The sequence below is a fragment of the Xiphias gladius genome, chromosome 6 (genome assembly GCF_016859285.1).
Source record: "Xiphias gladius isolate SHS-SW01 ecotype Sanya breed wild chromosome 6, ASM1685928v1, whole genome shotgun sequence".
In the NCBI taxonomy this organism is placed as follows: domain Eukaryota; kingdom Metazoa; phylum Chordata; class Actinopteri; order Istiophoriformes; family Xiphiidae; genus Xiphias; species Xiphias gladius.
This window is the reverse complement of record NC_053405.1, coordinates 481,260-690,259: the sequence shown is the minus strand read 5'-3', so window position 1 is coordinate 690,259 and position 209,000 is coordinate 481,260. Positions and strand designations below refer to the sequence as shown.

At 45.4% G+C, this 209,000-nt stretch overlaps 8 protein-coding genes and 1 long non-coding RNA gene across 15 annotated transcripts in view; 3 read left to right on the top strand and 6 right to left on the bottom strand.

Annotated features, from left to right (window-relative positions):
- si:ch73-60h1.1 (calcium/calmodulin-dependent protein kinase type IV) overlaps positions 1-2,382 on the bottom strand; it is a 28,388-nt gene extending 26,006 nt beyond the window's left edge. Inside the window, exon 1 of the mRNA XM_040128441.1 lies at positions 2,327-2,382. Coding sequence (XP_039984375.1) covers positions 2,327-2,382 — 56 coding nt within the window. The remainder of the gene's footprint in view (positions 1-2,326) is intronic.
- A 1,982-nt stretch (positions 2,383-4,364) lies between these two features.
- Positions 4,365-10,730, top strand: fam174c (family with sequence similarity 174 member C). Its single transcript, XM_040129543.1, has 3 exons — positions 4,365-4,870; positions 6,585-6,707; positions 8,974-10,730. Exons 1-3 carry the CDS (start codon positions 4,575-4,577, stop codon positions 8,975-8,977), a joined length of 423 nt encoding a protein of 140 aa, XP_039985477.1. The 5' UTR covers positions 4,365-4,574; the 3' UTR covers positions 8,978-10,730.
- A 4,253-nt stretch (positions 10,731-14,983) lies between these two features.
- On the bottom strand, positions 14,984-22,366 carry LOC120790664 (T-cell acute lymphocytic leukemia protein 1 homolog). The gene is made up of 5 exons (XM_040128440.1): positions 22,300-22,366; positions 21,613-21,789; positions 19,245-19,314; positions 16,756-16,820; positions 14,984-15,844 (listed from the first exon to the last, which is right to left on the bottom strand). Exons 1-5 carry the CDS (start codon positions 22,364-22,366, stop codon positions 15,474-15,476), a joined length of 750 nt encoding a protein of 249 aa, XP_039984374.1. The 3' UTR covers positions 14,984-15,473.
- Positions 22,367-33,404: 11,038 nt separating this feature from the next.
- LOC120791370 (ephrin-A2-like) lies at positions 33,405-113,310 on the bottom strand. Its single transcript, XM_040129802.1, has 4 exons — positions 112,265-113,310; positions 37,563-37,855; positions 35,262-35,327; positions 33,405-33,648 (listed from the first exon to the last, which is right to left on the bottom strand). The coding sequence occupies exons 1-4, from the start codon at positions 112,426-112,428 to the stop codon at positions 33,509-33,511; spliced, it is 663 nt and encodes a 220-aa protein (XP_039985736.1). The 5' UTR covers positions 112,429-113,310; the 3' UTR covers positions 33,405-33,508.
- A 10,117-nt stretch (positions 113,311-123,427) lies between these two features.
- LOC120791198 lies at positions 123,428-123,967 on the bottom strand. The gene is made up of 3 exons (XR_005707611.1): positions 123,890-123,967; positions 123,664-123,722; positions 123,428-123,577 (listed from the first exon to the last, which is right to left on the bottom strand). It is a non-coding gene; the product is annotated as an uncharacterized LOC120791198 (long non-coding RNA).
- A 5,969-nt stretch (positions 123,968-129,936) lies between these two features.
- Positions 129,937-159,730, bottom strand: ptbp1b (polypyrimidine tract binding protein 1b). Of its 7 annotated transcripts, none has more exons than XM_040128185.1 (15): positions 159,611-159,727; positions 152,798-152,831; positions 145,264-145,324; positions 143,784-143,956; positions 143,537-143,683; positions 143,314-143,442; positions 142,623-142,733; positions 142,309-142,486; positions 140,966-141,043; positions 139,881-140,023; positions 137,809-137,842; positions 135,970-136,062; positions 134,883-135,099; positions 134,655-134,732; positions 129,937-133,386 (listed from the first exon to the last, which is right to left on the bottom strand). In XM_040128185.1, the coding sequence occupies exons 1-15, from the start codon at positions 159,616-159,618 to the stop codon at positions 133,254-133,256; spliced, it is 1,617 nt and encodes a 538-aa protein (XP_039984119.1). In that variant the 5' UTR covers positions 159,619-159,727; the 3' UTR covers positions 129,937-133,253. The 7 variants fall into 7 exon arrangements, with proteins under 7 accessions (XP_039984119.1, XP_039984123.1, XP_039984125.1 ...); XM_040128189.1 differs by having other exon boundaries at positions 139,881-140,005; XM_040128191.1 differs by lacking the exon at positions 152,798-152,831 and adding an exon at positions 146,349-146,443 and having other exon boundaries at positions 159,611-159,725.
- Positions 159,731-164,630: 4,900 nt separating this feature from the next.
- On the top strand, positions 164,631-179,488 carry stil (STIL centriolar assembly protein). Its single transcript, XM_040128439.1, has 17 exons — positions 164,631-165,058; positions 165,850-165,957; positions 166,626-166,741; positions 166,935-167,122; positions 169,548-169,795; positions 169,874-169,957; positions 170,822-170,908; positions 171,044-171,209; positions 171,316-171,419; positions 171,712-171,820; positions 173,502-174,074; positions 174,117-174,314; positions 175,491-175,590; positions 175,738-175,960; positions 176,289-176,379; positions 176,501-176,796; positions 177,906-179,488. Exons 1-17 carry the CDS (start codon positions 164,979-164,981, stop codon positions 178,477-178,479), a joined length of 3,345 nt encoding a protein of 1,114 aa, XP_039984373.1. The 5' UTR covers positions 164,631-164,978; the 3' UTR covers positions 178,480-179,488.
- Positions 179,489-179,597: 109 nt separating this feature from the next.
- Positions 179,598-192,657, top strand: serpinc1 (serpin peptidase inhibitor, clade C (antithrombin), member 1). The gene is made up of 9 exons (XM_040129429.1): positions 179,598-180,130; positions 180,214-180,312; positions 182,243-182,600; positions 183,467-183,682; positions 183,767-183,904; positions 186,041-186,259; positions 188,539-188,713; positions 189,048-189,112; positions 192,091-192,657. The coding sequence occupies exons 3-9, from the start codon at positions 182,244-182,246 to the stop codon at positions 192,265-192,267; spliced, it is 1,347 nt and encodes a 448-aa protein (XP_039985363.1). The 5' UTR covers positions 179,598-180,130; positions 180,214-180,312; position 182,243; the 3' UTR covers positions 192,268-192,657.
- An 8,012-nt stretch (positions 192,658-200,669) lies between these two features.
- zbtb37 (zinc finger and BTB domain containing 37) lies at positions 200,670-206,001 on the bottom strand. Its single transcript, XM_040129041.1, has 4 exons — positions 205,611-206,001; positions 203,776-204,709; positions 203,593-203,692; positions 200,670-201,203 (listed from the first exon to the last, which is right to left on the bottom strand). Exons 2-4 carry the CDS (start codon positions 204,699-204,701, stop codon positions 200,670-200,672), a joined length of 1,560 nt encoding a protein of 519 aa, XP_039984975.1. The 5' UTR covers positions 204,702-204,709; positions 205,611-206,001.
- Positions 206,002-209,000: the final 2,999 nt, after the last annotated feature.

Here is a 209,000-nt window from a genome sequence, read left to right as displayed (position 1 = left end):
GGATTTATGAATGAGGTTTGGTGTGATGTCAATTCATTTTAGTTATTTAAAACTCTTTAAAATTATAAAATAACAGTTCACCTTTGTTCTGGTATTTGCCCTCATCGCAGATGTTATACCAAACTCCGTCCATAAATATATCTAGTTAATGATTATTCTTATATCAGTAGGTATTAATACTCTGCAAATAGTGATTCAATAGTGTTTTTTTAAGCTGGAGGAGCCACTCTTCAGCTCAGCCTTTAACTTTTCTGAGAATAAATGTAATGAACTGATCATTTTGGACAGAAGGGAAATTAAACAAGGCAGATAGTTTTACATGGCATTTTGTTAACATGTTACCTATACATTTAGTTCATTACTGATTCAGTGCATATTTGAGTGGAGTTTGGCGTGATGACTGCGCATGTGAGGTGGCCGTTCAACCCGACGGGGCTGTAATCTGATTACTTGCAGCTTTAAAGAAAAGGTCAGTTTCTCCATTACATACATATCCTTCGTAACGTAGGCGGTTCAGGCTGTAGCCGTCTTCCTGTCAGAGTTGGCCTGGGGATAGTACATCACACCGAAACAGAATCTTAATGTCAAGTCGACTCTCTGTGAACCTTATGGGCCGTGTGTCCTGCCAAACGGAGTGGATTACGCTGCAGTCCCAAAGAATATGGTAATGATCGGCACTGAGTCGAGCCGAGTCCTCTGGAAAAAAAAGCGTTTTACGCTCTCGCAGCAGAATCGTCTCCACCTGGTTGGAGACAGTGGGTTGTTTGGCGCCGGATGGTTCCTACAGTCTCCCGTGCTTCCTGTGACAGTGGAACAAGAACCACTGTAGAGTCTAGAAATAATTTCTGTTAGGCTCCGTGACCTTTATGTGGTGTCGATTACGTGATAGAATCGATGTCTCATTTTTGAATCTCTATAAAAATCCTCATGTTCCAGTTGGACGTTATCTTTTGGGGTTTGAAAGTCTTAAAGTTCCCCATTGGTCATAATGGTACAGTAAGCGGAGCGCCCCCTTGTGGCCCAATTTTTAAATCTGCTGTCTAAGTATTATGGATACAATCAAATAGACACAACATCTCAGATGCTTTTCGAACTGAACGTTTTCACCGCGTCGCTCAGGATTTCCAGAGCTAAACTGATCCGTGGGTCGTCCTCATCTGTTCGGTGAGCACGTGACCCGTTATCTGGTTTCATAGCTGGACTCCGGGTGTTGCCTGTAGGAGCAGTCTCAATATCTTTCCATCGTGAAATATGTTTGGGATTACACCAGCAAACAAGTGCCGTTAATTGGGCAGCCCTGTGATAGTCCCTCAGGCATGATATTGCTGGACCCCCCGTATTTCTTGGCAGTTGGAGTGCGCTATAGCGCCCCCTTGGTGTGTTTCCCTGCCACGGTACTTTCAGATGAGGCTATCCCACTCCACAAGCTGCTCCTCTGAACATCAGCAGGGAAGGTTTGAAACATATACATACAACTGTCTTCCTTTCACCAATTCAATTCCAGAAAGAAAAGAATGGAATGGAAGCAGGTTCCATCTCTGATTTCATTCATTTTTGATTTCAGGGGGGGGGGGGGTGGGTCTCTGGTCTGTCCAGATCTCCAGATCATTGGCAGATACACCCCGAGATATTTCATCGGTCCTGCCTGCCAATCAAGTCAGGCTACGGGGTCACAGTTATAGGGGGGCACCAGTTATTCTCCTGCTTCTTTATTTTATTTTATTTATATTTTATTTCTAAAATAAAAAAATAAATAATACTAGGAGTAAATGAGAAAAAGAGATAAAGAGAAAGAGAATAAACCAAAAAGATCAACAACTTCAAACAAAACATGCTGCTTCTCTTGTTGCTTTTTTTCTTGTTTTTTTCCATCGGCTGAGTGGATAGTGAGTGGTGGATAGAACAAGAACCAGTGGAAAGAGAACCACTTTCCCCCCAGGTTTAAACTGTTGTTTCAACTGTTTGTTCATTTTAATTTCATTTTTCTGTATCATGTGGGTGATTGTTTGTAATTTGTTGAAACCCACATTTTCCTAAAACCTTGGACAAATACGACCAGCTCACTGAATCGAAAGCCTTTTTGGCATCCGACCCCAAAATTACCGCACTGATGTTGTGTTTTCTGATATGTCTCATGATATGTAAGGTCCTCCGTACATTGTCCCTAGTGAAACCGCTTTGGTCATGTGAAAGAAGATCTGGCAGTAAAGACTCTATTCTCCTCGGTATAATAGATGCATAGAGCTGAACGTCCATGTTGAGGACAGGAACTGGTCTGTAGTGGGCCCGTTCAGTTTTGTCCTTGCCCTCTTCTAGGATCACTGACACTGCGTCTTCTCTGAAGGGGGGCGGGACTTCAGCCTGTTCTAGTGTCAATGACATGCTGAGAGCAAGACCGGTGTAAGTCGTTCTTTAAATATTTGATACCATCGTGAGTTAAATCCGTCTGTGCAACCAGCTTTGTTTGGTTTGGCCTGTTAGATTTAAAGTTTCTCTATGTGCCATTCAGAAAACCCTCGTTATTAATGAAGCCGGTGGCCGTTGAGTGAACTGCAGTCAGCGTCCTGCCGCTCCGTAGGTCCGTCGAGGCCTGTTTATTCATGTAGCGTCATTCAGACACGAGGCAATTCAAAGTGCTTTACAGAGGCAGAGAAATAATTTAAAAGAAAGATATTTAGAAAACGTTGAAATTTCATTTAAAAGACAATAAAAACAGAAACAAGAGCAAAAACAAGCAAATAGTTAAAGATTAAAAACAGGTTGCGTATGGAATTTACCGGAAAGCCGCAGCAAACCGAAACGTTTGACACCCCGGTTTAAACAAGATGACCGTTTCGACAGACCTCAGGTGTTCAGGAAGCTTGTTCCACAGGTGGGGAGCGGAGAAGCTAAAAGCTGCTTCGCCTTGTTTGGTTTTGACTTTGAAAGCACAGGGATCCAGAGCAGTGGTTTAGGGACCGGTGTGATGTGATCCACTTTCTTGGTGTTGGTGGGGACTCAGCAGCAGCGTTCTGGATGAGATGCAGCCGTTACAACAGTCCAGTAATGTTTCAGTCCCGTTTTTCTGTATCTTGTTCAGACAGAAATCCTTTCATTCTTGCTCGGTTTTTAAGGTGGTAGCTGGTGGGTGGAGGAAGTCCCTCCATACATCTACAAACCCCACATCTTGCATCAGGTAATTTATTCTTCCAGCAGTTGACGGGATCTGATCTGTAGTTTAGAACCTTCAGGACATTCAGCTCTCCTCCACAAATGAGCACAGCTGGGGCTTCGGAAGCCGTAATGTCGAAAGTATTTAGGAAAAACTAAACGCAGCCAGGTGGGGCATAAACATTAGATGATGTCAGTGGGGTCCTCTTCCTTTGCCCTCTTATCAAAATAAACCCTCCCTCCTTTTCTTTAGTTTCTGAGGCATGTTCATAGATTATCCTACTAGAAGTTATGTAGCCACTGCTCTTCTGTGGCCAGAGTTATGTGCTGAGGAAACGCAGACTTGAAGCCCATCCCGTTCGATTAATCATGTTCTGCTTGGCAGAGGTTGGTTTCCTGGAAATACACTACGTCTGATTTCCCTTTCCTAACTAGGATTGTGGATTCCCATCGACATGAAGGGAAGTTACTTTGATTTGGACAATTGTGTTCCCTCGCAGCATAAACTATAATAGCTCGTATCCACACTCGGAACAAAAACCCAGAAGTTTCCCAACATCTCGCGTATCACTCGTGAAGACTGTAAAATGTAGGTAAATAAACCAAAAGAACATTTAATTGCAAAGGAATAAAAGAAAAGTCTTCCAAACAGAAACATAATGGTGGCTCCCACAGTGCTTACATATATACCACTGCTGACACTAGAGGAAGCATTAAACTGCTAGATTTCTGAATGAAGTTTGGCGTGACGTCAATCAAACACTTGTTATTTTTAAATGAATCTAATAATTTATCAGCTACACAAATACACTCCTGTAATTTTTACCTCCTTCATCCAAACTGTGCAAAAAAGTAATGTTACCAAACGACTGCAAACCAAACTCCATTCAAAAATTCAGTGGTTTAGAGCTTCCCCGCCTCTCAGCAGTTGCACATAGTTTGTAAACTGCGATTCGTGTTTTTCTCTGAAGCTAAAGGATCCGCTCTTCAGTTCAGCTTGAATCTGAAATCAGAAGATTTATGATAATTTCAGCTTTTTGGACCGACATATTGCAGAAACATAGGACGAGGCAGACACTCGGTGATTCACCGCCTTTACTTTACTGGAAATCTGCCGCGAGTCATTTAAGCCCTTCTCTCAGCCTTGCAGGTGTCTGGCTTCGCTGTCTGGTTGGCAGGTACCTGCGGCCCCTACGAGTCAAACTGAGGGAAGGCGTGCCCCACGCCTCCCTGACGTCGGCAGTGGGTGGACGGGAACTTCCTAGTCCGGATTTACTTTATGTCAACAAAACCGGAGGCAGAGTCCAGCCGCGGTGACGTGTATCTTGAAAACCCCGGTTCCTCCTCCGGTACCGGTTGAAAAGTCCGACTCTCCCGCCTTTGTTCCTTCGTCGCTTTCTTGTCGACCGTTTCTGGATGTAAAAATGACTTTCCGTCGAGTTCTCTCCGCGGTTCTTGTACCGACCTGTTGGGTGTTCGCGTCCGTGGCGGAGGATGTGACCACAGCCGCCGCCGCCGCCGCCGCCACCGGCGGCACCGCGACGCCCGGACCCGCCGTCACCAACTCCAGCGGGCTGAACTCCACACACGGCGGCGGTAAGAGCAGCGGGGGGCTGATCGACGGCCTGAATGTGAACAGCTCGATGATCCAGCGGGCCCTGTACGTCCTCATCGGCATCACCATGATCGGAGTCCTCTACTTCCTCATCCGAGCTGTGCGGTGAGAGCTGCGGCGATAACTTTAGTGAGAACGCCACTGCTGCCTACGGACGAGCGTTACGCAGTTACACATTTTGTCCGAAATGGGAAAATGTCAGTTATATTCCCAGATCAGACTCAAGCAGAACCGAAGAGCGGCTCCTCCAGCTTTACAAAAACAGGCGACTCGCATTTTACAAAGTGTGTGCAACTGCTGAGAGGAGGGGGGGCTATAAATCACTGAATTTATGAATGGAGTTTGGTTTGCTGTCTGTTCGCATACACTCGTTTGGCAGGATGTAAACTGATATAAAGGTAACATTACTTTTTTGCACAGCTTGGATGAGGGAGGTAAAATTTACGGAAGTGTATTTGTTTAGCCGATAAATTATTAGATTTAATTAAAAAATAACGACTGTTTAATTGACGTCACGCCAAACTTCATTCAGAAATCTAGCAGTTTAATGCTTCCTCTAGTGTCAGCACCTGTAGTTATGCTATAAAAAGTGAATATGAACCTTTGGCCAATTTTTAGTGGACACTCTTCAATTCGGCATGAATCTCATACATCGAACAGTATCTCTTTTGGAATGACTCACCTACCTCCCTTAGTTTCTCAGTCACCAATTGAGAAACTGACTATTTTATTTTCCCGCCGTATCTATATTTCCCGCAAAAATGTACAAATGTTATAGGTACTGTCAGATCAGATGTATGCCGAACTGAAGAGCGGCTCCTCCAGCTGTAGAATAACACACGCCTCACTCTTGGCAGTGTGTAGAACTGTTGAAAAGAGATCAAGTGTTATATTACCAGATTTATTAACGCCGTTTGGTGTGGCTTCCGTTCACCTGCCGCTGAATGGCAGCATATGGGGTTGCAGTGAAGATAATGTTAGAGGCTAGTTTTTGTCATAGTTTGGAAGAGGGGCACAGAAGGACACTAGAAGAGCAGATAAATAATTAGACTGATTAAAAAGTAACTGACAACATGCCAAACCCCATTCATTATTCCACTAATTTAATAATTGGCACCGTTCAGCCACAACATTAAAACCAATAACTGCCTTTAATGTTGGGGTGATCGGTGTACATGCTGTGTCCTTTTGTGAAGTCTAGGGGTTGCTCTTCAGTTCGGCATGCATCTCACCAACCAAACAGAACGTCTTTGAAATTTAATGTTACTATGATGTTTACAGTCCTGCATGTGGACAGATGCTGTGCCAAATCCCATATAAAAATCCAGCCATTTAATACCTTCCCTCCTTTTAGAAGTGGTACATTACATTGTAAAATGTGAGTCGTGTTTTTCTTCAGCTGTTGGGTTCCCTCTTCAGTGCGGACTGAATCTCATGCTGCTAATCATCCTCTACCAATTTAACATATATGGCTGCAACTACCCTACATAACGTTTTTTTGTTTTGCAATCAATTCATCTCAAAACTGTTTAAAAGTTACACTAATATCTTGATAGTTTTCGTTAGCTCTCTCCAACCAAACTCTCTTCATAAATCTCGCAGTTTAACACTCAGTCTCTTATCAGCAGTTTTGCGTAATCTGTTAGATATGATTCACGTGTCTTTCTGAAGCTGTTGGAGTCGTTTGTGGTTCAGCATGAATGTGATCAACTGGACAGAATATCTTGAGATTTAAAAAAAGCCAAACAAATCTGGAAATAATAGTTTGTGGTGAAATCTGTATAAACAATAATTCTGTGTATCTCGATAATGTTTTCAGGCTGAAGAAGCCCGCCCACAGGAAGAAGTACGGTCTTCTGTCGAACTACGACGAGTCTGTGGAGATGGATGCGGTGGACAGTGACGAGGATGACACGCTGTATGAAGCTCGCAGCCTCCGCAGGTCAGAGGTCAACACACAGCAACAACAGCAGCAGCAGCAGCAGCACTAACCCTGAATCAGAGCCAGAACCATACTGCTGGATTCTTGAGGCTCACACCAGCAGAGATGTTTGAAAGTGAAAAAAATCTGATAAGGAGATACCAGGCAACATTCAGTTCTTTTACATAAACAAACATTTTTGGTAACACATTATTTGACTGGATAGTGACCAAGGAATGTAGCGTGTGGGTCATTTTACGGTGTAAAAAATAAACTGCTGGACACAGTAACTATTTAATTCAGCCCAGAGATACGTTATCACGGGCTTTTAGTTCTTATTTTCCTGTTTGATAATTGATGATGTTTCAGTATGAAGCCTCTGTGGTTTCTCTTATTTCGCAGCCTGTATATCTGCTTTATTCGGACCATGAATAACTCCCGATGCCTTTTTTCTCTGGTGGTCTGGTCGACTTACTGATTTCCAGCAGGATGCCCTCCAGTTTTACTGTAACACATATTATGGCTATAATTCCTTTCATGGTGTTTAAAAGTGCAGCTGCGACGGAGGTTTGAGCTGGTGAAGTTACCCAGCTGGTAAATTTCAAGCTCTGTTGGTTCCTCTAGTGAAACCCTGGGGGGGGGGTTTCCATACTAGTTCTCTGGTTTTTGATACGATAACTTGTCATCGTGTGTAGCTGGGTTGGAAAGACGGCTTTCAAATCCGGTCGTCCAGAACCTACATTTAACCAGCGTTGATAGATTACTGATTATTTTCTCGCTTGATCAGTCCGTTTTTTTCATTCATAAAATATCAATAAATGGTAAAAAATGAAGATCACAAATTCCCAGAGTCCAAAGTGACATCTTCAGATGTCTTGTTTTGTCTGACCAAGAGTCCAAAACTCAAAAACATTCAGTTTACTGTGATAGAAAACAGAGAAAAGCAGATAATCAGACACACTTGAGAAAGTGACAGAGAGTTTTCTGCGTTTCTGTTTGAAAAAACGACTTTAATGTTCAACTGCTGAGAAGCGGTGAAGCATTAAACCACTGGATTTTTGAATGGAATTTGGTTTAATGTCTGTCCAGATGGTTGAACAACCAAAACTTTATCTGATCTGTTTTCAGAAATCAGACTGTTACTACTAACAACAACAACAACAACAATAAGGATAATAACCTTTTTTTGTAGAACACTTTTTAAAACTCAGTTTACCAAGTGCTGTGCACAGGACAGCAACAGAGACAAACTTTGATTTTTGTGAATAGGATGAATGTGAATTTGGTTGTGTTTTGCACTTTGCTGAATCTCAAGTCCTAAATGTCAAAGTGTCCTTGAACGCACCGAGAGGCAGGATCTGCCCTCTATGAGGCAGGTGACGTTGAAATACCTTTAACACAAAAGGCTCCTTGGACACCGACTGATGGTTGGTCTCTGCAGGTTGATGTTTCTAGAGAAAGAAGATGATCAGCAGGGATTTTAATTAAACACAGTGTCTGCGGTTAATGTGTAACCACAGAGACTCTGGTGTGTACGGTGGCCCCGAGGGTCCAAACACAAAGACATTTCAGATTACGGAAACGGTGGGACAACACTTCTTGTCCGGGATTGGACAGAGTTTATTCGGTGGACAAGCGTGCGTTACAGTTAACTACACTGAAGTCTAGGCTTACCGAAGAAGCTACGCCTGACATGTCCCTTTCCCGCGCGAGCTTCTTCTCCGCGGGGTGTCGAATTACATCATATGAATGTCCTCTGATAAAATATTTCAGTCACCTCTCCCATCCTCTCAAACTCAGTTTAGCCTTCGTGCAAGGACGAAGCTGAGAGTTTTACTCAATAGAAACAGGAAATGACCCCGAACTGTAGCCAGGGACTCGGGTTCTATCCAATCACAACCAAGAAGTGCTGTCCCACCTTTTCTGACCTCTGAAATGTCGTTTGACTCTCATTTGGCTTCCACTTCTATCAGTTCTTTTCTTCTACTGAAGTTAGCATGCTAACCGGCTAGCCCCGGCCCGTCACTTCGTGATAGAGAGTCAGGGCAACGTCCGGTCGGTCCTGAGTCCGGCATGGGAGGATGAAGCTGTAGCTCTGCTCAGAGGCCGGAGTCCAACGTCTCATCCTGTAGAAGCAACGATGGCTGCGACCATCACCCCCACCCGCTCCCAGAAAGAAACTTTCATAGAGCCCCTCTAACTGACCCACTGTGATAAAACTTGGTGACATGCTGTAACTATTGATCTGCTGATTGATCTGATCGGTGTTATCTGTTTCTCTGCTCAGATGAGTCCAGCTGGAGTCCCCCTGTCTCTCGATGGATCAGACGGGCGGAGACCTGCTAGTGTTTTCTGGAAGATATCGATAAGGAGCCTGTCAGGTGATATTGATTATGGATTGGGAGGATGAGGACTGACCAGTGACTGGCGGGACGAAGAAAAAAGGACCAAATACTATAATTATAATTGCAGATAAATGCCAAAGCTACAAGCTGCTCCAGAAGCTGAGCAGGATAATAAATATTTTTTTAAGGTGGTGTTGGATCCGATCGGTGCAGTAAGTCGTCCTGGTTTCATGGAGAAGCAGGACGCTGTCTGCCGGTCGTCACGAGGCCAAATTTTCCTCCTCTGTGTTTAATTATTATTATTTCGAAGCGTCTTTTTCTATGAATTTCATTTGTCTTGCTTTTTCATTCTGAGCTCTGACTATGTGCTTCAGCTACTGTAAACTGACTCCAGACCGGCTGATAAACCGGCTCAGTGCTGATCCGATCACACAGCAGCAGCAGTGATCGATCTGAACGTCTGCGACCGACCCGGACCCGGACCCTGACCCTCCACGCTGCACAGATCTGATCCGGACGCCTTTAGAGGAACTCGGGCACGTCGGTGTCGACGTCAACATCAGCTTGGTTTCTGGCGTCTTGCGAGGGGGCGGCTTCAAGCGTTCAGAATATCCTGTTAGAGGAAAATCGTGATCGATCTCCAGAAACCGTGGCTCTAAGGGCCGAGCTAACGTTGCACTCTCCACCTCAATGCAGAGAATCAGGGAAACGAGGACTCGCACAAAGTCTCACACATTCTAAACTGTGGGGGGGGGGGGTATAAACACGAGGGAGTCTGAAGTCGTCCTGGAGAAATCAGAACAAATACTGATGAAATAGTCTGTCTCGCCGCTTCTTCCAGGCTTTTGAGACAAGGTCAAACACACGAATGTTAAACAACTATTTCGGTGTTTTCTCATCTAAAAACGCAGAATATTTCGGGGGTTTGTCGAGAAAACCACTACTGAAGTAGACACTTCCCTGAACATCTGCAGCAGATGTGGAGAGTGCGAAGTTAGTACCTCAAGTCGATGGGAAAGACGAGATCTGGAAATGAGCCCAATTTTTCCTCGAAGTTGCTCTTTAATACGATTACGACTCAGCAAACCGGGGGGGGTGAATATTTCACCCTCAGAATACTGTGTACAATCCACGGAGAGCGGGATGACCCCGCCCCCCCAGCAGGTAAATCCTGCCCCGGTCGTGCTCAGGTGTTTGTGGTGTCTATTTTCTGTCTTGTTCTATGGAGCCGTCATTTCCTCATCATTTCGAAGGAACTTTTCTGGAAAGAACTCTCTCATTTGGTGCTAATTATAAGAAAAAACACCGAGTAAAAATTAATTCATGATTCATTTATTATTTGAAACTTTCCTCCTCACACATGTCGAGTTGTTTTCTTGCCTGTAGGCAACTTTAATATTTTTGCATATTCAGCTGCTGTGCACTGACTGAGCCTCTTTGGTTAAATCCATTTCAGTCAAATGTATGAATTTAACACTAATTAGCTCCAAGTTTCATGGTTCTTTCCGGAAAACGTCTCAGAAATCCTTTGACAATGTGTTCCCATAAAATAAAAGGCTGCCCACGTTTTCTCTGCCCAGTGCTGACGTCCAGTATTTCTGACTGCCAGAAAAGTGCCAAACCTGCCAGTTTCATCCACTTTGGTTCCAGAGTTTTAGAGATCATGTCTTAAAAATCATTAAACTGTGTTCTATTTGAATTATTGGGCTGAATTCATTTCATCGTACGTGATCTTTCTGAAATTCTGTTCTTGTCAGAATAACTTGAGGTTTATAAAGTAGTTTCGTGTAACTCGGGCTTTTAATCACAAAAAAAAGCTGAGATTGAAACAGACAGAAAAACTAAAACCAGGAGCTTAAAGAGGCTTTTGCCCTGAAGGACTGAGACGTTCAGAGACCAGCCAACCATGTGATCTCTCCTGCAGCTCCACCATCAGGACAGAGTTAGCGGCAGTAGCTACCAGCCGTGCATTAAAGGGAAAATGGTTATAATAAGTAAGTACCCAGACCAGACCATCATACTGTGAAACGCCAACCTAAGGTCCATCCACAGGCACATGCTACATCCAAATCAAACAGACAAGTGAATTCTTCCCGTTTAAAAAATCATCTTCTCACCATCTCACCTCATCTTATATATCTAATATTTAAGTATTGACGGAAGCTTTCAGGGGAATTTTCCCTCCAGTGCCAGAAAATAACTGGAGTTGCTGCTGTTGTATCAGTTTGAGACCAATTTTCTTTTTTCATCTCATCTATCAGTGACTACTTTTGTGAGCCCTCCGCTGGTGACACGTTACTTTAACAGCCCCCCACCCTAATAATCAGTGTATAAACGTGTAATAACTGGTCTATAACAGACTGTAGTTCAGTTCAAACCCAGATATCAGAGCATGTTTCTGAGTTTATTAACGTTCAGTGTTTGTTCCACATATTTTCCATTATTCCATCCTGTGTTTTATTGTGTTGTCGTTCATCGTCTGTTCATCCTGCAGCCTCCACTGACGAGTGTCCACAGGAGGAGTTGGAGCCGGTAACAGAGACGTTGATAAACACTGAGATCTGGTCACAGCCGCATCAGTAACGATGACCATGAATAATAAGAAGATTAAAGTTCACTGTCCCCTCGGGAATCATTTCCCTGGGTTCAGCATCACTGCATCGCAGATCGTTCATCTCCAGACAACCTGAGCAGCATCCGAACAACCATTCTTTTGTTATACTTCATTTTTTTCAACAATAAAACTAGCGAGACCAACAAAACCATTACAACTGGAATATTCTGGTTAAGTACTACACATTGCACCAGCGGTGCGGCACATAAATCTGGGCCCCGAACACCTGCCGCCTCAGCTGCATCCAGCGTACACCTGTACACCTACGGTTCGGTAGGCAGACATGTAATGTTGCAGAACATTAGAGTGAAGCTCTGCACAGGAACTGTTTGTTTAAAGCGCCCCGTACTGAAGACTCCAATCACCACCACAGACGTAGGAGTTCACTTGGTGCTTCAGGTACTGGACCTGTACTGCATCCTCAGTTTTTTCATCATCGACTTTTAAAAACTGCAGATAAAAACAGACCTTAAATTCCAGGCTTTGCGAGGACCCTCCTCACGTCGGGGTCTCTGGTCTAAAGCCCTGCTGTAGAGCGAGGCCTCGTTATGCTCCACTCCCATCAGAAAGCTGTAGTCCTGCCTCAGCAGTGAGACCACTTGCGTTCTGACTCCCTGTCTTATCGTGAGGTCTCAGGTCGGTCCATACCGATGTAACGCCACGAGGTGACCAGCAGATGTCTCCGTTTTACCGCTTCAGACGCACGAGGCTCAGGAGGGCAAAGGTTAACGAAGAAATAAAAGACAGAGGAGACAACAGAAGAAGACACACGGAAGACCTGTCTTCAATGTAGGAATAATAAGAATCGGTATTCATAGAACACTTTCCAAAACCCAGGTTACAAAGTGATTCACACAAGGTGGCAAATTAAAATCAACAAATTATAAAACCATTGGATTTACTGATGAAACAGATCAAACAAATTCCAGTCACGTGAGAACGAAGAAATTAAAACTAAATAAAAACTGAACTTGAAAGATAATTCAAACATAATTTTTAAAAACCAGGATAAAATCTTCTGAGCAAACCTCGGGACGGACAGACGGATGAAATAGAGAGATATTGACTTGTTGATCAAACACCGTGACCTCGCTGACGCTGTGATCCAACAAATCTTCATCGTTTCACCTGATAATTCTACACCAGATGGAAATGGAACCAGTTTGACCCATGTATTTCTGGCGTTGGGCCGTTTTTTAACGTGCACTTAACTCACTGCTTTTACAAACCACTGACGCAACGAGACCGATGCCCTGCAGCGGTCCACCGACCGTGATCCGGTCTCAGGGACTCTGGATCCTCTGGACCCAAAACTTCTCTCAAGACTGAGGAGAAACGTGTACAGATAAAACCAACGAGCCTCAAGTTGGGACCGACACAATCCTTATTTTCTCTAACTCAGACAGTCGGAACCCGCTTATAGCCTGAAGGTGGTTTGTCAAGTCCAATAATATAATAATTAGAACAAACACAGTAAATAAAAAGACAAAAAACCAGGACCAAGACGGTAAAGTCCAGCCGGTTTCGAGCGGAGCAAAGTGCAATGGATGAGCAGCGCTGTCACATGTGGAGAGATGTTCCATTGACGACATTGGCGGGAAAGGAAGGACAGTAAAAACCAACGCTAAGAAAAGCTGCTACAGTCCAAACAGAAGACGGACAGGACAGATTGTTCTCTGTCACATGACCCCCGGGGGACTCCGCACCATAAAACCTCTTCATCCTCTTCTTCCTCCTGTGTGAGAGTCAGCAGGGTGCGTTCCCACAGTACGGTCTGTCAGGATCGCAGATTTCACGCACGATGCCGACAGGAGGGTTACGAGGTCGGAGGGGGGCGCGGCCTGTCACTGTAACAAGCCAATGATGAGTGGGCGTGGAGCCCATCGGACGGCCCCGGGAGAGACAACAACAGTAACGGGTCCCGGAGGAGCGAGGGGGCGTGATTCAATTAGAGGGAGCGCTTTTCAGGCTGTTGGCAGATCGAAGCAGATCAGATAAGCCGGCTCAGACAATCCAGAGCTGCTGAGTGTGTGAAAGACACAGAGGTGGGAACTGAGGAGGAAGAAGCATCACACACACAGACACACACTCACACTCAGACACTCAAAATTTCTAAGACGACTTTGTCGTTAGTGCATCAACAGTGTGTGTATAGACAAAGGTCTCGCAGACGCCACGTGGACCAGACGAGGTGAACGCTACAAAAACACAATATTCGCAGCTACTCTGAGTCTGCCCCCAACAGGCACCGGAGACCAGACTAGAGACCTGTGTTGGCCCAGATGTTCAGGGCACAGCTGTCATCACACTACAGAGGCCGGTGGAGCGGTCGACATATTGTAGATTCGTGCCGTGCAGTCTGACGGCAGCAGGCGTCTGTAAGGTTTCCTTCGCGGCTCGGTAACAAACGTCGTGTGGCCCGTTAGTGCGTCTTTCCAACAAGTCCGAAGACTCAGAAATGTGCCTGCAGGAAACCTGACCCACTGAGGGGGACAGAGACCCGTCCAGGCACCGTGATCAGATAAAGCAGCTGTGAGTGTGAAGACAGAGGTGGGAACGGAGGAGGAAGCAGCATCTCACACACACACACACACTCGGCTCCCTCTAATTGAATCACGCCCCCTCGCTCCTCCGGGACCCGTTAGTCTTCCTGTCTCTCCCGGGGCCGTCCGACGGGCTCCACGCCCACTCATCATTGGCTTGTTACAGTGACAGGCCACGCCCCCCTCCGACCTGGTGACCCTCCTGTCGGCATCGTGCGTGAAATCTGCGATTTCACAGTCCCGAATAAATGAACTACATAAACTAAACCAGATACCAAAAAATCACAGGGGGCTGCCATCGTCACTTCACCAAAACCACCAGAGAAAGAAGCAGCGAGGAAGCGAGAGGACGCCGCCACGTCCACAGCTGCGAACTGGAGAGATGGCGTTCGATTTACATGTCGATGGAATAAACGCCTCCGCTACCTGTCAGCGCCAGGGAGGCTGCTGGGAGTCCAGGAAGGTTATTATGAAGCACATGCAGGCGTAGTGTCAGCAGTAGAAAACACCAGGTGCTTAACGTGCATCGGTCACATCTGGCTGAAACCCGGTCTCTGCCGATACTGATCCAGCAGACCACATCTTTTCCAGCAGACCACATCGATGGCTTGGACGCATCATTAAAGTGAACTAATGTGGGCGCAGTGGAAAAACAAATGAAGCTGTGTTTGTCTCAGCGTTTTCAGCAGGACGTCAGTTTTTCATTTCAATAAAATAAACCAGTTGATAGACAGGAGCAAAGCCACATGTTAAAAATAAACCAGGCCGGCATCAGTCAGCGCAGGATGACTTTTTTATTTTTATTCACCTGTGTTCTCACAGATACATTAGTGCAGCTCAGATATAAATACTCGGCGTACAACAAAGACATTTCTACAAAACATCACAGTAAACGACTGAAACAATGAAAGCACCAAAAGTTCCTTTAACATCAAAGAAACTAAATCTGGCTACAGTTTTCTGCTCAGACCCGCAGAACTTCATGTCAAACACGGCGCACAATCACACACGTCTAATCATTCATTACCGACGACTCCATTGATAAATGTGAATATCACAAACTCTCAGATCTCCGCTCGGTCTCAGTCCAGAACGGCGATACCTGTTTTTTAAAGGACCACACCGGGTCCGACGACCTCTGTTTCTTTTACATCAGCAAATGTTCTTGTGTTGACCCGAACTTCATGAAAAAAAAATCAGCAAAAGAGGATTTACGGCACGTGCTCCTCTGGAGCCAACACGGTGGATCAGCCGGACTCTTCCTCCTGGTCTCTGCTGGATCTGATCAGCTGTAGCGGGTTGCCAGGCGAAGGTACTGCAGGTGACCCAGACCGCCGCAGTCCTGCTCCTCCGTCAGGCCGTCTGCGTCTCCCTCCACCGAGCTCTCGCAGCTGGAGTTTGGTGACAGCGCCGCCCGCTCCAGGCTCTCCAAGCGGCCCCGGGGGACCCCCCTGAGGTCCTGGTCCTCCAGCAGTCGGTCCAGGAAGTGGATGTACCTGAGGGCGAGGCGCAGGATCTCGTTCTTGCTGAGCTTCCTGTCGGGGGGGTGGGTGGGGATGAGCCGCCGCAGCTCGGCGAACGCTCCGTTAACGTTCTGCTGCCGCCAACGTTCCCGACTGTTGGTGAAGATCCGCCGGACGACCTGGGGACCAGAACCTGAGGAGAGGAAAGGGGGCTCAGCTGAGGTCAAGAGAAAAACGTGAAGACTTTCTGGTTGTCTTTGTCGACACCTCCGTCTGTGGGAAGTTTTGACGGACATTTTTCACCATTTTATAGACAAAAGGATCAATACATGAATTGAAAAAATGATCAGCAGTGGAATCGATAGTGGAAACAACGTCGGTAGCAGCTCTACTTGTTTGCACTGATAAAATCTCCACTGAACTCGTGAGATAAAGTTTGAGAAGAAACATGACTCGCAGATTTCCCAGCATGCAGTGTTCGATTCCGGTTCTTCCTTTAAATAAAAACAATGTCATTTGTTGCTTGAACTTGAAGTTTATGAAACTTGTTTCTTTTGTTTTCTCCAGCACAGTGAATTTGGATTTTACATCACAACTCATCCACTGACTTTGAGCTAATTATTTCACCCAAGTTCAGTTGACTCACGTGTTTAAAGCAGCAGGGAAACTTACTTTTTAAGCTTTAACCGTGCGGAAAGAAAACTGACGCGTCAGAACCGGTTTAATTGGGGGTTTTCATCTACGGAGTCTGGTCTGTGCCACCAGAAGGATTCCAGACTTTTACTGTGAATGACCGAAGTAACTGGACAACAGTCCTGCCGCTGCTCTGCAGCTTGGACTTGGTTCAGTTCTTTTAACTGACACATCATGAAACAGAAACTATGAGATGGAAGATGCTCGACATCAACAGACTCGGTCAACGGGAACGAAAAGTAAAACTTCACATTTGTTTTTTAAATTCCACTGTAAAAGTCAATATTACTTCATAGTTTCAAGACAGAATAAGAAAACCTATTAGATAAAAATAAAACTATAGTGTTGTCGCCCTTCACACTCTACATCCTGCTCTGTGAACTCGTAGTTAAAAATGTAAACTTGTCCTACCGTCGCTGAGGTTCATCACATGTGGAGTCGTTCTTGGTGTCTTCATGATGCACTGATCTGGTTTACTGCAGACAGACGGACAGAGACAGACAGACAGACAGAGACAGACAGAGACAGACAGACAGAGACAGACAGACAGACAGACAGAGACAGACGGGTTAGTCAGCGTATGTTCTTACAGGAACAGACAAGTCCACCTAGTGTCTTTGTGCAGCAGGTGGATCTGAAATCCTCCCTGACCGGATTGTTTTGGGTCGGTATTTCTGAGCTTTTCTTGGGGGAGATGACCAACAGAACCAGGCTTTGGTTCTGTTGGACGGTGAAGCATCCAGATCCACAATGGAAGGACTGTGTCATCCTCGACATGTTTGCAGTTGTGTGTAAACTAATGCAGGAGACCAACTCAGACACGTCAAGAGGTCCCTGAGACCGGCTGACAGTCCGACATTTTACTGAGGGAGAAGCCGCCTTCTCCCGCCAGCAGACAAGTCAGCGCCCTCCACAACACCTGGGCCTTCGCTCCGCTCCCGAGGAGGACGTCCAGCTCTCCGTCCCAGCAGGTCTAATAAGGACTAAGGACTAATAACCCGCCGAGTGGTTCACAGTGTTGTTCTCACCTGGCGAAGGTGGGGCGGCGATGCGCGGTCTCATGCAGGCAGAAGCGGGGGACTCTGCTGGATCAAGCGGGTTTGGCTCAGCGGCTCCTGGGCGGCAGACAGGCGGGGGTCCGCGGAGCCTGTGTCCGCCTCGGCTGCGTCCCGCCGCCTCTTTTATCCCGACCGGCCTCCCCCTCTGTGTGTCGTGACGCGTCGTTTCCATGGAGACCCCATTAATAACGACGGTCCCATTAGACTCAGACGGACCGGGGGTCCCAGGAAGCAGCGCCCCAGGGACCTGCGGGTTCCAGGGACCGCCTCTCCCTCCCCCCGCTGCAGGAGTCGTGCTTTCCGGCGTCTCTTCCTCCGTCACGCGTCCGGGGCGCAACAACTAATATTCACTCACAACTGTTGTAGTGGAAACAGTTTGGAGCCACAAGTCCGGACCGGTTCTGAGGCAGCAGCTGCTGCAGTGACCCGAGGATCCTGAAAGGCTTTGCTCAGACACAATCAGGAGACTTAGAGCTTTCAGACACTGTAGAAAGTCCAGTACAGACCAAAACACACCTGAATGAGGCCTACCAAGGCCAAAGCGTCCCACAGGTGGGACGATGGATTTTAACAGGTTAAAAATTCTGGACTCTCTTTTTCTGTCCTTCAGGGTTTTCAGGTTTAGTGGGACAGCTGCTCTGTTGAAGTGGGACAGAGAGCTACGTGTAGACCAGCAGGACGTCCTGAGCCACCTCATCAGTCCTTTGTACCAGTGAACACGACTTTATCTGGAAACACTGTCCCAGTTCAGATCCACCGTCAGCGAGCGAGGGACGGCGCTCGAAGCAGGATTTCCCAGAAAACCAAAGATGACACTGTGCTTTCTAATTTTGAAACGTGTGGGGAGACAACGTGACTTCATGAAACACAACATTTGTAATAACTGGCCAACTTTTATCTACTTATAGGGTCTGTCTAAATCCGGGTCAGACCGTCCTGCCCAAACAGATTCACCATGACATCCTGTCGATGGAGATTGTAGAAATCACCGTAGGACACTATGGAAAATATTAAAGGAAATAAAACGTGGAGAGGACACCGTCAGACGATGGGATGACCTGCGGCTCGGGACGGACAGAGACAGGAACCTGATCATGTGACTGATAACGGGGACCAGCGGACAGATGATGTGATGATGATGCTGCTGCCTGCAGCTGATGGATTTAAAATAAAAGTCCTGTCAAAAGACTGTGACGTGATTCGATATTCGAATGAACACGTGCGTCTGCTCAGGGACCTCAAACGCCCTTCGATGTTGTCTCAAAGTGGTTGACTCTCGGCCACGCCCACAACGTTGACGCCACACGGGTAAAATGGCGGCTGGGCAACGGGTGCTGGCTGTGGCAGGATTTTAGCATTAAAAGACATTTGGGTCCCACGAAGAAAAGGCAGAAGGAGCCAGAGCTTGAATGTGAATAAACGGCGGCCGAGGGCTTGAGGTCACGTTCCCTCATCTTTATGGGAAAATCCAGCTTTTTTCCCTATTACAGCCACTTTTCTTCCCCTTGAGCAACAAACTGCCCGTAAGCTTATCTGTGAATTGTGTGTGTGGGCAGGTGGGCAGGTGTCGCCCGCCTCTGGTGTTGGTCGTCGGCTCGGTGAGTCCTGTCGATGTTTGACTCACGTCTGATTGGTCCGCTGTGTTTCCGGCTCCTCTGGCTTCACTGTCTCCATTTCGTGTGTTTTCCCGTGCAGGAGGCCGAGCCCGGCGCAGGGGGGGACAGTAACTAAGTACATTTACTCAAGTAGAGTCGCCTACTACAGTAAAAAGAGCGGAATACACTCACATGCTCGAGTAACGCTCGTACTTGTAACAGTATTTGTGGAGCGTGATTTCCGTACCTTTTATGAAGCAGACGATCTGCGAACTCCTTCCACCACCGCTGGTCTGCTTGCAGCTTGTGAGGAAGACCTGCAGACCTGCAGACACTACTCAGGGCTGAAAAAGTTCCCAACTCCACTGTATGTTCTGGTTTTAAAATCAAAACTAAAACGTTTGGCTGCTTTTATTTTTTCAGGTCATTTTTCCTAAAAGGACGCAGATCTGATCATAATGAAGTATCAGGTCTCTGCCAAAGAAGTGGAAGGTGATTATTGAGGAATTTAGGCTTGTTATAGAAAGCACGAGAACACATTTCATCATTGGTGATTATTTGCTAGAAGACATAAATTATAGAAATGAGGAAAACAGCAGAGCCTGTTGTTGAAGGGCCTCCGACGACGCCCTTTCTTCAGCGCTGTTCCTACCTACCCGTTCTTTCCTGGGGGAGTCCGCCTCCGAGGACCTGCTTCAGTCCAGGGAGCCAGTTAAACTGCGTCTGGTCGTCTCTGGATCAGCTGGTAAATCTGCGGTTGCTGATCAGCTGCGATACGAGATGAAACACTGAAACCTGCAGGTAAAGTTCCCTCCAACGAGGTGAAGTGTAAACAATACGATCCCAGAACTGCAACGGGATAAGAAGCTGCGGAAACACGAGAAGTCGTTTCCGAATGCTAAATTAAGCCTGTAAAAGAGTGTGTGAATTATTCAGCGTCTTTAGTGCAGAGCGAATAGTCTTTGCTTTTTTTGTCTGATGATGAACAAACTGTTTTGTAACACGTGATGCAGATGAACAAGCAAAGTAACATTAGACTGTTTCTGCTGCCGAAGCAGGAGGAGGAGAAAAGCCAAGTGTTGCATTTGTACTCCTGGGGACATTTATCAGTGTGAGTCTAATCTTTCTAATCAAAGACAACAGAGGGTTTGGTTTTTATCTCCACGTATCATCCTGCTGTTCTGGGCTGCAGTGATGGAATCAGAGAATCTTCATTACAATGCAGCTCTTATCCTCTTTATGAGTTTATTCAGTGATAAACTCTCCCACTGTTTGTTTTAAAGCCAGAGTGGACACCTGGAAAGTCCGCCACGGCACCACGTTTCTACCGATCTATAAAAATATCATCTGTCGCCTTCTTGAACTCTTTTGTCCCCGTCAGGATCCTGTTTGGTTTTGATCCCCTGACGTTCACCCGCTCCAGAGCAGCACGTGTTACCATGGTGATACAACCCGGTTAAAGGCGAGTCAGCTTCGTGACGCCGGTAAACCTGAACGGTTGAATCAAACGAGCTCTTTGAACACGTGTGAGTATATGGGCGTGTCGAGCAGTTTGAAATGAACACACGCGTGTGAGTCTATAGACGAATCAGGGAGCGAGAAAATAACCACAGTCAACACTGTACTGGACTCGTCTGCTGCCAATAGAAAAACAACCAATCACATACTGATCATCCTGTTCTCTGAATGTCACAATAAATGTCCAAAGGACTTTTTCCAAGCGTTGCAAGTCCGTCAAACTTTATTTGTTCTGCCCTTTTCCAAAACAACATTTTAAGTGCTTCTCAAAGAGATAAACGAGAGACAGAAAAGACAGTATGTTAATCAGAAAATATGACGTTATTATTTTAGGAAAATGCCCGTCACAGTAAGTTCAACTGAAGATGGGGTTTTTGTTTGTTCTACAGCTTTTACATTTTTAAGGTACAGTCTTAAATCCGTCACAGAGTCGAGACACTGAGGGAAAAACTGGAGCGATTTGACTTAAATTAATAATAAGGTTCAAAGAATAAAAAGCGACGATCCACAGCATTCAGCTGTTTACGGATTAATTTAATGACCGACTCCATATAAATCTGCTGGTTTAACTAGTTACCAAATTCTTGTAAAATAGTGGCCTGCCCGACACGACTTCTACTATAAACCCTGAAGCCAGTGCAAATTGTCGCCCATTTCTGGATTACAGATGCATTGGACCAGTAGGTGGTGCTACTCCCTTTCCATTCCCCAGAATTCACCAGCGTGGATGTTGGAGCAGCTCCACCTTGCATCCAAGCATTTTCCTCTGTAACTAATTCAGACACTCGTGCAGCGTTGGTGGAGGCGTGCGGTTTTACCGTCTGACGTGTTTTCATGGTTAATGTACGTTTCATTTCCTACAGGAAAGTTTCAGTGTGTTTTTGTTTTTAATCGGCCTAAGGAGACCAGTGGATCTGTATCTAAGACTTTTATGACCGGATGCTGCTGAGGAACTTGATCGTGTTGAGGGGTTCTGGCTCGACGGAGTTCCTGAGGTTGGAGAGCTGATCACCTGCCCTGGAGAAGGCTCTCTCCCAGGGCACAGCGGTCAAGACAATGCCCAGTTTCCTCTGAGCAAGCTTGCTTAATTCACCCACGTTCTTCGTTCCCGTGTGCCTCCACCAGGCCAAAGGGTTTGACATCTCTGATGTAGGCAGCTCCGTTCCCTGCGACCCGCTCCGTTCTTGGCGTGAATGAACCGAGCTCGTCCTTCAGCCTGGAAGAGGTTGTTTTTGGCCGTCTGACTACCCAGACCGCGTCCCTACGTCCCATATCTAGATCCAGTGTAGAAATTAACCACTAGCACCAGTTTTTAAGACACAGATAATATAGTGATAATATCGTATTCACATAGTTGTGTAGAGTTTACCGGGGCTTTTAGACGCCCGAAAGCCGGCAAAACAGATTTAGTTAAATCCGCATGGATTGATGTATCATTCATGTATCATTACTTAGTCTCTCTATGTATATGCTGAACTGTGGATTATGTTTTCCTGTTATTTAGAACCACTCTGAATTTATATGAGAACACAGTTGGTTTTTTAAAATTTTTTACATGTTCAGCTGACCTGTAAAATGACGAGTCTTTGATTAGTTTTGCACCGTTCACACAGGATGGGACAAGCCTATATTAATAAAGCTGACTGAGACCTGCAGACAAAAAGTCCAGGAAAACAAATGAAAGGGAAAAAACATAGGAGTCATCCAGTCACACAGTCCCACTCATCCCTCTCTTCACATCACACTTCCTAAAAACAGCCGGTCTGTCTTTCAGATGCGTTTACATGTGGGATCTAACCACGCCAGCAGCTCGGCCTCGTCCTCGGCAGCGTTTCCAGAGACGGTCGGCATCTCTAACACAAGAGAAGCCGACCGTCTGTGGAGAGAGAAACTACGGGCGGGTCCCTCAAAACGTTAAAGTCCTGACAGATTGAGGAGTGAATCATCACTCGGCATCGCAACGCTTGGTAGACCAGGTGTGTGAACCCCGGTAACATCTGGCGCCATGTTGGTCACTTGATGCCAAGAATAATGAACATCTGGATGCTCAAGAAACACCTGGATGCATGTGCCGGCAGGCTTCTGACTACAAAGGGACGTCTTTGAATGACAGCATCTCTGAGCTGATGCAGCTACAGACCCTACATCTCCCCGTTCCTGACGCACGTTTTAGTGCTCGTAGCACAGAAGGCAATGATATTGTTCCGAATTAGGAGCATCGAGTCCCTCGCGGTATTCATCACACCGTAATATCGTCCATCCAACTCTCGGGTACTGCGCTTTTCAAACGACACCCCATCTGGAGCTGGAAGAGGTAGGATACCGGTTAACAAAGAGCGGGTTCATCTGAACAAGCGAAAACCAGCCCGTCACCGATGATGTTAGACAACTGTCCTCAGTCGTCTCTGTTTTCTGTACAGGTTCAGACGCATTTCGTCCTGGAACGGACCGGTTCCATTCCGGGACGCCGTTGTGACGCCGAGGGAGGTATAACGATCCGAAAAGGCTCGATGGAGAAAGACGTGCCCTCTGGTATGAGGACAGGTTGCGGTGATCGGAGCAGACAGCAGGTGTCAGTGTGACCCTGAGGTTTGTCTGCCCTCACAGCTGAAAGGTCTCTGCCTCTGACAGGAACAGTTTCTGTTCCTGAGGTTTGTTGGACTGTCGTCTCCCCGGTTTCTCTGCCTCTGCAGACGCGTCGCGCTGCCGCCCAGTCTGGGAACATTTGAGAGATCCAGAGAAGATACGTTCGTGACAGAGAGGGACACGTGTTCAGTCGCTCCTAAATCCGTTTTAATGTTTTCTGGGGTTTGAAGTATTCGATAAAATGTGTGGAGTTCAAAAGAAAAATGTTCCGACAGTCGGAGTCAAAACTGAGGAGGATTTTTTCAGACATCAAAACAGAAACTCATGGAGCTGCCCAGTAAAAACAGTCCAACCAGTCTGTGACGGGGACTTTGATGGGGGGGTTGAATTAATCTGACAGAGGAGGGGGCTTTGATCAGTCATGTGATGTCTGGGGGAGGCGGAGTTTCTGTCAGACGGGTTTAAACTGGTTTTATTTTATTAGGAGGATTAAATTGGTTTCTGACTGTAAAGACACAGTAATGTCTTTTTAGGTTTGATGACGATGAAGGTGATGGTGGTGGTGATGAAGGTGATGGTGGTGGTGATGATGATGAAGGTGATGATGGTGGTGGTGCTGAAGGTGATGATGATGATGGTGGTGGTGATGATAATGATGAAGGTGATGATGGTGGTGGTGCTGAAGGTGATGATGTTGATGGTGGTGATGATGATAGTGATGAAGGTGATGGTGGTGGTGATGATAGACATGATGGTGACGAGGATGATGATGATGACGACGCCGTGGGGTCGCTGTGGTTCAGATTCTCTGATGATGATAGCGATGGTGATGATGATAGTGATGAAGGTGATGATGATAGCGATGGTGATGATGATAGTGATGAAGGTGATGATGGTGCTGATGATGAAGGTGATGGTGGTGGTGATGATAGTGATGAAGGTGATGATGGTGGTGATGATGATAGTGATGAAGGTGATGATGGTGGTGGTGATGATAATGATGAAGGTGATGGTGGTGGTGATGAAGGTGATGGTGGTGGTATTGATGATGATGGTGATGATGATGAAGGTGATGATGGTGGTGGTGATGATAGTGATGATGATGATGGTGCTGATGAAGGTGATGGTGATGATGGGGTTGATGATGATGAAGGTGATGATGATGATGATGTTGGTGGTGATGAAGGTGATGATGATGATGAAGGTGATGATGATGATGATGTTGGTGGTGATGAAGGTGATGATGATAGTGATGATGAAGGTGATGGTGATGATGATGAAGGTGATGATGGTGGTGGTGATGGTGGTGGTGATGATAATGATGAAGGTGATGATGGTGGTGGTGATGTTGATGGTGGTGATGATAGTGATGAAGGTGATGATGATAGTGATGAAGGTGATGATGGTGGTGATGATGATAGTGATGAAGGTGATGATGGTGGTGATGATGATAGTGATGAAGGTGATGGTGGTGGTGATGATAGACATGGTGGTGACGAGGATGATGAGGATGACGACGCCATGGGGTCACCGTGGTCCAGATTCTCTCTCGGGTCAGACCCAAGCGCGAAGCTCCCCTACCCCCCCTTTTCTTGAGCTCCTCTCCGCTCTCTCTACTCACTCTGTTCTCTACTGTACTCTGCTGATCGTCGTCGGATGAGGATTTCATTTCAGAGGCCAGTACTGATCTCCAGATCTGATGAATGATGACTGGCGACACAGAGGGAGAACAACAGAACACAGGGTTTTGCTGGTTTTGCGCTGCTGGGAGAGAGACCAGGAGGTGCGTGTACCTGTCTCCTTCTCCTCCTCCTCGTTACTATGACAACCACCTCCTCGTCAACAACAACAGAATATTTTCATCTTAATGGTCTTAGAGCTCATGTTCTGACAGTCCGCAGACACACACACACACACAGGCACCATCAGCAGCTGACTGACGCCTGCACCGTGTTTTCATCCCGATTCACGTCTAAATTTATTTTCACCTCGTTCACATGAGACTGAGCAGCAGGACAAACTGCAGACAACCCAAACTGTGGAGGTCAAAGGTCAGAGCTGCAGTGGCCGTGGAGAGGGAGCTGCAGCTTTTAAGTTATTATCACACAAAAACCAAATGAGGTACACGCTCAAATACATGCGTACACATGTAGAATAGTTGTTATCTCCGTAAATCCTCAGCCTTAAAATCAGGAAAGACTGGAAGGTTGAGTCGACTCTGAAGAAAAGTGTCAGCTTTTTCTGCAGCTCCTCTGCAGCCTAGTGGCCATAAATGGATCAATACAACTGTGATTTAGACAGAATGAATCCTGTCAAAATTCCTACTTCCACCCAGAAACCTCACTCAAACTTTAAACCAGTCACGAGACTTTCTGAACGCAGATCTTTACTGGGACCAAAAAAATAAACACGGTTAATACATCATTGACTCCACCTGCTTTCAGTGGTGCCACCTTCAGCTTATTCACTTTATAAACACTGGTATTTGTATTTTCCGCAACTTGTTTGGTCCGGATGTAACGAAGCCTCGTGCTTTTGCCCGCACAAGTACAGCTCTTCGAGGCTTTTGTGAAAGCTGTCAGCCGTACCTGGGTGCAGACCAAACAACCGGGGCCGAGAAATCCGCTCGAAAAGGAGGGCCTCGGTCCGTGTCCAAGTGGACTCAGCAAGACCACCACCACCCCAGGATTTCATGATAGTAGATCTGTGCCTCTGCAGCAGAATTTTTTTTCGTAGCCTTCCCCAGATCTGTGTCTCTGAGCTCTGCCGGCAGCTCCTTCCACCTCATGTCTCGGTTTTTGCTCTGATGTGCGTTGTCAGCTGTGAGACCTTTGATAAACAGGTGTGTGTCTTTCCACATCAGGTCCAATCAACTGCATTTACCACAGGTGGACTCCAGTCAAGGTGCAGAAACATCTCCAAGATGATCAAGAGAAATAGGAGGCACCGCAGGCAACTTTCAAGTGTCATAGCAAAGTGTCTGAATACTTATGTCCATGTGAAATTTCAGTTTTTCCTTTTTAATAAATTTGCAAAAAAAAAGTTTTTTCTGTCATCATGAAACAGTTTTAGCAAAAGGCTTCAACAAACCTTCACGTTACTATGCCGTGTGAATACCGTGTAAATACTGTGTGTAAATACCGTGTAAATACTGTGTATAAATACTGTGTGTGAATACCGTGTAAATACTGTGTATACACACCACGCGGCCTCCACGTTAAAACCGGTAGCTGGTTTTTAGCGGAGAGCGATACCCATCATAACACACCACACCCAACCACCCCGGTCTGATGGTCTGATGGTGGGTAAACAGCGTCGTCAAACAAAAGCGACCCGTTCAGTTTCAGCTTCAGCTGAGTTGGGACGTGACAGTTGAGTGTTTTGCGTTTGCCAGGCTCAGGTCAGGCAGTCAGGCAGTCAGGCAGCAGGTGCAGCAGGGATATCTGATGGGTACCTACCTGTGTACAGGCTGATGACCGGACGGAACCGAAACCTTTCTTGCTTTGCCAGAAATTCTCAAAAAAGGCGCGTCTTGGTCGTGTCAGGGCGTTTTGGTTTGATTGATTAGAAAGACGGTTCTGGCTGAACCTGGTTAAAAAGTGCTGAAAGAAAAAGCGTTCGTTGCCGAGGATTCAGGATTCAGGATTATTATTATCTGTGAGTAAAAGTGCAGAAGTACTCTGTTACAAGCAAAGTACTCTGTTACAAGCAAAAGTTACACATTTCAAAGTAAAATTACAAAATTATGAGCGTCAAAGTACTGCGTGCTTACAGTGCCGAAAGTAGATGTGTATTATGTTGTTGTATTATAATTACTGGTAGACGTCATGCGTCACTCTGACGTAGCAGCTGGTAAAGGTGGAGCTAATTTTAACTACTTTATTACTTCAGTGCTGGATGGTTTCCCTATGTAATAGTAACACGTCGATATGATTGACTGGTCATATCTGAAAAGAGTAGAAGTATAAAGTAGCAGGAGAAAGGACGAGTACCTCGAAGCTCTACTCAAGTACAGTTCTTGAGTAAATGTACTCAGTTACTTTCCAGCGCTGCCTGGCGGTTCTCTCCCCGGTCCGGGCGTGGAGCCAAAAACAGCTGTGTGGCAGCTCTCCAGTGGGAGGAAAAGCCGGACCTGGAGACTGTGGCGAGAGCCGGAGAGGCGAGTCTCCCTTTGACTCACGGCGGGAGATCCAGGAAGATGACTTCCTGCTGTTCAGCTGACGGAGGTGAGTTCAGCTCAAACTGTAATCTGGTTACTCTCAGTCTCACCTCTGAGTCTTCGTATAAACATATAGCCCGCACAGTCTGCGATCAGGATCGGGAGAAACCTAAGGTCAGTAATTCTCTTCGTGGTCTAATCTTTAACTTAAAGGATCAATCCGCTGATTGTCCAGACGAAGTTCAGTCTACTGGTCCTGGTCTGGCCTCCCCCGCCTGTGGAGGGAGCCCCCGTCTTTAATGTTATTCTGCTAAGTAACCGAATACTAGTGAAACATTTGTGATCTGAATTCCACCATTATTTGAAATTTTTTCAGTCGCTAATTCAAGTTGTGCAATTTCTTTCTTCTCTAACTTTATTTCTAGTAAATATAAATTTAAATGTAAATTTTCAGAGTTCACAAAATCAGACACAAGAAATTTGAATTAGAAAATTATATTCGGAGTCAATAAGCTCGATTCAGATTTAAAAATTTCTAGTCAGAAAACCTGGTTCCTCAACTTGACCTGGTCAGATTCAGACCCTGATAATCCAAGATATGAAATCCGACCTCGAACCTACCATAAACCTGCGAAGGTGCACGTTGATACGCCGAGTTGATTCCGTGGATAAACGACCCTCAGCTGTCACGCTGCTCGGTACAGACGGTCGGGAGCGCTTGTCCGGTTTCAGCTTTAACTCCTTTCTTCATGAAGTCCCAGAACTGGATTGGAATCTGGATCTCCTCCGGCTGAATTCACAACCTTCGCATTTTTTCACACAACTCAGTTTCCACTATTCACCAAAAACAGTTCAAGCTTGTATTTAGACTCAGTTTAGACGTTTGAAAAAAATTTAAATGTGGGGTTCAAATGCAAATGGTGCTTTAGTGTTTTGATTAATTGAGGTAGGTGGTTTTCTCTTTTAGAGCAGATCGGGAATAACAATGGCAGAGGAAGACGTCTGCGTTTGGTGTGAACCCAACACTGGATCCAGAAAGTATCCAGACCCCTTCGGTCTACGCCCAATAGCCCACGAGGACAAAGTGAAAACATGTTTTCAGAATTTTCTGCAAATTTCGTAAAAATCCAAAAGCTGAAATGTTTCATTTACACCACAATAAACTGTGCAAAAAGATCTGAATTCGGTCTGAAGTCACTGTATGTACTTAAAATGTAGAAGAGGAAGAGGAAGTTAGAAAAAGAGCACGTTTTTGTCGTATATCTGTACATTGTGAGGCCGCAGGCAGCTCCCTACATTGCCTCAGGCCTCCGACTGAAAACAAAATGCAGCGGTAGAAGTGTAATGTAGCAGGAAACTGAAATACTCCAGCAAAGCACAAGTACCTGAAAATAATATTTAAGTACTTAACTCCTTGTGACCACTTCCCACAGAAGGTGACTCTGTCAGTACAAAATTATTTCAAGAAACCGCAACAACAAAATCACGTGGACTCAAAAGTGTTTTCCCCACATGTGGATGACCTCGAACAAACTGGGACAAACTGGGACAAACTGGACAAAGTGGAAAAATACTTTTTAGTGGATTTTTTTTATTGGTGGTGAAATTTATCAAACACAGATTCATACACTTCTTAACATTTTCTCTCTGAAATCTTCTTCGAAGTAAATTCAGTAAATGTTTTCTTAGGTTTTATTTTTCCTGCTCATGCAGCACAGGAAAAAATGTCCTGAATAGGCCCGGTGACCTCTGACCCCTCGTTAGCTATTCAGCCAATCAGATAAATGCATTCTTTACAACAGGACTTTATAAGCATCCAATAAGAAAATATACAAAAACAGATTTTTTTGTCTTTCAAAGAATAGAATATGCAGACATTTTCATGTAGAAAAACATTTTCTTCTCAGTATGATTGAGCTCAGAGATATTGTAAACCAGAGATAGCAGGGAGGTCTCACTCCCACTCACAAAACCACCATAAGAACTTTTTTTCTGTAGTTTTTCCTTCCTCCAGCTTCTTTAACATTTCTTACACCACGAAAAACTGATTCCATCCACAGGAAAATCAACGAAGAAAAGGATGACGAGCTGGAAAACCCACCGAATATTATTCATCAACTGAACCAGAACACACGGGACTACAAGGACCAGAATGCATTGTGATGCAAGCAGGAACAAATAGGAGAAAAACGACAACAACAGCAACAACAACAACAAACATCAGACTGATTCCTTCATATCTCATATGAATTTGCTCCTGCTTTTTTTTTTTAAAACAAAAAACTGGCACAAATGTAAAATAAAAACCGACGAGGAAACGTCGATGTCGGTTTGTTTCCATCCTTCTCCGCAGGAGTCCAAGTGCTACATCATCCGTCTGTCCGTCCTCCATCACAGTGCGTTCGTGTTATACTGCATTTCCCAGCATGCCCCTGCTCTTCCACACACAAGGACACGCTGCCCCTCCATCGGCAGAGATGGAGGGATGGTATGAAGAGATGAAGAGAAAAAAAAGACGTGTGGGACTTGATGAAGGTCTTCACCTCGACCACACGGTGTCGCTGTTTCACTCACTAAAAATTCAGCACCAGTGGGGAAAAAGGCCATTTTTCGTTTTTATTTTGCGCATAACATTCGTTTTTATTTTTACGACAAAACAACATGATTAAAAAAAAAAACCCCTTCAGATAACCCCGCCCCCGGGACTGAAAGCGGGCGGGGCTAAAGTGACCCCTACAGCTGCTGCGTGACTTTACCAGTCGTCCTCCTCCAGACAAGCGCCCAATAGAAAAGTTCAGCATGAGTCTTTGGCAGATTTACATAAATGAAAGCGCTGGAGGTGGGCGAGAGACATAGGGAAAGAGACAGAGAGAGAGGGGCTCTAATCTAATCTGGCCTTTATTTTAATATTCGTATCTGATGATGATGATGATGATTTCAGTCGCAGAAATAATCCACAGCGTCCAGAAGTATCATTGACCTGACAGCTCTGATCTGATTGGTTATAACCACATCGTAACCAACTAATGACAACTAATGTCTCCACAAGCTACAGGAAAAAACAGTTGTAGTAACTAACCATGGATCTTACTGGCAGACGCACTCAACTACAGCCAATTAACGATTCTATGGACAAATCTAGATCGTGGTCTTTTTGAGTTTGAAGGAACAAAAAACTGAACTAACAGTTTCCTCGGGAGAGAAAGGTCCTTCTGTGTAATTTTTATTTTAAAAAAATAGAGGGGGGACCTCCAGGATTCGGGGCTGTGAAACAATCTTCGAAGCCACGTCAGCTCATCTCGTTGCTTTGCACCAGCAGGTATTAAGTAACATATAACCAGATTGAGAACATGCGAGCTGAATCGGTCAATTTGTGTACAGGGAACTATCCTCGCTGACGTTAAAAAAGCCTCCAATGAGCTTATTATGGAGCTAAAGGTATAAGTAGCTATAAGACCCATGTCTTGTTTGCAGGAGTTAACATCTACAGTTTATGGGAGGGTTGTGTTTTATCGCTTCATACGCTGAATGTCTCTGTTGTTGGACTGAAGAAACTGTTTGAGAATTAAACGATTAAACGATTAATCGAATAGACTGATAATGAAAACAATCAGGACGTTGCGGCCCTGCTTATGTCAGAATTACAGAGGTGCGACAGCCGTTTGAGAATCGGTCCGGCCGGTCGGATAAGGAGCAATCCGTCGGAGGGAGACTTCAGGTGATGGCGTGAGCGCTGAACCGGGTTTACAGCTACCTAATCTGGGTGTTACAGGTTGAACCAGGACTTAGCAGCTGATTCAGAACCTTTATTTTCTGCATAGTTCAGGAGAAACCAGGGCCGACTGGTCTGACAGTCAAACCAATGACCCGAGTACTTTCATTTTGACAGCTGTGGCAGGTTTTTGTGACTGTAACCATCAGTGAAAAGGTCTTAGAGATGAGGTGGATGTTTCCTGGAGAACAGAGAGCTGGTGAACGCTGCTCGGACCGAAGCCGCACCCTTCAGTCCGCCTGGCTGAAACTGCTTTAGCTCAAACAGAGAAGCTGTTGACGCTGAGCCCGTTTCTGCTGGTGTTCGTACAGACTGGATGATGCTGCTCTGTCTTGCTGAATAAGTCCAGAGCTGTGATGAAATACTGAAAATCAGCCCGACGTGTTTCTGTTTCATTTATCCGCAGACAAACGGACTGAAGCTGGACTCCATCGACTGCCATGTTTCAGACTCTGCTCGGGGAAGTCCTCACCGCCGCGTCTTGTTTCCTCAACGCCATATTTGTCTTTCACGTCACACCGTCACTGTCACGTGATGTTTCTACCTGATCATCTCCTGGATCGACTGGTCTGCTCTGGTTCTTTCTCTGGTATTTCATGATTTAAATCATCATTTTCTACCATATTAAGTCAGAGAGCTGGTACTAAAAGACCACACCAGTGACAGTGCGAGTTTTAGCTGCTTAACTCCATTTTCTGTGCCCTCACCAAACCCCTGAAGTCCTGAAAATGATTATTTTGAAAGGAACAAGATAATAACTTGTTTGTAAAGTGTCTTGTTCAAGATATTAGCGCACTAGATGTTTGATATTATATTGTGCGCACAGTTTATATATCTCCAAACCTTTCAAAGAATTTATTGTGTTTGCAGTTTGCTGAGCGTTTTTGAAAACTTGCTGCACTGCTTTTGATGTGTTTTATTTTCCAAACAGCCAGCCATTGATTTCCCTTCATTAATGTACGATGTGAAAATAAGCGAACGTACTGTCGGATGATAATCCATCGACGTAAACATCAGCTGATGAATTTTCAGTGCAGATTTTTTCCAACAATCGGAATTTCCTCGTACAGTCACTGTAACTTTGAAAAGACTTAAAGCAGAAGTTGAACGTGACGGATTAAACAAAGAACGCTGACATGACTGGAAACCAAAAGCTGTTACTTGTGATGTTAAATTAATGTGACTTGTATGGAGCCTCTGACATCCTGGAAGTTTGATTGTTTTTTTTTAAGTTTAGATTTACACACACGATTTTGTGCGAAACAGTAGAAAATCTTTGATCTTTGATGTCTTCTGCACAAGGTCTTGTTTATTATCTTGTTCTATATTTGTACAAAGTCATAAAAGGTTGATTTTTGTGCACAATGCATCTAATATCCTGCTCAAAACATCCATATTTTGTGCAAAAAAATAGTCCACCTCTTTCTGCGAGATTAAAAAGTATCACTGTTTGGGACTTTGGGACTCTGCAGGTTTCTTAAAGGGCTAAAACATGTGAAACCACCGGTACGGCTCTCTAAGTTTGGAAGTTTACCGTATTTCCTCAAATCAAAAAGCCGGAGTCAATTAAAGCCGGTTCCCCGATAATGGCTCCTGGTGTCTGGCGAATAATGTTCATATCAGATTTCCACCACTTTAATTCAATTAACTCAACAATAAAATCATCATATTTTCAACACTGTGTTGCTCTGGATCGCCCATCTAAAGTATTATTGACCTATTTCAGTCACCGTGGGTGTGTGTGTGTCTGTGTGTGTTAAGGTCTCACCCAGCTGTAGTTTGTAGTAATGTACAATGTTTCACAATAAAAGCCCTGTTAAGAAATTAAGGGTTTCTGTCCATGGAAACACAAGAGAGCTTTTAATCTGAAATGCTTACAGGAAGTGCTGAGTTTGTATTAATAGTGCAATGCAGTAACTTTAACGGGCCAAACAGGTCCTACTAAAATCCGACCAATGATAGAGGGAACTAGAAATAAAGGCCTGGTACCTTCTGTAGTGGAGGTAAACAAAAGGTCACTATCTGAGGAAACACGGTAAGGTGCTAAATTAAAAGGAGGGTTTTTGTAGAAAAGTGAAGTTTTGGCATCGGCGCTGAAATTCAGCGTGTTTTGGCACTGGAATTTAAAAAGCTGTAACGACGTCCGGCACTAAAGAGGCAGGAGTCGGACGTGTCCACGGTAAATATCCAGTTGACCTGTATCTGCAGCAAACGGGGACTTTAACATGGGAGTCGATGGAGTCTCGACTTGCAGATCTGTAACAGTTTTATTGATGTTTGAACAGAAACATCATCACAGAGCAGAGATGATCCCAGAAACTCCGGGCGGAACCAGCAACGACAGCAGCTCCAGTGACCTCTGCCTCCTCAGATTGGCCGAGCTGCTGGTTGGAGTTCATGTGAAGGTCAGAGGTCAGGGAGAGGGAGCTGGATTAGTTTCTCCCCGGAGCGACGGGAGGGGGGTGAAGAGGAGGTGCTATGAGGAGGCGAGGAAGAGGATGAGGAGCAGGGCCAGCAACATGGCGACCAGCAGGGAGAGGCGGGGCAGAGCGAGGCCGCAGCCGCCGGTGGTGTCGTCCGTCAGGAAGGGTTCCGGAGACTCGTACACCGAGTCATCTGAGAGGGGACACATCAGAAAACAAAGTGTAAGAAGTGTCTAGAGTGACTGGAGATCATGTGGGGACCGCTTTTAGTGACCAAACAGCTTGGGACAGAATCATTCCCATACAAATGTGATTTAAATAATTCGCTGATAGTAATCACGTAGTAGGCTTACAGTGTCCATTGTGGGTCTCTTGCCCTCCAGTTCCTGCTCACGTTTTGGGACTTTTCCAGTGCGTATTTATTGCTCTCGCTCTTTCACAGCAGCAGGTGTGTTACCTGGGGGGAGTGTAGTGCTTGCACGTGACCGTTCAGCCCCGGCCAGGAGCCGGACAGCACCACGGCGCAATTTATGTAATTTCATCTTTAAATCGGTCAGTAGGGAAATTGTCCTTTTCCTTACTTTATATTCATGTAATTACTTTACAGTGTGAGTAAGATGGTGATCAGCGTGAGAAGTAAAGAGGCCTTCATTCTTTTATGTGCATCTGTTTTGAATATATCCTCCTCCAGAAGACCTTTACTGTGAAAGAATCAGACTCATTGGTGTAAACCCTGTGTGTGTCAGGTGGATTCGGAGAAAATAATTTGCCCTGAATTGATTTTGTTTTCTCTCCTGTAAATGTTTCACAGCTTGACTGTTTCAGAACAAACAGCGTCTCCAGAAAATCCACCTCCACATCCAATAAACACCTTTTCTTCCTGCCCGGCAAAATCCTCCGTCTCCCCAACAAATCGGCTTTCATCAGCGCCGACGCCGATGAAAGCCGAGGATTTCCAGCCAGTGACGGTGTTAATATGTTAATGCTGTTCTCTGCAGCGACAGTTACTTTATTCCCATAAAGTCTTTTATGACTGTGATGAGCGACCGTTTAACAGCGTCACGGTGACAGCCCCGAGTCTACGCACTTCCTCTGCTTCAAACTGACATTTACAACGTTATATGCAGCAGGAAGAATTGAATGAGGATTCATAAATGTTCCTCCTGAGCCCGAGGACTCTTCAGTCAGTAGCTGCTTTTACACGAAGCCTTTTATTCCACTGGTTATCAGAATATTATCAGCTATACCGAAACTGTGATTTGGAATCATTTCTTCAGTCTGGTTTTTCTGTTTGCAGAATCTCTCACACTCTCTCACTAGTTTGATGGAAATGTTCAGTCGTGGGCTAATGATCTTGGGACTAGCGTTTGGTGGGTGCAGCCCACCTGAGGGAGTTTTGAACAACCACCAAAACAAATGTGTAAAAGAGTTCTCTTCTGCATTTCTAAATTAAATTGAACTGTTAAAATATAGTATATTTTCTACAACGTACCCAAATCCCTTTAAGAAGCAATACGTTGGACGCCACTGGATCCAGATCCACACTGAAAACTAATCAGCTCGTCAACAAAACTTCTACCATATGTCAGTGAAGGCAGCGTCAAAGTCGTTTGGGACCAGAAACCCGGCAGCATCACGGGACTAAAATGACGTTCGGCTGACAGAGACCTGAACAGCTCCTGTGAATTGTCATCATCTGTTGTCCTCGGACGATCAGTGCTGTCTAAGTCTAAAACCTACTCTGATGGCGCGACTGCGGCCCTGACAGACTTATATGTTAATAAGACTTGGAAAGAAGAGACTCACTGGTTGGTTTGACGTAGACTTTGAGCTTCAGGCAAGGTTTCCCGGCCAGGTTTGGATGTGGAGACGCTGCGGGGGAAACACAGAGGGAGACACAGGAAACTATTTACAGCAGCTTTTAACCACAGATCACTGAAGCAAACAGCCGCCGAAGCACCGATCTCATTCAGATCAGGTCAATAACTGAAGCTGATCGGTTTCGTGGTTGTGAGTCCGGAAGAGTCATCAGTAGTTGGTGAACAGAGAGGTGTGAAAGTCGGGAGGCTCCAGCTGTTCTTCAATCCCTACTTCACGTGCTCTGCTGCTCAGCTCAGTTTGGGGTTGGAGTCACATTCACCAGCCAGTTACAGATCTGAGCTCAGCCTCGCAGCTTTAGTCATTTCAGCTGCTGAAAGGTGGATTTAATGAGGTTCACATCAGATGAAGCGTTATTTATGCGCAGCGCTGACTCTGCTGTTTTACTCTAAGATTCGATGAAAGTTCATTTGTCCTTCAAGTGGAGATTTGAGGCAAGCGACTTTGCAAACAAAGGTGCACATGGACAATTCATTAAAACACAAAGAAACAAACAGTTGAAAAAGACAAATATGACAAAGTTAGAAAGAGCTGAACTACATGGGGATGAACAGCCAGTGTTTCTCAGTTCTCACACTCTCAGCCTCTAATCATCCTTCCATGTATTTATACACTGGTCCTTCCATCCATCGCACGTCTCGTATCTACAGTAGTTTCTCTGTCTTTACCTTTATCGTTTGTCGTTCTGTTACCATGTAGAATCACTTTTACCTGAGGTGCTGACTCATCTTAAGCATGTCGCTGCACAGATGCCGCGTCATTCTGCACAAACGACTACTAAAGTTGAACCTGAACAATGTGACCTGCGCATTCAGGTGGTTGGTTTGGATCGATTCTGGATATGCGCCGCAGCCGTCATCGACCTGGCTCGTGGCCTACAGCTCGCTAGCATCTGTTATATCTTCCGATTGTTATTGGTTGTTATTTGCATCGGGTGTGGTAATAGATGAGTGAGCTTATCTGCCTTTCCGAGGACTTGGTCAGTGTGAAGCCGTGAGGGATATTCGAGGTTGGCGGCACCTCACAGTCACTTCCTGTCCTTTAACAAAGGGAAGCAAACTAGCAAATAGGTAAAGAAAACGTTAAGATACTTTCAATAAAAGAGGAATAAAACGTGGTCAGCGTTCTCTGCTCTACTCCAAAGGAGTCAAGCTACAGGGTATCTCCACACTTTGAAATCAGACTTAATGCATTTCAAGACCTTTTCAAGACCTCAACGAAGAAAATGAAAAACCTTCTCCGCAGCAGAGCGAATGCACATCAGGGCTCAGCAATATGTTAGTGTGGATATTCCTCCAATGCTGATGTGCATCTCCAGGCAAAACCACATGTAACCTGGTTAGTATATGTTACATGTGGTTAATACAAAGGATGCAAAGAAAAACATCACACGTCTAAAACAAAACCTCAAATAAAAAAATAAAAATAGCTTTTTACCAAAGAACAGATTTTACATTTAAATAGGAAAAAACATTATTAAGAATCACATTTAAAAGCTTTTAAGTATTTTTACGGATCTGCAGACATCGTACGGAAAAGGCTGCTGCTGTGTGTGTTTGACCTGCAGACCAGATTTCATTAACACACACACACACACACACACACACACACACACACACACACACACACACACACACACACACACAGAGACTTCTACCTGGGCAAGTCTTAGTCTACCTGGGCGGGTCTTTGTCGACCTGGGCGGGTCTTAGTCTACCTGGGCGGGTCTTAGTCTACCTGGGCGGGTCTTTGTCGACCTGGGCGGGTCTTAGTCTACCTGGGCAGGTCTTAGTCGACCTAGGCGGATATTAGTCGACCTGGGTGGGTCTTAGTCGACCTGGGTGGACTTTCCAAGAAGAGCCCATGTATGGAAAACACTCTGAAAGGCTGATTATACATGTAGGAACTGAAAACACTTGTTAGCCCAAAAATAACCCATGATGCAACACATCTCTGTAGAAGACCATAGTTACTCGGTTCCTCTCTCCATTCAAACAGATGCAATGAACATGTAATTGTCTCGTCCTTGATTATAGGTCGATCCCCACTATTTCAAACCGAATTTCTAGGAAAAATATCCTCTCTCTGTCCTCTCTCTCCAGAGCGGTGGAGAACTCTCAGCATAGATTCCCTTATAATCTTATAATGGGAGAGAAAACCCTGTTACAGATGTATTAGTACTCAGTACAGCTCAGTACTATACAGTGATAATTAGTGTGCAGTACTCACAGATGTAGTAGTACTCGTGTCCCGGCCTGAACTCAAAGCCCAGACTGAAGGGCGTGAACAGCTGGAACTTCTCGGAGAACTTGAGCGGTCCGTTCGGGCTCTGCGGTCGGTTACACTCCCAGCGTTTGAAGCCCTTCCTGTGGTGGTCGCAGGTCGTGTACCCGTCGTAGTTCACCATGTACAACACGTAGTGCTCCATGCGTTCGGCCGCCTCCGTCCCCTCGTAGTGAGGACAGTAGATGTCCAGGTAGTCATTGATGGCCACCTCGACCGTGTACTCGCCCCGAAAGAACCTGAGGAGCAGAAAACTGCGTCTTCAAACGTCCATTTTAAAGAAGCGTTTCATCTTCACTACAGTTTTTGTGCCACATTTAGGTTTAAAACATCAAAACGTGCAGCTTGATCAGGCTAGGTTAGCTGCAGCCGTGGAGCCGTGCCAAGAACTGTTTTCCTGAAAATAGGGAAAAAACTAAACAAAACAAAAAACCAGGAAGGTGAGACGTCTACAACTTTGTCAAACTGTAACCTAAAAACATCACTCAATGAGACGGGAAACCTGGAGCTCTGTTGGTCTGAATCGGCTTTTTGATATATTTTACCACTGCAGCCTCAACACGTAGGACTGGGAACATTAGCATCCCCCCACTCTGAAAGCTGCAAAGTGGGGGCCAATGTGTAGAAACGACTAACAACAAGTAGAGTTAGAGAAGCGCTGCAGTTACTGTTTTCATCAAGAGCATAAAGACGGAGAAACCGTGAAAACTGGGTTAACACAGTTTCAGTGTTCTCAGAAGCTCCACTAAACTCCAGCACATGGAACCCACTGGTCAAGAGAGTGTGTGTGTGTCTGTGTGTGTGTGTGCGTGTGTGTGCGTGTGTGTGTGTGTGTGTGTGTGTGTGTGTGTGTGTGTGTGTGTGTGCGTGCCTGTGTGTGTGTGTGTGTGTGTGTGTGTGTGTGTGTGTGTGTGTGTGTGTGTGTGTGTGTGTGTGAATCAAAGCTAACGGTTTATCAGAGCGTGATCGTGGGTACATCATGTTTGTCACCGAGTGCTTGTTCATGGGGGAATGTTGGGTCTCTGTAAATATAACTATAAAGAGTCCAGTCTAGACCTGCTCCACATGAAACCTGCCCTGAGATAACACCTGTTATGATTTGAAGGTCTATAAATAAAACTAACTTGACTTACAGGACGGAGAACTGACCCACATCCTGTCCGCTGCCAGCGCTCAGAGCTGCCCAGACAAGGTTTAAACTGGATTTTTGTCGGTTCAGATGACATGAACCTGGATGTACAGTTATAAACAGTTTGACAGTAACAGATACAAAAATCCATTCAAATAATTTACAGTTAATGTTAGTAAACAAACAGCAGGGGGCGCTGTCTTGCATCAGGGTCCAAGTCAATTAACAAAAGTTTAAAAAATATTTTAATCAGAGGGCGGTTGCTATGGCAATGTGTTTCGTTGTTGGTTATGAGGGACTCTAGATTTTATAATCAGCTGATTCCAGGAGGACTCAGGTCTGATGTCACAGTTTTGACCACCAGGGGGCGCACCAACGGGACTTGACTGCTAACACAAGTGTACTGTTTATCAGGTTATTGAGTCTGTTTTACTTCACTAGTAAATATGAATAATTCGATGCTCTGACTTCATCTGACGCTGCAACTGCTTTCTGAGCGTAAACGGACGCTTCATCTACCTTCAGCTTTCACACGAACACATCAAACTGCCGTCAGAGCTTCCACTTCACTGAAACTTCACCTTCACCCAACATAGCCGGTTCAGTCATTAACACCTCGACTCCTTTCACTGCTTACATTCAACTGTAACTGCGACGCGACGTTTCGCAAGCCAAGATTAACTCATTTCACATTTTAACTTTTGTCATTTTGATTGAATAGTCCCAGAATCCAAATTTTAAGATATTTCAAAAGGTTCAAATGTCTCCAGTGGATGTTTAGCAGGAGTGAGCACACGTGAATTTCGGACTTTTGTTGTCACATTCTTGTTTTATTGCACTAACATGTTTTGAAACAAAGAGAAAACCTCCTTGTCCTGCTCAGGGTGTTTGTCAGTGTAATAAACATCACGATTGTTCAGCTGACACCGTTACTTTGACTACCGATGGCTCTAGTTGTTCAGCGGTATTTCAGCAGCATTGTGACGGTAACAACAACAACAGTCTGCAGCGACGACTGGGACGAGTCGTTTCACAGCTCAGCTCCAGAGAGACAGAGACTCAGAGACTAATGAGGCTGATCCTGGAACACACACACACACACACACACACACACACACACACACACACACACACACACACACACACACACACACACACACACACACACACACACACACACACACACACACTGCTGTAGCAGAAACAAAGTGACTGATATAAAACATGTAGGTTGATGGTTGATGGTTGATCAGTAAAAAGTCTTTGTGTTTCCTCATGATTTGTCTTCACAGCTGCTCCGTCACACTTTTGCTGAAATTTACATAATTTAATTTAACACAAACACTGAGTCCGTCGTACACTGACAGATGCATTTACCTCCGATGGAAATAACAATCATTCGACGATTGATCTCTGAAAACAAGCCAATCAAACTTCATGTCTCCCTGAAAATTCATGCGAGTCAAAGACAACGATGGAGGAGGCGGGACGTCCAATCAACGCAGCTAATTTGGATTTTGGTAATGAGGTTTGAAGTCACTCTTTTTTTTTTGGGGGGGGGGTGATGTGATGATTCTCTGTTGACTCTGTTTACTGACCTCCAATTAAAAACCCATGAAATCAAACCTATTCTGATGGATCAGATACACAAGCATCAAGGTGAATACTAAAGAGCTCATAGTATCTACCCAACATCCGACTCTAGGGGGCGCTCTCTTTGTGCCTTTAGGTCTTCCTGAGTGAGTCTGAGTTGCTGTTTGTTCCTGTAAAACTCTCAGGCTCTCCCGCCTTATTGGCTGGAGGTGGCTGGAGCTGTGAGCAGCCTGAAAGGAATGCCTGCAGACACTACTCAGGGCTGAACAGCACAACATGCTACTACTGAACTACTGTTGTTTTGGCTTTAAAAACGATTTAATCGGCATTTTTATTCACAGTTGATACTCTCCAAAAAAAGACAACGGAAGCGAACACCCGTCAAAAACGAGAGTGAAGCACCGAGCAGTTTGTAGTAACGACGTCGATACACAACTACATCTATCGATAGGCAGCAGGTCTCTATAATGGACGCGTGTTTTTAGTCTATGCAGTCAGCACCGTCAGACTCTTATCCATCACTCAAAACTTTTTTGATTTTTAAAAAAAAATACATTTTTACTGAAAGTAAAGACATTGATAGACGCCAGGTTTTTACTCTATGTCCTAAATATGACTCATTACCTCATACTAACTAGATCTGGATCTCATAATTACCACGGTGCTTCCATACATCAACGGGAAACACCACGTGACAAAACGAGCCCATGGATCTCCACCTGTTTTTTTAGTCAGATGAATAAAAAGCCCCAAACATCCTCATAACTCCCGCTTGCTGCATTTTCAGTAACTCTGCCTCCGGCACAGTTTCCTGAAACTGTGAAGGGAAACGTAGAGAGCAGCTTTTCGGCACAAATGGAGCTCCGTAAAAAGACAGCCTCTTAACGATTTTAAACCCTTCAAGTTTCACTTCAGAGGCTGTCGGTTTGCTGAATCACCGCGCCGACTGTTCCCGTGAGAGCTGAACGCAGCATCAAGGCGTGGTCCTGATTGAGTTTGGGAGGTGGATCGGAGCAGCTGGAGCTCGATCCTGATGGAGAGAGAGGACGGAGGGAAGAGCTTCTCCTCCGCCGCGCCCTCTTCGTCTCTTCTAACATCATTAGCAAAGTGCAGGCTAACTGAGTTAGCTGAAGGATCGAGTGACTAACAGCTCAGAGAGCAGGCGATGCGTTCGCTGTGAACTCTGTCCCCTCACCTCTCACATCATCACTCATCTCTCTAATGGAGAGAGGCTCTCTGCCCGTCCCAGCAGGCCGCAGGGTGACCGGGCTCACCAGCCTCATCATCATCAGATGGAAGAGAACCTTCTTACAGCCAAACAACGCAGAGATGTGCTTTTGTCATAAGCAACTCAGAGCGAGTGAGTTACAACTAGACGGGAACAAGATGTAAATGGAAAATTATACGTGCACTTCTCCCAGTTAGATAACGGAGACAGGTTTGAAGGCCACAGTGCTTCTCACCTGGAGGCTTCACCAGCAGCACAGAGGGTTCCCGCCCCCCTGCCCGGTCAGCTGGAGCTGAGAGGGGTTTCTCTGTGTTCATGCTTCACACGACCACTGTCACCGGACTGGGCAGGTTGGATTTAATTCAGGCTTCTTCTTTTGTACCATTGGGTCGGTTTATACCTACGACGGTTCGCCTGAATTCCAGCTCCAGAAATCCCCTTAGAAACCAGAGGAGAAAAGGCTGCAGAAGTTCATTCAGAATCCTCCTGTTTCTAAGTTTCCTTCAGTATCACAGTGACCCAGTGACACTTGTCTTTACGTCCACGGCTACGCTGAGAACAGGAGCTGATCACAGCTGGTTCAACAACATTTTTATGTACTTTTTTTGACAGCTGTAGTAGAGATATAGACAGAGAGGGGTGTGACATGCTAAACGGGACCCTCAGCTGGAGTCGAAATTTTTGTCAGTCACATCTGGCAACACTGTACACCGTCAGTTTTCATGTGAACAGCTGTGGTCAGCACTATCAATGTCTTCCAGGAAGTCCTCTCCATACTTAAACAATTACAGCAACTGGTTTTCAATTCAATTCAATTCAACTCACTTTTATTTATATAGCAGCAGAATCATAACAGAGGTGATCTCATGGCACTTTTCACATAGAGCTGGTCTAGACCAGGACTCTTTATAGTTACAACAAACCAACACAGTCCTGTGGGAAACTTATGAGTCACAAGCATGTGACCAGTAAATGTGTTTTCATGTATGTGAAATGTAAGGAGAGGAAACCATCAGGTCTGTGAGGAGCCGCGAGGAGACTGGAACCTTCCCCACATCAACACATGGAACCAGCAGAAACGTCAGATTCCATCACGTTCTCCACATGGTTTTCCATCGTCTGAGCTCAGACTGCAGCTCTTCTAATGAGCTCATCTCGCCGCGTCCTCTTCTTCTGTGGTGGTTTAACGGCAGCGACTGGAGAATCGGCTCCACCGGCTGCTGATCAGGTCAGATTCGATCAGCAGCAGCGGAGGGAAACCAGACTCCGCTCAGTTTGTTCTCTCAGGATTTTGCGGAGTTCTCGGTTAAACTTTAAGCCACATTCAGATGGAAACTTGAGCAGTGACGTCACATCCCAGCTGCTTCTCTAACATGTAGGAGTCCATCTTGAGCCGCCAGCCGACTTGACATCACTGCCCCTCAACCCGCATGAGAACAGGCAGCTCCCAAGCAAAGTGACCTTTGTCTAGATGAAAGAAGCGCTGATGTTTTCGACAGCCGGATAACGACCTGTCTTTTTCCCTTCTTTGCTTCCTTCAGTCAATCATTTGCTGCTGTACGTCTTATAATCCAGGACCAGGCGGAACAAGGACTGGATCTGAGGTCCTGCTGACACAAACTGAGCAGGTGTCTCAGACTGAAGACGGATCCTGTCCTCTTTCCTTCTTTTCTGAGAGATTTTCACATTTTCTTTGCTCACATGTTTTCGGGTTTTTCCTGCAGCAGCTGCAGCGAGTCTCTGCTCTTTCCTCTCCACACCTGTGATGTCACAGCTCCCAGCATGCCTCAGTTTGATTTACTGTTTAATCTGTGCAGGTCTCTGAAGGTCAGGTGGATTAGATCCAGGTCTGGTGCGGATGGGGGCGGGTCAGGGTCATTTGTCAGACTTCCTGACAGAGCGGACCGAACCAACCTGAGCTGCTGACAGATGAAACTTCAGATCTGCTCAGACACGTAGAGCGTCGGTGCGAAACACAGGCTGAAGAACCAGGTTTATTCTACTCAGGTGGTCTGGACTGAGGGGGAGGTTCCAGACCAGGATGTGCAGCACATTTAAAAACAGGGACCAGCAGTCGGCATCATTTGACCGACGTTTTCATGAAGATTGTTTTCCGTCACAAGAATTCTTTATTGTTTCTATCAGATGCTTCATGACATCATACTTTCTCAAATTAAAGCTGACTCAAAACCAGACCAGACCAGGACTATATTCTGGACCAGACCAGGGCTGAAACACCAGACAATACTGGACCAAATTTAAAAACTAGCTGTAATGAATCGATGGTTTTGTAAGTTCAGCATTTGTTGCCTCCTCGTGTTCAAAAGTTGCCTAATGCAGCTTAAAGTTCAACCTAGTTTCTCGTCATCTAATGTTTTCTTATATAAACAGTGGAAACATTTGACTCGTGTGACTCTTTAGTCCCCCGTAGGTATTGTCGCCTCGGGACCAGCTAACGTGGATCTGCTGTTGCTGGACTGTCTGCCGTTCATCCCGGGGCAGGATTTTCCCACAGCAGGGGCAGGGAGCAGCTTTATCATCTCTGTCCCACAGCCACGTGATCGATGCCCTCTGGAGAGACTCTGCGGTCCATTGTGTTGCTGTGTGTGTTACTGTAACCTGACCCTGTCCTGACAGGCTCAGCTACAATACCCACAGTGTTTCCTTCAGGTTCAGACAAGAAGCTACAAGCTCCAAGACAAAACTATCTGATATGCTGTCTGAACACCTGATACTACCAGCTCAACACACACACTCTCAGTTTTTTTTATTATTAAAGAGAAACCAGCACCTTCTCTCTCGCTGTCTTATCAGGGAAAGAAATTCAAAAATTCAAACAAACAGACCAACGGGGGATTTAAGAAACTGTCTGTGAATCCTTTCTATAAATACGAAGTACGACTGAGGCTGCGTTCAGACCGACTTCACCCCCGTGTGAAAACACGCAGCCCTCCTCTTCATCTGCATGAGGCGACCTCCATCCACACGGCGGGGGGACGCAGAGAGGTCCAGAAAAAACCCGACCCTGACTCGGCTTTTGTGTGCGAGCTCAGATTCCCCGTAGATAGATGAGCTGTGTGCGTGACAAGTTTCCAGAGTTCAGTTTCAAAGCCGCGGTGCAGAGTGTTGGTGTCTGATAAAGCTTTAAACTCCTGGATCTCTCTCTATCGCTCTCTCTTGATAACTCTCTCCCTCACACACACACACACACACACACACACACACACACACACACACACACACACACACTCTTAATCTCTTACTTCATCTTGTATTTGTGTATTTGTCTGGTTTTCTTTTCTCATGTTGATTATTTGCTTTCTCTGCAGAACCTGTTCACCTGCATATGTAAACCTGAGGCAAACGAAATATAATAATCAGCGTTACCTCCCACGTTACTCGTGTCCTCTCTCATGTTCATTCGGGACGTCGGGTCGTTGGGTCAATGGCAAAACGTCCAAAAGTCTTCAATCATCCATCTAAAATGAACCTTCTACAGGAAACGCATCAACATCTACAGGAGTTGCTGTTCTGATCCATGAAAACACTCCGTACCGCAACAAAACCGCAATCATCGACCCAGACGGTCGTTTCGTTGTCACTAATGGACACATCGGAAATATTAAAATAACAACGGCCAATATTTACGCAGCTAATCATGACAACCCACATTTTTTCAATAATACATTTTCATATCTCGTGGACCCTCCAGATTCAGTAATCATAGCAGGGGGAGACTTTGAAACCATCTTTGATCCAAATCTAGACTGATCAAATCTCGGACGTACTCACAGAACGTGGCACTCGTCTGATGTAGATCGTGATTGTTGGCGATCTACAAACCCATTACACAAAGAATACGCCTCACTAACGTTACTCTCATATTGACTACTACTCAGTTATTAATTGTGTCATCTCTCAAATTAACAACTGAGAAATTCATCTAATAATCATCTCAGACCTGGGTCCAATCAGGTTTAACCTGGTGTATGAAACCTCCCCAACCCCCCTCAGGTAGGCGGCGGCTCAACACTTCACTTATGGCAGAAGATTTCAACAACGTCCTCTCCAGAGAGCGAACGCCCTTTACTGAACTGAACGACGCCCCAGAAATCTCAACGTCAGTTCTCTGAGAAACGGCGAGAGCAGCCCAGAGGGGGTGAATCGCTTCCTAGTCTGGAACTGGAACAATACCCGAACACAGCTGGGAGATACATATACATATACGTATAGACACTGTATATACACACCATTCATCCACAACATTAGAGCCAGCAACTGCTTTTACTGTTGTGGCTGATGGGTGTAATTCTTTTAAAGAAGAGAGCAGCTGTGGTGGATTATCGTCTACAGCACAAATCTGCCTTTAGAAGAAAAACTGGAGATCAAACTCCTCAGTGCCGCCAGCTGCAGGATATTGTTATAAACCAAACCCCTGGTAAAAATAATCTGATATAACGTGGAGTGGTTCTCCAGCAAAAAGTGGCCGATTGCTGGTTTGTCAAGGAAGGCACTTTCTGCCTCCTGTGTGCTACTGGGAGGGGGTGGTACCTGGTCAGGTACAGGTCTTCAGGTTCTCAGGCATCTTTCTGTGAGAATCACAAACAGGAAAGCAGCAGGAGTCTCTAGACGAGGCGGTAAACCCGGACCCTGCAGAGCGAACCCAGCTACCGGACTGACAGCACTCACAAAACCGATCCGAGAACCGGCACGCACTCGGTCAGATGATCACCTGGACTAAACTCGGTGGAGAAAGAACACATCGTGTCCGTCTGAATAATGGTCTAATTTTCTGCTTTTGCATCTGTTCAAAGCAGCTGTTGCTGCCCCAACAGTTTTTTAAAGCGCCACTGACACCCAGTAATGCTACAGTAGCGCTGCAGCACTGACAGGAGTTACGGTGGTTGGAGATTCCTGAGTGGTGTAATATTTAGAATATGTAGGATCAAGTTAGCGGAACATGCTACACGCACACTAGACCCGCTCGCACACACACACACACACACTCAGCAGTAGCAGCCACATGTTCACTGTAACAGGACTCCAGTCACCACGGCGACCGATGATCACCAGGCGTGTGTGTGTGTGTGTGAGTATAAATCACAGTTTGCGTGTCCAGCTCTGTAACACTGATCTGTAGTTAGCCTAGCTTAGCACAATGACTGGAGGCAGGGGGAAACCGTTAGCCTGGCTTCATATGAAGAGAAAAAATCCATCAACTTCCAACCGTCACAGCACAGGGGACAGGAGGGTTTCCCAGAATGCCTCAGTGTCTGGGCTGAGGTTAGGGTTAGACTTCAGGTAAGGTTCGGTACAGAGACAGCGTCAGATTGTCGAGGGGGGAGCGAGTCGTGGAGAAAACCTGCCAGCTGTCAATCAAGATCCCCCCCCCCATACCATTAACCCCCCACCCCACCCTCCTCACTCAAAAACAATATCGACAATATGAGGCTGCTGCTGCTTTGTGTTTTCTGACATGAGAGGTGAAGCCTGTCAGATACTAACACACACACACACACACACACACACACAGCGAACCCTCCCCTCATGTGGGTCCTGTGGCCCCTGTTGGCCCCCGGGACCCCGCCTGGCCCTCCATTATCTTTAGTCCTGTCAATCACCCTTTTAGAGTAGAGGCGTTGAGAGTGAGGAGGAGGAGGGTCGACTCTTCACATAAATAACACGCAGGACGTTCACGGGTCTCATACAGAGCACATGTGAACATGTGAACATGTGAACATGTGAACACGTGAAACACATTTCACAACTGACAAAAGTCCTGGAAAACGAGTCGCCCTGGAAAGGTTTGGAGTGTGCATGTGTAAATCCCAGTCCTGGACTGATGGAAGCGGGTTGAGGGGGGGTTGCCCACATATCCTGTAGAACCTGGAACGCCTGGAAAATGTTATATTCTTCAAGGCAGTTTGCAAGACCTGGAAAAATCTTTAACAAAATGACACCAACAAGCAAAAATGGAAAACAAGTTGTCCTGAAAATGTGCACAAATCCAGGTTTTGTTCGATCAAGGAAAGATCAAGGTTCAAGGTGTTTGACAAGGTCCCCGTTCATCTTGAAAAACCTGGAATTTAAGGCAATTTCCCAGTTGTGATAAAATCTTGGACAAACAATTGAATATCCTGGAAAAGGCTTTTTGAATGTGACTGGTGTGGATGCAGCTCCTGATGGACTAAGGGATCGGGGGGGGTTTGCTGAAGCTAACAGGGCCCCCTCTCCCCACATGTCCTGGAAAACCTTCCTCCAGAACATGAAGAAAGATTCTTTAGTGCAGGTTCTGGATCGGGAAAAAATGTTTGGACAAAAGGACAAAAATAGAGCAAGAACATCCTGGTAAACAGCAAGTCGTCCTGGAGAAGTTTTGCACATGAATATGCACCCTCCGCCCCCTCCCTCCCCTGGTCTCTTGAGGATTTGGGAGCTATCAGAGCTCACAGAGGAGGACGGTGGGGGTTTTCCTGCCAGCTGGCAGCCTCTTTATCACTTCTATTAACTCTGAGTCCGGCCCGATGCTGGCTCAGTGCCGGCACGGCCGGCTGCCACGACACTTCACACTTCTGCTGCAGAAAATCCTGGAATTACAAACCTCCTCCTCTGAAATCAGCTTACAGACACCGACAGTTACTCATTTCACAGGGTTTATACTGAGATACATGAGACGGAGGAAATGTGACCCTCATCCCTCCACCACCTCCCTCCTCCATCCCTCCCCCCGTGATAAACTCCACAGAGGGCAGCAGTTTAAACATCTCAGCTCTGTCGGTCTGTGGATCACACAAGGTTTTGAGTTTATTTTCAGAGCAGAGACGCTCAACTCGAGCTTTTTAATAAAGGATACGACTCAACTTTTAAAAAGCTCCAGCGAGCACCTTAGTTTCACCCGGTCACAGACACATCTTTGTTAAGACGGTATCTAAGCTGATGTAGTTATTAGGTAGGACTGTCAGTGGTACGATACATGTTCCGGGACAGTTTTTGTGTAAACATTTTCACTTTGAAATAGTTTGTACACGTTTTTCTGTATGTTCACATGTTCCCACACACAATATATAAGGGAGCGTGTAGAGGGGAGGGTCGGTGTTCCAGCGATATAAGAACCATGTGGATTCTGAGGAAAGTACTCTACAAGAAAGTTACTGACATTTTGTGGATTTTAGATACATACAGCAGCTTCTTTCAGTTTCAAGCCCGTTTCTCTTGACATTTAGGTGAACTGCACCAAAGTTATGCTGATTTAGCTTTTAGTGGTTCCTGTTCACACCGCGACCAGGGAACCAGAATAACCAACCCCCCTGGATCACAGTTGATACTGAAGCAAAAGTCTGAACATCGCGGTTAAGCGGCCAGATCAGAAGTTACGAGGAGCGTCTGATTCGTACGATCGGGACGCTGATTTGTGGACATCTTGGCTCCTTGATGGACAAGTGCTATTGCTGAAAAGATGAAGTCGCGAGCGTGTGACGATTCGATCTGAGGCTCAACGGGTCAACCATGACCACCGTCTGTGTCTGACCTTAACCAAAAACCTCAATACGGACGAGGCAGATCAGAACATGCTAATCGTTGTGACAAATCATTTTTGTGTGACAGGCAACGTCACATATTCTGTGATGGTAATTCTGTGACCTTTGCTCTACTTCTTCTTGGCTTCCTGCTGCTCTTCAGGAGAAAGCTGATTGGCTGCTGTAATCTCTGTAACGATGATGTGAAGGAGGGATTGACACAGACGGCAGGAGTGACAATGTAAGGATGAGGAGCTGGAAGAGGAGCATCGAGGTTCGGCTTTCAGAGGAGAGACCACGAAAACACACACGAACACACAGCTCCCCTCCTCCGTCCCTGGTCTGCTCCTCTCACTCTGAACGTCCAGTTATTTATTTCTCCTTTGAGCAGCAGAAGAAGGAGGAGGACACTGTCATTCATTATTGATTCATCTATAGATTATTTTCACGATGAATCAATTAATTGTTTAGTTAATAAAATTTCAGAAAAATTTCCCACAAATTGCGGCAAAGAAAAGCATCGAATCCTCACGTCCGAGAAGCTGGGAAGCTTCAAATTATTCGCCACAAGCTCTAAACCCTTCCGACGCCACCACAGTTCGTCTCTGCTGGAAGAATCAGACACAGGGACGAAAATAAAACCCTGTGTCCCAGCCTCAGGACCTTACGGTGGTTAGTTTCTAGGTAAATACATGTCAGGGAGCTCTGTAATCACAAATTAAGCTCAATGAAGCCGGCCGATCAGGCTTCACCTCCGAGAGAAAAGCCTGTCTTGCTGATAAAATAGAATGTAATGAGGCCAGCAGGTGAACGATGAAGCCGACAGCAGCAGTGGCCGCTGCAGCTGAAGGAAGTCTGCATCAGCCACGTCAGTTCAGTCAAATACCTGGAGAAGACTGGAGAACACGGGGCGTTAGTCAACCTCATCTGGTTGGTCGGTTGAAATACGGAAAAAAATCATAAAATAATGCTTCAAACTACAGTCCGGCCACATTTAGCCAGGAGAGTCCTGAGTTTCTATGACGATGAACATCCAGGAGATCGACTCTCATTGACACGGATTAAAAAGCAGCTCTGACGTGCTCTTCCTTTCGACTGCAGCTGTTCTCAAAGAAGCTAAAGACTCTGACCTTCGGGCGGGAGCGGCCTCCTGATCACCACGACAACCTCTGAGCCTTAACGAGCCTTAACGAGCCTTAAGGGGCTTTAATGATGGACTGTGAAACAAAACCGCTCAACATCAGGATTTCCCCAAAAATATAGAAACCTGGTCTGAGGTTTGATGGCAGCCAACCTCCGTATTCTCCTCCTCTGTGTTCTCCCTCCCCTCTCCCCCCGTCCTCCCCGGGGGGGGGGTAGGTTAAACTGTGAGGGGGGAGTCAGTGGGGGAGGAGGGGTGAAAACAATCATGTCTGTGACCTTCAAATAGTTAGTTTGTCGCAGACTCACATAGAAAGTGAAACCTGCTGCCGATTCATCATTTCATTATCAAGAGTGAAAGTGGGCCGGAAAAATTTGGATCGATCCGGAACGATCCGGGACAATCCGGGACGATCCGGAACGATCCGGGACAATCCGGGGAACGATCCGGAACGATCCGGAACGACACCTTCGATTGATAAGTGAATAAATCCGATTGGCAGGCTCATACATAATAACGTGGCCAGTGGACCATCAAAAATCCATCGAGTCCCTACCTGCCCTGCCTCTGTACCTGTCCCGCAGGTGCGTGAGCGAGCTGCATGCGTGTTCTGGGACTGTGCCCCCCCCCACCTGCGAAATCCCACTCTAACCCCTGCTCGTTATGCATCGCCTTGTCTCCCTTTCTTTCGTTTCATTTCTCTTGCTTGTTTCCTTGCCTCTCTTCTTTTTTCCTGCCTCTTCTTTCCCTTCTTTCCTGGTCACTTTCCTCCCTCCATCTCTTCCTTCTTTCTCTCTTTTCCTCTTCCTTCCTTATTTCTTCCCTTCTTCCCTCCTCCACTCGCAGCCCGGTCGCTTGAGTTCGGTCGTCCACGATCGGCTCCCTGTGGTCGTCGTCGTGGGAACAATGGAGACTGATGTGCAGAGGAGCGGTGAACTGATGAAGAGGAGGAAGATGACAGCAGGAGTAAAACCGAGGAAGGAGAGCGGCAGCTCCGGCCAATTGAGACGAACTAACGGAGCGGGATGCAGTCGCCGGGGCAACAAAGAGAGGAACTATCAGAGCTGTCAATCAGAGAGAGAGAGAGAGTGTGTGTGTGTGTGTGCGTGTTGGTCTCTCGATTTTTGGAGCATGGCCTCGTCTCCCATCATGCACCTCTCCACCTGTCACAGTTAATCTCTGTCAGAGCTGCTGACACACACACACATCCTCGTTTTACTATATTCGCGGGGACCCGTCATTGACATAACACATGCCCCAGCCCCTTACCCTGACCCTAACCCGGGAGGCAAGGGTGGGGGGCCTGGAGATAGAGGGGGGGGGGCAGAGCCGGGCAAACGGGGGGGGGGCCCGAACCCTGACCCTGATTCTAACCCTTAACCCTCAAACAGCCATCTATTCTTGTGGTAAGGAAAAAAGAAACCCTGAGAGGACTGAAGTCTGGAACCAGTGCTACCAGTGTGGCCGGTAACAGAAGATCTGGGCAGGTTGTCGTAATCAAGGCTTCTGCTTTTTGTGCCATTAGGTCGGTTTATACCTACGAAAAGTTCATCCATGTTCCAGAGGGTTAAGCTGTGAGGGGGGGGGGGCAGTGACACACAGCTGGAGGACATTAAGGCAGGAAACTGCGCAACCTTATCACTCAGCTGCCGCAGTTTGCGTCTAAATTCGGGGTCATGATTCCTTCTAACTGCAGAACTTCATTCAGAATCATCACGATTTTCGTTTCCTGCAGTATCACAGTGATCCAGCGATGGTTGTCCCGTTGTCCAGGGCCACGCCGAGAACAGGAGCTGATCACAGTGACTTTGGCGAATTACATTTTCCAAAATGTGAACAAAGTCACGAAAAAAAATCCTAATAATGGAGGCTGAAGTTGTAGCCCAGAGCGCACCTCGCTGAATCCAGGGCACATTCTTCTTCCCGTTTCTTGTAAAGTCATTATCTAAGACTTTTACGAGGTCGGGGTGAGTTACAGACCGACTGGCTCACTTTTTCTCCGCAGCCCACTACAACGGCCCACACGGTAAAATCATTACACAGTAATGTTCACTAATTCATCAGTATAACAGCATCATGTTATACTCAGCGCCGCTGACAACAGGACCCTGGCTCGCTGCCGTGACTCGCTGACAGACGGGCCGGAGCCATTGGGACTGTGATGTAAATGGTGAATATTGAGAACGAACACTATCCAGATGATATTACGTTACATGATGTTACATTCGCTTTGTCCGGAGTGACTGACCATAAGAGCGCTTCTTTGCTTTTGGATATCGATATGAACTGAGCTGTCTTAAGGTATAAAAGGTGTGTGTGCATTAACGTGGATTGTCCACACGTTCATTCAGACACACACACAACATCCCCACGACCACAAACATTAAAGAGAGATACTGAACTTTGGTAGAAACGGTACAGCTAACAATCTCTACCAGCACACAACTTTCCACCGGTGTCGTACACCAGCTCAGCGAGGATGGAAGGAACCAGAAAAAAAGAAGACGTCTAACAACCCCCCCGCCAGGTAGATACACCTCACCTGCTGCTCCAAACTCCCAATGAGATACTACACTCTGAACACGAACACACACACAACAACAACAACTCTCCAGAGCATCACGAAGAGACACAGAAACACTGACACATCTCGTCCCATGACACACACACGCTAATTAGTCTCTCATTTTCCCTCATTAAAAAGAAAAGATTAACCAATCAAATCAATCCCTGCTGCTCACGACCTTGTTAGGAAACAACAGTTTAAATCATCAGACACAAACACACACACACAGAACAATGTCGTCAGTTTGTCTTCTGGGACGTGATGGTTCTTCAGAGTCAGATTCACTCAAATAAACACGGTAAAACACCGACCGTCTCTCATCCTGTTGAGTGTCAAAATAAAAGTCCAGACCTCTTCAAAGTCTTCGTGATCGGGTTGAGTTCTGAAGAAATTCCCTGTGAGTAATGGCTGGTAGGAATGACTGGAGAACTGTGACGAGTGGAGTTCGGAGTGGACGGGCTCCATACAGGCTGGATTAGCTGTGTGCTCTCACGCTGATCACATGACTGATCAGAGAGGGAATAACCAATCAGAGATACAGATCGACCCGACATCCGCCATGTTGAACATTCGCTTAAAGAATCCTACAGGTCATTCAGGGGTTTGTTTTTCTAAAACAACACGTGGAATTATCAATTTAAAAAAGTTCCTGTTCTGAGTCTGAAATCCCTAAATCTGCAGGAATAAACAACAACAGTCTGATTGATCTATAAGGTGTAAATATAGAAAAGGGGACGAAACCACAGGAAACCAAACTCTGCTGAGACACGTTCTGCTGCCGGTGGACGAGGTTTTGTCAGAGAAACCAGATCACGAGGAGAATTTAGCTCCACGCTGACGAGAGCAGACAGAGGAGACGATCGGACATATTATCGATTCACCTGCAGCTTATTTTTTCGATTCACTACATTCTTTCACTCACTTAATCATTTAGTCTATTAATCTATTAAACCTCTTCAAATGTTTCATTTTGCTAAATATTCAACTTACAGTGACACGTGATAAAGAAAAGCAGCAAATCTTCTCTTTTTAGAGCCTGAGCTCTACTCTGCTGCAGCTCATTCTCATTATTATCATCATTATCATCATCATTACCATCATCATCATCATCATCATTATTATCATTATTATAGTTATTATTCCTCATTATTGTGATCAGACCGTCTCTGTGTCCTGGAGGATCTGCTCTGAACCAGCTCCAGACTCTGCAGCTCTCTGACATTTCTCAGACTTTTAGAGTCAAAACTAGTTTGATCAGTAGTTTTTATTCTGGCGTTTCTGAGTCAAATGAAGAATTGAGGAATGAGGACAGTTTGATAAATACGGACCCGGATCAGGATTTAGTGTTCTAGTTGGAATCAGGTTTAGAAAATGGATTATAGAAGTACTAACATGCATGTAGACAGTATGTGTCCTGTGTGTAGCTGAAGGTACAAACATCTGTCAGGACTGTTGCTGTTTGTAACATGAGCTGTGTGTGTGTGTGTGTGTGTGCAGGGGGGGGTTGGCAACTGTTGAGCTAATAACACACACACTCATGCACACATACAGACCATCTGCCTCTGTGTGTGTGTGTGTGTGTGTGTGTGTGTGTGTGTGTGTGTTCCCCCTCAGCTCTTGTCATCAGAGTCTCCCTCTGCCTGCTGCCATCTGCCATCAGCTCTACTCACTGAATGTGCGTTTCCTTCTCTTTCTGTCGATCAGACCTTTGCAGCTGAAAGTCAAAGCATCGGCCGACTCGGAATTTTCTATTTGAATTGTACATTTTCAGCTGAAACGTCCTCAGACTGATTACATCCTCCTTGTTCGATCAGAGCACAGTGAGACATAAAGCACGAGGTCGGCGTTTTCGGGTGGTAGTTCATCCATTGCCGCCTCCACCGTTTCATCTTTATATCCTCCCTCTTGGCTCTGTCATCAGTAAACAACATCAGTTATACCAGCTGTGCAGATGACACACAACTTTACATTCACGCTCTCCTCTCAATATGAGCAACGCTAATGCTAACGCTAATGCTAATGCTGGGTGAGCAGGGACGACAGAGGGAGAATGGCTCAGACTCTCTAATGAGAACTGGATTCACTGGGAGTCAGTCTGTCGTGTTCCTGCAGAGCAGAGTCACCTGGACACCGTGTGTGTGTGTGTGTGTGTGTGTGTGTGTGTGTGTGTGTGTGTGTGTGTGTGTGTGTGTGTGTGTGGGTGGGTGTGTGTGTGTGTGTGTGTGTGAACCAACACAGTCCACTATAAAGAACTCAACATTCCTCTTTCTCCCGGATTCTTTTTTTTCCAGTTTAGATTTCTAACGTGGTCGGTTTATTACAAGAACGTCTGTTTGGATGTTTTCAATGATGTGACCACGGTTTAGTCACAGCACAGTCACATACAGACTGGTAGAGACTGGTACAGACTGGTACAGGCTGGTACAGACTGGTACAGACACACACAGGTGTGTTGTAGTGTAACCATCAGAGTGGAGCTGAACTGCTGTTCCAGGTGTAACCTGATCGTACCTACATTTGTAGCCATGGTAACAAAGACGGGTCCAATATGTCGTTTTTAGTTTTTGTTGACTTAAACTAACAAAATCAAACGATGAAGTTGGATGAAGATACATTTTCATCAAAAGAATAAAATTCTATGCTACAATGAATCCTGACATTCTGTCAACGCGACTACTGCTCAGCTTTACCTGCTGATCTCAGGCCGGTCAAACCAGATCAGAACAGACCTGATGATAATAAGACCTGATCCAGAATCTGTTGGACCTGAACAGGCCCAAACAGTTCCTCTGTTTTGTGTATCTGACAGAACAAAGACTTCAATCAGTGTTGTGTGTTGAAAAATGTGGAGACAGTCTGACCCTGGTGGTGGGGGTCCTGAGAGGCCACAGCTGTCCTTTGTTGGGCCTGAACATTAATTATCCTCCTGTTAATAAAAAGCCTCACCTGCTGAGAGGGAGGAACCTGAACTGTGTTACTAGGCGTCCATGGTAACAGAGAGGAGGGAGGCGGGGGGCAAAGAAATGTGGACACGAATGTGCTGTCATCACCTACTTACATGGGGGGGTTGACAAAAATGTCCTTCGGTCGGCAGCAACCAATCACAGAGGTGTCCAACACGTTGACTTCCTGTCTCCACTGATGAAAATGGAGAAATCTCAGTTTTCAAACTTCACAGAGCTGCTTCTGAAAAGATGAGGTAAACCCTCAACTGGTCAATCAATCTGTTATGATTATTGATTTATCATCTATTGAGCGTAAATGCCAAATATCCTCAAATGTCTCCGATTTTCAATGTTTTTCTGTTTTCTATCCCAGTAAACTGAATCTCTTTGGGTTTTGGACTGTTGGTCCAATAAAAACCACGTTCGAAGACGTCACTTTGGACACTTACGATGGACATTTTTTTTCAACTTTTTCAGACTAAACCGATAATTAAAAAGGTAAAGTTTTGCTGATGATGAAAATAATCTTTACTTGCAGGGTTTACTTGAGGTCCTGTCCTCAGTATTCATTTATGTATTCATTGACTCATGGGACCTTGAACTCCATATGTTTAAATGTGATTACCTATAGGTCAATAGAATAAATAATAAACTAGGCTCCATGTTCATTCTACCTGTTTATTTCCGTTTTATTTTAATAGCTTACTTTCATTTGTAAGTCCTGGATGTGATCCTGGGCCCCAGTGACAGAGAGCTGGGGGCCACTGGTGATGATGCACTGTAAGATCAGAGATGGTCAAGTCACTTTGGATCCACTCAGGCCTGAGACCAGTAGCAGGTAGACAGGACCTAACCAGACCTGATTAGACTGGAGAGAATCTGGACCAGGGCCTGATTCAGGTATTGAGTCTTGATCCACTGATAGATTTACTCAGACGTATATTTGCTGTTTCAAGCCTTTAGTTTTACTTTCAAACCTTCAGCAGGAGCAGGTAGAGGTGTTAGGTACCAGGTGTACCAGCCGATCTGAGAGGTTGGTACACCTGACGATGGTTTGAAAGTAAAACTAAAAGCAGGAGACTCTAACAATTCCTGGTCTCAGTCACTAGAAACCAAGTGGACCTGTGAAGACCTGTAGCTGGAGGATCAGTCTGAGGATCAGCAGCTGCACACTGATCTCCATGAAGAGGATCAAAGAGGTTTTCATGGGACCAGCTTAGACAGAGTGAAGCTTCAGGTTTCATTAGTCCTGCTCTCGACCAGGAGTGTGTGTGTGTGTGTGTGGGGGGGGCTGCGTAACTTAAAGGAAATTACACACTCGTCCATTTTGGGAAGATTCAGCGTCGAATGATGGGAGCTGATCGATCAGCAGGACGTCCCAACCTGCGGAACTGAACAAGTTTCTGTTTGATTCTCACCCATCTGGGGTAACAGGCAGCATGACCGTGACCAATCGATGGGCTGGGGGGCGTCTCTGCCCCGCCCACCCCCACAGAGGGAGGAGGGTTACTGAGAGGACACGCTGTTCCCACTGAATCTGGGACTTCAGGTTCCAGGGCCGGACTGTTGTGAACCGAACTGTCACACATGCAGCAGCACTGACCGAGCAGGAAAACACACGCACATTTGATCATGATGAGACTGTCGGCTGAAAATCAGCAAAAATCAATAGAACCTTCTTCTGAGGCTCTGACCCGATCAGGAGCCGGAAGGAGTCTCGCGTGTCTCCGTCATCTCTCAAAGCGTCTTCAGGTGCGATGCTTCTGGGAAACACCTCCTGACTTTGAAAAGGTCCATAACAGAGGTTGCAACGGTTCACCAGATAATTAATCAGCGCACCGACAGAAACTTGATCGACAACTATTTTTATAATAAAATAATCTTTTGAGGCAAATTTCAAACAAAAACGTCCAAAGTGTGTTGATTTCAGATTCTGAAATGTGACAATGAACTGAATGTCTGGGCTTTGGCCTGGTGCTCAGACTAAACACACATCTGAAGGCGTCACACTCGGCCGTGATGGATATTCTTCGCCCGCTCCGCGGAGCTACTGTTTAGAGAGATCGTACTTTGTCGTCCACTGTTGTTGCAGCTTTTTTTTTTTTTCACCTGCTTGTATTTACACTTTGAGCCAAACTGGAGTCAGACTCCTTGTATGTGTAAACGCACTTGGCCAGTAAAGATGATTCTGATACACTGGCTTTTCACTGTAAACTGAGTCCAGGACCTGCAGTCACAGTCTTCCTCTGCGTGGACACACACAGCGTTGTGTTGGACAAACTCTGCCAACGGGCTCGTTTAACTTCAGGTTCACTGGAGCTGGGAGCTGCTGTGTGTCTGGGACATCAGTCCTCATCAGCAGAGGGAGTTTGCGCAGCAGATGTAGACGTACATTTCCCTTTATTCTGAGCACTCTGAGAACTTCTCATCCACGGTGGTGTCTGAGACGAGGCTGTTTTGTCAGCTGCTGTTCCTAAAAAGTCGAGAGCGAACTGCCAAAGTCAACAAGATTTTAGTCCTTGGCTCTGAATGAACAAGGGAGCAGAGAGAGAATCAGAGCTTGTCTGGTTCCTGGTTCTGGTTCCTGGTTCAGTGGCTCAGAGTCAGATGGTTGTGGCTCTGATCTGAATTTAAAAAACCCCGATGAGCACAGGTCTGTACTTCAGTTAAACTTAATTTCACCTAACTCCAAATGTTGCTGAAGTTTGTTGCCTTGAATTTTTTTCTCAACTTTCTCTTTTTTCTCACTGTGATTTTCTTCTTAAAACCAAACACGAAAACTGGAGCATGAACTGAAACGTGTAAAAATCACACCCATCGCAATCACAATGAACAAAAAAGAAACAAAAGCTAAAAAGAATTCATCTTTCAGTCTCCCCCGGTTATAAATGAGGTTTAAAATAAAATCCCAGCGAGCCACTGAAGGCTCTACTGTCTGGTGATGGTGACAGAGGGGAGGAGATGTGGGGACGGGGGGGCATGGGGGTGTTAAAGGTCAGAGGTCAACAGCGTTTGATTTGCTGCACTCTGGAGTGTGAAACCTGAAACCTCACAGCGCTGCAGACACACTGAGCGTGTGAAGAACAAGGCCTTATTTTTGGAAAACACACAAGCGTAACTCCCGTCGCTCCGTCGTCATCGTCCTCACCACACTCTGCTTTATATTTTCACATTTTTACACTTTGAATCTTTTCAGTGTAACGATAAAATGCAGCACTAAGAGTCAACACATATCTAAGAAAAACTAAATCTGTTACATTCTGCTCTGGATTTGATTCAGATCAACCTGGTTTGTGGTGACTGAGCCAGAATAAAGAGCCTTAAAACTAAATCAAGAGTAAACTGGCGTCAATGTTCAGCAGCTCAGTTTGTCTCTTTGCTGCAGTTTCAGCTCTGCAGGACAGAATTTTACAGAAGAATGAAAACAGCACAATAGAATGAAACTGATTAACTTCAACTGTGCGGAAGTTATTGATTACTTTTCAAATTGACGTTTAATTTGGGAAAAAACATGTTATTAAGAGTTAAAGTTGGTAGTTTGACACACAGGAAGGTGTCTGTTTGGGAAGTCTGAGTTTTATCATCAACGTCAGACATTTACGACTCACAGGCTGCAAAACCGTGTGATTTCAAAAAAAAGAAGAAAAAAAACCAAACTGAATAATGAGCGAACTCATTAACTCAGTATTTCTTCAGTAATTAACTTGGACTTGGCCTGTGCTGCATCTTCCCTCCTCACTCCGACAACAGCAATTTCGTCATCGGGCAGCGTGAGAACGCTGAGTGTTTCTGAGACGTCTCTCTGAGTGTTTTTACATTTACTAAAAACTATGAAATTCATAAAACAGTTCTGCTTTGTATCATAATTATCTGTATTTCTACAAATTTCTATAAAATCGATCGTTGCGTCATTGGTAAATTCTGCAGGCTTCGTTTCCTTCAATATAAACTGGAGCTGAAATGATCAGTCGACATGCAGAAAATTTATTTGCAGCTATTTCGATAACTGGATATTTGTTTAAGCGATTTTTAAGCCAAAATTCTCTGGTTCCAGCTTCTACCAGCTTTCAGAGTCTTCTATCCCAATTAATCTCTGGTGATCTTTAGGTTTTTGACAAAAGGAGACTTTTGAAGACGTTTTGACCAACTACGATATCAAACGCTTACTCAAGAAAATAACCAAGATGAATCAATAATGAAAATAATGACTAATTGCAGACCCAGCGTCCGTCAGGTCTGACACAGCAGGAAACACAGCAGGTAGTAATTTCAATTTTTCGGGTTTCACTTCACTTTCACCAAGAAACTTCGGGAATATTTAACTGTTTACACCTCGACACAGAAACAAAGAATAAAACCAAAATATTATAATTTCATACATTTAAATTTCTCCGAGAACGTAAAAACATGAGGGTAAATAAAAGCTATTTACTTTTAGTTAATATGATGATTTTCGTTTTGTGATATTATCATTAAAATATTTCGTATTGCAGTAAAACCGATAATTACAATAAACTGAACTGATCAGACACACACACACACGCACACACATCATTATTGCTGAATTTAAATTTTTTTTGAATATTAAAAACCTTTTATAATCACACACAGTTTTGGTCTCTTTATATTAAAATTTATGAATGCTTTTAAAAACCTTACGTTTTATTATTACTTGTGTAGCAGTAAAGAAAATATTCTCTACACAAAGTTGATTATGTTAAAATTATATAATATAGTCAAACAATGATAACAATGTACTTTAAATTAATAATAATATTATCATTGAAATCTACACATTTTATTGAAGTATATGCAGTATTATATACAATATTTAATGCTACAATAATTTCAGAAAATGTATAAAGGATTAATTAAACCTTTTACTACTAATATTATTTTTTACATCTAAAATATTTTTATTATTTTTATAAAATTCAAACTCTGTATATGATGAGTGATTGATTTGAAATCAAGGTTCAAAAACATAATTTAATACGAAAAATGATATGATCAGATATATAAATTTGTATGAGAAAAAATTATTCTAAAAGACTCTTAACTTTTCAGTATTGAGGTGAAAATCTGGCTTCAGTTCTTCTTTGTGACCCTGAAGACCAACCAGGGGGTTCAGAGCGGAGGGGGTCTGGAGGGTCTGGAGGATTGAGAATAGGGGTGAGTCAAGGGGGTGGATTAGTTCTACTTGGTTGACCCCCCAGCCCAACCCCCCTACCTTTGTCCCAGCTGTCAGCGGTGGATACGCTCCACCAATCACACACTGCCGTCAACAATAGCTGCATCATTCCCAGAATTCCCTGAGAGGACGGAGCGGTCTCTCTGATGATCCTCCAGGAGGACGAGGTCTCGCTCTGATTCAATCCAAAATCTGATTTAATCTGAGAGGAAATCACTTCTAACAGCTCAGACTCCTTCACTTTTTAATTTTTAAACCGTTTCACACTGATTCTGATGCAAAAAATAGTCAGATTCACACAGGAACAACACACACCGCCACACCCCAGAGTTGGGGTGCCTTTCATTTTCTTTACACACAAATGGTCGGCGGTGCCGTGGCCCGGCTCTCGCACCGTAAACAGGCGGAGATTTCACCCGTCGAACGCTCGTTTCTCACAGAAAATATCTGAGTCAACGCAGCGCAGAGGTTTTCCACCACACGGGTTTATAGAAACACAGAGAGTGAACGTCCTGCTGGGTTTTACGTGAATGTATCTATCTAATAAAACAGCGACTCATTCTCACGACTCGAGGTGAGAAACAACACCACCATCGATGGGCCGCTGAGCAAGGCCCTGAGCCCCCCCAGCCCCCGACAGCTTGACCGGACTGCGGTTGGACTACACAGCGGCAGGTGTGAACAGGACGTTCATTAACAAATATTTTCAGATTAAAACTCATAAACTACTGTGGAGTAGCTACAACAGAAAGGTTGTGAATCTGGGGTGTAGTTTCCACCGGGGATGAGACGGGCTTCATGAAATACGAGGTGTCTGTGACCAAATCATTGTGACAGTAATGTATTAACCCTACTGTCAATGTACATAACATTTCTAATTCTTGGAAGTTTCATGATCTTTATTTGCTCCAGACTGTGAAAGGTTCATTTAGATTCTTTGTCGGCTGCTGCAGAAAGATAACAGATCAGTGATTTAGAAAAAGCTCTGGAGTCGTATTTTTAGGACGGTCTGGCCCCGTCCAGGCCGACAGAACTGTGTCCTCTGGAAATAAAGGCACTTCCTGTTCTTTGACCTATCGACTGCGTTGGACCAGTCAGCGAGGGCGGGGGCAGCCGCCATCCTCCCGGCTCCTGCAGGGGACACAGCGGACCCCCGCCAGGCCTTATCAGCACCACGACACGGCCTGGATTACACAGCCCCAGTGGCTGCTGGGAGTTCTGCTAATCTGACCGCTCATTAATATTTAACACAAATCCTGCCAGGAGATGGAAGACTGAGAGACCGGAGCTGTTCTTCGCCCGCTCAGCGCCGTGTTCTGGTTGGGCAGAAGCCACTGTTGTTGTCGTCTGGCCCTTGGAACGGCCAATCAGCAGCAGCACTAACTCCCTGCCGCAACAAACGAGCTGCTGAGCCCGTCAGTCAGAGCACAGGGACAAATTTGACCCACCAAGACACTGACTGGGTGACTGACCTCGGACTGACCTCAGACTGACCTCACTGTAACGAAGTTTAATGACTCTAATGAACAACGAGAAGAAACAGAAACATGTGGTTTGAATCTCCACCAGGATCCGTGGTTCAAATTCTCGTTTTTCGGGATCTTTATTGAACTTTTTCATGATCATCTCTCATCTCTCTCATGTTTGGTATTTTCTCTCAAATTGATCAACAGGGAGAAAAAAATACTGACAAAAGCATCATCCCAAAATGCTCTGCTTTTGATTGATGAGTTTTAAGGCTGACCCCTGCTGTTTGTGGTCACACTTTATTTTACCCGTCTGCAGCTTCCTAATCATTTGCACAGGAAGCTTGTGGGACAGGACAGCGTTGTATGTTACTTATTAGAGGCAAAATACAGTCAGTGTTCAGCTGGTATAAAGTACAGTAGGGCTGCAACTAACAATTATTTTCATTATGGATTAATCTGCCGAATAACTAATAAATTAAATTATCAGTAAAATGCCAGAGAATAGTGAGAAATGCCTCTTTTAATTTAAACCCAAACATTCAGTTTAAAAAGCATCACGTCCTGACATCTGCGTAGCTGGACCCAGCATGCGTTTTGCGTTTTTGCTTTAAAAAAAAAAAAATCTCCAATAGTCAAATTTTGGTCAATCAGGTAATTGATTAATCGACTAATTGTTGCAGCTCTACAATGCAGTGACATGTATTTAAAACCGGTTCCACGGTCTAATTTCCAGTCAGTCCGGTCACTTTCAGCTCATTCTTTCCAGTTAATCGTCGTATAACTACCTTCGCAGCAGGTCAGCGGAACATGAAAAATTTTAATTTATCGAGAAAATAATTCACCGTGGGTGAAGAACAATGTTTTGGGTTGAAATGGAGCAGTAGACGAGGTGTAGCTCCCATGGGTCTGCAGCTTGCTGTCTTCTCAGAGCAACGGACTCTTAAACCCGACTTCATGACGATCCATGCGACTGTTGTTGAGATATTTCAGTCTGGACCGTTCGGACAATCTGAACATTTCGCCGGGTGTTTGTGTCATTTATCTGTTTGTCGGTTTCCTTTGGCCGTCGCCTGACTCTGCATCCTGACGCCCTGGTCATCCACGGCTCCGGCCAGTGTTTGTTGTTGCTCCTGTGACCTTTGACCTGCGTGTTTTCTGTCAGACTGCTGATCCTGAATGAGTCCATGAGTCTGTTTCCGTGATTCGTTCATAAAAGGAGCTCCTGATTGGTTGTGACTGCTCCCTGTTTCTGGTGTTTCCCGTCAGGTCATGCTGCTGAACATCCCCACTCGTCTCTGTTTGATAAACTCACAGTCGGCTGACGGCCTTCACAGGATTTACCACTCCGATACGTTCTACGCCGCGCCGTCCCGTTAATCCAACAGGAAGTGGAGGAGGCAGGGTGTGACCGACTGCTGCGGCAGGAGGAAGAGGAGCAGGAGGGTTAAATTCAGACTGAAGGAGCCGCTTCACTTTCTGCCCGAAAATCTGATTTTTTGGGCAACTGGGTGAGAAAAACCTCCACCACCGAGAAAAACTTCCACCAGGGGAGGAGGAGGAGGAGGAGGCGTCGGGGGGGGGGGGTTGGAGGAGGAGGAGGCGTCGGGGGGGGGGGGGCAGAGGAGGAGGGGGCGGAGGAGGAGGGGTGGGGAGGTGGCAGAGGAGGGGGGGGGGGCGGAGGAGGTGGAGGAGGAGGAGGCGGACGTCTGAGGAGGAGGGGTGGGGAGGTGGCAGAGGAGGGGGGGGGGCGGAGGAGGAGGAGGATGGGGAGGAGGCGGACGTCTGAGGAGCTGAAAACAAATTCAAGCTTCAACTGTCTGACTGAGATTCTTTAACTCTGAGAGGAGACATGTCCCCTGACTGCTCCCACCAGGCCCCGTATACATGGACTGACCTCCAGGGTATCGAGACACGAAGACAGGTCCCCAGCAATCATGTCTCAACCCACATCTAAACCCTAAACTAAACCTGATTCAGACCTGAACCTTAAAACCAGGTCTGAACCATAAACCAGGCCAGAAATCTTGGACTCAGACCTGAATTCTAACAGCCTCATCAAGACAGAGCCACCTTACGGTCCCCTTAGGAACAAGGATTAAAGGACTGATGTCCCAGCAGGATTTGGAAAAACTATCTTCAGTCCACTGGGAAAAAAATAAAAATAAAAAAAATCGCTGCTGCTGGAGTCGTCACTCAGACCAAGAAAGTGGATCGTATCAGTCCAGCTCTCAGACCTTTACACCAGCTTCCTGTCTGTCGAAGAACTGACTTAACATACTGCTGTTACATCCCGGATCTGCTGCTGCGTTAAGAACCATCCGGACCCCTCAGCTGGTCTGGGACAGGTCCGCTTTCTGTCCCCAGAGTGAAAACACGGAGAAGCAGCGTTCAGTTTTTACGCTCCACATTTCTGCAGGTCTGTGGACTTTGCCGTTTGCTGCTGCATTTTATTAAATGAAATCAAGACTCACTTCTTACACTGCACTGCAACTTTGACTCTGTATGTTTTGTTTTCTATTCAGCTCTTTTTCATTTCATCTTTGCTTTTCAAATGCTTTTCTGTTTTATTGTCTCATGTTGCTTTTCCATTTGGTCTCGATGCCTTTTACCTTCTATGTAAAGCACCTTGACTGACGCCGGTGTTGAAACGTGCTTTACAAATAAATTTCTCTTTTACATTCACTGTGTCTTAGAGCAGCCCTTCCTGGTTGCGTTTCTGGTTCCTGTTCAGGGATTCGTAGCTCAGATCAGATGAACTGAGGGATGCTGGAGTCACGTCGGTGAGACAACGGCAGCCACGACCGTGACTTTCATCTCCCGAGTCACTCCAGCACCTGGAAAATTCACCAAAGCCTCCGTTTGATTATGAAGCATTTCACAATTTAACGGGTCACTTAAAAATCTTGCATCTTCGCGAGGAAAAAAGGCCTCGGGGTCTCTCAGAGTAGGCGCTGTCCCAGCTCCAGACCCCACACGACACTATTCTCCCACAGTGCACTGGGCGGAGGAGACAGAGGAGCTGCTCACAGAAGATTTTGAAAACTAAAAAAGAAAACATGTTTGTGTCTGCTTATGACATTTAGTCGACGGGTGTCTGACATGAAACGCATGTACGCCTGTTCATTTTTTTGTGTAATAGCACAAAGACCGTCCGCTCTCAATATATAGACCCGACTGTATAAGGTTAGAATCTCATATAGAAAAGGGACACAAACAGCTGTTGGATTTTTATGTAAGAATTTTGGCAAATTTTTTTCCTACTTTACTCATTATTGCTTTTTCTTTTCTGTCCGTTCTTCATTTCCATCTGTAGCTTTTAAATTTTAGCCACAGTTTGTAAATGTATTGTTTTTCCTTCCTGTTAATCACAGAATTATCTCCAAGGGGCCTAAAGATAATACTAGACTCGTGTAAAAACCAATTAAATCTGGCCCGCGTGTCTTCATTTTTTTTTTGATTTTGTGCAAAATTTCACGCATGAGACTTTCTAGCTTCAGTTTCAGGAGTAAAAACAGTGGTTCAGATTTCTACAACAGACCAGCAGCACTTTTCTGTTTCTTCTGTGAATTCTCACCGTCAGTTAAACCTGATATCATTGAACTGAACTCTTCCAGCTCGGTTTTCTGTTACGACCATAAATTCGGCTCCGTGAAGTTTGGAGGACGACGTGAACCACCGACGCCGTCGCCAAACAGAAAACACGGCGCCGGAACGTTACACCGGTTTTATCTCTGCAAACATTCACGGGAGAGAACAAATATAAAATCTGATCACTCACCTTCAGGCCAGCAGCAGGGAGAGAGGGAGCAGCGAACAGCCACCGGAAAAAGAGACAGAGGGAGAAGAAGGATACGTGTCAGTGAACACAGAGGGAATTCCATGGGAAAAGTTTCAGTTTGTTAATTTTAGGTCGGACTCTTTTTCTTTCTTTCACAGGTTTTCCTCAGATTCATCTCAGCTGTTTTAATACGAATAGAGTTTATATTCTCAGTAATATCCGCTTCGGATGAACAAACACATATCTTTGTTTTTAAGCTGCATTTTACCGGCACGGTGTGAACTCGGACGCAGAAAGAGCGCTGCACCGGGTCTCGCGGGCCTTGTGCAAATGCTCTCATGATCTAAGAGACTTTGTCCGGGGCCAGCAGCGTCAGACAGTTGTCTGTCTCTGACCACCCGCAGAGGACCAGCTCCACGGGACAGAAACCTGTAGATTCCTGCACACTAGGAGGATTTCCTAGAGGAACCCTGTGACTGAGAATGATGTGTACTGGATTTCCGGTCCGTCACGGACTGGAACCTTGGTCGGTCCGAATGGATTTTGGCAAAACGAAAGCTTCCGACTTGAGTGTGCGTAATGGGATTGGCTCTAGGTGGTCAAAATGTACCGATATCCTGATTTTGCTTCGGGAGGGGGTCGACACAACTGAGGATTATGTGTCGGGGAGGGGTTCTCTAGTCCGCGGGATGGGCTCCTGCGGAGCAGGGGGGACAACCTGGTTTTGTTTACCACTAACCTGACAGATGTGGCAAGAACCTGATCACATCAGCTTTCAAACGTGGCCAAAAGAAGTGAGGCAAGATGCGATGGTGAATCTCTTTCATTCCTACACGACCAACAAAACTCTCATGTGCAAGGCTGAGAACCTGGGGGGGTTTCTCAGGAAAAACTATGCGATGAAATAAAGTCTTTCATGAGATGTCCCAGAGCCATGATATCTAGCCCGTCATGGACGTCCATCAGCGTGGTACTGAGGGAACGTCTCATTTTATTTATTTCCTATTCTCAACGTCCATAGACTTTAAGCAGTGGTCTTGGCTGGACATACAGACCTGGACCACAAGCGGTGAAACTGACTAGATCTGCACATACCTGCAGCGTCGAGCGTTCGCTAGGTAACTACTGTGGTCTGGGAAACACAGTGTTGTTAACTGAAACACAGTCCGGATCCCGATTATGTGCACGTGAAGTCCGCCAGAGCAGACAAGTCTGGGTGTGTCTTCCTTCCGCCGACTCTCGTGACAAACGCTTCATCGTTTGAAGGAATGCACAGGTCCAGGAACGAACTGCGACGACACAACTGCAGATGCAGCAGATAAATCATCAGGGTGGTGTTTGTTCTGTAATGAGCCCTGCAGCCTGTAGGGGGCGCTGCAGAAGTCCAGACCGGTCTTCTCATTGTTCATTAAGAACAAATCTTTATGAAAATGTGAAGGTTAAGGTCAGTCCAGCCGGCGTCTCACACAGCAGCCTGTAAATCTTCAGTTTGTGTGAAGCAGCAGGAGAGAATCGGCAGCTTAATGACAGTCTCTCTAATAAACCACATGTCGAGGACAAACTGATCAGATCCAGATGTCAACAGCTGGCCTCCACAGACCCGCTCCTGCTGCACTCTGATTGGCCGCTGTCAGTCCCTCCGTCCCTCCCCCTCTCTGATTTTTGATGGTGTTATTATGTGAAATCAGAAGCTTCCCCCTTCCCCCACCACTACACACACACACACACCGTAGTTTCTAGAACCACTCATTGGCTCTTAATTGTTCCCTGCAGTCTTAAAGAACTTAATGACACGATGCACTGAGCCGTTCTCCATGTTCCAGCCTCGGGTCCTTAGTTCATGTTGCCGCTGTCCGGCCGCATCAGACCTCATTCTTTCCACTTCAAATTTCAAGGATCAGTTTTTCCCTGAGTTCAGGTATTCAAACGAAGGGAAGGGAGGGAAGGGTTTTCGTGTGTAACCATACACACACACAAGAACGGACTATTTACACTGATTAGGCTGTGACCTAGAAAGTACCGTGAAACAGGGAACACATCAGCCAGACCAGTCTCCTGGAACTTCTGCTCATACTCTCAGTTTCGTTGTGGTGGCAGCGGAACCAGTGGCTGGAGGCAACAGATTTGTTTTTTGGATTTTTTTAATGAATCGAGCAACATTTATTAACAGCAGCAGAGTCTCCAGGAGGTGGTCAGGGTGGGTGGAGGACGTAGCAAGTCCAGGACTGTCACATCAGAGACCAGGTTCGCATCCAGAGTCCCGCCTGTGGTTTAGGCAACAACAGCTCTTTGGTTCAGGTTCGGGAAAGATGGTGGTTCTGGCTCAATGTAAATAAACAGGTTGTGTCTGAAGTCACTGTGAATTTTTTCTTTATAAAACCAGACCAGGATCTTTCCCGACCCTGAACCAGATGCTGTGAGAGTCTGGACAGAACCATAAACCGGTTTAATGATTATTACGTTAACGGAAAACGGAAAACGGAATCCGGTCGCATGTTTCCTACAAAACGTATTTGCTGTTGCAGTTTAGTTGTATAGAAACGTCATTTCGAGGCGACAGGGTTGCGTCAGCTTGTTAACTCTTAACTAACTTTATCGTCTTTAAGCCTCGTGGAGCAAAAGACCAGCAGAAGGTTGGCGTACATACATATATCTGTATATATAGATATATGTATGTACGTATATATAGTACATATATAGTCAGCTGTGTTCTGTTTTTTTGAGAGTCATCCACGGATTTAGTATCATTCTCCTGCAGCACGGTCAGACTAATGATGGACAGTTCATAACAAAGTTGTGTGGTAGACTGGGGTATGTTACATGAGTAGGCTCATGCTCATGTATGCTGGAGCCTGCAGCCTGCAGCAGAGATGGGGGGGGGGCTACGGAGGTCTGGTGAGCTCACTTCTCTCTAACTCTGCAGGTGACATCACCTGAGGACACGTATCCGACTCCACGCAGCTCCCTCCGGAGACACTAAAGGCCTCACGCTTAAACATAGGCAGCCGTGCTCCCCGACACCTGGAAAAACACCTGGAAACACACTGGGGAGGAAAATCACTGGTGTTCCAATTTAGTGGGAATTTAATGAGAGGACAGAGAGCTTCAACATACTACACAGAGGAAGTGGTGGGCGAGGATAAAACAATAGCAAACTTTCGCCCCGACGCCCCCAAAGAGGATCATCGGGCCGATGATGGTCTCCTTCATACGTCGAGGATTTAACAGGCGACACGAGTTGAAAAGCGCACAGATCTACGGTTTTATTGTGAAAAAACAAATTGAATGGACTGCTCAGCTGCTCGTCGAGTCCTCTGGACACTAAAAACTTTAGACTGTTTTTAACAGAATATGGTTCAGCCGAGAGACTCAGAAGACGGTTGGCTGTGACGGTTCAGGTTAGGGAACGCGTTAAGTCAAGGAGGGTCCTCACAAGCATAGAGACACAGATGTGTGTGTGTGTGCGTGTTCTGACCCCCGCCCTTTCTATGACCTTACCAGCACCGTTTTTGTCTGGTCGCCACGGTAAACTTGTTGTCCCGGGGATCGGCAGCTGGCGGTTTCCAGAGGGGCCCCGACACGAGACGCTGCAGTGCATTATGGGTCACTAAATGCGGCCTGTGTACCTCTTCTGTGTAGGATCTCTGCGAACCTGTTCGTGTCGTCACATACATTTCCATTCTCCTCTTCCTCATCTGAGCTGCCCGCGGCCATAACTCATCGGGTGACGCGAGGCTCATTTCCTGTCTGAGGGTGAAAGGTTCTATCCCGAGGTAAAACTCGTCCTCCAACCGTAACTCTTGGCTCAATTAACCCAGAATGCACTGCTTCCTGCCGACAGGTCAAAGCTGAAGCCGGAGTCATGAGGAGAAAACTCATCAGAGCGAACGAAAGCCGCCGCGTGAACAGAGAGGATTCATCGATTACTCGTCTGAGTCTTCCAGAGGGTCGACTGGCGGCTAAGGTTCGGGGACGTGTTCACATTAACAGGAGTTTTAATGTGAACAGGATTTATTCCTCAGGCCTGACGACGATGCAGGACCACGTCTATCAATTATTTTATTTACAGATGAATCTGCTAATTATTGTCTCCAACTATCTTATTCATTGTTTGGTGTATAAAATGTCAGGTAGAAGAAAAAAAACATTGGGCTAAACCAGGGTTCAGAGGGGAATATTAGCTAGTTTTCTCAGTCCTCTCTGACAGTAGAGAGTTTGCGCTGGTGATCAGAGAAAACATCTGAAGACGTCCCTTTCAGCTCTGAGGAAATGTGATGGACATTATTCTGCAATTTCAGACATTTTTTAAACCAAACAATCGATCACTTCAGCAGATTAATGAATAATAAAATGACATTTAGCAGCTCTAGAAAAATGTCAATCACTGTTTCCTCCAGCTTCAAGCAACATTTTCTAATTCACTAAACTGTAATCGTAAAAATGAAATGTATAATCACAAAGGACAAAGAAAAGCATAAAATGTTCACCGCTCAGAGGCTGCAACCAGAGTCTGTGTTTTTGATTGAAAAGTGACTTTAACGATTAGTCTGTCATCGACTAATCAATGAATGAATCGATGAAAGGAACAATGTGCCATAAATCATCACATGACAGAACCTTGTCCCCCCAGGAAGAAGACAGGAAGGTCTTCTCAGGAACGTTTGGTTTTCACATCACTGCGGTCAGCTCAGAGCTCCTGTCCCTGTTGGGAACGTCACGAGAACCGACACTTCAGAACCGAGCGGCGAACGCGCAAGAACCCTCCGAGTGTTACGGTCCGACGCCAAACGCAAAGTCAAGGAGGAGAAGAAGAAGAAGAAGGACGGCAGACGCGCTAACACGACAACAGCTGACAGACAGACGCCCGGACCTGTGCACAGAATTCAAGGTGAGAGAGTTTCACTCGTTAACTCTACATCAACAACACGTCGTCAGATCGTTCAAATGTTACTGTTACTGTCTGTGAACGGTGAGATTGTCTGTGTGTGTGTGTGTGTGTGTGTGTGTGTGTGTGTGTGTGTGTGTGTGTGTGTGCGCGCACACGCATGCCCAGCAGCCTCTTAGTTTCTACTTTTAGTCGTGGTATCAGAATTCGCATCGAGAAGGTGAAGTCTGGAATTTCCGTGGTATCGGTACCAACTACCACATCGGGTGACATCCGTCCTCCCTGTTGGAAAACCTCGCCTTTCTGTTACATTTGGTCTCAATCCAACAACCAGACCTGCATCTGATTTTTGTTTCTTCATCTTGATATATAGAAAAATAGAGAACCGAAGCCGCTGCAGCCAGTCTTACACAGAAAACACACACTGATCAAATCTGAGTCTGTCTTCAGTCTGCAGAGGAGCAGACGACGGACTGCAGCTGGTTTATTGATCCTCCCGGTTGTGCGCGAATTCGTGCGTCTGCTGCTGCACATTCAGACACAGAAGAAGAAGAAAACTGTCAAGAGAGGAGGAGGAACAAACACCAGACCACTGCAGGGATTAGAGTGTGTGTGTGTGGTGAAATGTGAGAGGCTTCAGTGTTTGATGAAGACACAAAGAGAAAGAAACTGGAAACATGAGCGAGGGAGGTAGAAAAGGTTTAAAAAACAAGCCACCGCAGGGATCCCAGCCGAGTGACGACTGACGGTGACACACACACCTGATGGAAATCCCTGTTTTACAGCTCATCTTTCTCAGGCGTCGCCCTCGCACACAGCGGCAGGGTTTCCGCAGGTTCCCCAAGTTACCTTTAAGACTTTTTAAGACCTTTTCGATACCACACAGAATCTCATCTAATGCCTGTTTCATGACCATACATTCATCCAAAGTATCAAAGTATGATGGAAAACCAGTAGGGACGATACGATCTAACATTATTTACCGTTCTCAGATGTATATAACAATAATTCCTAAGAATACAATTAATTAATGCAGTGGACAGATTAACCAATTAAAAATCATTCATTCTTTTTACAGCTGCAACAGTTAGTCGATTAATCAATTAGTCTTTAAAAGAAAATCAGCAACTATTTTCATAATCAATCAATCTTTTCGGTCGTTTTTCACGCAAACACATGCCCGTTTTTAGCTGCAAAACAGGATAGTAAATGAAAAATCTGAGTTTTGGACTGATGGATGGAGCAAACAACAGACCAGAAAAATATTTAAGACTTCTGTAACTGAAATTTAAGACCCGAAAACCTTTAAGGCCTCAGACAAGGGATGTGACTGCAGTTCTCAGTAGCTCACAATATACTTAAAGAAATGTACAGGAGGATACAGACACTGACACGGTTAAAGAAAGATACCAAACTAAACATATATAAGAAAACTCATATAAAACACAAAGAGCTGTTATACAGCATTTATTAGGAACACCAGCTCAAACTGGGTCAGTCTGATCCACCAGTCCTGTAATAATCCTCCTTGGAGGTTCTGGTTTTCAGTTGGAGTTGAAACCGTGTTGAAGAGGAGCCGATTCACCTGGAGGATCATGTTGGAGGCTGCAGTCTCTGATGCTGTTGAACTACCCTGTGTTGCACCGACAGGGTCCTACCTCGCTGCTATAAACTCAAAGCAACGGAGACACCTGTACCTTGCATGACCCTGATGCTTCAGTCTAGTGGTTCAGTCATTGGCTGGGGGACAGAGGCTCCACAGTTCAAGTCTTACTTTGGACAGTTTTCAGATGAGTTTCCATTTTGTCTCACTGTTGTGTCACAATTTTAAAACCAAAGGAAACATGAGAGTCCCATCAAGTCAAATTTCTGGCAACAAAATGAGCGCAGCAGTATCAGGAATGTGTGTTTAGCAGGTTAAAAGCAGGTAAACCGTGAGCCATTCTGCATCCCATAATAACCACACTGATCCGGTGTGACAGTGACCGAGGACCGAAGTGGTTTCACACAGCGAGTCTGTGCTGACACGGTGTAAAGAGATAAAACAGTGTCTTTCCTTAAAGCCACAATGAAACAGACTCTTTAGCTTTCTGAAAAAAAACTGAATCTTTGACGGAGACTTTATGGAGCTGGTGTGAAGATAAATTCTAACCAAGGCCTCCATCCTGTCTTTTCTAGAAATCCATTAACCTTTCTCTCATTAGTTAAAGCATCTGTACCAGAGCAGGGGCGTCCCTCTCAAGAAGAGACCCGTCTCCCCGGACACCTCTAACACCCTAATGGGGTCTAACTAGCACCTTCTGTGAACATCCTCACCTGATCTCCCTGTACTCCGTCTCATTGAACAGATTTAGTTCTTAGTTCTTACTCCAAGGCCTCCTACTGTACTGAAGCTTCAGTGTTGTCCCTCGCTTGTGAGCAGCTTTCGTTAAAAGCGTCTGACGAAGTCTGAGTAAATGTAAATGCAAACGTAGTCCGGAATGACCGTTCCACCCGACAGGAACTGCATCCCAGTCAAAAGGGTTTCCACTGCGTCTTTAACACTGCTGCTGTGCAGAACCCTTCTGTGGTTCGGTGGAGAACTCTGTTTTCTGAGAGTGTACAGAGCTGAGAGGGAGGCCCGCACACTGCAAGTCATCTGTAACGCTGTGTGTGTGTGTGTGTGTGTGTGTGTGTGTGATTATTAAAGCACTTGAGCAGAGCTGGAAAAATCTGCCAGAGGTTAGAGGAGGCCATTTTTCTTACATTTGTTTCCTGAGAGCAAAATAAAAAACCATTACGGGGTTCAGTCAAAGTAAAGCGAGAAAAGGAGAAGGATCCAAGAATAACTCAAAGACAGAGATGAGAGATGGGACTAGAGCTGGAAACTCTTAGAGAACCCAAACTACAGACAGCTGGAAATGACCCGAGAAAACTAAATACACATCTGGACACAGGTGAACGAAGGAGAAACCTGAAACAACCAGACGGAACCAATGAAAAACCCACAGTACTGCAGAGAGCCTAGAGTGCAGAAAAACCTGTACGACCCACAAGAAACCAGAGAGAGAATCTAAAGAACCAAAGAGAACCAGAGCAAAAACTGTGCAAACCACATAGAACCAGGCAGAACCATGAAACCACAGCGAAAACAACGAAGGTCCCGAGCAGATCTAAGAAATCGTGACTGGATCAGAGAGACATTTTTACAAACAAAAGTTGAAGAGAAAAAAAATTTAAATTCGGTTTGTTTCCCTCCACTCCGACTAAAGGTCTGCAGTTTTCACCCACAGCACAAACCGAAGAGACGTCGACGAGACGTGAAAAATGACGACCCGCCAAACGTAAATCAGATTATTCTCTGCCAGCAAATAAAACAGCGATGGACCACTTGTTGACGGCGTCTGACAGTGAGATAAAACTGCCTGGAACTGATCGCTAGTCCGTTCAGTCTTTAGTTTCCTTGTAGCGCGTTTCTTTATTCTGCGTACGTCTTGTCAAATCGGTGAACGTGTTTCTTGGTCCCGTCCTGCCTTCGGTGCAGTGTTTGACCTCTGGTAACGCTGTGGAGCTGGTTTTGACACTGATCTACAGGTGGGGTCCAAAGTGCCAAGAGATAGTGACGACTAGTAAACACGGACTTAGACGATGAGGGATTTCGAACGTTTTACGAGGAAGGAAATGTCCATTTCCAAACACTTAAAAATGCTGTAAGGTTTCGAATTTCTGTTTGTCAGCGGATAAACTGAAAATTCGCTTAAACCTACAAATAATGACAGTTACTGGGGTTTTTACTCTCGCATGATGACGCGCCGACCCGTCTCCTTCCCTCCCGAATGCCCCGACGCAGAGTCTCTGCCGTTCCAGAGCACCGATCTGGTATCAGCGCTCCCTTTGTCCCAAAATGTACAATCTGTAAACCCGGCTGCGTGGAACCGCCTGGGATCCCCGTTCAGGGACCGGGTTTAACAAATAAAGTCAGTCTCGGCACAGATACCGGTCCATGCCACAGTCCCGTTTCAGCCTGAGGCATCCATGACGAACCACGGCGGCAGAGACATGTCTGATATTACAGGACACGTGAGATCGTTGCCGTCATGTGAAAAATATCTGAACATCTCATGTTTGTATAAGATTTTATAACGTGACATTTGACAAAGCAGTTTTCCTAGGACGACATTTGGAAGAGTTCATTATGTGAACACCTGCGGAGACTTGAAACTAAAAGTATGACCGCCGTCCCTGTACCTGCAGGTAACCATGGCGACGGTGGTGATGCCTCAGTTAACTGGCAGGTGACCTGGGGTTGGTATAATGTCTCCACATCATCACGAGCCTATGGTTAAATATCCAAACGGATTTTGCTCTTTCACACGGTGATTTGTGAATAAACATTGAGGTTTGTACACTGGCATCGCTGCATTGTGGGACCTCGGACCCAGCGTTCAGAGTCGGACTCGGCCTTCGTGTCGGCAGAAACCCTCTGAGATCATTGGCGACCCCGCTGCTGCGTGTTTGTCAGAAACCGTCCCGTGTGAATGTGCCGTCTTACCGCGGCAGGCACGGCCGGGGGGGGCGAGGCGTGGGAGCGAATTAATGAACGGAGACATGTTCAGAGTGAGACGAGGACGGACGAGGACACACAGAAGACACCGAGTATATACACAGTCTTTCCTTGGTTTCCACAGGCCGAAGCTTCCCATGTTCATACCGCTGCCTTGATGGTCTCGGGTTTTATGATGCTAAACTTTTGCACGTCAGTGTTTTTGCTCGTCCATGTGAAGCCCTTATTAACTGTGTTGTGACAGCTGCAGCAGGAATAAAGTTATTTTTACCATAATGAGGGTTTGTAATGTGTGTGGTTACTGTAATTAATTGACTGTGTGTGTGTGTGTGTGTGTGTGTGTGTGTGCTTCCTGTCCAAACACTAATAGAAACACTAATTGTTCGGCCCCGCTGGTCTTCAAAAGCAGACCTGCTGTGATTATTCAGAGGAGCAGGACGAGGGTGATTAATATGGGACTAATTAAGATGACCTAACGCGAAGGGGGGGGGTCCCTGATGACAGAGGACAGATAATTACAGCCAGGAGGCCTGAAGCTTCACCTGTGGACAGTGTGTGTGTGTGTGTTATGGACCAGATTCTCGGGTCAGTGTGGAGACACTATATTATTCTGCTATTAAAGAGGCTGCAGTCCCCCGAGAGGCCCCACCCCCAACACACACACACACACACACACACACACACACACACGTCTGTCTTTCTATACTTGTGAGGATCACAGCATTTCTGACACCGTCTGAAATAAGAGCCGAGGTCAACGAGGACAAACAGGCCGGTTGTTAATAAAAGTCGGGGAAAAATCCTCTGGGGGAAAAACCTGTGGCTGCTACAACAGCTCGCATGAATGAATTGGGCAAAATGTGAAACCCCACAGCTCCAGCTCACCAGCGCAACGACGGCGCACTCGCCTCTCTCCACGTCAAACCACCCTCAACGCAACACGTTTTTTCACATTGAAAGCCTTTCTATGGAGGAGAGGCTGAAACAGTGACCGGCCTCTCAGCCAACAAGATACAACACGGAAGTCAGACTCGGATTTTTCTCTTTTGGTGGAGCAGGGCTAACGGTTTCCCCCTGCCTCCGGTCCTTGTGCTAAGCTAGGCTAATCAGGCACCGCAGTGCAGCACAGAGACAGGTACTGCAGTAAATAAGAAGGTCAACCTAAACAACGCTCAGCTGTCTGTGTGTTAATGAAGCCGTTCGAGGACTGGGTCTGTAAATAAATCAGCTCCTCCGCAGCTCCGAGCTGGTTTCGCTCTCATGTGGGTTCACGGTCTTTTTAATTTCCACAAATCATCAGCGGGAGGTTCGGTTTCGCCGTAATGAGCTGCTGAACCTTCACGTCTCTCTCATTGCATCTCACTCGCCGATAAAATATCATCCGAGCTCCGCCTGCTCTGCTGCAGGGACAGAGAACAGCAGCAGGTAACAGGTAAGATCCGTCTGTTCCTCTGCCTCCCACTGCTTTGTGTTAAATCTCCTCTGGGTGATTCTGGATCAGGTTTTGCTGATTAAAGCGGTTTCTGTTAACGGTAAACTGAGTAAATGTAAAGTCCCGGTCCTCTCACAGGCGGCCTCTGATTGGCCGCCAGCAGCGGCTCTTCTAACGAGACGACCTGCCGATGGGATACTTTTCAGTTTAAATGCTGCTGACTGACCTGATTGGACACAATTGAGGGATTCTTCACTGAAGGGGCCGATCGGAGCCAATGCTTCGTCCATCACCAGTTTTCCTGTTCGTGTCAACGTCTGGAAAACTCTTTTCATCTGAGAAGCTTGTTCCCGCTTCGACACGTCTGTCTGCGGTGGGTTCTGGAGGGAAAAGGGGCTCGGCGGGCCCCGCTTCCTTTTAAACACAGAGAGCACGGCACTGCGAGGCATCGTGGGAGGAGGCAGCGACGGGGGCCCGTTTATGTATTCATTGAAGATTGGAGTGATTTTCTCTGACCTGACAGCACGACTCCACCCACGCCGTCCTGAGGTGAGGCATGATGGGAGCTGCCCGTCTGAGCCGGTCTGAGGATCGTGAAGTCTGACTCGCCCTCGTCGGTTTATTTAGAGCTCAAAATGAGGAACCCGACACAACCGACACCCGCATTTAAATATCTGAGGAGAGCTGAATAACAACACTGTCGCCATTAAATTACTCATTTCACTAATTAATTAATAATGAACTATAATTAATGACCTTGAACAACAGACTCTGGCATGAGGCCTCTGCAGCAGTTTGATTTGTCAGCTATTATATTTGACTGAGGCAATAAAATAGGATGTTTGGTTATAAATTAAATTACACAACAGTGCACACAAGCAGAGCTGAAACGACTATTCTACGGACAGAAAATCAACTGGAGACTTTCTGAACTCACTTCAATGTTTTCAGATTCTCAAACGCGATGATTTGCTGCTTTTCGTTTAATAACGGGTCATTCTGAGGTTTGGGCTCTTGTACAAACAAACATTGTGAAGGTTTATCTTCGGCCTCTGAGTAACTGTGACAGCATTTCTCACTATTTTCTGACCTTTTGCAAACCAAACCAATTAACCAAGAAAGCACTCAGGAGATTCATCCATAATGAAAATAATCATCAGTTGCAGCCTCATTAAAAACACTATAAATAAATAAATAAACCTCAAGCTCAACCAGCTACAACAGTAAAATCCTGCTTTGATATTAATAAATCATCAATACTTTTTCTTTTTCCACCACTGCCGAAATCTCCAGTGACTTCCCGTCAGGTTGTACAGCTAAAGTTAAACTAAACTGAACTGAAATCCAAATCGAATCCTCTGACCTGAGCCCCACACATCCAGTGAGATCCTGGCACTGGCGGGAGACGGAGGTTGTGTCCCAGATCATTTTACAGTAGAAAAGAATGGAGGAGAATCGATTTCGTCTCTCCGGTCGTACCGTAAACCGAGTTTGCATCGCGCCGTAGCCTCCTGGTTTGTGCTGCTCTCCATTTTCAAACGCTTTGCTATTTACTCATGATTTTGGGTCTAAAACCACCGCTAATCTTCCGTCACCGTCAGAATCCCATTGAACCCTCGTGGTCGAGGTCGGTTCTGGCCACAAGCCCGGATGAACAGATCAAAGGACGACGCTGCAGAGAAATAACACTGATATGACCCTACCGGGTTTTAGAGAATTTCAGTCTAAATACGATTTCAAATGATTTTCTAACCACGTAAAGAGGAACTACAGGAAACGGCGATAGAGCAAAACCAAAAATGGAAACATTTCAATGAGTTCAGGCCTATGGGGCAAATGTACGGATACTATCAGGGGCTTTAGTGTAAAAACAAATCTGTCGTCCTTCAGATGCTCCGGCACCGCGAGGACCACTGTGACAGTAAACGGGTCTCTACGAGCATCGTGGGTAGAGGAGCAGCATCAGTCCGCCTCCCGCTGCAGTAATCAGGTGAGAGAAGAAGAAGATCCGGACAGAAACAGAAAGCTGAGAGAGTGTTTGATATTCATGTGGACCACAGGGGCTCCGTTCGTATTCATGGAAAAAAGGTTAAAACATGGAGGAGCTGAGACACGAACACCCGCTGCTCCGCTGCAGTTCAAAAACAGCTCTATTAAAATATAAGTTCTGAATATTACTTTAAAAAACAAATAAATAAATTATCACCTTTTTAGATTATTTTATCTCACATCAATCACTCGCCTTTTTTTTTAATTTTAGCCTGATATCAAAGTTGTTAAAAATAATTAGGATAGATCGTTTCTTCCTCTACTCAAACCTAAAATAATTGTCCATGTTTTACTCTTATTTTTCAGACATTAAATCATGATCTCACTTCTCCTCTTTGTGCCACAAAAAATATAATCAGAATCAAAAACCTGACACATTCGAGGTAATAAATAAACATGTAAGAAAAAGCAACACTAACTGTCTGTAGTCCCGCCAGCGCCCCCGACTGGTCGCAATGTTCAGGACAGAACTTGACGAAGATTTAGCTTTATCAAGTATCAGCTGAATAAGCGAGGACACTCTGGGCCGTGTTCTGGGAGGACCTGATGTGAGCCGGCTCTGGCCCACATATGGTTGCCAGACTTGGCTCAGTTTGAGGGGGAAGGGTCAGCTCCACTTGGGCCACATTTGGGCCAGTGTTGACAGCTGGAATCAAACCAGCGTACTCCTGCCTCTGCCAGATTTATAGTCCTTCTCAGCGCAACGCAATGCAACGTAAACAAGTATAATGTAAGTATAAGCTTTTGTTAGGGAGTGATTCATGTGGATGTTAACTACAGTGTTATCAGATGGAGAAAAGATATCGCTAATGTAGCCTATTTTACAACTAAAGAAAATGCTAACCTAGCTAACTGACATAGATATTCATGGGCTTGATTAAGTTACGTTAGCCAGCGAAGCTAGCTAGTTGCCGTTACATAAAGACACCGTGACTGAACTAACGTTCGTATCTAACGTGGCCTGGTAGCCGAACCGGGTTGGGCTGTGTTCTTTCTCCCATGAAAACCACTGGTCACAGCGTTTTTCCATATAAAATGAGGCTGGTCCCTCTGTCTCTTTGGGTTTTGGACTGTTGGTAGAACAAAACAAGACATCTGAAGACGTCACGTCCTATGAGCATCTTTTCACAGTTTTTTGACATTTTGCAGACTAAACAATCAAAACAATCTGCAGATTTATCGATAGTGAAAATAATTGTTAGCCGCAGCCCTGCGTCCCGCTCTAATCTTTTCATTGACGCGTATCTGAAAAACACAGTTTGTAAACACAAAAAAGAAGCAGATTCCATGAAAAACCCCAGATGTTGAGTTCCTGCATTGATAAAGGGCTTTTAGGCCTGAGTTCACATGTCAAGTGAAAAATGTAAAGTTTGTCCGGATGGTGGCACCAGAGAAAGGAATAAATGAATGAAGAAACCCTTTGATACATTCAACGGTCTCCGCGTGGACCCACCTGAGCCCCGAGAACCTCTAGCTGTGATATAAAACTGCAGAACGCATCCGTGGTTCTGTGTGGAACCGTTCCTGTTCAGGGTGTTAGGGCCGGTCCCTGCCGGCACATCATCTCTGACAGACAACTCCCACTAACACTCTGCTGACACACCTTCTTGAAGTGTAGCAGGAGGTACATCCGGTCATTACACTGCAGAGGAAGAACTACAGCTCCCAGCATGCCTCGGGGCTCCGAGCAGGTAGACAGCCACTGAAGGGAGAGAAAGACCGACCCACAAACAGAGAGGCAGGAGCAGGGAGGAACCTTGAACTGTCTTCACCTCCTTTCGCCGTTCGACCTACAACTCATCGCCGCGGCAGCCAGGGAGGACATCGCCATGGCAACACCCTCCAAGGAGCCCTAGGGTGGTTCAGGTGAGAGCTAGAGTGGGTGAGTTGAGGAAGGAAGGGAGGAAGGGAGGACAGCTGTTTTCCTCACGAATACCTGTCTGTCCTATACTTCCTCTTTCCAGTATAAAAGTACTGCATATTTCACATGTATTTTTATCCACGTGTGTTTTTCAGATCACTGATAAATTCTGACTTGAGACGTTAATGAGTGTTTTTCTATTTTTCCGAGACGTGTTTATCAGCCCTTCCGGGTTGTTTAAATCTCACCAGCACAATCCTCTTCGCTCCTTTACAGCTCGGTGTTTGTGTCTCCTCAATTGTGCAAATAAAAAAAATGTTAAAAAACTTTTCAGGAACTGCAACTCTCAGCCATAAATTCTGAGCGTGGACGGTCCCTGCAGAGCCTCAAGGACGTGAGCAGACCACAACACTTAAATCACAAAAATGTCCTCAGGTGTGGACGAGATGGACGCTGCCGTCGGGGCCGGAAACAAGAGGAGGCGGCGAGTGAGTGAATACACGAAAGGAAACGAGGAGAAAGTTAGAGAAGAGAGGAAGAAGGACAGAGAGCAAAGGGAGGAGAGAAGGAGAGAAGGAGAAAATGAATAAAAAGGAAGACAAAGAGTAGCGATGAACGCTGCAGAGGATGGAAATATTTATGAAAACACACGCACGCGCGCACACACACACGCAACATCAATTATTACTGGCTGCTGAAAACCATCTGCAGACCGTCAGCCAATCACAGAGCTCTCACACTGTCAGCCAATCAGAGAGCAGGGATCACAGTAACCAGGGCCAAACATCTCTCCTCCTGTTTCCTTTCCTTTCCTCCTCATACACTTCTCCTCGTTTCCTTTCTTACCTCCTCCCCTGCCTTTGTTTGCTTATATTCGTATTGTTAGTATCAATAACTGACGGGTCTTCACGGTCAGACGGGGGCCGGTGTGTGTGAGGGACAGTAATAAAAACAGAGTCCGTGACGCACGACAACCGCTGAACCCGGAGAGAAGAAGAATTAGCGGCAAAGTGACCGCAGCTCATCAGGTGACACTGAGATTTCCCTTCGTCGTCTGGGGTCCAAAACACAACTGTACGTTTACATTTGTCAGTTCAGCAGAAACCTGGGAAATACACTGTACAGAGCCTTTAAACGCAAAGCATCAGCGCAGACAGGACTTCGGTTAGGGGCCGGGAGACGTCCAAAAGTTGAGCAGTTAATTAGGTAATAACATGTCAATGGACAATGCAAGGACACGGTGGACAGCGAACACAGACCGGAGTCTTCTCGTAGTTCACCTTCAACAAATCCTTTCATTTTAAAATACAGCATTTTCGGTTCAGGCCGGCTTCAGCTCTGCCCGAGAAAACACAGCCCTCCGGACTGTTAGTAACATCAGCGTCTGAGCTGGGGGGGGGGGCATTATTCTCCTACAGGTAAAAAGAGGTTATTCTTTCTTTTTAATAAAAACGCTGCGTAATCTCACACACTCTTCTCTGCAGAAAAATCGTCAAGACCAGTAACTTTAACCGCCAGAGATGTTTCAGGTTGCACTTCAGCGGCAACCTGAATATAGAGCCCCCCTTTTCTGCTCGTTCAATCGGGAGTCATTCTGAAATCGTCCCGAATCAAACTAACCAGCGACCGTGCCGAAAACACAGTGAGCGATGGGTCAGTAATCATCGTGCCCGTGCTGTGGACGGGACCAAATTCACAGACGAGCGTACGAAATGTTAAAATCACCCTCCCTCACTGAAAGAAAATAAACCTGCCTCTGCGGGAAGATTTTCCCAGAAGTGAAGTGAAACCAGCAGCTGCCTGGAAAGAATCTGGAAACTGATCATCAGCGGGAATGTGAGGCGCAGGGCACTAACACAATCAGCGGTTTGGTCCTTTAAAGAGCGACGGGCAGATTCAAACGACACATTTCAACAGCCTGAGCGTGTGTGTGTGTGTGTGTGTGTGTGTGTGTGTGTGTGTGTGTGTGTGTGTGTGTGTGTGCGCGCTGGGTGTGGTGACCTGGTGTGGAGCTGCCGGCTCAGCCTCCGTCATTTAAACCTCGTTAAGACGTCGCAGTAATCAGAGCGTGAAACACTGACGGCGTTCCTCTTTTCTTCTGCCGCCATGTTTATCCTCGACTCAGCGCCGACCCCCAGAAATATTAAGTTTTATTATTAACACTCTGCATTTTTTATGAATGAGTAAGAGAGGACAGAAACATCTGCAGAGAACAGAAACACAGAGAAAATAAGTGAAGGAGGAACAGTCAGTGTGAGTTTAGAGACGGAGACTCGGGCCTCGGCTCACTGTCTCAGTCGGATCAGGTTTACGAGGGGAAGACAAACAGAACGAGGTCTGAGGCAAAACCCTGACTGGGAAGGATTTCCTCCAGAATTTCCGCAGTAAAATATGTAACAAAGCTTCCAGTACTTTACGATCAGAAAAAGAGGCTCGAACCAAGAAATACTAGAGGGAATTAAGGCTCTGTGGTTCTGACTGGCTCTGATGGACACTCAGGAAATGAGTTCCTCAAAAAAACCTCTGCAAGGTTTTAAAATGATGTTTGTCTCTGTGCAGAACTGCACTTAAAAAATACTTCTTTTAAAAATCCTTCATTTTGTTCAAACAAGAGAAACACTCAGGTCAGTTTCTCCTCTTTCAGGACCAGACCAGACCAGACCTACTGAATCCTGCTCACACAGGCATCGATATTATTTAGCTCTGGTCACGTTTACCGGAGTCCACGTGGACTGACGGCAGTGAGCGGCCGAAAATCTACGAACGTGCAGAGAACGTAGGAAAACACCCACGTGCGCCATTGTGGTAAAAATAGAAGTGAGAGCGTGTTTGTTTTGGTCACAGACCCCGTGTTTGTTTGTGAACCCGTAACACGAGACGTGTGCGGTAGTTTATTTTCCAAGGAGTGTGAAGGGCTCAGCACAAACCTGCCCGGTTAACTGGGAGACAATAAAAGGAACCTTGGGACCGGAGAAATCAGAGGAACTTCTGATGGAGTTTAAACTCCGGGTCAAAGGAAGCTGGAGAGTCAAAAATAGAAGAAGCTACTTTATTACCTGTGTCACATTATTATTACGCCATTTAGTTCTCTCTTCATCCTTCAGTCTGACGCCGATGATATTTCTCTAAACTGTCCTGATCCCTGGCTGGATCGTGTTCGGAGGCAACGGGTTCGGAATTAGTGACGCGACGCATCTATGAAGCGCACCGGCGCTGCAGGGTGGTGGTAAAGGGGGGCGGCGGGATTACGATCGCATCCAGAGTCCCGCCTGCGGTTTAGACAACAGCAGCTCAGCTCCGGTTCACGTTGGGGAAAGATGGCGGTTTTGGTTCAGTGTAAACAAACAGGTTGTGTCTGAAGTCACCGGGAACTTTTTCTGTATTAAACCAGACCAGGATTTTTCCCAAACCTGAACCAGGTGCTGTGAGAGTCTAAACAGAACCATAAACCAGCTTAATGATGCTGGAGTCACTACCGGTGGATGTTGCGCTGCAGGATCAGACGTTTTGGAGGAAAACAAACAGGTTGTCTGCGAACATTTTACTGAGACGTTCAGGATCAACGTGTTTGTCAGAGACTCGTCAGATACGTTAAAGAACAACATTTCCTCGTCGTCTCAATAGAAAACATGATCCCGTCGCAATTATGTTTCCTACAAAACACATCTGCTGTTTTAGATTAGCTGTAAGAAGACGTCGTTTCTGGACGTCGTCTTCACGGAAGCCATTTCCTGGTTCGTTCTGACCAATCAGCGGGGACACAGACGCTGTGGCAGCGGCTGCCTGGAGCAGTTAACGTCCGTCGTGTCTCTGAGCCCAACGTCAGACCTACTAGAATCAGTGACGCAATCGGAGGTGTGGCCGGTGGTGCAGAGGCCTGGAACCAGACGACGTCGCGTCATGCAGGTCCACAGAGTTCAGACCAAGTCTACATGAAGCCATTTCAATTTTAAACCGCTGTTTTCATGTGAAAACCATGTGCGTCCACATTAGTGTTTCCAGGTGGTTCTAGCAGAGAGCTCCGTCCACAGTCAGACGCCCGAGCAACATAAAACCAGTTAAACCAGTGTCGAGTCTCGTCCTGCTCTGTGATCGCCTCACTGGGTTTCGACGCAGCTCAGTTCAACATGTAGCTGTTCTCAGTTACAGGTTTTTCCCTTCCTGTTGTCAGACACTGAACCGGGATCAAACAGTCATTTAATCTCAGGCACACCACACGTTAGAGGCTATAAACTAATAAATTAATTAGAGCTGCAGATTGTAAAATCAATTTTCTCAGCAGAGCAACGTTTAGCTCGACTTCACCGCGAGCAGCACATTTAACAGATCTGAGCTCCATGACTGGAGGATGATAAAACATCTGGTCCACAGAGGAGGAAGAACACAGAAATGTTTACCATCAGAACGTATCCACATCAACCAGCCTCCCACTGTCCCCAGGTCAGTGCCCCACACTACTGAAGTGCTTTAGAGCCGGGCATCCAGCCGTCAATCATCCGGCCAACCCTTCACCCCGACTTCCCCGGGCCGACCCAATCCAGCAGCTGCTCCTCTGCTCCTTTCTTGTCATTGTGTCGTCTTTTCATTCAGCGAGCGAAGGTCTGAGCCGCTCGACCATTTCCATAATCTCCATTAAACACTTCAAATGGGCGCTTTAAGAGCGCTGCCATCTGCATAATCCCATTAACTCCGGAGCCGCAGCGCCGCAGCCGACACAACGCCGCCACAGCCGGCAGGAGCTGCGGCTCAGGTGGAAGAAAAGTGGCAGAAGAAAGGCAGATTTAGTTTGTGTCAGGTTTGTGAATGAATAAAAGGACGAGGAGACAAGGAGAAGGAGAGGCCTGACAGTTCAGGGTGGAGACGGAGACGCAGCCAAAGCTGCTCTGAGAAGAGAAAATAAAAGGCTTCATCCCGGTGTAAATCTGCTGGTGCTTCCCCTGTCTGGGGAAAGTCCGCTTACAGAGTTTCCTGCCCCCCCCCCCCCCCCAGTCTCCCTCCTCCACCTCAGATGAAGGAGAAGAAAAACAGATTCACGCTTCCCGATGACAAGAAAAGTAGGTCAGATTTAAATTCAGACCAAATCCGGGTCTTTCAGCACCGCGCTGACGCTAATAAAACACCGGCTGGCTGCTCGCTCGCTCGCTCCGCACACATCTGATCCCACTGAGAACAAACCCGAGGCCTCGACAGGCCACGGACAGTCTCAGAGTTTTTACTGAACTGATTATTTTTAACTAAACCTGTGCGTCGGAGGCACGGAGAGTAAAGATCCAGAGAGCTGCGAGCAGAGACGGAAATGAAACATCCATCACAGATCAAAAGGTCGATAAAAAAGCAGGAGACTGGTTCGGTGATTAATTAACCACAGACGCCTCCTGAGGGAAACACTAATGAAGCACAGGCAGAAAAATAACTGGTTCTGTTTGCGGCTTCATGTTCTGCAGTTCGGAGAGGAGATGGATGATGTAGGGCGACATAATAAAGGGTCAGAATATGTCGACTGCAACCTAAGAACCAGGTTTACATACGACTGAAGCCTGTTTTTGTTCTGGAGGGAACCTTGATGATTGACTGACTGGTGGTTTGGATTAAAACCCGAAAACCTTAACAGGTCTTGTCTCGTGCTTCAAGTCCACAAGTTGACTTTTTCTGTATTTAACCATAAAGACGTCCGTCTGTCCTGAACCTGAACCGAGAGCTTTATTTGATCTAATCAGAAACATGGAGAGGAAAGACGCTGAATCTATGCTCCCGAGGAGGTGATTTATTGGGTATAACTGCGATGGTTCGACATTACGTCTTCATCAGGTGAACAGACCCGTGAAACCATTTTTCTCTTAGCTGCTGCTACAGCGGATATTGTAGCGGAAAATGAGATACACCGTCTGTGAATGTTTCGCGTTACATTCAAGACAATAAAAAATGTAATCTGGACAACTTCCTGTCCCCTGCAGAAGTCATCAGAAATACCCGGTAATGCAAAGTACCTGTAAACGAACGTAGTGTTCAGGAGGCTGAGTTTACTGACGCGCAGAGAAATGAGAAATGAAAAAATCTGAACGTCTCCGAGGTAAACCGAGCCTGTTCCTGCAGTGCGTCGACTGGCAGTTTATTTCAGGTCATAACCAGAGACGAGAGGAACATGAGGAACCCGGACGCCGCCGGCGAAGCTGGATGCACGTGTACATTTATATCACATTATTGATAAGACCCCTGATTAAAAAGTAAACCGCCTGCAAAATCAATCGTCAAACTGCTCAAATAACCAGATATTAATGTCTGTTTTTGGCTTCAGCACAAAAAATCCAATATCACCATCAATCAGTTTTTAATATCCACATTGGTCCGATACATTAAAGGCAGATAAAAACCGTAATGATATACGATATACCTCATCATATCACTAGTATTATTGATTATCAGTCTTGTCAATTTGTAGAAAAAGCAAATGGCAAGAAGAAAAAGAACAAAGGTGGCTCCTCGCATGCCCGGAAACCTGCCTGGAGAGTCGGGCCCAAACCTGCTCCAGTCCTGGTCCAGCCTCAGCTCCGATGACGTGAAGAATAAAAACAACACAGCCGTTGCTGCTCTGATTGGTTTGCTCTCAATGATTCATGAGTCGTCTCCGAGCAGGAATTCCAGGTCATTCATAATGAATAACAGCAAACGTTTCTGCTCTGACGTGAGCTCACAGAGCTCTGCCGAAAAAAACGCTGAAATAACGCACAAGTACACGGGTACTGACCTGAGGTCGGCTGAAAATACAAAGAGACACACGTAGCGTGAGAACAGACGACAGGTCGGGCTGTCTGTCTGTCTGTCTGTCTGTCTGTCTGTCTGTCTGCCTGCCTGCCTGCCTGCCTGCCTGCCTGCCTGCCTGCCTGCCTGCCTGCCTGCCTGCCTGCAGAACGCACTCGAACCCCTTACGACCAGCCACTTCCAGTTAAAACCAGTCAGCACTGGACAGAAGAGTGGAGGTCAGCGCTAATGTTTCAGGTTTTAACCTGCTGACTTTTTTGTCCTCGTGAGCACCCGTACCTCTTCTTGCATACTGCCACCTAGACTAAAACGTAGTCTAGTCAAACACACACGACGCCAGCATGACACAGAAGAGTCAGACTCAGGAAACTGAAGGAAGATCGGAAATTATTTGAATAAATTCAGCAGCTGCTAACTTCTTTAGCTGCAGTGCTAATCACGCTAAGGCTACGGGGGACTGTTGCTGGTTTACATGTATTTTAATACACGAACAGGATTTCTCAAAGGGTCACGGGGGTCACCAGGATACCCGCTGGACTCAACACCACCTGAGAACAATCAGGCTAAAACATACAACCAGCCGACCAATCACAGCACTTTCTGGCAGACTGTGGAAGTTCTGTGTCTCTTTGTGGTCGTTTTGTGCCGTTTAACTGAGATGTGTCTTCAAAAGAAGAAAGACTAACAGCCGCTTCATACAGAGGCCCCCCGACCTCTCGGGCCCCTGGGTCGGCCTGTTCGCTCGGCTCCAAAGTTCCCAGTTGGCAAACTGGTTCTGAGACCGATGGATTTTTTTTCCTTTTATAGCTCTGGTGTAGAAAACGTTCAGGTAGCAGCTTGTCGTTTGCGGCCCACATCTGCCCAACATCAGCAGCGTAAAACAGCGTCACCTGATTCGTGTTGACGTCGCGAGCAAAGAGACGACCGACGAGGACCCTGGTCTGTCGACCGGTTAACCCGGGTCCGTACTCGTTCACAGATTAGACGTGACTCTGCGACTGTCAGTCGCCTGAGTGTTTTCGTAGTGACGAGTCATCGACAGCACACGATCCCACATCCGAGTTTCGTGTGTCTGAGTTGTGTAAAACTTCAGCTGCTGGTAAATATCGAAAGATAAACCTGATCGACGAGGGATTTGAAAGGACAAAGAGATTCGACGCTGGATTTAGACAAATCCCTCGTCACACCGTCACGTGGATCCAGTTCTGAGGAGGACCAGTCAGCTGTCTGGACTCCTGCGGGGATTTACATCCTTTATGTCTGTCTGGTTTGACTGCTGACTGACGGAATCAGGTCTGTGTCAGTCTGTGTGATAAACACATGAACTCAAAATCCCCCAAACTCGTCACAGACACCTGAACTGAAAGTCTCATCCACTTCTTTTGGGTCTGCAGCGTTGTCCACCAGCAGCAGGACAAAACCCTGGCTCTTAAAAAAAAAAACACAGAAATAAACTGAAGGAGGTTCAGGAACAAAACTGAAACATCCACATGTTGATGAGACCAGTCAAACTGTCATTTCCTTCATCTTTACACACAAAAAAAATGGTAATTTTATCCTGAATCCAGACAAGCCTCTATATCAGGATATGTGTGTGTGTGTGTGTGTGTGTGTGTGTGTGTGTGTGTGTGTGTGTGTGTGTGTGTGTGTGTTTTGTCACCTCAATGGGAACTTTTCCGGTAAAAACTCAGTCTTATTGATCCCTGTTTACCCCCATAGTGCAGGGTGTGTTTAGCCTAGCTTAGCACAAAGACTGGAACGATAGTCTAGCAACGTCCAAAGAGAAAAAAACCCATTTTCCAAAATCTCAAAGTCTGTCTGATTTACACGTTGGATGTTGTGAGCGAACCGGTTCGTCAGCTGGCTCGGTACCAGTGGAGCTGGACTGAGACCAAACCAACATCCTGACTACGAGAAGCTGCGTTCGGTCGACACAAGGCTCCAACCGCAACGTCTCCTCTTTACGCACCTGTTCAACAAACAGCATGAAGAAGACGAGGTCTGATGCAGACTGACCCCAGACCAGCTCTGAGGACATTCAGAGGGGGGGGGTGTTTAGATGAAGAGGACCTCGAGTTCAAAAAGAGCCAAACATCCAGATCAGAAGCCCCCCCCCTCCACCCGACCCGCAGGGCTGTCCCCAGACAGAATTCAAACGCTCCCCATTAAAATCCACCTTCACATCAATGTCAAACACAGATTCAGAAAAAATGAAATGAAATGTGCCGGGTGCCGACATGTGGGCTGCTGGTGGAGCCGCCCTGAAAACGCTTCCGTTTATTCTACCGCTCCCGCTTCAGTTTGACTGTCGACTGTCAGAGACGCGGAAAATTAAAACGCACGTTTCACTTTTTATTATGAGCTTGTTTTAACATCAAGTGTTCCTGAGAAAAGAGGGAAAATGAGTGAAATGTTCTCATGTCGTGCGGCGGGAAGCGGCCGATCTGAAGCTCCGTCAGATCTCAGCATTTCAGTCCGAACTGAGAGAATCTTCTCAGACGTGAACATATAATCGGACTCAGCAGACTTGAGAGAATGAAGCAGGTCAGAACCACAGGTTGAAACAAACTGGATCGCGTAATGTTTCCAGTGCCGATTTATTTTACCGGTCCGCCTAATTTCCTGGAAACTTTCCGAACAATTTCCTACAAATGAGCTGCTATTTAGCTGTAAATGACCAGGATATTTCCACTGAAGGCCGACGCAGTTTGGTGCTAATTATGAGAGAAATGGAGAAAGGGTTCGTTGCTGCAGTTATTATATTATTCCCTTTTTATTTTGAGCCTCTGTAGATTATAGATCAGTAAATATTCATTCAAGTGACGTTTTTGTGTTTCAGACTGATGACGAATAACAAACAAAACACACCTCAGCTGTGAAACTTCACCCACTCAGCAGCAGCAGAAACTTTTCCACCTGACGTCCACAGACCGGAGCTGGGAAATAAAGAGACTCGGTGGAACGTTTTCTGCCTGATCAGGAACGAAGAAGTTTTGTTTGTCTTTCTTGGAAACTCTTGGAATACGTATCTACTACATCATTTACTAGTTTTTTTTTTAAATACTCAAATTCAACGAGGTTCTTCATAACTGCAGCACTAGGCCTTATTTATAGCTGATTTTTGGGAAATTATGAGTAAAGTTTCCAGGAAATTAGCTGGAAAACACAGGACCTGTAAAGTAAAACATTACAAATCTTTTTCTATCAGACTTTTCCACCTCAGCCAAGTGTAAAAACTTTATTTTACGGTTCTGCTGATTCCAAGATTCCAAGTTTCCTGCTGAGCTCAGACTCCGAGACTCTGACTTACTCTGTCAATTCATTTTCATTGATTAACTGGAAGTGTATCATACAATTAGCAGCAAATCACATTCACTTCCTGTGGAAATTACAGACCCGCCAAACAAAGCTTTTTCTGTTCCTGGCATTTTCCCTGTTTTTGATGCACAAAGACAAAAATGTACAGAAAAACCGTTGAACGGAGACGCGGCTGCTGACGAGCCGTTAAAACAACAGTTATGTGTATATGACATAAGTATATTTCCATTCATTCAAATCTGATCAATTTAGTTTGTTTTGATTTGCAGTTATTTGATACAAATTTCATTTTCAGTCTGAGTTCAGCTCCTGTCTGTAAAACCTCACCTGACAACTTATCAAAAACAGACGTATTAATATGACGTGTTTATCTAAAAGACCATTTGCCCTTCTTCGTCTTTTAACAAACCGCCTTCCCATGCCGTCATTTCACAGCCTTGAACACGGTTACTGAAATGCATTTATTCATTTCCTTTCCTCGGTGTGCTGGACTGGGACTGTGCTCAGCGGTGGAGAGAAAGGCAGAAGAAACGCCTTCTTTGGCCTGTTTCAGCCGTTTGTTCCTGACGCCAGTGCAACGGGGGTCATCGTTCTGAATCATCCAGATGATCATCAACCGTAAAAGGATGAATTCCTTCAGTTTCAACTCTCGGCTGCTGCGGCAGGAGATAAGTTCGGTGAGCAGCAGGTTTGAACCCTGCGGGCGGGAGAGCGTCTCCGTAGGAGGGTGAACAGGGTTAAATACCGCAGCCTGCTCAAGGGCGCGTTGGAAGCAGGTCGGGACCACGCCGATCGTCTGCCTCCTGATGTTTCCACAGCTGGACCGCCGGGACCTGATCCTGTGACCTGCAGCCCTCGAGCTCTACAGGCTCTACAGGCTCCTCCCACATCCAGACGGACCAATGAGGAGCCCGATGAGACAGAAAACAACAAGAGAGGAAACGCCGCGCTGTGTGCGGTTCGTCAGAGAGCCTGAACCACCTCAAGCACTCACCCAGACCAGAGCCGGCGCCAGTCCCCAGGTGTAACAAAACCTACTACAAAGCTGAGGGGGGTTAAACACCAGCTGCCCTGAATCGCTCCCCTCTCCGTCTCAGCTCCGTCCACAAACACATCTTCTGTTTTCATTGGTTGATAATTCGGATTAACACCGCCATGAATGCTCCGGAGGATTCTCTAATCCTGTTAGAGGAACACCTGAGCTGCAGGATAATCCTGTTTAAACCTCAACACACACACCGAAAACACACACACAGATACTCGGAGCGAACACACTGCTGAGAGAAACACTGAACATCTGATAGGACGACACCTGGACCTCAGAGTCCTGTTCATGTGTCCCACAGACGGTCGGGCCTAGCAGATCCCGTTAGACCCTTTTTGGACCCTCTTTGAGCCAGTTAGACTCACGCTGCAAACGTAGACAGGTGTGTTTCTTTCATACCTGTACAGAGTGGGGGTATAACACAGGTGTCATTTCATCAAACCACAATGTAGAAAAAACAGCGAAAACCTCCCAACAGGATGTTGGATCAACCAATCAACTTGCTTGACACGCAGGTCTGCAGGGTCCCACACAGGGTCCCAGACAGGGTCCCTGTTGGACCCTGTTAGAACTCCTGTGGCTTTCTGTGTGATCAGTTCTACTCTAATGTACATCAAAGTCTCCTGGATGAAACCATGAGATACGAGCTGTTACCAAATCAAAGGTCACAGACCTTGTCCGTAAGAACTTCAGGAGAGAAGTCATCTCTGAGTTCCAGAGAGCTTTGCTGCAAGAAACATCCAATCAGAGAGCTTCAGACTCTGTTGCTTGGCAGCTGATCGCAGGGTGAAGAGAGTCCTGTTGCGTACTTAAATAATGGAATGTGACCGTGTTTTTCATTTTATTCTGGACCCAAGTGATTTTATAGACAGAACCGTTCTAGACAAGTTTTAGCCTCTTAAGATGTTTAGATTCTTCTCCATCACCCAGATTCATCCTGCAGCAGGACAACGAGTCCAAACACAGAGCCAGAATCATAAAGACCTGTCTTCAGAGACCAGGAGAACAAGGAGTCCTGTAGAAGATGGTCTGGCCCCCACAGAGCCATGATCTCAGCATCATGGAGTCAGTCTGGGGTTACATGAGGAGACAGGAGACAACCTGAAAAACTGAGCAGGTGTACTGAGGAGAACTGGTGCTGGTTTAAAGGCAAAGGGGGGGTCATAGCATATACTGATCTGATTTAGGTTCTTTTCTCTTTACTGTGGTTTGGATGAAGTTCACTGAGAAATAGAAACTATTCATGGCTTGATCTTTGATCGAATCCTGGCGACTTTTAGAGCCTAAAACATTCCTACAGAACTGTATGTGTAACGTGATAATCAATCAATAAACTCCATCGCTGATCCATCCACCCAGACCTCCTCCCTAGGTTACAAACTGGCCAGGTCTCGAAGCCTCATTCGATGTGGTTCAGCTGATGCCCGATGCGACACCGAACACGTCAAACTAACAGTAAAAGAATACGGGACGTGTCAGTCTCAGGACTGAAGCACGTATCGCAACACGCTGAGGTGCTTTGAGACGCCATCGCCAGCAGGTTTCCATAGAGAACAGCGGATGTGGCCGTTTTGATTCACATCATATGTGTGTGTTGTCCAGGCGGTACTGCTCCTTCATCCCACTGATGTAAATCAATCATCACTTTATATGCTGTTAGTCACCAACTCTATCTCTGGTTACCATCAGACTCTCTGTTGCTTCTTCCTCAGTTTGTTCTGCATCTTGTCCCAGAAAAGCCGTGTCGTATTGGTAGACACGAGCATAGACGGGGTTGAACTCACTCTTTTGTGATGTGCGACCGTCAAAAAACGCGACTGATATTAAACTGCAGACGTTAACCTTCGTTCAGTTTCAAACTCCTGTGATATTAAAGTATATGAGGTGGTCATATATTGGCTGATCACTGATCACTTTAAGAACTTTTATGAGCCAATTCTGATCAGTAGAGGATCGATCAAACCCCAAAACCAGCAACTGTTGCCTGAGAGGCTCCAGTGAGCACAATAAAATAATTACAAGTTCATAGATCCCCACGCAGAAGAGGTTCAAATACTAGGAAAGCTATTTTTAAAAAATCACGTTTCCTCCAACTACTTTTCCACTAATTTGCACTTTGTGGTTTTTGACTCCATCGACAAAAATCCACAGCGACTCCAGAGCTGGCAGATCTCAACAGGTTTGTTTTCCTTTTTTTCATGTTTAAAGTGAGTTCGATTCCAAAAACAAAACTGATCTTTGTGGTCAGAGCCGGGTGAAGATTCTCCATCAGAGCTGGAAATTATAAAGTTCATCAAACAAACGCTGGAAAGAATCAGAACCAGCAGGAAGAAATCAAAAGCTGTGGCAGCAAACTTTAACAGCAAGACGAGTTATTTCATATTCATCCCAAACAGCAAAAGCACATGATTATTCAATCATGTGCTACGATTATAAACATGTATTTTCACATGATAAGTCGGTAAGTTTGAAGATTTCCTTCACTCTGAAAGAAACAAACATTCAGAAAAGGGAAAATTCAAATATTTGCCTACAACAGAAACAGAAGGACCGGAGGGAAGAAAAGCAAACAGATTTTACCCTCTGTCTTTGACTGCAGGAGGGTGGATGTTGGACCAGCACTAAACTCAGACGCTTCTCCACCTTTTCACCCCAAAGAGAGAAAATAAAACCTTTCAGGGAGCATGTGACTGACAGTCCTGACAGTCTGCTGCTCACTGCTCAGAGACCTCACATGTAACGTTACTCTGTTTTTCTTTCCCTTTCTCAAATCTCGAGCTGCCTGAAAGGTCAAAGGTCACCATCTGCTCCGAGCTTCAGGAACCTCCAGATCCCTCGCCATGGACCCACCGGACCAATCAGAAGACAGGACGGAATGAACTGTGTTAGGCAGCAAACAGCGGTACTGAATCAGGTTACACTGTCACATGACATCACGTCAACGTCACATGACATCACGCATCACGTCACACTGTCACATGACATCACGTCACACTGTCACATGACATCACGTCACACTGTCACATGACATCACGTCAACGTCACGTCACACTGTCACATGAAATCACGTCAACGTCACGACATCACGCCGTCACGCCACACTGTCACATGACATCACGCCGTCACGCCACACTGTCACATGACATCACGCCGTCACGTCACATGACATCACGCTGTCACGTCACACTGTCACATGACATCACGCCAACGTCACATAACATCACGCATCACGTCACACTGTCACATGACGTCACGTCACACTGTCACGTGACATCACGTCAACGTCACGTCACACTGTCACATGACATCACGTCAACGTCACATGACATCACGCCGTCACGCCAACGTCACATGACATCACGCCGTCACGCCAAACTGTCATGACATCACGCCGTCACGCCAAACTGTCATGACATCACGCCGTCACGCCAAACTGTCACATGACATCACGCCACATCACGCCGTCACGTCACACTGTCACATGACATCACGCCGTCACGTCACACTGTCACATGACATCACGCCGTAACGTCACATGACATCACGCCGTAACGTCACATGACATCACGCCGTCACGTCACATGACATCACGCCGTCACGTCACATGACATCACGCCGTCACGTCACATGACATCACGCCGTCACGTCACATGACATCACGTCGTCACGTCACACTGTCACGTGACGTCACGCTGTCACGTCGTCACGCTGTCACGTCACGCTGTCACGTCACGCTGTCACGTCACACTGTCACGTGACGTCACGCTGTCACGTCACACTGTCACATGACATCACGCTGTCACGTCACACTGTCACATGACATCACGCTGTCACGTCACACTGTCACATGACATCACGCTGTCACGACATCACGCTGTCACATGACATCACGCTGTCACGACATCACGCTGTCACATGACATCACGCTGTCACATGACATCACGCTGTCACATGACATCACGCTGTCACATGACATCACGCTGTCACGTCACACTGTCACATGACATCACGCTGTCACGTCACACTGTCACATGACATCACGCTGTCACATGACATCACGCTGTCACGTCACACTGTCACATGACATCACGCTCACATGACATCACGTCAACATCACGACATCACGCTGTCACGTCACATTTTCTCATCACGTCACGTCAACGTCACATGACATCGCGCTGTCACGTCACGACATGCTGTCATGTAACACTGTCACATCATGTAACATCACGTGACACTGTCACATTATCACATAGCTTCATGTTGCTACGTTGTCACAACACGCCATCACCTTGCATCGTATCACATAATCTTAACGTCACATTAACATCGCGTCACGTCACACCGTCACATAATGTTATGACCCCGTCATATTCCATCATGTTGTATGTAGACTGTAGATGTGGGTCAGCATGTCTGAGTTGACATACATGTTGGAAGAGTGTAGGAGAAACATGGAAGCCGTTTTATAGTCGTTTCAAGCCTCATTTCAAGTTTCCCACAATCTCAGAGGCATTTTGACCTTTACATATTAACTCTGTGATAAACGTCACTTCAACTCCGAATGGGTTCAACTTCATTCATTTTGACTGAACGAGAGACGAACTGAAATCAGGGGTTAAACATCAGCTCCTGTCCACCAAGACAATTTTTTTCCCGTTTCTAAATTTGATATTTCTGACATTTTCTTCATGTTTGATGAAACGAAAATCAACATAAACACCAGCAGATCGCACTGAGAGGATCTGGTTTGATGTCAATACAACAACTTTTTGTTTTTTGTTTTTGTTTTTTCCAGAAGAGTTTTGGGAGATAATTAACATTTAAATGTGACGTCTGAATCACTGGTAGAGGATGAGTTCCTATCAGCTTCATTCCAAATTGAACCAATCCCCATTTATCCCTTCAGAGTGAAACGGTGCTTCCTTAAAACAAAATAATTATTCATTACGTTAATAAATCATTATTTAAAACTATGAAATCTAAAACCATTTAACAGCACAGGATGAATTATTTGTATTATGTTTTTTATTTTGATGTATAAAAAAGGTTCTGGGTGATTTCCAGCTATAACAATACAAACTGAGTGAAATGATTTGATCAGTCACTGTAGCTACAGTTGTTTTATAAATGCGAATACTGAGTTCAGTGTCTGTAGTTTGACACAAACAGGAGAACAGATTTAGTCTGAATATGAATTCATTCATTCATTCATTTATTCCCCCTGCAGAGTAAACCCGCTGCTCCGACGTAATCACGTAATCAATAAAAATTGATCCCTACAGCAACAACAAAGCTCTTTCTAACGAGCCAAGGGCCGCCGACGGCTCCGAGCGCGCGCACGGGATTTCTCCTCTCTTTGAACGAGTGCGAGCCATCATCGGGACGCGATGACTGTTCCCCACCGCCTGAGGTCCGGTGCAGTGTCTGCGAGGCACAGTTCACATCACACAACCGCGTTAAATCACGCTGCAGCTGCTCGCAGGCCTGAAACCAGCGACCAGCTCAGCAAAACGTCTGCTAAACGTGCTACCCATTAATCCTGGAACAACACACAGAGATTTTCAATCAGAAGACATAATAACCGACGGTGGATTCATATATTAGCATCTGGGAGAAAGACCATATATTAAGTACAGATGCTACAGATGCCTACTCCTTCTTAGTATCTGATTATTGTACTTGTATTGCATTTACTGTTGTAACATTATTATTTAATCTGGTGAAACAAAGTGGAAGGTACTTGGGGACTTTTCCTTGTCCAGTTCGAGGGTCTGAGGACAGAGGGGGGGTCATAATGCTGAACAGATTGTCGAGCCCCTTGAGGGAAATGTGTAATTTGTGATATCGGGCTGTAGAAATAAGATCTGAGTTGAAGAGCCCGCGTCCAGCCAAAGGTTTACACTGCTCCGTAATCTCGATCTTTACCCAGATACAAATACGAACGGTGTCACTGTCTGAATACACAGTAGTTTTCTTAAAACGAAGCAGATAAAGGGTCTGGAGCTGATTCCAGGTGTTGAATCTGCATTTGGTAGCTGCTGATGGGAGCTCACGATGTGTGGTCCAAACAGGTTCTGGTGCAAATGTAGGAGGAAGTCAAAGGCCACCAAAATGGAGAGCAGCGTGTTTCATAACATTTCTGCTTTTATTGAATTATTAAAACATCAGCACAGCTCTGTTATTTTTCAGTTTGGTTTCAGTTTTGGGGAGTTTAGGGGTTCGGTTGAGGTTTTGAAGAAGGTCCTACAGACACGATGAAAACTGGCTTCTACTAGAATTAAACATAACTCGGCTTTTATTATGTTTGTACCTATGAATTTCTGCCAGATCAGCCAAAATTGTTTTTTCTCAATAATGGCAGAGCTTTTCTTACTAATCATTATTGTTTAAATCTCGCAGGCTGAACATCAGACCGTCTCCTTGAGAAGAACGATTTGTGCAGTTGAACTACACACAACAGGAGAGAAAAGAAGCTACGCCAATAATAATGTTAAGCAGCAAACGACCGTGGAAGTCTTGCACCACACAAATTCAGATTCAGATACCTGACAGTTTCAGAGAGCGTCAGCTCTGTGCGTTTGGAGACAATGGCTGGACCCGTCTTCAATGTCCCAGTGTGGACAGATTATTCACTTTTCTTTAATCCTTTTAAGAAGGGCCCTTTAGGTTTTGAAAAAATCCAGTTCAATGCCAAAGATATAAAACCTCAGCTGATTTTGTCCGTCAACAAACTCAAGACAAGTATGTGCGTGTACAGAACCACATTCAATAACGATCAGTTTTAAGGCCTCCAGACTTTCTTCAGACCGGAGAAAACCTTCAGCCTGTGTGGTCCGGTTGTTCTAAGCTGTTCCCAGGTCAGTCTTCCTTCATTCAGGAATCCTCTAGAAACAGGGGACTTCGGTATCCTGAAGTTTTAACAAAGTCCCATTTGATTCCTGAAGCTGATTTCATCAGGAATCGGGCTGAAATGATCTTAACTTCTTTTAAATGTGATTTTAGACTGACTGGTAAAAACGGAGCTTCTCTGCTCTGTGCTGAAAACAGAGACGGAGCGAGACAGGAGCTGCTGTGGTGGATTTTATGGAGCCGATGGAGCTCGGCTAACAGGTTCCCCGTGCTCCCAGTCTTTGTGCTAAGCTCGGCTCTGGACACAGAGATGAAACTCATCTTCAGAGAACAGGTGATTTACCTAAATGTCAGACCGCTCCTTTAAAATGAGACCTTGGTGTCTGCGGGGTAATTGCAAACATGCTGCGCAGAAATGGTGAAACCGAGCTCCAGCTAAAACCTTCAGAGAGGTGGTTACAGTGCTCGTCTCCTGATCTGACCTGCTCGGCTCTTTCTGCTGCTTTTCAGGCTGAATTTCATCAGAAAACAGTGAAAGGTTGCAGCTTTTCTCCTCCTCCTCCTCCTCCTCCTCCTCTGTGTGCTCAGCCAGGACTTCAAAGTTTCCCTGGTGTGTGTGTGTGTGTGTGTGTGTGTGTGTGTGTGTGTGCGGATCCAATGAAATGTGGGTCAGGCATTAAAATGCATGAGCAGGGAGCAGAAAGCATGATGAAGTGCTGAGACACGAGGAGGAGAGAATGTAAAAATAACTGGAGGAGCGGCTCTGACAGAAACCTCTCCCTGCTGACGCCACGCTGCCACGCCATTGGTCCATCCTACCACCAAAAAAAAACAACCAAAAAAAAAGGCATGTTTCCTGCGCAGCTCCCATCACTGCTGACAGAAACACATCCATCTACAGAAACACGGGCAATTTCCACAAATATCATCAACTAACATCAAAAAAGTCCAGTTTCAGCTCAAACACAAACCACGTTCACTCCACAGATTCACTGAGATGCCCACAATGCAATTCTTCTCAACCTGCAGAGGAGCGCCACGTGATCCCGCAGCTAAATGCAGAACAGTCTGAGACGCAGCACAAAGCGCAGCGAAACGAGCGAGTCGGACGGACTGAGGCTCCGGCAGTAAAACACGTTTCAGCGGATGAAATCCGGTTACGTCACGCCACCCTGCTGCGTTACCTTAGGTCACGTGGTTGCTCCTGTCACTTTTATACATTGCGCCACTGGATGTGCATCATCCTGGTACTTCACATCATCATTTTCAGAATTGAATTTTGTTTCTCATCTACGTCAGACAGCGGGGTCACTGTAAATCACACGGCCTGGGTCTCAAGGACCATCCCAGGGATTTTAACCTTCTCGCTCATTAATACGAGCTTCGCGTCCCGATGAAAAATTCCCGTTCCCGATCCTCCAGCAGTTCACTAAACTGATGTCCTCTCTTCCAGGCAGCCTCCGGTTTCACCTCGTTTCTATGAAAAGCAACTTGGAGACTTGGAGAGGTCACAGCTGGTGTTTAGTCAAACTACGTTCTAGACTCTCATTACATTACCGTTGTTGTGTGTGGTGATGCAGATGAGAGCGTTTATAGACACTTCCCGTTAATGGACACTGTCTCCTTCAGCTCAGTGACGTCTGAAAGCTGCAGATTGAGACCAGACGGAGTTTAAATCAACATCAGCTCAGTGAATGTTCACCACTGAACCCAAAAACCAGAAACCAAGAGCTGACTGCTGCAGACAAATATCCTGGTACGTTGGCTCCAACTCAGACAATCGGCCCATCGGGCCACAAACCACATCTGACTGAAGGTCGCCATGATCTAAAAGCAAGTGACCGTGTTTGTTTTTATAATGAGCAAATATAAAGATCCTGACAGGACACAAACACAGGAGTAGAAGCCAGACAGCAGCTTAGTCCTGAGGGGGAATGCGGATTAAAATGCTTCAGTTGTTGTTGTTGTTGTTGTTGTTGTTTTGGCTTTTGTGAATTTGAGAAATTTCCCCTCCTGCTCATGTTAAAGATGAAAAAAGGCAAAGTGGTGAAAGTGACGGCTGCTGTTTCACCACTGCAGGACACTTTCTCTCACTATTTTTAAAAATTCATAAAAAAGATCAAATTCTTTGGTCAAAAGTAAAGAAAAATGCGGTAAAATGTGGTTGTTGGTGAAACAAATCCGAAGGATTTCCATCTATTTTTGATTTGTTGCTCTTTGAGGCTCCAGCTTCTTGAAGCTTTCTGTTGTAGACGACTGGGATTTTGGATTTAGACACATGAATGATAAATTTATCGACATCGTAAATTGATTAGATTCACCAAATTTTTTCCATTGGACGACTTTAGAAGACATTTCTCTTTGGGCCAAATAAAATACATTTCTCTGTAAATATCATGAATACTGAGCTAAATGTTAACAGTAACATTGACAGAGCGTTTCCTGTCATGTTCAGGTCTAAAGACGGACAGCAGGTCTGGTGAAGTTAAAACCATATTTAAAGGAAAATAGCTTTAAAATAACTTTCATTTCTTTTCAGTTTGCAGATGAGAAAATACAGAGACTGGATCCACAAGTCACCTTCATCTTAAACCTCGTCCATGTTCAAACGCACACAACTTTATTTCAAATTCTAAAGATTTCCAGAGACACCAAATCTGTCTCCTGGGGAATTTTGGGGGGAAAATAATAAAGAAGTCTACAGAATTTAATAAAACCGTTTAAGGGCTGAGTATTTTATTTGTCCTTGATGAGGATGAAAATCAAACTTTTGTGCGTCCGTCCGAGGTGACGCCCGGCTGCTCCTCATGCAGGTCGGGGTGAAGGTTTGGGGGTTTAGCGGGACGAAGAGGCGGGGGGGGGGGTTAAGAGGCAGAACAAAATGGCGGCTGCAGCTGTGCGTTTCTGGTTTGCTTTCTGTTTTTTTTCTCTGAACAAAACCAGCCGCCATTTTCTCTTCCTGCAGCACAGAGTCAGACGGAGAGACGAGCGGAGACGGACCAACGCGGAACAAAAAACCTGCAGGACATCGAGGAGGGAGGGGGAGTTAATGAGACACAATCCCTCAGACAGGATGAGTCCTTCTCAGCTGATTAACATGTGATGAAGAGGTGATAAACAGGTGATGACGATGATGTGTGGAGGCTCAGAGAAGCTGAAGGAACCGTCCTGTCACACATCGAAATCACATCAGGCCAAATTTACTCGTAGTCCAGAGCTGGGACGTGACTCACTCCTGAAGAACTGGATTCAAACAGACTGGTGGTTCACTGGGAGTCTGTCTGTTTTAAAACCCAGTGACAGAGAGGCTGGACAGACTTCCCTGTGTGTGTTTGACCTTTGACCCCAGCGATTGGTCCCTCAGGAGCTGTAACTGGGTTCCATCAGAACCTGGATCTGTTTCTGCGGCACACTTCACGTCCCAATCAGACCTCACACAGATTCAGACTCCCGCTGCGTTCAGGTGCTTCGCACCCAGCTCACCGGGAGGAGTGACCTGCTACCGGTTCCACCGCGTCTGAGCTTGTGAGTTTGACGTGGACACATGATGGACAGGTGTCAGTCACCGTCGGGCTGGATTCAATGAAAAGAAAAAAACAGCTGCTGATGAGCTTCGTGACCATTGATTATTATTCCCAACACACTCAACTGGAAAAAGCGTTAAAAAGACAGAAGACATCAGCAGCTTGGACAGTCACAGTCTTACTCTATCAAAACCTGAGAACCTCTGATCCAGTCAAGACGACACGACGTCTCTTCCCAGAGACAAATGGACTTAATCAGACCAGAATCTAACAAACAGTCATTGGCTCAACACAAGCCGTGACCTGCAACGGTTAACACCGCATAAGATCCTGCACCGAGTTCACGTCGCCACCACAAAACCACTGCATGGCTCTAACAGCAGCACACGTCCACCACGCCTGCTGGCGCTGTTGTCCAGTTCAGGCCTTTTGGTCAGAGGTCAGAGGTCAAGAGGCCGCATCCATCGATCCATCATCGTCTGACCGAGCATTTAGAAAACCTCCACCAGGACTCTCCCGGTTTCCCTTCCTGCAGGTCTCCAGAGCCGAGACCTGCAGGAACGTTGTAAGTCAGAGTCTGTTTGTTCTCTTTGTCTTGCCTTTGAGCTGCTGGGCTCCTGGCGAACCCTCTGCTCCTCTCCAGCTCTATTTCTGTGCTAGAATGTGGAAGTGGTGACGGATTTAAACACATTCGTTCAGGACTTAGCAACATGTAAACACAGACTGAAACGATCAAAGTCTTGAATTCTATTTTGACACAGACAAGGTCTCAGGATCTGGTGAAACTGCAGGGACCACCTTAAAGCCTTTACCGTGTCAAATGATACTGTGTTGTATATTCCCGCTAATTCCACTAATCAAATTCATCTTGATTAGCACAGACCAGTTGGCCCACACTAAACCTGGAGCTCCCAGGGCCCCTGAAGCTCAGGGAGCTCCAGTTTGCCCAGTTTTTAATCTGGATTAAAGTGTCCCCGCACCGACCATCAGCGAGTCCTGTAAGGGCCTCCAGGTAGTGATGGACTTCATATCATCATTTACCCTTTGTGAGCTGATGGGGATCGCCCGCAGTGGACTGTGGGCTACTGAGGATAAATTCAGGTGAACCTGGTCTGTCGGTTCCCCCTCCCGACGTGTGGACTGTGGCGGACCAGTAAAGACTGAACGTTTATGTTTCAATCTGAACTGGAACAAACCGGTTATGAGACACGGTCAGTGTTTTCTAATGAGCTGCACAGTAAAATACAGTCAGTGAAAGGGCTGCATTTACACAGCAGTGTAAGCCAGTTACTCTCACACACACACACACACACACAGGCAATAACAAGACGGACCCTGACATAGTAACGAATTGCACGGAGACGGGAAACTACAGCGTGTTTGTGGAATAATATGGGAAATATTCCACAAATGTTACGACCACTCTCAGACCAACCGGCGGTGTCCTGGAATCAGCGGCAGGACGACGTCTCTAAGGGAGCAGGACGCTGCTGTTCAGGCGGAGCCGCTGAGTCGTGTCTTTCTGGAAGTTTCCATGTCATTAAAATCAGGGAATCCGAGCCTGCGGACGGTGAATCAGGCTGAAGTGGGTTTATTCAGGATGAACTCATGTTTTCCGCTGTTGGTCCGACTCACGCGTCGGTCTTTATTAAATCCATCAGGGGCTTCTCACTGCGCCCCTCTCTGAAGCTCTCTGAAGGGGTTTTCTTGCTGTGGGGGTCTCGGCTTCGAGGGAACCCTAATGAAGTTAACATTTCTGGGGTTTTGTGTTTTTGGCTTCGGGACACCGCAGCCACAGAGGAACACTTCATTTCCCGGTGAAACTGAGTCCGGTCACAACTAAAAATGTTTTATTTGACCTCCAATCAGCCGAAGGTCTGAGATCAGTCTGAGCAGAGTCTGGTGACAGAACCGCAGGAAATCTACGCAGAGCTTCAGTATGGAGAGAAACAGCAGAGAGATCCTGTACCATCAGCACAAACTCTCAACCCAAGAGGGTGGTTTCAACAGAGGCCTACGGCAACACGACGGGGCCAGAAACTACCAGGCAAGTCCCCAGGATTCCTTCAGGAGAATTCCATTCCCATCAGAACATAACAGCAATAAAACAGGAAGCTGACGGGAGATAAGACACTTCCTGTAAACCGCAGGAAGATTCAGCTTTGAAACGACCCGGTCTGCAGACAGTCGCGGCTCAGATGGTCTCTGACACGGGACGGCTCTGCTTTCTCAACAGCGCCACCCACTGGTGGGTTCATCAGTTTGCCTAGCAATGCTTCAGTTTTACTTCAGATCCTATTAACTGGATTTTATGGCTGCAACTGCAACTAACGGTCGTTTCCTTATCGATTAATCTGTCGGCTATTTTTCTCAATGAATCGATTCATCGTTTCTTTTCTGACGTCTTCAAATATCTCGTTTTGTCCAAAACCCAGAGACTCGGTTACTGCGACAGAAACAGAAAAACTGTCCCCTGAGAATTTGTGCTCGATGACGACTTAAACGATTGATCGGTAGTGGATCGACGAACGGGTTGATCGCTGCAGCTGGATGTTCTTCAGCGAGGCAGGAATCAACCAGACAACCTGAGCAGCAGGTGCTCTGTGGTGACACGGGACACCTGAAACTGCAGACCGCGCTGTAGCAACGGAAACGGCGCCCTCTGCAGGTTCGCCACTTCTTCTGTGTCAAGATCTAGTTTTAGCATTTCTTAAATATCTCACTTGATGTTATGCTTCCGTGCCCCTGAATGATTTCGCTTTAAATCAAATTGCAACCTAAAATCTAAGTCGGAGCCCACGGCTCATTTTCGCCCCGGGGTCCTGTTCCGTTTTATTCCGGCGCTCTATTTTAGCATCGCCATCAAAACCATGTGTCGTCTGTCTGGTGGAAATGAAATTGAGTCTTCACCACAAATCTTTCAGATCCCAGTTTCACATAAAAAACAAGCCGTTTGTTAATGAAGATTCGTTTCTGGTTGGATAAGCGGCAGTTTGACGAACCCGAGCTTCCTCGTGGTCTCTACCGTCGCAAACCGTGGCCCCAGCCTCATTCCAGCCTCCACCACATCGCCGCCCTTCTCTCCTCATTTCCTGACTTTTCTCCACGACCGTCAAACTAGAAACGTCTTCACACAAGATTCACGTCCTGGAAAATGACGAGTGCCATTAAATGTGTCTAATTCCTGAAAAAAAGACCTGGTCATCCTCTGAAACTAAATTCGCTGAAGCCACAGAAGGTTTTATGACTCAGACGGGACATGGAGCTGAACGCATCCCCTCAGGCAGGTTTAAATCAAGACCACCGCTCAGACTCTGCGTTTGAAGACGTCACCTGGGGCTCTGTTAGCGCAGTTAATCCAGAAATTCACCGATCTCGAAAATATGTATCGGTTGCAGCCCAACAAACAGAGAGACCAGCAGGTGATGAGTTCCCCTCTAACAGAAACCCACCCCCCAAAACTTTCACCTGAAGACAGAAACGGCTACAAAATGATCCCGAACATTTTCCGTCAATTTTACTTCCAAACGTGGAGGCGAAAACATTTTAACCTAAAACTACTGCCGTCAGCCTGTAGATTACAAACCGTGTGTCAGTCTCAGCTGGAGGACGGACGTTCAAGCCCAGATCCTCAGATCCCCCACAAACCACCAGGTCAGTGCTGCTGTCAGCGGCGCCCCTGACGACGATAGACCGTCACATCCGGACACATGGACGGCGAAACGCCAACACATTAACTGCATGCAGCATTACCCATTCCCATATTATTTCCAAATATCAGACAGCACGTCTCCACTGCCCAAAGTGGCCTCAGGTCCTCTGTGTCCCTCTCTGCCCGTCCACCTCTGTCCGTCTCTGCAGCTCAAACCTTCATATCAGCAGCTTGAACAGAAGCCGAGAAGATTATATCCCTCAACTGGAAAGACAGAGCTCATCCCTCCACGTACCAGAGCTTCAGCACCGGTTTCGCTGCCAGGTGTTTTTTCAAACGATTGATGAATAATTGAGTCTATGAGATGTGAAAAAAGGCAAGATTAAAAAACGCTCATCGTACTTTCTCGGCACCCGAAGTCAAACAGAAAAAGGTACACCGCTGGAGGAGCCAGCACCAGGACACGATTCAGGTATTTGCTTCATTAAAATCCACCATCGTGAGTGAAGGTCAGATGAGGTTTTCCCCCGAATCCCCAACTCTGGATCCAGATTCGCTGTTATAACGTGAGAGTCAGAGGGTTATAGTTTGGTTATTGTCCGGAACTTGAGCTTTTCAGAGACTGGGAGGGTTTTTGTCGGCTCCCATCCAGGTGGCAGGAACGACTGGAAGGCAAATCACTCTGAGGAACTGGAGGAGGCCTGGAAAGACGGTTGAAGAGGAGAGAACGTGCAATAGAGCAGAAAAATATTCGCTCACGTCGGGCTCAGCTGTATTTATATGTAAATACATGAGCGAATGTGTGAGGTGGAAGCACTCTGATTCCACAATTGATTTTCTTTTCTATTCTCTCTTTTTCTTCTTTGAAAACCACTTCGGATTCTGGTCGACCGTCTTGTCCGTTTTACATGTGGCTATAGTTTCTTTATTTACTGCATTGATGCCCTTCACATACACTCAGTGTCCAGTTTATTAGGCACACCTAGTTAAAATGAGCCAGTTTTAATTCAAACTGTTTTAGACAGCTGTTTCTATTATTTTGTCCATCAGATGTGAAAAGGCAGGATAAATAACAGAAACATCTGTCAGTGTAACACAATACAGTTCAACAGCAGCACAAACTACACAACTAGTCTCAAGTTTTAGGACGCCTCCATTTTCCAGCTGTTATTTGAATTCACATTATTCAGTGTCTCAGCGTTTATGAACTTTAAGCGTAGAAGAAATAAACAATGGGAGATTTTAGAAACGAGGAATCCTTGAATCTTCTTGAACTACATTGAGTCTAAATTTCTGACTCGTCCAGCAGCTGAACTGCTGACGTTTCTTTCTACAGTGGGAATCAAACATTGTTCAGGACGTCGGTCCCAGCTCTGTGGCAGAAGTTCCCATCGACGTGTTGCACCTGCAGGTTGCTTTGCTTTCACCTTCCGTCCAGTTCATCCCAAACCGGCTCCGTGGGGTTCAGGTCTGGAGACTGTGCTGGTCTTCCATCATGTGAAGCCTCCGTCTGGTTCTGTTCTTCTAACGTTCTGGGTCATTATCTTGCTGTGGGACGAAGCCCCGACCAACCAGTCTGTCTTCCTCTGTTACTTGTCTCTCTCTCCCCAGTCTGACACCAGTAAACCAGTAACTACTTCCGGCAGCACAGTGTTGACCTGATGGTGAATCAGAGGGAGTAGGAACACACTTTGTTCCAACTCTGCCTTTGTACAGACAGAATCGTTTGCTTCAACGTTCAAGGCTTCATTTCCTTCCACTGCTGCAGGAAAAAGCTGGAAATGAACCAGTTTCTGATCCTTGGAAAAACAAAAACAAACCTGTTTTCTATGAAGTTTACAGGATTCTTTAGTTTTTGGAGAAATACACCTTTTTTTTTTTTTGGGCAGTTTAACGCTGACCTTTGTACTATTTAAGGTTTTTCACTGGACTTGAGCTGAAATTTCAGTAAAAACTGGAAAAAAATGGGGGCGACCTAAAACTCTCGACCAGTGGTGCATGGCCTCCAACCTGATCCTCCGAGTGAATCGGCTCCTCTTTAACACGGTTTCAACACCAACTGAAAACCAGAACCTTGAACCATGAAGGAGGATTATTACAGGACTGAGGACTGAGCCACGCGTACGTAAAGAAACGGACACTGAGCGTATTTCAAATTAAAAACTGCCGTTCGTAAAAAATACAATTAAAAAAAATAAAAAATACACACCCATACAAATAATGACAACTAACTGCTGTAAGGCCCTGACCCACCGCAGCAGACACGACGTTATTTTTTTATCATCATAATGTTCAATTTCCTCCAGTGTTGCAGTCGGTTCAAGTGAAATGAATCAGTTATTTAATGAGTGACTTTTTTCTACACCGATGGTGAGAAAAAATCTGCTGCAGGAAAATGAGAGAGAAATCGGGTGTAAACCAGCCGCTTCCCCGCAGAGACGCTAAAACCTGAGCAGGGAGGAAAGACGAGGAGAAGACATCACTTCTTCTTCTGTCCCTTAAAACTAAAAACTCCTGTCACGGAAGCTCGTGTGGAACTTCAGAGATTCACAGCAGAGGGAACCGGACGGAACGTTCGAGGGGAGACAAAGACAAACCAGGGACAGGATCTGCTTCTCAGCCGCCGGGTCTCCGAGACACAAAAGCCTCTCAACTTACAGCCTCTGCACAAAATGTGGGGAAAAACGAGAAAATCTGCCACACTCGCAAATTCACACCTTTCTGTTCATGTGAAGTAAAAACAGAGACGATAAATCAGGATTTTTTTGTTTTAAATTACGGCTTTTGTGTAAAAATTTCACATCGCACAGAAAAAAAAAACAAAAAAACAATTGTACTGCCTTTATTGAAATATAAAAACATGTAAATGCAGTACACTGCCAGATGTGCAGAGTAAACATGCTGATACGTGTTGAACTGTTATTTTGTCATATTTCAATAATGTGAAGGGTTTTGGGTTTTTTTTTCCAAAAACACTTCACGTGATTTTCTTTGTTCAGGTTTCTGCTGGAGAAAGAAAAATGAAACCAACAAAACAAAAACCCAAATTCAGAGTCAGGAAAAATTCTCCAGATGGAAACGTAGACGCAGAGAATTCAAACCAAAAAATAACGGATTCGTCCGGAGGATCTACAGGACGGCGGCCGAAGTGCCGGCGCGCCGTAGGTCGATCTGCTCTCAGCTACCGTTGACCGGCGTGACAGCGGGAAATTTAACGTAACGCTGCCGTGCAGTTCTGCCGCCGCTGCTGCTGCAGGATCAGTTTGACGCCACGGCAGAACAGGAGCCACACACCGTGACATCTAGATAAAACCGGAACAGCCAATCAGCGCTCAGACGGTGCTGAAACACCTGAGGTCACACGAGGTCACCGGAAGGCTTCAGTGCCATCGTTATCGTCACGCAGGAACAAGTCTATTAATATCACCGAGCTCGAAAGAGAGGACGACGCCTGGGTCGGCTGATATGAGGGGGTCTTTAGTTGACACGAGCCTGTTGCCCCTTAACGTCTCTGGGCGAACCGGTCCACTGTGGACCAGGCTGCGACCCAAGGATCGGGAGGCTCCTCCGTCCCCCCGCCCCCCATCTGCAGCCGGCCTGCGGGTGCGCACGCGCTCTCGCCGGCGTGGAGCGCGTTGCTCTGCACGGATATCGGCGTGTGATGCTGGAGTGTGTGTCCATCACGTGATCGCCTGTGGGTTTTTATCGCGCGCGCACCGCTCATCGATCGGATCACGTGGAATCGATGCGGATATCGAAATCTAAAGTGATCGATTTCATCCTCACCCACCGGGATCCTTCATCACAGGTCAAAGGTCAAACTCTAGATTCGCGTCAAACACAAACAAGCAGAACCTGGCGGAGACATGTCGGCAGGTAACGTCGGCAACGTTTCCCTCCATTCCCAGTTACGCCTGCAGCTCTGTAACACACACACACACCCGGACTGAAAACTCGTTGCGGAGACGCGGCGAGCAGCGTTTCAGAAACACCACCACACCTGCCCGACGGAGATACAAACATCCTGGACATTTATGGGCGAATAGGATTCTGTGAGCGTCGTCCAGCGCCCGACACGGGACTGACGCCGGAGACGCACCAGCGTTGACGCTCACATCAAACATCGCGTTAGTCAGAATCCGCTTGGTCCTATGGACCCAAACAGTGTTTTCACATTGGCGCAGAATCCTCTCGTGTCCGGGTTCAGATCTCAGGCCGGGACACAATTTGGTCCGAACTCGTCACACGCGTGACACACGTGTGACATCACGGGTAAAGGGGCTCTGTTCTGGTGCTTTCGATCGTTTAGCGCCATCTTCCTCGGCAGATTCGGTGACCGCTGTCGTCCCAGACTGGTGGATGTGATCGGTTAAAATAAAGGAAGCTGAAGACATGTGGTTTGCGTCTCATGCGTCTCATGAGAAATATGGGGCTTTCTGGGAAAACACGCGTCTCAGCAGTGAATCGCGACGCCGTTCGGGGAGAAGCTTAACGAACCAGCCCTGATCTGGAATATTACAGGAAGACTGCAGCAAAAGCTGTAAAATCACATCTGGACGAGGACCACACACACACACACACACACACACCATGAGGCAGAGCCTCTCAGATTCGGGTTCTTCTCCGTCTCTTGTGTCTCTTGTGTCTCTTGTTTCTAAACTTTATTCAAACTCCTGGTGACGGACTGTTTTTCTTTTTCTCCATTAAAACTCTTTGGTGGCCAAAGTCTGAGGGTTTCTCTTTCCCTTCCCACCGTTCCTCCAAAATAAAACCATACAACCCTGCAACATTAGGATAAACTGACTACAGCGCAGGCTCTCATTGGCCGGTTCAGACACCAGCCCGCCAATCAGAGGACAGAACAGTGAGCCGTTAACTCTCTGCTGCCGGGAACGGAGTACCGTCGGCCCTGATACGCGGCGACATGTGAGTGACAGCAGAGGTCAGAGGCAGACCCGGGGTCAGCCGACGGGGGGACGGGTTCCTGGGGAAACTTGAACTAGAACCGCCTCAGTGGGGGGGTTTACGTGGGCGAGGACGCAGAACTGGTCCCAGATGGTTCCGTCAGACAGAAATTCAATCAGCGGCAGTTTCGACTCCGGTCAAACTGAATCTGGTTTCGGACTGAAAAACCAAAGAATCGCTGGATTCTGGCTGAAGCTGGAACTAATTACGTTTCATTTCATCCTGACTAATCAGACTCTCATTTTTCTCATGACTCAGTTAATCATTTGGTCCATGAAACAGTGGGACGTCCTCAAACGTCCAAAAGCCGAAGAGACTCGGTTACTGGGAGAAAGCCCGGAGAAGACCGGGACCCGACGGACTGACGGAGGAGAAGCGTGGTCTAAAGGATTCTCCTTTTGTGTGATAAAACCTCGGCCTGAAACTCGAAGTCGAATGTTTTATTTCTATTTTATTTACAATGTCCCTCGGTTCCGTGTCGTGACAGAAGGGCCCAGAGGGACCGGGTCCAGAGGGGCCGGGCCCCTCCAGTCAGTAGAAGCACGTATTACTTAAACATAAATGTAGGCAGTGAAAAACCTGGACAGGGTGCGAGGACCTGATGTCGCTGGGTTCTGTGAATCTCTTGCAGCCGAAGTGAACAGGAGGCCAACTGTGCTGGTCTCCTCGGTTTTTATGGGTTTCTGGTTTCTGGTTTCTGTTGGCGGAGCAGTCCTGATGGCTGCCGGGAACATATTAACATGGACCTGCTGGAAACCCCGAACGCTGCCGGCTTCATCTGTATTATAGTCTCACATAAAAACCACGTGGCCCCTCTTTGACTGACCCTGATCCTGTGAATCCTTCTACAACACCTCGTGTCCGTCCTCCCCTCGGTGCCAGGGAAAGAGCTCGTCCTATGCTGAGACACTCAACCTGTCCTCCGGTGTCGCTCGGACTCGGCTCCGTTTCTCCCCTTGAACACCCTGAAACTTCGGTCAGTGTAACACGCGTGACCTCGGATCTTCCTCGGCCTGTTCTCGCGTTCGGCTTTTAATCGAATCTAAGGTTTATTCGTTCATGCTGCGTCTCCTCAGCTCCGCAGCAACTGGGTCACAAATTAAACTTTAGGAACCGGATCAAGTTGCTCGGATTAAAAAGGACCATTTGTGGTATTTTCTCCCCTATTCCCAGTCTCTGCAACGGCGGTTCGGGACCGGGTCTTACCTGGGGTTGGAGCTGTTCCAGTAGACCGCGTACCGGTCGGAGATGATGCGGTCGTCGGTGACGGCGGCGCAGAGCCGGAGCAGCAGGCCGACCAGCAGCAGCAGCGGTGCCCGCCCGGAGCGCTCCATGTGCGGCGGCGCGGCGCGCTGCGTCCCGGCGAACATCCGCGTCTCTTCTCTTCAGCTCTGAGCGAACCAGAACCAGAACCAGAGCCGAAACGCATCAAACGCTCTGCGGCCGCGGGTGATCAGGAGACCTGAGAACTGCTGATTGATTCGGTTTGGATCCACGCGGGAGATCGATCGATTATCGGCGTTTAACTGATGATTTCCCGGCGGGAAGGGTGAAAATAATCCATGTCGCGGGAACCACTCTTCACGTGTGAGGACGGAAAATCTTCACCGCGACGGGCTGTGCTTAAAAACCGGCCGATTCCTACAAATCCACGTCCAGGGGGACAAACTGTCCAAAAGTTTCATTTTCCCTCTGTCAGAACCAGGTCAGAACCGGACCGTGTGCCCACAGTGGACCAGTCCGTCCATGTGCGTCCTGCTCCTTCTGCTGGAAACCAAACTCTCCTCAATCCGACATTTACGCACAGCGCTGCAGTCCGGATCCGTCTCCGCTCAAACTCCCGGAGCTCTCATTCAGGATTACTGTCCTCTCTGCGTCTCCGAGTCCGCTGCTCCCTCGGAAACTCTAAAAATTCACCGAGGAGGAGCTCAGGGCTCCGGGCTGCCACCGGGGCTCCGTCGCGCAGCCCCGCCACCCCTTCCACAATCGTCCCGCTGCTCTCTCGTGTTTGGAGCCGCTCTGGAAGTTCAACACTCCGCCGTCAGCGTGCACCAGGAGCGGGTCTCCGGGTCTCCGGGTCTCCGGGTCTCGGCTCCCCCCTCTCTGAGCCCGGTCTCAAACTTTTCGCGGTCTGCTCCCTTCGCGCTGCCGCTGCTGACCGGAGCGAAGCGGACCGGTCCAGAGCAGCGAACAAAGACGAGCGAGAATCCGAGTCAAAGTTTAGTCTGCGCTGCATGGGGAGCGTTTGGTGAGGCTACCGGCTCAGCTCCTCACTGCTGCTCCCGGTGCGTCCCGCAGGGCGGAGCTTCTGAGTCACGGTGCTCTCTCCCTCTCTCGCTCCCTCTCCTTCTCTCTCTCCCTCTCTCTGCCCCCCCGCTCTCCCTCTTTCTCTTTCTCTGTCCCCCCTTTCTCTCTCCCCCTCCCCCCCTTCTCTCTCTCCCTCACTCTGCCCCTTCCCTCCCTCCCTCTCTCTCTCTCCCCTCTCCCCCTTCTCCCTCTCTCTCTCTCTGCCCTCCCCTCTCTCTCCCCGTCTCTCTCACCCCTCTTTCTCTCTCTCTGTCCCCCCTTTCTCTCCCCTCCCCCCCTTCTCCCTCTCGCTCTCTCCCTCACTCTGCCCCCTCCCTCCCTCCCTCTCTCCCTCTCTCCCTCTTTCTCCCCCCCCCCTTCTCCCTCTCGCTCTCTCTGCCCTCCCCTCTCTCTCCCCCCTCTCTCTCCCTCTCTCTGTCCCCCTCTCTGTCCCCCCTTTCTCTCCCCCCCTTCTCTCTGTCTCCCCTTTCTCTCTCCCCCTCCCCCCCTTCTCTCTTTCTCTCTCCCTCCCTCTCTCTGCCCCCCCTTTCTCCCTCTCTCTCCCCCGTCTTTCTCTCTCTCTCTCTGCCCCCCCATCTCTCTCTCCCCCCCCCCTCTCTCCCTCTCTGTCTCCCCCCCCCTCCCTCCCTCTCCCTGCCCCCCCTTTCTCCCTCCCTCCCCCCCTCTCTCCCTCTCTCTCTCTCTCTCTCCCTCTCTCTCTCTCTCTCTCTCCCTCCCTCCCCCCCCTCTCTCCCTCCCTCTCTCCGCCCCCCCACTCCCCCCCTCTTTCTCTCTCTCCTCTCTCTCCTCCTCCCTCCCCCCCACTCTCCCTCCCTCTCTCCGCCCCCCCACTCCCTCTCTCTCTCTCTCTCTCTCCCTCTCTCTGCCCCCCGTTCTCCCTCTTTCTCCCCCCCCTCTCTCTCTGCCTCCCCTCTCTCTCCCCTCTCTCTCCCTCTCTCTGCCCCCCCCTCTGCCCCCCTTCTCCCTCTCGCTCTCTCTGCCCTCCCCTCTCTCTCCCCCCTCTTTCTCTCTCTCTCTCCCTCTCTGTCTCTCCTCCCCCTCTCTCCCTCTCTGTCCCCCTTTCTCCCCCCCCCCCCTTTCTCCCCCCTTCTCCCTCTCTCTCCCTCCCTCTCTCCTCTCTCTCTGCCCCCCCGTTCTCCCTCTTTCTCCCCCCTCTCTCTCTGCCCTCCCCTCTCTCTCCCCCTCTCTCCCTCCCTCTCTCCTCCCCCCACTCCCCCCCTCTTTCTCTCTCCCCCTCCCCCTTCTCTCTCTCTCTCCCTCCCTCCCTCCCCCCTCTCTCCTCCCTCTCTCCGCCCCCCACTCCCCCCTCTCTCCCTCCCTCTCTCCGCCCCCCACTCCCCCCCTCTTTCTCTCTCTCTCCCTCTCTCTCTCTCTCTCTCTCCCTCTCTCTGCCCCCCCTCTCTCTCCCTCTCTCTCCCTCTCTCTCTCTCCCCTCCCTCTCTCTCCCCTCTCTCCTCCCTCTCTCTCCCCCCCTCCCTCCCTGTCTCTCCTCCCCCTCTCTCTCCCTCTCTGCCCCCCCCTCTCTGCCCCCCCTTTCTCCTCTCTCTCCCCCTCCTCCCTCTCCCTCCCCCTTCTCTCTCTCTCCCCTCCCCCCCCCCTCTCTCTCCCTCTCTCTGCCCCCCCCTCTGCCCCCCTTTCTCCCTCTCTCTCTCCCCTCCCCTCTCTCCCTCCCCTCTCTGCCCCCCCCCACTCTCCCTCTACCCCTCCCCCTTCTCTCTCTCTCCCTCTCTCCCCCTCCCTCCCTCCCGCCCTCTCTGCCCCCCCTTTCTCCCTCTCTCTCCCCTGTCTTTCTCTCTCTCTCTCTCTGCCCCCTCTCTCCCTCCCTCCCTCTCCCTCTCTCTCCCCTCCCCCCTCCCCTTCCCCCCCCTCTCTCTCTCACCTGAGATCCGCAAACCTGATGCACCTGCACAGGTTCGTGCTCACGTGCATCAAACAGACTGAGCTACACTTTCATGACTGTCCACAACAGGTTCACACAGGTTCACCACACTGTCCACACACGTTCACAAAGCTTCATGACTGTCTAAACAGGTTCACAAACTGTCCACACAGGTTCACACAGGTCCAAACGCGACAGGACCAGCAGCATCAGCTGCAGGTCTTCCTCTGAACTGCGGCTTTTATCTGAGTCGCCAACACTGATGTGATGTTTCTGATACTTGTAGGTTACAGAAGCCGAGGAAACTGTGACTCTGTGATGGAGTCTCCTCCTTTCATCCAGTGACTCAGCACTCATCAATATTTCAGTGTCAGCTTTTTTTTGGGGGGGGGGGCGGTAGAGAGGAATACAGATGAATCTTTCATTCTTGCTTTTAAAATGGGCCCAGATTAATGGACCCGCACTATTAAACTTTCAGACAGTCCCATGAATAAATGCAGAGACCGCCGGGCGTTCGACAACCACTGACCATGTACACTGAGAGAGAGAGAGACAGAGAGAGAGAGAGTCACTGGTTATTGCACAACAGGAAAACCACATCACATCCGTCTGTTCTAGTTTAACCAAAGCAAACATCTGGACGCCTGGACCAGGTAACATCTGTCTGCGGGGTTGAAGGTTCTCCACTTGCCTATTGATTCCGCGTGGCACCATAAATACTGGGAGAGCTCTCTGACTGGTTCAGAACCCAGTGTGGTTTTCACAAACCTTTTTTAATCTTTGGTACATTTTTAACAAACATGGTGAATCAGAACCTGATGACAGAACAACAGACTGGAACACCAGGTTCATGTGCGTTCAGGCGGGTTCATGTGGGTTCATGTGGGTTCAGGCGGGTTCATGTGGGTTCAGGCAGGTTCAGGCGGGTTCAGGCGGGTTCATGTGGGTTCAGGCAGGTTCAGGCGGGTTCAGGCGGGTTCAGGTGGGTTCAGGCAGGTTCAGGCAGGTTCATGTGCGTTCAGGCGGGTTAATGTGGGTTCAGGCGGGTTCAGGCAGGTTCAGGCGGGTTCAGGCGGGTTCATGTGGGTTCATGTGGGTTCAGGCGGGTTCATGTGGGTTCATGTGGGTTCAGGCGGGTTCATGTGGGTTCAGGCAGGTTCAGGCGGGTTCAGGCGGGTTCAGGCGGGTTCAGGCGGGTTCAGGTGGGTTCAGGCAGGTTCAGGCAGGTTCATGTGCGTTCAGGCGGGTTAATGTGGGTTCAGGCGGGTTCAGGCAGGTTCAGGCGGGTTCATGTGGGTTCATGTGGGTTCAGGCGGGTTCATGTGGGTTCAGGCAGGTTCAGGCGGGTTCAGGCGGGTTCATGTGGGTTCATATGGGTTCAGGCGGGTTCAGGCAGGTTCAGGCGGGTTCAGGCGGGTTCATGTGGGTTCATGTGGGTTCAGGCGGGTTCATGTGGGTTCAGGCAGGTTCATGTGGGTTCAGGCGGGTTCATGTGGGTTCAGGCGGGTTCAGGCGGGTTCATGTGGGTTCAGGCGGGTTCAGGCGGGTTCAGGCGGGTTCATGTGGGTTCAGGTGGGTTCATGTGGGTTCAGGCGGGTTCATGTGGGTTCATGTGGGTTCAGGCGGGTTCATGTGGGTTCAGGCAGGTTCATGTGCGTTCAGGCGGGTTCATGTGGGTTCAGGCGGGTTGATGTGGGTTCAGGCAGGTTCAGGCGGGTTCAGGCGGGTTCAGGCGGGTTCAGGCGGGTTCATGTGGGTTCAGGCGGGTTCATGTGGGTTCATGTGGGTTCAGGCCATGTGGGTTCAGGCGGGTTCAGGCGGGTTCATGTGGGTTCAGGCGGGTTCAGGTGGGTTCATATGGGTTCAGGCGGGTTCAGGCGGGTTCAGGCGGGTTCATGTGGGTTCAGGCGGGTTCATGTGGGTTCAGGCGGGTTCAGGTGGGTTCAGGCGGGTTCAGGCGGGTTCATGTGGGTTCATGGGTTCATGTGGGTTCATGTGGGTTCAGGCGGGTTCATGTGGGTTCAGGCAGGTTCAGGTGGGTTCAGGCGGGTTCATGTGGGTTCAGGTGGGTTCAGGCGGGTTCAGGCGGGTTCAGGCGGGTTCAGGCGGGTTCATGTGGGTTCAGGCGGGTTCATGTGGGTTCATGTGGGTTCATGTGGGTTCAGGCGGGTTCATGTGGGTTCAGGCGGGTTCAGGCGGGTTCAGGCGGGTTCATGTGGGTTCAGGCGGGTTCATGTGGGTTCAGGCGGGTTCATGTGGGTTCAGGCGGGTTCAGGGGTTCATGCGGGTTCATGTGGGTTCAGGCAGGTTCATGTGGGTTCAGGCGGGTTCATGTGGGTTCAGGCAGGTTCAGGTGGGTTCAGGCGGGTTCATGTGGGTTCAGGTGGGTTCAGGCGGGTTCAGGCGGGTTCAGGCGGGTTCATGTGGGTTCAGGCGGGTTAATGTGGGTTCATATGGGTTCAGGCAGGTTCAGGCGGGTTCAGGCGGGTTCATGCGGGTTCAGGCGGGTTCATGTGGGTTCAGGCGGGTTCAGGCGGGTTAATGTGGGTTCATATGGGTTCATATGGGTTTAGGCGGGTTCATGTGGGTTCAGGCGGGTTCATGTGGGTTCAGGCGGGTTCATGTGGGTTCAGGCGGGTTCAGGCGGGTTCAGGCGGGTTCAGGCGGGTTCAGGCGGGTTCAGGCGGGTTCATGTGGGTTCAGGCGGGTTCATGTGGGTTCAGGCGGGTTCATGTGGGTTCAGGCGGGTTCAGGCAGGTTCATGTGGGTTCAGGCGGGTTCAGGCGGGTTCATGCGGGTTCAGGCGGGTTCAGGCGGGTTCAGGCGGGTTCAGGCGGGTTCATGTGGGTTCAGGCAGGTTCATGTGGGTTCAGGCGGGTTCAGGCAGGTTCATGTGGGTTCAGGCGGGTTCATGTGGGTTCAGGCGGGTACAGGCGGGTTCATGTGGGTTCAGGTGGGGTCAAGCGGCTTCAGGTGGGTTCAGGTGGGGTCAAGCGGCTTCAGGTGGGTTCAGGTGAAGTAATTTGTTGAAATACATTGGCTGTAGTTACATCTTCCTCCAGAGTCACCTGTAGTACCTGTCAGTCTGAACCGAGGGATGAATGATCAGCTGTAGATTATAAACCTCACAGGATTTTTTTTAATCAGAACTTTTTTTTAAACTGATTTGCATGAAACTTGTAAAGTTATTAAATATAGATTTATATAATAAACCTATTAAATCAAATGTGTATTTTTTAATGTATTTGAAAAACATGTTGAATTTCCTGTTGATGAACTCCGCCCCCTGCTGGTCATCATCAGCATCACACAGACAAACATCCGTTTGTCCTGCACCGTGTGAGGTCAGCGAACGTCTCCTGTAGTTAGTCACACCTCTGCATGTCTGACATGGGACACACTTCCTCCTCCGCCTCTTCATCATCTTCATCATCGTCTTCATCTTCATAATAATACTATTGCTACTCGTACTGAAACTGCTAATGCTGTTATAACTACACCTGCTGCTTCTGCTACATCTACTAGTACCACACCAAGCTGTTTGAGTCCACAGGGAGGAATTGCAATCAATTAGGTTGAAAGCTGCTGTCAGCTTCTCTCAGCTAATTGGTTCTTGAGTTAATGAAGTTAATTACAGCACGATAGTGAGTCGGCTGGATAACAAGCTGCACAGGTGTGTGTGTGTGAGAGAGTGTGTGAGTGCTTCCTTGTAATGTGTATGCGCGACACCCCGTATCATTAAAGCCTGGTCACAGCAGCATTTGTGGTGAAATGAATTCATTTCAGTCAAATCAGGTCGAAGTAAACCTGTGTGAACCTCTCACATCTTGTTCCGCTTTGGGGAACTCTGACAGGTGATTCCGTCCTGCTGACCAATCACAACCCGCCCTGACAGAGCTGAGCCTTGACTCCAAAATGGCGGAAGCCATCGAGGTTTATTATCGGTGTGTCTCCATCCATTTTGACTGAAGCTGCTCTGACAGAGTAGAAACTTGGTTTACTGACAGTCAGAGGCAGGAGGACGTCAGACTGAGGCAGCTGTTGATAAAACTGTGGAGACTTAGTGTCTCAGTAGAACTTTATTTTCTCTCGTCAGTTACCAACTTACCAAACGAAACACTGAACAGCGCTGGTGAAGACATGAGGGGGGACAAATCCAGGAAACACCTTTTTCAAGAGAAATCCGACGTCGTTTCGTTTCTGACGACGGTGGTTCAGCCGGATCACATCCGCGGTGATGCTGTGTTGTGGTTTCACCTCTCCAGATACAGTAGTTCACCAAGAAGCTCTCTGAGTAGTCACGGCGTCACCATGAAGAAGAGGCAATCAAAAACAAAACAGACTGGGTCGGTTCCTTGGTGTGTTCCAGTCAAACCACATCTCCCAACGTGTTGATGCACTTGTGAGATCATTTTCAGACGTCGTGGAGAAAACCAGTTCACCAGATCTGTTGCGAACGAGTACGTACATCCGCTTACAGAGAGGGCGTCAGTTGAGAGGGCCGTCCTTCAATCCAGCCCAGGAAGCATTTGTGTACACACTGCTAAAAGGAAGCGGCCATATGCGGCCCGGACCACTGCTGAATGTGGTCTGAGTGATCGGATCTCAGTGCCTCTGGGTTGCATTCGGACCTGTACTTAGAGCTGTCCACCTGTGATCGGATCGGCCTGGACACGTTAATGCCAGGTATGGACAGGGTCATCGAGACTCAAATGCAGATCACATGTTGAAACCTGGTGGAGAACCTGGGTCCACTTTTTATTCGAGCCAGACTGGGGGGTTCTTTGTGTTTGTGGTTCCACAGCGAACGTCAGATCTCAGAGGAACCCTGCTGTGTCTGAAGTTGTGTTTTGTGTTTGTCCTTGCTGAAGGAGACAGGGTGTCTCTGCAGGGGTCCAACCTCAAAATCAGACACACAGACAGAAGATTTAATGGACCGTCTCCTGATTCTTCCGTCAGCCTCTAATTGTCCTGTTGGCTGAGAGAGAGAGAGTGTCTGTGTGTGTTAAAACTCAGGATGGGGAAGAGATGTTTCCTACAAATCTACAAGTGACCAATTAGCGTCATTTGAGAGAGAATTAAAGGGTTAGTTATCACCCAGAGGACGAGCGTTTGGTTCTGAAAGCGGCCGATTATTCACGTCTTGTCACACGTGGACAGAATTACCTGCCGGCTCTCTGCAGGACGGCCTCCAATCACAGAAACGCCGGGACGGAGGAGCCTGAGGGGGTCAGCAGCATCAGGGAGGCGGCGGCGGCGGCCAGTGAACTGAACGTTTGCATAATCTGCCTTTTAGGCAGAAGCACTGAAGCTGTCAGATGGATGCAAAGCGGCCGAGGTGGCCGGTTAAATCCGTGATGGACCTGTCAGCCGTGCGGCCATTAACCACACGCTGAGATTCTCCTTTTTTTCTACTTTCTGCCCAAACGCTGCCCCCCCCCAAAAAAAACATGTCAAACGTGCGTGACTGCTCATCGAGCGGCACACAGGACAAACGTGGCGTTTCGGCGGACGACAGCTGGATTAGCTGTTTGACAGCCGTGTAGGGTCGGTTTGCAGCGGCCACTCTGCGGGGAGCAGCCGGGCGGAGGAGGAGGAGGATGAAACGTGGAGGAAGAGATTGGCTCAGAGGTCGTTAGCGGCCAGCTGATATGTTTGGGTGCAGGATGGAAGGCGGGGAGAATTAGCATTTAAAGTACTTGCCCACCAGGCATTAGCACACCTTGGTGAACTCAGCCAATATGTTCCCCGCTGGCCTCTGAAAACTCCTAAACTATAAAAAAATAAATAAAATCACTCCACCCCAGAGGAGGGAAAGAATTCTGATCCCTCACTGAGGTAACAGAGGTAACATCAGAGTGAAAAAAAAACTATTTCCAGTCCTTAATTATAATCTTACTTCAGTAAAAGTGAAGAGATACAAACAGTAGAGTGGAGTAAAATAACAGTAAGCGATGAGCTTATCTAACACATCAACCTGTAAACAGCATTTGACGGTCGTTATATTTTATGTCTGGTTATTTGGTTTTTCTAAATGTTGATGTTGAAAGTGAAAGTGTCCAGAGACCCAACTCGCTCTCATGTGCAGCCCGAATGACAGCGAACAGTGACGGTCGGCCGGCCCGCCGCTGAGGTTCGGCTTCGTGAAACTCAGGAGGGTTCATAGAAACACTGGTGGAAAATGCTCCGAACCTCTAAGAGAAGAGGCGTAAACACGGAGCCACCTGACAGACAGGTAGCTCACTGATTGGACGATTTTGGCGACGTCATGGCCGACGATGCAGGAAAATCGGACTCAGTCTGCCCTTTAATGTCTCTCTGCTCACAGAGAAGTCACTGAGGATCAGCTTTGTCGGTGTCAGACTGCGAATCCGCCACATGTTGCGAATGTTACAGGAGAACAGTGGCTGCGTTCCCCTCACGTTTCACTGGGAAGCGGCTCAGAGACATGAAGCAGGACACAAACTCAACACGCGTCTGCTTCGATTCCTCTTCTGACCCACCAGGGCGATGGACATACTGTAAACGTTGCCATGGTTACAAGATGATCTGGGAAAAGGTCTACACATCGCTCATACGCGTCACTTCCTGAACAGTAACAACCCTGTCTCCTGGAAAACACATTTATATCTGACTAAACTGTTTAGTGAGGACAAAACCTGATCTCTGCCTGGATTTTCGTCAGAAGCAACGTTTTCTTTTTTTGAAGGAATAAAGCGACACGTTTATTAACAGCAGCAAAGTCTCCAGGAGGTAGATGGAGGACGTAAGAAGATCAGGACTGAGACACCAGAGACCAGGTTCACATCCAGAGTCCCGTCTGTGGTTTAGGCAACAACAGCTCTTTGGTTCAGGTTCAGGAAAGGTGGTGGTTTTGGTTCAATGTAAAGAAACAGGTTTTGTCTGAAATCACTTGGAACTTTTTCTGTATTAAACCAGACCAGGATCTTTCCAGAACATGGACAAGGTGCTGTGAGGGTCTGGACAGAACCCATAAAAAATAAAAATAAAAACGTTGTCTGTGAACATTTCACTGATATGTTCAGGATCAATGTATTTGTGACTTAAATATGTATATTAACAACATCTCCTCTTCCGTCCTACATTAGCTTAATAATTGATGACAACACGGTGACTGGTCTGGTTTTCGTGCTCATAGTCATCAGAACGTTTTTCTACATGTGGTTGGATTGAAAGAGGAAACTGATTCAATTCCATTTATAAAAGATTTTAAATGTGGGATGTTGGTTTATTTTTTTCTGAGAGACTATTTTCAAATGCAGGAAAACAGATGACAAAGTTACTTTATTGGTTGGTCACGGTCCTAGATGCTGCGTGGTAGTAACACACCTGCCCCCTCCTTGGCAGGTTGATAGTGTCTTTGGTTCTGGTGCGGCATCGAGTGGGTCTTCGTGTTTGAGCCGAAATGATGGTCTGCTGTTGTTGGGTGTGTGGGTCCGACTTTCTGCCCGTTTTGCTGTAGAATACTTTGTTGGTGACCGCTGTTGATAGCAGTTGGTGTGTGGTACGTCCCCCGTGAGCTGGTGTGTAGTGGACCAGATTGACCATCGTCTACGGACTGCAGCCATTACGGTAACCAGGTGAGACACTGAGGACCGGAAGACTTCAGTCCACTGAAGCAGGCTCCTGCTCTGTGTGGGGTTCCCTGGGTTCCCTGGGTTGACCCCCCCTCAACTTTCATTGTATAATTCACACTCTGAGCCAGAGGGAGAGCAGACATTCATCATGTCGTACAATGAAAATGAGGAAGAAATAAACTTCCCACCCACAGTTCACACAGAGCGCCTTCAACATCCAACAAAATCTGAGCTCATAAAACTAATGAAAACAAGATGGCAGCTGAGAACGCTCCGGAGAACAGACCATTAAAGGGTTCGGTTCGCAGGCAGAGGTTTGAAGGCAAATGTGCGTAAACATGATCGATCGGAGCCCAATTTAACAGGAAGTGAGCTGTTTTCATATCTGACACTGATTCTACAACCAAACCGTACACAGAGGAACAGACGGAGAAATAGGACGAGATTTATTTCTATTTAACGACTCAGGAGTTCGTCAACCTCCACAGAACCGATTTACGGCATCTGAACACATGAAGCTGTTGTTTCAGGTCCTTCCTTTCAGCCCGACTCTGAATCCTCTGGTGGAACCTACTGCTACTCATCCTCATGCTCTTCAGACTGCAGGGCACGGATAATTACACAAAACTACAGGACGTCTGGGACTCGACTCGACTCCACGGCAGATTTTCCATCTGCTGCTGAATCCAAATGCAGATGGTCTGGTAGAAAAATCCTTTCAGCACAGCTAGTTTCCTACATTTTACACCAATAAAGAGAACGTTATTTTTCATCCCGATTTGTTTTTCTGCTCTGATGTCACCTGCTAATTAGCTCACTACCTCAACTTCAGTTTTATTGTCATCTCACAGTGTGTCAACATCCAGGGAAGGGCCACAGTCTAGTGCACAGGACAGACATTTAGAGACAAGAAGTGCCACAAACAAAGTGATGCAATTAAAATATTGAACAGAGCAGGTACAAACAACAGAGTCTCAAGAGTCTGAGTCATAAAGAAGCTGCACAACGTGTTCATGTCAGCACCAGTGTAAATAAATGATGACTAACCGAGCAGTGGATTAAAGGCACTGAGGGTCGTCGCTGTCAACGCGGTGAACACGGGTCTGCGGGGAGCGCGAGTTGGCCTGGGTGTTCAGACTGCCTGAAGTGGGGGGGGGTCTCTGGCAAAACAAGACGAACCAGTCTTTGCTGCAGCGCAACGCATCGTCATCCCGCAACGCTCCGCGTTGGCCAATCGCATACGCGCAAACTCGTGTTCCTGACGGATCGCTCTGCGACGTGAGCGCCGCGTCTCCGCCGTTTCCCGCCAGATCCTCGCAACCAAAGATAAAACGTTGCGCCGTGAAAACTTGTCCGTGTGTATCACAAACCACTGCATTTCATATTTCACTCACCGGTTAAACCCCCCCCCACCACCAAGGCTGCCCCTCGCACAGGGCTGGTTCTGGTGTGAATCCCCCTTATGGTTCACGATGGGGGGTGTAGAGGCCGTTGGGTTCGGGCTTTACTTCCAAGAATTAGCAAATCATTAGAGAAATTGACAATCAACCAGGCTCTGATAAGCTGAACAGTGAGATGTGCACCGAGCTTCACGCTGAGTGCAGTTTTCAATCTGTTGAACTTCATAATGAAAAGCTGCCGTTTGGAGAAAACTCCACTAATGAACCTTTCAGAGAAAATGACATTTTACAATTAAAATGAAAAAAAAAAAAAAACCCTCATATTTTGGAGCCACGGAGAGGAAGTGGGGGATTTCCAACAAAATAAAATTCTACGCTATGCTTGAAGAGATGTAAACACTATAAACTATATAGCTTTAAGAGAAGGATTTCGTCGAACGTGTGTTTATCGGCACATTTGTTCCTGCAGAAGTAGAAGAGTGAGCAACAATGAAGACACACAGAGTAGGAAAGTTGTGTCTCTACAAATGTGTCTGTGTTGCGTTTGATCATAGACCAGACACATCCGATCATCTGAGAGAGAAACAACCAGCATCTGGAATCCAGGCGGAGAGGATGGGGAGAAAACAGAAGAGTCAAAGCTTTCTGACAAAAAGAGAAAAGAAAAAAGGACAGGAAAGAAAAAGACGAAGAAGGTGAAAAAGAAAGAAGGTGGAGGAAAATAAATAAATCCAGCTTTGTTACAAGGACAAAGACGGAGATTAAAACAAGTATCAAAGATTAACTGAAAGCTGAAAATCTTTAATCAGCGTCTTGAGAAGAAGAATAGAGTCAGGCAGCGTCTTACAGAGTCCTCTGAACTGTCCATCATCATTTGAGGAGGGGGGGGATTTAGAAGAAACTGGATTCCGAGTCTAAAGGAAGCTGCAGTGTTGAGTCGGATCCAGTCTCGTGGATACCTCCGCCAGACCTCCAGTCCCCTTCAGATTAGGTGCAGAGGGACAAAGGGAGGTCCAGGTTTACATTTCTATACGTGACCTCAACCACCGTCTTTCCCTAAATTTAACTCTGACTCAGGAAAAGTGTACGCTGCCGCAGGAACCGTGTGAAGGTCTGCGTCAGCTCTGCTGCTTCCCAGTTCCTCTCCGGTTCCTCCCAGGTGTTCTGGTTCTGGTTACTACCCTGTCAGAATCCGCCATTCGCATGTCGACTGTCGTGATCATTTGCTCCTGTCGTAGATCTCTTCAAATGGTCTGAAATCAGTTGTGCAGTTTGTACTCCATCGTGTGACCATGACGTGTGTCTGGGACTGGCCTTCCTACACCTGCTCTGTCCATCAAACAGGGGATCTCCCTGTAACGTAGTCACTGGTAGCCCTGGACCCACAGTGAATTATCATCTCTGCAGCTCTTTGGAGCTTTTTAGCTCCTTTTAGCTCCTAGTGATTAGCTTTTGTGTGGCACATGTCACCCTAGCTACGCCTCTGAATTGCTCTTTTACATGTGACCTTGTGACCTGCAAACGACCGCGTCTCACATTCAAAGGCTCCCACTGCATCCTAGTGGTTTTAATCGTGACATTGCTGGTCTCTGTGGACATGTAACAGTTTGTGACCCAGTCAGGGACCAGCTGGTGAACATAGTGGAGCATTTAGCAGCTAAAGAGCCAGAAGTTTCCCTCAGTTGCTGGTGGAGACCAAAAACAGAGCTAAAAGAAGAGGGAATACTGCTGCAGCCGACTATTTTTTTGTGTTTTCAGAAACATCGTGACACTCTGGCCCAGAGGTTGGCCAGGTGTGTGGAGATGTGCTGAGACGATACTAATTCAGTTGAAGACTGAACTTCAGTTCATGTAACTGAGCAGGTTTTAACTGTCACGGCGTTTTTCTGATGCTCTACTGAACATGACAGTTTTCTGGTGGAGTTTCTGTTATTCTGTCCACCCTCCGAACACACATCTGTGTATGTGTGTGTGCTGGGGGGTGTTCGGGGGATTATGCTAAAACGTCCCTCCTCTCTGCTTAGACTGTAGGATTTGTGTGAGACCAAGCTGGCGTGCCGGTGCTTCTTTTCCCACAATCCCTCTTTGTTCGGCGCCGTGTCGGTTGGGGCATTTGTCTGTGTGTGTCGGGGGATGAGAATAAGAAGACACGGATATGAACTTCCTCCAGTCTGTAAAGCCTCAGATCTTCTTTTCGTTTCCGCAGGAATGAATGTGAAAGTAAACGCTTCACTTCTCTTCTTTTTTTTTTTTTTATCTCCACCGCTCCCGCCTTCTGTCCTCCTCCTCCTCCTTTTCCTTTTCTCTCCTCAGCTGCAGAATAAGAATCTAAGCTTTGATCGTCCTCTCAGATAAAGCTCCTGTCCAACTGTCTCTGGACTCTCAGCTCACTTCACAGATGTCTTTGAGGCAGAGTTTCTGAGGTTCATCAGAAATTTAACACCTGTTTCCCCATCAGTGTGAAAGTGTGATGGAAAACCAGCAAAATTATTCATCTTATCACATTTGCAGCAGGTCGTAACAACAGATCCTAATGATACGATAAATGAATGAAAATGTGACCTGGATCAGGTCAGCAGCAGAAAACAGATGAACCAATGATCAGTGAGACTCGTTCTTTTTAGAACTGCAACGATTAGTTGATTAGTCCGAGGAAAATTCATCAGAAACGATTTGATTCATTGTTTCGGGTATTTTTCAAGAAAATGTGTTTGCAGATTTTAGATTTTTGTAGATGAAATATCTTTGATTTTAGAAAAAGCAGCAGGTGAGAGTCTGAGGGTCTTTTTAGAGGAAAGTGACCTGCTGTCTTAGATTAAGATGATAAAAATAAACATTTCATATTAGAGTGGACTGACCATGAAATCAGGGGGTTTAATGGATAAATTCAATGAATCTTGTGTTGTTGACATAATATAAGAGACTCCCATGATACGTATTTCATCATCTCTGAATGTCGTCCTTATCATTTCTGACATGTTTTTTAAACATTGCACCTGAGAATGTTTTATTAAAAGAATAACTTACTGATTCTTAACAGAGCAAAATTCAACGGTCCTTTTATATTTATGATTACAGCTTGAAATTCTCTCAGTTTAAGGGTTTTTAAGCAGCTTGACACATAATCTGCAAATTCAGGAAAATTCAAGGGCTTGAATCCAGGTTTTAAGTCATTTATATTGTGTGAGTCTTTGTAGATTTGGGGATGATCACAGCTTTTTGGATTGTTTAATGAATCCGAGTCTTCTGCTGTTTGAGCTCGGCAGTTTGTAATCACCAATACTTTATCTATCGGTGATTACAACGACAACAAATCAGAAATAATTCCGTTCCGAATCTGAGCCATCGTGGTGGTTGAAGCTCTGTTCATTGTCTCGTCCTGGCTGTGATGACTGAAATGTGCATGTATGTTTTAGTATTTACTGTATTCTGAACTTGTGGTGGGTTGCAGATGGAAATCATCAGTTTTATCATGGTCTCCAACAAATAAAAGTAATAAACTAAAAATGCAACTTCAACGTCCACCCCGGTGGTTTTCTACACAACCTGCCCTCAACGGCTGTTTGTGAATCAAAAATCAACATAGAGACCATCAATAATTTCACGATCCACAGACTGATACAATGAAAACTGTCTGAGCTCTGGGTGACCGTCGCACAGACTCTGTGGGGGCAGTGGGGCCGAACACACCGTTCACCCCAGCGTCACAACCTAAACAGAACTGCAGATCCTCCAGAGATTACATGGGGGTGTTGGCTCTCTCCTGGAGTTCCTGTCCTCCTCTGGGTCAGGACACAAGGTTTTACACCTTCATGTGAAAGCATAGCAGCAGCAGCAGAGTCGTTTACCTGCATCAGTCCGGCAGCTTCTCACTCAGCTGAGACGATGAGAGGAAGGTCGAGAGGACGACGGCACCTCAGACAACAACTTCCAGAGATCAAACCTGCGTTCTGGGGGAAAAATGAACAAGTTATTGACGAGCAACGGACACAACCAACAGCAAGGAAGATGGATTTAAAAGCCTCTGCCACGAGGAAGCCAAAAGTACAGGGAAAGCGTTTCTACGGTGGTTTAACTGCTGTCGTGTCCACTTCCTCTACTGCAGCCAGGTGTCCAGCAGCTACAGCAGCAAAAACGCAAATCAGTGAAGAAACTGATGAACACAAGCTGCAGATGCTGCTCAATGCAGATATTGGAGACTTTCCTCTGAGATTCTGGCCCATGTTGACAGGACCGCATCACGTCGTTTCTGCTGATTTGTCAGCTTCACGTTCATTCGGCCAAACAGTGGTTACCTGAGTCACCGTAGCGTCTGTCAGCTCCTACCGGTCTGGACGCTCTCCTCTGGCCTCTGTCATCCCGAAGAACCGATGCTCACTGGATGAACCAGTTCGGCTCCCTCACAGTCCCCATGATGTGAAAACCTGCAGAGTCTCAGGGATCCTGTCAGCAGCGTCGTAGTCAGAAGCTGCCATCTGCTGTACTGAAGTTGTAACTACACAAATGACCACAAAAACGCAACGAACAAACATTTTCAGTTCCAGAAGCATTTTCGCTGACGGGTCCCTCCTCCAAACCGGACAATATGACTCATCCCTCAGGTTTCATCCACTCGTAGAGTCAAGTCTGGTTTCCCTCCACTGCTGCTGTGTGAACTTGAGCTGATCAACAGCCGGTGGAGCTGATTCTCCGGTCTCTGCCATTAAACCACCAGAGAAGAAGAGGACGCGGCGAGACGAGGTCACTAAGAGAGCTCCAGTCAGAGCTCAGACGATGGGAAACCGTGTGGAGAACGTGATGGAACCTGACGTATCTGCTGGTTCCCGGTGTCGATGTGAGGAAGGTTCCAGTGTCCCCACGGCTCCTCACAGATCCGACGGTTTCCTCTCCTCACGCGTCACGTACGTCAGCGATTGGTCACTCAGGCGGTTTCATCCACAGCAACACACACTTTTTACACTGGTTTATTTTTTTCTATTTTCTTTTTTTTTTTTTTTTTAAATGTGAAACTGAAAATACAAATAAAACCAGGTGGATGGAAAAAGATGCAGCGTCTCTATGGTGTTAAATAAATACGTGAGTATGATGAAGAATGAGAAATTATGAAAAATAAATGGTCTGAATACGTACAGAAAAGAAAAAGAAAAAAAAAAAAGACAATGTAATCATGAAATTGTGAAATGATCCATTACGTTTAAAACTCAGCTCACTGCTCGAATATTATTTCATGATCAATCAAGACAAAAGTGACCTGTAATACACTTAGTGAAAGGCAGGATGACAATGAGCTGATTTTAAACATTCACTAGATGATTTTACTGTTAGATATTTGTCTGCATTAACTTTAATGATTACTTCTATAATATTTGAGGTCTCCAGGATTCACCAGGCAGAAGTGGCACCTGTTGACGCTGCTGAGTTCCAGTAAAATAGTGACCTGACTGACATCTGTGCGTCTTCACACCTTCTGACCTGGAAACCAGCACGGAGACTGGTTCTCTGTCTCCGCTCGCTTCCACTCGTCACGTTTTACTTTCCAGTCCACGGAGCTGAGCTCAGTGGAAGAACTGCTGCAACGCGACAGACAGAAAAATAAAAAAAAACACAACATACACACACAGGATCCGATACAAACCGGTTCCGGTTGACTCAGTTTACAGACGACTCAAGAGTTTTAGATAAAAAGTGATTTAATCTGGTTTTTGTCTTTGTGACACAAACAGTGTAAGGCTCAGAACCGTCGCACACTTTAATCAAAATATACACGTTTCATCAGATATAAAACCAACAATCACCTTTCAGACACCAAACTGTGGTATAAAACATGTATGTACAGTTTAACACCCCCCTCCCCCACCAACCCTCGTCCTCTTACTGACTGGTCCCATTCCTGTCTCACCTGTCTCACCTGTCACTGAAGGCTCATGATGCATTTAAGTCAACTGGGAGAAAGCGCTTACGCAGAGTTTCATCAGTATTTAAATTTCAGCAACTGCTCTGAATTCAGGTTAACGGCAAACGTGTCCCTCTGTCTCCCCCTCGGCATGTCGCAGCCTCCTAATAGGGAAGAGCGACACGTCCAAACACTGGACTTCACGTCATTATTTACATCCAGCAGGAGCTTTTTGAAAAATGCAGATTGTACAGTACAGCATTTTGAGGCTGTCGGAGTGTGTGAGGAATGTCTGCTATGGTCAGGTTCAGTATCTGAGGAATTATGTTGACACTGGACAATTTATGTCCAGGTTTTGGTGCTAATGTTGAGGGTTGTGCGTCCTTTATGTCGAGAGGTGAAACGTGAGAGCAGAAACTGTGAAAGGAGGCATCCTGGCGACCTCGTGGTTAGGATGCAGACCATATACTGTGACTGCAACGTCCCCAGTTCAGTTTCAACCGCAGACTTTTTTCCACTCAAATAAAAAACACAAAACAGGGAGCGGGCCAAAGCCGCAGGCTCCGGTACATTTTCTAGGAGAAATCCTCTGCAACAGCACAATCTGACAGTCTGATCGTCAGGGGGGCAAAGTTCAAACAAAAGACCTGTGACTCGGAAGAGGTGGAAAATCGTAGCACGGTAACCAATCGGAGCCGAAATGTGTCAGGTATTTATTGTACATAAATGTGGTCTGAGCGTATTCCGACACTGCAGGTGCTGCAGATCAGACGCAGAACCCGCAACGACAACTGTACGCTCAAACAACAAGAGTGGAGAATCAAGCACATTCAGATCCACAACTGGGTGGATCTGCCCACCTGGAGGCCTAACCCTAAAAACCTAACCCTCCCCTGGAACCACAGTCGTGCAGCAGTCCAGAGTTATGGTCCTCTGTCGCAGATCTGCAATTAACATTTGGTTTTTTATAAAAGATAAATAATCTTTACCTGTAGTTGCCATGGGCAGACACTGTAGAGAGAAACACCTTTTTAAAACATTGGAGTGTAATCTGGGTTTTGGCGGAATCCTCTAGTATCAAAGGTCTTGTCTGTTGACCGTATCGAGGGGCCTTTAAGCAAGTGCCTGATGTGCGATGTATTGTGGGATACTCAGACAGCAGGAGGCTGAACTTCTGAACCTCTGGACTGAGACAGGGACTACTGAACTGTATGAAGGTATGTGGGCTGGAACTGAAGGAGGAAGAGACTGAACTGGGACACAGCAGCCGTTTACATACCAGGTAACATTTTCCTTTTTTCCTAGTTTCAAAGTCTCATCTACCAAACCTCCCAGGTGGTCTTGAATGCACCACGACTGTTAACCTCTCAGAAGCTCATTAAGAGGAAATATGCAGTTCAGACAGTGAAGAGCTTCGTCATGATGAAGTTCAGGTGGACATCTGAGCAGCTGGAATGTCGACATAATAATACTAAGACACAGAAAAACCAGACCAGCATCGTCTGGTTTCAGAACGTGTCTGCTGTGACGGCTGCCGGGCGTCTTCTCCGTCAAACTTCATCTCAGAATAAGGAGGAATCGATGCCTGATGTACAAATCAGCGCTGCGCTGAAGGCACTCCACAGAGCAACTGGTTTTGCAATCGAGACTGAAGTCACACCGGTGGGCTAAATCCAGTGAAGCGGTCGAGAAATTAATAAAAACATTCCCACAGGAAAACACCAAGAGCGCCTAAACCAGTTCACCATCTTTTGTTTTTCGTGGTCCTTAAAACCAGAAACCTGAGGCAGGCGGATTTGTTTGCATCTAGAAGGCCGTTTTTGGTTTCAGCTGTAGTGGATCACAAACTTATAAATAAAACCGTTCAGAGAGGCAACGCAATAGACAAGACAAGCTAATATCGTAACTCACAAATCCAACAGAACACGACAGAAACAAAACATTCGTCCGCAGACCCTAAAAGGCAGCAGAGCAGCAAGAAGAACCGCCAGGCTCGCCAGACGCCGAAAAAAAACAACATATAAAAGCTCAGGAATGATTAAAATATTGCTACAATATTTGATTTGAATAAAACGTGATTGCATACATGGAAATAAAGAAATCAAAAAGAAATAGAAAAGAAAAGAGAATCGCATCTAGGACTAAAAACCCAGCAAACCACTAAAAACAGAATCAGTTCACATGTTTGACGCTACAGTAACCAGCAGTACAAAACACTAACATTAAGGACTGGAAAACAACACCAATAAAATACACTTAAAATATGGATATATCTGTAATACATCTCATCAACAGTAAACCTTTATAAACTGTAAACCAGCTCTTTGTCAATTTACAGAGGCATGTTGGGGGATTTTTTTTTTTCTCCAAGTCAAAGTTAAGATCATTCTGACTCCAGGAATAAGGCACAGGGATCACCTGAAGGCCAAACCGGGCCTTTCTTAACAAGGTGTTTATGAATGAGGCCTGTCTCAGCGAGGCCTGGTCTAAGATCTGACAGCGTAAGGGTAAATTCATGACTTCCCAAATGTTGTCAGAACTGGTATTTTAAAAAAGACAGAAGTGTTCCTTCCAAGGGGAAAACCACAGAAGAGGACTAGGGCCACAGGAAACAAAACTGAGAACTGGGGATCTGAGATTAAAAGAAACAATTCTGAGTTAATAAAGTAAGAATTCAGTGGATTTAAATCCAAAATACATTAAAATGCTGACTTGAATTCCTTAATTCTGAGGTTAAAGTCAAAAGGCTAAAGGCTGAAGATAACAACTTCAAACAAGAAGGCAAGAGGGGGTACTGTCTGAATTCTGTTTCTTCCTTAAAGTCCTGACAACAAACTGAGAATACTGACTTTATTCTGTGAATCCTGAAATCAAATACAGAATGCTGCCTTCTTCCAGACCTCAGAGAATAATCTCAGAACGCCAGGATTTTCTCCAGAGACCCTAATCCTCTTTGAAGGCAAAGAACCTAAAAATGAGTTTTAAAAAAATAATTTAACGTCACACCAGAGTTCATGGTGGTTTCTGCAGACATTTGTTGGAATGATCGGAGTGTAGTGGACACCATCGAGTCCGCTCTCAGAGGAGCGTGGAGGATCCTGACAGTGGATTCCAAGGCTCAGATGGAGGACTTGGAGAAGGAGACCCGCAGGTGGTGGTTCTCTCCCAGGTCATGGTTGTGGAACTCGATGAGGGACTCAATGGCCTCCTCCACTGAGCCCATCTGGATCAGAGCCATCTTATGATCCTTCCTGAAGGGAGACCAACAGGAGGTTCTTAAGACTTCAAACAAGATGTCCACAAGGACACATCATTAATTTTAGTGAAAGGAAGAGTTTCAGGGAAAAGAATGTAAATCTTGGAGCATGGATAGGGACTTCAGGGCAAGGAGAAAGGCTTCAGGACAAAGGATGAGGGCTCCAGGGTAAGGATAGAAGGTTTTAGGGGAAGAATGAAGGCTTCAGAGCACAGCAATACAAAGACTTCATGGTAAAGAATAGGAATCCAAGGCAAGGACGAATGCTTCAGGACTAGAAAACAAGGAAAGAAATTACAGGTCAGCAACTACATGGCAAGGAAAGGAGTCTGAGGACAAGGACAGGGGTTTTAGGGCAAGGATGAAGCCTTCCGGACAGAGCAGGGACAGGAACTTCAGGGTACAGACAAAAGCTTAAGGAAAGGACAAGGACAAGAGCTTTGAGACAAAGATAAGGGATTCGGGGCTTTATGCCAAGGAAGAAGTATTCAGGGCTGGCACAAAGACATTGGGGAAAGAACAGGGGCGTATGGCCAGGTTTAAAGATTTTAGGACATTGGAACAATGAAGACTTCAGGACAAGGAGGAAAACAAGAACAAGGGTTCGAGGAAGGGGCTGAAGGTATCAGGCAAGGTTAAGTGCTTTGGGGCAAGGATGAGAACATCAGGACAAAGACAAGAACTCGAGGACATGGAAAAGGGCTTCATGCCAAGGAAGAGGCTTGAGGGCATGGATAAAGATTTCAGGACTCTGACTAATGCCTCACAGCAAGGAGGAAGGCTTCAGGGTGCGGAGGAAAGCTTCAGGGCAAAGACAAGGGTCTGGGACAAGAACTGAGACTCCAGCGCAACAAACAAAGCAAAGATAAAGGTTGCAGGAACAAGAAAGAAGGCTCATTGGAAGGATGAATGCAAGGATTAAGGCTTCAAAGCAGAGCAAAGGGCAAATTCAGGACCTTAATGGTAAGGCTTCAGTACAAGGATAAGGGTTCCAGATAGTGACATGGGCTTCACGACAAGGACTTGTGGTTACAGGGCAAGGATGAAGGCTAAGCAATAGGGGTCAGGGTTTCAGGGGCACTGGATTCAGGGCAATAACAAAGGTTTAAGGATGGGAAAACCACAGGAATTTCATAACACGAAAAAGAATTTCAGAGCACGGCTGAAGGCTTGAGAACAGGGACAGGGACTTTGGGAGACAGGAGAGCAGTGGCAGATCTTTAGAGAGAAAGGCAGGATTTCAATTAGTAATGAAAGACTTACTGGAAGAACTTGAAGGCCTTCACCATGGCTCCTGAGCTGGAAAACAGAATCTTGAGGTCATCTTCTACCACAGAAGGGCTAAAAAAAAAAACAAAAAAAAAAACAGACCAGATTTGAGAAAATATTGCAGGTTGTCTTAGTTTGGTGTCAGGTTTATAAAGTGTTCCTTTGTTTAGACTACAGGCGAGGTGTTGATGATGTTCGTACTCCAGCATTTGAAGGACTTACGGGATGTTGGAGAGGTGTAGGGTGGCAGAAGGTGGGAAGATGTTGGAGTAGTTTTTGGAACCGGGCTTCTTGAAGCGGTGCAGGGGGGAGTTGCTGTAGTCTTTGGTCAGGCCCTGGTCCTCGTGGCCTTCACGGGGAAGCTGGACGTTAGTGTGTTTGGACAGCGTGATGCGCAGAGGCTTCCCGTGCAGCCGCTGGCCATTCAGGTGACTCATAGCTGCAGTGGAGTGGAGAATGCTGCTCAAGTTTCTGACCAGACAAGGACCGAGCTTATAAGAAAACTTGTGACAGAACACAAATGTGTTTATATCCTTCCCTGAGAGGAGGTTATGCCATTATTATTATTATTATTATGGTAATGTCATTAATTGGATTCTTAATGTCATGATTTGATTCAGAATTTATTCTTGATTTATTATGGACTTTTTGATTCCATAAATATAAATGGGCTCTATTTTCAGGGACAGTACAATGTACAGAGGCTGCACTCTGCCTTCAAGGCAAAGTTCAACCTTTTTGGTTCTGTCAACATAGCATGCAGACACCATAACATTATTAATTACATACAAATTCCTGTTTCAGAATCTGTTAATCAATTCACAATCATAATAGATAATAATCCCAATTCTTATGCAAATCCTCTCTTTCCCACCTCATTTATTCTTAAATAAACAACCATAAAAACTTAACACCATTTTTTTTATCCCAAAATATCAAGATAACAAAGCTGTGATCTCAAACAGCTGAAATAAAAGATAACTAGTATCCATTGTTATGAGTCTCTCTAAACTGGAACCTGGAATTTATTTGCAGATCTTCAATTCAAAAGTGTTCTTTTTTAAAACTACATCTCGGGGCATTTTTGGCCTTGACAGCAGAGAGTAGAGAAGTGACAGGAACTGAGGTGAGAGAGATTGGGAACGAAAGGCAACGAAAAGTCCTCAATCAGAATCGAGCCGAACACTGCGATCACAGTGAACAATACAGGTCTTAGCCATCAAACAACCCAGAAAGAACATTTTAAATGCTTTTAGACATTTTTTAAAAAGGACCGTGCAGCAGGAGTCCAACTCGTGGAGGTTGTTACCTAGTTGAGCCTGTGTGCTGTCAGACATCTGAACCAGAGCGTTTTCCTTCTTGTTGAACAGAATCTTCACTCTCATCACATCGCCATAAACACCTTAACACACAGTCAGAAATAACAAAAACAACAGGTTAAACACTTGCTACACAGCACTTCATACAAATATAATTACCTGCACATGAAGTTTAACCTGTTAAACCCTATTGTGTATGACACTGATCTGACTACAGCTTGCCAAGCCACTGACCCTTGGTCTAATGATCAAATAAAACTAATGTGGAGAAGATTTGACTGAGAAATTTGGGTTCCCTTTGTATTCATGTATTAATAAAGACACTGTCGAAGTGCTGGATGTAAACCTGGAGGTGAAGGGAGGAGCAGCAGTGAGACGCTGCTTTCAGAAAGTGGGAACACTAACAAATTTGTGATTTTAATTTAGAAGGCAGAATTCCTGAATGGTTATACACAGGAGATGCAGTGAGGAAATTAAGGGTAAGGGTCAGAGAAAATTAAAAATGGCAGATTACACCGTGTAGGAGCTATGAATTACGGGAGTGTTGACTAAAAAACCAAGAGCAGCTGATTCAGCATTGAGGACATGCAAACTGAAAAAAAAACCCAGCATGCAAACTCAAAAACTGAGACTCAAGTTCACTGAAATAAGATGAAACACACAATAAATGCAGCTCCTCAAAGTTTATAAAAAAGGTCAAAAGTGAACGTGATGTTTCATGTTTAAAGCTGAAAGGCAATGAGAAAAGAAAAGTGTTTTAGTCTCTTCTTCCTTCAGCTGACAAGTTAACTGATGGGTTAAAAAAAAATGAATTGTGATCTTTGAAAAATGTTTGTTCCATGTTATGAAATGTACATTCGGCAGACAGACTGAAAATTTGAGGACAATAGTTTGAGTTCAGGGAGGTTTGTTTGTGTGTCATACCAGTGTAATGGCTGTTACTTCTGACTTAATATGCATCAACACGATTTCACTTAACAATCTAATAAAAATGTTTTTGAAAAAGATTTTAAAAGAAAAAGCCAACACAGATACTGAGCAGTTTAAAAATAGTCTAATTTTTTTTCCAGCCAATTTATTGGTTGAGCTGTAAAAACCACAAACTAAACTCTCAATAAATGACAGCACCGACCGACATGTTCCAAGTTTCATTTGACAGAAAAAACAGGTGTGATTTCAACTTGTCAGCATTTAGATTTTTGTATTTTCTTTTCTTCTTCATTACTTTCTCTCTTATTTACTTTTGATCTTTTTTTTTTTCCATTTGATTTTGTATGTATTTTATTTCACTTTTGGGGGCAGGGGCAGTTTCATGTGCCGGTGATACAGTATATTCATTTTATTCAGTTTAATGTAATCTTCCTGACCACACCTAATCACCTGATGAGCTCACTTTCTGCCTCTAACCATCTCTCTCCTGATTGGCCAGTGTCTAGACCCACCTGGTCTGGAAGTTGTGCTGATGGATGGTCTTATGACCAAAACTTTAATTGTCCTTTCACTTTTTATTTATTTTAACACTCCGCTAGTTTATTATCAGTGTGCGGCCTTCGATTATTGCTGGTAAATGCACCTGATACTACTTTATGAGAAGGCTTAATTTAAGAGTGTAAACCTGTTCACACTGATATTTATCAAACAACTAAAATCACTGAAGAGAAGCTGCAAATATTGTGAATAAACTCAAATCAACACGCATAATCTGACAAAACAAGCAGACACTCTTTTTGAAAATAAAAAACAAAAGAAAAAGAAGAAAAACAACAAACAAATTTAAAATCAACCAGGTGGTACTGATAATTCAAAATAAGAAGCTAGTGACAACATACCGAAGAGAATAAAGAGGCAGTGGGGCGTAACTCTCTTTAAAGACAGCAGAGAGGCAGCGGAGGGACAGGACAGGTAAAGGTGGGAGGGCAGGACAGGTGGAGGGTCCGAGGCGTTTCCATGGCAACAAATTAAAGGGAAAAAAAACATACAGGTGAGGGGTCAATCAGAAGGTTAATTACCTTTGGAGATGAGGGGTCAGATAATGTCAATATGAGAGAACATGTTCACACATGACTGCACAGGTGTGTGTTTGTTTGTACAGGTGTGTGTGTGTGTTCGGGGAGGGGGGGTGGAGGTTCATGACAAGAGTTTAATATGAAGGCATTAACAACATATTACAGGAAGTCAAAGGTCGAGACACAAAGGAAAAAAACCCAGTGAGAACAAAACTTTTAATGTCTGACAACAGAAGAAACGATGATGATGTAATGAAGGAGAGCCAATCATTAAGATCCAATCCACATGTCTCTTAAAGGAGCTGTGACCTGTTGCTAATGTAACGCTGGAAGAGTTTTATAAAGACAGTTTGACGTCATACAGGGGCAAGCCTGAGGAATGACCTGGTTGTTTGTGCTAACTGGTCACAAAATGTGATCTGAACTTCATCTTCATCTTTTTTTGGCTGGACCACAACAGGGGGGGTCCACCCTATAAACACGAATGTCCATGACTGACTAAGCGCCAAAGTTACACCATTGGTCAGCCAGCCAAGTTTCAGAGTTTCCCGTATGGTCCTTGCTCTTTCAAAATGAATTGGCAAAAAGGGTTTCTATCGCATCGTCAGGGGGCGTTTACAGGCAGTTTTGCTGACTTAACGCCTTTGTCGCTAGATTTACCGGCTTTTCAGACCCTTTTATTGACTTTTCTTCACCAAAGCACCTAGTGACAAGTCCAGCGACTTTCTGGACAAACCTTAGCTACTTTCCTTAGAAGAGTTGCCAGTGTTGCCCTGCGAGCGTGAGGTCAGACTTTCCCTCAACAGGCACACACCTCTCTGTGTCTCATTTAACTGACCTCACAGCAGCTGAAAACAGATGTGAATGAGCTTCTAACTCTCTCTCTGGCTGATCATTTTACAGGTAAATATACCTGAAATCACACCTCAGCCGTTTTTCTTTAACTTATGTGTCTGGTGACTCTGTCAGATGACGTCATGGTTATAAAACAAGGATTTTAGCAGCAGAGCAGCAGCTTGGAAATGACTTGGAAGTGACTGCTGGTTAAAATGTCGTCTCAATGGGCCACGTTTCAGTCACTGTTTCATAATTGTTCCGTCGTCTGACAACAGAAACAGAAAAACATGTAGATGAGAACAGCTTTATTGGGAATTCAGATGGATTAAATTACTGTATATGTGAGCACAGAGAGTGGGAGAGAAGCAAACAGATAAAGGGTCCAGCCAGTTACTGGGTTTAGAACTAGTCTTGTTTGCACAACAGCAGCTTCCTCCGTGGTGCCCTTCCATGTAAACCTTGCTTGTTAACATATGGTAGACTCGTTTAAAAATCTGCTTTTTGACTTTGGAGTCAGCTGGACGCCCACTTATAAGGAGAGTAGAAACAGAACTAAATCATCTCTCATTTATACTGTGGACTGATGAATGTCTAAACTATTTTAGATGACTCTGTAAACCTTTCCAGCTTTATACAAAAACAATTCTTGCAGAGTCTTCCGAGATTTTTTTTTTAGGTGTGTGTTATGAGTTAAAAGTAGATTGATGAAGATCTGACCATAGTTTAAGACAAATCTCCAGCAACAGCAGTCATCACGGAGTGGATGCTGATGTATGTGCATCTGGAGGACGGGCGTCAAATTGTCCTTAAAAAACCTCTGCTACTGAAGTTTGTTCTGCTGTTCTACTTTACTTTAACATGTAAATGTAACAGGGAGAACACAGACCTCCAGTCTTGTAAAACTTACTGACTTTAAAAGGCCTATACTAGTAATACTGTATTTCAGAACTTCAATGACCTGCAGACATCGTGGTCACGATAAGAATTTTGTTTGAGAATAATAATGTGAGAGACAAGAGCCAAGAGAAGATGAGAGAGAAGCAAATAGAGGGACTCACCTCGGGGTTGAGGTTGCTGACCAACAGGACACAGTGTCCAGCAGAGATGTTGGGGAATCCAAGCCTGGTGGCCCCAGGGAGGGACAGAGAGGCCAGGGCTCCCGGCAGAGCAGGGACCGTCAGGCCTGGATAGGGGGAGGACACTGGGAGAGGTGAGACAAGTAAACAACACCACCAAAAACTGCAGGAGACCCCTGGCTGAGACTAATGAGACCCAAACGGATGCTCACAGAGTCTGACTACATCCAGGACTGATATAATCCTGATTACTGCAGACCTGCACGGACCAGTTCTAGTGCAACTCAGGTTTTTATTATTAGAGAGGATTAGCCATCTGAAGCCTCAGCTGCTTTCACTGTTTATTCATGCCACAGTCACTACGAGACTTATGTTGAATAGAACAATATATCACATTCTTGGATAAGCTGAGCTACTCAGAAAATGCCATCAGCTGGCATGTTAGCGCTACTATACATGTCCTGGGACAGTTTCTATGAAAGAAATGGGTTTGTTGCCACAGGTTTTCGCCAAACAGTAAATATCTGTACATGAATGATCAGAGTAGAGTCTGTGATCCAGGAATATAAGAAGCATGTTGATGAGACATCCTGAGTCTTAGTGATGTCTATAAATATAATGATAGAATAAAATCTAGGAGTGACAAAATCCATAAAATGACCTGTTCTGTTTTACACTCCCTTGTTCATAATTGGAAAAAAAAAATTGTTCTCAGTTTGGGTACTACAGTTCCCAACATGCTTTGGGTGAAAAAAATGCTGCCATTACAGACAATGGCTGAGGGCTACAGCTTGAGCCCAATCGTTAGTTTTTCTTTATATTATGGTGAATTTGCTTAATTAAGTCCTGCTGCATCAGCTATTATCAGTTCCTGTCATGGCAACAGAGAACATTCACAGGACTACTGTTGATACTAAAGAAAATGTCTAAAAGGGCTAATTATGAGGCAGGATCTGAGGTTGGAATCAGTGCCTCTCTCCATGGTTTCAAATCTGACGTTTATCAGTGATGGATGTCAGTCTAAATGTCAGTGTAGGTGAGTGTGGATCACTACAGGTGAGGCTCACCTGCAGGCTGGATGGTGAAGGTGGGTGGGAAGGCGTGAGTTGCTCCAGCGTAAGGTGCAGCTGAGATGATACCTGGAGCTGCAGAACAGGGAGAACACACTGAACTCCCACACATCAAAATACTAAACACGTGCATTTCACCAAACTCTCCTGAATTTTTGTGTGTCATTTTTTACTTTATAGCAAGAAATCAGGAGAGAGAGAGATGATGTTTCTGGCTGGTTTCACACCAGTGGGGATGTGATTCCATGGTCAGCATCTTAAACCTTTAGGCCACCTGACACCCCAGACAATAGCTCTAACACTTGAAAGTAATTTAGTATCCAAATATGAACAAATCCTCCTCTTTTTTGAGTTTTCCTGTGAAAAAGGAGGCGACAGGAAGCGACTTTCCTTTGTGCACATAGATGAAGTCCTGTCTGACTTTCAGCCCAGACTCTGTTCCTCAGTTTGTTTTCTCAACAATGTTTTCATCTGTTTTTTGTGAAAAGTTGTTTCTGAGCTTTTCTGTACAGATTCTTTTTTGTTCATATTAAAAGACAAAGTTAAGAGATAACTACCACTGGAGTCCATATTTGTAGAAGAGTCTCTATCTTCATTTACAGCTATGCTGTCATGAGTTGCACTGGTAACAGCCGCTTTCGCTATTCAGTCTATCCTTTGTGAAAACTGCCGTACCATTAGTCGAGGGGTTGTGTTTTCAAAGGTTATTTTTTTTATTGTGTTCTGGTTTTGTTTTTGTCGTGGTAAAAGTTCGTCAGTTAGTATCTAAGTCATAGTTGTTGTTGATGAAATTTACTGGGGCTTTGCTGTGTCTGTGCCATTTGTTTGTTTGCAGCGAGGGCGGGGAAACCTGGTTAAATGTAGTTCAGGTGCGATGTTGAATCTCTATCAGCTTGTAATCAAACAGCAGCAGTTGGTGGAGACGCAGTGTTAAACTACAGTTTCGGATTCAGACGCTACAAGTTGTGTGAAATGTGTGTTTATTAGTCTTTATTGTTTGCGATGCTGCTGGTTCATGTGATATTTAGTTTACGTGCAGCAATGAGCTGCTGATTCCGATCGGCAGGAGCAGGATGAGCAGTTTTGTTTTCTTTTTGCTGAATTAAAACTGGAGGGGAAACCACGTCATCCCGACACTGTGCCGGTTCTGGAGCACATCCATCGATAGCTTTAATCGTCCTGGCAAACATTACATGTGTGCAGATTATATGTTGTTGTCAGTCTTCAGGTTCTGTGAGTATAAAATACAATGGATCAAGTAGGAGTAGTAGTTAATTTTAACATCCTGTTTATATGGCTGGTACATTTGTAGTCCGGGGGTCTGTTGGGGGAGGTCTTACTGAAGGCTGTAGCCATGGCCGGGTGCTCCATGGTGGGCTGGCTGTCTCCGGTGGGCAGGTCAGGTCTGGTGAAGTCTCGGCTCTTTTCGTTGTTGTATTTGACGTTGAGGCTGGTGAGTTTGGAAAAACTGATCCTAAGAGTGCAGCAGCCATTATAGATGTTCTGTCCATCCAGAGACTGAAAGACACAGACATCAAAGTCAGCTTTAATATCCATTATGACTGAGAGGAGAGCAGCTCACAGCTATTTACTGGCAACAAGAGAAGTACTGCGAGGTATTAGTAATTATTTTCCTGTTGGGGACGGTGCTCACCAGTTTAGCTGCCTGTGCAGACGCTCCGTCAGGATACTGCAGCAGAGCCTGGAACTGACTGTTCTTGGTGAAGACGATGATCCTCAGCACGGTGCCGAACTTGGAGAAGATCTGAGGACCAGACCGGAGCTGACTTTAGGTGGTCAGACTATTTACGGAAATGTACATTTGAGAAATCCTCCTCTTCGCCTTCTCTCTGAGACTTACAGGATTCAGATTGATCCCACTGTCATGTCTGTACGGTAAATATGAAGCTACAGCCAGCAGCTGCTTAGCTTAGCTTAGCATAAAGGCTGGAGACGGGGGAAACAGCTTCATTAACAGTTTGGTTTTGATTCATCCTGCTGGTCACAAAGAGACAGAGACACCACAGCGGGTCATAGCATAAAGAAGCACAGCTGGTTTATGGGCTGCGTAACGGCTCACGTTTCACTCGCGCTATTCACACGTAACTGCAACCCAACATGTATGTTTACACTTTCTTCTACTTTTCGGTTGTGCGTTGGGCTCTGAGCGCTTACAAAACACTGAATTCTTACACTCACTACTGTACCTGAACGCGTCCTGCGTAGACACTGTAAGAGACACAGACACTGAGCTGCATTTGAAGTGATTTCACCATCCTGCTGGTGTTTATGACTTTTAAAGTTCTGTGTGTCTGCTGGTTGTTGTGGTGTTGTGCTGATTTTACCTGGCAGAGGGCGTCCAGGGTGACGGGGTAGACCAGGTTCTCCACCACCACCCTCAGCACTGTGCTCGGAGCCGCCACAGCCGCGTCCACATGAGACGAAGTGAGGGCCCGGAGAGCCGCCTGGGCCCTCTGAGACGGGACGGAGGGAGAGAGGGTGAACAGATGTTGACGCTGGCTGGGTGCAGGACATATGCTAACAGCTGCTAATAGGAAAGAGTGTTACCTCCTGGTTGGGTGAGTTGTCAGTCTTGAGCTCCTTGTGGTTGGAGAACTGGACGTAGACGGGATGGTGTCTGATGATGGGCATCACTGTGGAGTAATAACCCACCATGTTCTGAGCTGCTTCTTCTGAGTTCATCTCTAAGAAGGCCTGACAGGACACAGGACACAGGACGCAGGACACAAGGCAGTTCAGTACCGAGTTCCAATACAAATCTGTTAAACTACTGTTACAAGCCAAAGTTCTGGACCTGGTTCTTGGCTTTGAGCATCAGCAGGTTGGTGACGTCTCCGAAGGGCAGACCCAGGCTGATCACCTCGGCCTCAGTGATATCGCTGGGAAGCTTGCGGATGTGGATGACCCTGGAGGGCACCCCGGGACCTCTTATGTCACCTTTGAACTTCTTGCTGTCGTTCCCATTGGCTACGGAGGATAGGGAAACTGCAGGTTCAGACCATTATACAGAAACCAGAGTTTTTCTAATGTGAGCCAGCGATGCAGTGATGTATCTGTTAGATGGTCCTGATATTCAGTAGTTTACTGGTCGGTGACCTGACTCCTGCTTTAGGTCCGGCGTCCATACTTATCCATTCTGATTTTTACCAATTGCTCAAATTCCTGACATATTATTTAAGAACAAATAACTCTGAAATCTAAAAACAGCTTTATTTTCAGTAGGTTCAGACTCCCACAAACATAAGGAGGCAGACTGCTGACTCCTGTAGACCTCGGACTCACTTTGGAGTGTAAACACCTCACATTAAATCAACAAATGCTTATTAACTCAACACAACTAAATAAACTCAAACTAATTTTCCTAACAGGGAAATTATTGGGAAATTCGGGATCTGTGGAATAAGAACGTGACATGCTGATAAAAGATAAAAATGGAGTGTGAGATGAATTAAAAGCTGTGAAAAGCTGTAAATTGTCTTTCAAAACTCTCTCCACACTGCCAGGTATGAAACTCTGATGGAGAAATATTGACTCAATTATCAATGTTGCTGCCTACATGTAGTGAATTTGAAGGAGCATATTTCATAACAGTGCGGCACGGTGGTGCAGCGGTCAGCACCGTCGCCTCACTGTCATTCCAACCCCGGTTCAGCCGGGGCCTGCGCGGGTTTCCGGCGCTAATAGTTAGTTGGCGCTAATAGACGGATAATTCGTAACAAATTCTGTTTTTATTTAATTGTTTTTTTATGAAGCGTCAATGTGATAAAGTTTATAGTTCAGCTGTAAAATATCTGGGCTCAACATAATCCTTATCACAGCCCTTTAAGACGACATTTAGAGAGTCCTTGCCCAAAAAAAAAAAACTAACAAACAAACAAATATTGGCTGGAAATTTTTCTAAAAATTTCTAAAAATCTAAAAAATTCTAAATTCTAAAAATATCAGCACTGGCCTCCAAGTCCCAGCATCAGCCGGTCACACGGAGCAGCAGGTAACCTGTTTCAGTGGCACTGCGGACAAAGAATCTCACCACGCAAGAATACAACTGCATCATACTGAGAGACAGAAAGCAGCGTCCTCGTGTCTGTTCCCTTTTTTAGCGTTTTTTTTTTCATCTCTGGTGAACAACGACTCGACCACAGAGCATGTGAATTTAATGTGTCCAGTAGCGACTGTGTCCGGTTTAGTGCTTTAATTTGTAGTGACAGTAAAATAACAGATGACTGCTCACACCCACATGAACAGACATTTGAAGCTGCAGAGTGTGATCTGACCTGTGGTGCTCATGATATACGGGCCGTTGGAGATGCTGGAGAAAAGCTCGTCAGATCCTCTCTGAAACAGAAAAAGAGCAACATCAGACCGACCTCCGCTGACAGTCAACAGGCTGGAGAGGCAATGTGGCACACACACACACACACACACACACACACACACACAAAACTGATTTGTGGGGCTGTGGCAAAGAAGAAAACCAGGTGGTGGCCGATTACATCTGCTGTCATTTCCTTTTTTCTATTTCCACTGTGGTGCTACGATTCACCCCAGTGATTGCGGTCTGACACAGGCTGACACCAAGATTTTATTACAGTCACGTAGCACAGTTATAAAATAAATGAAACAAATAAATACAACACTGTTGTCGTCTCGCAGCGTAAAGGAACCTTTAGCTAACTGATCCCGTGCTTTAGAGACCAGGTTAGAGCTGAAACCTTTGGTCAACGGTAACCACTCAAGCTAAAGTTGTGTTTCAAACAAAAATGTCAAACAGTTTGCTGATTCCAGATTTTAAAATGTAAAGATTTCCTGCCTTAGTTTGATTTATATGAATGTAAATTTAATATCTTTGGGTTTTGAACTGCTCTTTGGTGACATCATATTAAGTATTCAGGAGATCGAATGTTGATGTAAACGATCATTAGTTGCGGATCTAGATCAGACTGTGGCTGCAGATGAGTTGTTATTTAGCCAGTGTTATTAGAATTAGACACTGGTACATATCCAGCGTGAGTAAACTAACTCAGGTGAAATGACTCCTGCCAGATTAGAGAAACTCATTTCCTGTCAGTTGGTTTATGTTGGTTTATATACTAAACTGTGTGTGTGTGTGTGTGTGTGTGTGTGTGTGTGTGTGTGTGTGTGTGTGTGTGCCACTCTTATGGCTCTTGAAATTTGTGTCAGCCAGTTTTCATAGTCGTGGGTCGTGGCAGCAGTACCACTGTGCGAATTTGTACCTACATTTTTCTGACCTGCCTTTGGTCTCCAGAACTCTAAAAACTGTCCACTGGTGGACATGTTTCTGGATCTAGGATCAACGCCTGGACGGACAACTGAAGATCTGACCGTGTTTCTCCCCCACCTGTCATCTGCGTGTGAAGGGGCCTTAACCAGGGAACTGCTGTTAACGTTGCTGCCACCAGATGTCACTACAGAGCCTGGTTTTACAGACAGCACCTTAAACACAGGAACACCAGGAAGAGACAGAACAACAGAATAACTCTAATCGTGGTGGAAGTGCTCCTGTTGGCAGGAGAACTACATTTAAAACCAGTGAACATCTGACAGGTCTAACACCTCCTTCAGTCTGAAAACCCCATTGTCAGCCTAACGCGCCCCCCTCAGCCCCCAGCAGGCAGCCGGGGGTGAATTCCTGTGCTGTGGAGCTCAATGAAAACCAGATGTAGACAAACAGGCTGAGCCTCATTCAACCGACAGTCTGACTGTAACGCAGAGAATCAGACGGCAGATTCACAGAAATTCAACAGAGGACCAGCAGAGCTCGTCGCATCCTCTCCTGTGTCTCTCTGCACTGTTTATACTGGTCCACATCAGGTTGTGTTCATAGTTTTACTGAGGATTAAAACCACCAATGAAGCTCCACTGACCCGCTCAGAAACAGACTGCGTTTCCTTTAGCTGCTTCACAATAAAAGCCTCCTGCTCGTCTTTCTTTCAACAGACTTTTATAACAATAAAAGCTTGTCTCGTCTAGTATTAGACTGTTTCACATAAAGACCTGGTTCTCTCTGCTGTTGAGCTAAATAACAGAGCTGCAACCCTTAGTCGCATCACGGTTTCAGCCATCCATCCAACAGCTTCTCAAATGCGAACATTTGCTGACTTTCTTAATCTTCTTTGATATCAACCTGCATATTTTTGTGTTTTGACTGTTGACTGGACAAACCAAGCAGTCTGAATGGGTCAAACTCAGCTTCTGGAAATTCTGATGGACAGATTTTTTTTTTTACCATTTACTGATATTTTTGGACCCTGTGATAAATCGAGAAAGTAATGATCAGACTTGCCAGTGGTCAGTTGCAGCTGTAGTGACTAATCAGAATTATCCGTATAATTATGGCGTTTTTCCATGTTTCCACACGTGTTTTCAGACCTGTCACACTGTCATTGAACGCCGTCACTCTCAGGAACCTGAGCAGATGGTTTTTTCTAAACTGGGCCGAGGTTTTTTCTTCTTGCGAACAAAGCGGCTTAGATCTTCTTACTGATCCCGCCATGAATAATAGAGCAGAAACCCGAGTGCTGCTCTCCTCTCAGCCTCCCTCTCTGTATCTGTATCTGCTGTCCGACAGCTGCTGACCGGCCGGACGCCTGCCTCAGGCTGAGGAGGAGACAAAAGACCCGCAGCTCTGCAGATCAACACACACACAGACATCTTGTTTTAAAAGACTGACTCTGCTAACGGTCTGCCAGAAACTAAACCTTCATTCATCCACAACAGTTCACTGTAGATACAATTACTGAGGGTCTGTTGTGTTGTTCTGGCTCCGCACTGCAGACACATCACTTTGTAAACTGAAACAGTCGCTGCTCACCACTCTCCCTTTGACCAGGTGTTGCTGGTTACTTTTCTCTTTTGGTTTCTCCTGAATCTTCTGCTGCCTTCAAATCAAATGAGAGGAGCTGAAAGAGTCGAATGCCAGAAAATTTATCTTCAAATATTTTGATTATCGATTATTTGTTTTAGTTATCTTTCCAAGCTTCGGTGGCCGAGGGGTTTAATCACAGAACATAAACCACGACATCTCGTGTCGGAGTCCAGCTGCAGACCTTTGTTTGCGTCGTTCCCGACCTCTCTCTCTCCTGTCATTTCCTGTCATCTCTTTAATAACAACTGTCTGATAAAGGCTTGAAAAGCCCCAACAATACTTCAAAAAGCCAAATATTCTCCCACATTTTTCCCATATGAGGCTTACCTGCTGTTAGGGGTCCTTTAGTAAACTGGTCAGTTTTATGTTTCGGACTGAAAACCTAACCCTGGCCTCTTTGGGAGCTGCAGTGGTCATTTTTCACTATTTATTGACATATTATGGACAAAATGAAGAATGAATAAAATCAAGTAAATGACAGTAAATGCAGTAAAACGGATAAAGAAAATAACAGCTGCAGTCGACAAGAATTTGACGACACCATGTTCTCAGTATTCAGTGGTTAAAACACACGAGAACACTGGAAGCTGCTTTATTTTAAAGGTCTGTTTCCAAAAATAATAAAAAACTAATTTGGTACGAAAAAATAGGCTATTAAATATTCTGTCATCATTCGTTTAATATATGTTGAACTGTCTGTTCGCCTGTGGACAAATATTACATTGTTGCATGACAAGATGTGAACTCTGTAGGTTACAGGACAATTGCTTAAAACACAGCAATTAATTCAAAGTAAGTGGAAGTGTAATTTCCTCAATAATTGGTACCAAATTTAACAACCACTTAGTTAATCAAAATAAATGTTTGTGCAAGAGTTTTTAATTTGTGGTTTGCTATTATAATAAACTAAAATAACAATATTTTAATCCAGTTTAATGTGTTTTTTCTGTCCCCACCCAGACATTATTCACCAATAACTCTGATGATAAATTAATCATTTAAGTCTTTTCTGGGAAACTGGGATGAACATTTTGTCCATTTTATAAATCAAATGATTTATTGGTTAAACGAGAAAATAATCAACAGATGGATCAATAATGAGAATAATTATGAGCCTGAATATATGACATCATTCCCTCCAGGTGATTCCTTAGAAGGTTTGGAAATTAATCTAATATAAAAACGGTTCACACACAAGTCATGCATCAAAACTATTCACTATCTATCCTGATTCAACATGGAGTCCACCATAATGAGGAAGTTTAAAAAAAACTAAAAAAAACAAAAAAACAAAAACGTTTTATTTCTAAGGAAAACCTAAAAAATCTTGTGTCAAAACTCACTGTTCATGTTTCCAAACACAGAGACCAACCAAACTTTTCCCAGACTTTTCCAGAGCAGGACAATCAGCCCATGCTGACCTCAGACTTGCTCGTTTTCAGCCTCAGCTTTGTTGATCGTTTTGCCAGTTTTGACCCCCACCTTTGCTGCACCGCAAGGTAAACTACTTAAAATGGTCTGTTGTGTTTATAGACCGTAAGTTACAATTCAAATGTTAATTTTTTCCCACAGCCACTGACAGCCCCACTTTGAGAAATATAAATGTGTTTTTCCATTAAACAAAAGAAGCCGGAACTGTTAAATGTGTAAGAGCCTGGTCTGAAGCAAAACACAAACACTGTTCTCACACCGTTTCTTTCATTTCTTCTCACGCTGCAGGTAATCAAACTAAACACTTTCATGCAGATGTTTTTTCACAATAAAAGCCCTCCAGGGAAGAGATTCTTCCCCTTAACCTCAAGAAGGCTTTTAATGTGGAACAGATGGAGGAAGTGTTGAGTCACCACAAACCAAACAGCAGCAACAAATCTGCTGATAAAACTGGGAAATCAGAATTAAAAATCTGTCTCTAGTACCATCCTGTGTTACATAAAGACCTCAGGTAAAAGTAGGCCCCGCCCACCAGAGCTGATCAAAGCTGTTAAAGTCAGAGTGATCAATAAACTCACCAATATGTGAGCAGACAGACTGGTCCCTGCTGGTTCTCTACAGAACCTACAGCAGGATGTGATGTGGTTAGAGGAAGTGAACACATCCGTTTCTCCACAAACCCTTCAAACAAGATGTAGCAGGAAAACACAACAGAAACTAACAATGCAACCACTGCAACACAAACAGTTCCTAAACAGACCACGTCACTTGCTCTGCAGCTTTTATCCAATGATGATTATAATGAAGTGGATGTTAAATTCCTGCTGATCCTTTTCCAAATCATTCAACAGGTTTCAGATTTCCTCTCTTCCAGGCAGCTGCATGTGTCTGTTCATCTCTATGAATCGGCCTGCTGACAGATAATACATCACCACCTCCTGTGGTAGAAAGTAACTAAGTACATTTACTCAACTACTGTAGTTCAGTGCAGTTCTGAGGTAATGGTATTTTACTGGAATGCTTGCTTTTGTTACTCCTTTGTGCTTTGATTGCACCACAGCTCACAGGGAAACACTGGTATTTTTACCGTCCTACAGTTACCTGAGAGCTGGATTTACTAGTTACTTAAAAATTAAGATTTTTACGTACAAGACACATGACGTGCTTATAAAATACGATGCTTTGCTGTAAATTAAATTACCCAACAGTGTATAAAGTTAGACCTGGAACAATTTAATTTAATCAAATTAATTGGAGGCTAATTTGATATTGGTTGGTATTTCAACATGAAAAACGATTTCAAACATTTCATGATTCCAGCTTCCAAAATGTGAGGATTTGCTGCTTTTCCTTTAAATCATTTGAATTCATTTGTAATGATTCTGAGGTTTGGACTGTTGGTTTGACAAACATTGCGAAGGTTTCACTTTGAGTAACTCTGACCACATTTCTCACTACTACTTCATCCTCTCGTGTTGGGCTGAGGACAGACTGGACGCTTCAGTGACTCACTATCACACGGTGGTTTTACGAGATGGCGACGGACCGGGGCTAGCCGGTTAGCGTGCTAACTTCAGTAGAAGACAAGCAGTGATAGAAATAGTAGCTAAACTTTGAGTAAAGGAATGAAGTTTGATGCTGAACTCACGTTTCTCCCAGACTGACAGCTTTTAATGCTAACGTTGGCTATGTAGCGATAGCAAAACCTTATATATGGCACCTTTAAATAAAGAATCTGAGTACTTGGATTGTTGAAAGTCTCACTTTTCACATCGGTTATCATGCGGTTTTAATGAGCTGCGACTAACGATTATTTTGACTATTTTACTTTGTCCAACCAGTTGAAGCGCAAAAGATTTTTTTTTTTTTTTACTGAAAAATCTGACAACTATGGATCTGAAACCTGAGAATTCTTTGCAATTATTAAAAATAGTTGCAAATTAATTTCAATTCAATTAACTGACCGATCGTTTCAGCTCTGGTGGTGATGCAGTTTTTGTCTGTCGATGTTTACAGCTGCTGAATAAAAACCCCTCACAGTTTTTATTAATTGCTTCAGCTGTTTTTCTCAAACACACGCGGTTTATAAAACATCACCACCACAGGATATTATACCGGCCAAAAAAAACAGTAATTCAGTAATAAAATCAAACATCCTCTACAGCCGACTGAATAAACTCACGATATAAACTCTAGTTTTAAACAGTTTATTCACTGTGACCTCTCACCATTATTTTCGTTATCAGTCAATGTGACGATTATTTTTTCCATTAATTGTGTCTGTCCAAGGTGACATCTTCAAATGTCTTGTTTTGTTTGATCAACTGAAGAGAGATTCACTTCAATATCATGTATGACAAAGCAGGAAAATCCCCACACTGAGCAGCTGGGCCCAGCAAATGTTTGGCGTTTTTGCCTTTGACCGAATTGATTGCTCAATTAACCCACTAATTGTTGAAGCTTTACTCCTGATGAACGCAAGATACCAGGTCTCAACCTTATCTTTTCTTTGGTGAATGCAATGCACTTCTGTATAAATCGTATTTATTCAGAAAATCTTTTTCTTGCAGCCTGTCATATTGATTACAGCGAAGCAGGGCCACAACTACCTGCCGGTTATTTTATTTTCTAATCAATTAATCCTTTTTCTTTAAAATGTCAACAATAGCCAACACAGTTTCCTAATGATCAAGCTGACTTATTAAAAATGTCTAGTTTTGTCATACAGACCGTCCCAAAGCCAAAGAGATTCAGTTCACAGTCAGTAAAGATACGTAGATGTTCACACCTGAGGAGCTGGAACCAAAGGATGACTCCGACAGTTAATCAATAATGATCAATTTTCTGTTGGACGACTAAGTGATTAATCAACATTTCAGCTCTATAGTGACATCTGGTCAGTGCAGTCTTTTTAGCAGCTCACTCAAATATCTGATGTCAGAGAGTCCTTGAACCCTCTGACAATGCAACTGTCAAATCCCGCTTGTCAGGGAGATTTCAAAACACCCTCTGATTAAGCACTTTAACTGCTTTACCTTAATAAAGACGAGTACACCCTGACTGCCAATAAGCTTATTTTTAAAAAGAAATAAACCGAAACCAAACAAACCTCTCTTTTCTAAAATCAGTGAAAACCGAGAAGGAATGAAACGTGTACAGGATCTGTACTGAATGATCTGAATGGTGTAAAAATCAGCGGTTTGGTCCTTTAAGAGAGAAGGAAGAACGTTGTTGTTGACTAATCTGATTATCCTCAGACTTGTTTTGGAATGTGACTGAATTGCTGCTGCAGTTTGGGCCTTCAGCGCGGACAAACAACCGAGCGACCTCCACACTAATTACAGAGAAAACCTCTGAATGGCTCCCGGATAGCAGCATCTCCGTCCCATCAGACACACTCAGTGATCTTCACAGCAGAAAACAAACCAACAAGCCAGACAGAGAGGAGGAGGAGGAGGAGGAGGAGGAGGAGAGGAAGCAGAGGTGCCTACCTTAGTACCAACTGTTATATCGTGGTGGACACTGCTGTGAAGAAAAGACAGCGTGTTAGAAGCAGCAGGGAGAAAAACTCAAAACAGCCCAAAAAAAAAAAAAAAAAAAAAAAAAAAGTCAAGAGAGGTTAAAGAGATGTTGTCTGAGGAGATGGGGGGAGAGGCCGAGAGAAACCCAGCAGAGAGCAGGAGAGAATGGATTAAATGTCAGGAAATTTCCTCAAATAAGTATGTTCAGAAGTCTTCCTTTGTCCAACCAAAGCACAAGAGCCTGAAACCCAAAGATATTCAGTTTACAACCACAGAAGAAACAGGAAACCAGAGACATGTTCACTTTTTTTCCCCCCTTTAAAAATACTGATAAATCAATTATAAAAAAACTGTTGCAATTCATTTTTTGATAAATCTGTAATACTCAATTAATCTTTATTTTCTTAATTATTTGTTTAACTGTTTGGTCCGTAAAACACCAGAAAACTGTTGTCAATACCATCACAGTTTCCCACATCCCAAGGTGACGTCATGAGATGGACCAACAGACCAAAACCTAGAAATACTCAGTTTACTACCACGTAAAACTGGGAAACAGCACATTTTCACAACTGCAAACCTTTAAGAAGTGAATGTTTGGATTTATTTACTTTAAAAAAATGAGTTCTGAAGTCGGTCTTAAAACAACAGTCATTTAATGTGTCTTCCTGAAGTCTGAGTTCATCTAATCAGGTGAATATCTTCCAAAGTTACTGTGTCCTTGGTATGAAATTCTTGGTGTTACCCTGGACAAGGGAATTTTGTACAAAATTAACCTTTTACTGGGAGAAATCCACTTGATGTGTGTAACTCAGATGTCTGAAGCCTCATTTCAGCTTCACATAAACTACATTTTTGCATGAAAGGAGAACTTTGGATTTTGTCCCCATCACTTCCGCTGGAAGCACATTATCGAGAAGAAATTAGTGAAACTATCCTTTCAACAATCCGTCTATCATCAGATCAGGTGCTGACTATTTTTCTCATGTCTGGATGTGGGAGAGAACGAGACGAGAGAGACGACGTGCATCAACACTGAGGAATACTCTGCACCCTTTCATGCCGTACTCTGATTGGCTGGTTTGTAGATGTGGGTTGTGAAGTCATCCTGAATTTCTTACTGTGAGGCGGTGCACGAGTCCCACAGTCAGATCAAGGACAACTGTGGGACTGACGACTGTGCTTCATCAGGGACAGTCCAACAACAACTTGTTCAATTCAGCGGCTCTGGTTTGAGCAGACTTTATTGACCGTCAGTCAAACAGCCAGCAAGCTGAGACACAGCAGGTCCAGCCTCAGTTAATGTGTCCGTCTGGTTCCTATGTAGCATTTTATTGTCTTTAACCGCGGCTCTTTCCGGATGTCGACCGCTGTGTTCAGAGCGTACTGGACTCCTCCACTCGTCTGACCCCTACTCCGCTACCTTCCAACGGTATTTACATTTAGCTTTGTTTGGTTTAGTCAACACAATAAAGAACCAAAGTGACAGGACATCGTTTTTTGAGGACCAGCTGCATTTCTTCGACATTTGAGCCGTTTGTGTGAGTTTAACTGAATACGCTTAACTACGTCACCTTAAAACATTAGGTGGAACAACTCCAACTCGACTTACTAGATGAACCCACACAGTCTGACTGGTTTTGTGGTGGCAGCCTTTCTGAATACATGAATAAATTAAACTAAATTTACGTCGGTGCCATATTCACGGTTTCAGTAACTTTTGGATTAATTTCCCAGAACTCAGCATCAAGCAAAATGACCAAACTAGAGACGCCAACGAAAATGCATTTGAGATTCCAGCAGTAAGGAGGGAGGATCTGGGATCAGGCACTGACCAGAATCTGCCAATAGCCGCGACAAATTACTCAACCCTGGTCCAACAACAAAACAGGAGAATAAATAAAGTGCACTCAGTGTTTTTGTTTTTAAAAGGCAGTGTGAACGCGAACCAGCGTATTTCAGAATACCAACACAACAGAGGCTACCCATGACAGACACCCATAAACCTGAACCAAACTCTGGGTGAAATTGTCAAACACTGAGAGTCGTCAGACCCAAATTATTCAAACTGACTCACTGTCTTTGAGCTCTGTCCTTCTGCAGATGTTGGTAAAGCGACAAACAGGAGCAGCGGGGCCGTGAAAAACACCCAGTCAGCAACATTCACTGAAAATTCATCCTCCCTGGAGCCTGACCCGATGACAGCTAATTTCTGATTCAGTACTTGAAATTTAAAAAAAAAAAGAAAAAAAAAGGGAGGGATAAACAGTGATGTTAACTTTTTAAAACTGAGAAACTAAAAACCGATACGCTTAAACGCATTACCAAGTAGAGCTGTAACGATAGTCGATCGACAGGAAAATAATCGGCAAGTATCTTGATTATTAGTCATTTCAGTCATTTCTGAACTAAAAAAAAGTGAAATAACTGCAAATATTCTCTGACTCCAGTTTCTCAAAACAAATGATTTCCTGCTTTTCTTTCTCATTTAACAGTGGAAACTAAATATTTTTGGGTCTGGGACTTCTGGTCAAATAAAATAAGACATCTGAACGGGTTCCGACGTGACCGATGGCCCAGGGCCAGTGAAAATTTATACAGGGCCCAGAAGGACCAGTGACAGGGGCTCTTTTTTAAGAAGGGAGTCGACGTGGGATCCAAATATATGACCGCTGTGATTTTTCAAAGGTAAATTAAAGTTCAGAACTACAGTAAATCTGCTGAAAATACTGACATGATCATACAGTCCTTTCTCCCCGTAGCCATCAACGCTGTGTGGCGCTTAGCTGCTTTTTATATAATCCAATGAGATTTGTTTTCAGCAAGAAAACATGTTTACTGGTGCTAGGTCGACATGATGGACAGGCTGTTAATACACCGCTCATCACGAGACACTGCTCATCTGTGCCAAATTTGTTGACAGCCTCACTAATCAATATATCGATTCCCTCAGGCAACGACGAATAACAATAGTAACAATAATAATGACAATGACAATAACATTAACAACAACAACAACAACAGCATCCCTACAATGTACTGAACTCTCTGATTATGTAAATATCTAACTAATGTATTATAGTGTAAGGGAATGACTGAAATTTCTTCTTAACATAAGTGTTGCAATACAGAGCCCCTATAATTATTAAATTATTAAATTATGGAGAAAAACAAAAACATTTTCACTGGCTGCCGGGCCAGTGAAAATATACAAGGGGCCAGTACAATGCTGATCTATTGGCCAAGTAGAGACTAAATGATGAATTGAAAAAATAATTAGCAGATCAGTCGATAATGAAAAATAGTCGTTGGTTGCAGAAAGAAAATTGCACTAGAAAATGAATCCTGCTTGGAGCCCGACCGCATGAAATGTCATTTCTGATTCAGTACTTGAAATTTAAAAAAAGGAATAAATATTGAGGGATCCTTTTCCAATGTAGTGACTGGAATCTAATTCACTTAAATTCATTACCAATAATAACAACAAATCCTATCAAATCTGAGCTGAGTCAACATTAAATTGCAGCTGAACTGAATCGGTTTGAACGTCGGTGCATCGTATCACAACGTATCTGTGTTAGATTGATAAATCAGTCATGCTGATACGTCAGCTGATATCAGTATCTGCGAATAATCAGCTGATAAATGACTAGAGACTGAAGAACAGAAACAGTGTCACCTTTCAACAGCTTGACCAGGGGATACCGACAAGTTTATTTTTACACGGTACAAGGTGTGGCTCCATAAATGTCATGATGGCAAGTGTTTAAAAAAAAGGGGAACCATATCATAATCTGTATACTGTCATGGGATGTGTAAAGAAAATCAATATCGGCTGATATGTCACGAGTTTCTCTCAAATATCAATATTGGGATCAGCCTCAAAAGATCCTGTACCGTTCAGCCTATAATCTATTGCTTTTTTATCTGATTGTGGACGAGTATCCGGACAGACATCGAACTGTCTGATGGAAAAAGAAACACGCTGCCTGATCTCCACCACACAGCTGACAGCAAATCATAGCTCGCCATCAAGTCTGAATTCAACATAACTGAAGCCAGTGACTAGTAGGGAACAGACTGATTCTACAGACAGTGTCTGCGATGAGGCCCGACTGTAGCAAAAACATGACGCCAGCTTCTCCTCCACACACGTATTAAACCTGGTTACATATCAAACTGATGATCTCTAGAGGAAAACGACCACTGGTCTATTTCTGTCCATCCGGACACAGCCAAAATTCACATCCACTTCCTGTTGGTATCCAATATGATCACCCATCAACACCAGTCACAGATCACCACAGAGCAACTGGACCCATTACCCCCCTGTCCCTCTGTCTCTGTAGCTGAACTCTGTCCCTACACTGAAAATACACTGCGGCTGACCTGAACAGCTACAGTCCCTGAGCTGCACCTGTATCTTCAGCAGCAAATTGTTCTACGAGTCAAAATAACATCTTCAGAATTATTATTTACTCTGTGACAAACAGTCCAAACACATCCATTATATAAATTCACAGGAAGATAAAAATCACAGAAATACTTGTATTTACTTGAATATATCTTCCATATGTAGCTGAGACAATTCTTGGTCTTTCTTAGGTTCTGATTTCTACTAGGGAATATTAAGCTATAAAGAGAATATTTAAGATTGAGAAAATGCTGATTTAATTTATAATACAATATACCTGTGCATCAATATTGGCGGATATGTAGATTAAAAAAAAACAGTAATAAAATGTTTTGCCACATCACTTAGACCCAATCTTATTCAAGTATTCAGTACCTAATGACAGAAATTAGGTACTGATTATTAAAACATTACGAAAGTCTCAGAAAACAGACACACTCACATTTCAAAACATGAAAACTATGCAATAGTGGAGTGCATGAGAACATGAACGGGTAAGGGGTAACTTGAAAACAAAAATGAGCAGCACACTGTAGGACAAACTGTAATAGTCACTAAGGTAATACGTAAAACAAATGGAAAACCGGCTGGTCAGGCTGACGCTGATGCGGCCATACAGGCTGTAAACCAGCTGGAAGAGGACCCCTCAGGGCACGAATGAGTCCTGACGGAGCACAAATATTCACATCAGAAACTCAAATGCCTCAAAGTCTCCTGCAGCCAACGGGGTTTCTGTGACATGCGTACATTTTCATATGTCTATACAGCGAACACAACCTGATTGTGTTTAAGAGGAACTGCAAACACGCTTACAGGCAGGAGGCCTGTTCATAACCACAAACAAATCACCAGTAATATTGTAATCAATGGAAAATAAACATGTCAGTTTCTCCTTAACAGTTTTTGTTAACACGTCAACAAAAACTTTAAACAGCTGCAGGACAAACTTTAATTATCTCACATTTCCTCACTTTGCCAACAACTCTATGGAGCTCCCTTTGACACTAACCCTCTCTTTAAATGACCTGCCTTATCATCAGGTTAAAACTTGAGCTCAGCTTCAGCTATATCCAGCTTGAAAGAACGTCTCCAATCCAAACTGCACCGTTCAGCAACATTTGAGCACCAGATACTTCTTTCGCTCCAGTAAGAACTTAGCTCCATATGAAAAACCGTCGTTTTTAAGCTCTTTGCCTTATACACAAAATCACAAACCTGTCAGAACATGACTCTTACACACAACGAGTCAAATGCAACCACTATTTAATTCGGCAGACATGCAACACACGAAGATAAATTATTTTGTGTAAAATCTGCAATTTTATGAGTGATTCGCTGTGCGGCAAAAAACTCAAGTTTAGCAATATTCTGTTACAGTTAAGGTCTCCAGGCTGAATTGCACCGTCCACAGCATTTGAATTTTAGTTGCTTCCGTTCGCCATTACCCAAGTAGAACATTTCAGCGAACTCCATATGAAAAGGCGTAATTTTACAGCTCTCTACCATATCCACCAAACCAAACATATTAGACACGCCTCTTAAATTCAGCACAGATGTAACACACGAAGCTGCATTAATTTTAGTAAAATGTACAGTTTTACAAGTGGCTGGCTTTGCAGCATAAAAACCAGCCTTAGTGACATTCAGTTTGAATCACGGGCTCCGGCCTGAGTGTCACTGTTCAACAACATCTGAGCACCAGTTTGTCCCGTTCGCTCTCGAGCGAGTAAAACCGAACTCCATATAAATAACCACCATTTCAAGGATCTCTTCTCAAAACCATAGACACGTTTAGACACAACTGTCCCGCTTTAAACCAAATAGTTGGGATCACTTTTCAGTCCGACGCCAATTTAAACACTTGAAGCTACAACGAGTTGTACAAAATCTAAACTTTTACAAGTGAAACGCTGTCTGGGAAAATCACCGCAGTGGGCGTGAGAACATCGTAAAGCTGCGCTGGAAGTTATGTACGCTGTTTAGTGATTCTTCCTACAACTTATTTATCATCAATCAGAGCTTTGGTATAAGGCTTTAAAATCGTGTTATACGTTAAGGAATTCGTTCTGGCAGGTAACCCAGGCCACGTTTATCTGACGGGTTGTGTTACTGGACTTTAGTGTGGAGTTGTGTCCACAGAGAATGGCCCGTCCTGAGGCTAGCGCTACAGCTAACTCGGCTAGCTCAGCTTCCTGCTACTGCAACAAACACAACTTTACCAACAGCTGAACGAACAACAGCCACCCCCGCTGCTCTCTGACTAAAACATTACCGGGACACATATTTAGCTTACTGCTGTCAGGTGGTCGTAATTCAGTCAGAAACTACATGTAATTGAGGTGTGAACGTAAGTCGGCGGAATAACTCACCCGTCCATTGCACAACACGGAACTACGAAGCAACAGGTTCCAGCCAGCGGCCAGCAGGACACCCAGCCACCGCCGCTATAAACCCACAAAATGGCGTCCGGCGGCAGGAGCTCTCTGATTGGACGGTTGGCAACATTTGTAGGCGTTCCAGACGGGAGCTGTGTGCTGATAGGCTGGTTGGACAGCGAGCGCAACAACAAAGGCCTGAGATTCCACAGACCGAAGATTGTCTATGGACCAGATCCACGTCTCGACAGAGAAAAACCGACACGATTTTCCCTCTGCGTTAGTGGGCGTTGTCTCGCCAAAACATGAGCTGCTTCATGTGTCTGCGAGGCTGGACTACCAACCCAGACAGCGCCAGGGCCCAAAAACCCCACATTCCCTCATATCATTTCTGTCGGACCCCCACAGGGGACAACGGGCCCCTGGGCACGGACACGTAAAAGGCCCCCACTCCTCCTACATGTTCGCGCACGTCTCTGTCTTCTCGTTTTCCGGTTCTTTGAAGCCGTTTCTTCCTTTGTGTCACTTTGTAGTCGTTTGACTGACTGTACACCTGAAACAGGGGGCCCCTGACACTTGGGGCCCCTGGGCCTGTGCCCCGTTGGGCCCGCTCAATAATCTATCCATGGTCCTCCATCCTCCACCTTGGCCCTGCTCTTCCAGAGGGACTCTGAGTCAAAATTTAGTTCTATTGAACTGATTTCTTGCCAAGATTTTGTATTTGAATTTTTATCAAATTGTTTTTACATTTTTTTCTGTGTGTAAAGGGACGAACGGACAGCAAACCTCAGGGAAGGGCGTATTATTCCATCACAGCAGAACTGTGAGGCTGTAACCAACAATTAATTTCATTATCAATACATCCGACGGCCATTTTCTGTAATAATCGATTGATCGATCGAGCAGAAATCGAGGAGATGCAAGTCAGCGGGATGGTTGGAATGCAGCAGCAGGGAGCCTGGAAGAGATGGGAGCAGGCGGTGGAGCGCAAAGGCTCATGGGCCGAGCTTTGGAAAGCCGAGCCCCATCGAATAAAATTCTTAATCCAGGCTGTCTACGCCGTTTTACCGAGCCCATCCAACTCTGCTGGGGGCAAGGTGAAGCCACCAGCCTGCCGTCTGTGTGTCAAGAGAGGGCTGATCCACCCCGACTGGGTCGCCTGGGTGAGGGTGTCACTCGATGACCCCAGGAAACATCAGCGGTGATGCGTCCAGCTGCATCACACGATGATCTCTGTTAAAGGTCTGCTCAGTGAATAAAAAGTCAGACAGTGGTGAAACATATTTTAACGTCCCGTTTTGTCTGAACAACAGTCGAAAATCCAAAGATGTTGAGTTTGCTCATCAGAGGAAACTGAGAAACCAGCAAAAGCTGGAACCAGACAGCAGTTTTTGCTGAAAAAATTATTTAAATGATTGATGAATTATCAAAACTGCTGCCTATTGATTTTCTAATCAGCTGATCATTTCAGCTCCAGAGTGCTGGTTGGTTTCTGGGTATCTGGGAGAAAAATGGAACTGACATGTACAGTCAGGATCAGGATCAGGGCCCCTCAGGAGGTGGATTTGTCCATGCATGTCTGCATCTCATGTGGAAAGACCTGGACCTACTGGGGCATGTCAGTCCGACATCTCTTTAGCAACCATTTAACCAACTGTGAAGAGCTCGTATGAGGGAAAAAGAACAGAATTATTTTTGATGCATATTTGACCAACAGTTGTGACATGTTCCAAAGTCAAAGAGATGATATTATTTATCTTGTGCCCATATTTTGTGTGAAAAAAAAATGTTATGTGTTATGTTTCAATGATCAATATTTCTAATTCTTAACTGATATGATTCTGTACTGACAAAACCTATTAATAATAATAATATCGTAACATTTACTGAAAACCTTTCAAGCAAGTGCTTTCCAGAATTAATTGGATAAAGACCATCAGGCAGGATTCTAGAAACACTAAGGTGAATTTATTCAGATCTTCTAATATTTGATCTACTCAGTTTTCCATCATGAACACATTTTTCAGGGCAAGGTGCATTTATTTGTACAGCACCTTTCAAAACAAGGCAATTCAAAGTGTTTTATATGAGACAAAATCATTTTGTCCTATTTTTCTGTTCTATCAGCTTAACATAAGACAGATGTTGAGTCTAAACACACCATAATCAGCTCATAAATCTTCTTAAATACCCACCAATGTGTATGTTTTTGATCGTTAACTCGGTCCAGGTTGCTAAAACTCATTAACAGGATGTCATTTAAAACAGCTGCAGGTAAATAAACCAGTAAATAATTATACAACAGGCTCAAAATTCATAATAAAAGAAGTCATCCCACACTTTAATTCGTAAAAGAATAATACATATGTAAATATATAGAACACTAACAAAAATCAAATGATTGAGTAAATCTATCAATAATTAAGTCCGTAATTGTCCCCTGAGGACAATACAGAGTTAAAAGTTCTGATATGGAACCAGACCATGCAAGGCCATGTTCGTGCTCATGACAACTTAAAGTGAATTATAATGAACTTCCAGCAGCAGCAGGACCGTGGTTCCTTCTGTCCTAAAGGTAAATCAGAGGCACGTCCCGGTGAGTCCTTTGAGTCCTGGACTTCAAAGTAAAAAGGAACAGTTATTTCCTGTGAAGTCCAAATGGTATCAATCACATTTCTTCTAGGAAAAACTGTGACTGAAGCTGCTTTAATGCCAATGTTGTTTGCAGCTACTGGGCGAGGCAGGCTGCTTAGACTGTTGCTGCTGTTGGGGGTTGAACCTGTGGCTATGCAGGAACAGGAACATAAACAGGTACAAGAACAGGAACAATAACAAGAACATGAATACGAACATGAACAAGAACAGGAACACGAACAGGAACAAGAACAAGAACAAGAACAAGAACAAGAACAAGAACATGAACATGAACATGAAGACGAAAGGGGACAAGAACATGAACAGGAACAAGAGCAGGAACATGAACATGAACATGAACATGAACATGAACAGGTAAAGAACAAGAACAAGAACACGCACAGGGACAGGTACAGGTACAGGAACAAGAACAAGAACAAGAACAAGAACAGGTACAAGAACAGGAACAGGAACGGGTGCAGGTACAGGTACAGGTACAGGTAAAAGAACAGGAACAGGAACAAGAACAAGAACAGGAACAGGAACAGGAACAGGTACAGGAACAGGAACGGGTACAGGTACAGGTACAAGTACAGGTTCAGGTACAGGTACAGGTACAGGTACAGGTACAAGTACAGGTTCAGGTACAGGTACAGGTACAGGTACAGGTACAAGTACAGGTACAGGTACAGGTACAGGTACAGGTAAAAGAACAGGAACAGGAACAGGAACAAGAACAAGAACAGGAACAGGAACAGGTACAGGAACAGGAACGGGTACAGGTACAGGTACAAGTACAGGTACAGGTACAGGTACAGTGGAGAGTGTGCTCCGTGTGAACAGCAGGCTGGTTGCCGGTTGCTGGTTTGTGTCTCTGCTGGACTCAGTTTCGTGTAACATGCTGATAAATAATTCCTCCATGTGCTGCTTTTCAGGAAATTACTTTGTGTGTTGGAAGATGATCCAGCTGCTCACGTATGAATAATTCAACACGCACACAAACACACACATGCACGCACACACAAATAAAAATGTCTACTTTTACACATTCTTATCCTTCTAATTGTTTGATTTTCACCAGTTTTAAAACCGTGGCCCTGAAATTCTGGTTGAATGTTGGAACTCAGAAAACGCAAATATTTTAGCTGTTATTTTGGCAAAGTTCTTCACTCGCAGATGCAGATGGTGTAGAGTGTAACTCTTCAGCTGCATTCAAGAATGAAATTCATTTTTCTCAAATCTCTGACATGTCTGATTTGTCAAGAATCCCACGAATGACCCTCTGTCATTACCACAGGCGGGCGGATGATACCGAAGTCCTGAAGCTTGTTTCATCCTGTAGAGTCACAGTTTCAACCCGCTGCGTCCAAGCTTCGTGTGTCCGCTGAAAGTTTTCCCGTTAAACAATGTGACAGGAACATTAGTGGGAGTAAAAGAAAACAACTGAGAAATTTGGTGATGGATACTAGAAAGACATAATCATAAGTATGATCATTTATCCACCTGAAACCAGTGATGATGTAGTAAAAGTAGAAAGGCTGATTTAATTAATATTATTCACATCACACTGTGACACATATGTAAATATCCACCACGTTAAAACACGAGTCCACGGTGACACTGATCCTAGACTGCTCCAAAAAGGTACATTCTTATTTCCTAAGCAAAAATATTTCATATCCAGGTTTTTTGGACAATGCACTGTATTTATTCATTATATAACTGTAACAAATTCCACCATAACATCTACATTTAATGCAACACTTGTGCACAAATATATTTCAGATTTAACAAAACACAGGCTTGTTGGACTTTGATTATCACACATAAAAGGCTGCTTTATGCTTTTGAAAACCACCAGATGTCACTGAGCTGCTGAATTCAAAGCATCAAATCTTTTTTCAGCACAAATAGAAAGAAAGCCCCAAAGTTATTTCTGCCGGTCATTGGTGATCACATTATACAATGTAATTCTGTCTACCTTATGCTTATGTTTTCATTCATTGAATTTGTTGATTTGTGTTATTCACTGGTTTATTTTCATATTACATGTTCTTATTTATCTGCTCACTGTGTTTTCTGGTGAAGTTAAAGACTCACTGCTACGGAGTCTTGTAAATGTACTTGTTCAATAAAGAAAAAAATTATATAACTATGAATCACTGAAAAATTCATTAGGTGAAATAAAACGTGCTGACCGGCCTTTAAGTGGAAATAAAAACAAACTAAAAGAGGAGAAACTGCGGTCTGCTCCTTTAAACCGTCCGTGCCATGTCTGTCCTGCGGGGGCGGTGTCGAACTTTGGTCCATTTTAATCTGCCGCCATCCACACAGAAGAAGAACAAAGAAGAAAGGCAGGGAAACGGGAGTGGCACGCTATTGGTCAGAGTCGTTGAGACGGAGCTTCCTATTGGCTGGTTGAGTTGCCCCGCCAGTGGAGTGTGGAGACAGCGCCATAATTGAATAGCGGATTGTTTCAGGTTAAATATACCGAATTAAAAAATAAAGTCGACGAACGAGAATAAAGTCGCTCCAGACATTTTGTGAGTTTACTAAACGTCCAGTTAGTGTCCGGGAGACTCGAGTTTCGTCCCGTTTGTGAAGCTACCGAAGCTAACAGACGCAGTTGATGCGGACCGAGCAGGGAGCTAACGTGGCTAACTAACGCCAGCGGGTGATTTCAGGTAAAGCCATCGAGCACAGCTGCACTCTGTCGGACAGAGCGGGGATGAGCTGCCCGGTGAACCTCCAGGCGCTGCCGTCCGGTGTGTTTGAAGAGGTGTTTACCCCGGAGAATGTGAGAGGAAGGTGAGTCTGCTGAGGGATTACCTCTGATTGTGGTCAGAGTGAGAATATTTCCACATTAACAGGTTACATTTAAAACATCTTTCCCTCAGTTTCTTTTCTTTTTCTTTTTTTTTAAAGTCTCTATTGAGTTTTTCACAAGCAAGAATAAAATAACAAAGTTACACATACAAAAATCTATACTTACATATGCATGTACTGCACACAAAGGTTTGTCAGTTTATTAGAAACACCAGGTCAAACTGGGTCAGTCTGATCCACCAGTCCTGTAATAATCCTCCTTCATGAACTGTACTGTGTTACACAGGGAGGTGCGTCTGTTGTTTAACCTACACTCACTTCTTTGAATGGGGTGGACAAAATAATAGAAACACCTGTCAACATAACAGCAACAGCAGTTCAACGGCATCAGAGACTGCAGCCTCCAACATGATCCTCCAGGCGAATCGGCTCCTCTTCAACACAGTTTCAACACCAACTGAAAACCAGAACCTCCGTGAAGGAGGATTATTACAGGACTGATGGATCAGACTGACTTAAAACAGAGATCCATCTATATTGCTGTTAAGAAGATCCCTCATTATGCAGCCTTTGCTTGTTTACACCGAACCAAACAAAGCTGGCATAACGCCGCCCCGTGTGTGCTTTTAGATAGCATACTGGCGATAGGAAAGTCTGATGGGCAATTTTATATGTAGTATTTAGTGTAGTGATTTAGTATTTCTGAGACTTTTTAGATCAAATTATTAATGTTAAGTTACTACCACACCACCTCTTCTGTTATTGTTGCACAGAGTCTCGACAAACTCTCTGACTCAGCTGAGTTTCCCCAAATCCAGATCAGCTCTGTGGGACGGCAGCCCTGCAGGAGAAAAGCTCCGCCTCCAGCTCTGCTCACACAGGTAAACACACACAAACCTGCAGACTGCTAAGGCCGGGATATACTGGTTCATACGACAAATTTTCTGACCATGTCTGAAATCCAAATTGTTTATACCCGATCGAAATGTCCACACTAGAAAGTGGAGAGAACCCACTCCTTTACACTCTCCCCAGACCACTGACATGGCTTTGACAGACCCGAGTCAGCTGGATGTTGGTTGACTTTTGCATGGATCAGTTCCGCGGCGTGGGCTGTAATCCAGGACTCTGATTCTTCCTTAGTATTTGATTTGATTTGTCTGTATGATAAACAGCAGTGCTGCACGGACCAGTGCTGACTCTTTTTTTTTTTTTTTTTTTAAAGCCATCCTGTTTTTGATCTAAAGCTCACTTAGACCTAGAAGAGCCCAGATGATCTGCTGGGTCATGTTGATGCTTAACTTTATAAATGAGTTATTTTATTGTGTTTTTCATTTTGTTAAAGTTAGTCAGTTTCATTAGCAGCAGAGCCAAAGCCAACCCAACCCCTCCCTCTGCACCCAGCCAGATGTACTGACCTTCATGTTCACCTGCTACATCTACCTGTTGTTGTGTCTTGGCTCTGATGACAGATGGTGTGTGTGTCTGTGTGTGTGTGTGTGTGTGTGTGTGTGTGTGTGTGTGTGTGTGTGTGTGTGTGTGTCTACAGGAAACCTCGGATGGTGCTGATGGAGAAAGCTCTTCGTCTGGCTCAGCGTCATGTCCGTCACAGCAACAAGCCCCGCCTCCACTGTTTCTTCCTGGGATCAGTGTCTGTGGACTCAGGTCAGAGCTCACCTGTATCTCCTCCTGAGCTCTGATTGGTCCAGAGTCCATTCTGACAGAACCTTAGTGCTCACTATGATCACGTTTGTCTGCTGTTGGGTATCAGTTCAATGGCACTTTTATTGATTCCTTTATACTGAATTCACACATATTAACCCCTGTTCTCTGGTCTCTGTGTACTGCTGTGGTCCAGATGAGGAGGGAGTCACAGTGACTCTGGACCGGTTCGATCCGGGTCGGGACCAGGCCGGATCCTCAAGCAGGGTTCCCTCTGCTCTGCTGCCCGGAGACATCCTGGTTCCCTGTTTGTTCTCCACTCAGACTGAGACAACACCTGACACTGTCGTCCAATCAGAGGCTGAGCTTCATCACTGCTTCAAGGTAAGTTTGACACCTGCAGCTCAGATGTGAGTGTGTTGGGTTTGTCTTCACCCAGTATCTCACCAGCAGCAGGCCTCCAACACGCTGCTTAAAAAAATCCAGCTGAAAAGTTCTTTTCACAAAGCTGCTGGGATCAACTTCCCCCAAGGAACTGATCAATTCCATTAACAGATATTTTAGAAACTGTCACAGATTTAATACGTGGCACAAAGACAACAAAAATATTGATTTGTCCGGTAGTGTGTATCTCCTCATTAAACACCATCACCACGTTGACCAAGTCTTCAAAACAAATCCTCATCCCTTAATCTGATCATTGAACATATTGGACTAATTGTACTGGGTAACCACACAATAACCACAAGCTACATCAATCAGTTCATTTGTTGCAGTTGGTGGTTTTTAATGTACACTTCAAAGCTATTACACAACTTTAAGTCAGGGTCTCAAGAGCATAGTAGTTTACAGTTGTGTAAAACATCATCTCTGGTGTGTTTATTGGATTGTTTCAGTTTTTTTTGAGCTGACTGGATCCTTATTAACTCACACAATAAAAAGTGTGGTTTTTATAGTTCATGATGGTGGTTTTGCAAAAACGTTTCCCTGCAGCTGACTGACTGATCAGGGGCCTGTAATAAAAAAAGCCAGTTCAACAAACCTAGGATATCTTTACGTTATCTGGCATCACTGACCCTGAAAACCGTAACCATGCTAAGCCGTCACGCGACAGCCGTCGTCAACTCGGCGAGTCAACCTAGGTTTCCCGTGCAGCTTCTACTTTTAGTTTCTACCTTTAGCCTGAGGATGTTTTGTGATTATGGCCCCTCATCATCAAGCTGAGCTTGATGTTTTCAAAAGTTAATTCTCTGCTGTTTTGTTCTTGTTACTATTTCTGGGCTTCCATCCGCTCTGTTCAGTGAAACAAGCCACTGCTGACAGTTTGGTTTCTTTGTCTGAGGTTTCAAAGGGACCTTAAAAGACCATATTAACATTTCTGCAAGGTTTCGCTCCTTAAGCTGTACTTCAAGTTGTGTCTTACAGGGTTACGGCTTATGCTGCGTTCGTGTGATGTATGCAGAATGGGAAAAACAGGAAAACCTCTCTTATTCTGACACGAGAGCGTTCACACATTATTCTGGGATGGTCACAGGCTTTGTTCATCTTGTAGTATAACAAATTAAACAGCCTAAATTAGCTACTTTTACAAGTTAGAAAAATTAAAACAGATAAACACATCTAGTTGTTGGTTGTTTAAAATGTGTGGCTGTTGAAACAAACCCAATTAAAGAAAGCCATGCTTTAAAACTGTCTAATTGTCCTGGAGGAATAATGACGTTACTGTCGGTAGCTCTGCTTCCTGATGTCCAGCCCTTTCCGTTGTCACGGCAACCTCTCATTTATGTCACTAACAGCTGATTTTTCTCAGCTTTTCCAAAAGTCCTCTTATTTTTATTTATGTCCATTTAGTGTAACAGTTAACAATTATTTTCATTATCGATCAGTCTTGATGGTTATTTTCCCGATGATTTATTTTCTCTACAATGATTATTCGATAATCACAATAGTTGCCAGTAAAATAATTATATAAATAATTGATTATCATCTTGTCTGCACGGGGGACAGTCTGCTGAGCTTCCACACTTAGATTTCAGCCTGATCATCACAGACTGAATATTTAATTTTTCCCATGTCTGAGTGGTGGTTTGAGTTTTGAATAACAAGTGACGGCCCTGCTGCACACTGGTCTGACTGAGGTTAGTAGAGTTCACTGTGAGGGCAGATTTGACTGCTGAGATGGTTTTATTAATTTCTAGTCCTTTACCATGTGTGATCTTGTGAACATAAGACTATCGTGTATGTTAAACTAATGTAATTATATACATACATTTAAAAGGCGTCACTTCTGCCTCAGTTAATTTTTAACCTCAGAGGGCGACACCAGCAACAGCTGCAGTTTACTGCTCGGCAGTTTCTTCTTGTTTGTATCTGCTAACATACACAAAGCATTGATAATATCTGTAAAACACTAATATCAGTTGGTCTTGCTTTGGTCAGGTGTTTTCAGGTGATCTATCCATTTGTTTCTGAATGATTTTAGGCCGAGCTGAGTTAACTCTACAGTACTGTGTGAGATTTTCATCTGTACCATTAATGGTTTTACAGAACTCTGTGAAACTCGATGTTTTTCCAAATCAGAAGTACTTTTTCTTTTAGACCTTTGTCTTCCTTTTACTCTGTTATCTGTGTTTTATGATTTTCTCCTTGATGTTTTTGTGAGTTTCTTTCTTCATCTGTTTATCTAAATCTTTAAATGTGGCACCGCACTTTGGTCAACTTGTTTTGTTTTAATTGTTCCTGTAAATAAACGGACTTGACTGAAGACCAGCGGCTCTGCAGAGTAAATGTCTCCTGGTCTGGGTTTCAGGTGTTGCAGCAGTTTGTGAGCAGCAGGCAGACTCTGGATCTTTCTCAGCTGTTAAAGGTCAGAGGTCGTGTGGTCTGCTCCCAGCAGTCTGACACTGCAGCGTTTAGTCTCAGCTGGTCAGCCGTCTGTCCGTCCGTCAGAGTGGACGTCCAGCCGGTCCGAGCCCTTCCCATCATCCCCACCGCTCTGCTGAGAAGTCTGACCAGCATCAACCGACCGCAGCAGCACGCTGCCCACCGACAGAGAGGGTGGGATCATGTGACCAAGTCACGCGTCTTCTGATGGAGCCTGTGTTTTTATTGTAACTGCCGTGTCCGTGTTTCCAGGTTTCTGACCATGGATCAGACCAGGAAACTCGTCCTGCTGCTGGAGTCTGATCCTAAAGCCTCCAACCTGCCGCTGGTCGGACTGTAAGTCAGACTGACAGACAGCTGTTCTCATTTTCTGTGTTGTTTCATGATATAAGAATCAGGAAAAAGCCTAACAAAGATATCTTGATAGTATTTCTGCCTCTTTGTGATGTTGCTTCTTAATACAGCTGCACAAACTTAAATACAGGTAAGTTAATAAACCAGTTCAGCTTAGATGTGTTTGACCCAGTAACAAACAAATACAAATTGTATGAATTATTTATGAGAAGGAAATCTATTTTGAAGCATAAGAATTTCCTCCATCATATATATTGTGTGTGTGTGTGTGTGTGTGTGTGTGTGTGTGTGTGTGTGTGTGTGTGTGTGTGTGTGTGTGTGTGTGTCATTCACATATGTAAACACACACACTCTTTGTTAGAATGACTTAGTCAACATTTAACTGACAGAATGTGACAGATTTACTTTAAAAGTGAAACCACTGTTTTGTCCATATTTTGATTGAGATCATTGTCTTAAAGCAGCAGTTCAACATTTAGATGAATCCTCTTCTTCAGATGTTCAGGTTGATCCCACTCTCGTGTCTGTGGGATAAATATGAAGCTACAGCCAGCAGCTGGTTAGCTTAGCTTAGCATAAATGCTGCATTTATATTTGGGGTGTCCCGCTAGGCTGGGTGGTTTGTGTATATATCATGTGACCCTAACATCCGTGGTGTGACTCCCACTCAGGGGACGTTTGCTTTGTGGATCCATGACCATTATTAAACAAAGGCAAGATGCCAAAAAAAAAACCTTAGAAAAAAAAACATTGAAATTCAACCTTTGTGGTGACGCCCCCATTGTACTCTCCAGCTGCGGTGTTTTGTTTTAACTGTTTGTGTGTGGACTGTACTTCCTGTGACAGCTGGCTGAGTGGAGTCACACACATCTACAACCCTCATGTGTTGGCCTGGTGTCTGAGGTTCCTGTTCAGCTCCGCCCTCCAGGACAGGTGAGTGACAGGACGTCTGCAGAGATAAAAGTCCCTACTTCACCGATCACGCCGACTCGTTCCTGGCCGTACAGAACCCCTGTTGTTGAAATCTGTGTTAGACGGGTCTCACTGAGCGTCTCCCTTGTGTTTCAGAGTTCTGTCAGAGACTGGCTGTTTCCTCCTTGTTCTGTTCGCTTCAACTCACAGAACTCCTCAGTTCTTCCAGTGTCACGGACCCAGACCAGCAGCGGGATCGAGGCCAGGACTGCAGCTGGACTGTGAGCTGCTGACCGCCTTCCAGTCTCTCACACTCTACCATGTAACAACACACCTGACACTAAAGAGTTACGGCAGTTTCACAGACCCCTGTTTGTTCCACATAATGTTGTGTTGTAGAGTGGACTGATGATGATCTGTGTGGTCAGCAGGTGGCGCCGGTGGATGGTCAGACTCTGCAGTGTGAGCTGGGTTCAGAGGACCACGGCAGACAGGTGGAGATCTTCAGAGAGGCTCAGAGCTCATTTAACAGGTACCGGTTTTTAGAGGAACAGTCCACATTAACTGAAATCCTCTTTCAGTTATTAACCATTTTAAAAACGCAAGTTATTTATGACTCATTGATGAAGATAGTCAGTGGTGGCAGTGCTGCATAAAGTCAGTCCCAGAGCAAATATCTTTACATTCAGCCGTCTGTTACAGATCCAATGTGTCTCAGCTGAGGGTTAGAGAAGTCTACAGATGATCAGAGATGAGGTGGTGGAGTGTGTTTTCTGTCCATCCTGGTCACGTATCTGAATCTGAACTGTCCTCTCGCTCCTCAGCGCCCCTTCACCAGCTGCAGGTCTCTCCGTCAGTGATCAGGACTCTGGAGTCGAGGACGAAGACCTTTCTCCCCGACCGTCCCCAAGTCCTCACCCCCCGGCTCAGCAGGTCAGTCGTAGGTCCAGGCTGTTACAGGTTTGAGGTCAGAAATGCTGCCTGCGAACCGGGACTCCTGAGCCTCCCCATCACATCACTGTTTGATAGCGGTGCGGTGCTGAGCTTCAGGCAGCTTGAAGATGTGTTTGTGAGACACTTCCAGTTGACATAGGAACAAAATGAGGCTCCACGGCACCAGAATGTGACGTAGCAGCATTTGTCAGTCATGTTTCTCATGTGTCTGAGGGAACAGAGTTGTTTCACTTTATTCAGTTATTTCATTTAATTTTGGCATCAGATTCGATCTGGTGTTTCAGTCAAATTTTATACCTTTTGATTTTTGGTAGTTTTAGTCAACAAGAACTAGAAACATTTTAGTCTGTAGTTCTCTGCACTGAACATGTGAGTCTGCTGTGCAGAAAACATGGGCCTGACTCTACTCAGTAAATAAAGTGCTCTTTTCCGAACTCTGGCTGTTTGAACAGAAGTGCTGATCTTAATCTAACTAGGTCTCTAAACCAGCTGATCGTTTAAAAGCGGATTCACTAAAACCCCGTCCACTGCCTGGGTTTATGTTGACAGGAGAAGATAAGACCAGAGGAAGATTTAGATGTTTTACCGTCGACATTGATCCTGAACCGACTCGTTCCTTCTTACTGCAGCATGAAAGATGCGACCGAAAGTCACGTTAACGTTAGTTGACCTTTTAGACGAATGTCGTCGCGCACGTTGTCGTAGTTTGTCTCGGCCGTTCCGTTGCCGCTTCCTGTCTAATTCTCAGTGGACCGTAGATGAATTGAGTCCGTAAATCTGGTTCTTCGGAGAACGGCAGAGAACGTCGCCGACGGACAGAACGTTACTGAACGTAAGATGCTTCTTATGAACGGCAGAACATCAGGTCAAACAGATAAACCGGCTTCTGAGCAGCAGACGTTGTTATCGGCTGCTGGAGGAAACGGTTTCACTGATCAGAAGCTACAGTCGGTGATTCTGCAGCTCGGTGAATAAAACTTCACATTAAAAACCTCATTAGTGCATCTGTCCAAAATGTAAAACATTTTGTAATTAGTTGTCATTCCTTTTTATTCAGTTTTAGTCTCATTTTCATCGAGAGAAAAAAGGTCATCAAGGAGTATTTTTGGTCATAGTTTTTGTTGATGAAATTATCAGTGGTTTCATTAATTAAGCTGTTTACATAAGCAGAGTGAAAGCTTGAGCTTTAGTTGTGCAGCTGTATGACACGCGTTTATCTTCACAGAGAAGAGGGAAACATAATGTGGTTTAAATATGGAGAGAACTTCTCCTGTTTTCCGACTGTTCACATGAAAAGAGACAGAAGTAATAAAGAATGTGGAGGAAAAAAGCAGTTTAATCCTTTTTTAAGCTAAAAAACATGTTTGACTGAGCAACGTGTCAAAGAAGTCAACAGGTACGCGGACATTTTACAGTGAAAATTCAGTGACGAGTGTAGTAAAACAAGAACATGTCCTGTCTTATAAAATCTCAGTGCAGTCCAGACCTGAGCTCCTGAGGCTGCGTAAGGCGGCAGGTTCGGTAAATCTCCTACCTCTTCAGTCAGACTCAGGATCAGCTCACCTCACGATGGGGGGGGGGGGGGGTCTATGGAGCTGCATCGGGACTGGACTAAGTCCAAAGACCAGGCTGAAACATCTCATGCTGTCTGTTCTTTCAGACTCGCAGAGTTCAGCCGTCTGTTCCTGAACTCTCTCTGCTGATTGACAGCAGCTTCGCCTCCAATCACAACAGTTGGCAGGACTCTGGCCCCGCCCACAGACCTCCTCGACCTCCTGCTGCTGACAGGAAGTCTGCTCCTCCAACAGGAAACTCCTCCTCTTCCTCCTCAGCTCCCAGACCTGCTCCTCCTCCTCCTCCTCACCTCCACAGCACCCCCAACTCCAACCTGCAGCAGCCTTGCTCCTGCTGTTCCACCCACACCTACACCTGCACCTCCATATTCTCCTCCCCTGCACTCCACCCTGCTCCTACACCTTCTAGCCTCTACCCTGCTCCTCCTCCACCTTCCTCACATCACCACACTCCTCCCACTTCAAGAAACCATCCGACTACTCCTTCTGTTCCTCCTTCCTCCGGTCGAGGTATTCTTCTGTCCTCCCATCACTCTCCTCCTCCTCCTCCCTCCCCCCGCCAACCTGTTCCTCCATCTTTCGGCCACCCTGCTCCTCAACCTTCCCTTCACCCTTTCTCTCCTCTCTCCACCCACCACCGCACTCCTCCTCCTCCTCCTCCTCCTCCTCCTCCTCCTCCTCCTCCTCCTCCTCCTCATCCTCCTCCTCCTCCTGTGCCGGGGTGTGGTGACTCCCCCTCTCCTCATCCCTCCCATCCAGCAGACCCTGTGTCTCCCCCCTGTCTCGCCCGTCCCTCCTGTGTGAATCAGTGCTGTGATCAGGCAGGGGGAGTCCTGCCGTCTGACACCTACCAGCTGCTCCTCCATCAGGACCAGCAGCTGCGCCTCCTGCAGGCTCAGGTAAGAACAGGATGCACACGTGGGTGAAAACAGCTAGACCCATTGTTTTCTGTATTTCTATACACAGACAAATAAACTGTTATTTCTTATAAGTCAGTAAATCAATTGGCTGATCAAAAGAAAAATAATGAGCTAATACTTTTATAATCAGTTAATCATTTCAGTCATGTTTCTACGTAAAGCTGCCAAACAGTGTCTGGTTTAAACATTTGCTGCTTGTTTTGGTCATACACAGTATGACAGTGGGTGAAATATTTTTTTGGTTTTGGACTGTTGGCAAGATAAAACAAAACAATTTTCTGACGCATTTACCAAACGATTGATCAGTTAATCAACAGAACAATCAGTATATTGATCAATAATGAAAATAATTGTTGATTGTAGCTCTCTTGTTATACCAAATAATTACTGGTCTTGTTACCAAAATGATTTGAGTATTTTACAGCCAAATCCCTCTTTTCTTCTCCTGTAAAATCGTCAAAATATTTTGCTGACTAATCTTGAACTCTGATGTTTACATACATTCATCCCATCAGATATAATTGTGAGTTAACTCCACCCGTCAGATAAAACCACAGCGGACTGTGGGTCCCAGTGGGTCCTAGGTAGAAGAAAGGTATCATGAGAGGTGTGTGTTTGGATGTCATTTGGTAAAAACTTACATTTTCAAAAGAGCGAGGTCTAATTTATTTATTTATTTCTCTGTCGCCCCGATAGAGCCAGTTAGGGGAGGGGAGGTGTGGGTGGAGACCGACGGTCTCTGCTCTGCATTGCTCCGCGTTTGCTTTTAAACATTCTGATCAAATTTTAAGGATCTGATTCAGATCCCCCTTGTATCTAAACCCCATATTATGTTTCACTCGGAGCGATTCAATCTCACAATACAGAATCTCTTCTCCATTGTGACATAGTCGTTTTGTAGTGACCACCCTTAAATGACGTCCAACAGCTTAAACAAGAAGGTCCAACAGTTTCTCACAACAAACCACCCAAGTGGTCTGATATTCACTGATAGCAACTGCTGCTAAGTCGGCTGAGGAGGCTGCTGATTGGTCTGAGGTTGAGTGCGGGTGTGTGTGTTTGTGAGACTGTCACGGTTACAGGAGTTAACGGCCTCTTCAGTTCACTCCTCGGTGTTGAGTGAAGATGAACTGACTGTTTTCCAACTGTCCGTAGGTCCAGATGCTGCTGGAGGCTCAGGGAAAGCTCCAGTCCTCCAGTCAGCGGGTCGACACTCAGACACCCAGGAGCACGGCCAGCGTCGCTGTGGGGACAGGTGAGACTCACTGTCAGGACAGGTGTCTGACCTGGTAAATGTTTACCTGCAGTCCACCACATAAAACGCGTGAATCCTTTCAGCGTCGCGCAGATGAGGTGCAGAAATACGTCTCGGTATGTTTTTAACGTCACACGCTTTCCTCAGGTGCCAGTCTGTTCTGGGGGGATCCTGTCCAGCCCCTCCCTCATCAGGAGGGACAAGCTCCTCCCTCCTCCTGCTCCAAACCTCGCCCCTCCAACTCCCCAAGCCCCTCCTCCTGCAGACGCTCCTCCTCACATGACCTGTCCGTCACGAGGGCTGTGGGCGGGGCTGAGGACAGTGACATCATACATCAGGTTGCTCCCTGCTCCCCCTCTGGTCAGCACAGGTGAGACTGTGCCATCTGACATGTAAATTTTCCCCTGGGATCATTAAAGTCTCATCTTCCTTCAGCATCAATACAGATTAGAAGGTTTCTTCACACGTGTGGGTAAAAATCAGATGATGATGGTTGGTTTGCCTTTGTAAAGCCCAACGTCAGAACTGAGGAGGAACCTTTAGTTTTAAAGACCCGCTTTACAGTGGAGAATCAGAACTACGAAGCAGTGAGGTGCCTGTTTTGTTGTCATTGCTGACTCTGAACCGCGGCAGACTCTTAGGGCTCGTTATGAAGACTCGACTCAAACTCAAACTTTGATCCTCTGTGTTTTGTTCAGCGTCAGTGGTCTGCAGAGTCCAGTTCTGGGAGAAAGTGTCAGCATGTACAGACCTGCAGACGACCAGCAGAGCTTCTACCACAACCTGATGGTAACACAACACCTTCTGCGGGGGGGGGGGGGTCTGGGCGATAATATCACGATATAATGATTAATATTTCACATTTATAGCATTATTTGACAGATGACCTGATGACTCTCCGTGTTCTCAGACTCAGCTGACCAGTCGTCTACAGGAGTCACACAGCAGACAAGAAGTGGAGGAGGAGGCGTCCAGGAGGAAGAGTCTGTCTGTGGTTTCTGACCGCTCCCAGTCTTCCCAGTCGTCGTCCTCCTCCTCCTCCTCCTCCTCCTCTTCTTCATCCAAGAGGAGGCAGCAGCAGAGTCCAGCAGGAGACCCGGTGGTCATTGCCACTCTGCGGCAGCTACAGCAGCTCGGAGTCGAAGTGGACAATGAAGATCTGACAGAGTCCGACAGAAACCGAGTCAGAACTGTGGAGAGCGCCAGGTAAACACCTCACCTGAGCACACTGAAGCTTTATCTGAACACGGAAAAAAACTGAGTGCAGCTTCTCGGACTTGGCTTTTTTTGCTCTGAGCCTTTTCTGGATTGACATCAGGTGTCTGCTCACAGGGTCCTGATCCAGGATTTATACTGACCTGCATAATAAAGCTGACCATCCCCGGTGTAATGGTACACAATCCATGCTTCAGTACATACCTCAGCTTTGGGGCCACTGTTCAGTATGTTTTGTTACAGAAGTAAAAAACAAATGCAGAACACAACATTTTTGTCTTTTATGTTGATAAATGTAATCGTTAAAAAGCAGCTCTTTAACCATAGTTCTTTCTGAAAACTGGAGCTACTGAAACGTTGGCACATGGCAAATATCAAAACAGTTGTTAATTTTGAATAATGCTCCATCATTATTACAAAAGACTTATTTCGATCTGTAGTGCTGCTGCTTTAAATTCACTTTGTAAACTGCAGTCACAAGGAATCCTGGACCTGAACCACCAGGGATATCTGCCCAAACTCTCCCGACACCAAAACACCAGAAAACCAGCTGCTGTTTAGACGGATGGCGTCTGACAGCTGCTGGAATTTTTAAAAGCTGTTATTTTTTAAATGGAGTCTGGTTTGTCTGAGGAGCTCAGTGTGGAAACTCTGTATCTAGCTGTCACATGAAGGTACATTACGTTACTCTCATGGACACGTCCTGTCAGATTGAAGATAGAAGGCCTGAACTAAATAGACGCAGTCATTCAGATGTTCATTTACATGTCGCCCTGCTTCTACCCTGAAGCTTGTGTAAACTCAAAGCCTTCAGATTATCTGTGTCACTAGAACTGTGTTAACTGCCAGATACGTAAACTCAAAGGTCCACTTACTGCCTTTCTGGGGTTTTCAACCAGAGTCACAGTCTTTATTCAGAGATTTATTTTTGGATCATGAGATTACAACAAGATGATTCCCTGGCAGTAAGAAATCCAACATGTTGTGACTGTTGTTTTTGTGTGTGTGTGTGTGTGTGTGTGTGTGTGTGTGTGTGTGTGTGTGTGTGTGTGTGTGTGTGTGTGTGTGTGTGTGTGTGTGTGTGTGTGTGTGTGTTTCAGCACGCTGGCAAGCATCAACCCAGCAGCGGTCGTGTCCACACTGAGCATGTCTGATCAGACGGTCAGCTCTCTGTTCCCAGGAGGCAGCGTGGATCTGAGTCTTGAGGCCAACGCCATCGCCCTGCGTTACCTGAGCGACTCGCAGCTCAGCAGGTTGTCTCTGGGAGGCCGGGCCCCCTCTCCAGGCCCCGCCTCCTCCAGTGACTCCCTGCTGTCACCTAGCAACATGTCTCTGGCCACCAGGAAGTACATGAGGAGGTACGGCCTGATTGAGGAGGAGGAGGACGGCGAGGACAAAGAGGAGCAGGGGAAGGTCGGAGTTCAGGAGGCGTCGACTCGCCAGCCGCTGACCGAAGCTCTGAACGTGAAGCTCCTCCCCCAGAGTCAGCTGATCAGAGACCTGCGGCCAAAGACACAAGTGTCAGCTAGAAACACCAAACCGAACACTGCCGACAAGGAGAACTATTCAAACAGGGGGCCATCTTTAGCGAGGGCAGGCAGTGGCCAGACGGAGGGGTCAGTAGGAAACATCCTGGACCTGAGCCGCCTGAGACAGCTGCCCAAACTCTTCTGATGCCAAAACACCAGAAAACCAGCTGTCAGATAGACGCTGGAGACTTTAGAAACTGTCATATTTTAAGTCAAGTCTGGTGTGTCTGAGGTGGCAGCACTCTACTGTTCTCGCTCAGGTCTTGGTTTTCTTGGTCAGTCTGGTGTTACAGGGAATCTGCCATCTTCAGACAGAAGAGCAGCCGTCAGCGGGGTGGGGGGGTCACTGGCAAAACTTTTCTGAAACTAACCAACACCAAAACTGAAGAGTGGCTGCGACGATGTCCAAGAGCTTCTGAAACATTTTAAAAACTGTCATCTTTTAAATGGAATCTGGTGTGTTTGCGGTGCTTGGTATGGAATCGCTCTGCTGGTCTGACTCAGTTCCTGGTTTTCATGTTCAGACTGGTTTTACTGGAAATCTGCCTTCTTCAGTCGGCTGGAGGGTTTGGTCGGAAACATCTGTCCAAACTTTTTTGACAGCAGCTGAAACCAGAAACTGAAATCCAGCTGCTAATCAGACTAAGGATGTCAAAGTCCTGCTGGAACATTGTAAAAACTGTACAATTTTAAATGGAGTCTGGTGTGTCTTAAGTGTTCATTATCAAAAGGGTCATGGTCTTTCATGGTCAGACCGGTTTTTACTGGAAATCTGTTCAGTCGAGGCAGGGACCTGCCGGTCAGAGGACTTGGTGGGAAACATCCTGGACCTGAACTGCAAAGACTACAAAACCGGAAACCAACCGTGGATCAGGCTGACGACATCTGAGAAAGCTTATTTTTTAATGGCGTCTAGTGTGTCTTAGGAGCTCAGTGTGGAAACGCTCTGCTGGTCTGACTCAGGTCCTGGTTTTCACGGCCAGACTGGTTTTTACTGGGAATCTGCCACCTTCAGTTTGTCTGCTGAGGTTTGTGTGTGTTCATGAAATGTGTGTTTTTTGATTTTGTCACTTCTTATTTTTATGTAAAAATGTCTTCTGCACAGATGTTTTATGTTAACGATTCCACAAATAAAATTGATAATTCTTTTAGTACATGAATTCATGTTTATATCAAGAAGCTGAACAGAGACTAAAAGATTTAAAGGAATAGTTCAACATTTTGGGGAGAAGAACTGTTTTCTTTTAAACTGATTGGTGATGGAGCAGCAGACTGACATCTGCAGCAGGAAACTGGCCTGATGACAACCTCGTATCAGGTCTGTCCTGAGCTGAAGCCGATTCCCACAAACAGAATCCAGAGCAGGTGACAGATAATTGAGAGACAGAACTGCTCTTTGTTTCCAGAAGAGAGCCGACGGATGTGACAGAGCAGAGCCCATTCCTGTTGCATGCTGGGCAGAGACCAACCACCGTCTCCGTCTGGATGTGCAGTTCAGTTCAGAGCAGAGCTCGGGTCAACAGGAGTCCAGCTGAAGATCTAGACCTCATTCAGCTCAGGGTCTTAGGATTTTTAGAAAAGCTGAGGTCATGAGTCTAAATTCCTTTTTTCTTCGAGGCTTCTCATTCATTCGTTTATCTCCGTAAATGTTGGTGTAGAGAGAGATTTCTCAACAGCGATAAAACTGCAGGTTTCATCCAGCAGTTTATTTCTCCATTGTGTGGTGAGGATTCCTGCCCCCTGCTGGTCAGACTGTGTCCTGCAGCTGTAGCAGTTATTGATCAGGGAGCCTGAGGGTGAGTTTATCCTCGTGATATGTGTCCAGATGTTTCCTGGTATGAAACTGGCTCATGACTAACAGACAATCGATGTCTCAAAGGTTAACCTGAAGTCTCAGTGCTCTGCAGGACACTGACCTGAGTTCAGCTACAACTGCACAACTCTGAGTGTCTGAACACACGGCTGTCTACCTGCTCAGGTAAGATTTAAAACTTGAATCCTTTTTGCTTATTCAGATCACTTCTCTTTATAAAAGATGCTTTATTTGTCAGGTTCTTAGAGACACTGAGTCTGTTCCGTCGCACGTGTTGGAAACACATTTATTTCCTCTGGTTACCTGCATGAAAAACAATTTTTCTCTCTTACCGATTGTGTTTGTTCATATTTTTTACTTTTTTCTCTTTCACCGTAAAATATACAAATATTTTAAAACATAATATGTAAGCAAGTGTAAAATATATGTTACGCACAAATAACAACAAAACATTTGAAAGTTCAATCTCCGAATAGAAGACAGCTTTTTATCTTTAATTTAATCAGATTTAATCAGGATGCAGTGACAGTTATATTAAGGGATCTATTTTGTCAGGGATCATCTATGTTTTTATTTGTATTTATTATATTTCGGACGTTAAACTCAATGTTCCTACTTTTATCTGTAAATGTCAACTTTGGTCTTTGATGTGAATTAATTCCTGTGTTTAAATATCAGTTCAGTTCTATTCAAAATACTTTATTTGTCCCTTAAGGGGAAACTTGAGACAGCAAGTTCGCACACGTGAAAACAATCTAAAACAATCTTAATGGCATGAAATTTAATGGCAACAATATCCAACACCACAAAAACACATTGTGTCAAAAATCTTTAAATTAAAAAAAAAAAAAAAAAAAATAGAAAAAGATTTAGGTTTAAAATTGATGGATTTCATTTTGGCTAAATGTTGTAATATTGATTTAAAAAGTGTTAAATGTCAGATTTTATTTGAGAAACAAAATCAGACGCTCAGTGTTGGGGATTGTAGAGTAACTGGGGATGACAGCTCAGTGTGCCAGTGTTTGGTTTGAGTGCAGGTGGTTGTAGGTGTGTTAAAGGTACTGATGACTTCCACACTGAAAACAGAAAAACTGAACAATTTTGGAAGTGTAAACCAATCATTCTACTTATGATTTATATCTTTTTATTGTGTCATTTATGTAGAGTTGAAAGGATTCATTGATAAGTTGACCATCAGAAAATCAATCAGCATCTTGATGAGTCATTAACTTAAAACGAGCCTTTGGTGTCAGTTTATCCAGTCTCTCAGATTTTCTCTGTTTTTTATCACATAAACTGAATTTCTTTGGGCTTTGGACAAAACGAAACATCAGATTCTACTTTCACATATTTTATTTTTGTTTTTGAGATTTTTTTGAAACCATCAGATCTGTGTGCAGCCACGAGGAGGCTGGAACCTTCCTCACATTAACACGTGAAACCAACAGAAATGTCAGATTTCCATCACGTTCTCCACGTGTTATTTTCCATCGTCTGAGCTTCGACTGCAGCTCTTTTAACGACCTCGTCTCGCCGCGTCCTCTTCTTCTGTGGTGGTTTAACGGCAGCGACTGGAGAATCTGCTCCACCGGCTGTTGATCAGGTCAGATTCGATCAGCAGCAGCGGAGGGAAACCAGACTCCACTCAGGTTTTTCTTTTGGTAAATTTCCTCCAGGTTCAGTTATAATTTGAGCTCCATTGGGATGAAACCTGACGAGTGATGACATGAATTCCCTAATTCCCCCCTTTTACTGATGATAACTCAGTGTTTTATTTTGTTGATAATGGCCTCCTGCTTCTGTTAGCGGCAGATGTGTCACAGTGGAATCTAGACCGAGTGCAGACCTCAGCCAAAGAGAAAAACGCCCTATCTCGCAATGTTAAGCAAAGTGATAAAAAAGCTCCTGGATCCGGCTCTTTAACTGGATCCGCGTCCCATCCTTCCACCAAGATTGGTGCAAATCGGTTCAGTAGTGTTCAGGTAATGCTGCAGACAAACCAAAAAACAAGACGCGGGTGAAAACATCACCTCCTTGGCAGAGGTAACGAGTCTTGGACTTTACTGTCTCATCATTTATAAATGTGTCTCTCCAGGATGAGGGCTGCTGATTGGCTCTTGGTTCTGGCGTTCCTGCCGCTCGTCTCTCTCGCCGTACGTCCGGACATCTGCAGCGCCAAACCCAAAGACCTGCCTCTGGAGCCGCGCTGCATATACCGCAGCCCCGACCCCGAGGGCCCGACCCTGGAGCCCGAGCCGGTTCCCGAGTCCACCAACCCCCGAGTGTTGGAGCTGTCGAAGGCCAACAGCCGCTTCGCCCTGTCGCTGTACAAACAGCTGGCCCTCAGCAAGACTCCCGAGTACAACATCTTCATGTCCCCCATCAGCGTCTCCACCGCATTCGCCATGACCAAACTGGGAGCCTGCAACCAGACGCTCAAGCAGATCATGACGGTCAGAGAGGACATTACCGACAGTAACATGTCACATTAAAGAAATGATAATGATCAAGAGGCAACAGAAACGTCTCACTTTTCATGGCCACTTTCTTAATTTCGGAGGTTCACAGATTTCACTAGAAAGGCCTGAGAGAAGCTTCGTCGTTTAAAAATGTAATTTTCATTAGAAATATCTAATAATTAACTCATTGCATAAATCAACAAGTCAAAAGCAAAGGTCCAGTTTAATGTTTTATTTTGGTCAAACATTGTTGGACAAATGGAAAATGAAAATGAAAAGTCCATTTAAGTCCGGTTTAAATTCAGCCAGGACTCACATCAGGGTTGTGAGCTTTTATTTCAGTCTGACTGATCCTGAGGTCACAGACGGTCCCAACAGAGCCTGAGAGACAACATTTAATGAACGTGAGGAGGTGGAGGAGGAGATGAAATGTTCAGTTTGCATTAGCAGTAACTTAATACAGCACTTTTTCCAGGAATTTTTTATAATTTAAAATATAGCAATACTTTCATCAGTGGCCACAGGCTCGGTCACAACTGTGTGTTACCTCATCCAGTGAAAGATAGTGAATTAACATTTATTTTTATTTATTTAGACATTTATTTAAATGAAATGTTCCTGATTGACACTTTAAGAAGTTTTAAGATATTGTTCAGTTCACATTTAAATGTTTGATCAAACAGAATCATGAGATTAACCCTGATATGATCCAGGGTTTAATTGAATCTTGGTTTACCTTTATCTTCACAATAACTTGAATCATCTGTTCGAGCTTTAACTTCGCTTAAACCTCCACCTTTGCTTCGCCCAAACCTGAACCCGAACCCAGCTCATGTGTTCCTGTCTTCGTCACCCTGCAGGTGTTTGAGTTTGACACCACCAAGGAAAAGACGTCAGATCAGATCCACTTCTTCTTTGCCAAACTGAACTGTCGTCTGTACAGGAAGAAGGACAAGACCACGGAGCTAATCTCTGCAAACAGACTGTTCGGAGAAAAATCTCTGGTCTTCAACGAGACGTTTCAGAACATCAGCGAGATTGTGTACGGAGCCAAACTGCTGCCTCTCAACTTCAAGGTAACGTCTCATCCAGCACACTTACATCTCAAAGCTCTGATATCTGACAGCAGTTACCCTAATTAACCTGGTTCTCTGCTGCAGGAGAATCCGGACAGGGCCCGGGCCACCATCAACAACTGGATCTCCAACAAAACGGAGAACCGGATCCGGGACACGCTGCCAGCGGGGGCGCTGGACTCCACCACAATCCTGGTCCTTGTCAACACCATATACTTTAAGGTGCCTGACTGATGGAAGACTGAACTCCTTCTTTGTGCATTGCTCAGATCTTTAAGATCAGGTTGTCTCTCGTTGATCTGGACTGAAGGTCCAGTGGAGGATCTTTTATGTATGTGTTCTCTGTGGGTCTACACTATGATTGTAAAAACTGATAATGAATCAGATTGGATTGCAGTTGTCCATTGAGTTGAATGCCAAGGGACCGAGTTAGACCCGGTCTGTTCCAGGCCGGTCCTGGTTCAGTTGTTGTTGACTGGCAGATAGAATCATGTAGTGTGTGAGACAGTATGTTAAAAGTCTAATGGTTTGTCCTCTGATCCAGTCTCTGTCCATCATCAATGGTAGAAGTACACAGATATTTTATTTAAGTAAAAGTACGAATACCACAATGTAAAAATGCTCCATCTCAAGTAAAAGTCCTGCATTTGAAATCTTCCGTAAGTGAACGTACAGAGGAAGCATCAGCTAAAGTTACTACAAGTATTACAAGTGAAAGTACTTGTTTTGCAGAAAATCTTCCCATGACTGACACACAGTCACTTTATTGTGTTGTACATTTAATTAAAAATGGGTAAAACTGCCCTTTTTATCAATCAACCTGAATTCAATAACCCATAATGACAAAGTGAAAACACGATTTTAGAAAGTCTTGCATATCTGTAATTTACAAAAGTCTCCGAACCCTTAATTCAATTCTTTGTAGAAGCCCCTTTGGTTGGCAGTTACAGCTTCCAGTCTCTAGAAGCTTCGCACGTCTGGATTTGGGCAGTTTGTCACATTCGTCCTTTATGTACCGTTAGCTAGTTTAGTCCAGTGGTTCCCAACCTAGGGGTCGGACCCCTCCAGAGGGTCACCAGGTAAATCTAAAGGCTGTATTGAAGAATCTCTTTTGATGAGAACTTGTGGCCGAATCCAGAAGACAGGGTTGACTATCACTGTTGTATGTCTATATCTTTAGCTTTCCTATACTTGTCTGTATAGTGAATATGTATGGTTTTGTATTGCATTGCTGGAATTGCCTTAGTTTCATTTTGTGCACATTGAATTATGGCAAAAAACTAAAAAGCCTATTGAAGCACGTTGCAGCGTTTCTGATTAATCTCCGTGGCCAAGTCGGACAAGCCATAACAACAAAGAAACGCCATTTTTTGTTGTTATGGAATCTTGGTTTATACCAAATAATAAAATGAAAACTGCTTCAAGAACAAATAGGGATCCATTTTGTAATGTTACCTGTTCGTGTGTTTTAGGTCAGTGTGTTCAGAGAGATTAAGTTTTCTTGTTGGGCGACAGATGTTGTCAGTTCTAGTCCCAGAGTTGATCCCGAGATGTGGATCAGGTGTTTTGTTGCATTAGTGCATTTTGGATGTGACATTCATTGTTGTGCTGAGCTGCATGTTGGTGAAGTTTTGAAAAAGGGAAGTCAGTATAGAAAAAGTGAGTTAGCAATTGTTAAAAAGAAAACTAAGTACAGTACTTTATTAAATGTACTTCATTACTTTCCAGCACTGCCTGTTGCTCTTATAATAATTATTTTAAATATCTTTGATGTTTACAATTGGAATCAGGACCATTTACATCACGTGTGCAAGCAGGAAAAATAATAATAAAAACAAAAATGCTGAGAAATTCGACAAAACTACCTAAACTCTGCAGTTAAAACGTCTCTCCATCCATTTTCTCATCTCAAGTTAGTGTTTTATCTGTTCGTTTCCCTTTGCGCTGCAAATTTCTTTGTAAATTATCGAGGCAAACTGCTAAAAGTGGGGCAGTGCGCTCCATCTTTGAACGTCAGTAAAAATTAGGTCAAAGCATTAATTTGGTTTGGAAACCTTGACTCCACATCAGTGGTATGCTCTGCTGCTGGTCCCACAGGTTTGAATGCAAAGAGTATTTGATAAAGCTTTAATAGGAGGCGGTTCGCTTTTATTAAGATTTTATTTAAATCTCTCCAAAATGGTCTTGGAAACGTGGGCGGGAGCTCAGAGGATCAGAAATATAAAGCAGGAGGTTGTCGGCAAACAGTGGTCAGCCCTGCCTTTTCCCACAATAGAGAGTAAATAATTTGAATTATAAAATTTGATTGGAATTTTCCTCTGAGAGTTGACGTACACTACTGCTGTTTCTGCCTCTCAGGGTCAGTGGAAGAACAAGTTCGACAAAGAAAACGTCTTCATCACAGACTTCCAAGTTAGCGTGGGTCACAGCTGCTCGGTCAACATGATGTACCAGGAGACCAGGTTCAGGTACAGGCACCTCCCCGACGACCAGGTGCAACTGCTGGAGATGCCGTACCGCGGAGACGACATCACCATGGTGATCATCCTGCCGAGCAGAGGCACCACGCTCAGTAAGGTAATCAGTCAGGTTTTTAGACTTGATGTTGTCCATGTGTCTTTGTTCTAATCAAGACCTTTTTATTAACAAACAGCATTTGAACAGAACAGATGCAACAAATGACACAAATATTTTCCCTTTTCTGCTTCGTCCGTCGCACCACAAACAAAATGGAAAAAAAAATTCAAAATAAGTTATAATAACAAAATGATAACAATAAGTAAACAGATAATCATCTGTATCAGATGACAGTTTGTTGGTTGTTTGTTTTTGAGAGTTCAACTGTTCACAGGTTCTGATGGACTCCAAAGTCTAAGGCTGGTGTCAACCTGGACATTGCTTAGGAGCCTAGACCACGGTCCAATCAAGTCCCGGTCCTGTTGGTTTGGTGCTCTTTCTCCGTTCACAAGTACTATTGTAGGGCTCGAGTTACTAGGACCACCAGGCTACCTCCAGCCTGTCAGCTAGGTTATCAGGTATCAGAAGCCTTGAATGAGTGAGCGGACAGGACCAAAAAGATGAAAACACTTCTGTCTTTCAATAGATCATAAGCATCTACTCGGTCTTATTCAGCACAACAAACAAATACAAAATCTAGAAATATAGAAAAGTAAAAAAGATAACTATTCTTTGTTAATACAAGGGAGTAATTCTTCCTAAAAAAAAAAAAAGTCCTCAAAGCTATTTTCCCTACGATGTTTTTCCCTTAGATCCTTCTTCAAGAAGAATCAGACCCTTCTCACAGTTACAGCTTTTCTATGGCTGGAGCTGAGAGGAGGGCTTCGCTACTTCTATCATATCAGTAGTCTAGGCATTTGATTGGTTATATGGAACAGGCATTCAGTGAACACAGGGGCAGACAGTACAAATCAGGTCATTACATGTGTTGTACACGTGGTCATACATCAGCAAAGTCCTGTTTTTTGAGGAGTCACACATACGCTGCGGGCGGTTGGAAAAGTACCGTTCCATTCATAACTGAGAAGCAGCAGCAGCAGCAAACAGTATGTATCATCAACAAAGTCCAGCAGAACATCACACTCGTTTAAACAGCCGCTCTCAAATGTCTTTTCAGTCTGTGAATCGAAGCCGACATCGTCTCTCTTCTCTACCTTTCCTTTCCTTTACTCGTATGGTCTCTTACCGTTGTATGGCTCGGCAAAACCCACTCTTGCTCTGTGCTCTCTCGTAACACAACTCTTCATACACACAGATTTAAAAAAACGATTTATCTTTTCTCAATTGATTGTTCATTCGTTTCGCCCAGAAAATGTCAAAAAAGTAGTACCAATGTCCATCAGTTTCAAGGACTCCAAGGTGACGTCTTCAGATGTCTGGGTCTTTATCGTTTGTCCTTGTCCGATTCGAGGGTCTAATGTCAGGGGGGGTCTTATGCTGTGCAGACTGTTAAAGCCTTTGAGGCAAATTTGTGATTTGTGATATTGGGTTGTATAAATAAAATTTGCCTTGACTTGGGTTTTGGACTGTTGGTCGGACAAAAAAAAAGATAATCAGTTCACTGGGATATAAAACAGAAAATCTGAGACACTATAAACTGTAATGAGAAAACGTTTGACAGTTTTGTTTGTAAAATGACTTTAAAACAGTTAATCATTTTTCAAAACAGCTACTGATCAATCAACTAATGGATTCAACCCAGCTTCAATGTATAAGAAACCATTTTCAGGTGCTTTAACATTTATTTCCTTATTTCCTTTAACATTTAGCTCTTAATTAACTCTGCTTTTACATTAGTGTTACAGAGCTGACGCTCATTAGTATCTGACACTGTGGGACCACCTTCAGGCAAAATCAAGACCACCACACAGATTTTTGGTGTTTTGGTTTTGTCAAAATAAAACTACCCTCAAGGCTGACTGTTATTTAGCAAATTACATGTATGTTTTGTTTTTTTTGTTTTGTTTTTTTTATACCCAACTGTGTCAAGATTTTGGTTTTCTCTTTGTTTAGATGGAGAAGCTTCTCAAACAGTCTATAGCGAAACAATATTCAAGTTTGAGGAGATTATCGTGGACTCCTGGCAGGATGGGGACGTAAACCAGACATTCGTCTGCATATAAATTGACATTTACTTTGAATCACGTGGCATGTTTCTGGGCGGAAGCATGTACAATGAAAAAAATGCTGTGGTCCTCATACAGGGCCTTTCTGTACTCTACAGGAGAAAACATGACAATCGTAGGACCGGATGTTGTAAATGACAGGGAGCAGGATATAAATTTCATGGATTATGGTATTTTCAGAGTACTTGAACGTTTTTGTTTGTGTGTGTTTAGGTGGAGGAGAGTCTGGACCTGAATAAACTGAACAGTTGGTTGAACGGGATGAAGGAGACCACTGTCTCCGTCAATGTCCCTAGGTTCAGGTTGGAGGACAGTTTCAGTCTGAAGGAGAAGCTGCAGGCCATGGGACTGACCGACCTTTTCAGCCCTGAGAAGGCCAGCCTGCCAGGTAATTCAGCCTGAATTATATCCATTTATCTCAGCTCAAAATCCAGATCAAACTGACTTAAATCTGGATTAAGAAAATGAGCAGTGGGAGTACAGGTACTTTCAGATTACATACTGGATCTGGACCGTACGCCACAGGTTGCTGCTGTAGATGTTTATCTTTAATCTACATGTGAAGTGAGTTTAATGAGCTGAAACAAGAACTAAAAGGTGTTAGAAAAGATTTTACTTTAACTATGAGAGACAGGACATTTTCTGAGTCCGGTTGAAGTTTGGATTGACAGGTGAGTTTCTGTTCTACCTGCCAGTCACCTGTCTGTGTGTGTTTGTTTCAGGGATGTTGGAGGACGGCAGTGATGGTCTCTACATCTCAGATGCCTACCATAAAGCTTTCCTGGAAGTAAGTCAAATACTGCTGACATCACTGACAGCTGCTCACTGATTGGCTCATATAGTCAGGTGTGTAGTCACCTGTGTAGACGGAGATCAAGTCAGAAAGTTTAGGCTGAATCCAAATGTCTGTACTTCACCGCACGTGCGGACTTGTGGACTTAACAGGCGCGTTAACGGGAAGTCCGTGAGTGTTGAGCGCTGTCCAAATCCACAATCCATCAAGTCCACAAAAGACATCAAGCGGACTTTCTGTGGACTTAAAGAGAGTCCACTTCAGGTGCAGACTTAACCTGACTTTTCTTTACCATAATCAAAAGCGATGGATGGATGTGGTAATGTAGAAAAATAGTAACGATAATATGTACTATATTTATCTTTGAAGACATTTGCTTTTTCCGTGGCTGGTGTATACGGTTTTTGTACACTGCTCAAACAAATTAAAGGAACACTTTTTAATCAGAGTATTGCATCAAGTCAATTAAACTTCCGGGATATTGATCTGGTCAGTTAAGTTGCAGAGGGCAACCCCCTCATGTTAATCAGTTTCAGCTGCTTTGGTGTTAATGAAATTAACAACAGGTGCACTAGAGGGGCCAATGAGACGACCCCCAAAACAGGAATACTTTTCCAGGTGGAGGTCACGGACATTTTTTCCCCCCTCATCTTTTCTGACTGTTTTTCACTAGTTTTGCATTTGGCTGGGGTCAGTGTCACCACTGGTAGCATGAGGCGATACCCGGACCCTACAGAGGTTGCACAGGCAGTCCAACTCCTCCAGGATGGCACATCAATACGTGCCATTGCCAGAAGGTTTGCTGTGTCTCCCAGCACAGTCTCAAGAGCTGGGAGGAGATCCCAGGAGACAGGTAGTTACTCTAGGACAGCTGGACATGGCCGTAGAAGGTCCTTAACCCATCAACAGGACCTGTATCTGCTCCTTTGTGCAAAGAGGAAAAGGATGAGCACTGCCAGAGCCCTACAACATGACCTCCAGCAGGCCACTGGTGTGAATGTCTCTGACCAAACAATCAGAAAAAGACATCATGAGGGTGGCCTGAGGGCCCGACGTCCTCTGGTGGGCCCTGTGCGCGCTGCCCAGCACCGTGGAGCTCGATTGGCATTTGCCATAGAAAAGAGAATTGGCAGGTCCACCACTAGCGCCCTGTGCTTTTCACAGTTGAGAGCAGGTTCACCCTGAGCACATGTGACAGATTTGAAAGGGTCTGGAGAAGCCGTGGAGAACGTTATGCTGCCTGTAACATCATTCAGCATGACCGGTTTGGTGGTGGGTCAGTGATGGTCTGGGGAGGCATATCCATGGAGGGACGCACAGACCTCTACAGGCTAGACAACGGCACCCTGACTGCAATATACTGATACTGTATCGGGATGAGATCTCGGACCCATCGTCAGACCCTACGCTGGTGCAGTGGGTCCTGGGTTCGTTCTGGTGCACGACAATGCCCGGCCTCATGTGGCGAGAGTATACAGGCAGTTCCTGGAGGATGAAGGATTTGATACCATTGACGGGCCCCCACGCTCACCTGACCTAAATCCAATAGAACACCTCTGGGAAATTATGTTTCGGTCCATCAGACACCGCCAGGTTGCACCTCAGACTTTCCAGGAGCTCAGTGATGCCCTGGTCCAGATCTGGAAGGAGATACCCCAGGACACCATCCGTCGTCACATTAGGAGCATGTCCCGACGTTGTCAGGCATGCATACAAGCACGTGGCGGCAACACAGTACCGAGTACCATTTTGAGTTGCTGCGATGGAATTTCAGCAAAATGGACTGGCCTGCCGCATCATTTTTTCACTTTGATTTTCGGAGTGTTTTTGAATTCAGCCTTCTGTAGGTTGATAATTTTCATTTCCACCAAACGATGCGGCATCTTGTCGTTCCTAACCCAGTACCCAGTTCATTTCGGTATAGATATCCAGCATGATTTGAGATCTGATGTGTTCCTTCATTTTTTCTGAGCAGTGTAGTCAGGCTTCATATTGCACGTACAGGCTGAATAATTTGGATTTGTTGCCGATTGGTTTTTGCCCATCTGTGCTTCGAAGATCTTCAGTTGAGGGTTTAATGTTGATATAGTTTTATAATTTATAATTTTATTTAATTTCTTTCAAGCCTTGGTTGTTTTTTTGTCTCATTTTAAACCCTCGCAGATTTGACGTGATGACAGTGAAGGCGTCAGTGCATATATGACAAAAGTCAGCTAAGGTTCGCCCACAGGTCCGGAGGGTGGAGGTTTGGACTCAGTCTCGTTCAACTAGGGCTGGGATGATACGCTACACTGCCAGTTCGGCACTGTCTCGATACTTGGGGGCCATTTCGATATGTATTGAGATTCTTAAGGACTGTGATTCTACAAGTATCGCGATCCGCTATTACAATTCATTGCGATGTTTGTTTGCTTGTTTAACACAAGACGATGGGAAAACGTTGAATCACGCACTTAGACTGCATATCATGGGACAGAAACAATGCACGTCACATCTTTCTGACAGTTTTCCTACAGATCTAGTCATGTCTAACTCTGCATTTCCGAGTAATTTGTAAAACCCACAGTGTTTCTGTACTTTCTGGACTGGATGAATTTAAAACGTGAGGGTGCGGGTTGAACGATCCCTTCTGGTCTCTCACCGTCTTAATAAATTTCAGCAAATACATTTTGCCTTCTGCTCGATAAAAGCAGTAACTTCTTTCCACCTCGTCTATAGTCAAAGGCTAAAATGAAGCAACTGAATTTAAATGATATTGATTCTGGAATTAAAAATGATTTTCAAAATTGTGTAAAAAAAAACAAAAAAATAATTGATCCCCCACAAGAACAAAAAAGCTTAAAAGTGGGTAAAATAAGAAAACAAACAGGAGCGACAGCAACAGGCTGCGTGCGCACAAAAAGAAAGGGGGGGGAGTCAGCCGGTTCAGGCAGAAGAACCGGATCCTAATAAACCTGTTTTCTGGTTCACAGGTGAATGAGGAGGGCAGCGAGGCGGCGGCAGCTACGACCGTGGTGGCGCACGGACGCTCCATCAACTTGAACCGGGAGGTTTTTCTGGCCAACCGACCGTTCCTGCTGCTCATCAGAGAGTCGACCATCAACACGCTGCTGTTCACCGGCAGAGTGGCCAACCCCTGCAACCAGTAGAAACTGTCCAAGAGACGCCGAGCTGCTGCTGTCAGCCACACTGCTGCTTCAATACGAGCTCAAAATCATCAAAATATGAAAAAGAATCGACCTTTTCCTGCGAATATTGTGTTGTAGTAAGACAACGTCAAAATGTACCTACACATTCTGCAGCGTTATACATCCTAGAGTTTAGATGGACTGTATGAAGTTATTATCCTCCCAGATTTGAGTTCTGGTGGATTTGGAGACGTGGTGTCTGGATGCTAAAAACGTCATTCAAATGAGTGCAGGAAAACTGGACCCTGAGCTTCCTATATAAAGAGGTAATTGATGAGTGTAAATACATTTCATTTCATTAGCAGAATAAAATTGGCAGAAAAATAACATTTTTCTGCCATTTTTCTTTCACTGTTTTGTGTTGGTGCTTTCCTGGACTGGCCGGAGCTGCACGCTTCAACCATTTACCTCCATTACTTTTAGCTACGTCAACCATTTACCTCCATTACTTTTAGCTAACTGATAAGACTAGTTTTCAGGCACTCAGTAAAAATGTGCAGTCTTCAGGAGTTAAAGCTGAATCAAGATCATCATTCTGTTCTTTCACGTTGGCTGAGCTGCCGCAGTCTTTCCACGTACCCCCCCTTGTGGGAAGTACTGGTGTCTTTAATCGAAGTGTACTTCTCGGTACGTTGGCGGCGGCCTCTGTATTTGAGGCGAGGTGGGAGGTCTCCACCATAACCGTGTGTATAATGGGGCTGAGTGCGCTCCACCGTCCCACCAGTGTTTGCTGGGGATGCGTGTTGGTAAAGAAGAGGCGGGTGGCTCCAGTTTGACACTTAAAGTGCTTTATTTCCTTAGAAGGAGATGCGACCTGTGAGTGATCTAGTGGTCATAGTGAAAGAAGCTTCTTCACATTTTTCTAAACTATAATCAACCTTTGGCCTCACACCCCCCACTCCCCTCCACCAACATTTTTTAGCAACAGAGACATGCAACAGAAAAGATCTTCACATAAAACCTTTCAGGTTCGTCTACTACAGAACGTGTTAAGTACCTCCTCTTTAAAAAAATGTACAGTATTAAAAGTTAATTTACTAAACTCCATTTTTTCTTTAACTCGATATATTAGGATATACTTTGAGGAATCGACAGTAAAGAGTAATCTCATTAAGTGAATATATCTAAATGATTTGATTTATAATTAGGCATGTTGTGGTCAAGGTTACTAGATATTAATTTGATTCACACAGTAAAAAGTAAAAAACAGAAGACTGAAGAGACACGAATGCAATGTTTGGCGTTTTTCGTAAAGCAAACTGAGTCGATCAGAAGAACTGGAGCTTCGACCGACTCAAAAACACGATGAGGACCAGAGGGTGATGATGACGATGATGATGAGGTTGGGCTGTTTTTCACAGTTTGACTGTCGATTAAACTGGAACTGAACTGACCGGAGGAACCGCTGAAGAGGAAACGTCCGATCCTGAGCTGTGTGTTACGGAACCTTCACCGTCTCTGTCTTTACGAACTCGGACCATTATTCCTTCTTTCATTTCTTCTTGTGTAAGAAGAGAAAATAGGTTCAGGGTAAAAGTTAAATCAGGCTGAGTTCAGACAAACACGATGGATCAAACAGAGTCCGGTCAACTCTGATCCGACTTTTCCTTTTTTTAAAGATTCCTCGGACCGGACCAGCTGTTCTGTAAGCAGCTTTTTCTTGACTTTAACTGGTTGTTTACTGAAAACGATTAGTCGCTAACTGCTTCACTACACCTCAGTGCGAAGAGGAGGAAAGTTACTGCTCGTTTCAAACCTACGGAGGACACAAACCGGCGTGGTCCAGGTCAGACCGGTTTAGTAAGTTCTCATTACTTGATGACTTGTTGATAAAACGTCTATAAGCGGGAAACAGAAGTTGGCAACAGCTGAGGTCAACCCACAGATTCTTGCTTAATTTGATCGACAGCCAAAAAACGAATTTATTTCATCACGATATGAAACAAACAGGAGGAGGCTAATCTGAGCATCTTTGAATCTGCAACAGGCACCTGTTTGATATCTGCACCTTAAACTGACTAATTACTGATAATCCAAACCATCACTGAATGATTATCTGCTTACAGACCGATGGATCGATCGACTCTTCAGCCCCTCGCTGCACTGACCGTTAGTTTAGTCTGTTCATTCCTGGAGCTTGTGTTGGAGCTGGGCAACATGTCGAAGGTTTTATCAGGTCAAAACTATTGTGATTTTCTTCTCTTTAAATTGACAACACTAAACAATGACTAAGCCTGACGTCTACCAGCATTTCTGAAAATATGTGTGAAGACATGTAAAAACACGCTCACCTCTTTTTTTAAGTGTAGTTCACACGTGTTCGAACTTTAAAACTGACACATAAGGCAGCTGAAAAGTCTAATTGCTGTAATTTACGTAGATTATTTAATGTGCACCAACGTTTCGAGCCAAACCCTCCTTCAGGATACTAAATGTCAGACACCTGGTGCCTGGTATTCCTGACATACGTCTGGATTCTTTGGCTAATAAACTAAGCAAAAAAACCGTCAGCTAACCTTCACCACGGCAAACTTCCAAAGGCTTCCTTTTGAAGAGGAAACAAGTTACCCAGAACCAGTCTGAACCAGTCAGACACCAGGACCCGCTTAAACCAGGATTTCCTAAATTCAAACTTAGCATTGTTATATTGAAAGTGTTAACTACGTGGAGATTTGCATATCGCTACGTTAAAACAAGTTGCAACACACAAACGAATTCTTAAGTAGAGATTGTAATTTTTAGACCCAGTAACTAAGGTCCAGTAACGTTTAAGTAGCTAAAGGGAACAAAGTGGCAAAGCTAACGTTAACTTGCTAATATATAATAAATGTAATCATGGTGTAAACTGGGAAGATCTGAAATAACATTTCACAAAAAGTGATACAATAATCCTGTTGAAAAACATTATGCCAGCAACATCAGCCTAAGTGACCAAATAACGTCAGTTAGGTTTGAATGATCTGATATTTCCCGCTCATTCTCAACTGCATGAATCCCACTATCTCTAAAACACAGGTTTCTGTGCACAGACATTACTGAAGCAAAGTCAGATCCGCATTAACAAAGGAGAAGAAGTTTCACCTTAACGTTAGACCCCTACAACTGTTAACTGTCCACGTCCTGTTACAGGTTACCGAGGTCTTCCTTAAATTTTAATGGTCCAATCCGAAAGTCACAAGATTGAAATTAGTCAGTAGGTACTAAGACACATGGAAGACTTCACACACAAACTGGATTTACGAATCTCCAGAGGAACCCAGTCTCGGTGTCCAACCCTGAGCTCACCGATCTCTCTGGGAAGTCTGGGCCAGTTCAGACTGGTTTAAGAAGCTTTTTGGTTGATCCATAGTTTGACTGGTTTGGAACATGACAAAATAATGAAGCCCCTCAGAAGTTAGCAGCTGCCAAAGTTAAAGTAGAGTTTCCAAAGGATAAAAGTACACATTTACCTCGACTGTAAATTCAAACTTCGAAACTGAAAGTATTAACGTGTGCTTAATGAATGACGGCTTGGCTTTAAACATCCAAACATAAATAAAATCTCTGCATAAATCACGGTGTGCAAACTTTTAAGTTGCCTTATATGGAGTGTAAATACTGCAATTATTATTTTCACATTTCATAAAATTTACACATGTATATAAGGTTTTTGTGAAGTCAAAAAAGTGTATACACTTGTATCAAGACCTGAAACAATTATTCCATTAACTGATTTAAAAAAAAAAAAATTGATAATCGATTAACAGTTAAGGTAATTTCTTTTAGGCAAAAAACCCATCCATTCTCTGGCTTCAGCTTCTCTTCTGCTTTTCTCTGCTTTATGGCACAGAAAAGGTTTGGGCCGATACGACGTCACAGTGAGCTCGGGGAACTAGCGATGGGCATTTTTCACTATTTTCTGACGTTTTATAGACTGAACGGTGAATATAAAACATAATCAACAGATTCATCGATAATGAAAATAGTCGTTAGTTGCAGCTCAACCGAAGATTTGTGCACAGCAGACTTAATTCACAATTGCAGATTTCTCTAAATAGTCTTTGCGAGTGTTTTCGCTCATGAGCTTGTGTGTTTAAATGCCAGATGAAAATTAGTTCAAGATTCGTTTTTCTTTCAGTCCAGCATAATATTTCTCAAGCAGATGACTTGGAGTGCAGTCAGATAGTGTAATATGTGAACAGTAACATACACTGAGGTGAGGAGAGGTGAAGATCACCACAATACAACTGAAGTCATAAACGGACCAAAACTGTGTCAGTGTGTCCCCGAACACGAGTTTCACGAATACCCGCCAGCCAATCGCAAACCAGTATTTTCTGTGGCTGCGGTACTTTAAAAAGAGGTCTTGTGGTTTTTGGTGTTTTCTGTTTTTTTTTTTTTTTTTTTTTCCCCCCCATATTGCCCAGCCCTGGTTTGTGTGTTTTGTCGTCCTCTGCAGCGACCCACAGGGATTTCTTACCTGCAGCCGTTGTTTATTTACAGGTGAGTTTCATTTGTCGCACTGAGGTTTAGCTGCTAGCGTTCTGCTACGTAGGGAAAGGTAAATGTCCAATTCACTGAATAAAACAAGTCTGTATACCTGATAGTTCCTGGTTTAGCCTGAAGAGTGAGCGTGGCAGCGGTGGTGCGATCTGGGAGGAAAACGAGTCCGGCCAGCCAGAGTGAGGACAGAGCCGCTGGCTTCACTTGCATAAAAAATTTACCGTCCACTGAGAATCTGATTCACAGCTCTGTAGAAAAACAGTAACAGCCGATCCATGTGCTACCTGCCTACCTACCGTACATCTGAATTCAACTCCTAGCTTGTTTACATTATTCATATGAAAAAAAAACATCGTAGTCGTTTAAATATGTTTGTCTGATAATATGTGTAGATTTTTCATTGTTCTGTCTTTATAAAAAGTTCTTGTTTCCGACCCCGTCTCTCTGTCTGGTAAGTGCTGAAGTTGTTTTGGCGTTTTGGAGGCCAACGAGGCCATGCCGTCTTTCCTTTGGTTGCCAGGTGATCCCACCTGCTTCCGCTCTGCAGCAGGTGAACTTTGACCTCTGGAGGGTTTTTTAAAGTCCAGCTCCATGGCCTGGCCACTACATCCATCTGGTCTGACTGGGTCTGGCTCCTCGTCCTGTCGCTACCCAATCACAACAGTCTGTCGTCAATGATGCATTACTTCTACTGCGTGTTTTACTTTAGTAGGTCACGGTAAAAATACTCCTACAACAACGATTAGTTGTTTAATCAATTAGGTGACCAAAGGAAAAATACTCTGCAATTATTCGGATAATCAATTCAGACTGGTTTAAAGAAGCTCTTAGCTTGTTTACATTATTCATAACGTAAAATTTCAATATCAGTTGACTAAAGTTAGCTAACTAACTCTCAAAGAGGCAAAGCAGTGGACGTCTGTGGTGTTAAAACCGGAACTAAACTTATGAATACAATGTTCACTCAATGAATAAGCTAAAACTCGTGGTAGCTTGTGAGCTATTGTTAATTTTCTGTGACTAAATAAAATAAAAACACACTAATGTTAAATAGTCAGCATCAGTTAGCTTACACACATTAGCTCTTTTAGTGGTGTGGGATGATTTATAATTGCTCCGTGCTAAAGTAAGCGAAAAATCCGTTAGCTAGTAGGCTAAATTTTCTGTGTGTCTGTTTTAGGAACATTGATGTTAAGTCATTATAACTAGTCTACATTAGCTAACTACGGTTAGCTAACTAGCTCACAAGTGTTCCCTCCATCAGTAATAAGGATCCGTGATAATAATAAGGAACCACTACAATACAGTTTGTGCGTGGTGAGTCAGCAAAAGATGGTTAGCTTACACGCTAATGTTCTCCTTCCTATTAGCTAACTAGCTAACAAATGGCAGCTACATTAGCCATGGCTGTCTGTGGTGTGAGCAGGTAGCGGCTTTGAACCACTAGAAAACAGTTAGAATGTGACAGTAAGAAAAATCGGTTAGCAACTCATGTTGGATTTCTGTGTCTGCCTGAGCAAAACTGACGCTAACTAATGTTAAATTACAACATCAACAAATCAACTTTAGTTAACTAGGTTACCACCATGAGCCATGGAGGTCTGTGGTGTCAAATCACGATAGCTTTGAACCACAGAAATATAATTTGTACATGATGTAAAACTTGTGTGTGCTCGTCCAAGGAAATTTAATTCTAGCTATTGCTACACAGTCAACACCAGCTAAAAAAGGAGTGAACTGACCCCCAAATGCTAGCTCCATTAGCAGTGGAGATACTATGGTGTGGGGTAATAGTTGTAACAGCTTTGAACCACTGGAATACGAATTGTACGTGATGAGTCGGCAAGAAAACTGTTAGCTTGCGAGCTAATGTTAGCATTATCTTTTTCTGCGTGTGCTCCCTGACTGGACTGAAATTAGAGAGGCAGCATTGATTAGTTGATTAATCAAATATTAATCAGTCACTATTTATAAATGTAATAATATTTTTAGTCGTTTTTTTAAGCAAAATACATTTGCTGTTACCACCTTCTCGAATATGAGGATTTGATACTTTTCTGTGTCACGTCACCTTGGTCCGTGGTAAACAGTGAAAAACAGCCATTTTTCACAGTTTACTGTTCTTTTATACAGAAATCAATGAATCGAAGAAATAATCTGCAGATTAGTTGATAATGAAAATAATCGTTAGTGCAGCTCTAATCTGTAGCTTCTGTTTTACTTGTAATTTAAGTTTTTTTCTCTGTAACTGAAACAGTAGGAGTCAAGCTCAGCAGATTTAATGCGTCATATGCGACAGATGTTGTTGATCAGGTCTTGCCATGGAGTCTCCTCCTCCAACATGAAGCTTCTGTCTTCTGTCACACACATTGTCAGAGCAAAAAAGTGTCCAAGAAAAAACAAGACAAAAAAAACCCAATAAAGACATGCTTGTTTATAAAAATATGTGAGAAGACTGACGGAGATCTCCGTGTGAGTGGAACAGAGCGCCCCCCGGTGGTGCTGTGCCGTGCAGTGCAGCAGCTGTATTGCGTAGTGATGAGAGGTAACTGAGCTGTGTAGCTTATCTGATGCTGGACACCGTCCAGTTTTTTCCTGCTGTGAGTCTGTTCAGTCAACAGGCTGCCAGATGGTCTGTTCTAATCTACCGGATCCTTAAAAACTGAGTTCAACTGACACGATACTCAAACACTAATCTGAAGAGTTTATATTCATTTTACAGCCAAATTAACCACTGAATCCAGTGTGATCAGGGTTCTTCACTTTAAACTGTTTTTACTGCATGCAGTAAAAAGAGGCACGATAAAACAAGACTCATTCTCCACCTCGGGGACACGTCTATATCAATATCTGGAGCTCTCCAATGCATCGCATGCCCTTCTTCTGGGGTTTGTTAAACTGCCAGCGATTCCACATTGGGGACCATTCTGGAACGCAGACATGGTTGTAATGTCCCACCAGGTGCGACCGCCAATTATTATGTGACCAAAGTCCTGTAAGTAGGTCATGTGCTGACACCTGAGCAGGTTCCGTTCTCTGAAGAAGGGAAGCTGAAACTGTTCGCCCATCAATCAGCTTATCGAGTGACAGAACTTGGAAGAAGAAAAAGAAAGAAAAAGAAAAACGAAAGAAAACCTCTTGGATCAGGATTGAGGGGTCATATTTGTGTGACTGAGGACAGAGAACAGGATGTGATTACAGCTTTCTTGATGATGTTGTAGGACAAGAGGTATGTAGTGTAGCTGTCCATGCCGAAACGGTAGTCTTCCAAGCTTTACGACATGAAACTTTATGGAAAAGGGGAAAAGATTAGAAACTCTGATCACACTGGAACTGAACGTTTTGTTCTTGTTTCATATTTTCCGTGCAACTAAATCTTTTTACGCCGTTGTGGCGCTTGGAGAGCGTGCAGGATTATTGTTATTATTAACCTGACTGCTCCGGATTGTCTCAAGGCAAATATGAAGGATCTGAACTGTTAAACTGGCACTGAGTAGTTTGGCAAAGTTTCCACCAGACAGACTGTTGTGATGCTGTATTGTGAACCTGTAATACGTGTAAATATAAAATTAGAAATCTGTAACATAACAAACTATACGGAGGCAAACGATAACCACTGCATTGTGTGGTGTATGAGGTTGTTGGAGTGTGTGGCATTTCTTCATTTTAGCTTAATCTGTTCGGTTTGGTTAGTGAAGGTAGATGCGGTTTAAAGCGGAAAAATCTGAGTTCGGACTCTGAGGTGTCCTTTCTTTCGCTGCTTTGACTTCAGCGGGTTCAGCGTCCTGTTGGCATCAGGTACACTGGGATCAGACCGGCCCTCCACGTCTGTGTCCCCCCCCCACCCTGACCTTGACCCCACCCTCCTCCCCCTCTCTGGGTCAGTCAGGGCCCGTGGTGGAGACCGAGGCCTGGGGAGCCTCGCCATACTGGCCTCCACCACCGCTGCCCCCACCACCGCTGCCCCCACCCTCGGGCTCCTCTTGGCTGGGGGAGGCCTCGTCGCTCGGACCCCCCCTGGACGTGACGGAGGCAGTGGTAGTCTCGGGGGAAGCACTGTGAGCCTCTTGGGGGGCGCAGCCTGGGTGGTTCTTGCGGAAGTGCTGATTGAGGATGGCCTGGAAGGGGAAGCTCTTGCCGCAGACGTGGCAGTGGAAGGGCTTGTTGCCGGTGTGCTTGCGGATGTGGTACTCCAGCTGGTCCTTGCGGGTGTACTTTTTCCCGCAGATGCGGCAGACGAACGGCGTGATGCCCATGTGCAGGCGCATGTGGCGGTCCAGGCTGCCTTTCTGGTTGAAGGACTTGCAGCAGTAGATGCAGGTTAGCCGGGGGTTGTAGCGGAACCAGCGGTCTCCTACCTGCTCCCTTAGGTAGTCCTCGTATCCACCCATATCAAATGCTGCGTGCTCCTCCCCCTGGCAGGCAGAACAAAATGTCAATACACCCCAAGACCAGGACAGACTCAATCAAGCTGGATTTCTTCCTAGACTGTGTTTAGAAACACAGTGCTTTTAAAGTAGACAGAAATGTGTCCTTTAGGAGTTTCTACAGGCCACTGAGGAGGTTCTAGAGGCTGTTCTGGAGGCTCATGGTAGAACAACCCCCTTACAAATACATGTTATGTTGGGATTTTACACCTTTCAGTACACTATGCAGAGGAGCTAAAGGATGCGCCGCGGATCCTTTGGGAGGTTATGGCCACTGTGTAGGTTCGAGGGGTCCCTTGGATGATTCTAATGGTCCCTGTGGTCCTGTAGCCAGTTCTGGGATTCTTTGGGGCTGTTCTGGTGGCAACTTAGAAGGTTCTTACACTCTACAAGGGGGTTCTAGTGACTACTGAGGGTGTTTTAGGGGTCTTTTAGGAGTAGGGTTCTTAGGCGAGGTTCTAGAGATCCTTTAGGGGGTTATAGTGACAAGTGATAAGATTTTGGGGGTTCTTAAAGATTCTAACGGTCGTTGAGAAGGAACTACGGGGTCCTGTGAGATGTTCTAGGTCATCTGGTAGGTGCTGTTGTCCTTTAGGAGTTTCTTTGGGTAATATAAGAGGTTCTAGTTGTCCATTAGGAGGTTCAGAATGTTCTAGGCATACCATGAGAGGTTCTAATGAGCACTGAGGAATTTTCTAGTGGCCACTGAGAAGGTTCTAGGTGTCTTTTAAGATTGTGTAAGTTTAATTTAAGACATTCTAGAGGTCACTAAGGAGATTTTAGGGGCATTTGAGGAGGTTCAAGATTTTTTAGGAGGTTCTCATGGAAAATAATGAGGTTTTAGCATTTTTTTAGGAGACTGAGGTGGTCGAACACCAATGGGAGAGGCTTTAGACAGCATTTTCCTACACCATCATCAAACACAAGTTGAGTCAATGAATATATAGTTCCACAAACCTGGCTAATCTCTGACGAAGAGACCTGAAACTGTTCTAGAGGCTCAAAGGTAGAACAATACTGTACTAACTCACTGCATGCTGGAGAACATTATTTAGAGAATCTAATCAGATGCTTGTCAATTATATGTTGCTAAATTATTTAGCCACAAAGCTAGCTACTGCCATGGCCTGTCAATGGAAGAAAGCTAATGAGCCATTAACGTAGAGCATCATACTCTTTCAACCTAAATGACGTAATGGTAAACATTCTGTGTCTGCTACTCCCGTCGGCAAAGTTACACTCGATGCATTGGAAAAACATCTGACTTTCACCAAAGATATTATACCGGTAGTTTGCCTCTGAAGTTTAAATTCAAGACAGGCTGGCTGATTGCCTTTGTTAGCTAACACGTAAGCTCCTGTTAGAATTCACCTGTGAATAGTTTGACTTTTTTCTTCCATTTTAGTTTTTTCCCCATTCAAGGGGTTTTTTTTTAATCAGATTTGAGGACCTAAGGACAGAAGCTGTTGTATACTTTACAGATTGTAAGGAGACTGAATATGCTTTTCCTTATTTTCTGTCATATATATGATGTTATAGTGTCGTATGTCGATATTAAACATGGCCAAAGCTTCAAATACTGAGGTAAACCTATGTAAAAGTATCCCTGTGAAACAAAAGCTAGGTTTCCAACGGTTCTTTCTGGTTCCACAACGAACTGTCGTCAGCTCGTCGTGGATTTCTTTATACGGTCATCTGCTCTAAGCACAGCACAGTCTCCGTCTACTTGAGTAGTATTGGAGGCATTTAATGTACTCCAGCATGCAGATTACTGATGGTGCAGGTTTACTATACAGTCATTTGGCAACAGCAGAATAGTATTTTACCAGCAAAATTAGCTTTTGTATTTGCTGTCAGCTGACGTTTTCCACTTCAGTCAGCATTTTAGTGCATTCTGGATCTGATTAGGCGCGAACACGTAGGATGGATCTGAGAAGTCGCCATTTCCAACCAATTATGTTCTGTTACTTTGTTACTAGTTTTAGTTACTAGTTACTTAGTTTTACAGCTTACTTTCAGAACCTCCACACCAGTAAGAGGATGAGGTGGTGCGCACAAGTGCTGGGTGCTGACCCTCGGCAGGCTTCCGGATGATCAGCCGATCGGAAGAAAGTGGGGTTTTAAGGAGGCCTCTTAAGGAGGCCTGAGCTAATATTGCCTGTTTCAGTCAATGGGTCAACTGAGTGGCTGCATAATAGACAGTTTGAGGTCAGTAAGGACTTTTTTTTTAACTGTGAATCCTGTGAAGCTACTCTAGTGGAGTCCCAGAATAAAAATATAAGGCAGGAAATGAGCCTGATAGGTCCCCTTTGGGCCCCCGGAGCTAAATTTCTTATAGATACTGAGCTGTATAAATAAAACTTGGCTTGACTGTTACCTGGGAGCTCGGCTGTCGCAGTTCGTCCGCCCTGTTGGGAGACTCACTCTTTGCTCTCTGACGCTCCGCCAGGACAACCACGCTGCCGGTGGGACTGAACCTGAAAAACAAACACACATTAACACACACTGTCATCAAGCGTCCAGTCAAAGAGACGCTCAGCGTATCCGCGCAGCAACTCACCTGTCCGTCTCACTGAAGCTGGAAGATGGTTGGACGCTGCGGGCCCCCAGCGCTCCCACTGCCCCTGTCATCAGCGTGCTGCGTCCTGATGTGTCAATCATCATGGTGGCCCCCTCCTCCACCGGGCCCCCCTCCTCCTGATGCTCTCCCGCTCCGATCCACTCCTCCATCCTCTCCGTCTTGATCCTGACTCCATCCAGGCCGCCACCCTCCTCTGCGCTGCCACTCCGCTCCGGCTCGCTGCTCGTCTCCACGTACCACTGACCGGCTCGATTGATGCGAAGGATCGGTTCTTTGCCTGTTCTGCCAGCTGCAGCGGCCCCAGGCCCCTCCAGCCCGCTGTGCTCCACAGTCGGTGGCGGGCTGATCGGCTCCTCAGCGGGGCTGACTGCCTCGCACACCTCTGCACCTCCCCGTGGGCCAAGGATCCGCAGGCCGCCGTGATGACCCCCTCCTCGGACCACCGCCTCAAGGGTCCTGCTAGCCCTGGAGCCCCGCGCCTCCTCCTCCCTGGACTCCTCGTCCAGATCAGCCAGGCTGATCTTCAGGTGGATGCCCTCCAGGATCTGGGTGCAGCGGTCGATGATGTGCTGCATCTGCAGGAAGCTGGCGGCCGTCAGGTAACTAATGATGTCAGCGAGCTGCAAGCAGAGGCGGCCCGTGTAGCAGAAGGACAGCAGCTGCTCGAACACCGACGGGTTTCGGATCACCGTCAGCGACACGGTGCTCATCTGGCTCAGAGACATGTGGTCCCGGAAGTACGGCGAGCTGGCAGCGAGGACCACCTTGTGTGCGCGAAAACTCTGGCCCTGAACGTTGACCACGATGTCGCAGAGTCGACCCTGAACACGCAGCTGGTTCAGGTGAGTCAGAACCGAGTTACTGAAGTCCGGGATGTCCAGCTGGATGCTGCCGGAGCGCTCCATGCTGTAGCCTGCAGGGACATTGCAAACACAGGACAGAATCAGGATCGAACCAGGACCAGATAAGGATCAAGCCAAGACATGTTCAGGATCAGACTCTACCACGGTCAGTAACAGTTTGTGCTTGGTGTTTGTGTTAAAGGATGTCACCGCAGATGTTGTCCACCAATTATTAAATGTGACCGTGACATCACTGATTAGAGGTGTGGCCACAAGAGACGCTATTTGGAAAGAGTCAACCCACAGGGGGCACCGCAGCTCAGAGAAGATGATTTCTATCACAGACAATAGAAATTCTATCAGTCTAAACGTTTTATGAAGAGCTCTCTTAATATCTAGACGATCTACGTTCGCCCAGCTCAGGCTGAATAACAGAAACATCTGTCGGTATAACAATCTCCGCCGTGATCCTCCGGATGAACCAACACCTCCGTGGACTTTATAACCTTCACGAGGGAGGATTTATTACGGACTTGGATCAGACTTGACTTAGTTTGAGCAGGGTGGACCTAAACCTAAACTGGACACTGAGTGCATATTCTCCTTCTACATTTGGGGCAGATCAGGACCGGCGTGACACCTGGATCTGAATCCTATCAGATTCAATGACGGTGTAGTGTCACCTGCAGTACCTGATGAGCTGAGGTGAGGAGGCTCTGCAAACAGAACTACACACTGAGGTCACCTGTCACCCGACGCATTAAAACTCTGTAACCTGGTCCAACTGGTCAATGAACCAAGTCACCGTTTAGTAACAGATTCAATTCCGGTCTGACAGCACGACCCAGATCCAGAAGCAGAAGCAGACCACAACAGTCTGACAGCCGGATACTTAAACAAAACAGATCCGGATCCGTGCCAGTCTAACCCAGGGGACCAGGTAAACCTCCAGGTGAGCAGCATGACTCTCACCTGAATGGGGGCAGGGAGAGATCGGGTCTGGTTTCGGGGTGCGATGTTGTCGAGGCTTCAGTCATGCAGCTAGCTGAGCATTGTTGGCAGTAGAGGCTGATGACGGCGGCTCGGCTCGGCTCGGCTCGGCTCGGCTTGGCCCGGCCCGGCCCGGCCCGGCAGGCTGCAGCTCCACCAGCCGCTCCTCCAGGTTCCGGAGCTCCGCGGCTCCAGCGGCGGTCGCGTCGTGTTCAAGGCCGGAGAAGAGCCGCTGAGCTCGGGCTCCGGTCCACCTGCAGCCGCTCTGCCGCCATTCCGCTGGAAGTCAGACTCGGTTCAGTGCTGGTTCAGTGTCGGTGGACAGCTGCTGATTCTCATCTTCCTTTTTCACGGCAGAAGGGCCGAGGCTACAGGGAGGAAAGAGGGAAGGAAGAAAACGTGCGGGGCATGCTGGGAAATGGAGTTCGTGCCCTGAAGTAGCGCCGGCTTAACGGCTGCTTGAAAGACTTCACTTCCCAGCCTGCATCAGTGACGAGGGAGGTCATGATGGCACTTGGAGTTTGGCAAAGTGGAGTTCTCACAAACACACACACACACACACACACACACACACACACACAGAGTAGTAGCTGAGGAAGTACTTAGAGCCTTCACTTAAACAAAAGGACTAATGCCACGATGTAAAAATACTCCATTACCTGCAAGTCCTGCGTTCAAAATCCCCAGACTTATTATCAGCTAAATCCACTTAAAGTATCAAAAGTAAAAGTGGCCCCGCTCATACTGTCATAAATATCACATTATTATCATGATTATAATTATTGATTCACTAATGTGTGAGCAGCAATTTGTGTTAGTTTGTTGAGGTGGAGCTGATCTACCTGCTTTATGACCTGTCAGGCTGTTTAACCTGTTAATCGGTCTGTAGACCTTTCTGTCTGTTACAGAGTCCTAACAGTATTGTATTGCATCACAATATTTCAACGCGTTCGAAATATTTCACAATGTTCTAAATGAGCGTCTATATCTGGAAACAAGACAGAACAAAGCAGGCCGGCGATAGAAGCACAGAAAAAATGAATTTAGTCTTCGGCCGTCAGATGAAAGTAGAGCAATAAAAAGTTCAACAATGAAGTATACAATAGCAGAAAATGGAAAGAGTCAAGTACAAGTACCTAAAAGCTGTACTTCAGTAAATCTAATTAGTTTTTCGTCACTTTCCACCGCTGGTCAAATCATACAGCATACAGTACTAGAACCCCCCAAATGCTTGGACTACTGTCTGTAGTTGAATCAGTGTCTGAAGCTGAATCGCTGTCTGTAGCTGAATCAGTGTCTGTAGTTGAATCAGTGTCTGTAGCTGAATCAGTGTCTGTAGCTGAATAGCTGTCTGTAGTTGAATCATTGTCTGTAGCTGAATCAGTGTCTGTAACTGAATTACTTAACTGTAGCTGAATCGGTGTCTGTAGCTGAATCAGTGTCTGTAGTTGAATCAGTGTCTGTAGCTGAATCAGTGTCTGTAGCTGAATCGCTGTCTGTAGCTGAATAGCTGTCTGTAGTTGAATCATTGTCTGTAGCTGAATCAGTGTCTGTAACTGAATTACTTGTCTGAAGCTGAATCGCTGTCTGTAGTTGAATCAGTGTCTGTAGCTGAATCAGTGTCTGTAGCTGAATCAGTGTCTGTAGTTGAATCAGTGTCTGTAACTGAATTACTTGTCTGTAGCTGAATCGGTGTCTGTAGCTGCATCGGTGTCTGTAGCTGAATCGCTGTCTGTAGCTGAATCAGTGTCTGTAGCTGAATCAGTGTCTGTAGCTGAATCAGTGTCTGTAGCTGAATCGCTGTCTGTAGCTGAATCGTGTCTGTAGCTGAATCAGTGTCTGTAGCTGAATCAGTGTCTGTAGTTGAATCACTGTCTGTAGCTGAATCAGTGTCTGTAGCTGAATCAGTGTCTGTAGTTGAATCACTGTCTGTAGCTGAATCACTGTCTGTAGCTGAATCGCTGTCTGTAGCTGAATCACTGTCTGTGGCTAAATCAGTGTCTGTAGCTGCATCAGTGTCTGTAGTTGAATCACTGTCTGTAGCTGAATGAGTGTCTGTAGTTGCATCACTGTCTGTAGCTGAATCGCTGTCTGTAGCTGAATCACTGTCTGTGGCTAAATCAGTGTCTGTAGCTGAATCACTGTCTGTAGCTGAATCAGTGTCTGTAGCTGAATCAGTGTCTGTAGCTGAATAAGTGTCTGTAGCTGAATCAGTGTCTGTAGATGAATAAGTGTCTGTAGCTGAATCAGTGTCTGTAGCCGAATCAGTGTCTGTAACTGAATTACTTGTCTGTAACTGAATTACTTGTCTGTAACTGAATTACTTTTCTGTAGCTGAACTGGTGTCTGTGGCTAAATCAGTGTCTGTAGCTGCATCACTGTCTGAAGCTGAATAACTGTCTGTAGTTGTATCAGTGTCTGTAGCTGAATCGCTGTCTGTAGCTGAATCAGTGTCTGTAGCTGAATCAGTGTCTGTAGCTGAATCAGTGTCTGTAGCTGAATCGGTGTCTGTAGCTGAATCAGTGTCTGTACTTGAATCGTTGTCTGTAGCTGAATCACTGTCTGTAGCTGATTCAGTGTCTGTGGCTGAATCAGTGTCTGTAGTTGAATCAGGGTCTGTAGCTGAATCAGTGTCTGTAACTGAATTACTTGTCTGTAACTGAATTACTTGTCTGTAGCTGAATCGGTGTCTGTAGCTGAATCGGTGTCTGTAGCTGCAGCACTGTCTGAAGCTGAATCGCTGTCTGTAGCTGAATCAGTGTCTGTAGCTGAATCAGTGTCTGTAGCTGAATCAGTGTCTGTAGCTGAATCGGTGTCTGTAGCTGAATCGCTGTCTGTAGCTGAATCAGTGTCTGTAGCTGAATCAGTGTCTGTAGCTGAATCAGTGTCTGTAACTGAATTACTTGTCTGTAGCTGAATCGCTGTCTGTAGTTGAATCAGTGTCTGTAGCTGCATCAGTGTCTGTAGTTGAATCACTGTCTGTAGCTGAATGAGTGTCTGTAGTTGCATCACTGTCTGTAGTTGCATCGCTGTCTGTAGCTGAATCGCTGTCTGTGGCTAAATCAGTGTCTGTAGCTGAATAACTGTCTGTAGTTGAATCAGTGTCTGTAGCTGAATCAGTGTCTGTAGATGAATAAGTGTCTGTAGCTGAATCAGTGTCTGTAGCCGAATCAGTGTCTGTAACTGAATTACTTGTCTGTAACTGAATTACTTTTCTGTAGCTGAACTGGTGTCTGTGGCTAAATCAGTGTCTGTAGCTGCATCACTGTCTGAAGCTGAATAACTGTCTGTAGTTGTATCAGTGTCTGTAGCTGAATCGCTGTCTGTAGCTGAATCAGTGTCTGTAGCTGAATCGGTGTCTGTAGCTGAATC

What these genes read in the sequence shown, in the direction of transcription:
- fam174c (XM_040129543.1), top strand. Translation starts at nt 4,575, where the DNA reads ATGACTTTCCGTCGAGTTCTCTCCGCGGTTCTTGTACCGACCTGTTGG. An exon ending in TTCCTCATCCGAGCTGTGCG is followed by an intron (nt 4,871 to 6,584) that starts GTGAGAGCTGCG and finishes TAATGTTTTCAG; the next exon opens with GCTGAAGAAGCCCGCCCACA.
- LOC120790664 (XM_040128440.1), bottom strand. Translation starts at nt 22,366, where the DNA reads ATGCCGACCGTCTCTGGAAACGCTGCCGAGGACGAGGCCGAGCTGCTG. An exon ending in GGCGTGGTTAGATCCCACAT is followed by an intron (nt 21,790 to 22,299) that starts GTAAACGCATCT and finishes CACTGGATCTAG; the next exon opens with ATATGGGACGTAGGGACGCG. An exon ending in GATCGTCTGCTTCATAAAAG is followed by an intron (nt 16,821 to 19,244) that starts GTACGGAAATCA and finishes GTCTGTCTGCAG; the next exon opens with TAAACCAGATCAGTGCATCA.
- LOC120791370 (XM_040129802.1), bottom strand. Translation starts at nt 112,428, where the DNA reads ATGTTCGCCGGGACGCAGCGCGCCGCGCCGCCGCACATGGAGCGCTCC. An exon ending in TGGAACAGCTCCAACCCCAG is followed by an intron (nt 37,856 to 112,264) that starts GTAAGACCCGGT and finishes TCTGCTCCTCAG; the next exon opens with GTTCTTTCGGGGCGAGTACA. An exon ending in AGTCTACGTCAAACCAACCA is followed by an intron (nt 33,649 to 35,261) that starts GTGAGTCTCTTC and finishes GTCCCCTCTCAG; the next exon opens with ATGACTCGGTGTACGAGTCT.
- ptbp1b (XM_040128184.1), bottom strand. Translation starts at nt 146,284, where the DNA reads ATGTCCACCAGTGGACAGTTTTTAGAGTTCTGGAGACCAAAGGCAGGT. An exon ending in TGCTCAAAGCCAAGAACCAG is followed by an intron (nt 143,684 to 143,783) that starts GTCCAGAACTTT and finishes GTGTCCTGTCAG; the next exon opens with GCCTTCTTAGAGATGAACTC. An exon ending in GGCCATGGCTACAGCCTTCA is followed by an intron (nt 141,044 to 142,308) that starts GTAAGACCTCCC and finishes CCTGTTCTGCAG; the next exon opens with CTCCAGGTATCATCTCAGCT.
- stil (XM_040128439.1), top strand. Translation starts at nt 164,979, where the DNA reads ATGAGCTGCCCGGTGAACCTCCAGGCGCTGCCGTCCGGTGTGTTTGAA. An exon ending in TGCGCCTCCTGCAGGCTCAG is followed by an intron (nt 174,315 to 175,490) that starts GTAAGAACAGGA and finishes AACTGTCCGTAG; the next exon opens with GTCCAGATGCTGCTGGAGGC. An exon ending in AGAACTGTGGAGAGCGCCAG is followed by an intron (nt 176,797 to 177,905) that starts GTAAACACCTCA and finishes TGTGTGTTTCAG; the next exon opens with CACGCTGGCAAGCATCAACC.
- serpinc1 (XM_040129429.1), top strand. Translation starts at nt 182,244, where the DNA reads ATGAGGGCTGCTGATTGGCTCTTGGTTCTGGCGTTCCTGCCGCTCGTC. An exon ending in TGCTGCCTCTCAACTTCAAG is followed by an intron (nt 183,683 to 183,766) that starts GTAACGTCTCAT and finishes TCTCTGCTGCAG; the next exon opens with GAGAATCCGGACAGGGCCCG. An exon ending in TCAACACCATATACTTTAAG is followed by an intron (nt 183,905 to 186,040) that starts GTGCCTGACTGA and finishes TCTGCCTCTCAG; the next exon opens with GGTCAGTGGAAGAACAAGTT.
- zbtb37 (XM_040129041.1), bottom strand. Translation starts at nt 204,701, where the DNA reads ATGGAGCGCTCCGGCAGCATCCAGCTGGACATCCCGGACTTCAGTAAC. An exon ending in AGCTTCAGTGAGACGGACAG is followed by an intron (nt 203,693 to 203,775) that starts GTGAGTTGCTGC and finishes TTTGTTTTTCAG; the next exon opens with GTTCAGTCCCACCGGCAGCG. An exon ending in TGCGACAGCCGAGCTCCCAG is followed by an intron (nt 201,204 to 203,592) that starts GTAACAGTCAAG and finishes TCTGCCTGCCAG; the next exon opens with GGGGAGGAGCACGCAGCATT.